The sequence below is a fragment of the Cnephaeus nilssonii genome, assembly GCF_951640355.1.
Source record: "Cnephaeus nilssonii genome assembly, chromosome: 2".
Classification (NCBI taxonomy): domain Eukaryota; kingdom Metazoa; phylum Chordata; class Mammalia; order Chiroptera; family Vespertilionidae; genus Cnephaeus; species Cnephaeus nilssonii.
In genome coordinates this window covers 106470250-106738566 of record NC_137073.1, presented here as the reverse complement: position 1 = coordinate 106738566, position 268317 = coordinate 106470250, and the positions used below count along the sequence as shown (strand labels likewise).

Here is a 268317-nt window from a genome sequence, read left to right as displayed (position 1 = left end):
GGTTTTCTGTTTCATTAATCCTCACCTAAGGATATTTTTCCTATTGTTTTTTAGAGAGAGTGGAAGGGGGAAGAGAGAGAGAGAGAGAGCGCTGAGGAGAGAGAGAGAGAGAGAGAGAGAGAGCACTGAGGGGAGAGAGAGAGAGAGAGAGAGAGAGAGAGAGAGAGAGAGAGAGAGAGAAACGTCAATGTGAGAGATACACATCTATTGGTTTCCTGCTACACTTGCCCCCGACTGGGAAAAGGAGGGAACCTACAACCCAAGTACATGCCCTTGACCGGGAATCAAGCCCATGACCCTTCAGATAATGGGCTGATGCTCTAACCACTGAGCAACCAGCCAGGGCATCTTTTCTGATTTTCAAATCACTTTTTTTATACAGACCTCTTGGCTATAATGATTTCAATTTTACTAGTATGGACCTAAATCTGGTCCCCATGCTCCCCTAACCCTAACTCTATATGACCACAATTTCCAAGGTGTGCCCAGATAGTATGTTAATGTGGTAGATGTTAGAGGGAGTGGGAAGGGGGTCCTAGTGGTCTACAGATCTGGATGGAAAAGGGGCTGAGGAGAGGGGCTCAGCACAGTTCTCAGCTTTTGCTGCTTCTCTGGCTAGCTTCTATTCATTAGTGACGTTTAGTTCAGATTTAAAGGTAAAATGCTTCCAACTAAATCTTTGAATGCATCTTTCTTTTCATAGACAGGTATTCTGCACTGTATTTATTGTAGAAGGCCTCAGCAGGCTGAGTGAAGAACAAGTTCAGTTTCCCAATTCAGCATCACCATTTTCTGATCTGTCCACAAGTGCCACGTAGCAGGACTCAGGTGGTATCCTTATTTAAAACTAGAGGCCTGGTGCACAAAATTCTTGCATGGGGGGAGGGTCCCTCGGCCCAGCCTGCACCCTCTCGCAATCTGGGACATCCCTCTTGCAATCCAGGACCACTGGGTCCTAACCACTCGCTTACCTGCCTGCCTACTTGCCTGATCACCCCTAACCACTCTGCCTGCCTGCCTGATGCCCCTAACTGCTTGCCTGCCTGCCTGATTGCCCCTAATCTCTCTTTTTGTGACTGTCTATACTAAAGAATTCCTTGATTTCAGAGAGATAGAAACGTTAGGAGATGATTGATTTTTTTCTATTTATTTTCCAAGAGTTGGACAATTATATGGTGATCAGCTATATTGTTATGATAAAATATATATTCAAAATACCCTCACCAGAATAATTTATGTATGAAATAAAAGGAAAAAGAAAAAACAACATGGAACCTGGAGTTCAGAAACTTGAATTGCATTTAAGTTCTGCTTCAAACTAGTTGTATTACTCTGGAAAAATCAACTGAGTTTGTTTCTCAATTGTAAAAGTCTGAAGTTCAGATTAGTTGACCTAAGAATTGTTATTTCCTGCATAAAGCAACTTTGTTTTAATTTTCTTGGCAATGCCAAATCATTTGTAATGTTGTTTTTAATGCCTAAACAGCAAACTTTAAATTATCTTTTTTGTACTGGACCTTTTGTGGATAGGAAATTTCTTATACTCTTCCCCAGAAGTAAGGTTGGGGCAGTCATTGGGGCCAACCTCATATTTTCTCCACTCTTAGAGATCAATATCCTGAATTAACTGGTGTTCAGTGTCTGAACACTGTCATTTTTCATATTGTGCCTGTTGTTTTAGTTATTATATGGAAGGATGAATCCAATCCCTGTTGTTTCATATTTGCCAGGAGCAGAAGTCTGCAACATTCTTATATATTGATGTTGTTTCTGTCTTGTGAAGTTCTGCCACTAGTTTGCTGCCAGGAACACTGGTGTATATGTCAGAAATATGTTTCCTTGCAAAATAGAAGCAAAGCAACAACAAAAACAACAAACCCCAAACCCCAAACCCAGAAAACACTTTTAACATGGCTTAAACATAGTGCTTTCTTGTTCTTCTGTAACATTCCATCTGGAGACAGGCAGCCAGAGTTGAAGCAGCTGTTGAGGAATTGCTGTTCTCTTTTCCTGCTTTGCTATCTTTAGAGTGTGGTTTTGACCTCCTAGTTGCAAGAAGATTGCCATACCATCATGTAGACCTCACGCTTGCATTCCAGGAAGGAAAAAGGTAGAAGAGTACAAAGCTTTCTCCATGTGTGATATTGGCATTCTGAATTTTGGAGGAGAAGACATCCACAGTGAATTTCATTCACATTTCATGGGATGGGAACAAGAGCAACATAAGAATTTGATCACATGGCTACTCTTCATTGCCGTGGAGTCTGGGAAAACATGTATTTTAGCCTCTATGCCTCTCAATAGAGGGAGGTATGGAAGAAAGGTGTTCTGAGGATCTTTTGAGTAGATAGTCTAGTGTCTGCCAGAACAATAATGCTGTTATGTTCCAAACATTATGGATTGTCATAAGCCTAAATATGACTAGAGATCTGTGGGGACCAGATATGGCCACTTAGTTCCTTTGCTTGATCACATTTTCCTTCTGTGTTTGTCAGTTGGCCTTACATGAATCATCAATAGCAAAGGCAAGACTATAAAATTAGATTAAGGTATAAAAGATCAATTCAAATGGAGACTGTACCTCATACCACTGTCCTAATTTGTTAGGTTTACTCCATTCTGACTTGTTTATTATTTTATTTAACTCAAGCTCTCAAAATTAATTTTTCAACTCTCACTTAGGCTTTTATGCCTCTTAATCACATATATAAACTGAGCTATACAAGTGTATATGTGCACACACAGGCACACATATGAATTTTGATGCCGCTGAGTTGATAAAATTCATGAGAATACATTTTCTTTGTTTTAAAAATTCCAGTGTAATAATTTACAAGGCGTGCTGTGATTTGGTTAAATGATTAAACAGATGCTTTGGCATGAGAAGCAAGATCTCAAGGGATAGGCTTTAAGCATATTAATCATCTTTACCGTGTCTTTTAAAGGTTGGGCAGGGTTAGCTTCAAGGTTTTTGTTTTTCTATTTGAGGACTAGAGGCCTGGTGCACAAAATTTGTTCACTGGCCAGGGCGGGGGGCGGGGGGGATCCCTCAGTCCGGCCTGCACCCTCTCGCAGTCAGGATCCCTCTCACATTCCAGGACCCCTTGCTCCTTACCGCCCACCTGCTCACTGCTCCTTACCACTAGGCTCACTGCTCCTTAGCACTGCCACAGAGGCGGGAGAGGCTCCCGCCACTGCTGCTGAGCTTGCCAGCCAGCTTCTGGCTGAGCTGCGCTCCCCTGTGGGAGTGCACTGACCACCAGGGGGCAGCTCCTGGATTGAGCGTCTGCCCCCTGGTGGTCAACGCGCATCATAGTGACCGGGCATATTAGGGTTTTATTATATAGGATTGTAAGTGTAAGGAGAGAGTTGACTTGCTTGAGAAAACAGGAGTTAGAGAAAAAATTTAGTGAAATGGGAAATTTTGATGAGTGGTGGTTGAAGAAAGACTTTGGAAGAGAAGAGAATGTCTAAATGAAATTTTATTTTATTTTGTAAAATATGGCAAATATCAAACATTTACAAAAGTAGAGATGGTTGTATAATAAATACTCATATATCAATAATTATCAAGTCATAACCCATCTTCTTTCATGTACGTCTTCTTTTGTTTCCCCTATTTATGGATTGTTTTGAAGTAAATCCCAGACATTATATAATTTTATTCACAAATATATTTGAATATTTCTCTAAAAGTTAAGAATTCGAAAGAGTCATTGAAACCTTCACCAGTTTGGCTCAATGGATTGAGCATCGATCCTCAGACTAAAGGGTTTGATTCTGGTCGATCCACAGCCTTGGTTGAGGTGCGTGTGGGGAGCAACCAATCAATGTGTCTCTCACAGCAATATTTCTCTCTGTCTGTCTCTCCCTCTTCCTTCCATTCTCTCTAAAAACCAATGGAAAAAATCCTCGGGTCAGGATTAACAATAACAGAAAAAGAGTGCTTAAAGAAAATGTAAGCATAATACCATTATTATACTTTAAAAATTTAACAGTAATTTCTTAATACCATCAAATATTTAGTCGGTTCAATTTCCTCATAGTATCATTATATTTTTAAAGAATATATTTGTTTGAATACAACCCAATTGTGATCCATCAATTGCAATTAGTTATAATCTCTCTCTCAAGCTATATATTTTAATTGTGATTTCAAATATTTGATGCCTATGTAAAGAATGATGTAAATTCTCCCTGTTTCCAATCTAAACAGCCAATAAAATATGCATAGTTTACTTGTGCTGTTTGGAATATATTTATTTTTGGTGGAATGAAACAAATGCGAAACCACTTACTGGCAAGAGATCAGCTATAGATTGGAGGTTCCTATGAAATTCTCCTCAGGTCCAATTAACTTGCTAGAGCAGCTCACAGAACTCAGAGAAACATCTGGCCTACAGGATTAGCAGTTTATTACAAAAAGATGTAACCCAGGAACAGCAGGTGGAAGAGATGCATCAGACAAGGGATGGAGAAAGGGCAAGGAGCTGCCAAGACCTCAGACACACCCACCACTCTCTCCAGTCTCCACGCACACCACCGGGAAGCTCTCTGCACCTGCTATTTTGGTTTTTTTATGGAGGCTGCATGACACAGGCATGGATAATTAAATCATTGACCATTGGTGATTGAGCTCAATCTCCAGCCCTCTCCCCTTCTTTCAGGTGAAGGTCAGGGCTAGAACTGAAAGTTCCAATTCCCTAGTCACATAGTTGTGTCCCCTGGCAACCAGCCTCCATTCTTTAGAGTTTTCCAAAAGTCACCTTATTAACATAACGGAAGACATTATTTATCACTCTCAACACTGAAGGACATTATGAGTGTTTTGGAAGCTGTGAGCCAATAACCCTGGATGAAGCCCAACTTTATACACAAATTGCAATATGTCATGTCTTTAAGGCTAACATGAACAAAATGTTCCACTGCTTACTGTGGCTTAACATGTGGGCTCTCTCTCTATATATAAAAGGCTAATGTGCAAATTGTCTCCACGGGAGTTCAACTGTGAGAACTGGAGTTCAATCACTTGCTATGATGTGCACTGACCACCAGGGGGTGGTGTGGAACAAAGGAAGGCCCCAGCTGGTAGCCTGAAGCCAGGGAAGGAAGACCCCAGGCTGGCAGCCTGAAGGCCCCGATCAGCCCTGATCGCAGGCCAGGCCTAGGAACCCTACCCTTGCATGAATTTCGGGCCTCTAGTATCAGAATAATTGTTTTCCCTATTTACAAAACACTGGTGTAGTAGAAAAAAACAATATTAAAGAAATAAAGAGAAAATAAACTTAAAAACAGCAATACTATCCAATTTCAGCTATAAACACCTGCCCTACAAAGACAAACATATACAATATACAAAAGAATACTTCGTATAAAGTGTGTGTGTGTGTGTGTGTGTGCATATATATTTGCATTACAAATTGGCAAAGTATCTCACAAGTTATAGTATTTAGACAGGTTTGTGGTTCTGTAGTTGGCACTCAAATATTTCCCTTGCCTGTCAAGAAGTGTCACCTTTAAGATTTATTCAATGAGTACCATATGCACATCTAAATTTAGACAGTTTTATTTAAGTGACTGAATTAGCAATTCTCACAGGGGCCATTCTGCTGTGGGTGGAAATAGGATTCTTCCACGGAGTCGTGAGAAAAGCATTTCGGGGACTCACGCATAGGAGGATGTGAGCAACACTGGCAAGATTTATTGGAGCGAAAACAAAGGACTGCCCCCAGGTGCCCGATGTCTCACCCACGACCAGGTGGCTCAGCTCCGTGTGGCTGCACAAGTCCAGGCTCTGGGGCCTCAGACCCGCACCTGTCAGGCCCAGGAGGGCCAGGACTCAAGAGATGTAGACTTCTATGTCTCGTTTCCCTATCAGTACGTCACCAAGGCCCGATGGTGCCAGGGGCGGAGAGAGAAAGTGTGCACTCAGGAACCTCAGGCCTTTGTCAAGCTTTGATTATATTACCTTGGGTTTGGGAAGAAGTATGCTTTCTTTCAAATTTGCATATATTTCATCTCATCAAAGCCCCACAGGTAAAGGAGGGCAGCGATTCATAACTGCATAATATTGTTGAGGCGACCAAGGCTCCCCCTGACCTGGCAACTTGCTCATGTCTCCTGACATCAGGAATGAGTCCCTTTCCTGGTTTCCTTGTTGAAGCAGCAGATGCTCGATGTGTGCTGGAAAATGGAATTCTTGAGTATTTTAAAATGTTGTTATTTGGCTAAACAGGATCAGGGCACTTCTGGGCTTTCAGGCGGAGATGAGAGTTGAGTGAATGTCATGAGGAGGCAGCAGTGCAGAGAGGGGGCAACTAGCTCAGGAGGCAGGGCTATTGGTGGGTTTTGTATGAGCAATAGTCATAAGACAGTAATAATAAAATAAAAAAGATTAGAATGCACAACAAAAATCCCTAACAATAAAAACCACGGATCTCTAAAATATCCTGGATAATATATAATCCTGAAGGCACTACTTTATTTTGGACCTTACTCTCCTGTCAGGGAAAATCTGCTCCTTTTAATTGAGACTTAGCATCTTGGCAGAGCAATGGTAATTTCCCAGCATCCTCCTCAATTTCTTCGGGAGCACTGACTGTCGGGATGATTTTAATGAGGTCGATTATCATTTTAGCAGCTCCACAAGACTTCTGTGAGAGAAGAAGAGAATATGGCTTGGGACAACCATATCCCTGAGCTATTATTTATTATTTATACAGACTACTAAGTTTTTTTTTTGAGGAATAGAAAACTAGACTAGAGTAAAAATTAACTGCTACTTCAATAGAGCACTCCTAATTTCTGAGTGGCATATTCTTAAGGAATCCCTTAGGTTTCCCTTCAAAACAAAAGACACACGGAGAACTAGAACTGGTGCCTGAATGTGAGAGGAGAAGCATTCTGTGTTCTCTAAGGGCTTGTTTGTCTTCCTGTCCCCGTTGCCTACATACTGCCCTGCACTCTGTATGGTCTTTAATTGCACTTGCAGTTGGTAATCATGCTAATATTTGTGTGATGATGTGATTGATGTCTATCTTCTCTCCATGAAGACAAAAGACCATGTGTGCATTGCCATCCATTTGTATCCCCCAGGCCCAGCAAAGCGCATTGGCATGCTGTCTTTCAATAAATATATAATCTGAACCACCAACGAACAAATACAGGTCACCGGCCGGTGTATCCTTTGTGAAATCCACCCCTTTCATTTCAGAATGAAGTTTACTCCATGTCAATCCTGTGCTAAACAAGGAAAAGGCTAGATTTAATCTGCTGACCAAAATGTATGGTCCTGTTGTTGTTTTTTTAAAATTTATCTTTATTGTTGAAAGTATTACAGATGCCCACTTTTCTCCCCCATTGACCCTCTCCACCCCCTTCCCAGGTATGATCCTGTTTTAAATTTATTTCTTTAACTATCTTTCTTCAATGTTTAAATAATAAAAGTAAGGGGGAAAGATCGTTTTTATTAAAGAAGCATACATAGACACAGATTTTCTTATAAAGTCACATGCACTTGTTGAGGGCAGCAGGAATGGCTCCAGGTGTCTGACTGGTGGGTGGGGTCAAACCAAACCTGGGTTCAGCAATCGCAGTACCTGGGTTCTGGCTAGGAAAGAATTTAAAGCCAAGACCCGAACTGTAAATTACAGAGGTAGAAGTAATTTGTAGAAGAAATGGGCTGAGGAAACAAGTTATAGAGGTAAAGGAAGGGCCCCTGGAGCTTGGGAGTGAGGAAGCTAACGGTAAAGTGCCTGGGACAGGTTGGGGCAAGGGAAAGGCAGGAGGATCGCACTGGGTCCTGCCTCCTAAGGGTTTTAAGGGTGGAGATTTTAGGGGAGGTCCCAGGGGAAGATCTCAATGGAATATTCAGCAGTTTTCCAGGTGTGTCCTTTCAGGGTTGTGGTCTCCACTGATTGATTGGCCAGCATCAGAGCAGGGGGTCATTATTCAATGCAGCTGGTCCTGATGTCAGCTGTGACTGGTTTTGTTGCTTATCTGGGCCTGGAGCTGAAATACAACTGAGGCCTAGTGTTACCTCTAGAGAGGAAAGGCCAGGGGGTCCAAACTGCAAGACTGGTGATATGCTAAGGGAGGAAAAGTCACTCTGGGGGCGAGGTCCCACCCTACAATTGTTCTGTGCTAGGCACCTGGGCTTTCCATGCATATATGTTTGTAAGCAGATGAAAGGAAATAGTCATGTCCATATAGTCACAGTTGTGAACGTTATTTGTGAAAGGTTGATTTTAGTTGTGAAAGGTTGGATTAACTTAATCACTGGATCACAATTCATTATCCTCATTGTTTATAACCTACTAGCAGAAGAAATCGATCAATTGCCCACCTTTTTTAAGGAGTAGGAAAGAAAATAAAGTCAGAACAGATATTTTAAGAGCCAAAAATAAATAAATGTTATGGAAAAAAAACAACCCAGATACAAAGTGATAATAAAAATGCTAAAATGTTAACTTGATAGCGACAATCCTTGGGTCATATGCTTTCAAGTTATTTCATTGCAATTTAATTATTTTGTTTTGTGAGCTACATAATGGATTAAATTTTTGACCTTTCATTAAGTATATTTTCAAAAATTAAGCCTCCAAAAGACATTCAGGCATCTTGTCAAAGGTACACTACACTGATATTCTGCCAAATTTGGTTCTATAGTAATGCTTTTAGAAATTGCAAAACTGGCAAGAAACATGTAGTCTGAATGGCTTCCCAATTTAAAAATATACAAATTAAACATTTTTCTAAACATTAAGCTATTTCATGAGGCAGGTGGAAAACAGCTCTTTCTATGCCACATTTTTTCCCCATTGGTTTCTTGTTGAATACCCATATGATCATACATCACTTTGTACGATAGCTTCTACTTTGAATTGCTTTTTTCTTCCTCTTTCTGTCATCTATTTCTAAATGATGAGGTGGAGGGTTCTTGGCATCATATTTCAAGGAAACAATAAATGCATCAGGCAAAATAATCCAATTAATTTATTTGAATTTTAGTTGTGAAAGGTTGGATTAACCGTATTCACTGGATCACAATTCATTATCCTCATTGGTTTGGGCATGTCTGTCTTTTAGTTCTTTGTAAATGGAATAAAATTTATATTTCTGTTTTACATATAAATATTCACGCAGTTAGAAACACATTGTTATTTCCAATAAGTGGCCGAACAAGAGTTGTGTCCTTGAACAGAACTTATTTCTTTTTTGCTTGTGTTCAAAGGCAAAATAAGTTGTTACCAAACATATTTGCATTTAATTAGCAGGAGTTGGTACACTGCATATAAATCTGTTTTAATTGGCAGGAGAGTGATTAGAAATATTTTTTAATTTGAATTTGATTTGAATGCCATTATGTGGTATATATGCTACAGGTTCATCAAAAGAACACCCCTTTTCCCATTCTCTGTAACCATCAACCTGATATTCACCTGTCTATGTTTCCTGGCTCTGAAGACATGTGCATTTGACACCCATGTCTAAAGCCTCAAAATTAATATGTGACTACTCCTGGAAACTGGACTTCTAAACACAAAATTTTTCTGTGCTGTAAATGGCATAATGCTACTGAAAAAATCCCCAAGGAAAGTTAATTTAATATGGAAGAGAGCAATTCAATAAGAATCAGGAGACTTGGATTCTAGTCCTTGTTTTGCTACTACCTAGCTGGTGATCTCAGGAAAGCTTCTCAACTCCTCTGGGACTTCCCTCAGCTCCCTAACCTATCCTACTGTCATTCTACCCAATTTTGCTCAAGTCAGAAACCTAAGAGTTATCTTTGGTATCTTTCTATGATCAATTATATTCAAACCATCAGCAAGTCCTATTGATTCCATCTCCAAAACATAGCTTGAATCTAGCTACATCTCTCCATATGCTCTATAACACCCTCATTCCAAACTACTATTATCTCTCACCTGGACTAGAGTTATAGCTGCTTAAATAGTGTCCTTGATTCTGCTTTTTCAAATGAAAATTGGATTATTTTGATCTTTCCATTGATTTGACATGAAGGGTGATTCATTCCAAAGAGAACTTTCAACCTTCCTTGCTGAAATTAATCATCATAGTCATGCCTGTATGAGCACAGTGAACAAACACCTTTCATCAGCTTAGGTAGATATAAAGTCTGAATTCTCCAGCCATTTCTCCAAGTAACATTCTAAGTAAGCCTGTGGGCTCCTTAATAAATCAGGCTTCAAAGGCAAGGTTGGCAGTAAAAGTGTCTTGTGTGATAGGAAATAAAGGATGAAGTCCAAGCATTTTCTCCACTGATGCTAAATAATAATAATAATAATAATAATAATAATAATAATAATACCAAGATAGTTGAATGCACAATTCACTTTAGACTCAGTAGTTGTAATATACATACACTCCAACCAATGCTCAGAACCAATAGAGTGAGTTGGCTGGTACTGTCTCCATTTTCACATGAGGAAACTGAGTCTCAGAGGAGTTTTTCTGAGTTCAAACAGCTACTGAGTATCTCCAACTGTTATCAATCTTTCAGAATTTAGGCTTGATTTTATTAATTGTCCAATTTTTTAATTTCCAAAAGATGTTATCTGTACCTGTTTAATTCTAGAAAATGAAGAAAATTAAAATAACCCTAAATCCCAGAGATTTGTTCTTCCAGTCATTGTTTTTAAAGACATTACACACACAATTTACATAGTTTAAGCATATACAGTATGATAGCCTGTTTTTTCTCACCTTTTATTATGTCCTTTAAATATCTTTTTAAAGAGGTGCTGGTCAATGGTCATGTACTATTTCCATATGGAGGGGCCATAATGTATCACTGGATATTTAGGCTCTGTTATTTTTTGCCATTATAAATAACGTTGTCATGAACATCTTTCTCCATAAATCACTGTGAGCACGACTTTCAAGGCACCATCTGTTCCTTGGAGTCCCTTAGTTGGTGACACACACCTCGACTAACTGACATTTGACAGGTGGAACTGAAGCTGTACAGCTAGAACTTGTCAAGAAGACAAATAGAGCGGCAGTGGCTGCCTCACTCCCATAACATAAAATAGATACAGCTCTAATTTTGCAGGCCACTTGTTTGGTTAGACGCTTGATGCCTCATTGATTCCACAGATGATATATTCCAAAAGAATGAAGGTGACCTCAGAGACAGCCAGCCATTTAGAATCCAATTAATCAAGCTGCAGGGATGTGGTGTCTGACGCCAACCAGACAGACACACCAGGACCCGTCAGACTTGCGACTCAGAGATGGAATTTAGGAAGGTGTGGACGAGGGTTAGTTCTTGGGTGCTCTTCTGCAAATTGCAGAGAGACACACTCTTTAAACTGAAGGAATCTTGGTTGTGCGAGTTGTAGGTTTTTGTGGAAAGAGAAAAAACAGTGAAATATTCTAAAATTCAGTGAGCTTTGTTGAAGACTGCCACAAAGAGGAACTCACTCATAGTCTTAGGATTCTGCTTCCAGGACATCTGAGATGTAGAGCATGATAATTTATAAAGTTCTTTAAACTTGGGTCTCCTTTATTTTGTCAGTATCTTGCAGAATAAACAAAAATTAAAATCCATATTGAAAAAGGGCCTGAATTGGTTTCCTGTTACTTAACAAGCATGAATGCTTCATATTAATTTCTAGTAGCCTAAGAGAATAAAGCCTTTACCTTTGATCTGGAATTTATTTAATCTTCTAGGATAGTGGTGGTGATTTTAGGCCCAAATTCCAGGTATTTAATATGTTCAGTTTTGCTCTTTGCTTCATGATGATGGTTTTATCACTAGCTCTTAACACTTCTTGTATTAAATTGCTATATTAATATTAATAGTAGAGTGTGAAAAACTCAACTGGTAAGTGGTGTATGCAAAGTAACCTAATGCAAACTTTAATGGATTAATGCACTAAAAATATCCTTAAGGAAGATTGCTATAAGTAAAAGAATAAAATACTTTAAAGCAATGTACTTTAATCAAATAATATGAATGTAACAGCTTGTATAAGCCTTTGGTTATATTATGGGGCACAAAGAGAAAACATTTTCTTTTTTTCCAATCACAGTGCTATGGATTGAATGGTGCCTGCAAAAAAGAATATGTTAAATAAAGTCCAACCCCTGGTGCCTGTGAATATGACCCTATTTATAAATAGGGTCTTTGCAGTTGTGATCTAAATAAGATCAGGTCATTAGAGTGGGCCTAACCCAACAGGACTGCCATCCTTCTAAGACAATGCGAACGTGGGTAGACAGCCACGCACAGAAGGAAGACAAGAGGACAGCCACGTGATGATGGAGGCAGAGACCGAGTGATGGATGCACCTACAAGCCAAGGAGTGCGGAGGGTTTCTGCAAACACCAAAAGCCAGGAAAGGCCAGGAAGGGTTCTGTCCTACAGTGTCCGGGGGAACTGCTGAGACATTGATTTTAGATTCCTGGCCTCCAGAACCGTGAGACGATAGATTTTCATTATTTTAAGCCACCCAGTTTGCGGTACTTTGTTATGGCAGCCCTAGCCAGCAAACACAGCTTTTCTATGCTCTGCCCAATTCCATTTTCCTCTTGCCTCAAATAAACCTGGGACACATCATGCACATTTCTGGCCAGTTTCTGTTTTTAGAACGTGGTTCAGTTTAAGGCTCCACTTGCATTTCCAATTTACACCTCATCACCTTCCCCGCCTCCAGCATCAATGAGGCCTGTGGGTCCGAGGACTTGGGGAGGGAGGAGGGTTGCTCTGGCAAGTTTCCAAGCCCTCCAGCCCCATGGAAGTGAGGAGGAGGGGCAGGTCTCATCCCAGGACACTGCCCTCGCCTGCAGCTGCTGGGCCTGGTCCTCTGGTGTTGGAAGCAAGGAAGTGGACTAGGCAAGATGCCCGGAGTTGTCTGATGGACAGTCCATGACGGGTGTCACTTCTGGACTTGTTACTAAATCTAGTTCCATGTTACTGGTGGTCTGTGTGTTTCCTTGGGGTGATGCTTTGCTTTTCTCCTACTCGCTCTGCCCCAGAACTTCCTGGGAGAGGCAGCTGAGTCTCCTTCTGGTGTTTTCTATAGGTTCACGTCCAAGATTCAGGGTGGCCTCAGAGCGTCTGCTTCTCCTCTTCTCTGTGCTCCTGCCTGCGGAGCCAGGAGAACCAGAAAAGTTATTTCTTCCCTACGCCTTGGGACTCAGATGGAGAAAGCGCTGCACCTATCTTTTTCCTTCTCACCCCGCCAAGAGCGCTGGCTGCTCTTGCAAGCATCCTGCGCTCAGGACGCTCTGAGCAGGAAGCAGTCTTGTGTGCTTGTCAAGGGAGAATTCCCCTGTGTGGACCCACGCCTTCCAGGATCTCCTCCGGGAGGCTGCCTCCCAGTACTTGGCACCTTGTAGCCATTCAGAACTATTTGTTGAATGGATGCATGAAGGTTGGTTTTCAAGAATGTGTTTTTCGCCTGGCCGATGCAGCTCAGTGGCTGAGTGTCAACCTATGAACTGGGGGTCATGGTTCAATTCTCGGTCAGGGCACATGCCTGGGTTGTGGACGCAATCTCTGGTAGGGGGGCGAGCAGGAGGCAGCAGACCAATGATTCTCTCTCAGCATTGATGTTTCTATCTCCCTCTCCCTCTCCCTTCCTCTATAAAAACAACTAAAAAATGTATTTCACAAGTTGTAGATTTCTATGTTTATTGATTCATAGAAGAAAATGATGGCTTTTGTTCTTATTTCTACTTGTGAGGGTGCTTAATACCACAGGCTTCAAAGGTCCTCTGAAATTTCATCATTTTAATACAACATGAACAGAAGAGTTAACTAGATTGATATGCAAGGTATTTTCTAGGGATATGCTGCAGGGTGTCATGGGTTGGAGGGGAAGCTAAGACAGGAAAGACAGGGAGAATAATTATAAAAAACTAATACAAAAGAGTTTGTCAATAACTTCTAAGCATTCCATTCTGCTGTTTGTACCAGAATGCCCTTTTGTAGGGGTTATTTTTGGACAGTCAATCTGTTCATCGGTAACTGTGTTAGGCCAAACACTTTCCAGGATGCAGTATTTCCACTTTCCTGTTGGCACATCTTACAGTTCCTACTTCACAGATGTTCACTGTCTTGCTTCTCGTTGATGACCCCATCCTGACGCAGTAGAGTTGGTCCCCACCCTTGATGCACTGGTTGGGCAACATGCAGACACACTTGGAAGCAGAGGCTGCAAATGAGAGAGACAATGTGATCACCACAGTTCTCAGGGTGGGATTTTACCTAACTTGTCCCCAGAGTGGCGAGCTCCTTGGTTAGCAATAACTGAGAATGCTGAAACAAAGGCAATGGCCCAATACGCAACTGTGGCTGCAGGGCGTGCGTGCCCTGCGTGTAAGAGAGCAGAGTGCATAGTAAGCCAGTAAGACAAGACGCAGCATTGGGTCATCTCTGACACCTCCTTCTCGCTCACTGTTCCCACACAGTCAGTTCCATCCTGCCAGCCCATTTCCACAGGGTCATCACTTAGTCCTTTCTGTTCTTTTCTCATCGGCACTGCCTACGTACATTTAGCTTTACAATTTATTGAGCATATACTATAAAACCCATTTAATAGGCCAACCACTTTACATGCTTTATTTCATTTAATCCTCACAACAGACATGAAATATCTGTTAGCATTCTAATTAGACAGATGAGAAAACGCAGCTCAGAGGCGTTAAGTGATTTGTCCATGGTCCCACAATTAGTACGTGGCGAAGGCAGGTTTTAAAACCTAAATGACTGCTGCCACCACATGAGTCAGCCTGACACCCAGCAGCGGTTTCATTAACAGAGCAGCGTTTGTAAGGCAGATGTCAATTCTGTCCCATGTGTCTCAGCTGATGGGAGAAAACAGGGCAAGGAAGTGGGGAGATACTCAGGTTCAGGCTTTCTGCCCTCGGTAGGGACATTTCATAAAAAAGCACACTTTCCCTCCTATGCCTCCTGTCAACCCGCTGGAGAAGATTCCAGTTGTGGAAAGTCTTGTCCATTGTCGGGAAGGATGGCGTCTGGTGAAGGACAGCAAGCTGTTCCATCTCTGAAGAGAAAGCCAGTTCCCTGGGCTTCTGGAAAGGCCACCGTCACCACTCAGTCTAGTTGCGGCTGAAACGCTCTTCGCCAGGTTGTTTTCAGAGCACCAGTACCAGAGCCCTTTCCCATCACCTCCCTTAATCCATCCTTCAACACTCAGTTCTCATGCTTTCAACCTTGTGAAACCCGCCCAGGTCCGAAGATACTTATCTCCCCTACAACTCTCATCGCCTATGGCCTTGCATTAAAATTACTCAGGCAAGCATTGTGTAGTCATTCCTCCAATTACGGCGAACAGTGCAAGTGTACAAAGGCCTTTTATCTTCAGACATCTCATCGTACTTTGTACAGTGACTTCCTTCTATTAGATACCAAAGGGCTGTGTGCTGAATAAGTCTCCCCCTCTTGTTAGTTAAGGTGGGATATTTTTGAAGTTCAGACAAAACACTTAATATGCATAAAAACCTGCTCATTGCAAAATCGTTTGTGTTCTAACTTTTGAAAAGTGAACTTCATGTCACTTTGAAGTTCCATTTTAAACTTTTTCTTGTGTTGTTTTAGAAAGAGAAGGAAATGAGTAGCAAAGTACACAATTTAATCACAGTGACATTCAATTCAACTCAGGATTAATAATCTCCCACCTTGCCGTGAGTGGGGCGGGTATCAAATACAATGTTTGACTTTCTCTTTCTTTATAAACGCTGTGGTGTATACAATGATGCTGGTCTATAGTGCTTTTTGACTCGAATTCTCTGTGACATTGACTTTTGCTTAGCAATTAAAGAGGCTGCCAGAGGCAGACCATATCTACTGGGGAGGACGTGCTTCCGTTTTCTGATTGTGTGCAGGGCCAAATAATACTTTAAACAATGTCCATCTCTTACTAAGAAATATTTATGTTTTAGTGTGATTAACTTGAGCAACATTCATGTATTCAAATATTTTACTGTTTGTTTTTTTCTTGTTTGATAAACGTTGACTCCTGGGGACCGTGGAATTTGGATATATGTACAATAAAGACCTAACAATAAAGACCGATTTTTATGAAACTGTAAGCTGCAGCTTATTTGTTACTCAGACAGATTTAAAAATAATAATTTGTGGAAAAGTAGCACTCCATCCCCCCCTCCCCCCCAGTTCTTTGCAATAGCGGAATCTGATGAAGACCTCTTCTCCATGATAGATAAGGCGGGGTGAAAGTTAGCACTAAACACATCCCTAGCATGCCTGAGCTACCATTTTGATTTGATCTTCTGTCCAAATTCCTTTTATTTTCTGTATGTATTTTTGACAATAATGTTCTTATACTACAAATTTCAAAGAAAATGTTTAGATTTTAAAATGATGTTGTATAACACTGGCAGTTTTTTTTTTTTCCTGCCACAAGTTATTGTTTCTGAGAGAGATGTCAGTTGGATAATGGTGTTGGTCAGACAGTGAAAGAATGAATAACAGTGTTTATCTAGAAGATGACTTAATAGTGTTTAGAATTAGGCAGTGTACATATGGGGCCCTGGTTTGCTGTCTCTCACAGTGAATTGCCTTGTTTCAACATGGCTGAAAGGTTGGAGCCCCAGACATTGACCTCCTGAGTTGCTACCATCGGATGGTCCGTTGACCATGGCTCCTGTGTCTACTCTTTGTCATGAGTACCATCCTGCCACCTGTCAAGGGAGCTGAGCCTCAACAATCAGCTTTAAGTAGAACAGGATGAAACTTTATTTAGGAAATAAGGTCTCTCCCCTTTTCTAGGACTGATTTGAAGAACATTGGACTGGAAAGCAAAAGAGGAGTCAATGGGAACAGTAACGTTTTTCCAAAAGTAAGGTGGTTTTAGTAAAAATTAGATGTAACAATTCAAGTGTCTATTGAATACTTTATGCCTCATTTTAAAATAAGCTTTTGAAGAGTGACACGTGGGATATCTGGCTGCCTTTTTGAGTTCTGTTAAATCCTATTTTTCAAATCCTATATTTATAGGTATACTAGAGGCCCAGTGCACGAATTGGTACACCAGTGGGTTCCCTAGGCCTGGCCTGTGGGGATTGGGCCAAAACAGGCTCTCTGACATCCCCAAGGGGTTCCGGATTGTGAGAGGGCAGTTCTCGGGTGACGAACCCTGGAATTGGGCTCCCTGGGTCCGAGGTGTGGGTGAAGCAGATTCAGGGTGACAACGCCCCAGCAGCAACCTAATCCCTGGCTGATTCCGCAAGGAATCAGGCTCCCTCCTCTACTGGTTGGAGCATCTGCCCCCTAGTGGTCATTGCGCATCATAGCTACCAGATGAACCATCCAACAGTCAGATGGTTGCTTAGGCTTTTATATATATAGATTGTATGAAGCTCAGGTGGGCTATTTCAGGGTCAAACTTCATCTTAGAGCATATGGACTGCTGTGAAATTCTGCTTCCAAGCAATTAACAAATAAAATGCCAATAGTCAATACACTTTAAAGAAAATAGAAATGTAACGCCACTTCTTAAACATCAAATTGGCAAAGATATAAAGGAGCCATAATTCCAGGTTTGGTGAGAGTGTGGGAGGACAGTCTTTATCATACATTGTAGATAGGAATACAATATGGTAAAAACATTTCTGGAAAGCAAGTTGATACAAGAAACTTAATAATTTAAAATAATATTTAACTGGAAATTCCATTTTCTAAGGTATAGCCTAAGAAAATAATTTAACATTATAGATTTATCTGTGATAGATTTGTTTATCACAGCACTGTCTGTAATAGCAAAACACTGGGAAAAATCTAAATGCCTAACAGAAGATTGGTTAAATGAATCACAAAACGTCCATATAGGCTTTTGCAGACATTAAAAATTATGTAGCAGAATAATATATGATGACATGGAAATAGTTTTATGATATAAATGAAAAGCAGCAATATGTAAAATAAGATTTAGAGTATGATCTTATTTTTTTAAATTTGTAATATAATCAGGGAAACCCCTGCAGAAAAATTTTTTATGGAATGCTTCTCTATATAAATTATTAAAATCACTCCAAATCAGAGTGTCAGCACCATACCAGCAGTCCAATTCTAAGCAATCTTAAGAGAGACTACCCTGCTGGCTCATCAGCCTGCTCTGGGAATGGGTCTAGCTTTGAACCAGAGATGATGCTATAGTCTTGGAACATCTGGTTGACCCCATGCATGGTGGAAGAGAGGGTCAGAGAAACAGTGCCTGAGTCTATGAGGGTCCCTGTCTGGGTTCAGGGTATCCTGCCCGAATAATACAGCCAGCCTTGGCTGGTTCCAGGCACTACAATTGGACATAAAAATTTTGAGGAATCTGCTTCAGCAATTGGTGTCCACAAGGAGCCCCAGTCCAGGCACAGAGCCCTCTACCTCTGCTGGCCCCAGCTGGTCCCAAATGCCAAAGGAAATCTTAGACAATTCAGATACACACCCTCTAAAGCTGGGAGAGGGGAAGGGTGCCTGAAGCACAAAACCAGGATGTGTACTCTTTTTACTGAGGTCTGAGGGTGGTGCTGATTGTATATGCACAGCAAAAAGATGAGAAAGATTTATACCAGAACTGTTAAAGCAGTTATTCCTAATTGTGGGTGGGTTATGTTTTTCTTTTCTGTTTAAATCACTTTATAAATATTTTTACAACAAAATGGAATTATTTCTGATTAAGGCAAGGTTCATTTTAGGAGTGTATGAATGTAAATAAGATATACTAGCTGAGATGAATTTTAGGCGAGGGCATTTCTAGTATGTGGTCACCATTGGCACTTACCTGAACATTTTTCCCAGTCGTAGCAGGTGTCATAGCCACAGGTTTCCCTCTTGGTGCTGTTGAATGAAAGCTTTGTTCTTTCAAGACCCCATTCTAACGGTGGACCATCTTGGCAGGAACCAATATGTAGAAAATGGAATTGCTGATTATTTAAACATTTCTTGGCCATAAATTTGCAAGCTGGTGAAGTAAAGTGACTGTTGGAGTCTGAGTCAAACACACAGAGATCTTCTGAATATTGGCTGCCCAAGAGAGGAAAGCAAGCATTTACACATGAAGACCAGAAGACAAGAAATGGCATCCAGCCAATTTAATATATTAACTTACTACCCAGTTATCTTTCTCCTGCTCTCCCCACCCTCCAATTTCTCTTCTTTTCATCCCCTTGCATGCTCTGGGATTCATCTTTCAAAACTTTTATCTTAATCTTGGTATTACTCTCAATTGCCTTTGAATTAAGTGAATTTTAAATTCTTAAAAAGATCTTTCATATTTTTATTCAAAGCAACCTGCCTTTCTGGAATTATTTTCCCACCCCCTTAATCCTTCTATATCACCTGAAAATTGTATTGATCATTTTCTAAATTGGTAAGATTATTCTTCCTTTGCTGTCATCCCATGCCCTGCTCAATCAGCATTGTGTTGTCTCTCCTCTCTGCCCATCTGTGTCCAGCTCAATTCCTGCCTATACTTTGAAACTAACCCTGATTGACCTAGCCCACAATAGTCCATCTATACCTTTTCTGAGCTCAGTAACATTCATTAATTGCAGCACCAGAATTGTATATCATTACATGGCTTTGCAAGTGGGTTTGTATTATGATTAAGAGCATGCACTTTTAAGTTATTCTTTAACTTGTGTAATCTCTCTAAATAGTTGATGAATCCTGCTACTGAGAAGTAACCAGTGGCCATAGCCCTTGTCTCACTGAGAGGTCAAGAACTCCTTGGTCACTCCAAATCAGAGCCTCTATTCTGATGTCAATTTTAGAATTAACAATCAGTTCACCAGCACGTAAGACTGTTTACAGGAACTAGAGCCTATAGCTGAGAGGAAAAGGCCACTCACTAAGTTTGGAACACCTCGGTTGGGGCCAGCCACTCCCCCAGACACCTTTAATGCCATAGAAAAGAGACTGAGACTACAGAAAGAGGCTAGCGAGGTAGGGAAGAACTTCAGACAGTTCCAGAGGACAGTCTGTATTCTCATGGTTTGGTATTACAAAGATAGAGAAAGAAGTTTCCCCGGGATTCAATGGGCAGTATGAATGCTTTAAGTACCACCCAGAGGGGACTCCAGCAGCGAGAAGCTGCATGGTAGGCCACTGTGGTGGACACTGAGGAGGGTAGATAGAACCACCTTTGGGCTGAATTACACAGAAAAAGATGCTGTGGTGTTTGAATGAATGAATGAATGAATGAATGAATAAGCATTTGTGCACCTGCTACACAGAGGAACATGAGAGCTATTCAGTATTTACCGTGCAACAGTTGGGCACAGTCTGCTGGCTTCTTACCCCAGGATTCATTCTTTTTCCTCCCCAGTAATCTAATTTTATTAAAAAATGCCTGCACATCCAGCCAAAGAATGGCATTTTCAGCCTCCCTTGCAGAGACATGTGGCCATGAGAATAAGAGAAGATTAAGGAGATGAAAGCAAATGATGGGTCTTTCAGGAACTCTCCTTCGGAGGAGGGAATGTGTGTGTTTTCAGCTTTCCTTTCGTCCTGTTCCAGCAGAGCAATCTCAGGGCAGAGCAGAGAGCAGAAGGGGCCTCGGTGCTATCTGAAATAGGCAAGTCATCGCACTGGCCCTAGATTGCCTACCTCTGGATTTATTGTGTGAGATAGAGAAACAAAAATTTATCTGAAACCAATGCTACTTTGCATTAATTTCAGCTGAAAGTAGACCTTCAATAACAAGTGACCTCAACACTCCTGATTTGTTTTTTTTTTCATGCAAAGAGAAAGACAGTTATAACAACAAAGAGGAGATAGCTAACTATTCATGGCAGTTACATGAAGATATATAATGTTTATGCCCTGCCCCTACATGAATAAATAGACTGACAAAGGTGTGTGTGTGTGTGTGTGTGTGTTTGTGTGTGTGTGTATGTGAGTGTCCATGCTCACACAATTTTCTCTACTCTAAACTTTTGGAGTCACAACTTTGCCCTATACTTAGGGAAAGAGGAAAGCGTTGAGATAACTGAATATGAAGTTTAAAAATAGACAGGAATAAGTATTTATAATAAAAATGAGACTGTTTTAATAAACAAAAGCCATGAGAACTTGGGAACTGGGCTGAGAGATGATGAGAAAGCTTGCAACCAGTAGGAAAGGAGGAATTCAGTTGAGCACAGGGGGGATCAATTATATAAAAAATTAATATGTTTCATGTTTGTGCTTCAAGAAGCTCAGCCCCGTGAAATAAGCCAGTCAGTGAAAGAAAAATACCACATGATCTCACTCATTTATGGATAATAAAGAATATTATAACCTGGTGAACAAAAAGATAGATACAGAGGCAGAGAAGCTTCTGCCTGTCAAATTACAGCGGGAGGGCTTGGGGGTGGTTAGGGGCGGGAGGAGGTAAGAGATCAACTGAAGGACTTATAAGCATAACCAATGGACGCAAGACATTTGGGGTGGGGTGGGTGAGGGCATGTGCCTGGAGGTAGGGGAGGCCGGGGGAAGGTCAATGGGGGGAAAAAAAGGAGACATATGTACTACTATTTATAATACTTTAAACAATAAAATAAAATTAAAAAGGAGCTCAGTCCCTCCATCAAGCTGGCTATACTAGTCTGGCCTTCCCAATTCCCAAACACGCTTCACAGAGCGCCTCTTACCTGCAGTCTTCTTCTGGAGACATACAGATGCATTCAGATCCTGATTCCTTTTGTCCTAGTTGACAACGGCCCTTTAATTTGCTCATAAAATCTGAAAGAAGAGAAAAAGGAGTGAAGTCCAGTGCATGGAATAGATTCCAAGTGAAAACTTGATTTTAGGAGCAAAGGCAATGGTAAAAGATTCTCATTTATCTCTTACATTTATCTTTTACAATGGTAAAAGATTCTCATTTATCTCATTTTGGCTTTTCCAAATAAGCTGTCGTGAAATATTCCATCGCAAAGATCCTTTCTAGCTCTCATGCGCTGTCATTTTCCAACCTAAAATTGCTGTTAAGTTCAGATAACTAAAGAAAATGGAAGTGGTGAAATTTCTGTTCACTTGTTTCCTAAATATTTATTGAGAAAACTATGGTATTCCCAGCACCACATTAGGTTTTGGGGGTAGTGTATTGAGCAAAATTTGACCCAGATCCTATGCTCACAGAGCTTATAGTCTTAGGGAGGCAGATAAACATGAATCAAACAAACACATTCATACAAATAGAATTGCCGTCCTTATTAGTTCCATTAAAGAGAAAGCATATAAACAAGGAAAGTGATGTAGCTGGGAAGGTTAGAAATGGTGAAATGATAAGAGAAAAGGGGATGGAAACAGCAGGAAAGGAAAGGAAATATCAGGCATGAAAGTGCTAAAAAGCGAGGCAGCATGTGACTTTCCTGGAGCTGAAGACCAGGGTAATTGAAGAGCACAAAAACAAGCGCATGGAACAAGGTATGACCTTGTACAGGGTCCTTCAGGGCTTATGGAAGGACTTCCATCCTTACTTTATAAGCAGTGAAAAGTCTTTGATGGGTTTTAAGCAGCAGTGGTGTGACAAAATCAGGTCTGGATTTTGGAAAAGAAGTTAATTCTGGCTTCTGTGTGGAGAGTGGTCAAGAGAGCTGTGGGTAGACTATCTAGGGGGTTATTGTAGTAGTTCGGGTGAAAGAAGATGGTGATTTTGATCAGTCCCCAAGGTAGAAATGGAGAGAAGTGGATGCACTTGAGGCAGAATTAGCAGATAACATAGATGACTCATTAAAAATAAAAATTGGTTATACAAAAAAAAATTGGTTATACATCAGAAAATTGGTGAATAAGTGTGTATTCCTATGTTTCAAGTTAAAATAAAATGCTTAAATTATTAAAAAGTAGTATGTACTGCTTTTTTAATGACCTTCCACTCTAACCCAATTTTCAGTTAGCTATCAATTCTGATTTTATGGGTGAGCTTGCACTCCCTCAAAATATTGAAGTATATTGAAAAAGAAACATAACCTCAATCTCTAATATTTGAAGCTATCCACTCGACCAATAACTTCTCATTTCTGCCTGACCTCCTCCTCTACACAACCTGCTTTGCCTTCCCAGAACACACTCAAGAAATAGCACCATGGTAGATGCTATGCTACCAACCTTGGGAGACCCCTCCCCTAGGCACACACATATATTTAATGTGTATATATGCATACATGTGTGTAGACGAGAGAAAAGGGAATCCTGAGCTACTACTCACCATTTTCACAGGTGAGTGAGTTTGAAATGGGCGGTGTCCAGGAATCCTCAGTGCATGTGTACCTCGATGGCCCAGAAACCACAAAGCCTTTGGGACAGGTTAGCTCAATGGATTTTCCAATTTCATACGATCTCTGAAATGGTGAGATCCTCAGAACTTCCTGCACAACTGGCTTGAGGCACTGTGTCACTGCAGCAGAAAAATTTTAGAGGCGTCAGTGGAGTGGAATACACACCAGATGTAGGCGGATTTTATACAACGCAAGAGGTGATTTTAATGTGATTCATTCCATTCGCTCTGTTTTAATGCCCCCTTGTCATCAGAGAACCTGGGGGTTGAGGATCCCAGGTTTTCCCTGAGACCCTCCTTTAGCTCCATTGTCTGAGGTTCCCTTCTAAGATAGGTTCCAGGCACTTCCACCTTTCATTATATTACAGGAACCTCTTCTTCTTCCCTCTCCTTTGCCCAAAAGCAAGTCACCACATTGTGAGTGATAGAGGCAGGACATTCTAACCGATGCTGGTCTCAATTCTGCCTCACGGGGTCCCATGGGAGCTCTTTGGAGTCCCCATGTGAGCCTTGTCTGATTCTCATTCTGACTTTACTGGAGCACGGCTATGCATGGAGCCTTCACACTCCTCCTCAGGAAAGGATGTGAAGTGCTCCAGGGAGAAAACTGCCTCTCTCATGCAGCTCCATCGCCGATACACTAAGGGACTCATCAATCACTGATACTTCCTGGGACTCCTCAGTCTGCACCACTTTGGACATCGGACTAGGCAGATGTCTGTGGTTAGAAGCAGTGAGCAGACCTCCCGGGTTTCTCTTTAAGCACGTGTTTCGCCAGCCTGTGTGTATGAGGCCAACACGCAGGGCCAGAACTGACACCTGAAGATGCTTTGAAATCCGGTGTTAGAAGATGAGTCCTATTTTCTGCTTCACTAACCCTTTCCACCAGAGTTATTAAAAAGTAGTAAAATGTCCTGGTCTACGGTGACTTTGCTTTATTTATTTTGGGCGCATTTATTCTTTAGAGCGGTCACGAGAAAGGGCGGGCCTCACGCTGGCATTCCACATCGAGCTGTCTCCAGGTCCTGTCTGGCAAGCAGCTGAAGTACTGGTACCCAACAAGCTTGAATCCGGTATAGCATGCGATTTCAGCATCTTCCCCAACGGAGTACACTTTCTTCTCATTCTAGAATTAACACCGAAACCAGCAAATTATTAGCGCTATGAATAATATTTCTCAACACCTTGGGGTCATCTGGTTTCTTTCGATTCCTTCACTCCTGTATCTACTCAGTTACAGAGTCCTTTCAACTTCACCTTTTAAATCTCTCTCCAAGTCCCCCTTTCCTTTGCCATCACCACTGCCTTTGTTTATGGCATTTATAAATTTATAATCTCTTACAAGGACAACTTTCTAACTGGTCCCTTTCCTGTGTGTGTGTGTGTGTGTGTGTGTGTGTGTGTGTGTGTGTCGGAGGGAGAGTCACTAAAATTTTCAAGTTATAATGGGTCTTACTTGCTTTGGAATATTACCCTCCTCACCTCTTGCCATTTCTTCCTGTAAAACCTGTCCCCTAGCAAAACAAAACATCTGCTGTTCTTTGAATATAACATTTATTCTCTCTCATGCCTCTGTGTCTTTACCTGGCTGCCTGGCTAATTCCGCTCTATGCCCAACACTTTCTTCCCTTCTCTCAAGACCCAACTCAAGTAGAAAGTCCTCTGTGCAAAGGTCCTGCATTTCCCAGCTTCCCGAAGAGCACGCCTTTCAGTTCCGGGGGAAACGTGCGCAAAGCTCTATTTCCATAGTGTCATCACTTCTACCAGCCCCACCCGGACCCCTGGGCGGCACTTCCACTACCAGGTCTCCATCTCATAGATCATAATGAAATAGGGGCAGGTTCTTACAGCCACCCCAACCCTCATGATGCTCAAGTGCCATGGTCTACCCACATAAACGCACGGGTAGCATGTGAATTGGTGGAACCAAGTAACACAAGGAACCTACTCTCCTTTGATCCAACAATCAGGTCTAAAGACATCTCCAGGGAATTCAGGGTGGAAGAGTGGCCAAGTGTTTCTAAATACCACTTTTTCCACTTTTTAGGTCAACAGAAGATTATTAAACTAGGAACACAATAACTCTAACTTTTGAAAAAGCATACTTTTTAACGTCCATCTTTTTTTTTAAAAAAAACACCCCAAAGCTGAAGGGAAGGTCAGGATGCTTACTCGGATAAATCCATTTTCCGGAGGAACTGGACGAGGACACCCTGTGTCTGATTCTGGGTCAGGGAGGTCTATTTCTTTTACATATTCATCGTCATTGATACATGCTTGTCCACTAAAAGGGAACAATAAATATGTGCATATAATATAATAAACATGTACATACACACACATATATTGAATGTATATTTATACATAGAGTGGCATGTATATATTTATATAAAAGGGTAACAGCAGGTGTAATGCCTCATTAACATGCTGAGTTGGAAGAGGGAAGAGTCCAGTATTTCTTTGCTTAGCAGTAAGGTAGTAATGCCTTCACTGTGCTGGCGGGTGCCTGACCCACCCTCCCGCTGCGCTCCTTACTCGTTCTGCATGATCGAGATGGAGCAGTGCTCCTCTTGCCGACTCTCCCCCTCGCAGGCCTTCCCTCCTCGCAGCGGGCCGGGGTTGTTGCACACTCGGGTTCTCGATCTCTTGTAGGTGAGGTCGCACGGGCTCCAGGAAGACCAGCAGCCCCAGTTCCCGTCCACCGCATCTGGAAGGCAGGCAGACCCGCCCCCGGTGATGGTGTACCCCAGGGAATGTGGGCTTTGAAGCCAGGCCAACCTGAGTCCCCACTTTTCTGCTGTGTGGTCCCTTGTGGAATATCACAGGGCTGTTGTGAGGAAAAGGGGAAATTAGGGCCTGACACCCCGCCTGATTTTCTTTCCCGGTCCCCACAGCTGGATAAAATGGCCACAGTTTGCGAATCATTTTCAACGACCTGCAACTTACCTCACACATATGTATATGTGTACACACATGATAAATATGAACTTCTTCTGAGTGGAATATATATCAAACCGTGTGTTTACAGGTAATAGAATATTTTCCTACTCCTATGACACATCCCCTTTCTAAGGTGGATCAGGTAACCAGGAATATTACTTAGCCCTGTATGAAAACTTCAGCGATGGTTTAATTTATCCCTATCACAAAGCCATCTTCATTCTACATTACAATATACAAAAGGCTTATAACACCCATTGTATTTTATAGCATTTTCTATTAATTTCTTTATGTCATATTACAGGCATTGTGCTGTGTATCCTTTATGTATACATTCATCTTCGGATACAAGCTGGCATTATCCCCATTCTCTGGGTGAACAGATGGAGGCACAGAGAGGCCAGGCGACTTTCCCAAGGCCACAGAGCTGGCAGGTCACAACAGGCTCATCCAGGGCTGTTGGACTTTGGGGTCGAACTTTTTCCAGGCTTACCTTTCTTGTGAGTTTGCGTAAGGTGGGAGGTGCTAATGGCAGTGTGTCTTTGTTTTCATTGACCCACCTAGCATCCCTTTTGGAGGGGAGAAGACGCCTCCCTCACCAGGAGTTGCAGACACTTACTCGATTTAAAATCCGGGGCGCGTCTCTCGCAGTTGTCACCGTAGGTGCCGCTCTGGCACACGCACAGACATTCGGTCCCCGAGAGAGTGGGGCGGCCGTTGTTAGGACACGGAGCGCACTGGCAAGGGTCAAACTTGGCTGCGTATTCCTGGAGAGCTCTCCTGAGGTTGTTCCGTCGGGTCACCGCACAGGAGATGTTTCGTACCAAGTCCGTGATGGGAGCGAGCTAGAGAGGAGGTCTGGTCACGGTCACGTCCCTTTGCCTAGGTTCCCATCACCACCCAGTTCCCAAGGTATGGACAACCCCACACGTCAAAGGGGTTCGTGCAGAATATGGGAGCTATGCCAGTTGCACCGTGGAGAAAGGGATGAGTTTTTTCCGTTTCTTTCTCACAGCAGCTCTCAGCAAGATTCGCTTGCTTCTGTTGTCCCTGAAGTATGGCCGGTGCGATGTGCCTGGAGCTTAGGTTCCCTGGACATTCTTCTCTGGAGATGCCCTTTACCTGGCCTTGCATCATGTTACGTGTTAAGCGGCAAATGCATGCATCAAAATACTGAGCGAGGTGAGCAGGGGTTAGGCCGCGCAGGGATGTCCTGCTAAAGCTCACTGAGTGTGACCCCAGGTGAAAGATCCAGAGGATGAGGAGAGCCTCTCTGGGTTCTTTGCGCTCCCAGGGGCAATACTGGCATTTGGGGGAACCAGAGGAGAAAGTGTAGAATGGGAGCAAACGGAGAAATGAACTCACTGGTAGGATGAGTAAAGAATTGCAGCAAGAAATAATGGGGCTTACACAAATCCAGGGCTCATTTTATTAATATATATTTTTAATTAATTTCTTTATTGATTAAGGTATCACATATTTGTCCTCATCCCCCCATATTTTATTAATATTTTAAAACCCCAAAGGAATGACTATCTAGTGCCATAGGTGACTCACTTTCCTACCACAGCCAGGAGAGCGTGCTGCATCATCAGGCTGCATGTGCATTAATCTATGTTCATCGTGACTGCACTCCTGCCTTCATTTGAACCAAATGAGCAGGACAGCCTGCTAGCGGGCATTTAAAAAGGTGCTTATGAGCATTATGCTAAGTGAAATAAGCCAGGCAGAGAACAATAAATATCACATGATCTCACTCATTTGTGGAATATAATGAACATAAACTGATGAATGAAAACAGATCCAGAGACAGAGAAACATCAATCAGAACGTCAAACCTCAGGGAAGGTAGGGGAGGGTGGGGGTAAGGGGGAGAGATCAACCAAAGGACTTGTATGCATGCATATAAGCCTAACCAATGGACACAGACAACAGGGGGGTGAGGGAAATGAGTGGGGGAGCTTGGGGGCTAATGGGAGAATAAGGACACAAATGTAATACCTTAATTAATAAAGAAATTAAAAAGAATAAAAAAATGTGCTTATGTTTGAGGCAAACACTGGTTCCAAATGCACTAGGTCTGATATGTGGGCAAAGTGTTCCTTGAATAATAAAAATCACCTTCTTATGGAATGACAACACATATAAGACTGGTACATGTAATCAAAGTTCATAGAACCAGAGAGCCACATGCACATAAAAATCCCACTTATCCCCCGGAGCTATCCATGAAGGCTTAGGAGAGCTCACCAAATAAAAGTTGCAAGCAATTACAGAGACTAAATGTTTTGCACACCTTGGAGAGATGAAGAATACTACTCAAGGCAAGTTTGAGCAGTTTTATTCACTAAATCCCCTTTCCTGATATTCCACGTATGCTGCAAATTCTAACTATGTATTAGAGAATGCCTGCTTGAATAGCAAAAGCAATAGATGTGTAATTTAACATTGAAAACGAGGCCCATTGTGCACGCACACTAAAGAAAGACATGTCCTTTATCATCTCGGAGCAAAATGGAAAAGGAGTTGCGTGGCAATTCCTTTGGGCTGCCAGAGAACTACTTTAGCTCTCTCACCCAGCACACTTTTTATTCTTACCTTAAAGTCAATCACAACAGGATTATTCTTCAGCGATTCTACCCACCGAGAAAAGACGTTCTCGTCAGTACCCGAGGTCCCCTTCTCCCACACCAAAGCCGCGGAGTACTCACTCCTCCCGCCTTGGACCAAGGAGATGGATTTCTCTGCTCCCTGTATCATCGAGCCTGCAAGGTGTTTTAAAAATAATTGCCCATTTAATTTTATTGCAAATCGAACCTTTAAAGAAGAGCCTGCTTGCACAGAAGTGGGTGGTAGAGGCATTAAGTAAGCTAAGAGAAGAGCGAGAGAGCACCGCTCCTCATCCCCACAGGCAGTTTATGAATAGCAGTGCCAACAGCTGCTGTGTATTAGGAAGCTTGTACATAATCAGCTGCACACATTATCCCGTGCAATTCTCCCAATCCTGAGAAATAGGTGCTGTTGTAAACCTGGACAATAGAGCTAGAAGTGAATTGGCCCCCCAAGTGTGGTTACTAGGGAGGACTGGGGGCCTGGGATGCAAATGCAGCCCAAGTCCTGACTACTCTGCTCCCTGCTCTCTGATGCCAACCCCCCACTTTTGATACGTATTAGTATATGTCTGGCTCCCGGGATGCTATAGACCCCTGGCTTCTGCTATCCAATGTGTTGATGGCCACACTGGAGACTTCCGACTACAGAACAAAGTTGACAGAGTGCTTTAAGACAGGAGTAAAAGTACAACTAACCAAAGGAAAAGAAAAAGAAATTAAACTTCAAGTGAAGAGTTGGCACAGTGTTTCTTTAGAGGCGATGATATTTACTACACATAGCACAGGTTTCTATATAGATTTGCAAAAACAATCTCTATTAACTAACAGTGTCTCTAACTCATAAGAATCAGAACTGAGGAATAGGAAATAGTAGAAAGAAATACAATCAAATGAAAAGGAGGCCTGTGATATGGGTGAGAGTTAATGCCATTAATTTGATGTTGATTCTTCAGGGCCAGGAAGGATTAGCCTTGCCCCCACTATAAATAGTCTAGAATGACTAGAATGATGGGGGAAATACTCTCCCTATGAAGAGTAGTCTGATCTTTTTCAAAGTGAGGCATGTGAAATAATACAGAAGGGTATAAAAAGAAAATTTTAGCATTTTTGTATTTATATTTCATATAAAAAAATGGTTGAAAAATCATATATTTGCCAATATATCTTATACCAATTGACAGTGACAAAATATAATTGTCTGAAAATAAAATTAACAAAGTTAATTATATACAGAAAATATTAAAGTAATTCCTAATAAATGCAGAGAAAAAACATCCAAACCTTAATAATTATTACAGAAAACCTAATGGAAATGGAATGACAAATAGAATTTAAGATGTGGGAATTAGCGTCCTTGAAAATAGGCAGTTATATTTTGTCTTTGCAGTGCGTCATTTATTTCAGACTACAATGGTGATAGTTTTCAGTGTTTATTTGTCTTTGTACTGTAGTTTTGAAATCTTCCTTTTCAGTCAATTCTTATATTTAGTCTTTTTGTCTCTGATGTCTTAATTTATTGAATTGACTTTCTGATTAAGTTATTCTATTGCAGGAAAAACTGGCATAGAAACTGCATCCCTTCTTTCCTGGGTTATGCATGCTGCTCTCCTTTCCCCTCTTTTTTCTTTTCTTCTGATATAATACGAATGCATGTTGTCAAACCAGTTCTCATTTTGCTCATGCTTCACATGGGCATCTGCAAGGAGACCATCTATATGCTGATATTTTAAATTATCTAGTTATTATAGTACATATTGTATTTTCATTTGTTCTCTATCTGTCTCCCCAGGAGAAGATAAGCTTCACATTTTGGAAGTTTCTGTGATTTTGCCTCCCCTTGTCCTGAGCAGAATGAGTAGTAACCTGTCAGGGGAAGTAAGGGAACTGGAGAATTTTACATGGAGAAAGGAGTTCTTTACAAGGCACAGCATGGAAGAGAGCATGCCTGCGTCAGGGGACTGCCCACACTTTAGCTAGTCAAAGACAAAGAGGCAGGGACTTCCCTCTCAGGCTTTGTGGAAGCATGACATGCTTAAGGCATGAGAGCTTCATGATAAGAATTGCCTCAGAGAAGATTCCTCTCAGAAAATGTGTGGACAGATCGAAAGAAGGCAAGACTAGAGGCCGGGGGCCAGTTAGGAGGCTTCTGTGGTGATCCAGGTTGGAAACGAGTGTGTGCCATGAAAATAAAGAGATGAGGATAACTAGGAGAAATATCAAGGAGGTAGAGTGATCACTCAGTGGATGCAGAGGCTAGAAAGAGGGAGAAATGAAAGCTAAGAGGGCAAGAGGGCAGAGGTGAACACTGTACTCACCACTCCCAGGACCACATCAAAATTACAACTAAGTGCAGAACAATCAACCTGGGGAACCACCTGAAGACCAGCTGAGCAGAACTCCTACAAGATACAGCACTCGGGTATCTGGCTTGGCTGTCTGAGCCTTTTTAAAAAATCCTCAACTGAGGATATGTTTTATAGTGAGGGGAAAGAGAGAGAGAGAGAGAGAGAGAGAGAGAGAGAGAGAGAGAGAGAGAGAGAGAGAGAGAGAGAGAAACATCGATATGAGAGAAACACTGATAGGTTGCTTCTTGTATGTGCCCCCATTGGGATTGGAACCTTGCAGCCTAGGTATGTACCCTGATGAGAATTGAACCCGCAACCCTTTTGGTGTATGGGATGATGCCCCGAACAATGGAGCCACCGTGGCATATCCCTCTGTATTTTTTTTTAAATATATATTTTATTGATTTTTTACAGAAAGGAAGGGAGAGGGATAGAAAGTTAGAAACATCAATGAGAGAGAAACATCAATCAGCTGCCTCCTTGCACGCCCCCTACTGGGGATGTGTCTGCAACCAAGGTACATGCCCTTGACCAGAATCGAACCTGGGACCCTTCAGTCCGCAGGCCGATGCTCTATCCACTGAGCCAAACTGGTTAGGGCTCCCTCTGTATTTTTAATGGCTGGTTATACATATCATTACTTGGTAAGCTTCTTGATAGGAAGGCCTGATCCACACCCATCTTTACATCACAATGGCTAATATTGGGTTCAGCCCATGGGAAGGATCAATAAATATTAATTAAATTAAACAACTTAAGTATAAGATAAAGAAAACCTTAGCCATTTCCCCCTGTAAGTGTTGCTAATGACGCTGTATTTGCACTCTCTCCTCACCACACACAGGGCTCTGAGGTAGATAACTGAAATAAGTGCAAACTGAAAAATCCCACACTTCTGGGCAACACAATCCTAGTTACTGTCAGCCGCGGGGTGCCCTGGGCAGCAAAGGGAGAGGGCTGTCACCTTCATATTTCTCTGACATCTTGTTGGTGGTGCACCGGTGTTCCACATATTTTTTTTTAAAGAAAAGAATGCGTTTCGTTGTTTCAATCCGGATACAATTTTGAACTTCTGACTCCGATAAGCCTAGGAAATGGAGCACAAACAAAACCTCCTGAGAATTCAGAGAAGAGCATGAGGCTCTACAATCAGCCGCCATCATCTCTACTAGTAATTCCCATGAGTGCGAATGAACGACAGTTCTTGCCTACAGATTCAGTCCTTCACAGACCCTAAGAGGAACGTGAACAGAAGAGGTATTTATGAGTCCCTGCTACCTCTCCCTTCCACACTGGCCTGAAGAAGCACAGCTGGGGTGATTGTGGCCCAGCCCAGGGGACCATGTTGGACTCTCCCTGTTGCTTACATAGAATGAACCTCTAAGCTCGCCCATCCGACTGGCCGCTGCCACTGTGCATCCCTGCACATCAGAAGATAGACACACACTGTGTCGTGCCCTGCTGTCAGATTTTGTGGGGCCATGGCTGACTCTGTGAAACCTCCGTCCACTTCACTTTTCCTTGTTCATCATCAAAAATGTGAATCCTGTTGGTCATCTCTCCTTCCCTGGATGCCCGTTCTCATACTCACCTGCGCATCCTCTCCCTGACTTGGCTGCTCGCTCTACCTCTACCGCCAAAACCTTTCTGTTTGCTCTCAGAAATTCTGACTTCTGACCTAGGAACTCTTGTCAACGTCCTCCCTGACTATTCTCTTGCTCTCCTTGTCTGAACTCAAGCCTGCATTGGATCTGATTCTCGTTGTCTCTACGGGAGGTAGGTACTGCCCCATTCCCAGCCCCTTCAGCTGTGGGAGCTGGGGTTGACCACATCTTCCTCACTCCCCACTGCTGTTTCCACGGGATGCCTCCCCACAGTTGTCTATGTCTCATAAAAATTCCGGTCTCTGAGGCTGAGGCCACCCAGTTCTAATACCCTTAGTCCTCATGGTCCTTGTCTTTCACTAAACTTCCAAGCATCATTAATTGAAGATTGTGTCACCTGAATCACTCTTGGCCACCACAATGCTTGCCATTATGCTCAATGTCTTCACCATCTATGTGGATGTCAGGGGTTGACTGGGGCACAGTGCAGGGAAACAGATCTTGCCGTTTGTACACTTAAGTGGTACTGCCTACCTGGGGTCATTTGAGGAGAATCCATGTTTCCTTTTGTTAATTGCTTCTCACGCCACCTGACCTGCTACCCGAAACATCAATTTTAGAGTCCAGGTTGTTTGATGTTTAGTTAAAAATTGCCTTGCAAAACACAAGCACATGAGGGATAGAGCTGTTAATATCAGCCCTAAAGCACCTTAAAGCCAAGTAGTTTATCAAACACTGATATTTAAGGTTGCAGGTCACCATAGGCAGGAAGAAGTGTGTTTAGAGCTTGAGGCACAGTTTGGTGAGATGCTAAACCTGAAACCTGAAGGCAGAGATCACTGAGAAAGGAGGCGGAGTGGAGGAGCCTGGGGAGTGCCCACCTCACAGTTTTCTCAGTAGTTTTCTCAATAGTTTGTCACACTGGAAGAGATGCGTTAGAAGTTGTAAGAAGTTCTTAGTTTTAACTCCCCATGTTTATCTTGTATCTTTAACTTTAGAAAGAAAAGACTGCTATTTTGATCGAGCTGAATAAACATAAGTCACTTTTCTCCTGATAGTATTGTTCCTATAAGTGGGTGAGTCAAATGTTTAGGCCACATTAGGAATTTAATGCCCCTCTAGCAACAACTCCCATCTTTTCTTACTCTCTTGTTAGGTTTTGATTATTTGTAAGTTAAAATTAAATGTTATGTGTACAATTCATTAATGATAACAAAATTAATTAACCATAAGCTTAGTTAAATCCATTTTCTGAGGGTTAGAGGAGAATCCTTGAAGATTTGAATGAAGAATCCCTCTTATGAACCATGTTGTTGGTCATACAGTGATTAAAACATCAAGGTTTCATCAGTGAATTTCTGTATAAGCCTTTTCTTCCCTGTAGCAGATCCTAGAGCTTGCTGCCTGACCTCTACCCACAATGACCAAGAGGCAACTTGATGCTGTAACACTTGGCCCCTCAAACCCCAGTGTCCCTCTGCTGGGGTGTGGGGATGAGTATTTTAGAAATGTCCTCAGCTACTTTGACTGGACAAAGGCCAATAGTGCTAGTTGAAAATGTCATACTGATAAGTAATGAGGCAGTTAATTTTTCTGCTCAAATTAAAAGCAGAAAATGAATTCTTAACAAAAGGAGTTTAAAATTACCATCTTGCATATTATGATATTTTAATTGTTTAATGTTTCATGGAATTCCTGAAATTCTTTTCACCTTGCACGCTGAAGCAATGTCAACTTTTATTCAAGGCTTTAAATTGACTATGGGACCCTGAACAATAGGGGACTAAATCAAAGGATGCAACTAAAAAGCAATTGAATTTTGTTTATTTTTCCTGAGGGAGACAAAGTGCTATGAAATATTCAAGTCGTGGTGTTTTGAAATGAATGACAAGGGTTATGATTCTTATTAAATAAAGCAAACAAAAACTAGGCTTGTACTCTAGTATCATGTCATGGCTAACTCAAGGGAGAACAAATAGAAAGAGATGAAAGGGAAGATGCCAGAATAGATATTCATCTAGAGAGTGGGCAAAAACAGGTAAGCACAACCCCTAGAGAATTCCATTTCATTAAGTTTTGTTTCTGTCTTGGTGTACTTCAACGTAACCACAATTAAAATTGAGCACCAATAGTGTTATTGTGACTTAGAGAAATAAATAAGTATCTATACTAATTGAACATAAGAATATATATTATGATTAAGAACACTGAATATAAGAATATGTTTTATTGACTATAGTAAATATACATATACATGCATAGATATAGTGTGTGTAGGTACGTGTTTGTGTATGTGTACACAGGTGTGTATGATTATATATTTCCAGTTTCCTATCACATCTCAAACTCCCTTTCTTTCCCTTATTAGGCGTCACTCTCTATCTCCATTTACAGAGAAAGAGACGGGAGGGGAGAATGTTCCAATAGGGAAGGATAGTTCATCACTCTTCATTTTGGTTATGGGGCTTCAGCTATTAAAACGCTGGAAGGTTGATTAAAGATTCACATCGTTCTTTAACTGCCCTGATCTCTAAGCCTTTGGAGGCTTTGCTCTGAATGGGTGATGAGTACAGCTCATCAAGTGAGAAATTATTCTCTGAGCCATAGCCGCGGTAATCAGAATAATATCATCTCAAGGGTGAATGAAAACAAGTCAAGGGCCAGAGATTTCCCCCCACGATTTTTGCCCAGCATTAATGTTGATGCGAGTCTCTGTGGCAGGAGACATCACATTCATCATGCAAGCATCGCTCCAGTGGGAAGGAGAGCTGACAAAACAGGAGGGCTAGGCGGTATGGAGAGCGCATCACAGCATAAACTTCTTCCATTTCAGTAACTCCATCAGGTGAAATTTTTTAGAGACCCTCTTAGTGAAAGTATTTCTCAAAGACATTTGTCCCATCTCCTCTCTTAGGAAGCTGATCAGGAGGGATCTCTGGTCACCTAAGGGCAGCCCCAGGAAACATTAGTATTTGCGACATGAGATGTAAGAATGGAGGAATTGACACTCCATCGACACCAGTGTTGTATTTATCAACAACTCCCTTGTTCCTTTTGTATAAAGTTACTTGATCAAGAATTGTGACTTATTTGGGGGAATTGGTCAGTTGAATTCTTGTTACCATTCAGTTTCTTAACCGTGTTCTCAAGAGACACATGGTAGAATCATCACAGGACCCTGTGCCATTTCCTATAGGGGTCTGAAAACAAATTATTTCAAAGGTGCTTAAGTTGTACTAATAATTAATATTTGCAATTTAAGATAATACTTAAGAAACCAAGATTTATTTATAGGCTAAGTTGTATATTATTATTTTATAGGTAGGCAGGAAAACACCACTGGCTGCTAGTGAATTTGCACTTATTTATAGAACTTTTCTATATATATATAAAAGCCTAAGCAACTGTTCGATCCGTAGCTATGATGCGCACTGACCACCAGGGGGCAGATGCTCTGACCAGTAGATTAGCTTGCTACTGGGGTCCGGTCAATGGGGATTGGGTGAGACGGGCTGGACATGCCCTGGAGCCCTCCAGCGGACCGTCCCCGGCTGACCAACCTCCCACAGTACCTCTCTGGCCCCGATTGTGCACCAGTGGGCCCTCGGCCTGCCTGCGCCCTCTTGCAATCTGGGACCCTTCGGGGGATGTCTGCAGGCAAGTTCAAGGGACCCCACCAGTGCACAAATCCATGCACTGGGCCTCTAGTTCATCTATAAAATTATCGCCTATTAAAATGCAAGTCAATGATCCTTTAGGATTTAGTTCCAGGACAAATCTTGTTGACCTTAAGGAAATGGCACGCTCTTTAGGTCACTGTTACTGAGTCGCTTATGATCTTCCTAAATGCCAGAAAATTCATAGACAAATCTGATGCCCCATCAAAGATGTTACACATATTTATTTTTCCTTCTTTGTTGGTCCCAATTTACTATTTTTGTTTTATTTCCTTGACTTTGTACTTTTGGTTGTTTTTCATATTATTTTGAAAATAAAGGAGGGTCTAATTAAGGTTAATAGAAAAGAATTAAAATGATACAATAAGAGAAAAAGACATCACCTGTGACCAGATCAGCTAATGAAAAGGGCGGCCGAGCTAAGCATACCTGAGTTCTTCAGTTCCTCGCGGCTGTACTGGTAGAGGAGGTCATACACGCCTCCTAGGGAGCCAGAGGTGAAGTAGTGAGTCCCAAAGTTCTCAAATATCCGGCTGTACAGGGCATAGTTGTAGTCCAGAGGCAGTTGGTTAAGGGCTTCTAAAAACACATTTGAAAGCTGCAGGTCTTTACTTTTCATTGTGAAGTTTAAGACTTTTATAACCATATGGATCCTAATAAAACTGGAATCCTAAATGGAAGAGGAGAAAAGAGTGAAAAGGAAAGATGATTAAACATAATGAAAGCTTGTCTTTAGGTATCAAGCACTTAACTGTCATTTATTTATCATTCGCTTCATTTCAATCTACTATCACAACAATTTTAACTCGCTATTGCCTGTTCTCACACGCACAATTATAATTGTCACTTTATTGTCCAGTTCCTTTTCCTGAGATGTTGAAAGCGCTAAAAGAGATGATCTCAATGATGTACACCATGTGACTGAGGCTTATGTTCCCTACCAAAGAGAGATCAATTCTCAGAAAAGCAAATCTTTTTCTCTTGATCGTCAATCATGGCTGCATCCCTACTGAGTTTTTATTTAGAAAGCCTTGCCAGTGCAAATAATTGTAAAAGGATTATGCAACGAATATTCAATTGCAAGTTATGCAACTGAGACTCAAGTCCCAGCTTTGTCACTAACTGGGAACAAGCTTTTAAAGTCTCCACGCCTCGGTTACCCACGAAATGTCTTCTGGTGCACAGATGAGGGCTGTGCACTGTGACTTTTCACACCCTTCAGCATAACATCAACCCAATGGTTCCAAATCACTAAGAGGCAAGATTAACCCAAATTATCTATATTCTCTCTCCTCCACCCATAAGCAAAAAATTTTGTATGAAGGTTTAAAAAAAAATCATTTCTTGTTATGTCGGGTTGGTTTAGAATTAGGTAGTTAGTTATTATGCCCCAAACCTCATTCCATTACATTGTTCTTCTATACGCCACTGAGTTTTATAAGTGTATCCATGTAACTGCTCTTTTTAAACATTTTTATACACTTTATCTAATTTCCCACTTTTACCAAATTGTAGTGTTTGAGCAAAACAAACAAACAAACAACAACAACAACAACGCAGAAAGAAGAGTATATTTTAGCAAAAGAACTTCATAATAACCGTAAATTATTAAACAGCTATCTTCCTGTGTGCTATAATTATGGCACAGAATGACTGCTAACACAAAAGAAAAACAATAATCCCAAGGATTGAAAAGGAGTCATCATCCCCTTCCCCACTTCCTTTCCTTTTTCCTCCCCCGTCTCTAGCTTCTTGCCTCCGGCGCTAAGACCACGGAAGTGAACAAGGCCAAGGTCCTGCCTTTGTGGAGCTTCCATTTTGTAGGTGCATTAATTCTATTTTTTAAGTTAAAAACCTGATTTTTGTCATAGAACCTGGCTTTTGAAAGTAGGAGGGGCATTGTGCTTTTACTAAGGAGCGTACTCACTCCCCGGAGATCTGAGATGCCTGTTGAGATTTGGGCATTGAAAGGAATGGTTCAAAATTTCCAGGCAGCTTTAAGAACTAAATCGTGGGAAATACAAGTGAAACTGGTAATTCAGCTGAGCACGAGCACCTCCAGGGCGCTCCACCTGTCAGTGCATTCGTCAGTCCCGGTGGCTTGAATTGGCTGTCATAGGCCAAAAGACGACGTGACAGTGAATTATTAACCACATACGATCTAGTTCAACATTCGATGAGATCTTTTTTTGTGAAGCAAATTGGAAAAGCACTAACTCTTACTAAGAAAACGCAGTATGAACAGCATTATGACTTTGAAACAGACAATAAGCGCAATTGTGACAAAGATGGCAGAGGAAACAGGAAACAGCAGCCAACAGAAACGAATAAGAAAAATTAAAAATGGGGGGAAAGCGAGCAAGTATCTCAGTGAGAACACTAAATGTAAGTTGGCTGAATTTCCCTAGCAAAAGCCTGAGACCACCAGATTACATTAAAAAAAGTAAAGTTCTGTGACATGTGGTTTGTAAGAAATACATACACTTAAACCAGTAAGACCAAAAATATAACCATAAACATAGCCAAACACATGCAAAAAGGAAGCATCATTATACATACGGCCTCTATAATTTTTTAAGGGGATAAAACAACCATGAAAAAACACTAAAGTTATTTGGATATGAGTTAGACATCCTACTGATTGGATAGCAAAACTCCCCCCTTCTTGTCGCATGATTGCTGGAATTGGCATTAATTTTCAGGAAAGAACAAAAAGACCAGGAACCATTATTTTACCTTTTTGTGGGAAGCTTGAATGGCTTCCTTGAAAGCAGAATTTTGGGTGGAGGACTGACTTTTCGTTGAGGAATAAAAAATTGGCACATGAACACCACGCTCGTCTTTGGTCGAAGCTGAAGTTTTTTGATCTTTGTTCTTTCCAATAGGTGTTAAATCAGTATAGAACTCTGTTTTCAAATCATCTTCTTTAATTTCCACCTGGAGAAAAGTCCATATGAAATATAATAGAATTTAAGAAATGCTGGAGCTACTTGTAAAGATCTAATGCAATGATCACTCATTTATGCATTCAATGAACCTTTTTGAGGACTCATTTTGTTAGAGAACATGGAATAATATTAGCTCCTGCCCGCAGGGAGTCAGTAGTTTAGTTAGGGAGAAAGACCATCACAAATACTTAATTCAATATATGAAGCATTGTGCTGCCTAGGGAATTGTCACAAATAACTATAAAATCCAGAGAGATAATACCAGGAAAGTCTAGCTTACGGAAATGAGTCTCAAACTGAGATGTAATGGGCTAATAAGCAATGAGGACTATTTTTATTCTGCCTATGAATTTGATGTATTTTGCAATCTAATTTCAGATATCTTTCAGAATATTAAGGCCTAGAAAAGGAGAGGGCAGGTCCTGTGTGATCATGCTCTGGAATCATCCCCATCTCTTTTAGCCTTATTCAGAGTTGGGCATCAGCACTCTTCTGGCCATGTCTGCAAGGCAGAGGACAAATGATCAATTGGTTCTGCCTGGTGGGTGGTTATCAGTCTTCACTAGCTTGGTGGGAGAAGAAGGGAAAAAGCTAGTGGAGCTGATTTTATTTATTTTTTTATTTATTTATTTATTCTTTATTGTTTGAAGTATTACATATGTTTCCTTTTCCCCCCATTGTCCTTTCCCCAGCTGCTCCCATCCCCCAACACATGCCCTCACCCCCAACTGTCTGTGTCCATGGGTTATACTCATATGCATGCATGCAAGTCCTTTTGTTAATCTCTTATGGACGTGATTTTAAAAATAGTTATGTATTTGTTATGGTTATACCAGTAAGAAGAGAATAATAGATAAATTTTTTAAAAAAAGGTTGCAAAGCAAATTGAAGAGTACTTGTTTATGTGAAAGATGCTTGTCTGGTTTGCAATGGAAAAATTTCTTCTTGTTTTAAAATATTCAGTATTCAAATACACTGTGAGGCAAACCATATGTCACAATTAAATAGGTTGCACAATTAGTCAAGCAAAGATAAAATAACTCTGCTGCAAAAAGGTCTTGCTCAACAGTAAAATATAGTCAAAAGTTCAATGTTACTTTCAGCTATTGCATTGCACACCACTTAGCATTTAAAATGTGCAGGAATAGCCCTAACCGATTTGGCTCAGTGGATAGAGCGTCGGCTTGCGGACTGAAGGGTCCCAGGTTCGATTACGGTCAAGGGCATGTACCTTGGTTGTGGGCACATCCCCAGTAGGGGGTGTGCAGGAGGCAGCTGATCAATGTTTCTCTCTCATCCATGTTTCTAATTCTCTATCCCTTTCCCTTCCTCTCTGTAAAAAAAAAATCAATAAAATATATTTAAAAAATAAAATAAAAAATAAAATGACCAGGAATAAAGCTCTTAACGCTGAAGCAATGCAATCATATTTAGCTATAGTTGCTGACATTTCTGCACCATTCCTCTAAAAAACTTAGATCACAAATATTTTATTTCATGAACTAGCTCTCACCCAAGAAAAGATGTGTCAGCTTAAAGAAAAAGATATTGTCAGGTAAGGAAGGGGGTGTGGGTATTCTGGCAGAAGTTCAGAGTAAATCTGACCACATTCATTAGGTTGGTGGGAGGGTAGGCTCACAGACAAGCAGAGCTGAAAAATTAGATGGAACTGGGAAACAGCCAGGTCTTGTAGGCCCTGCTAAAATACTGGGATTGGATTCTAAAGGCAAGCTTTTGCATATAAGATCTTTAAAAATATTAACCAAATGAATGAAAAATTGGGAGTGTTACCATCACATTTGTGTTTTGCCAAGATCATATGAACTATAGTTAACTAAAGTGGAGGCAAGGAGCGTGGCTTAAATCTATTGTAATAAGCCAAGTGGGACAGGATAATGGCCAGGTCTAGGGGAGTGGTGGTTGGGTAGAGGGAAACTGGTGGACTGAAAAGATATTTAGGATGTAAGTCAACAGAAATTGTTGACCAAGCAGCTGGGAGGGTGGGGGAAGAACAGGAATGCTGTTCTGGGAAAGGGAATGTAGAAGGGAATGTAGAAAGCCAAGGCAACTTTGGGAAGGAGGAAGATGAGTTCTTTTAGTGGTGTGTGAGGAACAGCTGGTAGGCTCTGATAAACTTCATTTTTCCACATTTTCCCAGGAAAAGATGTTAACTAAATTCTGGTTTATTTTTAAATATGATTTTGTTGATTTCAGAGAATGGAAGGGAGAGGGAGAGAGGGAAACATCAATGATGAGAGAGAATCATTGATTGGCTGTCTCTTGCATGCCCCCTACTGGGGATGGAGCTTGGACCAGGAATTGAACCGTGACCTCTTGGTTCCTAGGTCGACCACTTAACCACTGAGCAACACTGGCCAGGCTGTTAAAGTAATCATCAAGGTCTCATCTAGTGTAGGTAGGACTGAAGCAGGAGCCAGGATTCTACTTTGCTCTGCCTTTTACTTGCTGCACAACTCCAAGAAAGTGGATGTTACCATTAAAATAACGTCTTTTCTGTTTCACTTATCCTATATAATAAAAGCCTAATATGCTAAGTGTCTGGTTGTTGGGTCAGCCATTCAACCAATCAAAGTGTAATATGCTAATGATATGCTAAGGCCGCTCAACCGCTCGCTATGATGTGCACTGACCACCAGGGGGCAGACAGTCGACCAGTCACAATGACATGCACTGACCACCAGGAGGCAGATGCTCCGACCAGTAGGTTAGCTTGCTGCTGTGGTCTGGCCGATCAGGACTGAGCAAGATGAGCAGGACATGCCCTGGAGCCCTCCCACAGTCCCTCCCCTGCTGGCCAACCTCCCAAGTCCTTTCCTGGCCCCAATCATGCACCAGTGGAGTCCCTCACCCTGGCCTGTGCCCTCTCGCAATCTGGGAACCCTCAGGAGATGTTGGAGAGCCGATTTTGGCCCTATCCCGCAGGCCAGGCCAAGGGACCCCACTGGTGCACAAATTTGTGCCCGGGCCTCTAGTCATAAATTAAAAGAAATAGATTATTTTGTTTAACAAGTATGGAGCACTTATTATGTGTAAGGTACTGGGCCAGATTCTGGGAGTATGTAGTATGATGTTCATTACCACTTAGGGAAACACATAGAAAACCAAATCAACTAATAACATAGAAAGAAAAGGGGCAGACCCACCTCTATTATACTTAGGTTTATTTGATTTTTTAGGAGGCAGTCACTCTTTTATATCTAAATTTTGTGGTTACTTGAGGGAGAGAACTATGGTAGAGAAAATTCTGAATAAATCGCCGTTTTTCTTTGTGGGGATATGTTACAGCTGTATGTTCGCTGGGGACAGCATGAACTCTGGAGTTTGGGAAACCTGGGATCAAATCTCTAATCTGCTACTTACTAGTTGTTTGACTTTGGGCAAATTAATTATCTTAGTTGTTTTTTTTTAACCTGTAAATTGATGATAATAACACTGACCTTACTGGGTTGTGGAAGGATTAAACACTAACACCTAACAGGTCATTAAAAATGTTCATTACCTTTTTATTCTGTCCCTTCATTCATCACTAATCTTTCATTGGGAATTTAGTTTAAATCACCATTGGCACTGGCCTGCCACTGTGGTAGGCTGTCATACCTCAAAGTTGACATCTTCCAGATTGGCTGGTACCCGGTAAGGATTACTTGCTTTAATGCTTTTGACAGTTTTACATATTCCTCCAGTGAAAGAGTTATCAAGGACTTCTCCTCTGGGCTCTCCTGCCAGAAAATTAAACCTAGAAATAAAGTAGTTTTCAAGAATTCAATAGATGCAGAGCAATCTTGAAAATTTACCTTACTGATATGAAAGAAATACCTCTCGTGGACATTTTTGACTCGTGACAAATGACTTGGAGGAAAGCCCATTTTTTTCTAGTCTGTGGTGAAACATCCAGAAAGGGCTAGAAACCAAGACTCAGCCCCTCGGGTTCTGGCAGGGTTTCCTTATTCCACTCACATAGTTGTCTTGGGCTTTCAACATGAAATAAAATTCGGGTTGATAATTATTTCATGTATTAGGAAACCAGTACAAATTTTGGAAGCCGATTATGAGATAAATGATTATATAACTAATGCCAGTCTAGGCCCACTTCTTTCAGAAGGATACAGTAAAGAAATTCTTATAGAGAGTTAATACTAAAATAGTAATAGCAATATTTTAATAGAATTTTAGTTACATTGTTTTATCAAGCAATAATATATAAAATTCATTTAACAAATTCTTGCATATTATATACTATAAGTCAAGCACTATTTGATCTACATTTAATATTATATTAATTTAATACTTATGATAAGCATGTGATATAGATATAATTATTATAACCATTTTACAAATGAGGAAATTGAAACATAGAGATTAGTTAGTTTAGTACAAATCAAGTATTTAAGATATTGTTTCCTGGGAGATGAAAAAGTCATCCAAGGTGCTAATAGTTTTCCAAATTCTTATAGATATTAATATGTGTTTTGTGGGAAAAGAAGAAGTTTTGTGTCAAAAAGTTTGGTATTGATGGATTACAAATGGTGAAATAATAGAAAAAATATATAATGGTCTTTGTCCCTGATTCCTGGCACAGGGCTCCAAAGCCCTTGTAATCTCCTAAGTGATAAGAGCACTACAAGCATCTTTTGTTCTAGTATTTAGTCTTTGACCCCTGATTATAACCCAGGGCTCCTAAATCCCTTGGCATTTCCCGGGTGATAGAGGTGTTTTTTGATTTTTTTCTTGTTTCAATATTTATGTTTCAATTACAGTTGACATACAATATTATATTAGTTTCAGGCATACAACATAGTGATTCAGCATTTATAAAACTTACAAAGTGGTCACCCCAACAATTCTAGTATCTATTAGTGCAGTGTCTTTTTTTTCTAACCGGGTAACTCTTGGTGGTCACCTGGATGGGGACTGGTAACCAAAAAAATCAAACCTTTATTAGAAACTTAGCATTTTCAGCTTCATCTTTCATTCTCCAGAGAGAGGAGAGGGGCTGGGAATGGAGTTAAGGATCAATCATTCCTACATGATGAAGCTTCCCCACAAAAACTCCCCAAAGGATAGGGTTCAGAGTGCTCCCGTTTTGGTGAAAACATGGAGGTGCAGGTAGAGTGGTGCACCCAGACAGGGCATGAGAGCTCAGAGCCCCTTCCCACACACCTTGCTCTACTCATGACACCCAACTGGATATTCATCTGCATCTTTTAAGATGTGCGCTTATAATAAGTTGGTAAACAGTAAGTAGATTGTTTTCCTGGGTTCTGCGAGCCCCTCCAGCAAATTAATCAAACCCAAGGAGTGGGTCAGTGGGAACCTTCAATGTATCAGAAGCATAGGTAAAGTGGCATGGGAAGAAGGGGGCAGTCTTGTGGGACTGAGTCCTTAACCTGTGGCATCGGCACTAAATCCAGGTAGATAGTGTCATAATTGAATTAAATTGTAGGACACCCAACTGGTGTCACAGAGAATTGCTTCAAGGGGGAGAGCGCCCACACATCTGGTGTCAGAAGTGTGAGTGTGGTAGTGGTGTGGGAGTAAAGCAGGTACACAGGAGGAGGGCTGGTACACGAGTTACAGCTCATTGAAGTTGTTAAAAAAAAGGGAGTGGTTCTTATGGCTTCTCATACCCCAATAGCTGTGAGCACCATTTGAGGTGTGCCCTCATTCATATTGGAAGTTCTATCAAAATGGGTACTTGAGGGAGGAAGTATGAGGAGCTGGTCTGGGAAGAAGTTTCCAAACTACTCAGGTTAGCATGACAAACACAGGTGTTTCAGACTCATTCATTTTTGTTTTCTGACTTAAGAGGGATCAGTGAGGAAGAAGGAACTGCTCACCTTAGACTGCCTTATGCTATGTACTTGTAAGTTTGTCACACACAAAGGGCTTAACAAAAGTGGCTCCTAGGTCACGAGGAAGCTCTGAAGAGGGTAGCTGCTTGCTGAGAGCCTGAAGATAGGACTTCCATGGAGGTGACTCCCTCAGGCTCGAGGAACCTTTTATGAGTTAAGTCAACTGTGCAGCCATTTTCAGCCCTATCCTTTCTCCTCCCCTCTGTGGTATTTAAATTACTTTAACTATTCTGGTCTTTCAAATATATCGCGGTTTTTTTATATTGTAGGTTTTGAAAGGAATTTTATCTTATTTGGATTAGTGTGTCATATTTTGTGACTTTTAATATTTATTTTAAAATTATGTATATATGCTTGTACATGCATGTGTGTGTGTGTGTATGCGTGTGTGTGCATTTGTGCCTTGGCTGAACCTGTGAAAAAAATAAACAGCATGATAATATTGCCTGACTCTTGCTTCAGGTTTAAGACCTGATGACTGATGTTAACAATGAAAGAATGTTGTTCCGTCTTGCTAAATTCTTCCTTGGGGAGATGCCATTTAAAAAGAGGTACAGGCATCCAGGAAGCTACTTTTTGTGGGGAGAAATGTGTGAGAGAGGGGGCAGAGATTCTCAGGCCAGCAGAAAGAGATTCCAATAAGCAGCTCTCAAAACTCTCAGTTCTTGGGGAGTGGGAGAGGACTGGCTGTCCTAAGCCAGCAGGTTTTGCTCATTTCTGAGAATCCGTAGGACAGCAGCTGTGCTTGGCAGAGGCCACATAGGCCTTCTGTCAAAGTACACATAGCGTGTGGTCCTCCCCATCTGCACTCTAGATCAAGACCCACTGAGCCAGAGATGAGACTGGAATGTCACCCTTCATCAATCAGAACATTAGAAAACATGATTACTCAGTGGGAGTTTTGGCTGAGGTTTTTCTCCCAGGGAGAGGAAAAATAAAAAGGAAACCATTTCTGCACATTGATAAGAAGATGCTGTTGAAACGCTCTCATTGAAATCAAGTTAGAAATTCTTAGGACAGAACCTCAGAAAAGCCGGTAGTCATTGGACACACCAGTGAGGAAACCGCCGCCGAGAGACGTTCAATAACTTGGCTATGGTGCAGCGAGTTAGTGCAGAACGCGGCCCTGCACCTGGCTCCCTGACTTCCAAGCTAATGGCCGTTCCATTTCACTGCTGTCCTTGAGTCTGGCTCTATAGCTTCTGGTATCCACTCTAATCAAATGAGGTTGTATTTGCAGTGGCTGCTGTTTGTCTTTGATGCCTCAAGGCTTCATATTATGTAAGTCTGGCAGTGTAAGTGAAAACTTAAAAAAAAAAGTCCAGTACAAAGCAATAAAAGTCTATAGCAAACTATTTGCCTTCTGGCCAAAAAAATTGAAGGGAGATTTCTTTATTATGGGAACAGGAGATTATCTGTACTTAGTTTTCTTTTTTTTTTTTAAACTACATATATTTTATTGATATTTTACAGAGAGGAAGGGAGAAGAATAGAGAGTTAGAAACATCAATGAGAGAGAAACACCTATCAGCTGCCTCCTGCACACCTCCCACTGGGGATGTGCCTGCAACCAAGGTACCTGCCCTTGACTGGAATCGAACCTGGGACCTGTCAGTCTGCAGGCCGACACTCTAGCCATTGAGCCAAACCAGTCAGGGCTGTACTGAGTTTTCTTACACTTCCAACTAAGGCTCAGTTCTTCTCTTTCCACTGACTTCACTTACATTTTCTAAAGTTTTCTAAGCCATTGGCTCAGTGTAATGAATTTAGAATCCCTTGCCAAACCTCCAATGACCTCATTACTTGAACACGAACCACCTGTTAATGCAGGTCTGACCTTTGGCTTTTAAACTATACTGGCCTGCCCATGCATCATATAGTTTATGTGAGAAAAGTTTTGGACACCCTAGCCATGCTCATTTAACCTCTAACTCTCTTAACTTTTCCCCACCATTGTTTTTATCACCCCTTTTTCCTATGTTTGGCTAAGCCCTTTCTTCCGGCTTGGTCTCCTATTATTGACTCAGGGCTTGACTATAACCCTTGAAAACTGGTTTTAATTCTCTAGTATTCCAACTTTCAACACAGTCATAGGCATACTCTTCTGATACCCTCATTCTCCATTTGCTCCTGGCATTTCTTAGTGGTTACTCACTCACTCAAGACCTAGCCCCAAAAATCCACCCAGGCACCACCCAGCTTGGTTGGCCTCCCACCAGTTTGCCCTGATCCTCTCCAGAATTGTCAAAAGGATGTATGAGAATGAAAACAAACAAGTATGAAGGGCCCATAACATTGCCTGGTACAAGGTAAATGTGAAAATGCTAAATAATTTCATTCCCTAGGAGTGAGGATCATGGCCACATGCTGCCCGAGTATGGTGGCCAAGTGCCAGAGGCAGGGCTGGTAAAAGTAGAAAGAGGTGAATGAGGAAGCAGACAAGGTGTATCATTACTTCATTGCTGCTTCCAACTCAGTTCTGAGACGCTGTTATTCCCCCAAATGATAAAAAGATGTTACATACCCAGTGCTCATCCTGTTTACATTAGGGATGGGGATGTACTTCCGTGAGCATACAGATTTTTTTCTCCCACAATCCCTTTCATCTGAGTTGTCTCCACAGTCATTTTCTCCATTGCATTCTAATTTGCTGGCAATACAACGACCTATCAAGGAAAGCGAACAACATTGACCACAATTGATTATTTAAGGTATTTATTAATCTGAAACGCTTGTGATTTAAACCTCAAGAAAAAGTTAACAGCAGGTTTTCTAACAAGAACTCATCCAAGATCATGTTTTACTCCTTTAAATTTAAAAAAATTTTCAATTACAGTGATATTTAATATTATATTAGTTTTAGGTATACAGCATAGTGGTTACACATTTATATAATTCACTAAGTACCCACCTAAGTTTTCATTATTTTTTAATAAAGATTTAGGAACATACGGGAATAGAATGATAAACTTGTATTTTCTCCCATTTCTTTTTAGGATTAAAAGATTCACCATAGATTATTTAGTCACCATGGGGCTGATTGGCTTAAATAAGAAAATGAGATCTAGAATCCCATTCCCATTTCAGTAAGCTTTCTACAGAAATCCTGCTCTGTAGCAGAAAATGAATTGTAGGTTTAGAATTTTGTTCTGACTCAGGATAGCAGACTCAAGGTCACTGTTTTATTGTTAAAAACTAATTACACGCGCATGCACACACACACACACACACACACACACACACACACACACACGTAATATGGTAACATGGCTGAATCTCCAAAATTTTATTTGTTGAGCAAACAAAGCCAGACACACAAGAGTGATGCCATGGATTTCTTCATATGATATACAAGAATAAGGAAAGGAAAAAAAAAACTAAAAAAGGAAGAAAAATAAGGATAGGAATTAACTGGAAAGAGGAGAATAGAAACTTCTTCAGGTTTATGGATATTTTCTATATCTTGATTGGGGGTCATGTACATGTATGTATACACTCATCAAAATAAAATTGCACACTTATTAACTGTGTATTTTACACTATGTAATTATTTTACTATACATAATTAGTATATTTTTATTATGTAGTCATATATAACTACATAATATAATTGCTTTACTACATATAATTTATTCAATCTAATTATTTTTGGACAAGTTAAATGCCTAGGTGCTATAGCATTCGGTAGCAGGTTAAATTAGTGAGTTTAGGAAATGGGACAAGCTTCGTGTACTTAAATAATTCCTTTTCCTTTTAAACTTGCTGAATTTCATGAGGATCCTTGTGCATAAGGCATTTCAATTTCTGTAAGCATATATTACAGAAACTGAAATGCCTTATACACAGCCCCTCTCCTGCCCTCACCCTCTTGCCTATAACCAGGGGCACTGGCGTCCTACAGTCTCACTGACAACAATGCATTGTTTTACTCAAGGTTACCTAGTTAACTATTCTAGGTTGTGATCAGCATCTCACCATTGCTATGTGTGACTATTTGGATTCACTGAAATGCTTGGGGAAATTGAGTATTCTGTTGAATACATTTTTTTTTTTATTAATGGAGAGTTTCCCAGAAAGCACTTAGTTTCATCTTGTTTGGTTAATAACTTTCACTAAGGAGGTAGAATGTTAGAAAGTAATTAAGCCCTTCTTTGATTATTCAAAACCCTGTATTATATCTAGACTAACATTATAAAGAATTATGGCTACCCATCCCAGCATCATATAAGAGTGAAAATATAGAGAGAACAGAATTTGTATTAACCCCAGGATATAACCTGACAGATACTCTGGTTTTAAAAGAGCACATTTCTAGTTTTTTATTTGTTTGTTTATTTTTAGGGCAGAACAGAGTAGGTAATTTAGTTTTAAATAGAGATGTTTTTACTAAAGGAAAAACCCCCAAATATTATATTTTTTTAATGTTTTGAACCTGGTACTTACAAATTTGAGCAAAAGCTAATTTTTGATATGGTTACACTAAAAAAAAAATCCTATTTTATTGAACTGAGGTAGGGCTATACATGCAGGATACAGTTCTCATTAGTTGTGAGCAGGGTACCAGATTTATTAGAACACAAGAAATTCTATCCATATGTACTTCTAGGGATATTGGAAAAGACTATTAACAAGGGTAGGGATGAAAGCAATAGGACGTCCCTTGAGTGATGTTTAGGAATGAGTGGCAGGTGCGATATAGCTCTGATGGGACACAGCTAAGTCACATGGTTTCAGGCCACAAAAACTCAATGGAGTAGGAAGCACCAGAGAAGAGATATTGTAAGCCACACACACTGTATATCCTCTACTAAAGAAGGGGTGGGAAAGATGAAGGGCAGTTTGGATAGTGCAGACTTTGCAGAAGTCAGCAATTAGCCAGAACATATACATAATACATATACACTCACACCTGAAGCCATGTAGTCATTTAGAAATTGTACATGTTTTTCCTATGTACTTGAACTGATTTTTGTTATTGCAATGACATATCTATATCTATATCTATATCTATATCTATATCTATATCTATATCTATATCTATATCATCTATATCTATATCTATATCTATTCTATATCTATATCTATATCTATATCTATATCTATATCTATATCTATATCTATATCTATATCTATATCTATATCTATATCTATATCTATATCTATCTATATCTATATCTATCTATAGAGGCCTGATGCACGAAATTCATGCAAGAGTAGGCCTTCCTTCCCCTGGCTGCTGGCACCAGCTTTCCTCTGGCACCCAGGACACAGGCTGGCTTCCCCATGGCCACCTGCAGGCACCCAGGACCCAGGCTGGCTTCCCTCCAGCCCCTGCTTTGTCTGGAAGGATGTTTGGTCTAATTAGCATATTACCCTTTTATTATTATAGATAAAAAGCCTAAGCAACCGTTTGGCCATTTGACCAGTAGCTATGATGTGCACTGACCACCAGGAGGCAGATGCTTAACACACAGGCATGGAAACATGGAACAGACTGATGGATCTCAGAGGAAAGGCAGGAGAGGGAGGGCGGGAAGAGATTAACCAAAGATCTTATATGCATACTAGAGGCCCGGTGCACAGATTTATGCACCAGTGGGTTCCCTTGGCCCGGCCTGAGGGCATCAGGCAGAAACCATGAGTCTAATATCCCCCAAGGGGTCCTGGATTGTGAGAGGGCGCAGGCCAGGCTGAGGGACCCCACCGCTGCCGGGCCTCTACTTATTTTTATAACTAGCTGCAAATTCTTTAGTCTTCTATGCTTAAAATGAGGACTTTGATAGAGGAGTTGGCACAGTACATGAAGGTTAGCCTCATGGGTAATTCTCAAAGACTCATTAAATGAATACACTTAGTCTTGGGGACTCCTGGAGGACTCTGAACAGAAACTATGAGGGAGAAAAGAAAAGAAGGAAGCTCTCTTTAGGATAGACAGTTCTTTGATAACTGAGGGCCAAATATCATCCTAAGTCAGACAAAAGATGATCCATCCAACATTTTATTCTCTTTGAGAGTGACACTAGTGGATGTTTTTAGGAGAGCATAGTAGTATAGCATCTTTGGTAGAATATTTAACCAATAGGCCATGGCATTACCCAATCAAAATGGTTGCCAACCAAATCCATGCCAGGGATTAACCAGTGAATGGCTGAATCTTGGGAAAATCTAGGATTTCCTGTGAAGGAATATGGACAACAGGGCAGGGGGCACTCAGGAAGTAGCTGCTTACTAACCATTGCAGATGCATTTCAATATTTTAGATTTTATCTATGGCTGTGGTCATATTGCTGATGAACTAGTGATCAGCTATGTCTAATACCACTAACTTTCCTGAAATCATTCATTATGAATTGGTGGCCTATAGATGTATTTAAAGACCTCTTAAACTTGTGAATATTTTTGGCCTAAAGACAGTTCTTTGTAATACATTTTATAGAATTTATCATCTATTAAATAAAGGAGTTTTTTCTGGTAATTTGTTATGAAAACTCTCCTTCAAGCTTCATATAATTAAACTTCACTTCAAAATCTTTATCTTAATATTCTGGATATAATGCTTAGATTTTTCTACTATTCCCTCTTTTGTCAATAGCTCACAGGACCTTATTCATATAGGTATGCTGTGTATCTACCTACTCACATACCACCCTCTTATTCCAGGTTTGGGGAGCAGGGCACAGAGGGAAAACCCTGACACCAACATTTCGCCTGACACTTGGAAAAGACTGGCAAAGCTGAAGGCAGGAAGCAAGGATTAAAAGGAGAAAAAGCTTAGGTCCAAGGTCTGGGGTCAATTTTCTATGGAATTTGAAATCGGCTATCTAGTTATAAATACTTTACTTTCCAGTGCATTCCAGAGTACACAGAAATGGTGTAAATTGTATTCATCTGAACTCTAAATTTAACTTCAAATGGACGATTTAGATAAAAGGTCAGTGAACTATGGCCCTTGGACTAAAACTGACCTGCTGCTTGTTTTCATAAATAAAACTTTATTGGAACACAGCCATGCTCATTTGTCTATATAGGTATATCTATGGCAGTTTTGATGCTAAGATTCCAGAGCTGATTAGTTACAACATAGACCTATGACCTGCAAAGCCTAAGATATTTACTATCTGGAATTTTAGTGAAAAAAGTTTGCAGAAATCTGATCTAGACTATTAAAAAATGGTGAGTGTTGAAGAGCTATTAATTATGCAAGACAATACATATATTAAGTAGTATATTCAAGGATTGATTATACCTAGTGAAACTTAACCAAATTTATAAATCTGAATGAGTACTGGGCTTGGAGAGAATGTTACCATTGTTTAAATAATTTTGAGTTGCCTCTTTTGGAATTTCCTTTGGAGGCAATCAATGGACCACCCAGAAAATTTGTCACATCATCTCTAATCATCCCTCTTCCTGACATATCTTAATATTAATAGCCTTGGTGTAATAAACTATATGAAAATCTTTTAAATCTATTGCTCCTTTTCTATTGCTTATTCTGATTATAGATTTGTGCTTATTAATAGTTAACTTTTAAAAGTATTGTCTCCTTCTCTTTCCCTCATCTTCCTTTTTCTTCCTCATGCTTTATAACAGGGCATCAATACTTGATAAGCAAATGAATCAGGTAGGTGGTTAAGATGGTTATAGTTTGAGAGCAATAACTTCACACGTAAATAGCTTGGTAATTGGTAGCATAACCCCTCCGTCTCCCCATACTTAAAATATGGTGGGATTCCTCTATCACAGCATTTACTGGAGTCAATTGGGATGACTCTGTGCTAGTCAAGTCATTTTTAGTGGAGGAGGAACATTTTCCAAAAGTACATTACCACTGTCACAACGGAATTTATTCTTGCAGTCAATCTCTTCGATTTTGCAGAGTTTAGTTGGAATGCATGGTTGAAAATTCACCAGGGGCTCCGTACACTTTTGTCCTCCAAACTGACTGGGGCGCAAAATAGATCTAACCTTAAACTGAAAGAAAAGGAGAGAAGGCTAAGTAACTATGAGGCAGGATTGAAGCCAAAATGTATCTCAGAAATCTAGGTTTCTCAATCACAGTAGTGATTGTTGTTATAGTGGTGCTGCCTGAATTAGCTAATGATTTTTCTTATTCCATAATTGTGTGTCCTTCAGGAAGTCTCTGGGCCCCAGTTTCCTAAAAGGAGGAAGTGGGCAAAAAGGTTTCTAAGACTTGTAACTTTAAAGTCACATGATTCTAAGTTAAATAGAAATTCAATGCACAAATATTTACTGAGTGTCTCCTGAGTGCAGATTCTTCCGGGAAATAATAATAGTCCTTCAATATCTCAAAGATAGGGTGACGTGAGTGATAAATGAGAAAGGATTTGGGGGTTCTTTTGCACAAGGAAGTCACCATGGAAACCAAGGGTGACACATTCTCTACACTTTAAAAGATTTAAAGTATATAGATGTTTTATTGATTTCAGAGAGAGGAAGGGAGAGAGAAAGATAGAAACATCAATCAGCTGCCTCCTGCAAGCCCCCTACTAGGGATTGAGCCTGCAACCTGGGCATATGCCCTGACCCGAAATCAAACTGGCAAACTCCTGAGCATGACATGCATTCAACCAACTGAGACACACTGGCTGGGCTACACTTTAAACAATTTTAAATGGTGAGGAGTAGAACAGAGTCAGGGAAGGACAGAATTATGACAGCATTGAAAAGTACTGACTTTGATATCAGAAAAGTTTGAGTTTAGAATGCAGCTCCTATATCCATTAGTGATGTGTTCTTGAGCAAATTACTTAGCTCCTAATGAGCCACAACTTCCTCATCTGTAACACGGGGAGAAAAGCACAATGTGGTGTGAAGTTTGAATAGGGTGATGCATGGAAAGGACCTAGAACAGTTCAGCTCAGAGAGGGGGAGCTCCACAGATGAGTTTCTTTTTCTTCCCTAACATGTGAATGCTCAGCATCTGTCCTGACGGGTCCACACGGGCAATGTCCTTACAGGAACAAGCTCGTGGAGGGTAAATATTGCAGCGGGAACAGTAAACAAATGGAGGGACTTTCCCATAGGGAGAGGCAATTAAGAGGAAGGGCAAGGAATCAGGCTTCTGGCTAATGTTCCAGATTTCTGTCTGATTTTAAACCTTGGACTGAAATCCTCATTTTCTAGAGCCTGCTTTTGCTCCCTGTGTTCTCAGAGGGCACAGAACTGGGCAGTTGTGACATGAGTACTGGGGCCAGAAGTTCCTTTTGGTGGTCACACAACAGTGAAACTTGTAAAATGAATCCTCTGGCCCTTAAAAATTGCTCAATGAAATGTTTTCCTCAATAGAAAGTGGGAAAGTTTATTTGAAGAAATTCAGCATTTCTGTGATGGTTGAGCCTTTGGGAACCCGAGTCGTTTTATTGTGATTCCGATTTCCCGAATATGTCCACATGTCACCCACCTGCTTTTTGACACAGGGGTCACAGTCTGACCATGGTCCATAATCCCCCAGGAGGCAGTTGATCGGACAAGCTTGCCTGTTACACTCTCTGGTCTCCCAGAAGGTACAAAGCTGCTCACAGGAGTTCTTCCAATAGTATTCATTTTTTATTACTTGCCTGTAATAGTGAGAAAAAAACCTGCTTAGAATGGGTATAATCACAGTGGCTCCAGCCCAATAAGAAAAATATCACTGAGAATTGACTACAGTGAATAGAAGGAAAGAAGGTTTTTATGAAAAATCAGGTACATTGGCATACGTACAGTTCTTACCACTTCATGGAACTCAGGACCAGGTACATCATTTATGGGGCCCAGGGCAGAATAAAAAAGGGCGGAGGAGACTGCTCTTATTAAAAAATTAAGAATTTAAAACAGTGGTGATAGAGCATTAAGTCAAGCATGAAGTCCTTTTAAGTGTTAGGTCACTCACTATGAAGCTGGCCCTGATGGGATTCCTGGAAGAGACTGATTGGGAAAGAAAGGAAAAGAGAAAGTTCCTGAAAATTGCTTAAAAGATCTCAATGTAATAAGTACAGTGATCGAGGTGGAATCAGAGTGGTGTGGCGCCAATCAGTCCAAGAGGAAGTGACAGGAGAGATACATCTTGAAAAGCTCAAGTGAATTCTCCCGGCAACGAAGGGAAGAGCAGGTGGAGGGAAGGGCCGTGCAAAGAGGACAGGTGGAGGAGCCCGTGACACAGGCTTGAGAAGAGCACAGTTGGGAAGAACGGGATTTATTGTTGAACTTTACTAGGTGGACAGTGAGACAGCTACTGAGGGACTCTTCAGTAGAAGAATATTCTAAACAAATCTATTTTTACATACTTGGTGGATGGTTTATTGTGGAAGCCAATTGGTTATTTTTAATGAGACTCACACTATACAAATGTAAAAAAGAGTTTTCCAAAATAAGTTTCTAAAAAGTGTTATCATAGCTGACGCACATTAAACACATGCCTTTCTCCCTCAAGTCATGTGAGCATCTGCAGGGAACAGAAACAACTAGTAGATTTTTTAAAAAACACTGGGACAAGTAGTCTGAATTGGTGAAAAGACTGAATTACTACATGTGAATTACTAAAAACTACCAGTTTTCTGGCTTCTTGTATATGCCAACAATCAGGGTAGCAGCTAGCATCGCTGTGCAGTTGAGCTCCTGTTAGACTGTTTAATGAGCAGAAAATTCTCTGTAATTAACTCACTGGTGGTGAGCAGCTATATGCTGATTGGATAAAAGGCTTGAGTAGCGATTCTAAGTAAATAGTCAACTGAAAATATTGCACAGATTCTTAATTAAATTTCTTTGAAACTCCTCGATATTATGGAGAGAACAAAAGTAGACTTCCATTCAACCTTATGTGGAAAAGACCACAAACTCCTTCCAAGTTCATGCGTTCTTACTTTGAGACATCTTGTTTGGCCCCATTGCTTAGCGTGGCCCTTTTGGATATTGCTAAGGCTGCCCTCGAGGTTTCCCAGGGCACACAGCAGAGCTGCACAGCTCACACCCACCTGGATCTGGTTTGGGTTCCAGTATTGCAGGTTTTGGAGCAGCTGGACCACCCAGTCCATGGGAAATGATCACAGAAGCAGGCGTGGCTCTTGTCAATCAGGGCGCTTAGCAGGATGAACCACAAGACGGGGTGTCTGGCCATGTTCCAAGAGCCTCCAGGCCCTGAAAAGCAGTGATAGCGTGCACCTCAAAGACCTGTCGGGGGCAAACCTTTACAAATCATTCTGTTAGAGACTCAGATATCATCTTAGAAAACCCTGGTGTCTCCCTGTCTCGCTTTAGGCAAGTTAACACATAACTTTACATGTTCACGAGTATAAATCCTATTTCTAAAGATTTTTAAGGTATATATTCCTGTGGTTACAATCCCCAGTAGGAGGAAGTTTCTCTGAATTGTGAGTGGTAGGCTACAAAGCAAAGTATGTAGTATATATTTGTAACCCATTCCCATTCCAAAATGGGAATTCTTGTATAAACTTACCCTTTTCAAAACAACTGCTCATTTTGTGTGGGCAGGACCCTCAAGTACATTTCAGTTTTTCCTACTTTTCTGGATTTGGGGAATGAGTTAGGACCTTTCTGCTGGAAGTTCTATTCAGTTTCCTGACATCCTGGAAACCTGCTAAAGCAAGTCCTCCCCAAGAAAAACCCACAAAAAAATCTCATAGACACAGACAACAGTATGTTAGTTACCAGAGGGAAAGGAGATGGGGGAAGTAGAAGAGAGTAAAGTGGGGATAAATGGTGATGGAAGGAGTCTTGACTTTGGATGGTATAGGATCACCACTCAGTATTAGCTTTTAAAATTAGTAATAATACTTATGAGTGTTACAAATTTCATTGTAGCTATTAGTCATGTATTTTTCAAAACTAGAAGCTCTTTGAATTAAATCAATGATCATGTGAAGATTAAAATATGTTTTGATATTAAATATTCAAAGTGATTTAAACATCAGTTTGTTTTTATTTTTTTTAAAATATATTTTATTGATTTTTTTACAGAAAGGAAGGGAGAGGGATAGAGAGCTAGAAACATCGATGAGAGAGAAACATCGATCAGCCGCCTCCTGCACACCCCCCACAGGGGGATGTGCCTGCAACCAAGGTACATGCCCTTGATCGGAATCGAACCTGGGACCCTTCAGGCCGCAGGCCGATGCTCTATCCACTGAGCCAAACTGGTTTTGGCTGACATCAGTTTGTTTTTAACTCCAATTTTTAAAAATTGTTTTTGTTGATTTCAGAGAGAGGAAGGGAGAAAGATAGATATAAACATCAATGATGAGAGATCAGCTGCCTCCTGTATGCCTCCTACTGGGGATTGAGCCCACAACCTGGTCATGTGCCTGACTAGAAATCAAACCACAACATCCTGGTTCATAGGCTGATGCTCATCCACTGACCCACACCGGCCAGGTTATTTTACATTTCTTAGTTGTGATGAAAGAATACGTCAGTTATAAAAAATGGGGCTCATCATTTTATAAATTTTTGTTCAAGCCAAGAGCTTGAGATCAGATATAAAATGTGTCTCCAATATGTTTAAAATGAGAACATTTCTTCTTAATATATCAGTAAGCTTTTGAACTTTCCTACAAGCTCAGAGAAGAATGCTGGAATAAAAACAATCAAATTCATTGGCATATGACTAAATACGTCCTCCAATTTCAAATGGAATCTGCACACATTTGAGTATCCATTGTGTGCTGCTGGGCTCTGAGTGAGAGACAAAGAAATAGAGTTCACGGTCACTGTCTGGGTACAGTAGACAGAGATTGGAGATGCTTCCCACGATTTTTACCTAAGCTTTTCGTATCTAACTCTTAGGTAAGGGGCTGCAGGCCCAGGATGTCGATGACTAAGCTGGTCCCTGCACTTGCCTGCCGACTTTAGTTCACTGGTAGAGTAGCTCGGCTTTCCTGGTTTTCCTCAGCAGCACAGAACCGGGGACAGTAGGACTAGGGTGGTCAGACAGAAGTTAGGCTGTGATCAGACAGAATGGTGTGAGGCCTACTCATCAGCCCGAGCTCCAGACCTGGTGCCGGGCGGAGGGGCCCATGCGGGGAGGGAAGAGGACGTCTGTAATACTTTCAACAATAAAGATAAATGTTTTAAAATAAATAACTAAAAGGCCCTGGGGAGCTGAGGTTTCTAAACAATATGAAGTTTCCCTGTGTAACCACTTGACAGACCACCACCCCATCCCTATTCCATCCCCAATTTGGGGTCTTCTTACGCAGGACTGCCTCAACAAGGAAAGCTACACACGGGGTGGCTGCTGTTGCTGTTGTTTGTTTATTTTTCTTTTCTTTTTTTTTTAAATAGTTTCAAGCATTTCAAAAAATATTTTATTGATTTTTTTTACTGAGAAGAATAGAGAGTTAGGAACATCGATGAGAGAGAAACATCGATAAGCTGCCTCCTGCACACCCCCCACTGGGGATGTGCCCGCAACCAAGGTACATGCCCTTGACCCTTCAGCCCTCAGGCTGACGCTCTATCCACTGAGCCAAACCAGTTAGGGCATTTGTTTGTTTTTCTTACTGGATTTGGAAGAAATAGATTTCTTCCAGAATAATTCTCTTAACTGTACAGAGGGGGAACTTCTTAGAGCATTTTGTGTGATCAGCGTGTGATTGGGAGAAGCTGAAGTACAAGAGGTTTCCAATTCTCCATCCGCAGCACCCACTATCTCTCTGAACTTCCCAAAGCTGGAAAAGTATAGGTGGATTTCATGTCAGTTCTCATTTACAACTGCACAAAGATAAAAATATTCTTACCTCCTCTTTGGCTGTAACTGTTCTGAAGCAATTTGGAAACTGCTCTAAATTAAGATGGTATGTCAAAGCCTCTTATTTGAGGCCTGGCCGGCAAGCTCAGTGGTTAGAACATTGCCCTATGCACGGCTTGTGGATTCGATTCCCGGTCAAGGTCACCTATCTGGGTTGCAGGTTCGATTCCCACCTCGAGTCAGGGCACATGTGGGAGACCACCAATCGATGAGTCTCTCACATGGGTGAGTCATTCTCTTTCTCCCCCTCCTCCTTCCCTTCCATTCTCTCTAAAAATCAATGAAAAAAAAATCCTCACTCCTTGGATGAGGATTTAAAAAAAAAGAGCTTCTTATTTGAGGAGATGCTCATAAAAGAGCTAATTGGTAGTGTCTCCTTTTATAACATTCTGTTGTTATGCAGAGACATTACTTTATGTTTAAAATATCCTTTTGATTCAAAGAAAGATAATTATTTTACGAATTATTTTTATTCATGGCCCAGCATATAATATCCAATGCTTCCTTATTTGTTAACTTTCAACACCTCTAGGCACTTGGGGGCTATCTAAAATGATGAGGACATTTCACTTACCCATCACCAGACAATGGTCATATAAACACAGAACAAAAGAATGCTCAGGGGCAGGGGAAGACAGTGAGGAAAAACATTCCACTGCAGGACCCTGGGAGAAGGGCAGCGATTCCGCAGGCTTCTCACAACTGGCATCCACGCCTGAACGCTCAAAATCTGCGATCCCATTGCAGCAATGGAAATGGCTTTGTGAGCATTTAAAGAATTTCAGGGTAGTGTGAAGTCCATCTGATTTTGACCTGTTTGCCCTCCCTTGACTGATTTGTCTGTGAGGCAGCTCAGGGCATCTTACCCAACAGGTTCAGAGGATGAGCTAGTTTGCTCTCAAGTGCAGCTTCTTCCTTTCCAGCTTCATGTAAACTTTTAAAATCTCTTATTTCTTGTTTTTCTTTCATCTGTGTGTACCGCAGGGGCTCAAGACATGCTATTACCATCGCCAGTGCAGACCGGGAGCCCAGGCACAAGACTGATCATTCAGCCAAAGGGTATGTTTGCTTTGCTTTTAATCGCAAACCACAAGGTAGTTTCTGGAAGAAAATTTCCTCAAGAAACATGAACCTTTGGTTCTTTTGATATTTTAGCAAAGTAGCTATTGCTTATGTTTTAAAAAGAAAGAGAAATGCCCACAGTCTGAGTTCTGTAATTTTTACACATGAAAGGAGAAGTTTGTTGGAAACATAACCTATAGTGCTGAAATATTAAGATTACAAATAAAACCATTATAGCACTCACCTTTAAACAGAGTTTGTGGTGGCCAGGGATCGAATCTGTAATTGCCCGAGGAGACAATAGGTGCTCACAACAAAAAGGGTTGAAATGGTAACCCAGACAAGCCTTTCCCGCCGAGTGCTAGCCAGCAGGAGGGAATGCCGTCATATCGCGGGGACCGAACTCACCTACAGTGTGTTACACAAACATCCCGTGGAGACTCTGGACTTTGTACATGATTGCTTCAGTCGGCAGTTACCTGGAAACTTAAGAGTGAGATCTCCCACGGGGACTTGAATTTTCAATGGTTTTCCCAGTCAAGGGATATTGCAATAAGTATTGCTACTGCAGAGAAAAGAAATCTCTGACTCTATCTTAAAAACTCTTGAGAATAAATTGCTTAAAATTTCCTTTCCCTTCCCCTTTAGGAATGTTCATTTCACTAAAATATGTATAGATTCTTACTTTTTTATGATTATAGAATATTTGTTGAGGGAGATTTATAAAATATGAAAAAGTGTGAAAAGGAAAATCATTTTTAATAACTAGACAAAGACACTATTAATATTTGAAATAAATACTTCTGGTCATATATAATGTATAAGTGTATTCTCTCTCTATGGAAGTATACACATGAGCATATATATACTATATAATAAAGAGGTAATATGCAAATTAACCATCACTCCAACACAAGATGGCTGCCCCCATGTGGTCAAAGATTGCTGCCCCCATGTGGACACAAGATGGCTGCCACAAGATGGCCGGCAGGGGATGGCAGTTGTGGGCGATCAGGCCAGCAGGGGAGGGCATTTACGGGTGACCGGGCCAGCAGAGGAGGGCAGTTGGGGGCGACCAGGCCTGCAGGGGAGGGCAGTTGGAGGGGACCAGGCCTGCAGGGGAGGGCAGTTAGGGTGACCAGGCTGGCAAGGGAGGGCAGTTAGGGGTGACTGGGCCAGCAGGGGAGGGCAGTTGGGGGCAACCAGGCTGCAGGGGAGGACAGTTAGGGGTGACCAGGCTGGCAGGGGAGAGCAGTTAGGGGTGACCAGGCCAGCAGGGGAAGGCAGTTAGGGGCAAGCGGGCCGGCAGGGAAGCAGTTAGGCATTGATCAGGCTGGCAGGGGAGTGGTTAGGGGGTGATCAGGCTGGCAGGCAGAAGCGATTAGGGGCAATCAGTCAGGTAGGCAGGCAAGCAGTTGGGAGCCAGCAGTCCTGGATTGTGAGAGGGATCCCGGTGGGATCTGGCCTAAACGGGCAGTTGGACATTCCTCGAGGGGTACCAGATTGGAGAGGGTGCAGGTTGGGCTGAGGGACACCCCCCCCCCCCCGCCCCTCTATATACTAGAGGCCCAAATTTTGTGCGCTGGGCCTCTAGTATATATATATATATATATATATATATATATATATATATATATATATATATATATTTCTGGCTTATAAAGTGTAAGTGTATGTGTCTCTGTATAAGTATATACATGAATACACATATATAATTTTTAAATGCAATCGCACACTCATTTAAAGATTTAAATGTACAAAATTGATCCCATTCCACAGTTTATAGAACCATCATGATTGGCCTGTGCAAAATCTTCCATTTTATTTTATTTCACTATTTATCTCCAAGATCTTGTGTCATTTCTTTCCCCAGATTAGTTACATGTATTAATGTATTTGGTGTTTGTCCTCACATGGTTATTTAGATATATGTGTATCCTTCAAAACTACAAAGTCTCATTTCCCATGTGTATTTTTTACAATTTACAGAAATTGCATTTTTCTAAAAGTCTTATTCGATTTCTTATTTTCTTCATTCCACATTATGATTCTGAGCCTTAGTAGATGTAAACCTACAGGAGCATAGACATTCATCATGCCAACCATATTTTCTCACCCACTCCCTTAGTGGGCACTTCTCTTGCCTTCAGCTCCCGCAACCAGAAATCCAGGGGACTCTTTCCTTGTGGACCTGTGAGAAAATGTCTAAAGACTTCCGGGTTGCTCTCTAGAAAACTACATACCTTTACACTCTTTCCAGCACCTATGGGGGCTTCTCACTAGTGAGTTCTTAGTAGCCTTTTCCGTTAGCCATCCTACTGATGTTACATCTGTGCAAAGTGGTATCTCATGGTTGTTTAAGTAGAATGACTGTGATTAGTAGTGAACTTCAGCATCCTTTTATTCTCTCCAGACATTCTAATTTTCTATGTAAATTAAGAACTCATATTTCCTGATTATTTTTCTACTGCATTTCTTGACTTATTTTTGTTATCTGATTTTCAGGTATGCCCCATACATTCTAGATACTAATGTCTTATAAGCTCTGGATTGTGCAGATTTCTTCTCTTACCCATGTGTTAATTTCATCTGTGGTGTCTATGACTGAAGAGAAAAATCTTAATTTTAATGTAATCTAATATGTTTATTTTCTTGGATAGTTTTTGCTTTGGATAGTTTCTCTTTTTCTTATGAAATTATTTTGTTTAAGAAATTATAGTTTTATATTTTATAAGTTTTATATTTTATAAGTTTTATATTTTATATTTAATCCTCTGCTGTTACACTGTGTTTTATAAATGGTCTGAGGTAGAATAAAGTAAATAAAACTCCAAAACCTATCACGTAATAAATGCAGAAAGGCATTTATTAAAACTCAACACGTATTCCTGATAAGACCTTTCATCAAATTAGAAACAGATGACAACTTTTTTAATCTGACAGAGTATCTACCCAAAATTGGAGGCTACCCTCATAGTTAATGGAAAAATATTGAACCCTTTCCTCTTAAGAAGAGAAGAGAGATAAGAATGCCTGCTATCTCCCTTTTTATTCAATCCTGTACTGGAGTTCCTATCCAATGCAATAGGAAAGAAGAGAAATAAAAGGCATACCATTGAAAAGAAAGTAAGTGGTATTTCTTGTCGACAGCTTGATTGTGTATGCAGAAAATCCCAAAGAATTCACAGACACATATTAGAATTATAAATTAATTTAGTAAGATTTAGTAAGATTGCTGGATATAAGTTTATTGTAGGAAAAAAATTGTTTCTACACACCAGCAAAACCAAATAGGATGTTTAATTTGGAAAGGTTTAAATAATGGTAAAGCAGGTGTTTTTTTTTTTTACATCTAATGATGATTATGCTTCTATGAAAGGCTTGCAGTATAGCTTGAGACTGGCTAACATGGATATTACACTAATGTAAAGTGGAACAAAATAGTGCAGTAGAAAAAAGAAAACTATAGTGATTGAGAACATGGAGGTTTATATTTTACTTTTGATTCTGCAATAACCAGTTGTGTGATCTTCAATTAGTCACTTTATTTCATTGAAATAGTTTCCTCATTTGTAAAATAAATGTTTTTCACAGTTTTTTCAAAACAGTAGAAAGCTTCTTTAAAAATATTAGTTATATTCTCAATATGGAATAGAGCTAAAAATATTCCTCAAATAACTTACATTTTCACCATATGAAGGGGGATGCTGATCTCAGCAGATCCTCTGAAGCAACACATTTTAACATGTGGGATAGTAATGTGCCCCAAACCAGAAAACAGGTGTCCTGATTTATAGCATGTTTTCTTTGTCCTACACTACATAGAGACTTTAAAAATTTTAAAATATATTTTATTGATTTTTTACAGAGAGGAAGGGAGAGGGATAGAGAGTTAGAAACATTGATCAGCTGCCTCCTGCACCCCTCAAACTGGGATGTGCCCGCAACCAAGGTACATGCCCTTGACCGGAATCGAACCTGGGACCCTTCAGTCACTGAGCCAAACCGGCCAGGTCTACATAGAGACTTTAAAGATTGAAATTTCAGGCCAAGGAGGAAGCAGAGCGAGTGGTATGTTGAAGACACTTTAGACAGGTGTAGCAGTTTCACCGTGGGTGTATGACATGAAAAATAGAAGGGAAAATAGTTGGTGACTAGAAATAAAAGATATCATTTAAACATATACACTTCTTTTTCCGTTGGTTGTTTGGGGCCCTAAAATTAAACACATTTTTTATAGGTCATGGTGTTTGGAACTAAAGGCAAATTCTTAGAAGTCATAATCTAAAGAGATAAAAGTCAAGAGCCAATAAGTTCACCTAAATAGGATTGTTAAGCAATGTGGGCTACAGGACAGAGGAGTGAGAAGGCCATGTACCATGGCACAGGAAAAACACAGGTGGAGAGAGGTGAAGGTGGTATGGAGGAATTCTTCAGATGGAGTGCAAATGTCTGTGATCCAAATACCAGAACTGATCTGGTATCAACTGAGAATCGAGCATCTTTTCAATCATGTCTGTTTGGGTTCCCCATCTTGGGTCCTTATATATAATCAAACAACATATCCACTCAGGGTCCTTTTCTAGAGCAGGGGTTGGCAAACTACAGCTTTTCTATTACAACTAGAGGCCCGGGAAGCGGGCCTAAGCCGGCAGTCGGGCATCCCCAGAGGGGTCCTTAGCTCTGCCACAGAGTTGGGAAAGGCTCCCACCACCACCGCTGCACTAGCCAGCTGTGAGCCCGGCTCAGGACTTCTGGCTGAGCGGCGCTCCCCCTGTGGGAGCACACTGACCACCAGGGGCCAGCTCCTGCTTTGAGCATCAGTGTGCATCATAGCGACTGATTGTTCCACCGTTTGGTTGATTTGCATATTAGCCCTTTATTATATAGGACAGTAGATGTGAGTAGTTGTAACAGAGACTGTATGGGCTGCAAAGCCAAAAATATTTACTATTTTGCCCTTTAAAGGAAAAATTTTCTTAATCCTGCAACTTAGAGGGGAGATTCTCTAAGCAATATAACCCCAGTGTCCAGTTCTAGGAGGTAAAAGTAGTCTTACTTGGGACGGATGGATGGGTGATTGTGGCAGAGCTAGCAATCGAAGGCTTGTGTGCAGTTATGCTCAGGTATGCCTCTGTGCAAGAAGATGAAGCTCCCTAAGCAATATTGGGATGCATGCCGCTGAGAAACAAAGCATACTACGAAGTTCATCAGCTGAGCTGTTTCAGCAATGGCAGGCCTTCTAAAACCTTGGCTGGTGACAGGCAATGCATTTTTCACACAAAATGCTCTACATTTTCACAATGTAGAAAGCTTCTAGTGAGATTACATGTAGACTGACCAGTAGAAAAAGCTTTAATTGCAAAGGAACAGAAGGGTGTAGGAGGCAATTAGAGCTAGGACATGGAAAGTTAAGATGGAGCAATTATATTTTTTCCAGAAGGAGAATATGTATTTTGTTCAAAATCTTTATTCCTCTCCGAATGATGATAGATTTACAGCTAATTGGTATTTTCTGCCAAGAAAATGACCCCAAACATAAGGTAATGAATAGTGGAAGCTGCTGATTACCTGAAGGCTTTTTCATATGCTTAAGTATTCACATGCCAACTGATCATTACAGCAAAAATACTGTATTTCTCATTAGAGCCAAGGCTAATGACCCCATCTATTTTACGAGTCCTTTAGCGTGTACTTTGTCAACGGGTGAGTAGATCAAATTGCAAATTGAGTTTTTTCACATGGTGATTCATAGATCAAAACTCTCAAATGGAGGAAATAGAAGGTTGCATCGGATCTCAGGATACCATGCTCTTTTTCCCTTTTCTTTTACTACTAAAATTGTTAGGATAGTCTAAATTGGCTGCATTTGATTTCTTACAATCCACTCCTCATTAACCTCTTTGCCATCTGGGTTATAAATACAACCAGCCTACAAGCCTTATTTTCTCAATGACCACCAATAACTTAATTGCCAAATGGAATGGCCTCTTCTCAATCCACTATTGGCTTCTTGCTCTGAGGAAGCATGTTTTCGTTTCTTTTTCCTGAACTCTCAGGAAAATTTTAAAAAATATATATTTTTACTGATTTCAGAGAGGAAAGGAGAGGGAGAGAGAGATAGAAACATTAATGGTGAGAGAGAATCATTGATCAGCTGCCTCCTACACAACCCCCACTGGAGAGCTAGCCTGCAACTTGGGCATGTGCCCTTGACCAGAATCAAACCCAGGACCCTTGAGTCTGCAGGCTGATGCTCTATCCACTGAGTCAAACCAGCTAGGGCTCTCAGGAAATTTCTCTTTCCTCCCACTATGATTCTCTTCCCATCTGAATGTCTATCCTCGGCCTCTTTCCTTTCATCAGATATTTTATCTACTTCCATGGCCTTATCCATCATATTTGTGTTCATTGCTTCCTACTCCACCAACCCCTATCTTCATTGTTTATTAACAGGGTCCAAATAGAACACCATCTCCAGTGGTGGCATACTCTCTCCCACATGTCCTCTATTCTCCTAGCTGCTAAATCCTGGGGCTCTTGTCTTTGAAGTGTCTCTTGCCTCTGTATTTCTCATCTTCTCCACCTCTTCACACCGTCTACGGCTACAGCTCCCTTTCCAGCCCCAATGAACTCACAAGTTAAAGATTGCATCAGTGACTTCACCGGTCCTAGAATTCCTCCTTCAGGAATTACTCTGTCAGGTTACTCCTTCTAGAGCTTACTTCTCAGTGATATAACTTTACTCAGAATCTCAATGTTGCTCTTTTCAGAACACCATCCAATTAGGACCAGAATTCAATTAGCTGATATTTGAAACTCTGAGCAATCTGATCCTATATGACCTCTTTACACTTATTTTCTCTCCGTCCTTTTGCATAATTCATCATCCAGCCAAATTGGACGACTTGCTGTTCATCAAAATGGGCTACTGTTTCTCCTGCCAATGTATTTCTTTCCTAAAACTGCTTCTCCCCTAATTTCAGATTCTGAAATATTAGTGCATTGTATATGCATTGTATATCTGTTCTTCAAGGGCCATTCCAAATGTATTTCCTTCTTAAATCTTCCTGTGTTTTACAAACAAACACTTTCACTCTTAAGATCAGACACTATATGATTCATCCATCCTTGAAGCTTACATAGCTTTTACCTCTTAGATGGAGCTCACATGAAATTTCCACGTATTATGATTATTGGTGTGTTATATTATTACTTACTATCTCTTACTCCATTTAATATATTCAAAGTTTCTAATGACAGAACCTAAATAATATTCATCTTTGTAACTAATTAACATAAAAGTTAAATAAATGGTGATTGAATTGAGTTGTGTACACATGATGAATTTACAAGAAAATTGCTGAATTTTAGATATGCCTTTACACACATGCCCGTAGCTAAAATTTCATGTAGTTTCTCACTAATTTGGCATAAGAGGCAACAATTTTTCCTTTAGCAAAGTGCTACAAGAATTGTTTATATTTAGATATTTGCTGAATTGTTGAGTAATGCATAAAGATGATATTAAATTGAATAAACCCTTTGATGATTGTTTGTAAGGAAAAGAGAATGCTCTGCTAATTAGGCTCCTAATCTAAAACTGAGTTAACAGAAACATCTGTGTCATAAAAATCTACTTTGTGATAAAAACAAGTCCAATCGCTGCAACGTTTTGCCCCTTTTAAGATGATAGAGAAACCTGGATTAGATTTTAACTCAGGGCCTTCTGGGAAAAAGCAACAATAAACAAAACCACATTGATTGAGGTCAAATGGGTCTTACCTAAACTCTTCTTTTAAAAAAAAGTATATGTATTGATTTCAGAGAGGAAGGCAAAGGGAGAGAGAGATAGAAACATCAATGATGAGTGAGAATCATTGATTGGCTGCCTCCTGCATGCCCCCTACTGGGGATCAAGCCCACAACCCTGGCATGTACCTTGACTGGAATAGAACCTGGGACCCATCAGTTCCCAGGCCAACACTCTATCCACTGATCCAAACCAGCTAGGGCTTACCTAAACTCTTGAGTCAAATTCCTAGTTTGCTTTTGAACCTCTAATTGTCCCATGCATCTTGACCACTGTTACCAAGGTAATTTTCTGTCTCATTCAGGCTGTTGAATCAGAAGTTCCATAAACTGGGTGGCCTATCAACAACAGAAATTTATTTCTCACAGTCTTGGAGGCTAGGAAGTCCAAGATCAAGGTGCTGGAAGATTCAGTGTTGGGTGAGAGCCTACCCCCTCATTCATAGACAGCCGTTTTCTCTCTATAACTTCACATGGTGGGAAGGGCCAGAGTGCTCTCTGAGGTCTATTTGATGAAAAGGCACAAATCCCATTCATGAGGGCTCCACTCTCACCAGCTAATCACTTCCAAGTACCATCACACTGGGGACTACTTTCAACATATACATTTTGAGGGGACATAAACATGTAACATATAGCATGTTCCTAAACTCACTATGATGACAATTTAATATTTGGGTAGCATTTTATGGCATGCAATATACTGTTCAAAGGAGCAATAGTATATATTTACCCATTTTGATCAATTTATAATTATTCACTGAGCATCAGACATTACGTTGAAACTTAAAGATAAAAAGATAAGTTTGGTTAGTTCTTTTGAGAACTTTATTTAAAAGGTAATGATAGAAAGAAAAAAGTGAATATGAAAAGTCCTGAAAATTATGTCTCTCACAGAAATCATACGCTCTCTTGTGTATGCAGTCACTTACTCTCTTGTCTTTGGGTCATATTCACTATAACTACCACCAGTATCATTACCCAAGGCCTTGTATTCACTTATTCAGCAAAAGTTTACTGCAAGGCACTGTTCTAGGCACTTGAACAGTGAATAAAACAGAGAAAAATATCCTGCCTTTGTGGAATTTACAATCTATTGGGCATAGGAGAGAGAAAACAAAATAAATATGCAAGTTACATAGCTTTTTAGGGGCATTTATTTAATATTTATTAAAATATTGTATCTTCTAAAAATGCAGGTCATTCTTTTTGTCTCTATTTTTTCATGCTCCTTGGCTTTCTTGGAGGAAAATGTATCCAGTCTTGTCTCAGAAAATCTAATCCTATGGAGCCTGCTGAGTTGGCTGCAGGTCTCATGATTCCGCCTGTTGGACAAGGATTGGATATGAGCCCATTGGATTGCATGTGCCAAGACTGGGGATGGGGACTCAGAGGTTCTAGTTAGATTTGATGTGAAGCTTACTTATATGCCAGGCAAAGGGGAGGATGCCTTTCTGCAGAAAGAAGAGCAAGGTGAAAACTTAAAGAAATTTATAGATGTGAGGTCACGTGGCCCCAGAGAGTGTCGATGTTGTTCCTCATAAGGCCCAGTGCACTTCCCTTGATTTTCATCAAGTACCCCACTTCCTTTGGATAAATTTCCTTCTTTTTTTTTGCTTATGATACTTTGAATGTTACTTACAAATGATCCTTAACTAAGATACATTTTGTGATTTTCAAATAGTTGCAATTTCAAACAATTTCAAACGAGATATTCAAACACCTTCACAGTGGTATGATACAGCACTGCTCAATCAGAATGAGACCTATTCAATTCATCCAAGCCCTATGTGCCAGCTGATGTCAACCCCAAGCCCTGTCCACAATGAAGTGAATGGTGCATAGTGCCTGCTTTCTCTGAGCTACATGCAACCACCAGCAATTGTAGAAATTAATAAATCAGTTAAATATTGACTAAACATGCTTTATTCTGTCTCCTAAGACAGCGTGGAAAGTGGAAGGTAGAAATTGTGCTTCCAAATCAGGACAGCTTCCTGGAGGTAGTTCATCGAAGATCAGTTGATAAGATGGATGGGAAGAGGTGGGAAAGGAAGGTCATCCCAAGTTCAGGTATGGCCGTTGAGAGAGCTTTGAGTGGGCTGCATTAAGCTCTGTTTATTTTCTGGGATATGAATAGGTAATAAATGAGGCAATAAAGCAATGAAGGCAGATGCGAGGTCCTTGAGATAGGTCTTGCAAAGCACCTGGAGGAAAAACATTTATTCTGAATTCTAGGCTGGGGGAAACTACCGCAAAGCTAAGGATAGCAGTGATTTGATCCTCTGGGCAAAGGGCACTACCTGAAGCATGGAACGAAGGGAGAAATAGGTCCAGGCCAGATATCACTGGGGTCATGGGTAGGTTTGTGGCTATGAGGCAAAGAAAGAAATGCTGTGTTGAAGCATGTAAATGAGTCCAAGTTTTAACAACAGTCTGAGAGTAAAAGGCAGTGAGACTTGGCTCACATACATAAACATCAATTTCTTCCAAGTTCTGCAAGGAGAAAGTTGTTTCAGTTAAATTCTTGGAAGCCTAACAAGCCCATTAACAGCACATGGCCAGCGTATTTAACCCGCAGTGGAAGACAGAAGTTCCCAATCATCCTCTATGCATCACTAGGTCTGTGGCCAACACAGAGAAAAACAAAAGGAATGGAACAAATTGAAGTGTTTGGTGAGGTCACATTTTAAAATAACCAAACTCTGATGAATAGCTGTATTTTCTATAAACGATGATGAGACAGTCTTACAGTTAATGAAAAACTCAACTTCTGTTGACATGGACAGAGTTTCTTGATGTATTGACATGTTTTTTAAACATTTGCAAAAAATGGGATTGATTATTTAGCTGTGTTTATTCTTTTTATGATTTGATAAAAAGCTACTTTTTCTTATAAATCTATAAAAATGTTTTCTTAAGAGAGTTCGTAATGAACTCAAACCATTTCCCAACCCACCCTTTAGTTGAAAGTATTTTAAAAGCCTGTTCCAGGTTCATTTTTAAAAACAAAGTATTTTTATTGATTTCAGAGAGGAAGGGAGACAGAGAGATAGAAACAGCAGTGATGACAGAGAATCATTGATTGGCTGCCTCCTTCACACCACCCACTGGGGATTGAACCTGCAACTCAGGCATGTGCCCTGACCAAGAGTTGAACCATGACTTCCTGATTTATAGGTTGACACTCAACCACTGGGACATGCTGGCTGGGCTCCAGGTTCATTTTTGAAATATTCATAGAGGTTCTTCTATACATGAAGGACTCGATTAAACCCTTAATTTAGTGTGAATTCCAATTAACTGCGAATAAAACAGATATGATTCTTGCTCTCATGAACTTATAGTATATTAAGTGAAAGTGATATAAAATAAATGAACACACACAAAAAGTATATAATATCTTGAAGTATATAACATTTTAAGTAATAACTTTAAAAGTATATAATAAAATATGGTAAGAGCCATAAAAATAATGGGATGTTATAAGAAAACATAAAGAATATGGAATTTAGATTTGGAGGTCAGGAAAGGATGAAGGACAAACATTTGGGCTGAGATTTTATTAGATGAAAAGAATTTAGTAAATAGAAAGAGGGAAACAGAGAAAGAGTTGTGGAATTCTTTTCCTTCAGACTTAAAAAGAGGTTGTAATCTTCACTGTGACAGCCCTCTTTTTATCAGCCTTATTGAGGTACAACCAACAAATAAAATCATAAGTTATTTTAAGTATTAATTATGGTGGTTTGATGATATACATATACATAGTGAAAGGATTCCCACCATCTAGTTAATGAACACATTCATCACCTCCTATATTTCTTTATTTTTTTTTTGTGAGGCATTTAAGTTCTACTCTCTTAGGAAATTTTAGTTATATAATTCAGTGTTATCAACTGAATTATCAAATAGTTATCCAATAGTTATATTTTACCTTAGATCCTCAGGCCTTATTCATCTTATAGCTGGAAGTTTGTACCCTTTTACCAATCTCTCCTTATTTCCCTAACCCCCAGCTCCAAGCTACACTTTTCTACTTTCTGTTTCTAAGAATTAGACTCTATTGTCTTTTATTTTTATATTTACTTTAGATAAGTGTCACCATCATACAGTACTTGTCTTTCTCTGTCTGGCTTATTTCACTTGCACAATGCCTTCAAGGTTCATCTATGTTGTTACAAATGGCAGGCTTCCCTTCTTTTTTCACAGCTGATTAATATTCCATTGCATCTATACTACATCTTTGTCCATTCATCCTTTGAGGGACACAAATTGTTTCCATGTCTTGGCTGTGATGAATAATGCTGCAATGAACTTGGGAATGCATCTATCTCTTCAATATCCTGCTTTCATTTCCCTTGGATATATCCAGAAGTGAGACTGTTGGATTCTATGGTAGTTCTATTTTTAATTTCTTGAGGAACCTCCATATTGTTTTTCATAATGGCTGCACCAGTTTACCTTTCCCACCAACAGTGCTTTCTCCACATTCATGTCAACACTTGCTATCTCACTTTCTTTATGACCGCCATTCTAACGGGCGTGAGGTGATATCTCCCTGTGGTTTCAATTCACCGTTTACTTATGATTAATGATACGGAGCACCTTTTCCTGTGCCTGTTGGCCATTTGGACAGCCCCCATTTTTATGCAAGTAAAGTATTATTAATAAAGGAGAACTGGGTACCTTGGTGATTATTCAAGTTAATGCAAAAAAAATAAATAAATAAATAAATGGTGAGAGGGGAATTAGAGGTCTGCTGCTCTCTAGTGGAACTTGTTTTACTTTGTTTTCTGTTGTCCTCAGTATTCCCATGGCCACCCGAATCATTCTGCTATGCCTTTTTACCTTTAATAGACTTACAAATGTTTTGAGTGTAATTAGGGGGAAAAAAGGCATTTTTATAAACTAAATTTTTAAAAAAGGGCAAGGATATAATACACAGTCTTGGTAGTTTAATTTGAACATTTTATAATTTACATCATTAAAAAATAGAAACAAGTCTTAAACTGAGAAACCAAAGCCACGACTTCACCTTTTTCCACTTCCTCAGTGTTCTGTCCAGTACCAGTCAACTTCAATTTTGAGCGGGAGTTTTTGTTTTGTTCTGTTTTTATTTCCATAGTTCTTAGTACTAGTACCTCTATAACTCCATTTAACCTGATCCCAGGTCTTTATGCTATAGTTTTCATGTAAACCCCATAATATACTGTTCTATTGGCTTTAAACTATGCATTTACAATAGGAATAACATTGCCCTCATGAGGAAGAAAACTAGCTTTTGCTGGGTGATGAAAGACTCTTAGGTATTACAGTAGTCTGTGGCCCTACAAAGCTTAACCCTACCCAACAGAACCTTTTTCCTAATAATTTAATTTATTTTTTGGGTTTTCTTGCATGTCACATAAGCAGCACTGACACTGAGTTCGTAGAAGATAGACATAATGTATACAAGATCAGTGCTAATTAACTCTGGTGGGCAGATGGCTTCTTTCTTTTGATTGGTCTATTTTGAGGCAAGAGGTGACCTACACATGTCTATTGGCTGCTGTTGGCTGTCTCATAGATATTGTTTGCTTGGTCCTCATTGTTTTTGTTTGTGACTTAGACTTTGAGAATTAATTAAAAATAGTTCATATTTTATTATTAATTCTATAAAAATGATTCAAGTGCTGAAAAAAAATGTTGACTGTATCCAAATGAACATCTTTAGCTATTTATTTTTTCATATCAATCCAAGGTTAAAAATTAAGTTAATTAAAAATAAATTTTAAGAATCTAATGTTTAAATTATATTACTTTTTCAACAATTAATAGTTACATAAGCTCTTCATACTATTTATTACCTTTGTTGCTAATTTGCTATTAACTTTATAAATTACAATTTAAAGAACTAAATAATTACATGAAAAATTACTTAGCAAAAATCACACAGTTGTAAAGTTACATATTAATAGCCTTTTAATTTTTAAATTTAACTTTTAATTTACAAAAGTTTAGTAACTCTGAACACTGCATTAAGCAAAAAGAATAAACTACATTTTTTCTTTTTATGTATAAAGGAAAGATTACATACAACATATAAACAAGTATTCAATATATCTCAAATATTAAAATTTTATTTGGTTTGGGAGTGAATGATTAGGGAGAAAAGAAGTCTAAAAAAGTTCCTAGGGGGAGATGATGAAAAAAACTTTGGAAACGTACTTTAAACTATCATATGTATTCCAGAGAATTGAAGATAAAGAGTTTATGTTTACGTATGCCCACGTATGTGTTACTTCTGATGTTCTCCATTCCATGTGTAAGAGTCTCTCTCTGGGGAAAAATGGGAGGTGGTTGCTTATCCTGAGAGAGGTAACCTGGTGCCTCGAAGTCCTTTGCCTGCACAGGGGCTACAGATGGAAACCCACTCTCTTCCCTGTTATTCACCTTGGTGTGCCTTTCAACACATCGCTCCCTCTGCTCTAAGTCAGGCACTAGTCTCCCATCTGCTTTCTGTCTTCCAAACCTTGTTCAAATACCCAGTGTGTCTACTGACATCTCCTCTAGTCTCCTTGTCCTTTTAGGGTTTACAACACTTTATTTCTTTCCTATTATAATGAGAGATTGTTGAAATGACCCCATTATGACCAGTTGCTTTGTTCAATTGAAATTCATGTAGCCTTTTAAATGGTAATAAATTTAATCTCTTAACCATTTTCATTTAATTAGTTACTTTCCCTATTATTTCCCCTCACCTTCAGAAACTTGAATATGCATAAGTCCTTTTGATATTCTATTGAAAATTGTGCTTTTTGATCCATTTCTATCACAGATATAAAGAATATCATTCATGAGAACGTGAGGGAGAGATGTATATTCAGCTCAAAGCTGAACTTGCCTCAGGTACTATTGAAATAAACAAAAGCTTTGATTTTTATGGTTTCTCCTATTTCTGACATTTAGGAATTAATAGGTATTGTTACTCCAAAAGGGTACTTGGGAAATACTTATCAGAGGAGGCAAGAAAACAAATAGAGCAGCAGCGAATTAGTCATGAAATTGTGATAAATTCATTATTCCTCAAGGGACTAGATGGTTGAATGAAACTGTGCTTGAATTCAAGTGCTTTTTCCTGCTCTTCTTTCCTGTGATTGTAGAGAAAATCAGTGGGGAACAACAATTACACAACAGGCTGGGTGAATGAGCAACCTCAGATGCCAAGTCACCAAGCAAAACACTCAAGATGCTGTGGACATGGTACCTTCAGAGCCCTACCCTTCAGGAAAAGAAAGCTCAAAATACCCTTTCTTGACACCATAGAGAATACCGCATTGACCTTTGGTGTGACTGTTGGCTCGGTCTTCTCTAATAGGTAGGTTGAAGCGGTCTGTTTGAATAAAACCAGTGTTCTCTCAGGCTTAGCCATATGGAAGACCACAAAGATAATTTCCTTTTTAGGTTGAGGTGCCTGCACTGTAGTACTTTCATGGTTTTATTGAACGTTTTTATTAGCTAAATCATGAGGCAATCTCATTTAATCTCATGGGAAGGTTATATAATATTACAGGAAAAGCTGCAAGCTGGAAGGCTGATCTGCCCTTTTCCAAACCTTAACACCTCAGGACCCGGTCGCTTAGGTGCTCTGAGGCGGTGGTTTGGTGGTAATACCACGGAACCCGGATGGTTGTTGTGAAGATAATTTAGGATAATGGCAGTTTTCTAACATACAACTAAAGCACAGTTCAACTAATTGTAATGTAACAGCCTAAACTCAGTTCCAAGTCACATAATTTTTTTTATTATCCACTTTATTTTTCAGCCATAGTTCAAAAACTGGAGAACAGAGATATACATAGCTACAACTCAGCTTTACTATAAAAGATTACAAAAATGGTTTTGGAAGCTCACAAGGGATCTCTTTTTAGTAAAGAGTTTTAAAGGCAGAGACTTGTTGCATGAAAGTAACTGCATCTCCATGTATACAATGAGATTAATCAAGATGTCCATGTGACCCAGAGCTACTCAGAGTTCAGTTACAAAGAAGTGAACTCTGGGTCACAAGCACAGATGCGAAATCACATCTTAAGAGCTTAAATAAAACTGATGTGATAAGTTGGTGTTGTCTTTAGGGGATATTGCTCTAGTCTAATGGACTTGAAAGAAATATTTCCTCAACTTAAAAATCACTATAGTCAAACATTTGATGAGCATTATAAAAACATAGAAACAGCCCTAACCAGTTTGGCTCAGTGGATAGAGTGTCGGCCTGCGGACTGAAAGGTCCCAGGTTCAATTCCAGTCAAGGGCATGTACCTTGGTTGCGGGCACATCCCCAGTGGGAGGTGTGCAGGAGGCAGCTGATTGATGTTTCTCTCTCATCGATGTTTCTGACTCTCTGTCCTTCTCCCTTCCTCTCTGTAAAAAATCAATAAAATAAAAAAAGAACAAAAACAAAAAAACAACCATAGAAACATGGAACAGACAGATGAATCTCAAAGGGAAGGCGTGGGTGGTTGGGAGAAAAGATATTAGCCAAAGAACTTGTATGCATATATACATAAACCATGGACACAGACAATAGTGTGGTGAAGGCCTGAGGGTGGGAGGGGGGGTAAATGGGGGTGGGGGGGAAAGAGTATGTCTGTGTAACTTCCAACAATAAAGATAATTTTTTTAAAAAATGTTAATTGGCCAAGGATAAACCAAATACATAGCCTATTTTACCCTCAGGCCTGGATATACCCGTGGGTTTCTAGAGTCTCTTGTTTCTTTCATGTCAATGTAAGCAATGATGTCTGGGCTCTTAAAAGGGCTCACTTGAATTTTAAATCCTGTTTTTCAGGTCCAATGCCATCAAACCTCCACAGTTGTCCCAATTTTGAGCACTTGAAATGACAGGAAGTCTTTTGTTTTCTGCGACAATAGCACTATTTTTCTATAGTGAGATTTAAACCCTTTCCAGCACATTACCACCTTACATAAAACCATCAATCCCCTTGGCACAACCACTGAGAATTTCAATTGCCAATTGCTTACAGTGGATGTTAACTGGAAGAGGGAAGTTTTTGTTTCCTGATTAGTTTATATTATTGCCCTGAGGCTGCACTGAAAAAGAAGAAGGAGAAGAAAGAGGACAAGATCCATTCTAGTTTCCTAGTGTCTCCTCACATGTGATACCTGTTAAGACTAGGGCCACCATCAGTCCTCAACAGGGGAGCTGTTGGTGTTTGGCTCTGACAGTTCTTCATGAAGCCAGAATGCCTTGTGTGCATGGAGGGTTTCTTGGTATTTCCGGCCTGCACACTAACTGAAGGGCTGTCCCAAGTCATTGTGACGATCTAAAGCCTCCTCCTCACCTTTCCAAAAGTCCCCTAGGGAGCAAACCACCCCCAGCTGGAATGCCAAACCTCAGAGCAGGAAGAACTCATTTATTTTTTAATGGGTGTGTTTATTATTCATGTGCAGATAATGACTTCTAGATTATTCACCAATTATAACCAAAGTTTCCTACCTGCCATTTTTTCCCCCAAAAGTTATTCAGGCCCACATTTCGTTTTTATTCCACCACCAACTTCATGTAAGCTCCAAAACTCAAATACCTTTTAACTCCTCCGTCTGGGCAAATGAAGTGGTTGCCTAGTGGTGAACTGAGCTGGCAGACGCTCAGAGCAGCTGTGACTCAGCCGCACAACTGAGCAGGGAACGCACACACTGCAAATTGTTGAGAAGCTGAGTTTCAAACATAAAATGTCTGACCTCCACAGTACTTCCAGACTTCCCGAATTCTTCCCTAAAACGAAGCAATAATCCCACAACTTCTCCAGTCTCAATGTTGTAGTAATATATAGAAATGTTTAAAAATACTCTAAAATTGCCTAAAAAGTATTAAGAAGGTTTTAAAATGCTTAAATTAACTTTCCTTGAAACTTAAAGTGTGATATTAAGGACACATTCCCCACTGCCCTGAAGCGTGTGTACCTCATAGATAAGGATTTGAAATTCAGTAAACAACTCAGAGTGACTTGTCAAGATAACCATTTGAGTGAGTGATGGATGTACTCTCCCTAGATAACCACCTGTAGCCCCTCGCCCTGTTTGAGATTAACATGTGTGCATGGACGTAATTCATCGATAGCCACCTGGACGGCTGCAAATGTGGTGCAGGCTTTAAAACTGGGGATCCTGACCAGCCCAGCCCTCACCTGTCAAGACAGCCACCAAGGCACCTCCTTTTGTCAGTCTGGCAAGTGATGCTGCTCCGTGCTCCTCTTCCTGCCAGACGACAGAAGAAGAAGAACGGCTAGTAACTCCCGACTGAGATGAGACTGAGCTCTCGGGTGAGGAACACGGGCCCCCTGCATCCTGACCGGACCAGCCCAGCTGCCGGACCCCAGAGGACAGCACCACCGGGATCCCATCAAGCCTGTACCCGCAGCACCAGGAATTGTGTGAGTAATAAAGTGCTGTGTGATTTGCAACTGCATATGTTTTGTGTGGTGTAATTCCTCCGGCAGTTAATTGAATTATTTTGCGTACGCTTAAAATTTAAATTAAAGCTTCTGGTCTTTTTGGTCCTAAGCCTGCCTGTGGTCCTGCTTGCGTAGAGTAGCCTCTTTGCTAGCAGCTACTTAATGTCCCACACCTGCAAGGTTAAAGTTTATCTCAAGGGACGCCTTAGATAAACACCCCAGATCCTTTCCCGGAATCCACTTGGGACACTCAAACACTAGTCCCGTTGGTTTGTTTTTTGGTTAATCCTCACAGGAGATTTTTTCCCTCATTGATTATTAGAGAAAGTAGAAGGGAAGGAGGGGGAAGAGAGAGGGGGGAAGAGAGAAACATGGATGTGAGAGAGACACATTGATTAGTTGCTTCCTGCACATGCCCTGACCAGGGCCGTGGATTGAGCCTGAAAACGAAGTACACGTGCTCTTGATTGGAGTCAAACCCACAACCCTTCAGTCCTCCGGCCAACGCTCTAACCACTGAGACACACTGGTTAGGGCTCAAACGCTAGTCTTAAAGATGAAGATTGAGTAGGAAGAACAGAATTAATAAATGGAAACATTAACCAGTTAGATTTGACAAGGTTGCACTTCAATTAGTAACACACTACACAGCAGTTTGCTTTTCAAATGAGCAAATGAAATATCCAATCACCTCACACTGACCTTGTCAGCTAGCAATCACATATCATACAGGATACTTTGTATTTATAAAACATGGTCTATACAACTGAGCCAACTTTCATCTAGAAATCTTTTCAAAACCAGAAACACAAACCTCACATGCATGCTCACCAACAAAGGAAAGAAAATAATAAAAAAGTGGAAAACATACCTCTGACTGGAAGAAATCCCAGCAGTCACTGCAGCACACCAGCCAGGCCCAGAGTAGCTGACTGCGTATTTCTTCTTATGGGCTCCCACCAGGAATCTCAGCCTATACTGAAATATTGAGGTCAGGAGCATTGCAAAAGCATTCTAGATTTTAAGTCTTAGTTTCAGAATAAAATTTAGTAAGTGTTAAACTGCAGATAAAATGAAGAGAAACTCAAATACATTTTAGGGAGAAATTTCTATATATTCTAAATTGAATTTAAACTAAATTTTTACGTATTTCCCCCCCCCCCCCTGCCAAAAGAAATTGGCAGAGCAAAACAGAGGCATAACTATGTTGTTAAGTTTCTTCTTCCAATTATTTTTAAATAAAGTATGAATTAAAAATGAAATAACTTTCTATTTTTTATTTTTAAAAATCACGAATCCAGGAAAAATAATATTGGAGTTGCATCTGAACATTTAAAATCTACCATTAAGGGTTGCCAGATGGAAGGGCCGGGGGGGTGGGGTGGGGTGGGTGGTCCTAATATATGGTGATAGGAGATTTTACTTTGAATTGTGGTGCAATATACAGATCTTGTAACAGAAATCCACACCTGCAACTTATATGTTCATTTGAACAATGTCACCCCAATAAATTTAATAAAACATTCAACTGGCGAAAGCAGTCATTTCTACATTGTTTAATGGTCACTCGTCAACCCACAAATTATTATCAGCTTTCATTTCATATTTAATGAGATTTTAAAAATAGCAATATCACTACACCAGAAGGTGGTTTTTCCTGCTTTCAAAATACGTTTCAAATTCTATGTTTCTGACAGGCTTTTAGAATACAGAGGAATGGAATTAAAAACCTTCTATTAAATGAAACATGCTAAATGCTGTACAAAGGTGTACAGCGGCCAATATGGACATTCTTTGGTAGGGAGAAAAACTTGTGATTAAAACATCTTGTCACTTTGTAAGTGAGCAAGTAAATTCTTTCTTTCCCTCCCTTTTCTTTTTCTTTCCCTCCCTCCACCCCTTCTTCCCTCAGTACCTCTTCTCTTCTTTCCTCCCTTCCCTTTTTTCTTCTTTTATCCTTCCTTCCTTGCAAAATCCACTTTTTTTTCTGAAAATTGGAACTGAAGAACTAAGGTGAGCAGGGAGGAGGGAGAAAATACAGAGATAAAATTGTAGCCAACAGACAATTTACAAAGTCCACAGTCAACTCCAGGCGGGAGAGGCTGCAGGAAGCCATTTAAAAGGGAGCAGGAGCTCAGGTGTGCACTGTGGTGGGAGGGTGGGGAGAAATCGCCACCTGAAACCAATTGGCCTTCCCCTCCCGCATTCTGTTTGGGGCTAGTTCCGCACAGGGAGGGGCTCTGTCCATTACTTCCCTCCCCTGGAGGCCTTCTAGGCACGGAGAGCCAGCAGGGAAGTTCTCCTTTTCCTGCGATCTGTAAAACACCATTTAAGACTGTGCATGTGTGTGGATAGGGCCTGCATAAAAAACGCATGTGCCAGTGTGAAGATAAAAATTTATTTTAAAAAATTTTCCATTCTTAGTAATCACCCAAAGGGTTGGAAGGCATTCTTGGATTTAAGAAAACTGAGGTTTATTAGAAATTTCACTTTTCTGTGTACTGTCATGACTGAGCCTCGCATGTGCCTGCTGTTTGGAGTCACTCTGAAAACAGCCATTAGAATATTATGAAAAGACTTAATTAACTGGGTAATGTGTTTGAACCTCCAGTAGCAGGTACAAACACAAAGCCAATTAGTTTAACTCGCTATCTCAAAAGCCTGCCTTCAAACAGAGGGATTTGCTGAGTTTGTAAACCTTTACCCAGGGATCAGGAGGCAAAAGAACCGGTTTTACTCTTTGGATCTCGTTGGCGAAAGTGTTTTCATCCTCTCTTGGCTCCTCAGGAAGAAGTGATCCTATGTAATAAAAGGCTAATATGCAAATTGTTCCCCCAGGCGGGAGTTCCGCTGACTGGGAGCTTGACCTGTCGCTATGACTGCACTGCAGCTGCCAACCGGCAGATCTGGGCCTGATCGGCTCCCCCCAACCCCAGGCCGGCCCCACCCCTGATCAGGCTGCCCAACCCCAATCGGCCTTGATCACCCCAATAGGCCTCTATCACTGACCAGGCCGAGGGACCCCACCCGTGCACGAAGTCATGCACTGGGCCTCTAGTTGCAATATAAAATGCCAGAGTATATGAGTCATTGTTGGCGGGGTTTTTGCTTTTGTTTTTGTAATGGGGATTGGACTGAGGCATGAAATCATGACCAAGGGTGCACAGTGACCAATCTGGACAGTTAGCAGTGCAGCAGGAGGCTATTCAAGGGAGGTGGCTCACCAACATTGACCATGGGAAGTGCTGATGTTTCTCACAGTGAACAATCTAAGCGGCCACGTGCTGGTCATTCATGGCCAACAGACCCACTGTTTTATGTGAAAAGGATGAATCAAAGCTTCAGGAAAGTTAGCTGCAAGGTATTTGCTATTCTAAGTTTATTTGGCATTTAAAAAAAGTCTAACTACAAATTTCAAGTGGTATACCTGAATAATATTTACTCCTCTTTATGTCATTTGATTTCCTCAAAGTTCATATTCAATAAAAGACGAGCTTCCCTCAGGACTTCCCTGTGGAGCTATTTTACCTTCTCTCTCATCACCACCATCCCTTCCAACTTTTCCCATAGTATCCCTCTTCCTGGACCTCTCAGTTATTTGTCTCTAAAAATTGCCTAGGTGTCCAGACCTTGTGTGTTAGCCTCTAAATATATAGTCTCCTTATTTTTACAAACTACGAAGATCTAAACTTCCAAGAAATCTTTTAACTTCCTCCTCTCTCATAAAATCTTGCTTCTTTTTAGAGATTTGGATATTCAAGCTATCAAATCTTTTATTTAAAAAAATTTTTTTTATTACTTTCAGAGAGGAAGGGAGAGGGAGAGAGAGAGAAACATCAATGATGAGAGAATCATTGATTGGCTACCTCCTACATGCCCCCTACTGGGGATTGAGCCCACAGCCTGGGCATGTGCCCTGACCTGGAATAGAACCAGCGACCTCTTGGTGCCTGGGCCGACGTGCAACCACTGAGCAACACAGGCTGGGCTTAAGCTACCTAATCTTAACCAATCCTGCTAAAGTGCTCAGTGGATCTGCATAACTTTCCGGGTGTCATTCCTATGTTTTAACAAGTTACCTGGAGCCATGACACAGAAACTCAAATACAGATGGGACTCCTCTTCCAATATCATGGCACAATACATGTTATTGGTCTCAACAAGGGCCAACAGAAGCAATACAGATGGTTCTATTATCCGCCCTCATTCCTGGAAAAGACCATGAAACACCTGCATTTTCTGATGTGTGATTGTGAAGTTATGGGGGAAGGGCTCAGCAAAAGCATTCATAGCAATCAAAGGCAGACTCTTCATTTTCCTTTCATAACATGAACCAGAACCAAGTCGTTGGAAGCCAATTTTGAATCTGAGCAGATAATGTTTTCTGTATCCTGCTATTATTTTTCTCCCCAGCATGTGCTCAATGAAGATAGGCGGTGAATAATTATCTGACTGCATAAAACCATTAGGCCAGGTTCCAGTGAGGTACCACAGCTGTGCTAGGGACCAGAGACTAGACAAAGAACAGCACTCGGGGCTTTTCCCACCATCCATCTCCACCAGGAATAGTGCAGTGGAGAGAAGATAGGACCCCAAGTGAGGTGGTCCCAACTTCCCAAGGTCAGCCCTGAGACACCCAGGATATGGGAGCCAGCAAGTGAAGTTATCTAAGAAAAGAACCACAATAACTGTGCTGGCTCAGATAGCTCCCAAAACCTGAAAACTGGGATTGGTCTGTCTTTTAGTCTCTCCACATGTGGGAGGGATGCAACCAAAATAGTCCAGTTACTTTTGAGCCTCTAAGGCAGCGGTCGGCAAACTGCGGCTCGCGAGCCACGTGCGGCTCTTTGGCCCCTTGAGTTTTTAGCAAAGGCCAGCTTAGGAGTACCCTAATTAAGTTAATAGCAATGTACCTACCTACATAATTTAAGTTTAAAAATTTGGCTCTCAAAAGAAATTTCAATCGTTGTACTGTTGATATTTGGCTCTGTTGACTAATGAGTTTGCCGACCACTGCTCTAAGGTAAAGGCAAAATGCAGGATGAACTTGACATTCAGGGGCATACACTCTGAAGTGCTTTTTCTGGAAGTGATCACAGTAGATTAAACCAAACCAGCTCCTTGGAACACGTGCAGTTCTCTTCTAGAAAAGGGCCAGGAGTTGGCGCATGTGCTGCTGCCCATATTGCCTCCTCTGGTCAAGCATAAGTGTTTTGTTTATTTCCTTAATGGTTTTCTTCTCATTAGGCTTGCTGCCACAACCAAGTGGAGATTCCTCAGCCTGCCAGCGGATGGGTCTGGCCTCTGTCTGCCTGTGTCCTAGAGGCTAGCCTTTTGCTTTCTGTCTCTAAATTTTTAAGAGCTGTCTTAAAGGTAGGACTTCAGGCTACATCAGAACCAGAGAAAAATATCAGCAAGTAAAATCCTGCTGAGAAGACTAAGTGAACAGCCTCAGGGGTTTGTGCCCGAAGACCGGATCGAATCCAATAGCAATTCTGTCTGGGAGTCAGAAGCAGGGTATTTTTGGAAGGGTTAGGCGTTTTCTTCATGGTTAGGTCTAAAGAAAAAAGCCCACTCGCTGAGAGCCAATTTTTAACTTTTTTTAAAAAAAATTATTATTGCTTATTTAGAGAGAGAGAGAGAGGCAGGGAGAGAGAAACATCGATTTGTTGTTCCACATATTTAGGCATTCATTGGTAGCTTCCTGCATGTGCCCTGACCGAAACCTGGGATCAAACCTGCAACCTTGGCTTAGCAGGATGGTGCTATAACCACTGAACTACATGGTCAGGGCTGCTGGAACCCTCTTTTTTTTTTTTAAGATGGTTTTTTATTGATTTCAGAGAGAGGAAGGGAGGGAGAGTTAGAAACAAATGATGAGAGAGAATCATCATTTGGCTGCCTTCTGCACACCTCCCACTTGGGATTGAGCCTGCAACCCGGGCATGTGTCCTGGCCAGAAATCAAACCCTGACCTACTGGTTCATGGATTGACAATCACTGAGCCACACCAGCCGGGCTGGGGCCCTCTTTTTAAAATAAAGGCTTACCATCCAACTCAAAATACAGGGACACCCAGGTTATGTCTATTTAACATTAAGTTATTGTGACATAAATACTTGGGGGATAGGTTTGTACTGATACCTGTGAAAAAGAGAACATGAGGAAGACCACAGTAGGATGAGGGGAAGACGTTACAGAGAAGAGTGAACAAGAGAGGAAGAAAACTTAGACAGGAAGACATGATGGTCGTTTGGGGCTAAATGAAGAGAAACAGCAAAAAGACCAAATAGGCCAGGTCTGAGCACAAAAGTACTTACACCTACTGGGATGAGGGCTGTCTCCCACGAGGCTGCTCTGGTTCATGGCATGTCCTCACTGGTCTTGGCTGAAGTTAAAGGAAGATCTAATTTGTACAGATATTTATCCTTAAGATATGCTGTCAACAATTCCTTCGTGTGGAAAAATTTGAGGAAACCATCCGTGGGCAGAAAACAATGGCTCCAGGAATTTCCACAACAAACCATTTCGATATCAACAAAAAAAATCTTTCAGGCAAGTGGAAGTTTCGTCCTTTTTCTCCTACTTTCACCAAAACCAATGGAATGTTTACCTGTTCCCCAGGGCAAGTCTATATTGACCAATTGAAGCACTTGAGATGGAAATGGCTGTGACTGAGAGGGCAGGAGAGATTTCCAAAGCTTGTCCCTGATGCATAGCAGATAGTAGCGCTTGTGTTGCTGCTGGAGAAAATAGCTTTAATTGCATGTTTGCATTCACCCAAAATGAGAATACGGTTTTCTGAGAGGGTTCCAGCAGAACTCTTCCATTCAGACACGGGCACTGCCCGGGGATCAGAAAACTGGGCTCTGGCTTAAGCTTTGGTGATTGTCTATGGGAGCTTAGAGAAGGCTGCTGACCCCCTGGCTGTAGCTTTCACATCCGTAAAATGTGCAGATTAACCTACATGTTTTCTAAGATCCCTTCCAGTGCCAATACTCCGGAAATCTACACTTCTCCCTGACAGCTCAGAAAAAGGACTCATGGAAACCATGTCTCTAGTACGCCTTGATTATGAGGAATAAAAAAAATTAGGCTAACACTATGGTTTGAGTAACAAAGACATTTTTGTATTTGGGAACAACCATGTTTTCTAAGCTCACTCCAATGAGGAATTATAGAGCCAGTGGAAATGGAATTTGTAACTGTATGTCTCAGTGTGTATATAGTTATGGACCTTCCTCCATTGCTGAAGAAGTATGTGTCAACATATCACTGTATAATTTTCAAAAGTTGGGAAGTAGAGAGATGAAAGTTCTTTTTTCTTTTAAATATATTTTTATTGATTTCAGAAAGGAAGGAGAAAGAGAGAAACATCAATGATGAGAGAGAATCATTGATTGGCTGCCTCCTGGACACCCTCTACTGGGGATCGAGCCTGAAGCCTGGGAATGTGCCCTGACCAGGAATTGAACTGTGACCTTCTGGTTTATAGGTTTACGCTCAACCGCTGACCCACACCGGCTGGGCTGAAAGTTCTATCCCTCAGAATAGCACAATAATTCTGGAGAAGGCAAACAAGATGCAACAGAACTGACAGGGCTCAGGAATTGAGCACCTCAGTGGGCAAAGAGACACTGGACTAAATGTCTTTATAGGCAAACCTGTGTGTGAGGTGAGGAACACGTCAGCCTGGTCTGACTTGCCAGTAACAAGCTGTGTGATATAAGGCGGGTCCCTTAGCTTCTCTGTGTCTCAGTTTCCTTGTCTGTAGAAGAAGGGATTGGAGTGGATGCATTCCTAATCACCTACAGTTTTGGAGCCTTATGACTCTGTGAGAAGAAATTCTAATACAGTCAATTACAAATTGAAAATGTAAACAAATTGTACAGATGCATATTTTAAATCCTTAAGAGAATAAGTTCTTCAAAGACACTCATTTACATATCAATTATTTATAACTTAATTAAAACTCACAGAGTCGAATACCTTTAGATATGAAAGAGACCTTAGCAATCAGTACTAACTGTTATAAAACTGCATCCTAATTACTTGTGAATGTCCCCTTTTATTTGTGAGTTCTTTCAGGGCATAAACAGTCTTCTGTGCTTTTGAATCATAGTACTTAGACCAGTGCAGATATAGAGTAGGTACTAAGTAAAGATTAACTCAATAAATTTTGCAGCTAAAAAAAAAAAAAAAAAAACCTGAGAAGGCCAGCTAAGCTGCCCAAAGCCACACAAGCAGCTGGAATAGAGCTTCTGCCCCCCAGGAGACCCAACCAGAGAAGGATGGTTCTTCTTTAAGGCCACATTGAGATCATTTTTCAATAAAAAAGTCATCAGCAAGGGCATCTTTCTCATGCAAACAGGCTTCGGAGGACGTTAAGGCAGGCCAAATAAAACTGAGCAGACAGTAAAGCACCCAGGAAATACTCAATAACTGTTCACCAGCTGACTTAAACCTGAATCAAATTTTCTTCTTAAAAGTGATAAAATCATATGTCTCTGGTAGCTGTATGAAAAGATAGGGCCCATAGGGTATAGTAACTACTAAAATGAAAGTGAGTACAAAGGAGAATGGGAACTTAGAGGTGAGCAAACTGTGCTTATAAAAGTAGGGCAAGTTGTTCCAGAGAAGGTGAAGTTATATCTTAAAAGATAAATTTTGCAGACAAAGACATGGTAAAGGACATTTCAGACAGAGAGAAGGACATTGGCAAAAACATGAAAAGGTAAGGGAAAAAAGACAAAACTTCCACTGTGGATGTAGCAAAGGGAAGGACAGGAGACTAACAAGGGATAAATAATGGTTATGGTAGAGATGGGGTTGGGGGCACAGAGTGAAGAACTCTACCATAAGCTTACAGTCAATTGGCCTTCACCCAATGCTCCCTGTGGGGCCTACTGATTGGGTAGCATGCCCACCGCCATCTACAACTGATTAGACCAGAGGTGTATACCTGGCCCAAAGTCACCCCATCTTTTGGCTTGATTGTGACCAGCCAGATTTTCTATCTCAGACCTTTGCCTTAAGAGGTATGGTTGGTGACTGTCTGACCATATAGTATTGACCTCATGGCAAGCCAAAGCCACAAGCAAGTGAATGCTACAGAGCAGCAGAAATGCTATGGGCCTTGCAGAGTCTGTGGACAAGAAAACAGAGCTGTTGTGGTGAGAGAAGTAGCAATGAAGGAACACGAAATCAGAGAGAGAGAGAGAGAGAGAGAGGAAAGGAGAGAGAGAGGAAAGGAGAGAGAGAGAGAGAAGGTAGATGGAGAGCCACAGAAAGAGATGCAAGGGGATCATTTCTAAGAGGAGCGTGTGAGAGTAGACAATTAGGCCAAATGTAGTAGAGCCATCAGCCAGATGAGGACTTGGTTTCATCCATTAGATTTGACAATTATAAGTGACCTCAAAAAGAATGCAGTCTCAGGGCACATGTGGCCAGAATCTTGACATGATTATTTGGAGTCTGAGTGCACTGGAGTGTCTGTGACAAAAGGCAAATGAAATCTGGATGTGACGACTTCGCCTGTCAAGTGGTGAGCCCATAGCAAATGGTTGCAAGGATGAGAGGTTTCAAAATGTGTTCAAATGGGCCACCCCCCTCTGAGTATATTATGGCGGGATGATCTCTCCTTTCCTCCACTCGATTTCCCCTAACTTGAGGAGGAATTGAGCTCTGCATCCTTCTGAGATCTGTTACCTTCCCTTTCATTAATGATGACAGCTAACATTGCTAATGTCCCATCGAGTTCACCCATGTACAACTCAGCAAGTCCCCACTTAATCTAACTACATACTATTCACACAGGGTGGGGCAAAAGTAGGTTTACAGTTATGAGTTCACAAAGCAGAGTTTATTGTTGTATTATTATTTATTAATTATTGTATTATTTTCTGTGCTAACAACTGCAAACCTACTTTTGCCCTAGCCTGCATACTGAAAGATTGGATGCCGGACCTCAGAAAACTATCCCTTTCAAAGAAATGTGTGTAGCCTCCACTGTGGAGAGATGGAGGGAGTGAGGTGAGCTAGGTTTTGCATTGCAATTCTTCTACCAGGGGACCCTCAGAGTGTGGCTAAGCTCCATGTAGGCTGCGGCTGCACAGGTAGCAGAACAAACGCCAAAAACATAAAAGACATATTTCCTCGTTGCTGGCACAGCAGTTGATGGCCTTACTCACAGCAGTCCTTGGTTTCTCTTTCATTTGGTGATATGACTTTCCAATGAAGAGCAGGAAGCGTGGAAATGACAAGTGGTCTATAGGAGCATCCGTTATGTTTAAGAGGGTCCACAACAAAGATATATGAGCAAAAGGTTTCACAGCTGAAAATATAAAAGCATCTTCAAGGTCCAATACTAGAAAGATGGGGAATAGTTGCATAAAATACGGTCTATTCATAGACTATTGCAAAGACACTAACAATTACATTCATGGTGTGGTGTTAGAAGTCAGAATGTCATCACCTTTAGGGTGTGGGGGTGGCTGGTTGGGGGCCGAGGGGGCTCTGAGAGCTGATAATATTCTATGTCTTCATCTGGGCGCTGGTTATGCAGGTGCATTTAGCTTGTGAAAATGTATTGAGTTATACTCTTTGGATATGTGCACTTTTTTATATGTATTTTATGCTTCAATAAAAATTTGACTGAAGCCTGGCTAGGCGGCTCAGTTGGTTGAGTGTCGTCCTGTACACCAAAAAGCTTGCGGGTTCCATCTGGGTCTCCGGTGAAGATTAAAGAAAGTTGACTTAAAAAAAAAAAAGAGAGAGAGAGAGAGAGGGGGACTACAAGCTACTTGAAACTGTTGTTTGCTGTATTATCACATTCCCATTGGTTCCCTCAAAGTATCTTGGACTTAAAATCTTTCAGGAAAACAGCTCTTGCTTTTAAAACAGTAATCTTTATTTAGTTTTTTTTAGTTTTTTACCCAGTTTTATAGGAGAAATGAAACGAGAAAAAAACAAGCAACGAGTGAGGACCAAAGGAAAAGAAAAAACCCACAACAGTGAAAGAATGTCCTTTGAGAAAGCTCAGAGTTGAGTTTCCTTTGTTTATTACTGTATTACTGGCTGAGAAGTCAAGGGAGCTAAAAGAATAGAGCTGCTTTCTCTGGTGAATGTATTTGCCAAATACATCAAGTCTGACGGTCATTTGCTTACCACCAGGGTGCACCCATGCACACACTATTCCAAACGCCTAACAAGATCAGCGTTTTTAGCTCTTAATAATGGAGCTCAACCAAGTCACTTTTAAAAGAATACTGAGGGCATGGGGGAGAGGGGAGGGTTGGACCTCTGATACACTGTTTATCATAGCACAATTCTCACATCCTCTGAATTTTTAACGTTACGCCTACAGTCTGTTCCACTATAGCATGTATTTTAAATGCAAATCAACTCATATGCAATTGGTAATTAGGGGATGACAATAACAACAAAAAAGAACAAACTTCTGAATTCTATTTTTATTCTGGATGTAACTGTCTTGATTAAAGTGACTGATGCTAAAGACCTATATCTCCAAAGGGGGAGTCTGAGTGAGTCTCAGGCTGTGAGACATCCAAGGGTAGAGGAATCAGGTTCTGGGGCCAAGGCCAGCGGAGATTCATTCTGCTAGCATCGCCTTCGGGGTTCTCATGGCTTTGTTAGTGCCCTGGTTAAAAGGTGCCATCAGTGTTGAGGGATCTGCTCCTGACTCTGTTTCCCCCATGAGTGCTGTTGTGTTCAGTGTACGATTTTGCAAACAGTTAAGAATGCGCGTCCGCATAGTGGTAGGCAGAAACCCCCATGCCTAGAATTTATTTCTCTTGAGCAACAATTGTGTAAGACTTACAGATTGCCAGGCATTTTCCTACACATTTGACACACATCGTCGCATTTAATTCTCAGAACTTAGTGAAAGTTGGTTCTATTCCTATCCCGTTTTACACACGAGGGAACCAGGAGCCAGAGAGACTAATGGAGAGCAGGGCAGCAGGGCTTCAAGTGGAGACCCATTTGGATGGAGGGGGAGGGGGAGGTCCTACCCCAAGTCATACCAGAGGGAGGGCTATCTTAAAAGGCGAGTTTGCTGAGAAGTAAGGTTCTGTTAGAATGAGGCTATCATAGATCAACCAAAGAACTTGTATGCATATATGCATAACCCATGGGCACAGACAATAGGGTGGTGAAGGCCTGGGGCAGGAGGGGTGGGGAAAGGGGGGGGGCAGGCTAGAAGGGGTCAATAGGGGAAATAGGGGGACATATGTAATACTTTCAACAACAAAGATTTAAGAAGCATCGATGAGACTGTCAAACCTCAGAGGGAAGGTAGGGGAGGGTGAGGGTAAGGGGGAGAGATCAACCAAAGGATTTGTATGCATGCATATAAGCCTAATCAGTGGTCACAGACAACAGGGGGATGGGGGCATGCATGGGGAGGGGTTTGGGATGGGAATGGGGAGATGATGACAAATATGTAATACCTTAATCAATAAAGAAATTTTAAAAAAAAGAATGAGGCTATCATGTAAAAGGGAGCATATGACCTCACTTGATAAAAACTGGTTTCCAGGTTTTGCCACATACGTTTAAATTCATAGCCAATTCCCCTTTCCAATTTAATCAGGTACTTATACTATTTTCAAGCGTTTGATGAAGTCGTCAATAGATAGTCTATGCAGCAAGGCTGAGTGTGATGCATTGTAGTCATTGCACTGATTCGTGTCACTAAACCTGGTTATTCTGGTCACTTGAAATTGATGAACTGAAACCTCCCTCCCTTCCTTCCTCCCTCTCTTCACTTCCTGCCTTCCTTTCTTTTCCAGATTGGATTAGCTATTGAGCTCAATTCCGCACAAAATCAGGCCAGGCACGGACTATGGACACTTTTTTTGCATAAACCTTTTGTATACAAGTTTCTAAAAGGCTCAGTTGCTTACTTCTCTACCTATGACATTTCTGTGGGTAGAGAAATTCTTTCAGAAATTGATTTAATGGGAATAAAAGAAGCTTTCATGGTAAATAGGCATTGGGTGAGCTGCCTAAGGCACAGGCTTCTGGCACCAGGAGCATGTGACAGGGGATATTGTCCTCAGCTGCCTTTCTGTACATCTGAAGATTAGTAAAACCCGTCCTTGTTTTCACCCTGAGCACATAGTGCATCAAGTAATAAGAAGCTTGTCGCATCACCTGCTAATTGTACTCCGGACTCTGAAAGGAGGAAGTGTCATCATGGAATTAACACTTTACAATTTTACAATGAGGGAATGATGTATAAGAATGGAGAAAATAATGCTGTGAATGCATAAGGGCAGAAGATGTGACATTGCCTTTTACAATTCTCCCTTCCATTTATTATAACAAAAAATGCTTTTCCAATTTTTTTTTCAAATTTTCCATTTTGGTGCCAGGTACCTGAGGTTTAGTGATAGTTTCTCTTTTGAGAACAAATTTGGATTTTAAAGCATTCCAATAGAGGCAGATCAGTGATTAGCAAAGCGGGGGCTAAGGCCTATGCCAATCAGAATGAGATGAAGTGCTTGTTAAAAAATGTGAATTCTCAAACCCAGGTCTATTTATTGAATTAGAATATTGGATGTGGGAGTCTAGTTCTCTACATTTTTAACAGGTCCCTATGTCTGTTAAACACACTAAGGTTTGGTGTGTGTTAAATTTAGGTTTAAATCACTGATTTAGAAAATTCAGAGAATCCACAATAGGTGTGGTTGTAGTCAGGCACAACAGCCATTGATTGATTGATTGATCGATTACTATAGATTTCAGAGTTTTCTCTGCCAGATTGAATAGGCTTCGTTTCTTCCATCCAGTTGACTGAAAAGAGTTAAATAATATACTTGGTCAGTCAAAAACTGAGGACCAAGTCAATGTACAGAAATCCAGTTGGGTAACCAATCTCAGAAGTCTTATTTGACTGAAAGATGACATTTAAATCATCCCATACACAAAGTTTGTCAAAATAGTCAAACTAATTTATGAATGCAGAAACAGCCTTAAAACCACCACCACCATCGAGGTCATAGATATGTTTCAGTTTATCCTAAAATTCTTCAGTTGCAAATATTGATACATGCCGGTCACTCAGGACCTGTGTGTAGCTAAACCTAAGAGACTCTTCTCAGTACTCAATTGCTTGACTTCTCAGCAGTCATTTGATTGTTGAATACTTCCTCCTTTTTGAAATAGTCTCTTTTCTTGTCTTCTATGATTCCACACTGTATAAATGAAGGTTGTTTTTCTTGTAGCAGATAACCCCCCAAATCTTGGTGGCTTAACACAAAAGTTGATTTCTCACTCATGTAAAGTCCAATGTTTTCTCCCAGGGGGTGAGGAAGGTTTCTGGCTTCCTCTAAGAGTTAGCACTGAGCCACTAGATGGAAAAGAGACAGATCATTATGGGACATTTTTATGTGTCAGCTTTGAAAGCGACCTTCATCACTTTTGCTCCCATTGCATTAGTTAGAACTCAATCATTAGGCAATACTGAACTGCCTGAGAGGTTGGAAAAAAACTAGAAAAAAAGAAGCAAGTTGGTGCTCAGCTAATAATGTCTGCCAAATGAACTCTCCTCATATTCTTCCTACCTCTTTGCATGCTCTTTCTCAGTTGCATTTGTGACTCTTGGTTCTCTACCTAATCTTAGAACATTGATTTTCTTCATGGCTCTGTTCTAAGTCTGCTACTCTTTTTGATTTTCAAACTTTCCCTGGTCAGTTTCATTCTTTCACATGGTCTTCCTGTGCATCTTTAGTCCAGGGAGTCCCCAGAGCAATGTCCAATTGCTACTGAAAAGCTATCCCTCGATGTCTCAAGGTATCTTAGCCTCAAATGTCAAAAGTGAACTTGTCAGCTCCATCCTGCATCCTTTCTCTTTGTAGCCTTCCCTGACACAGTAGCGGGCACTAGTCTCCACCAAATTACCTCATCAAAACCTGGAGCGCTCCCTCGCTTCCCTCCCTTTCTCCTCATCATTCTATCCATCATTAAGCACTCATGATTGCAATTGCCAGTTATCTCTTAACTATAATCATTCCTCTCCATCTCCAATATCCTACCCTAGTAAAGTCCATCATCATCTCTTTCCTCCTTCCTGATTTCTACTCATGGTTTTGCTTTCCCTAGTTTACTCTCTATACTGGTACCAAAGTAATTTTTATAAAATTAAAGTATGGTCATGTCTTTTCTCCGCTTTAATTCTTTTGATGGCTTTTCTCTGTTCCTCAGACAATAAAGTCCAGATCCCTTACTATGGTTTAGAGTGTCCTTCATGATTTATCCCTCTCTCCCCATTGACTTTCAACTCCTCCCCCCTCCACTATTGTCCTTGGATAAGCAATGTTCTCTTGGTCCTTTTGCAAACTATACCATTCTCATTGTTTCCTCTGGACCTTTACACACGCTATCCCCTTTACTTAGAACATTTTCCCCTGACCTCTTTGAAGGTCTAAATCCAATCATTTTTCAGGTTTCAGTTTATTAGTAAATGTCATTTCCTTTGGAAGTTAGAAGCTCTGCATATGCTCCTGTGACACTTTGGACTTACTTGTATTTTCTTAGTCAAACTGTTGATGAAGGAATAAAGCTAGTAAGTGAGAAACTCAACCAGCTACTCTCATATTTCTGCCTATTCTATGGTACAAATGGTTGCTTATATGTCACAGTTAAATTCTCTATGAAACAATTTTCTAGAAGTCAGCTTCTGATGGCATCTCAGTATAGCACCTCCGATCGCCTTCCCTGGCGGGAAGGGCAGGACTGCTCTCTGTTTCCATGCGCTTGTTCATTTCCATCACCATCCACCTCCTCCAGGAACTCTGGCAAAGCTGAGGAATGATTTTCATAACATCTCCCAGAGGAGCACAATAAAGGAATCAGAGACATCTGTGCATTGTTTATACCACCATTATCCTTTAGTTGTAAATTACTTAACAACAGCTGGGCAACAGAGAAGGAAGAGCTATTCTATTGGAAAAAAAGAAGGTCTGAGCATAACAATTCAGTGCTTTCAAGTTTTAACATCTACAGAGTTATAGTATTTCTTTATTACTTAGAATTGTTAATTATAATGCTAACTAGAGGCTCAGTGCACAAAATTTGTGCATGCCTAGGGTCCCTAGCAGCTGCTGACTGCCAGCCGGGGCCTCCCTTCTCACCCACACGGGGCCTCCCTTCGCACCCACCTTGACCTGGCGCTGCCTGCTCTCCTGCTCCACCATCCTACCACGGTCCGTCTCTTGTTGGGGACCATGGGGCCAGTAGTGCCTCCACTGCCACCCACTGCCAGAACCGCATCACCAACGCCCACCATGTTCCACGCCGCCCCCTGGTGGTCAGCGCATGTCTAACTCCCAGTCAGTGGAACTCCTTTCTGTGGGGACAATTTGCAGATTAGCCCTTTATTATATAGGATTAGGAGACATCAATATATTGAGTACAGGCATAAAGTGAGTAAAAACAATTCTAAAAGTACCGATCAACTTGGGGAAACTAAAATGGAAAAATGTGTAACCGATTTGAATGTTGGTCTGTGCCACACTGATCCCCCTCCAGGACTGAAAGACTGATTCCCCCTGTAACTGCAGAACCAGCTCAGTTTGATGAGATGCTGAATTGATTTTCAAAGACCACAGACTCAAACCAAAAGTCATGCAGCCAATGCATACCCAGAAGAGAGAACTTTGACCTCCAGCTGCATCAGAACCAAAGTCTCGCCCTAGCCCACACCACCAACCCCAGGGAACCAAGGAATCAGGAAATGACCGGAACTTGAACACCGGAACCCTTCCAGAAGCCAAGGGCCTCTTGTCTTGTCCAGGAAGATCTGGTGTTGATGTCCCTTTACCATATATAGCCTAGTTCCAAGATCCTCCAATTAAACTACGCTGCTATAAAAAAGAAGGAATTCTTACCATTTGCAGCAGCATGGATGGACCTGGAGAGCATTATGTTAAGTGAAATAAGCCAGGGAATGAAAGAAAAATATCACATGATCTCACTCATTTATGGAAAATAAAGGAGATTATAACCTGATGAACAAAGAGATAGACACAGAGACAGTAAAGCACTGAACAGACTGTCAAATTACAGCGGGAAAGCTGGAGAGTATTGGGGAGGGGGGGAAAGAGATCAACCAAAGGACTTGTATGCATGCATATAAGCACAACCAATGGACACAATACACTGGGGCGGGGGGGATGAGGGCATGTGACAGGGGGTAGGGGAGACTGGGGGAAGTTCTATGGGGAAAAAAAAGGAGATATATGTACTACTATATGTAATACCTTAAACAATAAAAAAATAAATAAATAAATAAAACTTGCCCACCAGCACTTCCCCATACCTGTTCCCACAGCCCCTTTAAAACTCTTGGCCTGGTCCAGCAAGCAAGATAGATCTGAGGCACCATTAGGTCTCCCATCTTCTCAATTGGTGCCTTCTCCATTAATAATCCTTTCCTTATTCCAAACCCTGATGTTTTGAGTCCTGGCCTTTTGAAGTGCTGGGCACATGGACTTTGGTTTGGTAATACCCCAGATGTGGAGAGCTGTCTGCCCTTGACTCAAGAGAGCCAACCTCACCCTAGGTCACAACCCTTTCCCAGGGCAGCTTGACCCACTGAGTAGTTGAATTGGGAAAGAATGGCCCAGGCTTTTTGAACCAACTTGAAATAACTCTTAAGGACTCCTAGCTAAATTGAACTGGCTGAGACCTTGAATTGAATGTATCAGGGCACCAATTCTCCCTCTATCCAATACTGATTCCTTCTCCCCACTGTTGATCCCAGGAACACTCCCTAATAAACTTCCAACCTATTAATCTCATCTCAGATTCTGTGGCATAAGCCCTCTATGTCAGGCTGGGAAATAAATTTGCTTGCTCTGTTATCCACTAGGTTCTGGGAAATTAAATGTGGTTGGTCTGGTGAGCACAGTAAGGGAGTAAGATTGGATTTGGGCATGGAGGTGGGAACTGTAACTTGAGTTAGAGGATGGACTGACTCCTTGAAGCTTTGGCTTTAGTGAGAATTATTTAATCTTTCTTGATGTCCTATGAGCTTTGCTCTGAGAAGAAGCCTCTCCTGAATCTGAACTATACTGTTTCTGGTTGTTGCTATAATTTTGCTTGCATGTTTTGTCTTATTTTGATAATTAACTGTTCTTTTATAAGTTACTTATCACTCAAGACTTTTTAGGGTAGAATTCAGATATTATATGCTGTTATTCCTGCAGAGTCTCTACTTGGGTGTCCTAATAGTTTATTATGAATAAATGGTTATTGAATGAAGCCCTTAAACATAGATACCTACCTCATCATGCTTTAGTCATTCATTCCTCAGCCTCTTCCTTCCATATATATATATACTTATATTTACATTTTTTAAGGCTGGATAAATACAATGAGTTCTTTATCTGTATGTCTTCATTTACTGGTTTATCTGAACATAATTCTCATTAAAATGTAAAAGTGATTCCAGTTAAAGTTGAAAACATTATGTTCCAGGGATGGGCAAAATGATCTACATGCAATCAGGAAATACTTCCCGAATTTTGAAGAAAATATTTGCACAATGTATTTTTTATTGGGTTTAAATTCTTTTGAAATTGGCAATCTATTTAAGGACTAATTAGACTAATCTTTCTTAATTAGAATAATAGACTAATAACAAAAACTCATGCCTTCTATGCTCCATGTAACAGGATGGCAAGTGCATTGTAGAATTGATTTTTAGGCCCCGAAGGCTCAGTGATGAGACCATGTCTTGTGGGAGACAGCCATTCACACCAGCCTGTGGAATCTTCAACATTTAATTAGCATGCCCTATTTTTTTAAATAAAATTATCTTTATTGTTGAAAGTATTCCAGATGTCCCCTTTGTTTGTTTCTTTTCCCCATTGACTCCCTCTACCCCCATACGCCCCTCCCAGGCCTTCAACTATTGTCTGTATCCATGGTAGCATGCCCTATTTTTATTGCTGTTGGAACTACTTTTAGTTTGTCAATAAAGGAGTAACTTAGTCTCCCACTCATACAAAGGGAGGGGGGCAATCAAAAGTCCAAGAACCACATCAAACTAGGATAGTATAACATAATTAAATAAACATGAGTGGCTAGGAGGGGAGAATGTACACGGGATTGTAAATCTTCAAGTAAAAGAATAGATTGAGTATAGGTACAAGAGCTCTCTCCGTGAACAACGGGGAACTGGTAAGAGGGACTTAAATTAGAAACTCATGTCACTTCAGCATTTGTTGAGTCCTCTCTAAACATGTGTGCCCCTGGCACTGGGCTGCAGTTCCTACCCTAGAGAGTCCACAGTGGGGGATACTGATACAAATGTGACATCATTACCCAAGGCAAGTGCTGCCAGAGACGTGGGCAGAGGGGCCAACACAGTTCTGGAAACTGGAACTATGTCCAAAAGTTAGGCCATTTCTCACTCTGGGCTTTCAGGATATTTCTTAGGGAAAAAATATTCTTCATTGCTCTATTGAGTTTTGTTTTCCAAATAATGTGCTTAAGGAAATATTTGTGTTTAAGTAGGAAATTGCCTGAAGGAAATATAACTTTATTCTTCTATTGGCAGCAGGTTTATCAAAATCATCTCCTGTGAGCACAACTTTATCCACTCACAGAGATCACAGATATTTGTATAACATGGTAAAAATCACCCCACACTCTTCTCCAATATACTTACACCTATAGCAAGTCCCTGAAGACCTGGGAAGTTTCCAGTCTTGGAGGAATCAAGGAGAACAGGTAGGGGAGGGACTGAGGCAAATCAGTATGAGGTCACGGATTTCAAGATGCCAGCACCTGAGACGAGGAGGGGGAGGTGCCACTGTAGAACTTGCATAAATTTATTTTCTGTTATCTGTTCTTTCTAATTAAAAAATATCTGAAGGGGAGAGGAGATAATGGCTGTTAGCAGATTAGCTTTTTGTTTTATTTTGTTTTGTTTTGTTTTGACTGTGCTTTATAAATAATTATTTTCTGCATCTCAGAGTCAGTATCCTGACTCTGCCACTTGCTAACTGTTATCATAAAAAAGTCATTATCCAACACCAATTAATTTGTCCCTGTGAATAGTCATGTTTTAGGTTCCTGAGTTCTGTGTATATAAAGGAAGCAACAGCACAAGAACTTTATTGATTTGTGATCTGAATTGTTTTTATGAATGTACATAGGCCTCATTTGACTTTGTTTGGAGAGCAGACTCTCCTTCCACGAAGAGGGACTAGCAGTTGTAGGATGTAAATGTCAGTGATTTAAGTCACAGTTCCCTTTTTCTGTACTATTTTTTTCCCCAAAATGCAATAAATCCCCTAATTAGCAGATTATACTAAATCCTGTGGATGGATATGTATGCTTTCTGGAACGGGACTATTCAAATGGAGGCAACCTACCAGAAGATGTGGGAATGGGTCAGGCTGGGGGTGGGGGAAGGGATGGAAATAATTATATCACCAGCCAAGGGCAAGAGTCATTACTTCCCACAAGGACTACATTTAACAGCTTTGTGGACAGCATACTTTCATCCGGCACCTTTGGCCCAAGGCCTTATGTTTAGGATTGTAGCGATGAAAATGAGAGCCCTTCTGAGGATGAAATTAGATGATGAATGCGAAAGGCAAATCACAGATCCTGAAAGTAAGTACACTGTAATCTGGTCATCATTTAATGAGTGGTAGCTATCAGACTAACAATCTTCGACTGATACTGCTATTCTCATTGAGGAAAATGTTGATTCTTTCTGTTCTTCTGGTGCAGAATAGTTTAGAGAGGCCTCCAGAATCTGAATTTGGGGAATGAGTGAGGGGTGATGGCCAGCCAGTTCTCAGGAAAGGTTGGTTCTAGGGCGATTTAGTGGGAACACGGGCTACTATTTCTCTGTTACCCTAATGCAGTGGTGGAATGCAGCAGACAATTATTCCAGAGTCACGTAAGTGAGTGCTGAACAGTGGTTAATTAACTAATTCTTCAATAAGGAGTTGTAATAACTATTATGTAAAATATTAAGTACCCGACTAAGCTGATTAATGATAGTTTTTCTGAGCTTCACAACCCAAATAAACAATAAAAATGTATCTTGGAAATTTCTATCTCTTCGTACCATCATTTCTGCCCTGCACACTCCTGCCTCTTACTTTCATCATTAATTTCCTCCCTTAACCTGCCCTGCTTTTCCCCATCTTCTATTTTTTTTATTCTTCTGCTTCCCTAGACCTCTTGCTTTAATTGATCATGTTTTGAGAACGATATATAGTAGCTTACTTTTCCTTAGAGTGTATTACACATTTAATAAATAACCATTTTCACTTTTAAAGGCTGGTAGATCGAATATTTTCCTTTGTAAACAAAGCAAACCTTGTTATTTTTTTTTACACTCAATTGATTTTCTTTGACAAATACTACTCCTTAAGGAAATGGCTTATTCTTACTGGCCCCACTGTTTCTCCTCCAGGCTATATCTATTGCTAACTCCCTACAGCTTCTGAACTCTAGTCAAGTTATTTAACAACCATTTCTTACAGATTTAGCATCTGTCAAACACTGAGACTAATGCTGCGGATTAAATATTATTTGGTTCCTTTTCTCAAAGATCATGCATTATATTTGAAAAGACAAGACTTAAAGCTACACAATATATAATTTAAATGAGTTCCTACTGTGTGTTCTGTGGAGAGGTTTAAAAGTCAAATACAACAGACCAAATTTAATGATATAATGATATTGTTCTTAATTTCCTAGCAGCAGACTAGTTCCTAATAAAAAACATCTCCCAAATCTCTTTTAAAGGAAATCAATAAGTATGCTTATTTTCATTTAGAATGAGATCTGAAAAGGTAATACAGTCATGGATTCTATTAAGCAGTGTTATTTTATCTTTCCTAAGATTATTACAATAGATTTATTCCATATTCTAGACTCATTATCTCTGGGACTCACTCAAAATAGAGTACCACTTAAAAGAAAGGCACTTCTCTCCTAAAATATATGACTAATATTTCATTTAAAATGTCATATTAGATGTAATAGTTCAGTCCCTGGACTCAATCAGGCAAAGATAGCAGCATTCTCTATGAAAGAAATTTCAGGTAAAAAAAAAAAAAAAGTAGCTACTTTTTTTTAAAAGTCAGAAGGAAAAAAAATACTTTCTTAGGTTACTTACTGATTGTCTGAGATGGGGAAGAAACTGTGTGGTCCAAGAAGTCCTTAACCAGGAAAAGGAGAGATCACTCTTTCTTATTAACATCTCTGGGACAGGTAGGTTAGAGAGGATGACCATATTCAGTGCTAAGACAATATGTGATTTTATTATTATTTTTTAAAATATATTTTTATTGATTTCCGAGAGGAAGGGAGAGGGAGAGAGAGATAGAAACATCTATATATATATAAAAGCCTAAGCAACAGAACAACCAAACGACTGGTTAACTGGTTGCTATGATGCACACCGACCACCAGGGGGCAGATGCTCAATGCAGGAGCTGCCCCCTGGTGGTCAGTGCACTCCCACAGCCAACCTCCTGTGGCTGGCCAACCTCTCCCAGTCCCTCTCCCAGGCCGCTGGACCCAAAGGGGCCCTGATTGAGGCTGGCTGGCCAACCTCCCGCAGTCCTTCCTCCCCAGTGGGCTGGCCTTGATCAGCCAGATCAGCCCCGATCACCAGCCAGGCTGAGTAATCACACCCATGCATGAATTCGTGCACCGGGCCTCTAGTCAATGATGAGAGAGAATCATTGATTGGCTGCCTCCTGCATGCCCTCCACTGGGGATCAAACCTGTAACTTGGGCATGTGCCCCTGACTGGAATCAAACCTGGGACCCTTCAGTCTGCAGGCTGATGCTCTATTCACTGAGCCAAACCAGCTAGGGCAATAATATGTGTTTTTAATGTCATCTTTGCATCTGAGACACTCACGGATCTGGCCTCACCTGAGATCACAGGTCAGTGTGGAGAGAGACAGATAGGAATAGACCATGTTTCATATGGTTTTTGGATATTCACTTGGATGTTAATTAATTTTATAAAAAGATTTATTTCTTCATGGTGAGCAGGGGCAGGAATACAGGGTAGGGGAAATCAATGTTTGTGGCCCTAACCTGCAGGTTCTCAAAAAAATTGTTCTTCTGACTTACTTAACAAAGGTAGTTTTCCAGAGACTTTGAGCTACTTGACCATAAGGAGAGAGGGAAGCAGTAGGATGAGGTGAATGGAGAGCTGGAGGTGGTAGGCATTTAAGATGCTGAGAAAAATGGTGAAAATAAATAAATAAGTAGAATGAGGAATAGAATGCTGGCTTGATGAGGAGGGGAAATAGAATTTCAGGACCTCTGGTTTATAGAAGAGCAGATCACGGAAGGGGCTTGAAGCAAAGTGTGAGTCTACTATTTAGTGGGTCTGAGAAGTTTCAAATCTCAAGCATAGTTGCATAAGTATATATATGTGCATATGTTTGCTTAAACAGGTAATATATGCACATTATAGATGTTCCAAAGGCTCACAAAGACATATAGTGAAAATGTTCCGGCAATCACTTTCTCTAAGCCACCCATGGCTCAATCTGGGAGGCAACCAAGGTGGCCAGCTTCTTGAGCATCCTTCCAGGGATATTTGTTGCATGTGTCCCATGACTATATTTACTGACTTCCTTTGGCAATATGGAGGAAGGGGTTTTGCGTCTGAGTGAACAGCGTTGATTATCAGGTAAGCCACCTGAAAACTATGTGTTCCTTTGTAATAGAAGGCTAGCTCGTGGTCATCAGAATGCTCTAGAAGCCAACTTGCTTTCCTGAGAGATAAAAAAGAAAACGGAGAAATAATTTGCTGAAAATGGAGCAATGCATACAGCTATTTTGATGTTGGTCATTTAGAAATCTGTATTTGTGTGTATTATGGAACATATTAAGGCATTGTGCCCGCCTCATGTTATTGGACATACATTACAATAGAGGAGACAGTGGGTTACAGGATGAAAGCTGAATGGTAAGGTGACTTGAGAAAAGGAGGCATATCCTGGTAGATCTATGTTAGATCATAGTTTAGATAAGTTTTTCAAGAATTACCCTGTAATATTCATTTTCAGAATTTTAGAAACTTAACTTCAAAGACATGTCCAGAAAGAATAAAGGAATAGTCTTTGGCCTATTGAATTATTATCTATGGCTATGGTATAGTCTCTTCCCACCTTAAATTCTAATGATTTGAAGCCAGAAACTGAGCTTTATTTATTCTTGTATTTCCTACCAAGCTTAGTCTTACCAGGTAGGTACTCTATAAATATGTAGTGAATAAGTGAGTGAGTACACGTATAAATAAACCAACCAAGCCATTAAACAATCTATGGTTTAATTTCTGTACTTTCAATAATGAGTATTTCCATTTGAGTGTTGATGAAAATAGAAAAAAGGCATAGCAGTCCATTTTTAATACCGCTGTATAGCAACATTGCATGAGACACAAGGTGCAATTCTTATGTCAGTTGTGCTAGATTAAGATGTTAATGAAGAAAAATTCAATGAGCCTTGAAATGCTTTTTTTAGCTACTGAACCTTCACTTTCAAAAGGGCAACTGTACAGCTGTGTGTCTGGAACAAAAGACAAATTAAAAATAAGAGATTAATTAAGCATTAAATTGATATTTTTTAAAACCACAAATTTCAGTACTAGAAGTAGTGAAATCAATCATGTCAAATGTGCTATACTGGGAGGTTTTGATTTAATTGATTAATTACTTAAAAGCTAATTCGGTCTGAACAATTAGAATATCAAACAAAGAACACAGGCTTTTACCTACCAAACAAGCTTCAGAAGAATTGTCCATTAAGTATTATGATTGTTGCAAAAAAATATAACACCGTTTGCACAGCTTTGTTATCAGGAGCCTTACCTTTGACATTTCAAAAGCAAGGAAAGCAAATGTCTTGAAAAGCTGAAAAGCCAATTCATTATGATATGACATTTGGGAGCTGATATTATCGTCTGCGATTTAAAATTCAGAATTTATAAAGTACAGTCACATAACACAGCCCAGCAAACAAAGGGTCGCGCTGAAACCTCTGTACTTACCTGGGAAGACAACAGGGAGTCACAAAGAGCTGATGGTTTTGAATTTGCAGCAAACAAAATTGTATGTCCAAGAAACTGATTTTATATAGGGGGATTTAAAAATCTACGAAATGGCCTTTGCCATCACAGTTAGGGAATGTTTCTTGAACGTGTATCATGTGCTGTTGGTTGATCATTTGTTTGCTTTATTTTTAATCAAAATGTGAAAACATGTGAAAACGTTTTCAAAGCGCCTCTGGGGATTTTGCTCAGAATATCAATCACAGTCTTGATGCTGTTGTGTGCTTATGCATAAGGTTTTCTGGTCCAGAGATTCCTCTCTGGTAACATCAGGAGGTATTTTCAGTAACATCTGCATCAGAATACATCCAGTTGGGGACATTCTTAGGCAACCATAGCCTCAAATGTCACCGAAGGTGCCCCGACGCCCAGATAATCTCCCTGGCCCTGTACCTAAGTAGCCACTTTCTTTTTCATGAAAGGAATCACCATTAAGATGGAGCAAAGCACACCACCCATTTTATGCTCTCTCCTCTCCTTGTCTCGTCCTGAAAATCCTGCAGCTCTCCTAAGACTGGTTTACTCGGTGTATTGTGCTCAACTTTCTTGCAGATGATCAGCAGAGCAAAACATTCCCTTTCTTCCTTCCTTATAGACACTTCAAGGAAAAGCACCCAGTGATTTGTACAATTGACAAGTGCAGCCATGGCTTCAGGGCAGATTGAGAAAAACTCATATTCTCTCTAACATAACCCAGAAGTGCCTGTTCATCTACCTTGTGGCTGAGGCACATGCTTCGTTGCTGCTCTGTGATTTAATTCTGAGGAGAGATAGCTGCTGCATTTTCAATTGATATATAAAAATAGCTCGTTGCACTAGACACTGTCTGACGTCAATGGAATCATTAAAAAGCAGTGACCGGTCTGCAGAATGTCTCCGGGGAAGCGATTGAAGCTCAATGTGCAGATACTAAAGACATATCATTTTTCTTTTTGACAGACAGCCATCTTCTTCTATTGCAAGGTAATTTTCATCCATCGTCTAGCTAATATGGGACCAAGGCTCAAGGTTTTCTTTCACTAAATCATGGCACATAACCCTGTTCTAAAGGTCAGCCACATCCGAGGAGCGCTCATATCCTGTGAACGTGGTGGGGATGGACAGCGGAGGGCCTTTGGAAATTTCTCAGTAGACTCAAACAAATGCAAGCCCACAGGTTAGCTCTGATTGTTTTTGTTTCCAACTATAGGCATTTGTGCTGAAACTTCTGGAAGGCACTGACATAGGAAACACAGGATAGTAAGTAATATGGTGCTGAGGCTCACTTACAATTCTTTCCAGGAGGTGGAACTAATACCCGGCACCAGGGGTGAGTAGCAAAGTACCAGATGGGTTCAGGCTCGGGAGTTTGCCAAATCTGCTGCCCTTTCACCAATGTAGAGTCCCTTCCCTATTCCTCACCCTGTCATTTTGCTCAACCACACTGGCATCATATCATCTTCCCCTTCTTGATTAAACTACTCCAGCCCATAGACATGGCCCTAGTTCAGACCTTCAGGGAAGTCTTCCTCTCTTTCACAACCGGGACATGTACCCTCATTGGGTACATGTACCTCTTGGTGCATAGTCAATGCTCACCCACTGAGCCATACCAACAAGGCATGGTGGCTTTCTTTAATCTCCAGGATACTGGCTAGCTATAATATTAGCTTTCAGAGTCTCCAGAATCCTGTGAGTTTAGGGAAATTTAAGCCTTCCTTAAGCACATTTGGTAACTAGTGAAAAAATTCTACTTCTCCATTTTTCTGTTTACATCGACTGAAGAGTTTAGGATTTTTTTTTCACTATGTGCTATGTCCACAGTTAATCAATTTATTGTTGGGGAGTGTCAGCTTAGATTAGCTGAGTTCATCTAGAATCTCATTGGGTTGGTATAGTGGGTAAAATTGTGGTAGGGAGGAAGGTAAATGGCAGAAAGGCAGGCAATTAAAACATAGCCTAGTGAAAAACCATGAGATCTGTAGTAAGAGAATATGGGTAAGAATCATCCTCTGCTCAACAGCCATGTAAATCTGAATAGGTCATCTAACATCTCTGAACCCACTTCCTTCATTTATAAAATGAGATAGTTTCTGGTAGGGTTTTGTGCGTATTAAATGAGAGCACGCATGTGTAAAGTTTATTTAACAGGGGAAGCATTGTGTTGTGTGTGTGTGTGTGTGTGTGTGTGTGTGTGTGTGTGTGTGTGTTCTTTTCATAAGAGAAGGCAAAGTGTGGTTCCCAATAGAAGGCCTTCTTTGGCACCTGCGGAAGAGGCACAGACTGTATCTGGGAAAGAATGTAGTGAAGGCCAGCCCATGGAAGCAGAGGGAGGGGAGGGAGATCAATATTTGTTCAAGCCTTAGGATTTCCTGGGGCATAGAAGTTCTAACCATACTTTTCTGGTAGGTGCCCTCGAGGGGAGGAAGAACTCCTTGGACTCCTCCTGCATCATGGAAATATCCAGAATCTCCTGATGCTTACCAGAGCAAATTGGTTCCACTTTTTCTCGGACAGGCATTCTAAGCAAGAAAAGAAGGTTTGTCCGACTCACACACAGAGCTAATCTGGACCAGGGACTGGACATGAAGATGGAGGAACTGTTGCTAAAAAGATTTTAAGTGATAAAGACAGATCCCACTCTTAGCCCCCTCCCAAGAGACCCATGGAAAATAGAGGAACTGACCAGGCAGAGTGGCTCACCTCACCAGGTTCTACCCTCTGTGATGCCCCTCCCTGAATTCTTTCTCATCTCATCAGGGATTCAGAACTGACGTCAAAGCAGTCAAGCCAACCTGATGGGTAAATAAAGGCAATGGCCCTCCAGGGTGCGAATTCAGGGGTGTTGGGAAGCCTTTGTGGAGGACATCTGTACTTGTGCCTGATTGGAGCACCTTCTTACATCTTTCAGTAGCAGAGCTTTGCTTTTCCTTGTAAATCACCCTTCCCCATTCTCAGGCCATTCTCAGGGGTGCAGTGTTTGCTTGGGAAATTGAGCTCAGGCCCAACTCAGATCAGGGTGACTCAAATCTTTTTCCTTGGTTGAAACTATTGGGAAAAGAAGTACTCTTTGGTCATCTTGACTCAGTGTGGGAAAATCCTACTTGCATATACTCCCCACAGAAGAAAGTAAAACTGAGAGATGGCGGAAATCAAGCCCCGATGATATTATGTGAGATCCCAGATCCTGTCATCCCCAAAGTTACTTCTTTTTCAGATTCAATTAGCTTAAAAAAATATGTCCCCAATGTTTGGCTTAAATTAATGTGGGTTGGATTTCTATGACTTCCTAAGAAGGTAAAGTGAACCTGGACTGAGAGAGTGAAATCTGCCTGGCCGTGCACCAGGCTGGAATAACGGCACAAACAAAGGCAGCTCGGCACAGTGAACAGGAAACACTCTTTCTCCCAAGGACGCGCAGCAGCTCTGTGTCATCATGACCCCGTCTTGAGTGGCTACGGCTGTTTGAAAGGAGACCAGTAAGAAGGAGACATTCCACTCTACACGCAGGATCTAAGTCACTTTGACCCAGGAAAGCAGCCTCAATTCACAACCCGGCAGCAGAGCTTCAGATGAGGGGTCTCTGCCTGCAGCCCTCCACAGCTGCCTCAACTTTGTGGGGCCAAAGGAAACTGGCCCTTGGGCCTGCTTTGCATTCCAGACCCTGACAGTCCTAGCTTGCTTCGAGCCCATCAAAATAGCGTTGCGCTTGCGTTTCATCCAGACTTACCCGTTCACAGAACTCCATAGCGACTCTAGGCTTTCCTTTGTTTGGTGAGGTGACCTGTATTTCATCTTCTGGGTGACCTCCCATATACCTGACTTCATCAGGCCACGAGTAGTTGCTGGTGGTTTTAGGTCGACTGGGTTTGGGAAACAAAAATGTTTTAATTATTATAGCTTTCTTTCCTATAATAATCCCACCACGCAAATTGGTTCATAATGAGAGATCTTCACATTTATTCTCTTTCCCCTACCAAATGTCTCGTGGGAAAGTCAGTAGTTTGAAGCAGTTGCATTAAGGCGGGGCTGCGTAGCCTAGCTACTCTGAGTGGGACGCCTGTGCAACAGCATCTTTCGGGAGCTTGTCTGAAAGGCAGAATGTGGGGCCCCTCCCTGACTTGCTGGATAAGAATCTGCATTTCAGTAGATTCTGATAACTGTGTTCACAATAAGTTTAAAAAGTGAGCTCCAGGAAGTCCTAGGCGTTTCCATAGGGCTCCCAGGAAAACGTCACCGTAGGGAAGGGGGACATAAAGCTACTGGCCTTTCCCTTATGAAAGCTGTCCTGTAATACATTGTTCTGTGAGTTTCGGTTTTCTGCAAAAGCTCCTTTAAAGGAAGAAACATTGGAAAACCACTATCATAGCCCTATTGTGACTGAGCTCATCCCACTGTTTGTGAGGGAACAGGTTTTGTTTGGGGTGGGTAGGGGAAGGGAGACTCCTACTAAGGGGAAGTTGGGAACTTGGACACAAAGTCCCCTCCCCAGTTTTGTCATTTGTCCATGCGTGAAGATGGCTGCTGGCAGGAGATGCTCATTCTTTTAGGCCCATGCATCTGGGATTCTAGAATGGGCCTCAGTAACAAAATTGGAGGGTGGGTCCATCAGAGGCCTATTTGATAATTTCATGAAAGAAGAAAAATTCAGGAAGATAAATTTGACCAGGAAGAAAGCCTCGGTCCTCAGAGGGGAGCAGTGACTTTGAGGACAACATGGTGGCTTTCCCTGGAATTAACTTCTGTCCTGAGCTCATAGATAAGAGAGAGACAGAGATAAGAAGGGGACGGGGCTGTATCTAAAAGTTGAATTAGCTTTAGCCCTTGATCTTGGGTAATTATTGGGACACAAGAGCCCTTCTATTAGAATGTATCATGGAGGGAGGAGAAACATTTCCTCCGCACCTTCATGTGCCCACAGAACACTCACCCCTTTCATGAGGATTGCCCTTTGCAGTGATGCTGAGCTGGGATGAGCAGTGCCAACTGGGCCGGCAGCTGAGTCTAATGGAGAAGGGGCAGCCAGGCCGGAGACAGTGTGGACATCGACATGAGAAAATAACAGTAGCCAGTGGGCAGGGCCGTGGAGATGAGGAATGAAAAATTCAACAAGAGATTGTGTTGAATCTCAGAATATAATACCTTCCCACACCCTTTCTCAGCTCCTTTTAAGTAGCATCAGAAGCCAAGTTCCCCTGGGTAAATAGTCTGCAGGGTTTGTGTTGACTTTATAGCTAAGAAACCGGGTCTTTCTGTTCTTGGGGAGAACGTCATGCAGTGCATTTCCCCTCAATTCTCTCAGTGTTGTATTTCTCCAAGGAACACAGGAGGTGGAAGACTGGGACTTTCTGAACCTTTATAACCACCTGGTGCTCAGCATATTCATGGTCCTTATCAAGCCCTTATCCACCATTTGATTGGGTCACAAGCAGTCACACTTTCCTTTCATTGTTTCTGAACATGTTTTAATAATTGCCATGCCCTGGGAATGCAGAAATTGCTAAGATGTGCTTCTTACCTTCAAAGCTTAAGAGATGAGTAATTTTATAGTCCAATTAAAAATAATAATTGGTTCTAAATTATTGTTTCCTGCCTTTTCCCCGTGCCAACATAGAGACCAGTTTGCAGGCACATTTTCCCCTAAATAAAAGAATATAATCTAACAGTAGCTGAGCAGTTGTGTTGAGGCAAAGATTTTCTTCTTAATTATTTCTCAGCAAACCCCAGGCGGTCAAGCTTACGCATTCCTATGGGGAAAAGAGTGTGAGTGGAGAATAGCACTCTTCCAAGAAATGTTTCAGGCACTGCCAGCACTGGCCTCTCACCACTCTGTCTCCCTGGCACTGAGGGCACTCCATCCCACCATCTAGATTCTAGAATGTGATGTGGTTCACCTTGCTAAATGGCTCCTCATGGTTCTAGAAACACTTCTATCCACAGGACTAAAGGCTCAATATGGTAGAAGGTGCCTCGTTACATTTAAGTTCACTTTCTGCTCTTGACTCCAGTGCAGCCAATATTAGGGTACATACCAAGGTCATATATTGGCCCATATGTAGAGAGCCAGTGTCGAGACCTCCCATCACATCACAGTAAGCCACAGTATCACTTTCACTTCAAAAGAACTATTTCCTCCAGTTCCAGATGACGTTTTCCCTCTTGATCTGGGATGCCCAATTGGATCATGTTTACGCTGGGTCGGGGAGACTCTGCTCTATTGCGTGGGGTCTGCTTTACTGTGTGAGGGCAGCCTTTCCTGTCAAGGAAAAGCAGTTTCATCAGAAGCCCTGGAGGTGAGCTCCAATAGCATGTGGTATCTGAGCTTGCACAGTGTCCTTCACTTGTGTCCTGCCTACAGTGGCCCGGATTGTGGCCTGAAGAGGGGAGGGACCTACTCTGCATTATACCATTATGTGGCCACGAACAAACTCTTCCCAATTATTCTTGGAATAACAGAAATTGTTTTTTCCTTCTCAGGCTTTTGGGAATAACTATTCAGTTTTACTATCTGGGAATAAAGGTCATTGAGAATGAATTTATGTTTATTTGGTTGAGGACAAAATGGTGCCACCTATTAGCTCTAGTGAGAAACTAGCAAAGATGGACTTCATCCATTTTCCTAAAAAACATTTTAGGAATATCTGTAGTACTTAGCAGACATTCGGCAAATTTTTGCTGAAAGAATGAAGAAATACATAATGGCTCTGAAGAAATGATAGCAATGTTATCTTAAGAAAAAATATGATTATGTTGGAGCATTATTTATAGATATAGACTTTTTCCATAAATGTAAGATCATTACAACTTTATAAATAGAAATCCTCTAATGTCATAAACCTACTAGTGTATATAATAAACAAAGCCTTTTGGAGGATTTATGTCCAAGTTCAACTTCAAATATAACCTTGGACCACACCTTTTCTTGCTGGATTATTTTTATAATACTATCACAATGCTTTTGTTTGTTTTAAGAATGATTTGAACATAGGACTTATTTGGTGAAATACAGAGGCAACTTTGCTCCTGAAAAGTCTTATGTACTGGGCATGATTGAGGTTCAGCAAAAGTTGATTTCTTCACCTTAAGCTTTTACCTCAAGATGGTGTTTTATAATATCAAGACTATCTATCTACTATCTATCTATCTATCTATCTATCTATCTATCTATCTATCTATCTATCTATGGCTAAGTGACTGTCCGACCATCCAACTGGTAGCTATGATGCACACTGAACACCAGGGGGCAGACGCTCAATGCAGGAGCTGCAAAGCTGAGGTGACTTGGCAGTGGCAGTTCTCGAGTGATGCACCCCAGCACCAGAGAGGAGGGAGCCCAATTCTGGGTGCATCATCTGAGAACCACCCTCTTGCAATCCGGGACCCCTTGGGGGATGTTGGAGAACCGGTTTTGGCCTGATCCCTGCAGGCCAGGCCAAGAGACCACACCTGCCGGAGGGACCCCCCGCTCACTCCACAGATGCCCTTTGAGCCAAGCCCTGGTGCTGCCGGCTGGGGAGGGACTGTGGGAGGTTGGCTCCAGGGCGTGTCCAGCCCATCTCACCCAGTCCCATCTCACCAGCCACCTTCTAATTAATTTCCTTTCAATGTGCACGAATCTGTTCACTGGGCACTAGTATTAATATAATATTGCTATATTGACATTGGCTTTCTTGTGGCAATGTTAGAATCTAAGAGCATCAGGGTTCAGACACACCTGACTTTGATGTAATGAAAATGCTCATGGCCTTGCTTCTGTTGGTGGAGAATGTATTCTTTCACTGAGGAAATCCTAGTACAGTGATTCATACTTTCTAAAATAGAATTATATTTTCTGATGTTCTGAGTCGTCCTATTTAAGAGATCACACTTGTGCTTATAATGAAGCACTGATCAATATGAAATAAAAATATAAGTAGAACTGGTACCAGGACTTTATTCAGCATTTCACTAGATACAAAGAAACTTTTTCTTACATTAAGAACATGATCTTATTTTAAAAAATCACATTTGCTAAACAGAATTGTTGGCATGTAGTTGCTTTACACCACATTTGTCAATGTATCAATGACCAGATCCTAAAAAGAGAAGGCACAGATCTGTCTCCCTCTGGTGAATTTCCGGTATCCAGTGAAGGAAATGTCACCAGCTCTGCAAATCTCCGTCCTTTGGAAATGAAGCAAACGCACACAAAGGTGTGCAAGTGGGGCCATGGGGTGGAAATGTTGTATTATAGGATTGGAATTTTCTTACCACTGATGGGAATTTCAAGAGAGGAGGTAGGTACTAAAACTGTTCCAAAATTCCACCCACTTTCAGAACATGTCAAGGATTTGCTGTTGGATACACTCTTTGTTGAGTGAAAACTCTATTTTAGGAATTCCACCATGGTTTTATTCTCTGTAATGGGCCCAAGATCTCCCTGTTCTTACTCTGGGGTGTCTTGGGTTTTCAATTCTTCAGAAAAAGTGCTGGTTGTTATAATTTGGTTTGGCAAGTCTCTTTGTTGAGTGCTAACTTCATTGTCCTGGTCACCCATCTGCTGCCCAACCCCCACCCAATCTCCTGAGGAGGCACCAACAGGACTGTGTCCATCTCTCAGACCCTCTCTCTTCTTCCAACAGTCAAGAAAATGTTACCTCTCTCTCTCTTTAAAAAAAAAAAAAAAGAGGAGTGAGAGATTGAATTTTCAAAGAAATCCTGGTACTGAGTTAGAAGATGACACCACTTTCCAGAGGCATTTTCCTGTGTGGGTGTTGTTGTCCCAATTACTGGGGAATGTTATTTAAGGGGACACTCTGCACCTCACAACAGGCCAGTGAAGGGAAATTTTGAATGTGGTGGCAATAAACTTATAAAGGTACATACTTGATTATTTTATCTATTTTCGAGTTGGTCCTTCATAAAGTATTTGTGGGACTTGGCATGAATCAAGATTTTCCTTAATGGAGGGCATTAGGACTACTGATTTTCATGAGGTATCTTAACATGGGAGTGTGGAAGGAGGTAGGATTTCACCCCTTTTAGGTAGCCCAGCTGAAAAAGAGAGCCAGGATGGATGGTGTTACTAGATAAGGGGGAAAAAATTACAGGACACCAGTTCAATTTCAGAAAAACAGTGAATAATTTTTAAGTATGTCTCATGAAATATTTGGGACATGCTTATACTAAAAATAGTTATTGTTTATCTGAAAATCACTATCTCCTACGTTCTGGTACCAGAACTTTATTGGGTTTTCCACTGGGTATAAAGAAACTTTGGGTGTTCTGCATTTTATCTGGCAATGCTAAATATGAAAAAAAAACAACGGTAATTGAGGATGAAGAGAGGAAATAAGAAGATTAATATTCCATATCCAGATCCCAGCCAAAGGAAGATTACTGATTTTTTGCTTTGAGCATGAGAACCTGTGCAGATCCTCGGATTAGACATGAGTTTCCTATTGTGAGACCACAGGTAGGTAGATAGCAAAAGGGTGAGAGTGTCGCATGCTTGTTTTTTGAAAAGGAAACCATATTGGGATCACTGAATGCTGATGGGTCATGAGCGACCCTCAGGGAGCCAAGGCAATTCATCTTACTTGAGAAGATCCCATTTTAAAAAGTAAAGCTTTGGAGAAACAATTTTTCATGGGAAACTTATAAGCAAAATGGGTTCCATGCATAGAACAGCTTTAGAGGTGAACCGGTTCTGTTGGTGATAGACACAAATGGGAATTTAGTCTCATTGTATGACTGTGAATTTAATAAGTTAATGGACGTTTGCAACTTTTGAGAAGCATCAGGTGCTCCACAAGTGGTGGGAACTCAGGTAAGTTCTAAAGTACATTTCTCGTATCATTTTGTTAAAAAGCCATTTTTAACAAAGACATAATTTTTCTTTAAATTTTAATCCCAAATTGCAACAACAACAACAAAATGGCAATGGATTAAGGCTGGTCATAATCTGCCCTTTTCTTTAGGATAACTTTGATTTTTTTTTAATAAGATATAATACACTTCCACACACATATCACATACCAGCAAATACTTTTGACTCATACAAATATATATTTAGAACTAATACCTAAAAATAGTCCCACAAATGAAATAAAAATTACACAATTATCAACAGACTCAATCAACACATTTTACAAATTCTACAGAACATTTTATCATTGTCATTAGGGAAACAAACAATTTAGAGCATTATTTAAAACCGCATGTAACACAGGAGCCACCAATGAGTTATGGCAAATATAGCATTTACACCATTGTGTCACTGAAGTCTAGTTGAAAAGACTAAAATGTTGTAAAATAAAATACTTTTTAAAAACCTTGTTTAGCATATCCTGAGGGACACTGTGCATCATTTTCTATGAGCAGTTCAAAGGGCGAGCATTCTACCTACGGAGCTCTTATTGAGTTGAGTGGCCAAAGGTTAGAAGATTGTGTCATTGGATCCGAAAAACTGTAGAGCTGAAAAACTCACGAAAACATGCATTTCCTGAGGCTTCCAACTTTCCAGACTAAAATTCTAACAGGGGATAACCTGAACAGGTCAGAACCTCAAAGAGCTCAAAACAACTTTAAGTGAAGATGAGGACTTGTTTGTAATTTATATTCAAATCCCTGTTCCATTCTCTAGCTTGAAGTATAATTGACAGTGTAGTTAGACTATGATTTCTGGGCATTTCTTATTTATGATCTTCTTACTTTTTCATTGGTTTCTTAGTGATTTTTCTCCTCTTGAATATTTTAATATTTGAATTATGTTTATGCCTACTCACGTAGGAAATATTGATTTTAAGAGTTAAAATGGCCAAAGAATTAGGTTGATTGATTAGAGTACAGTTTCAATTTGAATAACGTGTGTGTGTGTGTGTGTGTGTGTTTGCATGTGTGAAGACACACAGCATATACATGCCAAACGTTTTATGCTCTAATACATTCACTGTTAGGTGGCACTTCATGAAAGTGACTTTTCCCAATATGGCTGAAAGTGAATATTGAGGTCATCATACAGAATATCCTAAGGCCTTGAAACAATGCCTCCTCATTCTCTGCATTCACATGATTGTGTAGTAATAAGGGAGACATAAATGATGATGGCAGGAGCATTCCATTTGAGTCCTTCAAAATTACAGACAGGAAAGCAAACCAACAATGACTCTCTTTGCATAAGTTCCCTCATCCATCCACCTACTCCTTTGACTTCCTGCTGTAGATTAGATGAAAGTTGCATTTTGTTTCTATATTTTTTTGCCTTGCAGAATTTGTGACATAAAGTCTTAAGAAACAAGCAGAACAAAAAGTACACCAAGATGTATCTCTTACCATCTTGGGGCCTCTTTGTAGCCCTTTACTCCTAGCTTGTCTGGAAAGACACTGCCCAGCTAAGACAAAGAAGCACAGGCTGAGGGGAAGTTCTGATTGCATATTACTAGCCCTCACCGCTCCCCCACCCACACCCCCCACCGCCCAGCATGCTCCCTAAGTGCTCTGGGCAGGGCCAACAAATAGAAGACAGCCAAAGGCACCTTCTCTTTTCTCCCCTTTCAAAGGAATTCCTTCTAGTGGACTCTCTACCTAGTTGGAAGACCCACAGTTCACTTCTATCTGCTCTCTCCATTAGAAATTAAGGCAAGTCCCTTTTCTCTCAGTGCCTGCTACGTAGCATTGTGTCCACGTGGAAACAGTAACAGTGGCTTGAAGAGACCTTCTGTCAAGCATATCTTTAGTAGCAATAGAAAACTTTCTCCAGTTAAGAAATTGCACAATTAGTTTAATCCTTCAGCAGGGTTTTTTTTTTTTCCCCCAGCACCGAAATGACAAATACAGCAAAGCAATACTCTAAGCAAACTTTATAGGAAAGCATCTAAGTTCAAGAAAATACAACATAGTTACCTCTATTTCACTAATTTTCATGAATATGTTGAAAGATCTGTTTCCTGTCATATTGATAAGTTAAATCCTGTGTCATTTCAAGTGTGCTTGGCTAAAGATCCTCCTGAGGGATGAACAATGGATAGTCAGTGAGAAAACTTGCCCAAAAAGCAAATTTACAGGACATAAATTTCAATAATCCATAGTCCTTTAAAAAGGATTCATATTCAATTGCACTCAAGGAACAGGTGAAAGACACAGGAAGACAATACAACTGCAAAGCAGAAAGAAAACTATATTTGCAAATAATTAAGTCCCAAGCTGGATTATCGTTACAAAAATATTTGAATATGATCAGCTACTCTACTTTCAAAGGTCTTATCCTTCTTTTTTATACATTGTTAAGTGTTTCACAGTCTTAAAATTAAATTATTTTATATTATCAATATTTTCACTTGAAAAAAAGAATTTGATTGTGTCTGTCCATGTCTGTGTTTGTGTGTATTTTAATCTCTCTGCATAGGAGTGGGTATGTATTGATATATTGTGTAGGGCAAAACATACACAAGTGGAATGTAGATCAGAGCTGCTGCGTGTATTTTCATGGTACTTGGTCTATCACATCTACTTATATACTTTTCATAATCATTCTCTTCAGTACAAACAATTTATCTTTCCTGCAATTGCCAATAAATACTATTTTCTGATAATGAATATTTATAACCATGTAAACAACTCTTGATTATTTATAATCTGGACACACATAATCCTAGAATCAACTCCCTTACCTAGGTCTCAGAGATTTAACCACATGCCTTACATTTAGATTAATTAGAAGCTGAGAGCACGCTTCTATTTCTGTGGGCCGTGTTTTCCCAGGAAATGATTGATGCATGGTTATTTCTAAACATTAAGATACAATAATTCATAAGAATTTCAGAAAATTTTATAATTTTTTATAAATGCCTCACTAGATTCCTGTGAGGCATATAGGTAAAGATTATTGTGCTCTTTTAAGACTATTTTAGCGTTGTCAAATATCATAAAGACAACAAGGAGGAAGCAATACTCATAGTTTCATTATCTTTTTTCTTCACTGTAGACATGGACAGTCAAATGTTGGCTACAGAAACTTTCACCTCTGTCTCATTCTCAACCCTAGGGGAGGATGGGACCCAGAGGGGTGAGTCTGTGTCAGTTTTCAGTAGAGTCTGCTCAGGTCACACCTATTTGAGAATCTGCTAAAGATGGTTCATGATTCTTGAAACTTCATGGACAGAGTTTCAAAAGCATTGCTTTGACTCCTTCTGCCACCCTTCCTCCTTTTTCAACTTTAAGTAAAAAAAACTCCAAGTAAAGCTTCTTGAAATATGTTCCTCAAAATCTGGGATTTAAAATTACATGTTTAAAAATCCTAATTTAATAGGAAAGCTTGCACAATCTTTCATTTCTTTCTTCTTCCTTTTCTTCCCCTACCCCCAACCCCTTTTCAATCAAGAGAATTGTTAGGAGAGCTTTTGTAAGAGTTCTTTGCAGAGTTCTCTGATTTTAACATACTCTTCAGTCATAATTTTTCATTTACTGGGCATGTGTAGGGCAATGTTATTAGGAGATTCTTGAATTAAATTAGCAACCATCTCTTCCCAGTCCCCCCATTTAAAGTTGGCACAAGTAATTCTTCCAAAGAATTGTTTACTCTATATTTATAGCTGCCTTAAATAGAAATACAGTGAAACACTATTATTTTTGTATAACACAAAAAATCACTGATTATGGCCTTCAATATTACTGATGCAGGGAAACTGTTTTAATGCATATTTTCTATGACAAAGAGTTAGCAATGATTGCCCAATTGCAAATGACAACAGAATATTATACCATGTCCCACACAACAAATAAATTTCACTACAACAATGTAATACACATTCTGTTGGGACAGTCAATTGTTTTGAGTCCCATACAGCATCTGATTAAGAAGAGCGAGCGAAGGGGGCAGGGTGAAAAGGTTCAGTTAGAGGATACAGAGAGCATAGCAGATCTAGGTTGAAATCAGAAACACAATCAAGTAAACACTTGTGAGTTATATATTACAAAGACTAATTCTGGAAAACAAATTTCACTGGTCTTTTTTAAAATCTCTAACACTAGAAGTAGATTTTGCTCATCAAATGGGAAATGAAATATTTATACTAATGCAGACTATGATAATAACCACTCAAGAATTGGATTTCCCCTTTTCCCACCCACTGCCAGCCCTAATTCCCTCAGAGACTCAGTGGAATAGGAAGATCAGAGTGTTTCTAGATAATATGCCTAATACAATGAATCTTCTCTATCTTATTCATGAATGCTCAAAATGGTACTATCAAGTGTTGGCTTCTCCTTCATCAAAGACATAGTTGAGCTTTATGACAGTGCTGATGAAATCACCAAGTTCTACAAAATCGGCAGTGACAATATTGATGCCGCTCTCTCCTGGTTTCTGCGTGCTGACCCACTGCATCATGGCGGGAAGAGCCCTGAGAAAGGAAAGAAAAAGAGAAGTTGTGGGTTCTTGAGGTTAAAGCATGGAATGAAATACATGTGTATTTCCCTGGGTCTCAGAAAGTGTATCTAGTCTATAAACTCAACTCACTGAGGCAAAACTGGGTCAACGGCCTTGAACTACATTAATCTTATGAGTAAAATACCATAAAAATTCTGATCCATATTTTTCAGCATACACATTTTTTCTGTTAGACACATAGAGAAGGATCCAGCTCCTTCTAAAGGAGCATATAATGGATCTAAAGTGCCCAATGCCTTCAGAAAATAGACTGGCAAGTGGAGAAATTTGGTCCCTCATGGCAATAGTTTCAGAAGAGAATTCTATTAAAATGAAAAATCTGGATCCTTAGAGCAGAGACAGAAGCATATTCAAGTCATTAGAAAGACAGATGTTGTGGCAATGTGTGTGCAGCCACTCGGGTTTGAAGTCCATTACTTTCTGGATTTGCTAGAGCAGATGACATATTCCTGTTGCAAATATAGCATGATGTTGGCATTTTAGGAAAGGCAGATAGTTTTGGAAAGAACCAGTGCATTTCCTGGGAAGGATGGTTGTTCAACAGATATGCTCAGGTTGAGAGGTGAGAGGAAGGGGTGGATAAGAGTGATGCTGAGGCCAATGCTGATTCTGTATTCACCTTAACTGAGGGTCTGGCTCATCAGTTCCGTAGGCTCTGGGGTACCAGGCCATGGGCGGTTCCTGAGCAACCAACCTCCCACCTTAGAACGATGATCATCACAGAAACACCTCCTCAGATGCCTCTGCTACTCAAAGATTAGGGTTCCTGGGCCTGAATTGAAAACAATTAATTGTTATCCCCATGGAGAGACATTAGAACATAAGAATGCTCGTCTGTGTTTCTGGATAAAATAGATTGCTTTGAGGATTGATAAAACATCCTTTTGGAATAGCTTGTAGTCCTCATATGAAATACAAGTTTTACATTTAAAATACCATTTCTCTTCACTACCCTATTGCCTGTGTCCATGGGCTATGCATATAAGTATATAAGTTATTTGGTTTATCTCTTCTCATTCCCTCAACCTCACATCAAGGTATGTCAGTCTGTTCCATGCCTCCCTGAGGAGGAGGATAAAGGGGTGGTGGTGGTGGTGGGAGACATCTGTAATATCAACAATAAAAAATCTCCTACCCAGAATGTTTCAATCACCTCTCAGTGCTTTTAGGATGAAAATAAAAATCCTTAATTAACCTATAGGGCCCTGAACAATGGCTATTGATTTCAGAGAGGAAGGGAGAGGGAGAGGGACAGGGAGATAGAAATATCAATGATAAGAATCATTGACCAGCTGCCTCCTGCATGCCCCACACAGGGGATCGAGCCTACGACCTGGGCATGTGCCCTGGTTCATAGGTTGATGTTCAACCACTGAGCCACACCGGCCAGGTGTAAATTTTTTATTTGCCCTCACAAGTTTTGCCCTCTTGGGGGCAACATTGACATTGAGAATGCATGATTTATAGCAAACTGACAAGTTGAAATTATACTTAGTTGTGATGTTTTTCTATCCAGCTTTCACAATTCCAATCAAAGTCAGAAAGGGGGCTGGGGAATAAACTTGGTACACAAAGCCTCAAAGCCCTCCTCTGGAATGTGGAACTCTCCTGAGGAAAGGCATCTTCAAATAGATTCCAGGTCTCTTAGAAGAGAAACAAGTAAGTCTACAGGAGTCAGAAAATCTCCCTCCAAGAAAGCAACAGGAGGTGAGAGATGTGGGAGCCAGAGATCTTCTAATGTTCTGGCTTTGAGAACTGGCTTTGAAAAGATTTAGGAGTTGGAAGTGCTGAGATCAGTAGCCCTCAGTGCACTGACCTTGACTGATTAATTCATGTCAGGGTCATGAGATTAATTCAATCTCCTACCCAGAATACTTCAATCACCTCTCAGTGCTTTTAGGATGAAAACAAAAAGTGTTAACTAACCTATAGGGCCCTGAACAATGGCTACCAGGGGCTTCTCTTGTGTCATGTCAACTCCAGTCACTCTCTCCATCACCAAGTTCTAATCACACCCCAGTCTTGCTCATCTCGAGCAGCCTAATTTTCCTCAGGGAACTTTGCAAATGCTGCTGTTATTTGTTTGCTTTGGTTTTTGTTTATTTATAAAGAGTGGTTTTCTTCCCCGCCCCTTCACTGGACCACCCACTCATCTTTCAGGTGATATTTTAAATGTCACTTCTTCAAAACACTAGTCAGAATTGTAATTATATTGGTGTGTTTGACAGATATCTGTTCCTCAACTAGACTGCAATCTCTTTGAGCACCAGGCTGTGTACTTTCTCACTGGTGTATTCCCAGTCCTTAGCATAGTGCCTGGCAGACTATGCACTCAATAAGTACATGTTGAATACATGAACAGGGTTTCCCAGTCCTTAGCATAGTGCCTGGCAGACTAAGCACTCAATAAATACATGTTGAATACATGAACAGGGTTTCCCAGTCTTTAGCATAGTGCCTGGCAGACTAAGCACTCAATAAATACATGTTGAATACATGAACAGGGTTTCCCAGTCTTTAGCATAGTGCCTGGCAGACTAAGCACTCAATAAATACACGTTGAATACATGAATAGGATTTCCCAGTCCTTAGCATAGTGCCTGGCAGAATAAGCACTCAATAAATACATGATGAATACATGAATAGGGTTTACTTTTAGAGACAAAAGCTTTATTTTTAGAATAGAATATATGCAGTAATATAATTCATGAAAAGGCTACTGTTTTCCTTACTTTGGCTACTGCCATAGATTTCCGTTTGTGAATTCACTGCTATTTGTTTGAAAAAAAATGTTTTTTCTTAAACTAACTTGAACTTTAACTTTTCTATATTTGGCAGGTCTCACTTGCAAATTTTTGAATTCACCAAACAATTTGTAAAGCAACTCTCCCCACATTATACATCTAGTGCTATGAGATTATGTGTTAATGATAATGATAGCATTTTCATCACCTTCATAAAAATAAAGTTTATTAGAATTAAACTTAATTAATCAGATTTATTTAATTTAGTTGTTATCAATGTATTATTAATTTTAATTATTAAATATCATTACATAATTTAATATTTACATGTATTAGACATTAATGAGGAATGCATGTGAAATTCATATTTAGGTGTGCCTGTGTGTATACGTAACACTTTTACAATGAATGCATTTTATATGTGCTACTTTTCTAACTTCCTTACACTTGTGTTTTGTAGTAATGAATAACAATTGTAGATAATAAAACATCTTTTAGCAAATTTTATTTGAATGCACTTCTTTGTTTTTTAAATTGATTTTTGAGAGATAGAGAGGGGAAGAGAGAAGGAGAGAGAAATAGAAACATTGATGCAAGAGGGGAACATTGATCTGCTGCCTCCTACATGCCCCCTACTGGGGATCGAGCTCAAAATCCAGGCATATGCCCTGACAGGGAATTGAACCAGTGACCTCTTGGCTTATAGGTTGACACTCAACCACTGAGCCACACCCGCTGGGCTGAAAGCATTCATTTTATTTTTTATTGAAATGGATTTTTTTTTAGTGAATGAAATAGAATCTTCAAAATCAACGCATTAATTTTTACCGACCTCTTTGATGCACTGGGGATAAAGATGACTATGAAAACATCAGAGCCTTGTTGCTGCTTGTCCCTAATCTAGCCTCTCCTGAGAAATGGAGACTTCATTGATCAACAAAGTTTAAAATAATGACCACAGATCTTTCTTACCCTGAACAACTGAGTCAGCCAGGAGCAACTATTTGAAATCAAATCTGACATATTTTAAAATGTGATTTCCTGTCAATATGGCCATTTCTGAAAGTTGGGAACTTTCACCAGAAAATGAAGAAAAAGACAAAATGAAAAGGAGGAACTCTTGCCCCAAAGATTGGCATTTCCTTCACTGACGCACCCACCAATAAAAAGCAGCGCCTTTGCACCTGTAGGTTTAAACCCCGGGAGGGGCTTCACAATAACCTCAGGTAGACAGACAGGCACAGGTATGTCATAAATCACAATTTCTGTAAACATAGCCTATCAAGTTTTGCTAACACTGTTTCTGTTCAGAAAGCAGCATATCTGATTCATGTCTGATGAAAAAAGCTCATTTAAAAAATATATCTTTTCCCCTCAAATTGCACTTAGACAAAGAATTAAGTCATGAAATATCTGCAAAACAATGGCCTAACCAGCAACTGTGGAGATTTTAGAAGACCTGCGCTCTCCTGAAAGGACACTAAAGCCCTCCCAAGACTGCCTATGACCTGCGCCATGTGCTTTCAAAACGAAATCACTACAACTGTTTAGGTGTAAAACAGAAAAGAATTAAAGCGCCGGTGACCCTACAGTCAATCTGAATTTTCACTCTGTAGCTGTGAGAGAAAGAAATCCTTCTCTGCTTGATTTTCCCAGATACTCTGCTCAAATCAAGTTCAAACTCCATGTGTAGCTTGACAGAGACATCTATTTAACACGTATGTATAAGGCACCTCTCTGTGCTGCACAGTAATCTATGTGCTGAGGACACGATGGAGCTCAGAAACAGATGAAGCCCTTGCCCTCCTGGTACCTGCAGTCCAGGAGGGGAGAGAGGAATTTATTAAAACAACCAAAACGATCACTTCAACTTTACTGGCGCTGAGGGAGAATCTGGTCCCGACTGTAGCAATGGGTTTTATTTGTAATCCTGAGTCCCAATGTCCCCTAATGGTAAAATTAGGAATAAACACTCAGAGGTGGACATGGCCGCACAGAAGGCACTGATTCACATGTGAGGTCCGGAGTTCATCATAAAGGCTTGGCCACAGCCATGAGTGCAGACACGCCCCGGGAGTCACATGAGCTGCTGTCCTACCGGGAATACTGGGCACTGGGCATGGACTAACCTTCGCCATCACCCTCACCATGCCAGCTGCTTTAAGTTGTCAAAGGGATACATTTCAAATCCTCAGGAGTCCACAGGAGTTGCTTCACCTCCTTCCCATGCCTGGCAGGCTGTTAGCCTATTTTATTTCTGTGTTTGTTTAACAAAAAGCAATGCAGTCGAATCAAAATGGAAGCAAAAGACACTGTCCCTTTCCTTTGGTGTTGGCAACACGAGCCCTTTTGACTGAGGCATGGAAGAAAACCGTTAAAAATCCACTTTCAATTAAAATAAGACCACCTCCAGGAAAAATGGTGTGTAGGGTTCATAAGATGTCTTGTGCTCCCAGCCAAGGTTGCAGAATAAGCCCTAGACGGTGAGGAGACAGTCTGTGCGCTGAGCCAGCCCTCCCACGGCCTCCAGCAGCGCAGACAGTTTTGTCTGCTCATTTCTAAGGGAGCCCAGGAAGAAAGGAAGCTTTGCAAATTCCAGACAAAGAGACTCTTCAGTACATTGGGATTTAGATTTCCCGGAGGCAGTCAATGGGTTTTCTCCAGAGTCATCTCAATACAATGAACACTTGGGTGTGAGATCAGGGATCCCTACCTCAGTCTCTTCCTCAGTAAAATAGCCCCCACTCAGCACAGATGCTCAGGGAGTTGGGGTATTTAAAATTCAGAAGCAATTTACTTTATTTAAATCCTAAAGTTTCTGTCTGCTGGCACTTGCGCTGCCCTCCTCCTCTTTGGAGCTGCTGCTAAACTGGGCTGAAAGTTTGCACATCTGTTTCTGCTTGGGACAAACATCTGGAGGACAATCGAGCTGTGTCCCTTGACTTGCAGTGGTTCCCAGCTTGGGGGCCCAGGACCTGGCTGTCAGAGGTAGTCGTGTTGGAAGCCATGACAGAAATCAGTCACCCATGAAGTGTGGTCACACCTGTTAACTGAAATGCCACTTTTGTTTACTGCTGGCAGGATCATTTTATCCAGTGGTCGGCAAACTCATTAGTCAACAGAGCCAAATATCAACAGTACAACGATTGATATTTCTTTTGAGAGCCAAAAATTGACTTCTGCGCATGGGCCATGAAGTTCCAATCGCACTGTACGTGCGCGCCCGCACGTGGTATTTTGTGGAAGAGCCACACTCAAGGGGCCAAAGAGCCGCATGTGGCTCGCGAGCCGCAGTTTGTCGACCACTGATTTTACCAATTCAGTTTTAGTGTTGACTACCTATTGCTTATGTGAGGTTCAAGTGGAATTCTGTATGCCTTTAACTGTAACCACAGGGAAATGAGTTATTGCTTATGTACATTTATGAAGAGGAGAGGGGCTCTGTGAGGGGAAATGGTGTAAGAAAAATGGTCCTGGATGGTGAAATCCTGGGAACTATTGTTCTCTATCACATTCATCTGTTCCCTCACAATGTCAACAAATGTTTACTGAGTACCTACCAGGGGGCAGTGGCTGGGGCAGACACAGGGATAAATCAGACATGGTTCTTGCCTTGATGATGGGACTAATTCTAGAATTACCTGAACTGTTACAAATAGAAATTGCTGGACTGCTCAGAATAGCTTTGCCTGAAAACATTGAAAAATGATGTCCATGAAGCCTCCTTTGGGTCATGCACTAGCTGCTGGCCTCTTTCCTGGCACACGCTCCAATTCCTATGGAAAGATTCCATGGACTTTTATAAATTCATGAGGCTAAATAAAGTCTACTATCCAAGGACTCTTAAGTTAAGGAGTACTTATCGGTTTTAATGGACTGTCTACAATCAATACAGGAGCAGTGGGAGGGCCTTGTTTGGGATACTAACAATGCGTGACCCCGGGAAGGGTACTTCACTCCCTTGCTGCTTATTTTCCTCAATGTAAATGGGGATGATAATGGTACACGTTTCATAGTGTTCTTGCAAGAATGAAATAGAACAGCACTGTAGAGGTAGGTAGTACAACATAGAAGTTAGGAATAAGGACTTAGTTAGGGCAGACTGTTGGAGTTCGGATCCCTGCACTCAGTTCTATGGACTTGTGTGACTTTAGGAAGTCACTTAACTTCTTTTAGATTCAGTTTCCTCACTCGTGAAAGAGAATAAAAAGAGTAAATTCATGTGAAGATTAAATGGAATAACATGCATATAAAATGTAACACACTACCTGAGAGATAAGAACTCAATAGATCCTAGCTGCTACTCTCTTTTTAGTGTTAATGCTTAAAGTGATTATCACATAGTAGACAGTGAATGTTAGTTGCCTTCATATTTCCTAGTTTTCCCATTACTTTAAGTGACTACAAAGTTAGTCCTGTAGGCCTGGGTGAAACCTTTGTAGTGACTGTCTTGCAGCCTGTTGCCCTGTTTTCTTCACTCTCCCGTTGGACCCTGATCCCAAAGGAACTCGGAATAAAACTCTGCATACAAATCTCAGCATCCCAGAGTCTGCTTTTGGGGAAACCCAACCTACAAGTGTACCATTTAAAAAATATATTTTTTTATTGATTTCAGAGAGGAAAGGAAAGAAGAGGAAGAGAGATAGAAACATCAATGATGAGAGAGAATCATTGATTGGCTACCTCCTGCACACTCCCTACTGAGGATCGAGCCCACAACGAGGCATGTGGCCTGATTGGGAATCAAACCGTGACTTCTTGGTTATAGGTTGCCCCTCAACCCCTGAGCCATGCTGGCTGGGCCAAGTTTATTATTTGATGGCAGGAAGTTGTGATCCTTAGATTCTCTTTCATCCCCCAGCCCCACCCTCTATGTCCACCCCCCACCCCACCTGCCTCCCTCTCCCTGCCCTGAAAATCAAAAGTGGCCTTTGGCAACCTTAATGAGATAAGAAAACTAAAACCATATTTCCATTTCAAAAATGTAAGGTAGGTTGTAGGCTGGTTTGAGGGTGTTTTCCTTGTTGCTGTTAAGGGTGGAGAGAGGAATTACCTGAGAACAACCGCACTTATGTTTAGTGCTATGCACTGTGCAGACTCCTTGGGGGCCTCCACCTCCTCTGGCAAAGCAGAAAGGCCACCCAAACAGGACTACTTAGAAACAGTGACCACACAGTCTTCCCGCGGTTTTCCGTTAGCATCTTCCTCTGTAAGGAGGCTTTGAATCATGGATCAGAGGCTCACGAAGGCCTACACCTACTTCTAAAGAAATCATGGTCACTCTGATGGGAGACTTTTCCAGTCCCAGCTGCCCGGCAGAAGCTGCGGGTATGTATTTTCTCATCGCAGCCTTTGGCGTATAGTACTTTGCGCACTTCCATGTCTGTGACGTGTGCTTTCAAAGAGAGTGTGGCTATAGCATCCAAAGTAGATGTTCAATTTCCAAAGAGCCAAATTCAGAAATTTCACATTCCTTAGAGAAAATGCTAACAGGCAGAATGAACACAAACAGAATTTAATTTGGTCACATTATTCTAGGTACAAATGTGTTCCTGTGTCTGTGGGCCAAAGTAATCCTGCAGAGTCATCAGAGGTGATTTCTTTGGCCTTTTCCCCTTTAATCAGTGACAACAGCAGGTGCAAAGGGTAGAGGAGTATGACATCTGCTCTGTAAGATAATAATACTCATTAGGCTCTTAATTCTGTAATTTCCTTCTGACAGTGGTCTTATAAAGTCAGCGTCTTTTATTAGTCCCAAAAGAGTTCAAAATTTTAAGTCAATTAGTTCGAGAAGAGTGTTTTCCATTGTGTTATCTGTTGCTTTTATCTTTGTGAAATCATGTTACCTGACACTTATTTAAATTGCCCACTTCAGCATGCTTTGACAACATAGAAAATTTCTAGGAACTTAATAACATGCAATAAATATTGCCAAACCATATAGGTGCCCTGTGTGTATCTTATTTGTTAATACATCCTCCCTCTTCCTTTTATGTGTCCTCCTTGCCACCTGTACAAAAGTGTCAAAGGACATCAGGTTTGAAAATGCCCTTCAGATTTTTATAAACAGTCACCACATTCTGTGTAAAAATGTTTCCTAAATGTTTCCATGGAACAATGCTTCATGAGATATTGGAAGATATTCTCAAAACAAATAAATATTCCTTTGGTCAAATACATTTAGGTAATGTTGAAGCCTCTTTGATGTTCACAATATTCATGAGAGCATCCTATCTAATAAAAGAGTAATATGCAAATTAACCGTACCTACACTGCAACCACAAGCCACGCCCACCAGCCAATCAGGAGTGAGTATGCAAATTAACCCAACCAAGATGGCTGCAGCCACAGAGAGAACAGGAGGGAGGCTTGGGTTTCCCCGGAGATGGAGGAAGCCAAGCTTTCCGCACACCCTGTTCTGGCTTGGCCTCCGCTTAAGGCTACAAAATTTCAATTACCGTATTTTCCAGTGTATAAGATGACTTTTTAACCCAGGAAAATCTTCTCAAAAGTCGGGGGTTGTCTTATACGCCGGGTGTCATCTTATAGGGTGAGTATATCCCAAACTCAATTTTTTAACTGGAAAAGTTGGGGGTTGTCTTATCCACCCAGTTGTCTTATATGCCAGAAAATACGGTATAGAAGATAAATAAATCCCAACAGAAATGGCTGCCACCATGGAGCGAGCAGAAGGCTTGGCTCTTCTCCAGGCTACAAAGTTTCAATTGTAGAAGATAAATAAATCTCAGATACCAGGGCCTCTGCTTGGGTCACCAGGGTGCGTGGCTGGCCTGCAAACCACCACAGGCCCCTCACCCAGGCCACCCCATGCCCCAAGGGAACCCCCACCCTGATCTGGGACACCCTTCAGGGCAAAACAGCTGGCCCCACCCATGTACCAGGCCTCTATCCTATCTAATAAAAGAGTAATATGCAGATTGACTATCACTCCAACACACAAGATGGCTGCCCCCATGTGGTCAAAGATCCTCCCCGCATGTGGACACAAGATGGCCACCACAAGATGGCCAGCAGGGGAGGGCAGTTGGGAGGGACCAGGCCTGCAAGGGAGGGAAGTTGGGGGCGATCAAGCCTGCAGGGGAGGGCAGTTAGGGGTGACCAGGCCGGCAGAGGAGAGAAGTTGGGGGTGACCGGGCCTGCAGGGAAGGGCAGTTGGGAGGGACCCAGGCCTGCAGGGGAGAGCAGTTGGGGGTGACCAGGCTTGCAGGGAAGGACAGTTAGGGATGACCAGGCCTGCAGGGGAGGTCAGTTAGGGGCAAACAGGCTGGCAGGGGAGGTCAGTTAGGGGCAAACAGGCTGGCAGGAGAGCAGTTAGGCATCAATCAGGCTGGCAGGCAGACGTGGTTAGGGGCAATCAGAAAGGCAGGCAGGCGAGCAGTTGGGAGCCATCAGTCCTGGATTGTGAGAGAGATCCCAGATTGGAGAGGGTGCAGGCTGGGCTTAAGGACACCCTCCCTGCCACCCCCAGTGCATGAATTTCATGCACCGGTCCTCTAGTATTAACATATTAAGGACTTTGAGATGTTATTGGAATAAGTTAAGAACTTACTAGTATTTCCCTGAGTTAAAACTTATCTGTCCCCAAGAATAGTCTCACAACCACCAACACATGTAAACACACACACACACACACACACACACACACACACACACACACTTCTTATTTCTTCTTAGAGACCAATAGATATGTAGAGGACCTAATGTTCTACAGAACGCTGTATGGAACTATTGTCATTCAGGGTCCTTTTCAAGGGATCAACTCTGCCATGTTTCAGGGACTTGAAGTTCTCACAAGCCCCCTGAGGCAGACCCTCTCATCTTTGAACTGTTCCCGCTACTGGAAGTTTTCTGACCACCCACTAGTCTATCCCTCTTCAACATGATATTCCCTTAAATATTTGACAATAATTGGGACTCTCCTAACCCACCATCTGCATCACCCCTTCTCCATCTCAAATACCCATTTCCTTTCCTTAGATCAGTGGTCGGCAAACTGCGGCTCGCGAGCCACATGCGGCTCTTTGGCCCCTTGAGTGTGGCTCTTCCACAAAATACCACGGCCTGGGCAAGTCTATTTTGAAGAAGTGGCGTTAGAAGAAGTTTAAAAAATTTGGCTCTCAAAAGAAATTTCAATTTGTTGATATTTGGCTCTATTGACAAATGAGTTTGCCGACCACTGCCTTAAATCATTCTGTTTGGAACCCTCTTATTGTCCTTGTCACTCTCTTCTAAACACTCCATTTTGTCTATGCTTCTTCCAAAAGAGGTACCTGAAAAATAATGCACTTTTCTAACTTGGGTGCAGAGTATAAGAGTATCTCCACCCTCATTCTGGGTACTGTTGTTGTTTTATTATGGCCGAAGAGGATTCTGACTATTTCTCTGTTGTTACCACCAAAGTCATTCCATTGTCACCTTTCCCCTGAAATTCTTTAACAGTTTCTTCTGAAGGAAGCAGGAGCCGTGGAGGAAAGCAACTCTATTTCTAAACTTGTCTTTTCCTTCCAGCTTAGGGAATCTTCTCTCTGCTGCCCAAGAAGACACAGAGCATGCAGGAGCTGAGGTCCCTGAACTGTAGCACAGTCCTCGAGAGTGGTCTGAGGCTGGAGAGTGGCTGAAGATTGGGAAGTGGGAGCAGATGAGAAACATGGAAGTTTTGATCCTTTAGGAAGCAAAGCAACGGTATTGTCAGGGGATGTTAGCCATTCAGGTAAGTCTCTGCTGGGTTGTTTTAGAGTTAAGATCTCAACATCAGAACAATTGTGCAGATACAAAGAAATATTTTAAGTAATATAATTTCCCCCTCAACATCTGTAACCTCATATGCAAGTGAATACTTGGTCATGTGAATTATCTGCCGACTTGATTGAGTTTGCACTTAGCATGTTGCAGAAGCAGGGTTTGGTGAGGTGACATAATGACAATAATGCTGTCCTTCCTCAGGGCTGGTGCTCACTCTAGCTTTAATTAAGTCATTAATTAACTAGCTATTGAGTCTAAGAGTCCCTGAACCTAGAATGTGCTTTATGAAAGAGGAGCATTGTTAGTAACTGTGTCTGGTTGTATTTTAGGGAAGGATTTGAAAATGTGGTCCTTAAAGAACCCTTACTACACTTTTTTTCTATTTATTTATCTATCTACTTATTGTTGAGTTTATTGGGATGACATTGGTTACTAAAATTATACAGGTTTCAAGTGTACAGCTCTATAATACATCATATGTATACTGCATTGTGCATTCACCACCCAAAGTCAAGTCTCCTTCTGTCACCTTTTATCCCCCTTTACCCTTTTCTTCCTCTCCCTCCCCTTTCCCTCTGCCCATCACCATACCTTTGTCTGCGTCTTGTAGTTGTTGTTTGTTTTGTTTTTTGCTTCATCTCTTCATGTTTTTCACCCAACCTCCTTTACATTAATCTGTAATGCTATAAAATTGTCCCTCCGTGGGGGGTGGGTGTACAGATTGAAGAAAAAGGGGGGGGGAAAGATAAAAAAAACCTCACATACATGGACAACAGTGTGGTGATTGCTGGGGTAGGGGGTGGTGGAGGAGGGTATTGAGGGAATAAATGGTGATGGGTGGAGACTAGACTTGGGTTGGTGAACACACAATACAATGTATAGATGATGTTTTGTAGAATTGTGCACCTGCAACCTGTATAATTTTGTTAATCAGTGTCACACCAATAAATTAAGTAAAAAGGAAAATAATTGCTCCATCACAAAACAAAAACGTAAAATAAAATGCTTTCTCGTGAGAGACCAGTTCTGGGTTATCTCAGGGGAGGTCTGCAGGGCTGGGTGTTTGAAAGTTGTTACAGAATTTATTCAGGCTGGAAGAGGAAAAGACACTGGCATAGAGAAGGCAGAGGAGCCTTCTGGTGGTGACATGAAGAGTTGTGGAAAATTCAGAAAAGAGGGTCGTGTGTGTGTGTGTGTGTGTGTGTGTGTGTGTGTGTGTGTGTGTTGGAATCTTAATTAACTTCCAAAGTTCCATAGTCACACCTACAATCGCATTAACCGCCTGGTTTTACAGAGATGCTGCTCTCCGGGCCCTTCCCTCCAAAGCACCGCTGAGACAATGAAGCCGCAGTTTCATCCAGGGGATGGGGGGACCAGTGCACACCACAATCTGCCTTATACCAGCGCACTTGCCTATAACTGAATTTGAACTTGACTGCACACAGTGTCTCTGAAAAACTTGGAATATGACACTAAGAAAGGAAATAACTAAAATACTAACATATCAAAACTATCCTAGAGGCAACAAAATGTATTTTCGATATAATTGACACACTATATTCATTAAACCAAAGTTGTTAAATGACGTGAAGGCCAGGGGTTCGCAGTTCCTCTGCTCTAGACTAGAAGTACAATGACAGAGATCTCATCTGTCCTTCGCCATTGTGGACTGGAAAACCTCAAATAAGCCCAGTTCACAGTTGAAAAGGGATTGACAAAGGGAAGTGGCTGGTGAATCAGACAGTAGCCCTGGTGATGGTCACCATCTCTGGACTGTGCGGGCCACTGCTCCCGGGAGAGGTGAGGCCACGGAGGAACCTTCTCCCCAGGGGCCAGTCGCGGACAGGGACCTGTTTCAGAGGGACAGTGCTATTTTCAACTACTCAGCAGGAGGGAACTTCAACAACGTTACTGCTCATTTTATTAGGAACCCGTGTCCCACTGGAAGTCGTTAACCAGAAATCGTTTGAAAGCGTGGCTCTCTTAGCTACTAATAATAGCATGTGTTTTATAACAGGTCTTATTCCTGGTGCGCAGTTTCATTTTAAGGGGTAAAAAGGGTTTGGCATTAAACAAACAAACAAAAATCTTGGGAACATGCCACTGAAGTAAGGTATTTTAAGTACATGTGAAAGATGTTGCTGTGCAAATACCATGTTTGAATGTGGCTCGTTACTATTTCTGTTGGCAAATAAAGGTTCCTAGTGCTTTTCTTAGCTACAATATACTGTTACATCTGGTGGAACTGAATGGACAACAGAATCAGTAAGGTTGGCCTGAGAAGCGTGAATCCTTGACTCTCCAGCTGGCTCTGCTCCTAACAAGCTGTCCATAGAGGACAAGACCATCGATACCACATTTCTACACGGCTACGTCCAAATGAGCAGCTTCCTTCTCGACTATAAAGTCATTGTTGAAACCGTACCATGACCCCACTTGAACCATGTCTGCAAGGCACTGGCTCTCTGTGCAAAGTGCAGGATGAAAACGCATCACTCCCACTCAGGGTTATTAGGAAGCTCAGATACAATCACGACTGTGAACACCCTTGAGAACTGCAAAGTGCCCTGCCAATTTAAGTTGTTAAATAAATTATTTGGAATTATGTAAACTGGAACTCCTCCTGGCCCTCAGCTGAACTCTTCACTTGTAAAAGGGTTGGACTGCCTTTGGCTTTTTCATGTTCGTGCACTCAACCTGCCTTGGCTGAGCATCAGTTCTCTGACCTTATTCTGAGGCCAGGGAGGGTGGAGGAGAAAGAGTCAAGGTCATGGTAGAAAAGAGTTTCTAGCACACTTTCTGTTTCCATTTCTTTTAGAATCTCCTGCATGTTACTAATCTCCAATAACTTGAATCTAAAATTAATGGAAGCCATCTAGTTACTATGTACCTATAGATTATAAATTGAGGTGCTAGCATACTGCTTTGGGACCAAACAGCTTGACTAAGTTGCAAAGGAGCTGATTTTAGACATGTTTTCTTGACTAAGAGAATTCACAGCCCTCTCTGGTTGGAGTTTCCACCATCCACAAGAGGGCTTTGTTCCAATCACTGTAGTAAATGGGACTTGATTATGGGGCTGAGGTCTGGTGAGCCCTGGTCTTCTATCTACTCAACAATAAATCTGGGAAGCCAGCAAGGGACCTGCCCCTTTTGGAAATGAGCACAGCAGCACGTGGCTGTGATTTTGAGAGCACTGTCCCCGACAGGGTGTCCCATACATTCTCAAATGAATCAAGCCATGGTAACAACAGCTCAAGCAGAACATCCTACTCTGGAATCCTTCCGGTGAGTGATGCTGTAGCTTCCATTTGATCCAGTTAAACCAAACACTACAGTGTGTCAGGCACTGTGCTAGGCAATGGAGGCGCTGTCCCAGGTGTGAACAGAGAGCTCAGAAAAGTATGTAAAAATGAGACCTTAAAGTTTCTAGTTTAAACCAGAAAACCTAAGCATGTACTCAGGAAATGGCCTCAGTTTCACCAGATGTGCAGTAGCTAGATGTTATTTACTCTCTCCACCGAACACTTTATCAATGGTATAGGACAGTGATGGGCAACCTTTTGAGCTTGGTGTGTCAAACTTCACCAAAAAACTGAGCATAACTCAGGTAGTGTGTCACTTTGAGGAAAAAACATTATTTCACGATATTTATAGTTTAAATAACATAAATGTATAATTGTTATATATAATTGTATTTAATAAACCAAAAACTAAATATTTAGTGCTGACACGCGTGTCAGAGGTTCGCCATCACTGGCATAGGATGTTTGGGCCCCAAAGAGCTGATGCCAAAAGGCTGTTTGATGATTAAGATAAAGGTTCACTCACTCTGTCTTATTGAACATACAAAATAAGATGTCCAGAATGCTTTGTGTTTGAATATTTAACGTGGATATTCTATTATCAGCTCTAGCATTTCATTCTCTATATTGACTTAATATATCAATAGCAACGGTTGTAGGAAAAATTTCAAAGCAGAAGCAAAACTCCCAAGTGTGGCATAAAAATAAATGTAAATCAATAGGAAAAAAAGGAGATGATTGATTTTAAAATTCAAATATACAAGATTTTGTAATGTACTTAGCTATTTCAATAGCTAAAATCCTTGCTTCAGATATAGAAAATCATGCGCAATGGTGCTTCCGTTTTTTGTTTTTTGTTTTTGCATTTTACTAAGAAGGATGATTTTTGGACAAAAGTAAAAATAATGGTGGATGGCTGGATGGATCCTAGAAGTCTGCATGTTCTCAAAAGTGAGAAATTAGCAGCTTCAAAAAGCTGTACTTACCTGAATGTAAGTACAGACTGAGGATAGATTTTCTCTTCATCAGAAGCATGTAAAAGTCTAATGATAATGAATTCATTGCCTTCAACACACCTGTACTGTCCAAGCCACTCCCACTTCACACAAACTATAGGGTCCTCAGGCCCAGGTAGCTCTACCTTCCCTATCCTTACCTACTAACTGGCCTCTAAGGGTATGAGTATGTGGAGAACATTTTATACACCACAGTGATATAGGGAAACTGAACTAAAGATATTAAGAGCATGTTTTCCCCTTCAAATAAAGGAATCATCCTTTATTACACAATCTGAACATTTTTGTTTACTAGTTATTTTGGTTCAAAATCTTTTACATAAATAGAAAAAGCAGTTCAAAGCCCAAACAAAATATTTCCAAGTGCCCAATGAATATTTTAAAAAAAATGAATTGCTATTAGGCAAAAGGAAAATTAGCTTTGTTTATATGCAAAGTATATGCCTTCCTTTTGGCTGAAATAAATGGTCAATTCAGTTCTAAAGTCAAAATGTCTAATCCCAGTAGGTGGTTTCATGTTTGTAAAATCTCAAAAATCACTAAACTCGGTATGTATCTGCACCCTGAGCATTGGATTTAAATAATTTAAAAACATAACACAGGTCTAGACTAAGAATATTTTTAGTCACAATGAAAATCCAATATGCTTAAACCTGGAGAAAATAAAGAATGACATCAGCTAATAGTGAATTCTGACATTTTCCTGATCTTAATGAAAATGTTTTTCAATGTCAAGTTACAGTCATGTTAAAACATTTTCCCCTAAAGCCCAAGCATATATTTGCCATATACAAGGCAAACATTTTCATGAATTGTGTTATTTACTTGCTTAAGCTGAACTGGCTGGCTCATTTGTTTGAAAAGAAAATTTCTCCTTTACACCTTAGGCATCTCTTTCAATTTCATATAAGTAACAAAAAACTATTGCTTTTTTACCATCTTATATTTGCTTTAAGACTTAAATGGCTTCTATGATTCTCCGTTTGCCATAAAACATTATCTTGGACTGAAGAAATAATCTTTCTAAACTGATGCTCTGAATTAATGGGCATGTTTAAAAGGAATGATTTCAGATGGACTTCTAAAACATGAATAATAAATTGGTCATAAAGGACAAGCATTAAGCTGGCATTTAGAATCATCTCCATGAACACAGGATAGAAGAAGGCAAATGTGTCCAATAGTTTATGGACATATTTGACTAAAAGAATAAATGCCAAGTCAACCATCCAGAAATGTAACTTATTTTTGAAAAGAATAGGCTCAATAATGAAGACTTCAGATTTCTTCAGCTTTTAATTGAATAATAGGTAAGATATTTTACATTTCTCAGTTTCTTTTTCCACAGCAAAATGAAAATACGAACTCCAAATGATTAATTAAAGAAATACTTGAATCTAAACTGAAAAATCTATTTCCATTTTGCCACTTAAGGAAATAGCTGTTTTTGTTATAAGTTTCATGCTCAGCATAGCTCCTGTTAATTTTCTCTTGTAAGTTTATTTAAATTCATTAGTTTGCCTAGGAATTATTTTAGATGAGAAATATGTAAATGCGACTGATGCCTATGGGTCACATCCATTAATAGCAGGTCATTTATGTAAAAGAAATTAGTATTGATTACTAAAACTTAAACTTCCTAAGTTTCTATTAGAAAAATTTCAGCTCAATTGCAACCTATGTTAGCTATCATTTAGAAAAAACTTTCTGATTCATGCAGAGTAAGCCACACATTCTCTTTTACTTCATATGATTAAAATTATATTTGAGTTGCATTCAATTAATATAATAATTCATTCATTCATTCAATTTAAGACACATGTATTGCCCACCTACTCTGGGCTCTAGCTGCTGGAGAGTTAAAGGTGAATAAAATAAATGCATCCCCTGCTCTCACATAGCTCACAATGTAGTGATGTGTGTGTGTGTGTGTGTGTGTGTGTGTGTGTGTGTGTGTGTACGCACACTCAGCAATTAACAAGGTAATCATAAAAATAAGTGTAATTACAAGTCAGTGATAGATATGAAATGAAGTTAAATGGTCCTATAAAAGTATATAGTGACCCAATCAGGGTAGTCAATGTACCAATGTGGGAAATTTCTTTTTAGAAGTTTAGATAGTAATTGATGAAGTAAATTAATGTTAGATTTGTCTCAAAATAAAGTGATCCTCTAGACATAGGTTTTCTTTGAGATTTTCCAAATTATGTCTTCTTTCAATTTAATTAGATAAGACAAAAGAACTTGCCAGAAAGAATGAAGCTTGGACATTGCATAGTCCAACCCTGCTATTGGAAACTTAGCATGAGGAGGGGTGAGCAGCCTGCCCTTGCATTGTTCCCACTCAGCAGCAGAGATGAAATGGTAGCCCCGTGACGCTAAAATCCTGTCCACAGTGCACCCCTCTCACCGTACCATCTGGGCCTGCTTTATCTGATGTTATCTACTCTGATGCATATTCATGAAGCAACTATTGTTTTCTAAGCACAACTTGACATTCAGCTCAAGTCACTTGTGAAAGAAAAAAATAACAATGCATACACCAAATACTGTGTTTCATTATTTCCCCTCAACTGTATATGAGTACTGAACATATGCTCAGTTTTAAAGACATTAACTTTTATAGATTTAGGCTCTTTTGTTTAAATCAAAATTGCCTTTAACTCATGGCCAACTCCATATTTAATTTTTGCTGTATACTTATTTGAGTTTATCCATGTGAAATATTTTCTAATGACTATTTTTTAGAGAAGTTTTAAGTTTACAGAAAAATTACACAGAAAGGACAGAGTCCCCATATATGCACTCTTTCCTACCTTCCCAATACAGTTTATCTTATTATTAACATCTTTAATGAGCATGGTACATTTGTAATAATCATTGAACCAATAGTGATACATTATTATTAACTCAAGTCCATAGTTTACATTGACCCATTCTTTGTGCTGTACAGTTCTACGGGTTTTGACTAATGTGCAATGTCCTGAATCCACCATTACAATGTCATAGTTACAGTTTCACTGCCCTAAACATGCTCTGTGCTCCACCTATTCAACCCACCTTTCTTTCCCCTAAACCCTGTGCAACCACTGATCTTTTACTGTCCCCATAGTTGTGTGTGTGCGTGAAAATACGCATACCATAACATTTTCAATTTTAATCATTTTAAGTGTACAGCTCAGTGGACATTAATACCTTCACATAGTTATGCAACCATCACTACTATTCAACTGTCTGTAGTTTTGCCTTTCCCAGAATGTCGTGTTGTTAAAATTATAGAATATGTAGCCTTTTCAGAATGGCCTCTTTCACGTATAAACATGCATGTTTGCTTCCTCCATGCCTTTTCAGGGCTCATTCCTTTTTATCTCTGAATAATATTACCTTGTATGGATGTATCAAGGTAATTATAAAGATAAGTGTAATTACAAGTTGCTTATCCATTCCCCTTTGAAGGGCATTCTGCTGGTGGTTGCCAATTTTTGCCAATTATGAATAAAGTTCCTATAAATATATGTGTGCAGGTTTTTGTGTGAACACTAGCTTTCCACTCATTTAAGTAACTAAGAGTGAGACTGATGGATCATACATTCACACAAGGTCTAGCTTTCTAAGAAACTGCCCAACTGTCTTTCCAAATAGCCGTTCCATTTTGCATTCCCACCAGGAAAGAAGGAGGGTTCCTGTTGCTTTATATTTGGTGGGACATTTGGTGGTGTCGTTGTTTCAGATTTTAGTCATTCCAATACGGGAGTAGTGGTATCTCATTGTGTTACTGAATGGGTATTCTAGAACTTTCCAAATTAAAAGGTTGAAGAGGTGCCTCAGCACAGAAAAAGAAAAGCTTCGCTATTCCAATGATCTCTGGTCCACTGTCAGCAAAGCTTGCCCTGTGCTCTGCATAGTTGAACTGTTCACTCCAAGGCAACATTATTGATCATATTTACATTGCTTACATATCACACGGCACTGAAACAGTTTACTGCTCTGCCAGGCTTTCGCACTGGACTTCGAGGTCCTAAAGGCAGGAAGTTCGAAGTCTCTGGCCTTACATCCCTGGGCCTAGCACAGAGTCTATGCAGCGGTGACCAGTGAGCAGCTGAGAGTCGTTCCTGGTTAGGACAGGTGTGAGTAGAGGACATGCGAGACCACCTCACACTCATCCTGGCCTCGGGTTCACCATCTTCTCCCTACTCATCTTACCCTGAGCTGCAATCATCCCAGGCTTTCCCTGTTCTAACATCACATCGACTGAAAGAATCACCAAGTAGGGGCAAAAAAGAAAACCCTGAGAGAGAGAAAAACAAATAGTCCCCAAATGAGTAACTAGTCCATAAAAATGGAAGTAGCTGGCTTGATCACTCTGTGCTTCCACCTCCTGGTGGTGAGGACACAGCCTCTGTCATGGACGTCACCCTGTCAGGGATCGTGGGGACCCTGCCAGTACTACGCAGGGCTCCCTGGAAGCACTAAGTAGAACTGGGGCCGTGGAGATATTTAGAAATGCTCTCTGGCAGCTTGGTTGGGTACTTGGAGAAACAAATACTTTCCCCAAATGGTTGTTTAACACGTCATGGGATTCTCTATTGTAAAGTGCTTCTCATTTTGTGAGGTACGTTAATAGCATCAGCCTCATTTCCTAAATGAGTTAAGGGAGCTGCTGTTGTGGGTACTATTTTCAAAACAAAGGCATGACTGCTTGTGTGGTATTATGGCCTAATGAGGGTGCCAAAGGGACCCCAGTGTCCCATCACCTTAAATACACGCAGGAGGATGAAAAGAGATAATAATCACAGGATGGCTGAGAAATCCTACCGGAAACTCAGCATTTTGTATCTTTTCATCTGCTGTCACAAAAATGAGTTGGTGTGAAAAACTGGGGAAGAGTGGGATCCAGCCATTCCTGGGAGGAACCTTTTGCAATGTCACCATCTATCGCTATAGTTTAACTAGTTAATTAACAAGACAAAGAGGCTTTAAAAAAAGTGAGGATATTTTTCCATTGCTTTTTAGAGAGAGTGGAAAAGAAGGGGAGGGGGAGAGAGAGAGAGAGAGAGAGAGAGAGAGAGAGAGAGAGAGAGAGAGAGAGAGAGAGAGAGAGAGAGAGAGAGATGTGAGAGAGACACATCGATTAGCTGCCTCCCAGTTGTGCCCTGATTTGTGTCCTGACTGGGGCAGGGATTGAACCTGCAACTGAGGTATGTGCCCTTGACCAGAATCAAACCTGAGACCCTTTGGTCTGAGGGCCGACGCTCTAACCACTGAGAAACTGGCTAGGGCAAGACAAAGAGGCTTTTGCAGATATTATGGCAAAAGGTCTTCCAACTTGGTAACAGATAGTTTCTCAGAAATGCCATAACCATCATATAAAATGACAACTTACAAATAGAGCAAATGACTTGGGCCTTGGTTTTGTGTTAGATCCCCAGAGCATTGGGCCAGAGGCAATGCTGAGTACATTCGGTGCTTGGCCAGCTCGCAAATGCAGGCTCACTAAGTAAACGGCTTTGAGAGAGAGCAAGACCTGTGGTGGCCCATGACGCTTGGCAAAGAGGAAGGGTGACTTTTAAACTGCCTGAGAATGAGAACAGGCCACCACTGCCAGAGAGAATATGGACACACTGAGCCAAGGGTAATGAACAAGGTCAAGTACTAATCACACATTCCAGGACTTGCTTGAATTATCCAGTAACTTTATCTAAAACACATAATGCAAAATCCCTAGGCTGATTGTAACATGATTTGCTAATTTTTCAAATGATTTATTAACAATATCCATGCAAAAATATGAGAACGATTTCATTTGCACACCGATATGTTACCAGTTCTACATGTGTGAGATGAAGACCCAAGTTCTACCCAGGAACTGTTCGTGTGCCCAGAACATTGTTCTCATGTTTGTTCTTTTGTCTGCAATTCAAGATCTACTTTTTAAAAGGATGGCTGGGCTCACTGGAGACTGTTAGGATACTAAGCATGACGCCAGCAACAAAGGAGCAATCAGAAGTTCAAAGTGCTATGTCTGGATGAAAAATGTCAACCTGATAATCAAACAGCTTCTATTCTATGAAGGACTGTCATTCTCAGGCAAATAACTCCTCCCAAATTCAGAGGAGTCAAGTACTCATGTTGGGGAAAGTGTATGGAGTCCTTACATTAAATTCTGCCACAGAGGGTGTTAAAAGTACATTATGCCCGAGAAATAAACATTCCCTTAAACTGTGGCAACTAGAGCATGTCCTAAATCCCTGGGGGCGGGGTTGGAGGTGAGGGTTTGTCACGTTCCCTACATAAATGATCCAAAGGCTTAAAGCAACGCTTCTTGTACTTTACAGATTTAAATACTAAAAAATGCTGGAAGTTTTGCTGCACACTTGGGGAGAGTCAAAGACAAAACAGCACGAAGCAAGTGAGTAATTATTCCATCACAATCGCACATATCGGGGTGTCTATAAGCCATCCTATGGGATGGAGCACTCGTCCCTTAGTTGTCCTTTAGCACTGTGCTTCCTGTGTGTACTGCCCTGATTGTGCCCACACACATCTAGGCAGAGGTCTGGAACGTCCCAGCAAACATGCAGGCTGTGGGTTGCCCTTAGTGCTCCGCACCGCACCCTTTGGTTGAAGAAAGCAGGCCCAGCTCCACCCTGTGCTGCCCAGTGCACTCAGTTAAGCAGAGATCTGTCTGCGATGCCACCATGGTTGAGGTTGGTGAAGACCCCACTCATACGTCCAGAGCCAGAGGCTTTCACTGTCCCCGCCGTGTCACAAGCTCCCACTTCCTCAAGGTTTGGAGTAGATTCACATAGAACAGTTTTAACCTCAAGGGACCAAAAAGCTGGGGGAGCCGAATCATTCTCCTCTGAGCTAAATACCTGCCGTCTTTTCTTCATGTGGTAAACATCCCGGGCAGCCTGCTTCTTCGTGTTCCCAACAAAGTCTAAATGCATTCTGCACATTGATCACAATTTGACAGCTCAGTGTGCAGTTTGCAACATGCTGGTTGAGTACCCTTGCTTTAAAAGATTCAAGGTCATTTCCACAGTGAGGATCCTAGAAATGACTGCACTTGAAGCACCCTAAACCTGGCCGAGGCTCTCCCCCACTGCCCCCCACCCAGCAAGAGCCCAATTCTCTTGACTTTTTAGTTTCTTCTCTCTGTTTGCTCACTGAAAATGAAGGGGGTGTGTTTGACTTCAGCCCAATCAACAGCAGACCTCATAACAGAAGCCCTGGGTGAGCTCTCTTTGCTATGGTTCCCACCACCCGACCCCTTGGCCACAGCTCGCCCCATCTCTTTTTGAGACTCCCTCTTCACTGGCTCTTTTCCTCCATTTTTCTCTTTATCTGCACCTGACACTTACGTAAGGGAATGAATCTCAGCATATTAGGTCCTATCTCCATTATGCAGAGGGTACTATGAATTTTCATGGGTTTCCACCTCTCATCTTAGGACTTACATATGCATTCCATTAGAAGCACTGTCAGGGAATGGAGAACTGGGTAACTAAGATAAAAGCTCTTCTCTCTTAAACCATGCTTAAAGGGGCACAATAAGGCTGATCTAAGCAGGTAACATAGATCAGAAAAATCAGGTGCACAATCTTATCCCAAAACAAGGTCAAGAAAATTTTCCCGGATATTCATAAAGTAGATCAATTATAGACAATATTATTTCACCCAGAAAATTGCCTCTTAAAATCTGACAACTATATTGTACAAACAAATCAAAATCTCTTATTTGTTACTAGAAGTTCTTGTTAGATCTTTGCTTTTTGGGTTTTGAAATTTGGGACTGGTGACTAGTTTAGACAATTTTATGCCTTTACCAGCACCTTGGAATAAAAAGCTCTGCGAAGAACTGGTTTCTGTTCTTACAGTGGGCAGAGTTCACCAGACTATACTTCAGAACATTATGGCAAGGACTAGAAAAATTTTAAATTAGGTGATGATCTGTTTCATGCACTATAAAAGAAATTCCAAGTCCTCAGAACAGATACTTTTTTGAGTCAAACTTGCTCTAACCTTTGCTAGAATTTAAAAAATAATTTATTTTTATTGATTTCAGAGAGGAAGGGAGAGGGTGAGAGAGAAACATCAATGATGAAAATCATTGATCAGCTGCCTCCTGCATGCCCCCTTCTGGGGAGAATTGAGCCCGCAACCTAGGCATGTTCCCAAACAGGGACTCGAACCATGACCTCGGACTTCATAGGTCGATGCTCAATGGGCTGAACTGGATTGCTAGGATTTTTAAGACAATAAAAATATCAGCAAATACCCTGATCACTAGGTCCCTCTGATATGTGCTTACATTGGACCATATACCTTCCCACTTAGTATTCCTTCCAGCATGTCATTTCACACCAATGTGACTTGATTAATACCACACTAATATTTATTCTCACTGAAGCATGAGCTATGGACTAGTAGGGGCCCTGTTTCCTCTTAACCATCCTTGTTTCCCCAGCACCTGGCAGGAGGTCTGAGCATAGAATGGACTTCAAAGCATACAAGGGAAGTAGAGCTCTCACCCAGCTTCCTTCATGGGCCCCTTGCAGAACAGAGACAGGTCAAACCTAACCTCAGTGATGAGAGGACACAAATAGTATAAAGGAACCACTGGACTCCCAGCCCAAGAGCCTGGATTTTAGGGCCAACTCTGAGTCAAAGCCTAACTCTGACTTGTAGCCCTCAGTTTTCATATTTAAAGTGAAGCTGAGATAAGGAAAACAGTAAAGATCCTTCTAGTTTTTAAATTCCAGGTTCTCACTGCTGCCCGTGTAATAAATGGTTCTTCATTCATTCAATGAATAAGCAATGTCAATGTTACTACTGCCCATTACACTTGAAGGACTAAACAGATCTTGGTCTCAAGATGTTGAGTCTATATTGTTTTTCATTTAAATTACATCACTCAACTTCCTCGCTTCACTTTGCTGCTTTGAAACATGTGAAAATATGTCATTTATTATTTTTTGAAGGTACTTGAAAAAGGGAACAAAATAAATGCAGCATTCTGGCCTGGTGAATATTAAATTTCATGGTGATTATTACATTTCAGAACTCGGTCATTTTTTCCTAACCTATTTACTGCAGCATTAAGTCATGTAGGCTTAATGAGGCCAGAAATAGCCTGTTCCCAAGAATGGCCAGATCCTGATAATTTTAACCGATGAGCTTGCCTGATGATAAGACAGTCTCCCTACACATATATGCACTTAAAATTATAAAATAAAGGGCCCTGTCTCCTTTATCAATTAAAAGGCTCTGCACATAAGGGACTCACCCCATTGTCTGGCCTCTGGGTTATTTTCTCTGGCTCTCTCCCACATGAACTCAGGTTCAAGACCCAATAAAGACCTTGTCCATCTTGAACATAAACATCCTTGCCTATTTTACACCTCCCATGATTTGTATTAGTATTCCTCCTGCCTCAAAAGTTCTTTCTCTCCAGACTCATCTGGCAAATTCCTACTCATTATAATGCTAAGATCAAAAATCACTTTCTCTGTAGTTTTCCTGGAAACCTCTGGGTTCATGAGGGCAGTGACAGCATCTTATTTAACTTTAAAAGAACAATAGTGCGCAAATGCTGGCAAAAGCAGGTGCTTGAGATATGAATGAATGCTGATTAGCCTACTCTTAAATCTCTACCTGTTTTTCTTCATGTACTTGGTTGGAATGAAGGTAGCAATCTATTATACAAACCCCCTTTCTCTACTCAGCATTCTGCACTAGGAAGTCTGAAAATTTTAAGACCTAGTTTTCTTTCAGTTATTCAAGCAAAAAGCAAACATACATCTGAACAATTCTTAACAGCTAAAAAATGTGTGTGTGTTTTTTTGTTTGTTTGTTTGTTTGTTTTAGAGAGAGAGCTTAAAATGAGACAAATGGTTTTGTAGCAAGTCATTCTTTTGGAGCCACGAGAATTTTTTTAGGTTTCAGGTAATTTTCTAAAAGAGTTCTACTAAGTGAAATTAATTTGAAAAGAAGTCCCCATACTCATCACAGGCCAGAGAATACTTCCCAGAGTTGGACCTATCTCTCAGAAAAAAAACACCCTGTAAAGAGCAAGAAAATAATGAGGATTTTCTCATGTGAATCAAAGACCGTGCACATCATGCTAAGGAATTTTACTAGCAGTGTTTACTAGTTCTTATGACAGTGATTTCTTGGTTAACTGAAGCACAGCCACACTGAAAACTTCAGCCAGAACCAATATTTTGTGTCTTAGCTTTTAAGAGAAAAAGCCAAACACAAGAAAATGAATTCATACTGGGAACTCTATATAAATAGGCTTTCCTGGATATGGTCTAGGTCAGTACACATCTGGTTCATATATATGATTGACATTTTATTTATTCAACAAATATTTATTGAGCATCTACTACATGCCAGTCACTGTTCTAGATGCTGGGGACACACAAGTGAGCAAAAGAAATAAAAATCCATGCCGTTGTGGAGTTTCAATTTTACTGAAAATTATTAGGTAACATATAGAGTTATGCTGTGCTATGAAACCACGCACCAGGTGAGCAATTGTTCATGATTCTTCTGTTTCTGGGTCTGTTTTGGTTATAGACTTAGGAGCAAAGAGACTGGTGAAAGAACTTTCCTCTGGGCTCCTATTTCTCTACTGTGAGGATTAGTGGCTCTGAATGATCTACTTAATTGTCTCTTCCTTCACCAGAATTTGAAGTTGTCCAAAGAAGAATGTTTGTTTTGTTTTCTCTCCTTGTGTCTTGAGTGCTAGAATATGTGCCCTCATACTTGAAATCTCCTTGTTCAGCCTCTGGATGCTATACCCCATGAGGTCTTTTTTTCCAACTTTTGGTCCTTCCTCAGTTTTCCTGCAACCACTTTTTTTTCTGCCCAAGCCTAAAATATTGGTGGTTCTTAAGAGTTTTGCCCAGTTCTTTTGGGTTTTCACCCCCTCACTCAATGATTCATTATTCCCATAGCTTTATTTCCAATATGATGGAAACCTCCCAAATACTTTTGCACTCAGATCACTTTTCAAAGCGCTAGACCCTTCAATCCAGGCTGCCTTTCAGTCAGCTGGACATTGACTTCTCAAAGTCTACACATTTGAAGCAAACTATCATTGTCCCTTCTTCTGCCCAGTCTACATCCAATGTTTCGGACCTCACTGAATGGGATCCTGAGTAACCCAAGCCAGAAACCTGTGTTTTTATTTTTATCCACCTTCCCTCCCTTCTCTCCCTATGACAAGGCAGTTGTCCAAATCCTGTAGATTCTACCTCGCTAACACTTTTAGAATCTCTGTCCACCTCTTCTCTTTTATTCCCTACAGCCATCAGATTAGTCCATCACCATAAGTTTCTAAATTCCTACTACAGCTTCAACAACAAACATTTATTGAGAACCTATTATATACCTAGATCCTGAGGAGCAAAAATAGACAAAGTCCCTGTTCCATTGGAATTTTGGTCTGTAACTCCTCTCTGGCCTCCCTGCCTATAGCATTGTCCCACTCACATCCATTTCCTCTGCTGTAGAGAGAGTGATTTGTCTAAATCCAATTCTGATCATATTGCTTCCCTTAGTTCAATCAGTTCAATCAGTTCTCAAAGATCCCTCAAATTTCTTAGCATGAAATACAAGGAATGTCCTTCATAAGGGGCACTGTTTTTCTTTCCCTAGATTTATCTCTTACTCTATTCCCAAATGCTGTATTATAGCACACAGAACCCCTTGCAAGTTCCCTAATGCAGTGTGTATTTTCTCTTACATCCAGAAGCATGCAGTTCAATGTGTCTAAAGAAAAAGCTCCCAACAAAATATAGACAGGCACATACCAAGCTTCTGATACCCCAACTGTGTCAATATTTACTCCAAGACAAAGCTCATTGTACTATCATTTCTTCCCTCCCCTAACACTGGCACCAGGCATCCATTTACTAACAGTGTACAAAAAGGCAGCCCCTTAGACCTAGAAAGTGCCCTTGGAGTTCTAGGTACCACAGCTCCTAACCCAACATTTGCTTATGTGATGCCAATGATTCTTCTGTCTTTGGAGATCATATTTTAAAAGTTACAGAGCTACAAAGAGCCACATATCACCTGTAGCAACACTTTCCAAACCAGAACAGGGAGGATGCTCTTTCGAACACTTTTCAGTTGCATAATAATCTTCCTAGGCAGCAAGGCACTTGTCTGCAGTAATAATATCACAATCCATGTCTCCTTCAACCTGCATGCTCCTGCTTCAGCCGGAATCCCCACCTTATTCTGAACTCTTACCAGAGCCATGACTGTCAATGTCCATTTACACTTCTTCCAAACTCTTTCCCTGCCTCCCCTGGAGAGGATGTCGATTCCGGCTAGAAGACTGTACCTAGGGATTTTTCTATAATTGCTTTGAGACATATTATGCACATTTAAAGGAAATGGGTTTCTTTGAGTTGTTTTTATTCACCAAATGAGTCTCCCCATCCACGTTGCCCTAGCCACAAGAGTAGGTTGTATGTAAGACATGGAGAGGGGCATGGCAGAGTGTTGGTCAAGCTTAAGTTTGGATTGGGATGAGTGAGGATAATATCAGGAGGAGAAGAAAATAATCCCTGCTCACTATGCTTCAGGACTTATTTCCTTCCCACTGGTGTCTCTTTTTCCTCTGGACACCAAGTGGTTTCCTTTGGCTTCAATTTTTAACTTATATGAAATGACTGTTTGCAAAACCAGGCCATTTATTTTTACTACCCAGCCCCTTCTCCTTCAAAGATTACTGAGCAGCTTGATGCTCCTGAGAAATTTACTACAATGATGAGCATTACCACCCAGAGATGGCCTTACATTAGTGGAGAGAAAACTGGGCATGATAATAGAAGATTTGACCTGGGTAAAAATTAGCTAGTGATTTTGGGCAAGTCATTTCAGGTGTGTGGATATCAGTAGGCACCAGAAATTGTTGAATGCTATTATTATCAACTCACTTTTGGGTGACTCCTTGTCATTGTTCCCTCATTAATACAAACGTTAAGCTTATTATCATTAGGAGTATCAGCAATTCCCAAATTATGTTGATCCCTGTTTTTAAAAATGAAAATGGCCTCTCATTTTAATTCAGCTTATATATAACCCAGTTTACAGAGTACCATGTCTGACCAAACCTTTCTGTTATAAATGTACTAGAGCCCCGTGCATGAAAATCATGCACTGAGGGGGAGGGGGGAGTGTCCCTCAGCCTGGCCTGCTCCCTCTCCCAGTCCAGGACCTCTTAGGGGATGTCCACTTGCCAGCTTAGGCCCGATACCCCTGGGGATCGGGCCTAAGCTGGCAGTCAGACATCCTTCTTGCAGTCCTGGACTCTCAAAGTCTGGGACCCCTCACTCCTTACTGCCTGCCTGCAGCTGAGGCTGGAAAGGCTCCTGCCACTGCCGCTGTGCTTGCCAGCTGTGAGCCCTGCTCCTGGCTAAGCGGTGCCACCCCCCTCCCATGGGAATGCACTGACCACCAGGGTGCAGCTCCTGCATGGGGCCAGGGAGGGATGCTGGAGTTTGGCCAGCCGGGGAGGGACCGTGGGAGGGCTCTAGGGCATGGCCAGCCCGTCTCACTCAATCCGGATCGGCTGGACCCCAGCAGCAAGCTAACCTACCAGTTGGAGTGTCTGCCCCCTGGTGGTCAGTGCTGGTTGAGCAGCCTTAGCATATCATTAGCATATTATGCTTTGATTGGTTGAACAGCTGACTGGATGACCAGACACTTAGCATATTAGACTTTTATTATATAGGATTTTGAAACATATGCTAGGAACCCTTGCTTTCTCCCTTCCTTTCTCTCTGCTGATGGAGCCAAAGTGGGAAAGATTCAGTAGGCCATGCCCATCTGGAGGTTTACATGTTGTTATCACAAGCTATCTGGCAAACCAGGAGGGCTGCATGGGGTGTGGGAAACTTGCGTCCCAGGGGCCACAATTAGCTCTTGCAATTAGCTGCACAATTATCCCAGTCACAACAAGGATGACAGAGATCCTAGAAGCAACTTAATGAACCATTTTTAGTTTTACTACAACAACCATGCGTATACAGACACGTATGACCTCACCCTGAGATGGACATATGTTTATTTGCAACAAAATCTGCTGGGTTGGTTGATGTATTCAAATAATGAAAATGTGACTAATGACAACCACACGTCTATCTCAGAACAGTGCCTTGCCAACCTTATCCAGGTAGCCCATCTTGTCAATAGATCCCTGAGGGACAGGTATTTAAACTATTTGTTAATTGTGGCTAGCCTTTGCTCCTTGGTATAAACCAATATAGATGTCAGAAAAATACTAGAGGTTGAATTTTAGAAAGCAATCTTATTTAAAAATTGTTATTGTCATAATTTAAGGTGGCACTGGCCAATTATGAAATTGTCTGATATGAATTCGTTTCTTAAAACATGCAAGACTTGATTTCTGTTTGAATATGGAATTTATTTTTTCTTTTATTATCTTCCAGGGTCTCTGACTCTCAAAACTGCTCAGTAAATACTTACAAACTATTATAAGGCATTTTAGGGGATACATAACTGAAGAGCTGGTGGTCCTTGTTTGCAAGGAGCTTGTGGTATAAGTCAATCAGTGGTTTTCAATCCTGACCCAACACCAAAATAACCTTGGGATCCAGAGATGGGGCTTTAATACATGTAGATTGTAAAGTGCCCCTCATAATTCTGATGCACAGAATCATTGTAACCAATTTAAGCTTAGTTCTAAAAATGATTACAACAAAATGAAAATAACAATAAACACAATAGAAATCTATAATATTAATGTTAGAGGAAAAACAAAACCCTAAGATATCTGTTGCAAGATGGCCATATAACTTTTGGCAATTAGTGTATGGAATGGTTATGTGTGACTACATCTATTAAAATATCCAAATCATCATAATAAGCTTTATTACAATAAGGTTCTATTTAAAGTAAATATAATTGGTCTCAATAATTTCCTAGGAAATTAGTTTATTGAAGAGGATTATTTACTCTTTTAATTTCACAGAGTACCATTGAGTGTCTACAAAATGGTTGTTGTTAATAATAATAATGAAAGTCAACATTTATTGATCATTCACTATGGACCAAACACCAAGCTCAATACCTTGTGTGACTATCACACTTATGCTTCACAGCAGCCCTATCCGTGCATTTTTATTCCCATTTTATGGAGGAGGAACTGAAGCTCAGAGAGTTTAAGGAACTTGCCTAAGATCACACAATGGCCAGTGGCAGAGTCAGGACAAGCCCAGCTCTGCCTCCAAAGTGAATGCTTGAGCCACTAAAATTCTACTAGAATCATGAACAAGATGCCTAATGGATTCTGAATAAGAGAATATACCTCCATGAAGACAGAAGAGAAACAGTCCAGAGATGGAAGATGCTAACAACGCCTTGCCATACTAGCAGACAGCAGCTGTGTGCTGCTGAAGGATGCCCAGGACCAAACCAGAGATGGTCGGACCTGCATCACTACCATTAGTCTACCACCCAGAACTGAAATATCATTGCTGACATGTACACATAAGGAAATGTTTGACATTGAAATTGGGACTCAAAAGAACTGTTGGCCCAGAAAGAAACTCACTACAGACTGATTCATTTGCCTCCCAGCAAATAACCATTATGGCTTGTCTCATTTTCGGTTCTTATAAAGTGTATTTCTTGTATCACATGATCTCACGCATCTAAGGGAAATGATGAACAGCATAAGCTGAAGAACAAAAACAGACCCGGTGACAGGGAAGCATCGACCAGACTGTCAAACCTCAGAGGGAAGGCAGGGGAGGGTGGGGGAAAGGGGGAGAGAGCAACCGAAGTGCATGCATATAAGCCTAACCAGTGGTCATGGACAACAGGGGGGTGGGGGCATATGTGGGGAGGGGTTCAGGATGGGAATAGGGGGATGAGAACAATTATGTGATACCATAACCAGTAAAGAAATTAAAATATAAAAAAATAAATAAAAAATAAAAGTTCTGTATATATATATATATATATATATATATATATATATATATATATATATATATATAAAGAATATACCTCATTCACGCCCAGGATGGAGACTAAGTAAAAGAGTGAAGAAATGAGTGGAGAGACTGCTTTGCTACTCTGCTGGAGGCCACATCTCAGCTGTTCATTTTAGCTCTATGATTCACTACAATTTTGTTTAAAAGAGCTACAAGATATAAAAGTAATATAGTTAAAATGGATATTTCAGTTAATTGGCTGTTTTAATCTTAAACTAATTATCCTATCTAATACAGAGGGAATATGCTAATTGACATGCCGTCACAAAGATGGCGGCACCCACAGCCAATAAGGAGGGAATATGCTAATTGACTACCCTGCCCTCAAAGATAGCGGCACTCACAGCCAATAAGGAGGGAATATGCTTATTGACTACCACACCCTCAAAGATGGCGGTGCCCACAGCCACAAGATGGCGGCGCCCAGTCCCCTTAGCCCTGCCGGGGCGGCAGACATGTGGCAAGGCCAGGCCCGCCCCCAGGCGGGCCCAGCCGCTCTTCGCGCCTGCCTCTGGAGTCCCCCAGTCCCCTCAGCCCCTCAGCCACCCAGGGCTGGCCTGAGGCACAGGCAAGCCTCAGATGTCGGCTACCCAGCTGCCCAGGTCTGGCCCGAGGTGTAGGCAAGCCTCGGATGGTGGCTGCCCAGCCGCCTAGAGCCGCCTGAGGCTCAGGTAACCACGGCTGGCTGAGGCTTGCACTGCCGGCAGTGGCAGCAGCAGAAGTGTGATGCAGTGTTGCCTTCCCCTGATTGCCGGATCGCCTCCCGCCCCTGAGGGCTCCTGGACTGTGAGAGGGGGCAGGCTGGGCTGAGGCCCCCCCACTTCCAGTGCATGGATTTTCATGCACTGGGCCTCTAGTCACAATTATAATATGCAAACTCTTGAATCACCAAAGCTCTCACAGCTGAAGTTTAAAAGCTGGATGGAGGAGGCTGCTCTTTGGTCCAGCCAGCAAACACCACATTTATTCTTATGTTAGCATGTTAGTGCCTCAACAAGGGCGATCATCTGAAAATGGGATTGCCTTTTCCTCCATTGCTGAAATGCTGGGAATTAAAATATTCTGGGTGAGAATCAGTGACAGGCCTTGGAAGCCATCTTCACACATTGGGAAAAGCTGCTCTTCTGACAGAAGCTGAAGTTGTTTGTCATTTGAAATCCCTCAATTTGGAAGTAGATATAAACATTTTCTTCTCTTTGATTTTGCAGATGTTCGTAAATATGTGATACTTTTATATTACTGCTTTGGGTTAGCTTTGAAAAGAATCATCTAATTTCAGAACTTAACCATATACAACTCTAAAGGAGGGGCGATGTGTAGGGGGTAAGAAAAAGCAACACACTCTGAAACCAGACTCTAGAAACCATAGAAGCTGTGTAAATCTGGGCCAGTGGGTTTCCTTTGTTAATCAGTTTTTCTACATATAAAATAGAAGTGAAAATATCCCATGTGAGTTTTTCCAAGAACCCTATGTAATAAAAGCCTAATATGCAAGTTGTCCCCTTGGTCAGTCATTTGACCAGGAGTTCGACTGGGAGACTGAGAGTTCGTCCGCTCGCTATGACGTAGGTGGCAGTGGAGGCACTGTTGGCCCCAATGGGCCCCGACAGGCCCCAACAAGAGTGGGACCACAGCGGGATGGTGGAGCAGGTGAGCGGATGGCGCCAGGCCAAGGCAGGTGTGAGCGGGGGCCTGATCACCCCGCAGATGGCGCCCAGCAGTGGCGGGGGGGGGGGGCTGCCTCCTGGCTCCCAGGTGCTGAGGGAGCCAGGCGGGCCACCTCCCCTCCCCGGCCCCAATCAATCGCCCCACAGGCTGGATGGTGGAACATGTGAGGGGGCGGCGCCAGGCCAAAGCAGAGTGCCAGGCAGGGCTGTGGGGTTGCAAGGCTGAGGGCACAAGCTGGGGCCTGATTTCCGCAGGCCACCCTGAGGGATCCCATCCATGCATGAATTTGTGCACTGGGCCTCTAGTCAATAATATTTATCATAGATTATCTTATTCTATGACTCTAAAGTAGGGGGGTTTCTTTTTATAACAAACACCCCAAGACTTAGAAGCTGAAAGTGAGCTATCCCTCAGAACTGTTACTGTGGGGATGACTGTCCACTCATCCCATCAATGGTAGGCTGACTCCAAATCTCTGTAGGGCTCCTCTATTGAAACTGCCTTCAGAGCATGCTCATGAGACACATAAGAAAAAGCGATCTCATTATTGTTCCAGTTGGATTTTGACTCCAAACAACATTCATCAGCTTGGCTCCCCCACCTTATTTACTAAACTTGGCTCTGAATGAGTGCAGGTTGTTCAAACTATCCTACAATTGCTTCAGCATCAATTGGCTAGATAAAGAAATCCCCAAAGTGACTAATCTGAAGGCAGCAGACACTGGAATGTATACATTTTGGCATCTTCATTTAAACCAAAAAACAAGCCATATAAATAAACATTTCATGTTTTCCTAATCCCTGGGCAGTTGGTATCATCTGTTTAACAAGAAAACAAATGAAGATCCAGGAAAAGCAACTGTCATGGGATCTTTTGTGCAGTGGCTGCCCTAGGCCAGTAGTTTTCAACCAGGGGCATTTTTCTCTCTCTCTCTCACACACACACCCAGGGGGTGACAATTTGACAATATCTGGAGACACTTTTTAAAAAATATATTTTTATTGATTTTAGAGAGGAAGTGAGAGGGAGAGAGAGACAGAAACATCAATGATGAAAGAGAATCATTGATTGGCTGCCTCTTGCACACAACCCAGACATGTGCCCTGACTGAGAACTGAACCCTGACCTCCTGGTTCATAGGTTGACACTCAACCACTGAGTCACACCAGTTAGGCTGGACACACTTTTGACTGTCATGACTCAAGGAGGGGTACGTGCTGCTGGAATCAAGTGGTAGAGACCAGAGATGCTGCCGAACATCCTACCATGTACAGGGCAACCTCCAACAATGAGGAAATATCCAGTCCAAAATGCCAGTTATTCTGAGGTTGAGAAACTCTGTCCTAGGCTGAGAATTTTGACTCCCAGTCTGTTTAGTTGCCCTCACTCAGGTCAGTGTGACTATCCCTGTGTCCTTGCATTTCCCAAAGTAAACGCTTCCACATGTATTTTTCTTTGGGAATGAAAGAGTAAAGTTTTTCCATGCTATGTTTGCCACTTGAATATCTCCCTTTGCCCTAGGCTCCTTTACCAAAGGATATTAAACGGTCACAGAGGTTGCCTGGAGATGCATTTGGCATCTTAAAAGTCTAATTGGCAGGAAAATTAAAGCAACTTAAAATGTGTGTGCTCTTCGGGGCGATGTGCTATTCCCACTCCATATTATTACATCACAGAGACAGCTGGGGTGAGAGCAGCTGGGACTTCCGGCACTATCGTTTTGGCATGTTGCTATAAATTTGTCCCTTCTCACTACAAAACTGAGAAAGAAGAGAGGAAAAAACAGTACCAAGGCCAACTACGCTTGTCTAAAGGTTGCTCCTCCATGTCCTTCAGAAGCCCCCAACATGGCTCCCTTGTTGTGAAGTTAATTCAATAAAGGAAGGAATGCACTTCATTCGATATGCACTTTTGGTAACAGAGGAATAGATCTTGGCGTATAAACTGTGTAGGAGAGAATGTCAAGCCTAAAAGCATTTCTTTTCCACCTCAAACTTTTAAAATAATATATGTACCATGCAGTTATTAAATTTTCTCAGAGGACTTGCTGAATTTTGTGGTCAAAAGAGAACCCTTTCACATAATGGTTTTGCCTCCCACCTAAATAGCTGTCAACAGCACCAATAAGCACACAGTGTGGAGTGTCTGTGGCTGGTCTTTCAAACCTCCACGGAACTCTCACTTGTTGGCCTCGTCTGAACCTGATTGTCTGGAAAGGTTCCCCAAACCAAGCATAAGTTTCTACCTTAGGAAAGATGCTGTTGATCATTTTCAGTGGCCAATGGTTGGTCAACCACAAAAGTAGATCTTCTTCGAGTAGAGAAAATAAGACGCGCTCTTGATATCTGAGCCAAACACTACAATGTAGTGAGGAAAGAAAGGGCAGCCAAGGTGAGTGCATTGTTGTCCTGACATATTGGAGAAGTCACTTTTGGCATCTTTCTTTCCTTTGAGCCACTATGGATATTAAATCTGCAGGTCATGTTACTGCTCAGTTGAAAATTCTATCTTGTACCATTCCTAACTGACTCTTACATAAACCTCACATTCCAGGGAGACTGCCCTGTAACCCCAGGACAAGGGTCATGAGGCAAGATCTTATAAGACACTACACCATCCCTCTCCTGTCCCCACTCAAAGCCCACAGCATGGTCTTCAGAGTCTCATGATCAAGGGACTGGCTGACTCAATACATGGATGAATTCTCATGACGGGACACTGGGAAAAACTACTTTGGTCCACTTTGTTGAAGAGAAATTAAAATTCTCTGAAGTTATAACATAAGTGACATCCTAGACACCAAGTGGGTTCTATTCCTTTCTTCCCCTCTCCACCCCATCATATCTAAGTTCTGTCTGATATAAAAGCCCCAAAATATCTCAAAGATAAGTCATGCAACATTGGGTCAGAAAACACACACACACACACACACACACACACACACACACACACACACACCACTTTCATAACTACAATGGCCTCAAGAAAAATACCAAAGAAAATATGAGGTCTAGAGAAAACAAAAAGAAAGTAAATGTATGAAACTTGGTGAGAAAGTACCACATTGGGTAGACGAGCAATTTTTCTCTACCCTCAGTTGGAAGATAAAGACACACTACTTGGGAAACCCTTCCTTCATGAGCAGGAGCAAAACAATGTACTCTCCCAGGCGCTGAGTGAAGACTAGGTTCCTACTTAACTTCTTTACTTCTTCCACCCCTTTCAACACACACACACACACACACACACACACACACACACACACACACACACACACACACCAGGCAGGCACGTATACATTTTCAGTTTAAAGCTGGCTCCCTTGGAGCAGAAATGGTGGGCCATTGAAACAGCCTTTATATGCACAGCCCATGCTGTGGAGACATTGAAATGTCCCTGCTCATGATTTGTGGCATCAAGGAGCCTCTCAGAGACAAGATTCTCTAATATGTCCTGTTTGGGGGTTGCTAGAACACAGGGGTGAAGTGTAAGCATATAGCCAGCAGCAACGAGCTATGTGTTATTGCAAAAGTGTTAAATTCTCCTTCTCATAGAAAACCATGTAGAAATGCACATGGCAGCCTGCTCTGCTTGTGAATGACCATGAGTCAAGTTTATTCAATAGCCCTTAACTGCTCACCAGTAAATGTAAAATGGAGACTAGAATAAAATGAAGTTTCCAGGTTTTGCTTTTTAGCCATAGATTCAGCATGTCTCCTCTGAGTCCGCGTATGGTCTCTGTTAACAGACAAACTTAGACTAAACTATATACTCAACCAAGTTTCTCTACATCTATTCATGATAAGCTATTCAAATTACAAGTAGTTTATTGGGAGAAACAGGCAATAAAAATGAAACCCTCCAAAAATATACCCCCAAAATCTCAAGGATGCATTTTCACAAGTAACCCTTTATAGCATTGTTGTGTTAATTATGTCATGACTGGTTCACTTTTGAATCTGAGCTAAATCACATTGGCTTTTCTGTTTAGTATTCACTAAATGAATGAATTCGCTCAGTTTTGTCCTGGCCAAATCTCACATACATTTCCAAAGGGCAGCCTGTGCTTTTAGCCTTCACTAATGAAGTCACACATCCCTGTCTCACTGCCACAGACATCGGGGCAGGATGTCACAGATCCAGAAACAAGTTGCAAGATTCTTCTCTTAATAGCTGAGGTCACAGGAAAATGAGTGATGAGGGGGTGAGAGGCAGGGATATTTTAAAGCAAAAATTCCAGCTATACTTGTGATTTCTGCAGATAAAAATCAACGATGACAGGCAAGTCTCTAGCTATTCCTGTCTAATTATATTTAGTACTTTCCAGTAAGTTCATTAGCAAAAGGCTACAATCCCAGACAATAGAGCAAGAGCCAGGAGACATGTGCTCTACACAGTGAAGCCAGATATCAGGCAGGCCATGTAGTATTTTCTTCTGAAATCCTCCAAGGCCAGATATTCAGAGAAAATGTCATATTCACAGCTTTTGTTACTGTTGTTGTTATACTGAAAATGTTATGGAAGAAAACATTTTTTATCAACTGAATGTGATATATTAAAAGCTGAAATGTCATGATCTAGAGCGGTGGGTGTACATTATTGAAGATTTTTGTTACAATTTTGTTAGGTGGGGCACACTGAAAGCAACTCCTTGCCCTTTTATTCTTTGATAGAGAGGATTCAGCTTACATCACCTCAGTTAAATAAGCATTTATACTGGCAGGGTCAACTTTGTTAATCAATAGGCCAGTCACCCAAAGCCGTGTCTACCAAGTACACCCAACACAAATAGCATTCAAGGTGCCCGTTCAAACAAAGCCAAGAAAAAAATGCCTCCCCTGACACAAAGGGCAAGAGAACAATTCAGGGACCACTGGCCATCTCACCTTCTGCTCCTCTGTGCCCTGAGAAGTGAGACCTTGGGAAAGACGTTGGGATGCTCACAGATATTAAAGAATAAGCAATTAATTCCCTTTACAAAATGCTGTGTTCTCACATTCCTTTCACACCTTCAACCCCTTCAGCCTCCACCACCAGGGATTCTTTGTACTTGTTAGTCACGTCTAATCCTTGCCCCATGACAGAGGAAGAAACTTAGGATCACAGAGGAAAAAAAAAAAAAGTGAAGCTAATGATCAATATGACTCAATTGGAAGTCTACATTTTCAGTAGACAAGCCCTGAACTAGGGTATCACCAACTCTTTGATTTGCCTCATTATCACAATGGTCTGGGCTTCTGCATAGACACAGCCTCAACTGTTTCAATGAGAAAAAGAATCACAAAGAAAAAGCACATAGAAAACTTAATTCACATCAGAGGCTTTCAAACCAAATGGAAATAAGTGCTATTTCTTCCTTCACATTGCACTGAAAGGGGGAAAGAAATTAAAAAGCAACCCCTGACATCTGGAAGCTACCCTGACACTCACAAATAGGCCATGTTATTCTCTGATTGCAGATACACAATCTCCCAGAACACCAACCTCCCTATAAGGTTACTGAAAATCATGGGGAAAGTAAGATAAAAACAAAAACTTGGTAATTTTGTCTAGGCACAACAACAAAATCACCCACAGAATAGCCAAACATTTATCTGTCTAGACTAAATGAATGACTGGGACTTTTTTTTAAACCAATTATAGTTTATTCTCCCTTTAGCCCTATAGGTAAGACCTACTGAAAGACCCAGTTATAGAATTGTCCTTGCTTTCTGACTGCATCCAATCTAGAGAGAATCTCTTCCTCCTTGAGCCTCCCCAAGTGACCTCCCAAGGCCCCAGTTCCACAAGAGGTCCTTTCCATCACCTGCTCACTAGGAGTCTCATGGTTCCCATCGTGTGGGTCCAACCTCACTGCAGCAAGTAATGAACTCGGGGTGTTCAATTATACACTTGTGTCTGATGATTTGGCTGTCACAGAACATTTATGCCCTTCTCCCCGCTGTAAAGTCAGAAGGTCTCTGCAGAGTGGAGCTATTCCTCCTTGGATAAATGGCCTTGCTCTCCACGCCAAGGAGCCCTGTCTACAGAGGGCAGACAGCACAAGGCCTGAGCTGTCCAGATCCGGCCCATTTTACTTCTAGACTCAGATACCTTACTTGTTTATCTACTGACAATTCATGTTTTGGTTCATTTCCAATCTCAAACAAGCCTCTCCTCCCCTCACTTGCTGGCTGGTGTCCCCAGACTATTGTGCCACAACCTGAGTGACTAAACATCCCTGCTGCATGGGCACTCCATCCTTATTCCCTATGCCCCCCACTCCCACCCCCACCCCCATCAACTACCTGCTCTCATCTTTCTGTGAGTGCTGGCTACAGACTAGGCTAGTTCCTTTTCAGACATTAAATTCAATCTGCCCAGTAATTCCATATAAGACAACTGATACCCAGAGTCACTAAAATAGGCATATTCTCTCCCCGCCCCCCCCCCCCCCCCCACACACACACGGAACTGAATGGGTGTCTGACCTCCCAACGGCTTAGAACTCTCTCCAGTCTTCAACTCTCCTGATGCAGATAATAAAAGGTACCTACCAGGATCTGCCTGCACTTTAACCTTACAACTTCAGCATAATAAAGGAGAGAGAACGCTTTTATGTGCACTACTGCCACCGACCCCTGAATCAGAACCTCTGGGGAGCAGCATTTAGGAACTCACATTTTAACAAAGTCTCCATACGCCCTTTCCAGCTGGCCAAGCCTCGGGCTAGGAAAAGGGTTGCTTTCTGGAGTTCCCTTTCCATTTCCAAGCCAGGATCCTCTCTCTAGAGCGGGGGTCCTCAAACTTTTTAAACAGGGGGCCAGTTCACTGTCCCTCAGACCGTTGGAGGGCCGGACTATAGTATAAAAAAACAACAACTATGAACAAATTCCTATGCACACTGCTAAGTCGGCTGCTAAGCAGGACAGGCAGCGGCGGCAAAAACACCCGGCGGGCCGGATAAATCCTCGGCGGGCCGCATGTGGCCCGCGGGCCGTAGTTTGAGGACCCCTGCTCTAGAGGTTCAAAAACCTAGATTCTGAATTGATCCCAGCACTGGCTCATAGTGCCACTAAACACATTATTTACCTTTTCTGATCTTCAGTTTCTTAAACTGCAAATTGGGAATAACATCTATTGAACAAACGAGGCCTCAGATAAACATATGCTGAAGAAACAATCTTATGATGAAAGTGCCTGGTAAACAATGATTATTCTCATGCTGGTTTTCCAGGGTCTCCCTGTTATTCTCTCTCTACAGGCATATGGAACCCAAGGAAACAGCTTCCCATTTTACTGAATAGGCTGGTCCACAATCAGCTGCTATAGTGCCTACATCCGTGGGGGCAGGGCCTGGGAGGACACAGGCAGAAAGCTGCTGTTCATGGAGACTGACACTCTCTCATGTCACCCTGCCTTCCAACCCACCTCTCAGTGAGTTTCTCTTGGCTCTGCACAGCTGTTGACATGACTGATGTTGCAGGCAAACAACTTCCCAGAGGCCAGCCCCGAACCGGCTGGGCCCAGACAATGACAGGTAAATTGGGCAGCAGTAATGTTGTTTGGGGTGTTGGTGTGAGCTGCGGTGTGTCCTGATTAGATGGAAAAAATAGAGTCCATTGTGTTTGTGAGGCAGAAAGAGAGAGAACCCAGAGAAGGTTGGCCCTGCACAAAATCCATGGCCCAACCCCAGGCCCGACCTCTGACCCTCAGTCAGGGCCCCAGGTACCACGGTATGTTGTGCACGGTGCAGACCTTCCATGTTTGTCCCTGAGCCTGTTCTATGGCCCTGCTTGGTCTTCCTGTCCATCCCGTCCTCTGTCCTCATCCCTCCCTGGGGTGTGGAGGACAAAAGTCTGCCTTTAAGCCAGGAGACCTGGATTTTAATCCCACTTTTGCTGCCAGTTAGCTCTGTAACTTGGGTAATCATTTAGCATTCCTTTGGCCCAATTTTCTTACTAAATGGAGAAACAGTTAAATGGGCAGCAAGCACACAGTGGGGGGAATTGAGCCCCATTACCTCTAAGTTCCCTTCCTATCCATATTCTGTGGCAGTGCTGGCCTGGGGGCCCCATGCCAGCATCCTACCTTGGTTTGCTTTCTTGAGACAAAGCCATATACTCCACGACCTGCTCTTCTCACAGCCTTCCCACTCCCCACCCCTCTACCTCCTCCAGCCCAGCGTACTTACCTTCCTAAATCCTTAGAGTGAATCTCCCCTCTAAGATGAGAGATACTGTATAACATGCACCCACTCCTAGAAAATATAAATTTTCCCTAATTTGCAGGAGTAAGCATGAGACATGGAGTCAAACAGACCCAAATGATAATCTTGGCTTTGCTAAATTAACATGGGTTTTTTTGAGCAAGTTACTAGATATGTTCAACTTCTAGTATTAGCAGATCCATTTCCACCTACAATGGATCTGCTGATACCCACTTTGTCAGGCTGTGGGGAGGATTAAGTGAACACAGTTCCTATAAAGCACAGTGCCTGGCACATATGTGAGCTCAACAACTGTGGTTGCCTTCCTTTCCCATCTGGGTCATATTGGTGCTTCTTTACAACCAACCACACCCTGAAAATTCTGCCTTTCCTCCAAGGCAGTGACTAATCCTGAGAGTCAATGGGGAGGGCTGCACATTGTCCACCTCCAAGGATGTCATTCAACAGAATGTACCCCCAGGGCTCCAATGGGGAGCGCGCCAGTGGTGCTGAGATGTCCACATCTACCTTTCTCGCCTCCCAAACACTTCCTGACATCTCACTTTGTTTCCAACCTTGGACTGGTGAGTTATCTTCCATATCTTCTATCCTTATTTGACCCATGCAGTCTGTTCAGTGTCATTCCCTGAGATCCAGTTCTGACTGGTCCCTTTCAATATCTTCCTAGTACATCCAGCACATATGCACTTAAACTCAGAGTCCCCAGACTACATTTAAAGTCTTGCATAATCTTCCCCTGGGCCTTTCCTAAGCTCATCTCTCGTGTTCCTTTACATCTCACTCTGCTCCGGCCAACCCTGACTTCTGATCCTCCAGATTTCCTAATTCCATGTTTTCCTCTTGCTGTTCCCTCAGTGTGGGAAGCCACATTGCCCATTTCTGCCCATCACAAGCCTGTCCTCTCTTCAAAGCTGACCAAAATCTTTACAGGTATCTCTTGCTTTTAAATCACTATAGATCTTGGCCTTTAATTTTTCTCTTTTTTTCCAATTTGTATTTAGGTCATATATGATCTTGTCTTTTCAAACATCCTTGATGCCTGAGGAGAACAATAGCATCCTACTAATTTAAATATGTTCACAGCACTTAATACAGAGCCCCACTCACAGGAGCTACTCGACAGGTGCATACTAAATCGAACCCTCCAGCGGAATATACTGCCAACTTCATCTAGATCAATGGTTCCCAATGCGGGCACACGCCTCACGGGGGGGCAATTTGATTTTTAAGGGGGGCGATTCGAGAATGAGTTATTAACAGTGAAGTTTTTGCATTTCTTATTGTTCTAGGGGCCTCATATACAGTATATAAATATATATTGTGGCATATTTATGCATTTCAGTTCTCTATTATGTTTTGAAACTTTATTTGCTATTTTTTCATATCACTTCATATTATTATTATTATTTTAACAATTTCTTAGTGATTTCTTTCTCAGTACTTCAACTGTCCTTTTGTTCTTTTATTTTTCTCTCTCATGGATGCCATGTTCTTTATAAGCTTGTTTAGACCAAGTTAATGGCCTTTTAGGCTTCCTCTATGTGAATAGCAGTTCACTTTTTAAATAATAAGAATTATATGTCACAGGGGGTGGGGGCAGGGGCGGCGCATCAGGATTTTAGAATGGTTAGGTGGGACATGACCAAAAGAAGGTTGGGAACCATTGATGTAGATGTTGTCATATAATAAGACGAAAACAAATGGGCAGTCACCACTAGGAGTGCTCACAGGTAGCTGGGAGATAGAATGATGCAATGGTTTTAAAACTCCATATCTGAGGTCACACGGTGAATACAGGGTCTTGAAAAGAGTAGGCATCCAGACATGTTTGTTTTATAAGTAAACGCAAAATGGAGAAACCTGGATTTAAATCTTGAATTCACCTTTCCTGAACTGTGTTATCTGGGTAAATTGCTTAACTTACTAAGGGTCCATTCTTTCATTTATGAAGGGATGGCAATGCTATTTGACGGAAGTTTTGGGAATATTAAATCAATCAATGCATATAAAGCAGTTAGCACAGGATTGAACAGATAGAGAACACTTTAAAATAGCTTGTTGTTTCCCTAACTGGTTTGGCTCAGTGGATAGAGTGTCAGCCTGCGGACTCAAGGGTCCCAGGTTCGATTCTGGTCAAGAGCATGTACCTTGGTTGTGGGCACATCCCCATTAGGGGTTGTGCAGGAGGCAGCTGATCAATGTTTCTCTCTCATTGATGTTTTCTAACTCTCTATCTCTCTCCCTTCCTCTCTGTAAAAAATCAATAAAGTATATTTTTTTAAAATAGCTTGTTGTTATCATCATCATCATCATCATCTACATTGTTGACCTATATAAATATTGTCTAGATTAATTTAACATCAATTTATTTGCAAAGATGCATTGCTCCTTAAAAATTCTGACAGGTGATTTGACAATTTTTTTTAACAACAACAAAAAACCCACTGAAACACCTATAATGTAAAAACTTCCACAAACTGGGGAAGAACTTGACTCAAGTTGCACACCTTCTTTTTAAGAACGTGTGAATTCCGTGGGGGTGAGGTGCAAAAACTGGTGTATGAAAAAGAAATTAAAAATAGGTCTTTAGGAAATAAAATCCTGTGACTTTTGGCATTGCTCAAATGTAGAAAACGCATCTGCAGTATTTGGAACCAGTGGCCAGATTGGAAGCTATGGTACCTAAATCAGTTTCCCTGAGAGCCACCCACACCTGCAAACACTGTTTTCTAAAGGCATGTGCTCAGAGTTTTCCTAACCCTGTTAGACATCATCAAACAATTATAGAGAAGCTAGTCAAATGCAGGATTTTAGGATTGTAGGAATTAGGAACAGAAAAGGAGCTTGGAAATGATCTAGTTCAAACTCCCAATTTTGCAGATGAAAATTCCTTTTTTTTTTAATGAGTGTGTAGAATGATATCTTTGTGGTTTAAATTTGCATGGCTAATAATCTTTTCATGTGTAGATGAAAATTCTTAAGGCCCAGAAAGGACTTCACATTGCCCAGCGGCTTCTCCTTTGGTGGCAAAGGAGAATTTCATGACACTTTTTGCTGTTAACATAGGATTTCTGAATGGGCAGCTGTGGTACAACCTCAGGAGGAAAATGGCAGAGTCTCCTTTGTGGGCCTCTTCACTTGTGGAGGGAAGAGAGGTAATGTGTTCTTGGGGAGATAAAGGTTCTTTCACTGACTGACTCAGAGGTAAGTTGATTACCTTTGCAAGACACTAGACAACACTAACAATGATCTTTCCCTCTAGACCTCATCCAGAAAGCTGAAATACATGGACACAAGACGAAACAACACCTTTGAGTTTCACATCAACACCCTTCTCAGATACACGCTTTGCAACAGAGGTCTTAAAAAGAGGTCTTTCTAGTTCTTTTGAGACTAAGCTCCATTCTAGAATGCTTATGGCACAAGCATCACAGGCATGTTTAGATATATCTGCAAGGATTTCACATAAGCCTAGAGAGAAGAAAGTTGATTCTACAGAGAGGGTCTTCGTTTCTGCTTTTAACATTCTCTCATTACCCACTTCTCTTTCTCTTTGCAGTGATACAGCTCTGCTATTCCAGCTATCAAAGCCAGAGGCCAGTAGGAAGTTCTCAATGAGAGCAGATGGCTAAGATGGTGTTTTTTTTTAATACACTTCTATTGATTTCAGAGAGGAAGGGAGAGGGAATGAGAGAGAAACATCAATGATGAGAGAAAATCACTGATTGGCTGCCTCCTACATGCCCCTCCTTGTGATGGAGCCCACAACCTGGGTATGTACCCTTGACAGGAATCAAACCTGGGACCTTTCAGTTCCCAGGCTGACACTCTATCCACTGAGTCAAACTGGCTAGGGCTGAGGACAGTTTTCAAAATTAATTTCATGGGCTGTTAATAAGTGTGGTCTAAAAAAAAATTATGTGCTTAGAAAACATTGAATTAGTTAACTTTAAACAAGACTCACCACTAAAATACTTGTTAGTGCCTTTTATATGCTAATGTGCAATATGAATCTCTTGGCAGAGCTGTGGAAATATAATATATAAAAAAATTTTCCACACTTCCCTAACTAATTTGATTTTTTCCTCCGCAAGTCCTACTTTAGTCCTACTAGAGCATAAGTTTTAAGCCACTCAATTTGTGGTACTTAGTTATGGTTGCCGTAGGACATTAATATACCTAGATGTGAATTTTAGCTCTGTCAGTAGCTCTATGAATTATTTAAACATTCTCCCCCTGATACTTTAAGGACACTTACCTTTCTGTGATTGTTTCTCTGAGGCCACTGGCCACTCCTTTGACCACAGTGCTAGCTTTGGGCGTCAGCACCACCTGAGATATAAAAAACGAGCCCTTCTTTCTTCTCTCGGTGATGGACGCCTGAAGGAACTGAATCAGTTTTTCCGGGTCTGTGGTGTTGGCCCAGGGTGCTGGCATCATCTGTCCAGGCCAGAGGAAGGGCACCTCCAGAGCCACGGGACTGTGGTAGAAGACCAGCACCTGGTAGTCCTTCTCCCACAGGTACTTTAGACTCACTTCCTGTGCAAAAATCGCTGGGCACATTTTATTTCCATAGATGTCTTTCAGCATCTGGACCAATTTTTCATGGTGATATTTCTGCATTCCATAAAAATGATTGAAGTCCAAGAACACGACCTCCTTACGGTGATCTGTGAGGAATGCATTGATCTCCTCAAGGCCCTCGTTGACTTTGGCACTGAACAAACCATGAGCAAAGTAGAGTTCATTGTCGGGGTCTCTGGGCTTGGTGGAAATTCGAAGATCAAAATAACGGATCCCAGCTCCTAGCTGACCAGTAAAGTTCATCGTTTGAGTGGCTAACCATTTCCGCATCAGCTTTTTGGCCACAGTTCCAAAAACAGAGACAAAATTCTGGACAGTTTCTGGCTGTTCAGGCCCAACTGGAGAGGCTTCGTCGATGTAGAAGCTGAAAGAATCGTGAGATCCTAGAAAAACAACAAGGCACAGTGTGGTTACATTTCAGTCCTTCATCCTCCCCAACCTCTTTCCCTCTTGCAATGTCTATATCTCTCTCTCAAATGAGCCAAAGGAAGCACTAAGCAATATTTACCAAGTTCATTCTCATGCCTCAGGGAGTTTTTTTATAGCCTAGTATAATAACAGAGCAAATTGGTTGTGAAGTTGATAAAAAATTCCTTCTGATCAACATTTTAAAATTCAAATCATCATCTTCTACTTCTGTCAACAAAGAATTTAATGTATTCATTAGGATTGGTTTTCCATATACTGACCATTCAAAAATAGGACTTATGGGGACCTACCAGTTCCCAAATACTTTGTCTATAATGTTGCCCCTGTTCTTCATTTGGGGTAATTTGAAGCCTAGAAGACTTATTTCAACGAATAAAGAAACTCTGCTTATTTCAATGAATAAAGAAGCCCTTTCCACCAGCAGATAGTCAGTGTAAGAATGGCAACCTCATACCCTTTGGAAAACACAAGAGGTCAAAGGGTAGAAGAAAGGAGAAATAAGGCAAGAGGACAGTCCAATGCTGACATGTTTAACATTGTTTCTGACCCTGCATTTGGGCAACTGTCATCTTAGATAAGGTTGCAAGTTACCACAACTGAGCATATTAAAAAATTAACTAGGAGGCCATTTTCTTTAGATACTTCCTCTTAATAGCAAAGTCTCTTTTGGGAGTTGGCTTCCCAATTTAAAAGAGTTTCTTCCTAGGAAGAACAAGGACAACCTATTTCTTTATTTCTGGCAGAAATAAATAACTACAGATATGTAGCAACTAATGTATGATTTGCGTGTAAGTACAGAGAGCCACTTAAAATATTATTGGACCCCATAGAGAAAAATTATTTCAAGTCATAATTTTATTCTTAAAGCCTCCTTTACTTCTTGGGTGTGATCTACTATCTAGGTAAAATTAATGTATCCTGGATTTTTTACACATTAGCAGATGTCATCATTCCCCATCTGTCCTTATGCTTCTTCACACCTTGTGGTCCACTCCTGATCTATATTCCTTAAGGGACACATTCTTCTAGGTCATTACTCCTACCACCCAAACACACATACGCACACATACACACACACATGCACACTCACGGCCCTCTAAATTGATCATCTATCACCTTTTGGCTTTTGTCTGATAAGCTATTTGAAGTGATTTTTTCAATGATGCAATAATTACCTTTGATTTTATTCCATATCTATGTTAATTTATATCTATATCTATATATGTATATATCTATGTCTAGCATTAAATGGTCCATAGAAATCATAAGAATATAGATTTCAGGCACCATGGTAGGTTGTTAGAGAAAATATTTTGAAAAATACTTCGATGCCTTGCCAATCATAACCTTTAAGATTTGGAACAGATAACTCTTTAGAATTATAAGATTTTTTTTCAAATAATTAAAGGTAACCCCCAAATACAGAAATGTCATGTTTAATTTAATCTGGAACTGCCTGATATAGTTATCTTTAGTACATGGTATGGGGAGAAAATGTCAGCACTTTCTAAATATGCAAAACTGGCAGTTTGGATCTGGCATTGGCAAGTTTTAATAGGGATTGAAATTGCTATATATTGATTAATATTTGCTATTCAGTTAATTGCTAATATAAATTGAGAAACTAAACACTCTGTACTATTGCTGAATATAAAAGAGAGTCTGTGTAAAGAAAGAAATACAGAGGTGAGTTTAAGAAGTGTTAGAATTAAATAACCTAGGTATAAATAAATAAATGAACACTCAATATAAGTGCTAATTTTAAAAATTTTAAATTTAATTTCAAGTTATGTGAAAAAGGGTGGATGAGAGTAATTGGTTATTTCTGTAATCTAATAGAAGACATCACTGGAAGCAAGTAGAAATGGAATTAAATATAACTAGATTTCTTTTTCCAGAAATGAGTGGGTTTTTGTTTCAATATGACTTTAATTTCAACATTCTATCATATTGCTATATGCCAATTTTTTCAAAGCCTAGGAAATTCATCACTTTTGAAAATCCTATAAAAGGATATTATAGTTTCTAGTTAAATTACTTGTTGACATTTAAGGAAAATGTGTTATTAAGGTCAAAATAAGGTAGTGTCAAAATAAAAATTAAAAATAACTAATGGTCAGGAGAAGACATTGGTACCCCCATCAATATTTGTTCTAAGCTAGATGACTCTGAGGTGCATGTACAGTGTTTGGGGCAGAATTACGTACCCAGATACAAACAGTATTTGGAGAGGAAAATTAAATCATCAATCAATACAAAACACTATGCATTTTAGGACAAAATACATATCTAATGTTGGCCCAAAAAGTAGTATTTTCATGACTTTTAATTTCATTTGGAATAGTACTTCCTCCCTAATTTTATCATTTTTACTAAACCATTAAATTTTCTATTTGAACTTAAACCAAAAATACAGCAGTACTTTATGACCTTTCAATAACAGAGAAAAAGTCTGGACCAGCCCTGTGTCCTTAAAACCACGGAGCCCTGACCACCAGCAAGACAGTGCTAAGCATCATTTTTACTGTTCTTGGCTACATCCACAACCTCTCTGATTATCTGGCCTAATATTTTGCTTCTACACTGGTTGAGTATTACTGGGCTTCTGACCTCTTATCTTTCTCTTGTCCATAGCCCCAAAGGCATACCTTGGACCCGCTACTTAACGTTGTTCCTCGGATTCTGAACTGAGCCTCTCAACTTTGAGCTTGATTTGCACCTCTACTCAGAATAGAGCTGACCACTACCCTTGTGAACCCAGCCCAATCAAGTTCATTTGTTTTGGCTCTGAATGAGCGAATGGAATGGAGAAGGTTCTTTTCTTTCATTTCTTAGAAACAGGCACTTTTATTAGTTTCTTCTCAGTATGCTAGATTTTTCCCTCACTGAGGCAATAGGCACACATCTAAGATGGACCCCAACAATCCTGCCTCCTGGCATTCACATCCCTCCCGGAGTGTGGGCCCAATCTAGTGGCTTGCTTCTAATGAATTAAATAACACCAACACAATGGGACACCATTTCTGAGATTAAATAACAAATGATTGTGACCTCCATTTTGCTACTCTCTACCTTGCTGTTTTTTTGTTTTTGTTTTGTTTTGTTTTGTTTTTGTGGGAGAGGGAAAGACAAAGAGAAATATCGATGTGAAAGAAACACATATCACATTGATTGGTTGCCTTCTGCACGTACCCTGACCAGGGCCCAGGCTGAGGAGGAGCCTGCAACCAAGGTACGTACCCTTGAGCGGAATCCAACCTGGGACCCTTTGGTCCGCAGGCTTATACTCTATCCACTGAGCCAAACCGGCTAAGGCTGCCTTGCTGGCTTTGACAAAGCAAAGTGCCATGTTGGCGAGGCCCATGTAGTAAAGAACTGGAAATGGCCTCCAGCCACCAGCAAGCTAGGAATTGAGGCCTTCAGTGCAATAGGCCCATTCCAGACCACACTGAAAATAAATGAAATCCACTCTTGGTTTCTAACTGTCATGGAGGAGAGAAAATACCCAAATTATGGAAACAGTATTAATTCTCAAATCACTTTTTTAAAAGACTTAGGAAACATTTTATTTACTTTTCCACATTACCAATCACTGATATGAGTAGCTAAATCTTATATCTCCTTGGGAAAGCATAGCGCAATCGAGTGTCTATTACATCCTAGGTCAATCTTAGGTCACAGCATTGAGAGCTACTGGCTTTGGTCCCACAGCTGTCTTTGAAATGACCTATCAAATCACTTTTATTTGGTTTGGAAGTCAATCAGTTCTTTCTAATTGTAAACACATAGTGTTGAATCTGACAGGAAAAGAAAACTTTAAAATTAATTACTTAGTTCTTATGTGACAATATACAATTAATCTCATTAATTTTTGTTTACCCCACTGACTAAACTGATCAGCTATTTGGATTTTTTTGGAGACAAAGACCAAACCTTATTTCTGGTACATAATCTTGCCTCAGTCTCCAGGGGATGACCGTGTCTTTGTGGACAATATAAGAAATTTTGTGGCGCTAGCCAGTTTGGCTCAGTGACTAGAGTGTCGGCCTGCGGACTGAAGAGTCCCAGGTTCGATACTGGCCAAGGGCACATGCCTGGGTTGTGGGCTCGATCCCCAGTAGGGGGCGTGCAGGAGGCAGCCCATCAATGTTTCTCTCTCATCATTGATGTTTCTATCTCTCTATCCCTCTCCCTTCCTCTCTAAAATCAATAAAAATATTTTTTTTAAAAAAAAGAACTTTTAAAAAAAGGAAATTTTGTGTCATCAGAGAAAATGCATGCAATGCACAAACCAAAACACTTCTAGAATTGAACAGATCATTAAAAACCACACACTTGTAATTTAATGTATATACTTCTCTTGACATAAAAATCATGTAGAAAATACATTTTCAAATATTAAATAATCCCAATATATTTCAGTATATTAGAGCACTGAGATGAATCCTTTTGTAAAGAAAAAATCAAAATAGTCATGCTGTGGTTTCTCTTTGGGTAAATTTGTGTCTTTCATATTGTGAATAGCCTTCTCCCTCAGCCCATCTCAGAGGCAGTGAGAGGAAGGAAAGCAGGTTGATTTCCTTGCTTAAGTCTTTTGATCAAGGAACCCAGAGGCTCAATTTGAGAAGCCCTATTACACCGATGCCTCCCAGGCGTAGAGAAGCTCAATATTCACCACAATTTCTTTAAATTTCCTGAGTGGATTCCTTAGACCAATGGATAAGCTGTCAGTGAATAGTTTAAGAGCAGCGGTGGGTGTTCCCATCAAGGAGGGCAGAAAAGAGAGCTCGCTCCAAGGGCCACCCTTGTTGAAACTATTAAGACTTCTTTTCACATGAATTTCTTTTCAAGGACGATCATGCCAGAAAAAATAATAATTACAAGAGACCCCAAGAAGTGGAGCAGTCCTAAATGACTGTCTAAACCAGCTCACTCTGCATTCTCCCTCTCCTCTGGGCATCCGTCCGATTGGACCCTTCTGAGCATAGTCACATGGAATCCGAGGTTGTACACACCATGCTGCTAAGCCAATGACAACACCATCAGAGCCTTCTGATGGCAACACAACATCAGTGAGGGCAGCTTCCAAAAACAAAAGGTTCTGAAACTGGGAAGAATCTATATCCAAAATGTGAAGATTTAAGAAGACCAGTTGTCGGGTAATTAGAAAGAGCAGCAGACCCCGCTGCTTCCCTAGAGCAGGGGTACTGAACCAGTGGTAATTCTGACCCAGGGGACATTTGACAACATATGGACACCGTTTGTGTTGTTATCACTGAATGGCTGCTGGCAGCTAGTGGGTAGAGGCCAGGGATGCTGGTGAATATCCTACAATGCACCAGGCAGCTCCCACAGTGAAGAGTCAACCGGCCCCAAATATCCATGGGAACAAGGTTGAGAAAGTCTGTTCTAGTGGAAACTATGCAGGCAGATAAAGTCATTTCCAAAGGTAGAAACCACACACTCTGAATTGCCGCCCTCTGCTTGTAGTACACACATTTCTCACACCTATAATCACCTCTCACACTTCCCATGCTGCCATTCTCCTCTGAAGCTGTTTTAAACACTTATAGCAGCTGAGAATTATCACACATGAAGCACTGCTTCTGAGTTTGCTTGAAACCCAACGGAATATGTGGCTTTGGTACTGGTTTTTACTAATCGCTTGATTTTCACTTCAAAATGTCTTTCATTGGTTCTGACAAGTTCTCAAGATAAATCTTTCAGGCTAAAATTAAACCATCCAGATAGGTACCTTTTATTCATTGATCTCTCACTCTACTCCAGAGGCCCCTGTGTGGCACAGGTTTTATGGGGACAAGATTATCTAGCTGTCATTTATTAAATAAACTGACTGTGTGCAAAGCACTGTGATGAGAGATGTGTATGTGGTGAGAAGAGATGGGGGTTAGGGAGATTGAGATAACAGCACTTATTAGGTAAGGGAAGAGAAGGTGGGTCCCTTCAATCAATATTTCTTAGGCCTTACCTCCTTCTCTGTAGTATTAAGCATTTGGTAAGTATGGAGTATCTATTATATGGGTCAGGAATATGGAAACAAAATAGTATACAAGACTCATCTAGGCTCTGTCCTTGTGGAGTTCATATCATAGTGGAGAGAAATAGGCAAGAAAAACCACCACTCTCAGAACGCGTGGTAAATGCTATGATAAATTGTATGTGATACCTTTTGATAAAACAGTAGTTCAGTCCTGCGCTATAAGATCTTCTAGCGATCATCAATAACCAAAGCTGAAGAGCAAGAATAAAAGCCCAAACACATGTAATCATTACGTTTGTTTATTCCTTTTTAATGTTAAGGTGCCTATGGATCACTTGAGGACCTTTCAAATCTCTGTGTTTCCACATTCGTAATGACCATTCTACCAAAGGCAGTGAGTCAGAGAGAAGATGAATCAAGGATGGCTGAGTAAGAAAAATGAAAGGTGGTGCCCATGAAAGCAATGAGGCAAAGATTAGGGAGAAAATGGCATATTTTGTCAGTGACGTTGGCCTGGGCTGTTTTAGTAGAGCCTAGAGAGGAACTCGAAAGGGACATTTGTATTGACGAATGATCCAGAAGAGAACCAGAAGAAGACCATGCTCCTCCTGGTACTCGGCTCTGCCTCAACTTCCAATGGGCCAGGACAGCCCAAGACGCAGAGGACAAGTCTGGACCTAAGAGACAATTGTGCTTTGTATAGGAGGAAACAAAAGAATCTGATTTGCACAGCAGACTGTCTGGTTCTTCCCCATTTGCTGCCCCCAAAGATGCTCAATGAGCTTGAAAGAAGAGGACTCGCAAGAGTCTGTAGTAGCGTGTGGCCCAGGGTCCTACAGCTGCTCAAGATGTGTCACTCTCCCTTTGTTTGCTGGACTGCAGCTACACGAGCCTTCTTTCTGCTTATCAAATACACCAAGCTCATCCCAACATAGCCCTTGTGCTTGCTATTCCCATTGCCAGCAACGCTCTGCCCCTAGTGGTTTGCATGGCTGGCACCTTTTCGTTCAAGTGTCAGCTTGAATGTCACCTACTTAAGTAAATCTTCCTGTATCTAAAGTAGCTAATTCATCCCACCCTCCTGGCTATCTATCAGTCCCTATCACATGATCAAGTTTTATTTTTTTCATGGTATGTATCTCTAGCTTCAACTTTCATTTTATTGAATTGCTTATTTGCTTATTGTCTATCTATTCTCACTAGAATTTAAATTCCATGAGAATTAGAATCAAATTATTGCTCACCACCATACTCCCAACAAAAGGCACAATGATTGGCATATAAAAGATGCTCAATAAATATTTCTGTAGGACATAATATCTTTCCATCTCTCTAAACCTCAATATCCTCATCTGTAAATGGGTGTGATAATGCTATCTATATATAAAGATTATAAAATAAAATCTATAATAAGCACTAAACAAGTTTCACAGAAAGTACTTGATAAATACTAGCTTTTATTATCACTATTATTATTTTTGCATTAACTCTGAGAACTAATTGCCTGACACAAAGTAGGTTATCAACAAATATTGGCTGAATGAATTAATGAAAGTTATAAACACTACAGTTTCCATAATTTCTGAGAATTACTCAATAAAAATATAGCCATAGTATCCAACAGTGCTTTAGATAGATAAAGTGTCTTAGAGTCTCTTTCTTTTTTATTCCCTGGCTCTAAGTTGCCTCTTCTGTACCAGATGCAACAACACCAAGACCCACCATCTCTGGAAGGCTTTGCTCTTTATGCACATGTCACTCCAGATTTTTAGCACAAGTATAGGGTGTCCTGATATCCAGAGACAGACAGACTACCACAGCTTTCCCTCAACCCAGGCCACCTGTAGGGGGTGCAAGTGTAGGACAGCTCTTCCCTTGGTAGTTTTATACTTGGGACAGGTTACTTAAAACTGAGCATCAAGGGCAACTAGTGACAAGCCAAGTAGACTCAATCATGTCTAGGCAATGTACCTCAGAGGGAAAGGAAAAAAGTTGACAAGAGAGATGTGGTTGACACACAGCCCAGTCTTTCCTACCCCTCTTTAAAAGCTAGTGGTTTAAGACTCTGATATTTTATTATTAGTATTACACTTTGCATTCAACACTATTTTGTATTACTTTCAGGTGTACCACACAGTGGATAGACAATCATATAGGTTACAAGGTGTTCCCTTCAATATATCCAGTACCCACCTGGCAACACACATAATTATTACAATATTATTGACTATACTAGAGGCCTGGTATACGAAATTTGTGCACCGAAAGGGGGGGCCCTCAGCCGAGCCTGCACCCTCTTGAAATCCGGGATCCCTCAGGGGATGTCCAACTGCCAGTTTAGGCCTGATCCCATTGAAGATCAGGCCTAAACCGGCAGTCGAACATCCCTCTCGCAATCCGGGACTGCTGGCCCCTAACTGCTTGCCTGCTTGCCTGATCGCCCCTAACCACTATGCCTGCCTGCCTGATCACCCTAACCACTCGCCTGCCTGCCTGATCGCCCCTAACCCCTCTGCCTGCCTGATCATCCCTCACCGCCTCTGCCTGCCTGATCACCTCTAACCACTCTGCCTGCTTCCCTGATCACCCCTAACTGCTTGTCTGACTGATTGATTGCCCCTAACCGCTCCCTGGGGGGCAGCTGGCCGGGGTGAGGGGCCGTGGTCATTCTGGTCTCTGGTCGTTCTGGTCATTCCACTGTTTTGGTCACTGGGCTTTTATTATATAGGATTGCCTATGCTGTACTTTACATCCCTGTGACTGTTTTGTAACTGCCAATTTGTATTTCTTAATTCCTTCACCTTTTCCATCCAGCCCCCCAACCTCCTTTCCCTTTGGCATCCATCAATCTGTTCTTTGTATTATGAATCTGTTTCTATTTTGTCTGTTCATTTATTCTTTAGATTTCACATGTAAGTAAAATCATATGGTATTTATGGTGCTGATATATTTTATTATTTTTTAAATGTCATTTCCTTCCCCTGGTTTCTCCACTAGAACCTCTCTGTAGGGGCAGCATGCAAAGCTTGGGGCAGCCTTGAATATCTATAAAAACAGGAGCAGCTCTGATTCTCTAGGCAGACCGAATGAATGGCCTGGGGAAGAGAAGGAGCAGATTAGATAAAACCAAATCCATATCACTAAAACCAACTATTCTGAAAGAAAAAAAAGAAAACCTCTATTGTGTTTTTCCTCTAAGAAGAAAACATATGAAACATGGCAAATAAACAGTCCAATTATTATATTCTCTTAAATTCAAGAGCCAGAAGGCTTTGGAAGCCGATTTAGCTTTGTTCTTGCATGTCTGGCAGTATTGGCTTTCCTTTTATAAATAATGAAAATCTTAAATAACACTACATTACCCTTAATCATGTTTGTGCTACAGAAAGAACATCTACTTGAAATATAAGCCTTTGATTCTATGATGCCCTCACAAAACACCACTTCTTGCCAACAGCTGGATCTTTTTTTTTTATCAAACAAATGTTTGCAGCATGGGGATTATTTCTCCCTTTGGTCTTTCTTCCAATCTCTCTTTCACTTCCTCCAGCCTTGGGACTTGAGATCTGTATATGTTGAGAACAGCTTATCTCCTCTTGCTTTCAATCTCATGGCAAAGCTGGGATAATAAGCAATATCTGTGGATCAGGGGCACATATACAGACTCATTTCTAAAAAATAGAATTATTAGACCTAAAAAGATTCTGAATAGCATCACCTTAACACTACAGGAAATTGTGTCCCATAAATCCAAGAACATGCACTTGCATTACATTCCAAACAAACATTCCCAAACCACTCGCTTCAAAGTACACATTTATATAAAGCATTGCTTCTTGAGTTATGTTGGTGATACAGAGCATCAATCATGGAGATATTCTCTCTCTCTCTCATATTTCTCTTACTTTAAAATGAAAAACACATGCATCTACATTGTATCTAGAAGGGGTAATGGCTGTTGCTGTTTGTGAAAGTAAAAAGTTATGCATTGACATTAAAATATATTAATCGAATACTTAAGAATTAAGTATTTAATAGGTACCTAGTTGACGTCCTGCCCTATGCTAGTCCTGGATGTTAGAGAAGACAGTGATTCTCTGACATTTAAGACATTCTTTAGTCTCTCATGGTACAAACAAGACAGCAAAGGAAATGTTGGGAGCGATGATACCACAGACTCACTCAGGGACTGGTGGTCTTGCTCTCCACCAACTTTACCCTACCCCCTTTTCTACACGACAGAATATATGTTGTTTTTATTGGCTGAAAAACAAATGTGATAATATTAAGGGATAGTTTAAAAATAAAAAATGTGCAATTTTCATACCCTCTATCCATTTACCCACACATCCTTTGAGTTTGGGTCCATATGCATTCATATTTTACATAGTTAGATCAGTATATACCAAACACATGAAATTATATCATCAATGATTTTCTATAGTATTACAGTCTGCAGTTTAAATGACTGCATTATATTGTATAGGCTAATAAATTCTTTAATGATTCCATTGTTGTGTCTTGTGTTTTTTTCCTTGTTTTATTTTTTAATAACTATAGATTTAAGCTTAGGGAAGCTTGCCTTTGTCTTGAAAAACAAAACAAAATAGCAAAGTTTTCATATCATTTGCTAACCTGACCTTGTTTTAAGACAGAGATGTAGTTACAGTTATACCATGAATGGTGCAGGTCTAAGTCTGATGAGAGTAAAAGGAGACAATAGCATTCTGGGAAGAATTATTATCTGCTGGTGCCATTTGCGGAGAAGAAGCCCTTGCAAATGTCTAAACAACACTAAACTCTGTTAAAGTGTCTTATAGGCCAAAAAGGGAATGAGGTTTGAATAAAGTCCTGGATTTGAGAGTTACTGGAGCTTGGATATGTAAAAATAGGGTTGTAGGGTGGATCATACTTACAATGGTCCCAAGTTTAAATCAACTACAATGACAACACACCACTTCTAGGGTCACACGCTCTTCCAGGGGCTGAGGTGCTAACAGAAGTGCATGCCATCATTTTCCAAAGTAGATGCCTATTCCCAGAGCCAGAACATGAGAGGAAGAGAGATAGAGGAAACCTTAAGCAATTCTGCAGAGAAAATCCCCTTTCTCATGGCTCCTCTTTTGCTCATGCTGAAAGAAATAACATTGAGGGGGCCTGCAGTGGAACTCCTTAGGTAGAACATCTCCAGGCTCACTGGACCGGTCGGACACCCTGTCTATACTTTTCTTCAAAGCATCATCTTCTTTCTCTCCTTCTACAACTTCTTCTGATGGAGCTATGGTCCCTGCTACTGTGCATTTCCACATCAAACATAATTTCCATGCTCCTCTGGGGGAGGGCTGTCACCGTGAGAACCGTCTTGTGAATTATTCTTCCTGATTCTTGTTGTGCATCCAAAAGAATCTTCTCCGTGTCTCCAAGTGGATAGAGGATGAGTAACAGAGCTGTTTCAGCCCCTCCCTTTTCCCCCATTGCCAGGATCATTGCCATTGTTGCTGCTCATGGTGAGGTCAGCTGGCGGGGTCAAGGCTGTGCCCTTCCTCACAGGGGTGGCAGCTGCTCTATTAAATGTGATGACACTGTTGGCTGTTGGAAGAGCTATGGCCGCAGCTGGACTGACTCCTGTGCTCGGGCAGCAACGCAGTTTTGCTTCTTTAAAATATTCTTAGTGGATCAGCTGAATTAGCTTCTTGGCTATAAAAGTCTTTCTATTTTTATAATTAGTTCAGGTAACAGTCATCTTGCCTTTGGGGTGGGAGGATATAAGCATCACTATGAGTAGTCTTTGAGTCTAAGTAGAGTGCATTTGCTTCTGCACTTCACAACATGGTAAACAGATTTTTTTTTAAAAGTCTCCTACTACATAAAAAATATATGAACATATATCTTTAAAACATTTTATTTTTAAAATGCACAGATGAGCTAGTAAGAATATAAGGAAAATCTCCAACATGCAAAACCTAACCAAAGAGCAGACAGAATCCAGTACGTTAAGTTAGCCCTGAAGCCTTGGATGTCATGAGGATAGTAAACAATATAAAAACCTAGGGCTTTGGATTTTTTCGGCCTGAACAAACAGTGTTCACATAAAGCTAAGACCTCCCCAAGGGCTATAGTATAACCTCCTACTCTCAATAAAGTGAGGCTTCTCTACACCAAGGGAGTTGGAAAGCAATTTTTCTGTCTTGGCCTGGCTCTAGATTGGGGCTGGTAGGTGGAAAGAGGGAGTAGGAATTACCTTTGGTGGGGGAAAAAGTATCCAACTGGGAAAGGGTACACTGTGACTCAATTGTTTGGGGTATTTAAGAAATCTGTATGGTGGTTATGGGGGTGATTATTATATTTTTATTCTGTCAGTGTTTATGTCCTTCACATTTCTGAGTCAAAGGGAAAAAACAGAAGTAGCCTATAACAAATAAAAGATTTACTTTCAGATTATAAAACATTTAAGGTATGGCTAATTAATGCCAATTAAGATCTCCAACCTCTCATATTGAACTATAATCCTGTTTTTTCTACACTTAAAAAAAAAGAATATTTCAATTCAAGAAATCCTAGAAGTTATATATTTCACCATGGCAGGTGGCTGAGTTCAGTAAATAATTCCCAGGATGCTTTGCCTAAGATTAACCAATATTGTGTGGCTTCTTGGAATAGCTCCAAAACAGGCTTTCCACTTAATAAGCCTTTTTAAAAAAAATCTTCATTTTTTAAAATATATTTTTATTGATTTCAGAGAGGAAGGGAGAGGGAGAGAGAGATAGAAACATTAATGATGAGAGAGTATCATTGATTGGCTGCCTCCTGTACACCCCACACTGGGGACTGAGCCTGCAACCCAGATATATGCCCTGACTGGGAATCAAACCACCGTGAACTCCTGATTCATAGGTCGACGCTCAACCACTGAGCCACACTGACCACTTGATACAATCTTGAAGACAACATCGATCTTGGATCTAAATCAGAAAACCCATCAACAAGTGGTTCTTTGAAGTTGGGGAAGAATTTATTAGAAGATCCATATTTCATTCAACTATTCAGTTCGTACTGACCATGCCCATCTCTGAATTCTTAGAGCATGTATACCTCCTAATCACACACTTAGTTCTCCTCTGCATTTGATAGGTATGTAGAGTAGCACTTCAACGAGACCCAAAGCTCCCAAAGAAGAGATTTGTTTTTGCAGTCCCTACACTGTCAAGCACATTTGCAGCTGGAAGGAATATTATCTGCTTTAAACCTGTCAGTTTACATTTGAGGCAACTAGTCCTATGAAGTAACTATCTGTCAAAGTATCACCAGAAAACCATTGTCACAATCCAATTGGGATAATTCAAGGAGAGTTTATTTCTAATGAGACCATGTGGATGGGGTATAGAAGGACCATAGATTATAATATATTGTCTCAAGCCCAGTAACAACAAAGGATAAGGATACAGAAAGAAGCTTCTGTGAAAGGACTCACCCGTCCCAAAACAAGCTCAGAGAGAGATCCCAGGCAATACACTCCGACATCACTTTCCTATATCCACTCAAGGTACCTCCATTGGTCAAACCTATTTGTAAGTTTGAGAACACAGAACCCCGTTAACGAATTCTATAATAGTCAGCCACCTGGAGCCAAGGGCAAGGTAAAGGACAGTGGGGAGATATTAAGGTAAAAGAAATCATATCTAGGACATATAACTTTAACTGGAGTCGAGTTCTCCTGTTTCTAAGTCCACTATCAACCAAAATATAACTCTTCTCATATTGCTCAAAACGCCTAATGAATTGAGTTCAACTGAATTGAATGAAAACTCCTCAACAAGAAGGAATCTCTGGGCACCTAATGTTGAGTCAGGGCCCAAAGAGGGTGGTTCTCAGACCTTTCAGAATTAGAATCAGATCCAAGAGCTGTACTCAGAAGCAGATGGGAAGCCAGAGTAGTGCCCAGGGCCAAGTGAGTAGAATGTTCCAAACAACAAGATCCATTCAGCATCCTCTTTTGCTAAACAGTGACATGACCAAGCATATGGCAGACCAGATACTCTGTGAAGTGTAGGACCATAGCCAAAGACAGATTTGGTCTTGTTTAAGAGACATGCCAGTTTTCAGAATTTTTTAGTTAACTCTGTGAAGCATATCTCCATGTCAGGAGAGATCTGATAGGTGAAGAAGTTCAAGAACTGTTGGTGTATTTTGGTCCACACCTAAGAACCCTGCCTCAGTAAGAGGTAGAACTGAACTCTAGAAGAAAAGAGTAGATGCACACCTCTTTGTGGGCTTGAAGGCAGCTCTCCTAAACCTTCACTATAGCAAAATCCCCAAAATACCAATTAATCCAATATGAACAACAGCCACTTCCTTGGACCAATCATCAGACAGAGAACACTGACACGCATGTACAGGACAAGAACAAAGGTGGGACATTTCAGGATGACATAGGAGATGTTTTCTAGACTTCTCTCTTTCCTTCTCAAATCTGTAGTTAACACTAATGGTGTCCATTTTCCTTTGTAGACATACCTTGCTGGGCAATTATGATAATCAAATGAAATGGTGAAATAGGACTTTATAAACTCTAGGGCTCTCTACATATGGCAGTTATTATTACCCACCGTGGGCTACCTAAGGGTCCCAGGAAGAAATACCCATTTCTACCACTTAGGGTGGTTACCATCCAGGGAGATGGTTTCATGGCTAATGCCTGTATTACAAAGAGAGTTTCCCATTGCAGTAGGTGGATAAGGTCATAGAGTGTGTCTTCTCAAGACCCCCCACTGAATTCCTGGGTCAGGTTCTTCCTTCCCAAGCCAGGAAACAGTACCTAGAACCAGGTGATGACACTTGGCTCAATACCAAGCAAGGGGCTCAGGGTACTGTTTGATCAGACTGTGAAAAAGTACTCCCTTGTCTTTTGTTCTATCTGGTGAGGCAAGAAGACAGAGCTGGTGGCTGAAGAATCAATAGGAGAGGGGCAATCAGGCCTCTGAGAAATCCTTGGAGACATCCCAAGAGAAGGGGAAAAAATCCTGGAATAGAGTAACACATTAATATTAACTACTCTCTGATTAGCAGCTAATTGTTGCAAAAGAGTTTACTGACCTTTTCCCTGACAATTAGGAGAGCTGTCAGGCTGTGGCACAGACCTGTACTGTATAAGCCTGCAATGACTGGACTTCTCCGAGGAGGCCATGGCTACCTGGGTAAGGTAACCATGGATACTTAGAAAGCACAGCCAAGGAAACTTGCCCACAGTGCAGCCTCATCTTGTGCACATGTCAGACTGGCTGAGAAGGCTGAGAAGGTTTTTGGAGATCAGGATATGTGGGATTGAGGAAAGAGAATATCCTCAGGTGTTGTTTCAGCTCACTACTTACTAATAGTTTGCTTTATCTGTGTATTGGTTTTCAGAATTCAAATGGCATGGTAAGGTGTCCGAATCTAAGCTCTATCAAACAATTAGACAACAAATGTAATTGCCTCTTTATTATGAAAAAAGAAAATTGTCCAGAATGGCTTGGAATAGTCTCTTCAAACTGAAATGTAGGTAGATGACAGTGTGGTGTTCTACAAGCCAATTCTTAAGCACAGTATGTGTTTCTAGGACATCAATTTTATTTGATATATGAAGGAGGAAGAGATTATTTTTGTACCACACACACAAAGGAGAAGAGGACAAATTTTTCTTTTGATTTTAAGATAAAACATGAGGAGTCAAAGATTTTCTCCCTGTGGCAAGTGACTCTGGACAGACCCATGCACCCCTGCTTGGGTGCTGCAAATATAGCCATTACAATTACTTGGGTAGAAAATTCTAAGGAATTCTGGTTATGTACAGCCCTATGTGGAAGCAAAGCAACAGGCAGTGAAAAGAACTTGGAAGGTCTTTTATAAACCTAGAAGTTGACAAAAAATACATGTGTTACATTAATTTTTTTTGGTAAAATTTACTCAATATTTAACATGCGCCAGGCAACATCCTAGACAGAGAGCCAAACACAAAGTTGAATACTACATAACCTCATTCACAAGTCCTCCATGTTATGAATTAAACTAGATTAATGGTTCCTAAAGTAGAAGTAATATCTTCTTATTCCCCTTCTTCTTCCTGCCACCCCCACAAAAAACATCTTCCACCCCAGCTTCCAACTGAAAACCATCCCCTCATAAATTATCCAAACCTTTTGTTACTCCAGCAGTGACAATGAATCAGCCATCGTTTTCTAAAAGAATATGACCCCCAAATATTTTGTCATTCCCTATGATTCACCATGAAATGATAAATCATTACACCCCCAAAGATTACACTGTTTATCATCAAAGACTACTTGTGTGAGGAGAGCAATAGAGTTAGAAGGAGGCCAAGGTTGAGCCACAGGCAACAGAGTTCTAGGTCCTGCCGTCTCGGAGGAATGACTCAGGCTGCAGTCCTTGATGGGTGGACAGTAGGTCTTAATGTCATGATCAGTTCCCTCTTCTCTCCTGTGTAGACTAGAAACAGCAAAGTTGGAAGTTTGGCAGGAGAAGAGTTGGGAAGTAATCATTTTGAGAGAAATGCCCTGATGGGTCCTCAGGGAGAGAAACAATGGGGAAATGCAGCCGGCAGCAAGGGTCCCTCCCTGCCGGAGTCTGCTCAAGATTCTGCAGCCACAAGTCTCCCCCAAATCAGATTAAACTCCCTGTCCTCAGGGACAAAACTCCCTACTGTCAGGTTTAGTGATAACAAAAGAATAACACAAAAAATTAGGGCCTATGTCCTATACAGTACATTCATTATTTAGAATAATTTCCTGGAATATTAGAATCAAAGAGCCAGAGCAAAATCCTCACCTTTTTTTGAATAATATAATCTTATTACCCACAAAATCATTCCACATCGACAGTCATATGGAGAGAATGACATGGATTCCAGAATTCAATTGCCCTGTTCCACTACTTCTCAGCTAAGTGACAACAGGTTAAATGACTTCATCGTGTTGTGCCTCAGTTTCCTTCATTGTGAAATGGGGAAGATACCATTAACCAACCTCACTCAATTAAATGTGGTAATGCTTATAAGGTATGTGGCACAGTGCTAACATGCCAAAAGAATCCACTATTGTGATTATAGTCAGGAAATTATTTCTCTGCTCTTCCTCAGCACACCCCTTTAGAAGCTAAATATTCCAAGTTAGTGGTACCTGGAACTGTTCTTCCTTTTTTATTGCTCCCTTAATTATTTCTTTTAATTATTCTGTGTCAAATGTGTAGTTGCTATAATATGCTCTTTTTTTTTTTTCAAAAAGTGTGGGGGGTATAAATTATAAATAAAAATAAAGACTATGGTTATACCTATACTAGAGGCCCAATGCATGAAGATTCGTGCAAGAATGGGCCTTCCTTCCCCTGGCTGCCGGGCCCCACCTTCGCTCTGGCCGGAGCCACCTTTTTGCTCTGGCCCAGAGCTGCCTTTCCGCCTTCCCATGCTGCCCAGAGGCTGGGAGCGGCTGGGGCGGTGGGGAAAGCCTGTATCATCACCATGGCGATGATGCAAGTGCCCCGCCCCCAGCCGCGCAGCGCCTGCATATGCAAATTAACCCGGCATCTTTGTTGGGTTAATTTGCATACTCACTCCTGATTGGCTGGTGGGCATTGTGAAGGTATGGTCAATTTGCATCTTACTCTTTTATTAGTGTAGATTATTTCATTTATGAGCTTTTAAATGGACTTCTCTTTATATCTAATTCCTATCCACAGAACAAGAAGAAACTTTTGGATGTATATTAATTAGAGGTTATAACAAAAGGGAATAGAAGAAAACATATGCATCACTAAATGTGACATACTTAACCTATTGTCTGTTTGAGTCTTCCTCAGCCCCAATGTACATATCTTTTATTTATGTTTTTAATTGATTTTTAGAGAAAGGAAAGGAGAAAGAGAGAGAAATATCAGTTGGTTGCCTCCTGCACGTGATCCAACTGGGGATGGAACCCAGCACCTTTTGGTGTACAGGACAATGCTCTAACCAACTGAGCCACACTAGCCAAGGCAAATGTACACATCTTTTAGAGTGGTATAGCTACTATGGAAATCCTAGCCCAAGCTATGCAACAATCTATAGATCTATTGGCACACATTCAATGTTCTTCATCCTCTTAAACAGCCAACTTCAAGGTTATGATAATCACATTTTCTTTTAGGAACATAAAGGATATCAAGAAAAGATGCAAAGGAATTAACCTGGTTGTGCCTACCTACCAAACTCCTTCCCTTGCTAGTCAGCCAACAGGTTAGATCTCTCGGGCTGGGCTTCTGCCAAACCTACAGTGCTTAGCAATCCAATCCCTGCTGCTCCTCTGTGGCAAGCAGCCCCTGCAGTTCTCAGGAGAGAATTTATATTTACACAGTAGGATAATTACAGACAACAGGCCAGGCCATGGAACCCAGATACAAAATGACATTATTCGTCTTGTTAGTCTTGCCCCCACCCCCTAATTTTGTCACACCACCTCTACATTGTCAGCAAGTTATTGGTTGTTTCCACTATATTAACTCAGGCAGCTTCTCTGCAATCATGTGACCAGTTAAGTCAATTATGTGAGGCTATAGGTAATCAAGTCATACTAGCCATTAAGTTCACAGATTGAGCATTTCCCCTGAATTCTGTGTGTGTGTGTATACACACACACACACACACACACACACACACACACACACACACACACACACTGAGTGGCCAGATTATTATGATCTCTGAATGCATGATAATCTGGCCACTCAGTGTATATCCTATATAATAAAAGGTAATATGCAAATTGTCCCCTCAACCAGGAGTTCGACCAGCAAGCAGGCCAGCCAACCGCCCATGTCCCCTCCCCCTGGCCAAGTTGGCCGGACCCCACCCATGCACGAATTCATGCACTGGGCCTCTAAAATATATATATTTTACACACACACACACACACACACACACACATATCAGAAAGGGAAGGGAGAGGGGAGGGAGATAGAAACATCAATGATGAGAGAGAATCATTGATCAGCTGCCTCTTGCACGTCCCCCACCCAGGACCTTTCAGTCCACAGGTCAACAATCTATCCACCAAGCCAGTCTGACTAGAGCTGTGTGGGTTTTGTTTGTTTGTTTGTTTGTTTGTTTGTTTTTCAATTGAATCCTATACACCAAGTAGTCCCCTGATCTTCCGCTCTCCTAAAGTGAAGCAAAGATCTTTCCAGCAACCATATCTGGTATCCTAGAGAAGTCATTTTCCAGTAACATGACAATGGGAAAGTATGCCTGACACTGCGCATCTCTTTCATAACATTTGTCAGAGCACATTGCTCAGTTATTAAACCCTTACTAATGGTATCCTGGACCTTATTTCTAAAATATAAGTAATTTGAGGTTGGTAGGCCCATGAACTATATTTCTTTTGATAGTCTAGGGTCGTGGTCGGCAAACTGCGGCTCATGAGCCACATGCGGCTCTTTGGCCCCTTGAGTGTGGCTATTCCACAAAATACCACGGCCTGGGTGAGTCTATTTTGAACAAGTGGTATTATAAAAAGTTTAAGTTTAAAAAATTTGGCTCTCAAAAGAAATTTCAATCGTTGTACTGTTGATATTTGGCTCTGTTGACTAATGAGTTTGCCGACCACTGGTCTAGGGAGTTATAGGGTGAGATGTTTAGCAGATATTTAAAAACAAAAACTAGTTGGCAGAAACCAGATGGAAGGAAAACTTAAATATAGGGTGTTCCTCCAAAAAATGTATATACACACAACAGCTGATAGCTCAGTTGATGTTTCTTTCTTTCCAGATTTAACCCATTGGAATTAATAATTATTCAAAGTATATATACAGTTTTGGGGACACCCTGTGTATGCACATACTAATGTCACCTGACTTTAACAAAAATTCAGACTCAAGTCAACTCAGGTGTCCTGGGCACTGAGTTCTCATGTCCTAGTTCCCCATTAATAAAACAAGTTTGATGTAATGACATACTTTTCTTCACATATTTACTGTCATTCTCAGTATCACTCATGAAGAAATACACAATATATTTTATATGTTATTTTCTAATATATGTTTCAAATATATTTTTCTAATGCACATAAAAGTTACCAACCTTGCTTTAAGAGTTACTTATATATGTATTCTTTTTAACATGCATATCGTATTTTTATTCTTATTCCATAAGAAAGTTCATATTTTTATTTAAAGACTTTTAGAACTCTTCACCTCAGAATTATTATTCATAATGTAGGTTCAATCTGGTCAACAGCCAAATTTATCAGCTTGCTCTTTCTCATAACAATTGCCTGTCCCTGACTGTTCCTTTATGAGCCCACCTTCCATTTTATCAATCCCAGAAATGGCTTTAAATTATGACTTAAATGTCCTTGAGCAGCACTATGTGAAGGTAAGAGTGTGAACATGGCAGCAGTATAAACCAGCACTTAATCCTAGCACTTGCCTTTTACTAAACTCCAGGGCCTTGCAAATTTTATCAACCACTTTCTTTGCATATCTGGGTAGGATGGGTCTCACCTGTCTACTTCCCTTTTTTGGTTAAATTGCGTTGGCTGCCCAGCCAGCATTGCTTAGTGGTTGAACATCAACCTATGAACCAGGAGGTCATGGTTTGATTCCTGGTCGGGGCACATGCCCAGGTTGCGGACTCGATCTCCAGTGTGGGGCCTGCAGGAAGCAGCCGATCAATGATTCTCTCTCATCATTGATGTTTCTATCTCTCTGTCCCTTCTCTCTGAAATCAGCCCAAATGGGATTTTCTTCAATGGGGAAATAAGTCATTCTATCACATTAGGTATACTGTCAATTACCAAAATAAAAATTGCAAGGTTATCTAGTGAAAACTTTCACCACTCAGAGAAGCCACTGGACATAGGCCCTGTTTTCTATGAGGACTTGTTTAAGAAAGACCAAGTGATCCTCCAATGAAGTCAGGAATGGGTGACACTGCAATCTCCATGGAACAGGACTCCTACTGTGTGTGTGTGTGTGTGTTTGGGGGAATGGACTCACTTAATATCTGGAGATAATCTACCAGGAGGCATAAATGGGGGAGGGAGGAAGGGAGAATGAGAGAAAACATTAATGATATTATCTTGTGTGACCTTAGCAACTACTTGGTCAAATTGAATTGCAGATTGATTTAATGGTAGTATATGCCAAATCACTTAAGAAAGAGCTTGTAGATTTGTATCTTACAGGACTGGGACTTCTAGGCACTGAATTTGGGCTCCCAACCATTTTGAACATGAATGTGTTAATATGACTTCAAATAATAAAAGGAAGCACAGTTGGGTTTATTGTGAATGGATGCTGTGACTATGTGGGCGCTTTGAGAAATAAATGTCCTTGAAAAAGAGAAACAGAAAATGTGATAAGGAGGGCGGATGGAAAAAAAGAAATTGAGGAAGGAAGAAGTTCTGAGACCTTTCTGTAATAGATAACATCTATTCATATCCAAATTGATCCAAAAATCTATTAAAGTTAACTTCTGCTTAATGTCCTTATTCAGCACCAATTAATTACAAGTATCATAATGTTAGAAAAATATTTAGCTTCTCAGTAACCTTGATGCCTCTGGAAACACTTTTATTTATAGAAGAAGAAAGCAAATGTCAAGATGGGGCCTAATGCCAAGTTGGCAAGGCACCTCCCAGTGACAGTGACTCAAAGCAAGAGAGCAAACTCTAGAGCAAGCAAGTCTGAGTTTGAATCCTAGCTTTGCCACTTGCTAGCTGTGCAGCCTTGAGCACGTTACTTAACCTGCCTGTGCTTTAGTTGCCTCACTTACATTGTAGGAATAATAATAGTACTCACCTTATAGAGTTGTTATGAATTAAATGAGTTAATATTTATAAAGCACTTTAGCAGTTCCTCGCATACAGCAAATGCTGTATACATGCTTGTCAATAAAGTAAGTACACATATTTAATTAATTTGTTTTCCATAAGAGAACAATAAACCCAAGGAAGTTTTGCTGAATTGAAGTGAACCAAACAGTTGCTTGGAACTCCAGTGGGATTAGATTATAAAACCAAAATAGTGAACTCATAAAGAATTGGACTGTCTGTAGTTTTCCAAGGTTAAATATGGAAACAGCAGTAATTCAATTTATTGAAAATAGCTGCAGCTTGAAGCTGCAAAAATTTCCACATCCTCCTCTGATAATGGAATTTCGTGAGGCAGGAATATTTAGGAAAGACACAAAACGCTTCACAAGCATGGTTGGCTTTTCACCTGCCTCTGCTGGGGCCATCACTTGTCCAAAATTACCTTGGCCAGCCAGCGAGAGAATCCTCTGGCCTGGTGCGTGCTGCATGTGGAGGCAAAGGCTCATGTATCTGTTGAGTGACCTACGCTTGTTTCTTTTTACGATGCCTTCAAGGGGTCTCACAGTATGTGGGGCTCACATAATTTGAAGCTATAAATTACCCAAAAGCTTTGGAAGGGGAAATAAAATGTTTAAATGAAATCAGCCTTAAAATAGTGTTGTCAAGTGTAAAGGAAATAGAAGTTATCATGGAAGATGGAGGAAATGTTGGCACCTCTGAGCCTGTCCCCCAGCCCAACACACAGTTCCCATCTGCAGCTCATCCAAGCTGGCTCTAGGGACAATTCTCTTCCCCTCAGCTTTGGCTCACCAGTTGGTTGTCCTCTAATGGGTATTTTAACCAAATTGCCTTCACTTGGAAATAAGCAAAAAAGGCATTTTCTACTGAGGAGCTCATTAGACCGTGGGCAAGAGTCAGCGAGCAGGTGCACAGAAACAACAGCGAGTGGAGACCCACGCCAGCTCCCCGGCTGGAAATCATCCATCTATTTCCATGTAGAAATTTCATCTCTCCTGGCAAGATGTTGAGTTCCAAGCACTAGAATTGGGGTTATTTATTTATTATTTAATTTTTTTCTTTTTTTATTGTTTAAAGTATTACATATGTCTCCCTTTTCCCCCATCGAGCCCTCCCCAGCCACTCCCACCCCCCAGGACAAGCCCTCAGCGCCCCAGTGTCCCTGTCCATTGGTTATGCTAATGTACATGCATACAAGTCCTTTGGTTGATCTCTTACACCCTCCTCCCTATCCCCTCCCCTGCCTTCCCTCTGAGGTTTGACAGTCTGTTCGGTGTTTCTCTGTCTCTGGATCTGTTTTTGTTCATCAGTTTATGTTGTTCATTATATTCCACAAATGAGTGAGATCATGTGATATTCAACTTTCTTGGACTGGCTTATTTCGCTTAGCATAATGCTCTCCATGTTGTTGCAAATGGTAAAAGTTCCTTCTTTTTTATAGCAGCGTAATATTCCATTGTGTAGATGTACCACAGTTTTCTAATCTACTCATCTGCTGTTGGGCACTTAGGCTGTTTCCAAATCTTAGCTATTGTAAATTGTGCTGCTATGAACATAGGGGTGCATATGTCCTTTCTTATTGGTGTTTCTGATTTCTTGGGATGTATTCCTAGAAGTGGGATTACTGGGTTGAATGGGAGTTCCATTTTTAACTTTTTGAAGAAAGTCCATACTGTTTTCCACAGTGGCTGCACCAGCCTGCATTCTCACCAGCAGTGCAAGAGGGTTCCTTTTTCTCCACATTCTCGCCAGCACTTGTCCTTTGTTGATTTGTTGGTGATTGCCATTCTGACAGGCATGAGATGGTACTTCATTGTTGTTTTGATTTGCATCTCTTGAAGGATTAGTGACTTTGAGCATGTTTTCATATGTCTCTTGGTCTTCTGTATGTCCTCTTTTGAAAAGTGTCTATTTAGGTCCTTTGCCCATTTTTTGATTGGGTAGATTTGGAGTTATTACAAAAATGTTTATTGAATTAAAAAGTAGCCATAGATGGAACTACTGGCTTATTCTCTGGGTAGAATAGGAATGAGAAAAATCATTATTTATGTATATTCCTATGAGTATATGAGACACTCCATTGAGAGTTTGTAAAGGTATATAAAATTCTTAATATATCTTTTTCATACCATTTTATTAAGGTCTGATTGACATACAAAATGCCATCCATATTTAATGTATACGACTAGATGAGTTTGGAGATCAGGATACACCCATGAAACCATCACCACAATCTATGCCATAAGCATATCCATAACATTTTTTGATATTTAGACTTACAAATTCTCATACATTACTTGGTGGTAACTTTATATTAAGTTACAGATTTATTCATATCTCACCATCATTTTCCTAACAAGTGTACCCTAAATTTCGTTGTCAAGATGGATAATTTTAATGGGAGGTCCTAGGAATTATACAACATGAATTAGGAGGGAACTATTCACTAGGCATTGCATTAAATGGTTGCCTGCCTTTATATTTTACCTTCCTATTCTCCACTCAGAAAAATACTAGCAGAGCAAAATCCAATCATCCTTTTTGTTAGATTGTTTTTCAGACAATGTGTGGAGTATTTTATCCACAGAGGGAGGTCTCATTGACCTGGCTGACTTGCTGAGACTTACAAATCTCTAATAGAAACAAGGTTTTTGATGGTGAGAAGCAGACAGTTTCAGAATTCAGAGGACACTGTTTTCAGAAATTTAGGAGGGGAAAAGTAATGTGATTACCTCCAATTTCAAATCACTGTCTTCTAAGTGGCCTGATGGGTGTGAGGCCCATGAGGTTTGTTGTGCATGAGGAGCCCAAGGCAGTCACATGGGACGTTGAGCAGGATGAGTGAGAAGAGGAGCTGGTCAGGGGAGGAGGAGACCGGAGGGGACAGAAAGACAAGCAGAGCTGACTGATTCCTGAGGGAGAGACAATAGGGACTTCTCCCAACAAGCCAGTGTCCACCCAGGAAGGGCCCAAGGTTCCCTGGTTTCCTGTCTTTGGAGGCTGTAAAATGGTTTGTATTGACTTCATACTCCAGAGCAAATTACCACTTTTAGAGCAATGTCCCACAGCCTGAATAATATTACAAGTCCCTCTCCCCCTACTATGTCACTCAAAACAAAAACAATTTTAATGTACAAATTGCAATTTTCATGCTGGTGCTTAAAGTTGAAGAGTTTCTTTCTAAATGTTCCAGTTGTGAAATTTGAATACGTTTATCAAAGCTGAAAACTCTCTTTGCTCCAGCTGCTTTTCTGGTAGCTGGCATGGATTTATTCAAAAGATGAAGGGAAGTAAGAAGGAGAGAAGGAAGGGGAAGGGAGGGGAGGGGAGGGGAGGGGAGGGGAGGGGAGGGGAGGGGAGGGGAGGGGAGGGGAGGGGAGGGGAGGGGAGGGGAGGGGAGGGGAAGATGTCCTGAACTGAGGTTGCTTATTCCTTACTTATTTGAGAAGGTCTTAACACTTTCAGTGATAAACTACATGCCATCTTTTAAATGTCTACTCCAGAAAATACTTTAAAACAGCCCCTTTCCAAGTCCAGCAGCCTGCCTGAGAAAAGCAAGTGAGAGAGCCCAGTTTTACAGGGTCGGGACCGCGACTATGAGGCCTGAGCACTCAGCAGAATGGGCAACGGTCAGTGTATAACCAACCTTTACTGAGTAAATCAACGGGGCAAGAAGATCTTGTTTATTTTCATATAAATGCAACGAACAGAGAAAAAGAAGAAAAAATGCCGTCAACCAGTTGTTTTGCCTCAAACAAATAGCTGCCCAGGCTCCAGTGGCTTTCTTGATATTTTTGCAGAGCCGACCTGCTTACAGGTGGAATTGCTGCAGCTTTTCTTTGCCAGTGGAAGGAGAAAGGGCGCTGCCTACTCTGTCCACAGCACAGTTGTCTTCCTGTAGTTCTCTTTTAGCCCAGAACCTGTTTGTTTATTGTTTATGTCACGGAACTTGACCTTGTTTTCAAAGTCCGGGGCAGTGAGCTGGTGCTGAGGGCGCTCTGGACCAGCCCGGCTGCTCTGCCCAGTGTCCATAGCAGAGCTCTCCCCTTCACTGACCTGGAGTTTGGAAGTGAAGGGCACACGCCAACCTGCCTTCTCTGTGGCTGCTCCTCCGCTAGAATCAGCCCAGGATGAGAATTCGGATGCTGCTACCTCCCAGCCGGGTAATCTTGGGCAGATCTTTGCCTCTCTGAGCCTCAGAATCCACTCCCTAAGTGAAAACAATCCAACCGGCCTCATCGTCCTGTGGAGGATCGCATGATAGTCAGTCCCTCATGCTCATAACCCGGGACACGCCCAGTGGTCCGGAAGAGAGACACCTCTCTTCGTTTGCTCCCTTTAACCCCCTACCCTGTACCTAAGAAGTGCTCAAGAGAAAGTCAAAATATGGACTGATGTTGGCTCTCAAAAACTTCCCAATTGCAAAGCACCCCACTCTACCATAGCCGAACACACCCCTTTCCTCAGTCCACAGGCAGAGGCAGCCAGATTCATTTCTCGGTAACCTCTGAGGACAAGGTTATAGATTTTTCCATGTTTGCTCAGACGCAGGAGAGATGAGACCTGAGCTCCCGGTGCCGAGGTGTTTTTCTTCGATTACTGACGCACAGAGATGACAGTAGGAATTAGGACATAAAATGCTCCTCCTAAGAATGATTGAAGGGGTGTGAACGCAGCCTTGCTGTCTCAGATGATCTAACAGGTGCGCTCACAGTAGGGGAGAACATTGTCGCGATATCAGGTCATGCATTCAAGCCTTGAGAATCAATTCTTTCATGCACAGAAACAAAACATAAAATGACTCCTCTCCCTTGAGGTGAGATTATTTTCCATGTCTTCTAATCTCCTCCCATCACAACCCTGAGGTGAAAAGGGGAAGAGGATGGGTCACTGATGTAGCTGTGATGTGATAGGATCTGACTGGAGCCATTGGATGGAGCGTTTGTATGGGGGGCAGGCGGGTAGGGAGAGGGCACACATTGCAAACAGCAGCAGCACCAGAGCCATTGACTCCTCTCCCACTGCACAGGGACCAGCAAGCGGTGCTCACACAGCCCTTGAGGAAGGTCCTGGGTTGATTTTCTAATTATCTTTCTTTGCTTACCTCCATGAGCCCTGGTGGCTGCTATCCAAGGTACTACATTACAAAGCATTCCACGTTTGATTTCTGTGTGTGATTGTGGACAAGTCACTTGACACAGTGAACCTCTTCTCACCAAGTCATGAAGAGATGGGTATTGATAATTCATAATTGCAGTGGAGACAATGGTTAATGACAGAAGGATCTGACCTGGTTAAGAGGTCAGAGAGCCCAGCTGGATGATAAGACTGCTGCCTGGATTTTGTTCTCCACTCAGTCATGTGCGTTTCTGCAGGGTACAGTGAACCCACAGGCCCTCTACCCAGACCTGTGAGACCAAATCTTCTCAAAGCAGAATAAGAACACAATCGATGCAATGATTTCAAAGGCACTGAGAGTCCAAATTATCCAGGGGTGAATCTTGAAATGGGCTTTGAAAGGTGGATAGAATTTTGGTGGATGGGGATATTACGGTGAAAGGGGAAAAGACGGGCATTGTGTAAAAAAAATAGTGGAAAACGGATTATCAAGGACCTGGTGGAAGTGAGCCCAGTGAGAGTGAAGTCAGAGGAATTCTCTGGGGAGGCCCCTTGGGTGTGCCTGTTGCTGGTATTGGCAGGTCCAGTGGAGGACTAGGAAAAAGCAGGTAGGCTGGAATTGATAAACAGGGGAGGAAAGGGGTCGTAGGTTTTGTTTTTTTTTTTAATGGCAATCTCTTCATAGCTTTTTCCTCTTAATTGTAATGGCAGTACACGCTCACTATAAAACAGGTCCAGGTGTGCAAAAAGTACATGAAGAAAAACAAAAATTACATATAATTCCACTATTCAAAGAATTGCCTATTAGTATTTTGGCATATAGAATTTTAGATAATTTTTTTTGCATAAACATGTGTATCAATACATACAGACAAGGCTCGTATGATTTTAAACGGTCTCATATTGAGAATACTAATTTGTAAACTGCCTTTTTCACTTTTTTTATATGCCCTGTGCATTTCTTTAATTCAGCAGATATATAACTTTGTCATCATTTTTATGAAGATGGTAGATTCCACTATATGATTGTATGGCAATGCACAAACTAGTCCCATGTTGAAGGATATTATTTTCCAAGTTTTGACTATTGTAAATAACCTTCTGATAAGTATCCTTAGAGAAGACAGAATATGCCAAAAAAAAAAAAAAAAAAGTCAACTTGCCTTTGAAAACCCAGATTAGTGTCTTGTTTTATTATCTAACTAGTGGCCCGGTGTATGAAATTTGTGCATGGGGGGGGGGGTTCCTCAGCCCTGCCTGTACCCTCTCCAATCTGGGACCCCTCGAAGGATATCCTACTGCCGGTTTACAGGGATTGGGCCTAAACTGGCAGTCGGACATCCTTCTCACAATCTGGGACTGCTGGCTCCAGTCGCTTACCTGCCTGCCTGCCTGCCTGATTGCCCCTAATCACTCTGCCTGCCGGCCTCCTCACCCTCAACTGCCCCCGCCACCAGCCTGCTCGCCCCCAAATGCCCCCCTGTCAGCCTGATCACCCCCAACTACCCCCCCTGCTGGCCTGCTTGCCCCCAACTGCACCCCCCTACCGGCCTGCTCATCCCCAAATGCCCCCCCCCACACCAGCCTGATCACCCCCAACTGCCTCCCTGCTGGCCTGCTCACTCCAAACTGCCCCCCCCCCCGTTGTCCTAATCACCTCCAACTGATTCCCACTGACGGCCTGCTCACTCCCAACTGGCCCCCCTGCTGGTCTGCTTACCCCCAATGGCCCCTGCCATCCCATCCTGGCCTGATCACTCCCCAGCGACCCAAGGTCCCAGGCCCTCCTTTTTTTGTGTGTGTTTTTTTTTTTTTAATTTTTGTCAGTGCCTCCTTGAGTGGAGGCCAGGGCCGGCTGGAAGCAAGTATCTAGGATTTATTTATCTTCTATAATTGAAACTTTGTAGCCTTGAGCGGAGGCCAGGGCCGGCCAGGGCGGGCGGGAAGCTTGGCTTCCTCCATCACCGGGGGCAACCCAAGCCTCCTGCTTGTTCCAGCTCTGTGGCCACCACCATTTTTGTTGGGATTTATTTATCTTCTATAATTGAAACTTTGTAGCCTTGAGTGGAGGCCAGGGCCGGCCAGGGCGGGCGGGAAGCTTGGCTTCCTCCATTGCTGGGGCAACCCAAACCTCCTGCTTGCTCCAGCTCTGTGGCCAGCTGCCATCTTGGTTGGGTTAATTTGCATGCTTGCTCCTGATTGGCTGGTGGGTGTGGCTTGGCATAGCAGAATGATGGTTGATTTGCATGTTTCTCTTTTATTAGTGTAGACTAGAGGCCCAGCACACAAAATCGCGCAGGACCCAGACCCGCTGCACCGGGGGGGACCCAGAGACCCGCTGTGCTGCGAGACCCATCAATGCACCTCCTGGTGACCAGTCGTTTGGTCATTACGGTGTTATGGTCACTGGCTTTTTATAATATAGGTAGTTGAGCTTCATTGGGTGTTACTCACATGGACACTGGTCAGCTGTGCTGTGCAGGCAGAGAGATAGTGGAAAATGCACTGGACTAGATGGTAAATATTTTGATAACTCAAGTCTCATTCTTGCCTGAGAAATCTTAGAAAAGTGCCCTGGCCTATCTGAATCTGAAATTTTCATATGTAAATGAGACAGAGGGTGGTTGGGGTGGGTGGGCATGTGTAGTAGGGGAAGACACTTATATAGAACTTCCCAAAATACTAATTCTGAGCAAAGTCAATAGGTGTTCTTTGGTAAACATCATGGTTCCATTGTAAAATAAGTTTCAAAATACTGGACAAAGCTTGGAAAATGAGATTTATGAAGACTGGTTAAAGCAGTAGAGGTCCTTATTTAGAATTTAGCAGCGAAAGGATATTCTCCTATGAAGAAACAGGAACCACCATTCAGCATCATGCAGTACAGGAACCTTGTGGTCTCATGGTCCTTGAAGTCACTCTGTGCTACCTGTTGGATGGCATCTCTGCACCTGGCAGCCGGGCTATGGAAACCACTGAGTCCTACCTAACATAACACATTGGCAGGAGGCTCACAGGGATGAGAGGTTGTTGGTGTTTCCCCTGAGGAGGGTGTAGATATTGAAAGAGTGGTTGGAACAGCAATGACGTTCAGGAAGCATTCACCAGGTAAGATGTGCTGGCATCCACTCAGATTAGTTGGATATCCATTCTGAATGGATGCCTGATACATATTTTAAATATTACAACTGATGAGACTCATAAATATCAACCTTGAAAGCTGCCTTAGCAATGATCTAGTTTAGCATGTCCTAAGAAATATATCACTGAACACTATGCCCATAAATACAAGGCAAGTTAGCTTTGTTTAAAAGAATTGAATCGGTTATTAGATGAAGTTGGACTCAAATCCTGACTTCATCTCTTACCATCTGTGTGATCATTTGCAAGTTACTTAATGTCTCTAAACCTCGGCTGACTCATCTCCAAGCAGAGACTTGGTTAAACAGTTAATTACACTCACAAGTTCAGAGTTCGCTACTTTATATATTCAATAAATGTTAGCTATTACTTTTGCTGTGCTATATGAAAAATTCTTATGAGACATCTCTTTGTAATAGCACCAGCAGACACTCTGCTAAGAAATTCCAATTGTCAAAAGTTGTGACTCTCGAATATTATGATAAGCAGCCAGGAAACCTTTGAGTTTCACCACTTCCTAAGCACTTACTTAGAAGGTGCACAGCAAGGGGGTACAGAGGGCCAAATCCAGAACTTGCAGAAAACAACTACTTCACATTTCTGTGGGCTGCACTGGACAAGAGATAAAAACCTACTTCAAAATAGATTTTTCAAAACAAAACTTAAAGTACTGAAAAGTAAAATAATTTATCTGTAGAATTCAACTAAAGTTCAGTTCTTTTATTTCCTGGATTCTGTGCCTTTGTATGTTTAGCATAGTCCAGGAAAAAGTATGAATTTAAAAGAAAGTGGCTCGTTAATTCTTTCTGAAGGCTCTTTTACTTGAGCATTATATGGGCCAGCCTTGGCACAGAATTTCATGAGGTTAGAAAGGGGAGATAGGTTAACTCTTACCTTCTGATTGAAATGTTATGCCCCGGCTTATTTTCTTAAAAACAAACAAACAAACAAACAAACAAACGAACACCTTGTATTTTCACCTTTTTATCTTTCATTTACTAAACTTACTCCAGTGGGAATTTAAAGACACAATTAAGTCAGGAGATATCACTCCTGTCTCTATGGAGCTTATAATCTAACTACAATGACAACACAGCATATATGAAACTAATAGAAATATGAGAAACTGCAACATCAGGCCCACTGGAAAGGGCTATGAGCCAGACAGATAGAGGCTCTGGCCACAGTAAACTTTCTATTCTACTAAGTGGTGGTAAACACTTCACAAATAAACAAATACTACACATAAGTAAATGCATAAAAGAAGGCAATTTCAGAAAATATTTTTTAAAGAAGACCATAATGACAGAGTCTTGTGATGGTAACTGGTGGCAGTGGGACGTGGTTGGGGAAGGCCTTCTTGCAGAGGTGACATTTGAAGAGAAGCTGGAGTGATGAAAGGAAGCAGCAATGTGAGTCTCTCAGAGTGCTCCATCTCAGACCCACAACACAGCACACTCACAAGCTTCAATGTGGGAAGAGATTGATGAGGTCCAAAAGTAGAAAGAAGCTAATGTGGCCAAGTTGTGACCCAACTGATGCAAACATGGAAAGGGTGGGCTCAATAAGAGTCGTTGACCCTGTGACATCATGTCTCCTAGATATTGGCAAAAAGTTTGGACTTTTTGTTAGAGCAGTTATTGGAGGGATTGGATCAGAAGAGTATGGTATAATTTACTTTTTCAAAAGCCCTCTTTGGTATTGGGGAAAACTGGTTTATGAGGTTCAGAGTAGAAGAAGGAAGACTACTGTCCTTTGAGGTCTGATAAATCCTGCTAGCCATGCACCCAGATCCTCTCTTTCCTTCTTCCTGGACATAGACTGTAGGACATTTCCCAGCTTCTCTGAAGCCATGGGTAATGCTTATCATTGAAATGTAAGGAAAATAACTAGTTTGGGAAGAAGCCCCTAGTTCTAGGCTTCTGTTTGTTGTGCCTGAAGTTGACTGGGAAAGGGACTACTAGACAAATCATTGCTGAGTCCCTGAATGACTACATGGAGCAAAGCTGCCGCCGATTTAGAACCCTCACATTCAACTTTCATGTGAGAGGGAAATTAAATTTCTCATTTTTAATTCAGAGTATTGGTGGGCTTATTTCAGCAGCTTAATCATTTTAACTTAATTAATGCACAAGGCAATGAGAGCAGCCACGGACACAAGGGAGAGTCTCTCCATTAGAAATCGCCAAGGCTGTTAACCTGGGCTGCGTGCTTTGGAAATGACTGTTTAGTATTGAACCTGTGATTAGAAAAAGCAACTTTACAAGCTATTTTTATCAACTGGAAACAGAGCATAAAAAATCTAAGTGATCAGCCAAATGTTTTTCTCCTTGGAACAGAGCCAAAGAAAACAAGCATTACATGTGTTTATTCCTAAAACTATAAAAGTACATTTATCAAAGTAAATCTCAAGGCTTTTTGTTTGTTTTAATGAAGGAGAGCCCCTGTTTCTAACAAGCTAAGCAAACAAAAACAGCATCACTGGTGAGCCACAGTGGGGCTCAGGGATACTTCCTGGTATACCATTTCCATAGAAAGGAGACTGTGCTGCTTTCCAGGTATCCTGCACCTCCCGGGAGCCACCCGGAATACACTTTAATTTCTTATATGGGTCATGAGTGGAAAATTTTTCCATAAAAAGCAACTAAGAAGTAACTGATGGATTGTTTTTATTCTTGTGGAAAAACTTACTAGTTACCTAATTAACACCCATTCTCCCCTTCCAACTCATTACTAAAACCTTGATTTGTAGGTGAGTACATTGATGGGCTAAATGAAAGACTACATTTCCCAGCCTCCCTTGCAGCTAGTAGTAGCCACATGAAGAGTTTCATCCAATGAGATGTAAGCTAAAATATTATTTGAGACCTTCAGAAAGTTCCCTTAAAAGAGGTTTTCCCATTAGGGAGTACCCTTCCTCTTCTCCACAAGCTGTAACACATTTGTAATATTTGACCAAGAGGTGGCCTTGAGGATGGGCACCAAGTACTAAGGATGGCAGAGCACAAAGATAGGAGCCTGGGTCCCTGAAGATATCCTAGAGCTACCATTTTAGTCCTAGAACAACTTCCTCCAAACTCCCTTCAGGTGAAACAAAAATAAACTTATTTAAGCTACTATTATTTGGATTTTTCCCGTTATATGAAATGAAACTTACTCCTAAATTGACATTCTCCCATATATTTAAACCTAATTTCTAAAACCTTCAGTATCTCAAGTGTACATTGGTTCTTTATCAAGTACCTCATTCTCCATGGAGACACACACAAAAAGATATAAAACATTATCTCCATAAATTCAGCCTGGCTAGTTGGGCAGGCAGAATTTAGAGGGGGAAAAAGAGTAAAAAAAATAACAGTAACTAGTGTTAAATTGGATAGAAGTGACTATGGCTTTTCAGAAGTGGAAAGGAGGTCAATTGGGACAGGGATAAAAGAAGGATTCATACACAGGTGAGACATGGGCTTGGCTTGCAGGATGACCATTTATAAAGAGTAGTTGAGGATGATGATTAAGGTATGGATTTAGGAGCCAGACCACCTGGGTTCAGGTCCTAGTTCCACTACTTACTAGTTAAATTCTGTCCATTTGTCTATTCATTGGTTCGTCCTCCCTCCCTCCCTCTTGCCTTCCTTCCCTCCCTCCCTCCCTTTGTCTCTTTCTTTTATTTGGTTTTTGCTTAAGATCAAAGCTTGTTCTAGTATGTCAGTGAATCTCAACCCTTTACATATCATGACACACATTAAAATAATGATAAATATACATGAGAACTAAGCTATTGCCAACCTGCCCAAGTCAGCATCTTTCTAAGCCACAGTTTTCTCATCTGTTAAGTGGAAGGAAAGTAAGTTAACATTGTGAAGATTCAATGAGATCATGAATATGAAAACCATATACACTGAGTGGCCATATTATTATGATCTCTGAATGCATAATAATCTGGCCACTCAGTGTATGTCCTATATAATAAAAGGCTAATATGCAAATTGTCCCCTTGACCAGCAGTTCGACCAGCAGGCAGGCCGGCCAACCGTCCATGTCCCCTCCCCCCTGGCCAGGTGACCGGACCCCACCCATGCACGAATTCATGCACCAGGCCTCTAATATATATATATATATATATATATATATATATATATATATATATATGCACTGAGTGGCCAGATTATTGTGTGTTCAGAGATCATAATAATCTGGCCACTCAGTGTATATCATTGCAGTGTTTTATGGTTTGCCTGAGCACAGAGTCACATTGAGAAGTAACACTTTTTCAACATCCAAAAATAATTAAATTAAGCAAATTTTAAAAACTGTCTTGCAGTGGCAAAACAATGCCAAAAGGAAGATCCATTCACTGCACAGGAGAAAATTTCATATTTTTCACAATCTCATCAGCTGCCCCTCCCTCACTCAAACACCTCAAATCCAACCTGACCCTATGACTTTTCTTTCTTGTCCCCCCTTCTTTCACCTTCTCTATATCATCCAATGTGACAATCAACTTGTCATGATTTGTTTTAGTCCTTCCCTTCACCCTTTACTCCAAGCCACACAAGTGACAAAATAAAGACAAGAAAAGACAGAATTCTCCTTATTGTGAGGAGGAGGAGGTGGAGAAGGAGGAGGTCCAGGGAACCCTCACACATAAATATTTGTCGGGATAGATAGATAGATAGATAGATAGATAGATAGATAGATAGAAGCAGTCATCTTTTACTGGGACTTAGTAAGCATTCAGTATATTGTTGTGGAGGGTGGTAAGATTGTACAGACCTTTTCCAAGAATGCTGAAATGGTTAGCAGTCTGAAGGAAGAAATCTGACTTGAGTCTTCCCTTAGGAAACTTGGGATGTGTTGATGAAACAAAATGATTACCTTTTTTGACAAGCATTTCAGGGCACAGATAAATAACCAAATTGTTGTTATGTAAGAAATATGATAACAATAAAATATGTTAACATATGATAACATAACATAAAATATGATAACATTGTAAAACTACATTATTTCAGGGCAGGCCGGGTAAAGCACACACAGACCAAACTTAGGTGTAAGTACTAGGACAGCCTATGATTGTGCTAAAAAATAACAAATTTGTCTGAGAATCCATGTACACTATTCCATACCTTTTAGGTTTTTTTAAACCCTGCTCTGTCTTGATACTTTTCCTGAACTATTTTATTGGTAAAAATTGGAATCTGCTTTTTTCCCCCTAGTTAAATTATTTTAGCCATTCTGTAAAATGGGAAAATTAGTGAGGTGCAATTCAGCCCATGGATATTTTTCTTCTCAGGTTTTGTTACTTGTCTCTAGGCCAGAATCTTTCATCAAGTTTCATCCTGTAATTGATGACCTTAAGAAAAAGTGAACAGTGGTGACAACCATATTTCTCACATAACAACAATTTGGTTATTTATCTGGTATTTTAAATATTATGTCTCCTCGTCTACCCATGAATAAGGTTAAGATTTCTTCATATGTGTCCCCAAGACTCCTTGAACTTCCTAAGGAGTAGCGATGCTGTAGCCATTCTGTCTGAGGATGGCAGAGTTAGAAGCAGGGAATAAATACTAATGACAGCACTTCGGTGTCAGCAGAAACAGAAGGGTCTCGTTTTGGGTGGGGTCAGAAGGCCTCATTCAGCGCTTCTCAGGTAGCATTCGCCAATAGCTTCTACCTGGGCAGTCATATACACTTTGCCAAGAATAGCCAGTTTTTCTATAACTGAACTAAATTCTGCCTGCTGAAATATAAGCCTAATTTTTTTTTGTCCTCATTACTTAATCAAATGACTCAGGTCCTATAATACCAGTTAAGCTGCAATACACACTGGGTGATTAATAACACATGAATTAATAAAGGAGGACATGTTTTAAACAATGGTTTTATAGCTGCAGATAACTATATTAATAAAAATGAATAATCAAATCGTCAATTCAATTTTAAATACGTACAATAGGCTGATGCCCATTAACTGTGCATCTAAACAAACAGACACAAGTAAATGACTCACTGCAAAACTGCACATAATTTTATTAGCACCTGGTAAGCTTTCTGGTTATGGTAGCAAAGAGTAAGCTCTATATAAGAGTCTGCTGTTACTATGGGTATTCATTTTGGCAATAGGATTACTAGAGTAGCTTTGAGTATTATATTTTTGAAAAGGAAAAGGGAGAGAATGAAGTAATAATTGGTTCCTATTCTTGAAGTAAATGAAGAAAAAGAGTTTATCCAATAAGCTGTTGTGACATAGACAGCTAGTAACAATGTACAAATATTTAGCATGCTCTCCCTGGACCCAGCACAGGAAAAAATTCTCCACTGATGAGAATCTAAGTCCATGGCCCTGAGGAGAAACCCATTTCTTTCTAATAATGTGCTGAGCACAGTCAACCCGGGTAAGGTCAATTTTGATTTGTGACTTTGAGGATCCTGCCAACAAAATTAATAACAAGGCTGATTTATGGCATTGTGCGGAGTAATTCCTGGTGACAGACTATTTTCAAGTACCAATTTATTTATATCCAGTGTTCAGGGTCTCTTGTTAAGGAAACTTACATAAATCAGATCATCAGGCTCCCAATACAGGAATTATGATGACCAGGGTGTCCTTATTATGCCACCTTTTACCCAGTGAGTCAAAGGAAAACTAATAGCACATCTCAAATGCATGGCAGAATTTCAACCAGAGCATCACCAAGCAGGTAAAGAATTATGAATTTCTTCAAGACTCCTTCAATGGGGATATGGCAATGACACCACTGACTCTCATTAGGAAGCTAGAATTAAATTTAGGGAGGAAAGACCTCCATGAGACCCTCTCTGAAACTGTAGCAGAGTCTTCTTTGGGGAAAAGACCAATGAAATTTTGTCTCCTAAAACCAAAATGCAATACAAAACATATTTTGGGAGAGAGAGGGGAAAGTGAAACTATTTTTTTAGACCCAGCCGATAGATAACAATGCATGGGGGAATGTTGAGGAGGTGTGTCATTGGTTGGTGGCTTCCTACCAGTGAATTACCACATACAAACTATTTTAAAGCCTCTTTGGCTTTGGAGGATGGATTAGTCAATCACATTCATACCAAAGCAATTAACCAGTAATGGAAAGTGTGGCTTCTATCCAGCGGGCTGTTCATTCTGAAATTGATTGGGCTGTGATCTGACTCAACTAGTCAATTTTGAAAGAAGGTTCGCATGGGTGTTTCATACTGGCAAATAGAGCCTGCTTAAAAATCCCCATGGAATGAATAAGTGCTGGTTTCAATTGAACAAGCTTTTTAATTTGGAAGCCACTCTTTCGGATAAATGCTAAATTAACTATAAAATTGTTTTATTTTAAACCTAACTAAGGCTACTTGTAGGGGCACTCTAGTAATTGTTCAATAGTTGAAAAAGCTATTAATGTTCATAAGTAACTTCCACCTACATGCCACCCACGCCAAAAGCTCTTATGCAATGGCTGTGTGACGGGGGGTGGAGGTCAGAAAAACTCAGGAAGGTTGGTTTGAAAAATAGGCTAGAGAACTATTCCATTAACCTTTAATGCTTATAAAACTCCTGCCCAGTTCCTCCTTCATGTCTGACCATGAATCAATTTGGTTCAGTTAACAGAGCTGTTGCCCTTTTCTTCTCATTGCTAAACATTAATAAGTTACCAAAAAGGCAGGATGGGCAAGATGTGGTCATTAGTAGAGTTAAAGACTCAGTAATTGCAATTAATGGAGAAAAAGAATTTGAGAAGAAAAGGACAAGGACAAAATATGGAAAAAGCTAAGGCCAAGAATCTCAATTTCTCTTCCCTTGGGAGGTGTTAGGTCTTCATATAATACTAGTGTCCCAGTGCATGGATTCGTGCACATTGAAAGGAAATTAATTAGAAGAAATATTTTAATATCGCTATTCACATCTTGCTAATGAACAGAAAATAGGATTCTACCGAGTCTCCTATCTACCTACTCCAGGATTTCTGTGAGGATCAAGTAAGATGAGGCACAGGAAAATGCTTTACAAACATTTGATTAAACTGTGAAATGTTTGCACCTGGCTATAAAGCAAGTCGGGTTCCTGGGCTGAAGAAACTCCAAGAAGGCTAGTCGCTAGGGAGAGGAAACTGGGCGTTGCTACATGACATCATTACCCAGAGCCCACAACGACCATTTCCAGGCTGCGCTGAGCTGTGGGCCACATTTTGTGCCATGGGGTCTTGGCAGTGTTGGCTGCGATTTGGTGGGGTGTTGTTCCAGGGTGGTGGCGGGGCCTGTGTCTCACTTGGGGGAAGCTGAGTGTTGGTTTGTTGGCACCAGGTCTGTGGTGCCATTTTATTTTTAAATGGCCAGTGTGCATCATGGCAGCTCCTGCGTTGAGCATCTGCCCCCTGGTGATCAGTGTGTGTCATAGCTACCAGTCGGACAGACGGACAGACACTTAGCCTTTTGTATATATAGATTATTTCCAGGATCCTAGATCCTGCTGGATTAAAAGAGAGGAAAGGAGGAAGCAAAGAGGAAGAGAAAGACAGTACATTTATATACTCTGTGTGGTAACAGCATATTAGAATTAAGATGCAACTATATGGAATGTGGAACTTGAATAGCCTCTCCATCTGAGTGACATGGTGAGCCCCATTTAATTTCCTAGAATAGTGGGGGACTTGAAATGGCTCAAAGACCAGCAGGAGGAGGTCATCACATCTGTCTCTCTCTGCAAATGGACCTGATAATATGTCAGCATAAAGTTACAACCTCTTCTTGTATCCACTTAGGTAAGACTGACAAATAAAAGTAGCATAAATCTCCAAACCTGGGAGGCTAACATTTATCTCATTAAGTCAAAGCCCATTAACTTGCCATCATCACCTGGCTGCACACTGTGCTGTGGATAAATTAAATGCAGATTCAGACGCATTATGGCTGCTGTTGGTTCACATGCAATACAACAGTACAAATACCACCAGGCAGGCATTCACACACCAACATTATGAGGGATAAAGAAGGAGGAGAGAAGCCTACCCTCAGATGCTGGTGCAGCTGTAACTGATAACCTCATAACAGCTCTTACAATGCCATAAAGAATTGCAACATCAACTCCATAGATCATATTTCTCCAGATCTCCAAGACCAAATGGACATCAAAATCTTTGTGAAATCAATGCATTTGACAAGGTGCTCTTGACTGGTATCTGGAGCCCATTTCTCCCATTACTCCTGAAGCCTGCAGACCTGATCCAAGCCAGGACCCCTGTTGACTTCAACAAGCTGAGAAAGATGAGAAAGCCACCTGCTCTTGAAGAGGAGAGGTCTGGGGTCAAGCTTAGGGCAGATTTACTTTGGATGGAGTCTTCCTACTTCCTACATCCTAAACTGGCCACCAGCCAACACTTCAATCCTTTGAAAAGTGCCTTGAGAATTGGTGCCAATTAGGTCTTCCAAAAGTAACTGAGAAAATGGGTAGAATAAGAAAGTAAGATAAATAGGCAAGACTTTTCACATTGCAAAAACACGCCGGACTGGTACATAGGTTCAGTGTGGCCTGCCTTGAATCTATCTGGAAAAATTAGTGAATAACTAAATAAATACAAAACTTGTCTAAAACAAAACTCAATTCTCCCTTAATTTTCCTAACTCCTCAAGCACCCAAGCTCTGATCCCCTTTTCTACTTCCTCTTCTTCTTTTCACCAGGTAACAAAACCCAGTGTATGCCTTTAATACACTTAGCAGAACTTCAGTATTTGTTTAATGAACATATGAATGAGAAAATGAATGAATGCTTGTACTTTGTTAAACACACACACACACACACACACACACACACACACACACACACGAAAAACAAACATTGTATTCACTTCCCAAACTCCTAGCCTGATATGCATGTTCTTCATAACTTAAGAGACAATGTACCTATGTATCTTTAACTTCATTGCTTCCCTAAAAGAACCTTCCATTTCAGCCAGACCCAGAGTGCCACACGTGCACTTTCCCTCCTTACCTATAAATCCTCTAGCCCCGTGGTCGGCAAACTGCAGCTCGCAAGCCACATGTGGCTCTTTGGCCCCTTGAGTGTGGCTCTTCCACAAAACACCACGGCCTGGGAGAGTCTATTTTGAAGAAGTGGCATTAGAAGAAGTTTAAGTTTAAAAAATTTGGCTCTCAAAAGAAATTTCAATCGCTGTACTGTTGATATTTGGCTCTGTTGACTAATGAGTTTGCCGACCACTGCTCTAGCCCATCAGGGATTCTCCTCCATGATATTTTCCAGAACATCTCCCACCTTATACATGCCTTCCTCTCTGAACCTCCTGCAGGATGTAGGGTGTCAATTTTCATGTTACTTTTAACATTCACATGTTCACATTCTGCATATTATTTTATCTATTATCTTTTAACTTGTTATGTTTTCCCCTATTCTCCTCCAGAGTACTATCTAATATTCTTATAAACAGGAAAATAAATACTTATTGATGTCCTCCTAGCAATTTGCATTAATGCCTTTTATATCAGGGCTCAGAAAAAAACTTTTTTAAATGAGTAACTAATGATTGTGCTGAGATTGTAAAGCAGAAATCTTAGCACATAGACCAGGGTCTAATTTCAAGATACCATTCTAATTTTCTGAATGAACTACATATTTTTCTACTATTGTCTATGACACCACTGATTTTCATGTTCAGAGAATAAAATACAACCTCAGTTTGCAGCTTAGTTTGGATTGTGCAAAAGCAGATGCTAAGCCTAGGATTTTAATACCACTGGGAACGTCTGGGATATAATATACCATGCCTCAGAGCTGTCTCACTAGGGGGTTCAGGATGCTGAGCTATTTATCTACCAACTTCCTTTTGTCATCAGTTAAGGCTCTGCCTGCACCCCACCCACAATCCACCTTGCATTAAGAAGTTTTGCATGTGGAAGCCACAAGAATGGGGGTGCCAAGGTGATAAAGGCAGAACACAAATAATATCTGCTAGATCATATTTCTTAAAGCGTAAGTATAACTCTTACCAGAGAAATGGTATTGACACCAAATACTTAATAAATGTAATTCTAAAGGAGATACCAATGGCATTCTTTAGAGGAATACACAAGAGATCAATAGTACAGTAAATATGTCTACATACAGAAATGGTCCCCTGCAAACAAACTGAAGAAAAGAAAGTGACTCGCTTCTCTATTCCATCTTCAAAGCTTCCCTGGGGTTTAGCTTGATTACCCTCCCAGCCTCAAGATTTTGAGGAGCTCAGTAAAGGCGAGAGCAGAGGATACGTCTAGGAAGACGCTGTCTAGAAGACCGAGGCAAGCAAAGCAGAAAACTGATGATTTTCTTGCAATGGATAGGAAATTAATATTTAAAACATCTTAGGCACCAAAGCTTCAAGCCAGGTGGTAGTTATGTCATCTCTAGACAAGCTTCTTTACTCCATTTTTCAAAGGTCTCTATGATAAAAGAACCATGGAATTTTAATTAGCAAGTTTCAATTGACAGAGAATTAAAATTCAACCTTCTATTCATCAATACTTTAAAGAGGAAGTTCTGGGCACTTCCTGGAAAAAATGGCCCTGTCAGAGCTGCTGATAGTTTACACACAATTTACAAGACTGTCACCATTGACACAAGTAGGTTGACAGTCTTTTGCAAAGACACAGCTGACTTCAGGTCTCTCCAGCAACAAAGAGAGAAGCTAATTGACTATTTTCCCATTTAACTCGCATCTTTGGAAGAACGCGTTTCCTCTTAAGACTTTCTCTAGATGTTCCTTATCAGAGGTACACTTTCTAAATGCAGGTCTCCCGAATCCTTGGGCAGCCTCTAATACCTACACGCTGGTCTTCCTCCTTGAGGGATGTGAGGAGCAGCATCAACTCCTTCTCTCCTCTCCTTTCAAGGGATTTCCCAGACAGTGAATAACAAAAAGAAGAGGGGTAGTAGGAAGGGGAAAAGGAGGAGATGGGTTGCAGCATAGAAAGTGGGAAGGACAGAAGCCGAAAAATGAGGGAAGAGGAGTAGCAGGCCTGGAGCTAGAGTTGGAGCTGGAGCTGGAGCCTACTGCTATCTCTGTGCCAAATTAGTAAGACCCCAGAGTGCAGCACTGGGTCCGCAGCTCTGGACTAAAGGAGCCTCCAAGTCAAGAGCAGGTTCTCCTGGGGCACACTTCAGGTGGAATACATGGCATCTGGGAAACGCTGTTCTTTTGGGACATGTTCATCAAAGAGGAGACTTCATAAGATATTGAAGGCTCAGGGGTTCCAACCACCTTTAGGCACCCTGACACATCGCAAGTAAGTGCAGAAATGTACATCTAAATTTGTTTTGTTATTATTTTTGGTTCCTGTGATACACATATGGAATATTGTACAAGCCAGTAAATTCCTTGATAGAAGTAATGTATAGACTATTTGCCATGTGATAATGTTATAAAGGATCTCTGCTTGAGGAGGGAAATGGCACAATTGTATTTACAATTCAATTTGATCAACATTTGTGATCCCAAGACTGCCAATGATGTCAACAAGGCCACAGTCTAGCATAAAGGATGTGTAAAGACCACAATGACTTAAAAAAAGGTCATGTGCCCCAGATGCTTACACAGGGAGAAAAAGCACTGCTCTGCCAAGAACATTTGAGAGAAACACCTCAGAAGAGGGACTGTGATTGTTTTGTAGAGTCGAGCTGAGCTCTGTTTATTTTCCATTGGGCGTCTACCCCCTAATCCTTGTTATCAGCAAAGGACCAGATGAACTCACCTAATGAAAGACACTGGAGAGAGACTATGCCCTAAGAACCTGCTCTCTGTGGGGCTCTTCCGTTTTTCACATTTGTCACTTTATTCTAGAGCTTTCAGGTAGTAATTTTCTGTAAACAATATAATCAACCGACTCACTGAACAGTAAGATGAAATATCATTTTCTTGTTGGTTTGGAGGCTTCCCAAGGCCTGCCTGATACTTGGAGTATAATATTTACCCAACTCTCACAGAAGGACAATTGTGTGGCTATGTTGAGAAACAGTGATATTTTGGTTGCCACACCGTCAGCCAAGTCTTGCTTTCCTCTCATAAGAATTACATTCCTTATTGAAATGTGAAAATGTGTTGCAAACTATAAAGAGATTGAAAATATAAGATGTTACTAGTGCTACTGTCCAGTCTGTGTCGCTAGGTAACCAGACAGCATGGCAAATGGTACATGGAGTCTGGAGTCAGGGAAATTGAGATTCAAATCCTACTGTCCACTTGCTAAGGTATGTAGAATAGGACAAATGGGATTGGTAAGTGCTGAGTGGGAGTGGCTCAATTTCATAAGGGAAGGTCAGAGAGGCCTTCTAATGAAAGTGACATTTGAGCAGAGATCTGAAGGAAGTGTGGGGTTTTTTCATGTAGACAGATAATAGGCAATTGTTACCCTCGATAATTCTGGAATTCTCCTGGAATCCTAAATTCTGTCCAGTTCTGTGGAAGCTACCCGAATCCTGTATATGATTTTTGTAAAACCACATCACAAATACAGAGATATCAACCATACTTCATTAAAACCTATTGTTCCAAAATATTCTGTGTGTTTCTAAGTATGAAATATGTACATGCAATGACTGATTTTTTTCTAAGGCAGATAAGTTCAAGATGAAAAGATCTTTATAAGAATGAACAAAAAAATAAAATGGCTATTCATGTTGAAAAAAAAGATACACATTCTCAATCTCTGGAGTTACCGTTTTATTAAGGAAGCTCACTTTCCCGTTTAGTGTTAGGTGTATTATGAGAACACATGTTGGCTCCAGAAGCACCCCCTTTCCCAGCACCACCTACTCCTGAGGAACCTAACCATATGACCACTGCCTTAGATATGATGCTGGCAAGACATTCAACCCCAGGCAGCTGTGTTCAGGTGACCTTTGCTCCCAGAAAAGTGTGACTATATTCAAAATGCCGTCCTTTATAGTCTTACAAGGAAACTCCCTTTGCTTACATTGGTTTCAGGATACTCCCATGGGACCAAGTCTCTTAGAAGGTGCATGAACGCTCATACTAGAAGAAGTCACCCACTGGGACAGGGCAGTGGGTGGAGAAGAACACAGCGGAAATGGATGAAGACTGGTCTTCCCCCGTCCTCCATAGACCACTGTGTTCCAGCTCACTCTCCCCCATCCACCACAAATGATGTTCTTTAATGCTGAGAAAGAAAACAGTTCAGAAACCAGAGAGACATAGGGCTGTTTGTAGATGGCTGCAAAGAAAACGTGTGCAGATATGACTGGAAATAGCCAATAGGAGTAGCACGTTTAATCAGGGGAATCAACCATCATTATACAGCATGTTTAAAATGCGACAATTTTAAAAGGGAGAGAACAAATGTGAGCTGTCACTGGGAAGATGTTTAACCATCACCTATACTAGTACATTGTTTCTCCTCTTCCCTCTCCCCATTCTAGATAATGTCCATGGTGCTAAAGATGAGCGGGTCAGAGGTGAGAGGGTAGAGGGTGGTCAGTGTCATGCTTTAGAAAACATGTTCAGGTGTGACCCAAGTGGATGAAGCTTTAGGGCTTTGCTATTTAAAGGAGTGTAGAAGGAACAGAGAACACACTGAACTGCAGCCTGAGCATCTCCAGTGGAAATGAAAGGCTAGACACTGAAATGGAAAGGTTCAAAATGAACTCAGAAGGAAAACAAACAAACCAACAAACAAACCAAAATGAACCCAGAAGTAAAAATATAGATAATTCTGGAGAGGGAAGGAGAATCGTGACCAGGGAGAATAAGAAATATAAACCATCGTTTACCTTGAAGAGCAAACATTTATCAGTGACATGGAAAGTTGAGGCAAATAAAAGGAAGTTCAAGCATTTCATTCAATAAGCATTAATTGAATGCCAATCCTATGCCGGGCACTGTGCCAAGTGCTGGAAACAAAGGATGGACAAAACGGTAGATTTAAAGCAAAGGGTTAGGGCGAAGGGTTGGGCCATTTCACAGTAATGCTAAATTTCCCGGAAATCTGAATGCTTGTCTTTGCACTGTGAGGCCCAAGAAAGCTAAAGCAGGAAGAACAGGGTGAAGTGAAAAACAAGGATTTTGCAAAAAACATTCAAAAGCATCTACAGAAATTGCATTTATTTCAGGAACTACATTTACATTTAATGGGGAAATTTCCTATTAGAACCGGTTAGATAATTTTCAAAGAAACATTGGGTGGTGTTATGCAAACATTTGCAATGTATGCTACATTTTAGCTGTACATTTTCATATTTAAAAAATATGTTTATATTTTTTCAGAGTGTCTGTTCCTACAACTTATTTCTTTATGAAAAACTTTTGTTTAGCCATTTCAATAGAGTACTGCTTTTTTTCCTTTCTAATCTATTTTTTCTAAGGAAAATATGTCCCTTAAACACTAAGTACCTTTTAAAATGACTAAATAAAAGAATAAAGTTATTGATTAAACATTCTGTTCTCTTTTTGAGTCACTTCAGGTTCAAGACTATAGAGACAAAGGTAGCTTAAGAAGACAAATGACAAAAATATGTTTTCAGCCACTTTCATGTTTGAGCATGTTAGGAGGGTTTCGTGTCTTGCTTCTCCCCAATGTAAATGAATTCAGACTAGACAAAAGGAAAGCATTTACTCTCCAGGATTTCGGAAATGCTATAAAAATCACCCACATCACTGTGGCAGAGTAGCTTGCTTCAAAGTCCTACCATTAGATTCCATTGCTATAAGTGGAGGTGACAAATCAATCATCACAACCTAGGACCAAAAAATAGTGCCACAGACCCTGGTCGGTGTGGCTCAGTTGGTGAAGTGTCACCCCGTACTCCAAAAGGTGGTGGGTTCGATTCCCAGTCAGGTTGTGGGTTTGATCCTAGTTGAGGTGGTTATGGTAGGCCCAATCGATAGATGTTTCTCTTCCATATCAATGTTTCTCTCTCTCTCTCTCATTAATTTTTTAAAAAGTAATAGACTTTGAACTGTATAATAAATTATAGTTAGTATTTAAAAAATAATAATACCACAATTAATAAATACACTAAGTCCAGCTTAATCTCTATAATTTTGAAAGAATGGTAAACTCATTTGAATAACTGGGGCATGTCCAACTAAGATCACACTTCTCAAGTCCCTTTAGACACCCTTAGTCAAATTAATATTCCTAAAATACCACATTTGTAAGATCAATAACAACATTTCATAGCCCTGGCTTCAAGACTGCCAACTGGTTAGATGGCCTTATCTCTTCTTACTGCTTCCTAACACAGTCCACTCCATTTCATCAGAAACACCTCCCTACAATTTCTCAGTCTATCATTATGTTCTTTCTCTGCTGACATCTTTAGTCAACACTCTCATTCTACCTGTCAAACTCTGATCTCTTCTTACCAACTTCTTTTGTGCCTCAAAAGGCTTACCTCTATCACGCATATAATCAAACAAGTGACAAGTATTAACTGGCCATCTATTCTGTGTTTATTTTAAAGCTAAGGTATCATGGAGGAGCAGGGAAGGAGGAATAATTAGATACACGCAGTCCTCGGGTTACATTGGACTCGACGTACGTTGTTTTGTGGTTACGTCGCCATCTCCCATTTATTTATTAAAAAAAAGAAGTTCCGTCATTTCGACATATGTACATATGTGCTTTATGTTTTTTATTATTTACTGTATTTACCACAAGGAAAGGTCAGGAATTGTTATCTTTCTTTTAAAAATTTTTTTTTACTGTTTCACTTCATTACTGCTCTATGTGCTCCATGTGAGTGATGTAGGTGCTTAAGTAGGTGGGTTCCTACTTACAGTGAAAATCACTTTACGTCGCGCTGTAGGAACGGATCTCCGACGTAACTCGAGGACCTACTGTACATACACACAAATCTTACAAGGAGCTAATGCTCAAGGTCAAGGTATATCTTCAGGAAACAGTCCCAGGTCAAGGTTGTAAGAGCTTCACTATGCAGTGCAAAGAGAAAAAGGAACTACAATTCAGAAGACTTAACCTAGATTTTCCATAAAGATATATGTGTGTAAAATATAACATAATGGTCCTCAGTCTCCTCTAAAAGGTGCTTTTAATGGGTGCTCTATATTCCCACTTGGGTGGTAAACCTTTAGAGACAGGGAATTTTTAGTTTTAGCACTTCAGTGCCTACTGCAATAATGACCACACTATTAGTTCTCAACAATATGGGCTAAATTTTAATATACCTCGTCTTTGCTCCTGTTCAACTGTAATTAAAACATTCAAAATGTGGATTAATAGAAGTGCTCAGAGGCACAAGGAATACAAATGTGTTCCTCATCTTCTGTTGGTATATGTGCTGCTATAGACCACTGTTTGTGTCCCCCCAAATTTCACATGTTGAAAACTAATCCCCAATGAGAGGCACTTGTAGATAGGACGTTGGGGAGGTGCAGAGCCTCCGTGAATGGGCTTAGTGCCCTTACAAGAGCGGCCCCAGAGAGCTGCCTTCCTTTTCTTCCATGTGAAAACACGGAAAAGACATGCACCTATGAACCAGGAAGCAGGTTCTCACTAGACACCCATCTGCCATCACCTTGATCTTGGATTTCTCAACCTCTAGAACTGTGGGAAATAAATGTCTGTTGTCTATAAACCACCCAGTCTAGAGCAACCCAACAGACTAAGACATGTACATCATCAGATTTACAGGGGTTTTTTAAAGTTCAAGAAATTTGGGGGTAAAAGCTGTCAAATCCCAGAGTAGAAATTCCAGGGTTCATTGCAGCAAATTCCAGGGTTCATTGCATCTCATCAATACTTAGAACAGAGTGCCTGGCAGTCTTTAAAAAACCAAGCTCTTTACTTTACATAATTTGGGGGGACACAAACAGTGGTCTATAGCAGCACATATACCTACAGAAGATGAGGAACACATTTGTATTCCTTGTGCCTCTGAGCACTTCTACTTTAGTGCCACTGTACTCTGGTAACCAAGAAATTCAACATGTTTCCACACAAATAATTTTACCTAGTGGGTCCTCACCACCCTGCAAGAATTGAAGGATCTCGTTGTTCTGTTTATGACAGCTATGTTACCTACTTATATAATGAAATTTCATTTGAAATCTTTGAAAATTACATGTCATGTATTATCATTAACAAGTGGCATACAGTTTTCATTCTGTAAGTAATTTCAAATTCTTGTTTGTGAGTGTGTAAAGTTTTAGAACTATTCTTTGATTGTTTAGGAATTGTCAGTTTTTTTCTTGTGTTGTTGTTGCCCTTGCCTAAATATTTTGTCTTTTATCAAAGGGATTATAATAAGTTCTAGCTTCTGAATTTGGCACAAAGTTAATTATTTCTATTTTATCAGAAAATACATTAAGAATATTCCTGTAGCATCAAATCTTGATCCTCTAACAATCAGTTTGTTATTTTCTGAAAAGGACCAGAAGTTATCTGGACCACATCTAGCAACTGAAATGGATAATCCACTTACACAATTCACTTTGATATTATATTGGCTTATTGGTAAATAAGCTGAAGCGAAATATTCTTTCTGGATATTGAAACAGACTTTCCTGTATAATCCATTACCTTTCTCAACAGACAAAACCAAAAGGGTACATTAGTATGTTATGTATTGAGAATGAAGGGAACGGAATCCTAAATTAGAGAAGCTTACAGGAACAGTGGATAGCACATGACTAAACCAATTTCCTTTACTTCCTGGTAGCCTACGAAAGATCAGGAAATTATCCCTCCCACCTCAAAAACCTGCAAAAGAGAAGAAATCATGTGATTTTTTGTTGTTGTTGAAGTAATAAGTCTCAACCAAGTCACTGCAGTCTGTCTCACATGCACTTGAGAATTTTGTTTTCCCTCTTCCATAAAGTATGCTGCAAAACTGGGGTGCTTTCTTCCTAAGACACGAGTTACAGGAGAATTTTCCATCACTGACTCACTAAAACACCTACACTGATACTTCTACTTTCAGCCTTTTTTACAGTATTTCAGAGGCGTCTGATCATCTTTCAGATGATTAAGAGATAAGACAATTGAGAAAGAGGAAGAGATGGTACCTCCAGTCACACGATTGCTGGGATGTGGGAGAATGAAGCAGCTTATTCCTCCCTGGAATGACAGCAGACCAGTCAGTGCAGTGATCAGAACCCAACTCGGTTCCACACCAACACGTCAGCCTCCCTCTCTGACCACAGGGATAACTCTTTAGAAACTCAGTTGTGATAATATAATCCCATATTTCTGTTTTCCATTAACAAGCTCAATTTTAATTTAAGTATAAAATCCATTGAGAAAGCAAGTTGCTCATAATCAACAACTTTGTTCTATCCGCAGCCCTGAGAAACTAAGTGTACAAACCTGCACCCAGTAGCCTAAGAGGACCTCGGGGTCACACAAGCACTCAGGCTAGCTCCTCAGCAGGACATTCAGCCCAGAAGTAGCTGTCACACCCCCACAATGGACAGGTCCAATTACAAAAGTCACCGTTTTCAGGAGAGCCCAAGCCATGCTGTCCACCCAGGTACACAGGGTTGCTCCCAGTGACGATTCAGCTTAGAAATGCAGGTCATTTCATCATGAGCAATTTTGCCTAAAAATAGGGTTGATATTTTACTCTGATCAGGTTACCAGGGCAACAGAGCTAGCAGGTTAACCAAAGGTCAGATTCTGACACCAAGGGAAATGGGGTATGGGCAGAGGTGCAGTTTTGAACATATTTGCATATGTGAGAGTCCTACGGGGATGGCATGTGGTCAGTTGGGTGGTCCTAGAATTCAGAGGAGAGATCTTGACTGGAAATATAAATTTGGGAGTTATTTGCATATAGGTGGTGTTCAATGATCTAGAGTGAGAATATGGAGTGAGAAGAGGAGCCTAAATCAAATGTTTAGAAATCTGATAGAGAAGGGCTGAGGGGAAGCGACTCAAGTGGTGGGAGGATAATCCATGAGTGCCAGAAGCCTAGGATGAAGTATTTTCTTAAAGAAAGGATGTGCTCAACTCTGTGAAGTGATGCTGAAATGATGGTTAAAAAGTATTCATTGGCTTCGCCACCCTAAGGTTATTGGTGAATTTTTGGTAGAATGGTGAGCAGCCAGATAGATTTGTGTAGGGACATGAACAGAAAGTCAAAAGGTGTTTCTAAATTGAAGACTTATGTTTTATATTCTGGGAAATTCTCAACCATCATCTTTAAACATTGTTTCTATACCATTCTCTTTTCTTCTTTCTGAGTCTGTAACACACGAGTGTTGGACTTTCTAAATCTTCCATGTCTCCTAACTCTTCTTTCATATTTTCCATTTCTTTATCTTTGTCCTGTGTTCTTCTAGTACATTATTCTCTCCTCAGCTCTTTCCTGTCTCCTAGTCAATGTATGAAATTATGTTTTCTTTTTATTTAAGTGACTTCTTGTTTTATGATCACTTGTTCTTGTTGTATTATCCCCTATACTTTTTTATTGGTGTTTTCATTTCATTCTTTATCTTTTAAAGAATATAAAAGTATTTATTTTAAATTATTTTCAGATTGTTTAATGATCCCTATTTTGGGGGATGGAGATTCCCAAGCTTGTTGAATTTATTGCATGTTTTTCATGGTGTTGACTTTCTCATATACTTAGGGAGATCATCTTTTGTGTAAATCCATATAGTGTCATGGAGGACCTCCAGCACTGATTGTGTCTGCCCAGAATTTAAACCCTGTTAAGGAAACTCAACTTAATAACATTCCTAATCTTCAGTTCCTACTTATCCCTGTGGATTCTTGTTTTTTTGTTTGTTTGATTGATATATATATATATATATATATATATATATATATATATATATATATATAAAATTTCAGAAAGGAAGAGAGAGGGAGAAAAAGATAGAAACATCAATGATGAGAATCATTGATTGGCTGCCTCCTGCATGCCCCCTACTAGGGATGGAGGCTGCAATCCTAGCATATGCCCTGACAGGGATTTGAACCGTGACCTCCTGGTTCATAGGTCAATGCTCAACCACTTAGCCATACTGGCCAGGCTAAAGCATTTTCATTTGTGGTCCCCAGAGATTCCCCTTTCCTATCATTTGAAATATTTGTGTTTTCTTGTGTAGGTATTTACCCAGTATTTTTTTTAATGAGTTTGGAGCAGATGGGAGAGGCTTTAGCATGTGCTCTATCTCAATGAATTCTCTGGAATCAGAAGCCTTGTCCTTGGTCCTTGTCTCACCTTTGCTTTCAATCCAAAAATCAACCAGGAGAATTTCTTTTAAAAATTGAGGTCGAGTAGGAAAGTGACTCAGAGTCTCTTTAGAGATAGCCAACCAGTGTATATTCCAAACTAATGCTCTAAGCAAGCCTCAGGACCAGAAAACATGTGCCTGTGGTCTGAAAACTGGACTGACCAGTGCAAACATCTATTCTTAGCTCTGCGCAAGACTTTTGAAATAGCCTGAGGAAAAAGCTGCTGTCTCAGCTCCCGCTTCTTACTAACCTCAAAAGATTTATTCTCAAATTGAATTCCCCTCAATTCAATTTGAAAATAAACTTCTGCTATGACATTAGCTGAGAGTTTTTAGTCCCAAATTTTTTTGACAAAAACAAGATTTTGAATAAGAAAAAAAAAATCTACCCAATTAAGTCTTTTTTATCCCCCTTATCCCTCTGCAGGCACAAAAGGAAACCTTACTTTCTCCTTAGATTTCATTAACCAACACTTAAAAAAATAGTATCTAGCCCTAGCCGGTTTGGCTCAGTGGATAGAGCATCGGCCTGGGGACTGAAGGGTCCCAGGTTCGATTCCGGTCAAGGGCATGTACCTTGGTTGCGGGCACATCCCCAGTAGGGGGCGTGCAGGAGGCAGCTGATCGATGCTTCTCTCTCATCGATGTTTCTAACTCTCTATCCCTCTCCCTTCCTCTCTGTAAAAAAATCAATAAAATATATTTTAAAAAAATAGTATCTAATCTCTGAAAGTGTTGGAGTCCCCAAATATCCTACCTAATAAAAAGGTAATATGCAAATTGACCGTATCATCAACACACCCACAAGCCATGCCCACCAGCCATGCCCACCAGCCAATCAGAGCAAGTATGCAAATTAACACAACCTAGATGGCTACAGCCACAGAGAGCAAGGTTTCCCAGGTAACAGAGCAAGCCAAGCTTTCCGCGAGCTGTTGCAGGCCTAAGCCTCCACTCAAGCTACAAAGTTTCAATTATAGAAGGTAAACAAATTCAAACAAATGGCGGCAGAACGGAGCTTGAGAGAGTAAGCCAGGGTTGCCGGCGGCAACAGGGGAAGCAAAGCTTTCCGCACACCCTGGCCGGGCCCAGCCTCCACTTAAGGCTACAAAGTTTCAATTATAGAAGGTGAATTAACTGTCACAGAAATGGCTGCCAGCCGGGGAGGGAGCAGCAGGCTTGGCTCCACTCCAGGCTACAAAGTTTCAATTGTAGAAGGAAAATAAATTCCAGATACCAGGGCCTCCGCTTGGGTTGCCAGGGGGCGTGGCTGGCCTGCAAACCACCACAGGCCCCTCGCTCAGGCCACCCCACGCCCCAAGGGAACCCCCACCCTGATCTGGGACACCCTTCAGGGCAAACCAGCTGGCCCCCACTCCTGCACCAGGCCTCTATCCTATCTAATAAAAGAGTAATATGCAGATTGACCATCTGCCTGCCTTCCTGATTGCTCCTAACCACAATATGTCTGCCCCCATGTGGTCAAAGATCCTGCCCCCATGTGGACACAAGATGGCCACAACAAGAAGGCCAGCAGGAGAGGGCAGTTGGGAGGCACCCGGCCTGCAAGGGAGGGCAGTTGAGAGGGACCAGGCTTGCAAGGGAGGGCAGTTGAGAGGGACCAGGCTTGCAAGGGAGGGCAGTTGGAGGTGATCAACCCTGCAGGAGAGGGCAGTTAGGGGTGACCAGGCTGGCAGAGGAGGGAAGTTGGGGGCAAACAGGCTGGCAGGGGAGCAGTTAAGCATCAACCAGGCTGGCAGTGGAGTGGTTAGGGGGTGATCAGGCTGGCAGGCAGAAGCGGTTAGGAGCAATCAGGAAGGCAGGCAGGCAAGCAGTTGGGAGCCAGCAGTCCTGGATTGTGAGAGGGATGTCCGACTGCCCGTTTAGGCCCAATCCCAGGTGGGATCGGGCCTAAACGGGCAGTCGGACATCCCTCCAGGGGTCCCAGATTGGAGAGGGTACAGGCTGGGCTGAGGGACAACCCCCCTCCGTGTACGAATTTCGTGCACCGGGCTTCTAGTAATTCTTATAAGAATCTGACCTTAAAATATTATGTAAGTGCTTAATAAAAACAAATGTTAAGGGTCACAAAATTGTTTTAAGATTTCATTGAAAAGTATCTTCAAATGGTGAGAAATTTGAGCACTGGACATAAAAAGTACATCTAAAAATGCTTACAAAGTCAATCATTGAACCTAGTGACATGGGGAGAAAAATCACAGGTACTATAAAAATTATATCATGGTAACATTTATATAAGACAGCAGTAATTTATTTATTATTTATTTAATCCTCACCCAAGAATATGTTTTTATTGATTTTAGTGAAAGCGAAAAGGAAAGAGAGGAAGACAGAAACATTGATTGGTTGCCTCATGAATGTGCTCCTACTAGGGATCAAACCTGCAACCCAGGTATATACTCTCACCTAAAATCGAACCCGCAACCTTTTGGTATACAGGACAATGCTCCAACCAATTGAGCCACCCAGCCAGGGCAAGACAGAAATAGTCTTTTGTTTTGTTCTGTTTTTTTAAACTTACCATCAATGAAATAATAAATGAGAAAAAAGGGTGGCTTTTTATATCATTTTGGTAGAAAAATGTTCTTTCTGTATCAGCACATATGCTGTTTTCACTACTTTTCTTAGTGGTGTGAGTCATAAATTCTTCTGGCTGTATTTTTTACCCTAACAAAAGGTTTTAGGTACCAACAGAGCTTATCCATAGTTTCTATCTTCTTAAACATCTTGCTTCTCTTGGTGAGAATGAAAGAGAGAATGAGAATGGTGGGACCAAAGGTGATAATGGGCCAACAAGAGCCAGTTTAGAAAGAACTCAATAAAGTCCTCATTGGTGTGGTCCAGACCCCCAGTTCTGCCCAATGCTTTTCTAGCCAAGGCATCATTTAGAAATACATGATGTGGAATGACTGTAATTTATTTGCTTATATCCAACAACACTTCCCTTTTCACACTGCTTTACTTCCTGTTGCCCTCTCTGTGTAGCTGGGTTTTAATGATGATCACATTTCCTTCACACAATGAAGACTCTAAGCCTCTGCCCCAGTCCCAGAACAATCTACAGAATTAAAATCTAGATCTATTTTTTTACTTAAAGGTAAGTTTCTAAATGTAATGAGTTCACAATTTAAAGTTTCAAATTGACAAAGTATTACATTGCACGAGACCCCTACTAATAGATATTTAGGTTGTTTTCAATGTGGTTACAAAATATTTTTGTTGAGGCAGTGTGTTTCTTAATTTTTCAAACTGCAATGCTTCTACCATTTCATGCATTTCAGGACAGGCTGTTTATTCTGTAAACATCAGTAGCTGTATCCAATCTGCCCCCTGGTCTCTGGACCATTTGGTAAGTAGACTATAGACTAAGAATTGATAAACCATTCTTTCTCTTCATTGTCTACCTCAATACCATTTTCTCATGGCTTAAGATGTCCTGGACTACAAAACTCAGTAATAGATTCAAGGTGATGAAGAAGCACACAATTTAACTATATTAAATTGTACATGATAGAATTGAAGATGGCTGCACTATTAAGTTTTCAACCAAGTGGATTTCTGTTAAAGTCCTTGAATAATTAAAACAGGCCCTTAAAAAATTAAAGGATAAATGGTAATCGAAAGAGACTTGACTTGGGGTGGTAAATACACAATACAATATACAGATAATGTATTATAGAATTGTACCCCTGAAACCAGTATAATTTCATTAACCAATGTCACCCCAATAAATTCAATAAAAAGAAAATAATTAAACAATCTAGACCATAATTTCTATATAGTAAGATAACATGAAACGCAGAATAAGCAGGCCAGGTTGCCTGAATTCAGAGATGACATTGTAATGGCTTAAGAGTTCAGCAAGTGTTGATGGTTTGAGGTTATAGTTTTGCCAAAAAGGCACAGAATTATTACAGAATGGATTATCTTTAGCTTGGTATTAATTTCTTAGTACTCAGGAGATTCATTAGCTGACCAGAGAAGGAAAAAAGTTCTCCTTGTAGATAGTAATATAAATCTTTAATTACATCTCCATTACAAACGAATAATTTTTTATCATGCATAAATAATAAAATGTGTTTGGCTTCCATTTAAGAACACATTTTTTTTTAGAAAAAGAAAACTCGCGGTTAACTCAAAAGTCAGCATCAAGATGGTGGATAATCCAAAATATTAAATACAATTATAAGCCACTCCTATCTCCTTAATATTTCACATGATACTTTATGCAGAAGATTTATTTGAAATACTTTACTTTATAAGGCATTTTTATTGTCTAAAAAAAATCTGCACATGAAGAAAAATATGCTAGAGGGCAGGGGAAACTCTGCCTGGTATTAAAAATTAGCATCTAAATTAGCCATGAAGTAGAAAATGCATTCATGGGTAATTGAGGATTAACAGTATCTCAACAGAATAAAAGAGGAACTCTGACATATTTGGCCTTTAATGAATCAATTTATGATCGCTGGGATTTCTACAGCACAAAGCCAAGTAATGACTTGTTCCCTCATATAAAATGATAGTACATTTATTCTTCTTTCTTGCTGCCAATTGTGAGCACTACAATAACTGAACTGGTAAACCATTCCATATTTGGGCTTCCTTAGTACAGAGAAACACACATAGGGGAACAGTCCACAGAGGGAACAACTACATTGCACAATGACTTGGATGTCTCCTCAGGTCCTTCATTGGAAACTTACAGCAAAGGGTCCCTTCTTTGCTAATTTCAAAAAAATCTTCAAGAGTCCATAAGCGTGAGAATCCTTCCTTTATCACAGGAATTCTGACCATCATTGTCTCGTGTGTGTGGCTCTGAGTATCTGTTGGGCCAATAAGGCAGAACACTCAGGAAATTACTAGAAAGACCATATTCTTAATTGCCACAGCTTGACATGTGAAATGATAACATTTACCAGGTAGTTATATGAGTGTGTGAAGACTTATAACACAAATATATCTACAAAATAATGCATCATATCTGCAGTTGTCTGAGATTTTTCTCTTTATCCCTCCTTGCCTCTTGGTTAGTCTGCTGAGAGTAACATGTACAGTTTTGTGGGTTCATTCTCTGCCAGGCATTAAGCATAATATGGTATCCCATTAAATCCTCACCACTTTGGGAGAGTGTGCAGAAAAGTGTTATCTGCGATCCTTTGAAAGACCTTCTTACAAGTTTCCCTTGTGGCTGGCATCTAGGAACTTGGATTTCAGGAAGGTTTCCACCATTTCCAGAATTCAGCTGATGACTAAACTGCTTGTACATACATGTGGTTTATGTGGAATATCTAGAATTTGACACATGCCAGGCAGAGGATGCCTGTGTGATCTGCTCCCAATAGAAAGCCTAGGTGTTGAATCTGTAATGTGCTTCTCTAGGTACAACATTTCAAATGTGTTGTCATGCTCATTGCTAAGAGAATTAAGCATGTCCCATGTGAGTCCCTGGGAGAGGACCACTGGAACTTGTCCTGACTTTCCTAGACTTTGCCCATGTGCCTTTTCCCTTTATTGATCTTGGTTTGTATCCTTTCACTGTAGTAAATCATAACTCTGAGTAGGACCATGTGCTGAATGCTGGGATTCCGCCTGGTGAATTGCTGAACTTGGGAAACCAGACACAGAGAATAAGTAGTCTTATTGGTCACATTTCACCGAGGAGGAAACTGAAGGGCAGAAAGTTTAAAAGATCCCAAAGTTTTCATCCAGGCTTTTTAAAGGATAAAACATTATTCTGGGTGACACAGCAGTGTTTAACTCTCCGGTCTTCCACTGTTTTGAGATTATACAATGTAGTTTCCAGAGATTTCCCTGTTGTACAGTATTCAATGACAATGCTCTTCCCATTTCCTGCTACAAAAATGTCCTGCTGGACACTAGACCAGGGGTCAGTAAACTACAGACCACAAGCCAAATTCAGTCTACCACCTGTTTTAGGGCAGCCTACATGCTAAGAATGAATTTATATTCTTAGATAGCTGAAAAAGGGCAAAAGAAGAATACATTGTGACTTTACATTTTTTAGAAATTCAGATTTGAGTGTCCTTATATGATGCTTTATTGGAACACATCCATGTTCATTAGTTACCAATTTCCATGGCTGTTTTCATGTAAAACAGCAGAGTTGAGTAGATGCAAAGACTATATGGACCTCAAAGCCCTCTACAGACAAGCTTGAGACCCCACTCTCTACATCTTTCATGTTCAAGGCCTTCTCTCTTAGCCAACCTCATGTCACTGGTACTGTTCACCCCCCTTCCCCCACCCCCACACACACACACTTCACTTTCCTAGCCCTGTCATCCTGAGCAAACTCTCTCGACCTCCGGAAAGCCAGAGCCCATGTCTTATATATCTGATTCTATGTACTTGGAGAAAAAAATTCACTTCTTTCCTCTGAGCCTCAGTTTTCTCACCTGAAAATAAGAATAATATTATTAACCTTACAGTATAATTATGAAAATTAAATTAAATTATATAGATAAAAATAATTTAGTCCAAAGTAAGAACCCAGGAAATGGCACTTGTACTACTAGTAGCTGTCATTTCTATAATAATATCTGATTATCTTTTTTAATCTCTTTTCTGTAAAAAAATTTTTTTTATTGGTTTCAGAGAGGAAGGGAGAGGGAAAGAGAAATAGATACATCCATGATGAGAGAGAATCATTGATCGACTGCCGCCTGCATGGCCCCCACTGGGGATCGAGCCCGCAATCCTTGTAAGTCCCCTGACCAGGAATCAACCACTGAGCCACACCAGTCAGGCCATTTTGTTTTGTTTTTGTATCTCTTAATACACTGAAGAGCTTATGGCGAATGATCAATTAAAAAAACACTTTATTAGCACAGCATTATAGACATTGACCAGGATGTCACTGGGTGGTTGAGAAAATTTGGGCCAATTTCATGCCTTCTCTGAGTTTCAACATCCTCATTACCTGGTTCTACTTGAAACGCATTTCAAAGGATCGGGTGCATCTTTTCTCAGATGGCTAGTCTAAAATGCTACTCAGGATCAAGATATCCCTTCCATGATCCTTAAGATCCAACCCCCTTGTACCATAATTCACTTCCAAAGTCTGGATTTCTCAGCATTGCGGCTTGATCCAGAAAAACTCATCTAGGTATTAGAAGTTATTTTGAAAAGGCTGTTCTATATCACAGCCCAATTTTCTACTTATCCACTACAGAGTCTCCTGCTCTTATCTGATTATAACTGACCTAATTTGTAAAGAATCCAGTGAAAATAGTCTCATTAAGTCTTCATTTCTTTAGCAACCTCTCTTTTCTACCCCAAATGATCTAGGTCAGAATGGCTCAAAACAACCAGCTGGCAAAATTACAAAGTCACTCAAGAACCTTCTCAAGGGAACTCGCAGGGAGTGGAGTCTCTAAGGATTGGTGGCAGGCATGTCCTGGCTAGGAGTGTGGTTAGGTACAGTTGTAGGAGTGAAAGTACTTTAAGAAATGCCTGAAAAATATAACACAAGGTAACCCCCCTTTCCCTTACAGAAAGTTTTTTAAGCACCCCCAGTCACTGCACTTTCGATTAATAAGACAAGTAATTCAGAGGATTGTTTTATTTTGACCACTGTGCTTCATGCAAAAGCAGTACAATGAAACAATGCTCAATAATAAAATCATTCAAACAATGCTTATCAAGTGTTATGAAGTGCAAAACACTCCAGCTATGGAGACTATACCAGTTAGATATTCCCATAATGATGCTGTAGACAAAGAACTTCAAAATCTCAGTGACAACAACCATACGAATCTGAAGAGGCTGAGAAGGCCCAACTTCGGGCAGCAGTGACTTGCATGGCTCTGCTCCACATGTCTCTCATCCACCTCTTGAGACTGGCAGGCTACCCAGGGAAAGCTGCTCAAATAGTAATGGCAGAAGTGTAAGAGGGAGGCCTCTTTAAGGCATAGGCTCAGAACTGGCATACTCTACCTTCTGTCCTATTCTCAGCAAGTCACATGGCCAATTCCGAAGTCAAGAGGTAGAGAAGTATCCTCTGGTCAGTATGAGGCTATGCCAAGTGGATGTATAAAGAGGTAAAGAATGCAGGCCAATATTTCAATTTACTACAGAGTCATAGGGTTAGATAGGAATCCAGAGATCAATTAGTTCAACCCCTCAATTTTAAAGACAAGGACTCTGAGTACCAGAAAAGTTAAAAGACAACTAGCTAGAAAAAACCATTTTTGCACCATAATGAGTCACATATACCATGATGGGCCCTCTAAAAGAATAGGAGCTTAGACATATTGAGTGAAATTACCCATCATAAACAATACTTGGCTGTGAAGTTTTGTTGACAAGGTATGGGGCTGAGACAAACCCAGAAGGCAATTAGAGATAGTTTAAATAGGAAGCGAAGGAAGGAAGGAAGGAAGGAAGGAAGGAAGGAAGGAAGGAAGGAAGGAAGGAAGGAAGGAAGGGAGGGAGGGAGAGAGAGGGGGGAGGGTGGGAGACAGAGAGAGAAAGGGAGGGAGGGAGAGAGAGAGAGGAAGAAAGAAAGAGAGAGGAAGAAAGAGAGAAAGAAAGAGAGAAGGAAAGGAAGGGGGAAGGGAAGGGAAGGGAAGGGAAGGGAAGGGAAGGGAAGGGAAGGGAAGGGAAGGGAAGGGAAGGGAAGGGAAGGGAAGGGAAGGGAAGGGAAGGGAAGGGAAGGGAAGGGAAGGGAAGGGAAGGAGAGATAGGGGCGGTATCCTTGTGTCCAACTGGATGGCAGAATCGATCATGGGAACTATGACTCAAGGCATAACTTTAGTCCTCCAGAGGATTATGGGGAAAGACAAAGCTGAAGTCCTGTAGAAACTTGAGTAGAGTGTCTGAGGGGAGAAAATCCCTTCCTCACTTCTGAGGTCCCTAGCCTCTCTCTGCCAACTTCCTTGGTTCTTCCCATTAAGGGTGTACGAATGACTTTATAAAATGAACCACTTGCCTCTCTCTTCAGAGGCATCCTGCCCCACCAGAGAATGTGTTGTTTGTTTTCCTCTAGGCCAGGTGGTGACAATTAGAGTCCCTAAAGGTAAGGCAGTGGAACGCTAGGTCTATATTAAGAAGCCCATTTGCTTATGATTTGAACCACTTTTCCCAAAAGTAACTCAAATTATTTAGAAGTAGATTGCTATTTTTAGCCCTCCCCCTCTCTTTAAAATTACAAAACTCAGCAAGTGCTCTCCAACTAGATCGACAGCTTCTGAAAAGTCCAGGCAAAAGAAGAGACACTTGCTTTCGGTATCACCCTGGCTCAGGCCTGAAGTTGAGGATGCAGGTAAACAAAGAGTATGCTATGACTGCATGCAACTGTCATCGGGCCTGGGAGGAGACTGCAAAAGAAACTAGGTCACGTGTGGAACAAGGTCAGCGGAAGGTCGGGAGGCTTCTGGGATGGGCACCTCTGCCACTGCTCCCCTCCCTTCTCCCAATTTCCTTCAGAAGAACAGCAAGTGAGCCCACAGACACTCCCGTGGGAAAGCGGAAGGGTAGGGCCTTCATCTGGATTATTGGGACTAAAGACTGCAATTTTCACTGTTTCATTGGCTCTTCAGGTCCCAAGCCACATGGATAACGACTTAAGAGTGCTATGGGAACACGTGGGAGGCCCCCACCTCTGTGCCCATGTTCTAAATGTGAATGTGAAATGAAAAGCCATGCAAAGGACTTGTTTTACCTGAAGCGCAGGTATTTCAATAAAAATCAACATGACCCTCTGATTTAGGTGAATTCTTCCAAAGGTTTTTGTTGTTGTTCTTCTGTAGTTATTTATGGTTTCCTTCCTGCTAGTGACAGAAATTGTCTAATGTAGCTTGTTTTACCTCCAACCAACCCTTAGGACAGCCTGAAATATATTTAATGTTTAGTATGTAATTTCTGAACGAATGAATTCTGATCTTGTCCAAGGTGCAGTAGGGTGCCACCAACTCCACCCAAGAAAAGAAAGTCTTCTTGGGAGGTAACTGTGGGCAATGTGAATCCTAAATGTATACAAACCCAGAAGATGTTTCCAATATAAGGAATTTGAAAGCTTCCCACATATTCGTGCCTTAACCCTTACCAGCAGGATACTTAAGAGGACAAAGAACATTACTGATATCACATTAAAGAAACAGAAACCTAAGAAGGTAATGTGATTTCACCATCTTCAATAAGTAAGATCTTGAATGAAGTAAGAAGAAGGAAATACAAGATTATTAGCCTGATAGCTGGGAGCAAAGCTAAAGCAGCAGCCCTTTCTTAGTGTTAAAGCCTCAAAGAAATACAAACACTACAGAAAACTGCGAGCAAGCCTCCAGGTGCTTATGTCAAAAACCACAAATCTAAAAAAAAAAAAAAAAAAAGCTCTAGCTGGTTAGCTCAGTTGGTTAGAGCATCCTTCTGTTATCAATCCTGTAGTCAGGGCACATACAAGAATCAACCCATGAATGCATAAATAAGTGGGACAACAAATCAATGTTTCTCTCTTTCCCTCTCTACATAAATATATATTTTTTTAAAAATATAAATCTTGGGCTGACTGCACAAGTTTGTCTTTTCAATTGTGGTTAAAAACAAAAACAAAAAACAGCAAACATAACAAAAATTGTACCACCTTAACCACTTTTAAGTGTACAGTTCAATATGTTAAGTGTTTCACATTGCTGTGCAACAGAACATTTTCATCTTGCAAAACTGAAACTATATTCATAATCACCATTTCCACTCTCTATGAGTTCAATGACTGTAGATACCTCACATAAATGGAATTATGTAGTATTTGTCCTTTTGTGACTGGTTTATTTCATTTAGCCTACTGATCTCAAGGTTCCTCCACTAGACAAGTTCATTTTAAGATTGGTTTCTACATATATCATTCAAAGCATAAAGGAACCTGATATGATTCCATCAAGAAAGCGTGTGCGTGCATAATCAATCAGTAACATAACAAACTGGAGTTCTCTCACAAATCACAGTGAGAGAGCATTCAGTTAGGTACAAGGCATTCTGGGACTGTGCAGGAGGAATCTCACAAAACTCTTCTCATCCTAGGATGTGGGTATAGTCCGGGCAAAAGTTAATCTTAGAGAGAAAAGTCTGGTCATCTAAAGTGATGTCCAAAGCTCAGACTTGGACAAGTAGACTTCATACAAGGAAGTTCAAAATGGCGGAAGGCTCCCTGTGTTTCTGGGAAATCTGCTTGTAGATTTCCTATTATTTCTGTCCACATAATGAACCTTGTTCCCTCTACTGAACCAGAATTATTGCTGGTCACTGTCCTGTATGAATATGGATATTCTCCAAATCACTGTGTCTACCTGGCCAGCATCTTCTCCACCAACAAGAAGATCCATTCCCCTCTTTGGGCCACTCACATCCATCCCTCTCACTGTACCAAGACAGCCCATCTTTCTGTACCCAGATGCTTCAGAGAGCCAAGTGCTGGACACAGGAAGGGAACTGTTAGCATAGCCCTCTTCACATTCTCTTGAATATGGTTGGACTGGTTCTGGAGCCTAAGGCAGTGCTGAGTCTGAAAATGGAAGAGAGAAAAGTTAAGAGGCTTTAACTGAAAGTATGAAGGAAAAAGGAGCTTAGAGAGGCAGAAAACAGGGGCAAAGTAAATGAGGCCAATTAGATAGGATGGAATGATGAAAAGAGCTACCTTTATTGACCACTCACTCTGTGACAGGTATACTACATATATTATCCTATTGAGTACACTTAGCAAAGGATGTGAGGTTGGTACTGTCTATCTCCATTTTAGAGAGGGGGGAATTGAGCCCAGGGAGGCGTTTTCTGTGTATTTGTTTGCTTTTTGGCTCCCCTGAGTCAGCTGGTAGATAGCAGAACCATGGCTTGAACCAAGTTTGTCCACAACATCCAGTGCTAAGCCGTTTTTCAGATGTAACACCAGAGACTTGGTGTATTAAGTAACTTGCCCAAGACTTGGTTGCAAATCCAGGACTACAATTGGGGTCTTGTGTCTTACAAGAATATCTTGTATCCTTTTCACAATAAAAGGTGATCCCTTACGAAGGATGTAGATTACCTTTACTTCCTTTTATAATTACTCACAAACCATTCATGTATCTTTTTAAAAAGTTGCTGGCATTCACTTTTCCTGTTTTGGACCTTGTGGTATTTACATATCTTTACACCTGTTTTTACAATCTCTAGAAATGGCTGTTTGGTTCTGTGATATTTTATCAGTTTTTTCCTTTAGTATTTGAAGATATATATATTGCCTTGGCATGAAAGTTTGACCACATTTGAAAACATTATTCCTTACTATTGGCTCACTTTTCTACTCAAGATTATCCATCCTGATAAAAACCACAGATAAAATATGAATAGGGAGCATCGTGTCTGCCAGGCACTGCTCAGCATTTGGCATGTATCCTCATTTAATCCTCACAACAACCTAAGAAGTACTATTATTATCCCCACATTTCAGCTGAGAAAACTGAAGCGCAGAGAGAGTTCAGTAATTTCCCCTGAGTCACAGAGCTAACAAATGGCAAAAACGGGCTTCAAAATCCAGTATCTGAAACCAGAGCCTGCATTTTTAAACTATGCCTCCTCTGCCCGAATTAGAGAGTACTTATTTCTTTTTCTCATCCATTAATTTCACACCACCTGCCCCAGGTCATGTTCTAGCCCTTCCTTGTACTAGCTCCCAGCAGAGCAAAGAGAGCCCTTGGTACTTATTCTCTTCCTAGTGTAGCCCCAGCCCTTTCTTGACTTCAGCCATCTTGACACATTTCTGAAATTAAATGCCAGTTCTTAGATCTTTTGTAAATGGCACTTTAAATCTATTATATTGGTTTCTTAGACAAATCCTCTTTTTTTGCCTGTGGGTATCATGTACAGTTTTGTTCTATTTTAATAGAATTTCCCATATTCCAATACATAGGCTAACAAAATCATAAAGCATTATTCAGTATAATTGCTGGGTTGAATATTTTGGCTAAATAATTCACCAAGTTGAATTACCAATTTACAAATAATTAGAATACACACTTTAAAAAATAAAGCAGTGTTAAAGATAGCATCATTATTTTTTCAGAGGACACAGTCAAATCTGATAGTTCTTCAAAGTTGTTACTATGATCAATAACCATTAAGCATATAAACAAAGAATTTATAAGAAAATTGGTTGAACATGTAGTGCCATAATGACTGACAATGGCTATATAAAACATACTCCTGTTTTACTTTGTTCAATTGTCATGTGTCTCATTCAAAAAACATTGGGTCCAGTTTACTCTATCAAAATTCCTTGAGATCATTCCTTCACTAAAATTAGTTTGGTTTTGGTCAGGACTTGTTTTAAAAAATCGAACAATGAGCTGAAACCGGTTTGGCTCAGTGGATAGAGCGTTGATCTGCGGACTGAAGGGTCCCAGGTTCGATTCCGGTCAAGGGCATGTACATTGGTTGTGGGCACATCCCCGGTGGGGGGTGTGCAGGAGGCAGCTGGTCGATGTTTCTCTCTCATCGATGTTTCTAGCTCTCTATCTCTCTCCCTTCCTCTCTGTGGAAAATCAATAAAATATATTTAAAAAATAAATAAATAAATAAATAAATAATCGAACAATGGAGCTGATTTGGAACATTTTCTTTGGGTTGCCTTGTTTTCCGTCAACAGAAGAAAGGCCTTTGAGCAAGACCAGAATCCCTATATACTGGCCTTGTCATCTGTTAGTCAAATATATTTTACACATTGACTATAGGACACATATTCTGGGACCAGGTCCTGCACTCAAGGTGCTTATAGTCTACTCAGTTGACAGATAATAAATATATAAACAATGTTGTTGCTACTTCCTCCAGCACCATGAAGAAGATAAATGAAGCAATTGTTAGCAAGAGTGATGAGGATGAATACACTGCACTGGTTAACAGAGTCAGGGAGTGTCTCCCGAGGAGAAGGCATCAGCGTGGAAGCCAGAAGGATGGGGAGACAGACTGCCGATGCTCTGGAGGAAGAATCCAAGCAGATCTGAAATCCAGTATCTGAAATAAGTATGAAGAGGTTGAGAAGGCCCAACTTCGGGCAGCATTTTAGACCAGCCATCTGAGCCTAGAAGTCTGGAGGGTGTGAGAGCCAGAAAGCATGGCTGCGATTAGTAAGTGAGGAAAGGGGGAAGGAGCTGCGGTCAGAGATAGACAGCAATTTCAGTGACTAAATGCAGAGGGTTTAAACAGGTGAGTGATGTCCCTAATCTATGCTTTTGGAGTAATGTATGTGAGAGATGACAGTAACTAGATTAGGGTTGTCATGGAGAAGTAGTGAGAAATAAAAGGATTTAGTATACATTTTGGAAAAAGATCCAATAGGATTTACTGATAGGGTGATTTTAGAAGGCCTGACGGGGGAATAAAGAAATGAAGAATGGCTCCAAGGATTCGAAGGCTTGAAAGACTGAGGGCTATTGATACAAAATAACTTAGATGAGGAAAACTTGATTAGAAACAAACTTGGCAATGAATGGTGAACTCAGTAGTTTTTGGGTCCTGTTAAAGCTGGTATTTCTATAGGGCATCAAATGCAAACAATGGGGAGGCAGTGGGATATATGAGGATAGAGTCCAGCAGAAAGGTCTGGCCAATGGCATACACTTGGGAATCATGGACATAGAGATATCATGTCAAGCCATAGGTTCAGATGTTGTCACTTAAGGGAAAAGTATAGTTATAGGAAAAAGGGATCAAGGCCTGAGCCCTGGGTACCCCAGCATTTCTTTATATGTAAAGATAAGAAGACATACTTAGCACAGATGACCTAAAGGAAACAACCCGTGAAGTTGGAAACACAAGAGAGTTCAGTAAAGAGTGACATTAGCAAGATGGCAGACTAGAAAGCCCCAAACCCTCCTTCCTCCCGCGGAGACACGGCTTCAACAATACATGAACCTTTCCTTTTAGGAGAGATCCAGAAACCCACACAAGTGTGAAGCCAGCCACATTGAAGCCGAGAGGAAAATCTGCAGCACGATCTCACCAGAGTTCCTCCCCCTGGCACAGAGCCACACGATTGGGAGGAAACTCCCAGTGCCAGCTCCCAGCTTCGCTTTGGGGAGGAAGATTGGACCATATTTGTAATGTTGTGATTTGGCGGGGGGAGGGGAGGGTGGCACTGCCTGAGGAACTGGCTTCTGTCTTGCCTGTCTAGAGCACACATGAAACCAAGCATGCTCCAGATGACAGGGGCCACTGGGGACAGAAATGCTGAGTGGCCTGTTGCTTCTCCAGAGGACCTGCCGTACCCCAGACACAGGCCAGTAGAGCTTGGCAGCCTGTCCCTTGGTGGGGAGAGAAAGTAGGGCATGTGTCCAACATTCTGGCTTTTCAGGGGCTGCCCAAGGAGCTGGCTGCAGTCTTGCTGTGTTGGAGCTCTGATGAGACCTGGCATCGATGCCACGAAACTGCTGAGAACAAACGTAAATGCGTGGCATGATGACAGACACCAGAGGGAGTGAGAGGCTATGAGATCCTAAAGAAATAACTGGCCACGCCCTCTAATTAGGAGTCTACCAGCACAAGTCCAGCAGGGGTTTGAGACGACCCCCAGAATCTGTAGCCAGGTCTATCATGTCATTTTGATAATAACCACTTTAATATGTGTGAGGTGATATCTCATTGTGGTTTTGATTTACACTTCCCTGGTGAGTGATTTTGTGCATCTTCTCATGTACTTATTTGTCCTTTGTATATGTTCTTTGGGAAATGTCTATTCAGGTCCTCTTTTCCAAATTTAAAATCCGATTACTATTATTAATTTTTTGCTATTAAGTTGTTGGAGTTCCTCATATATTTTGGAAATTAACCCCTTATCAGATATATGATTTGCAAATATTTTCTACCATTCTTTAAGTTGCTTCTTCATTTTATTTATTTATTTATTTATTTATTTATTTATTTTTGCTATGCAGGAATTTTTTTAGTCTGATATAGTCCCACTTATTTATTTCTGCCTTTGTTGCTTGTGATTTTGGTGTCATATCCAAAAAGTCACTACCAAAACCAATATTGAGAAGCTTTTTTTCCTATGTTTTCTCCTAGGAGTTTTATAGTTTCAGGTCTATATTTAAGAAAATCCATTTTGAGCTGATATTTGTATATGGTATAAACTATGGACCCAATTTCATCCTTTTGCATGTGAATAACCAGTTTTCCCAGCACCATTTATTGAAAAGACTGTCTTATCCCCACTGAGAATTCTTGGCTCCCTTCTCAAATATTACTTGACCATATACACATGGGCTTATTTCTGGGTTCTGGGTTCTGTTCTACTGGTCAATGTGCCTATTTTAATGCGAGTACCACACTATTTTGATTACCGTAGATTGATAATAATCATCCTAATGGTTATTATCAATCTACGGTATTCAAATTATGATACCACAGCTTTGTTTTTCTTTCTCAAAATTGCTTTGGCTATCAGGGTCTTTTGTGGTTTCATATAAAATTTAGGATTGTTTTTTCTATTTCTGTGTAAAATGTCATTAGAATTTTGATAGGGATTACATTGAATCTATCAATGGCTTTGGGTAGTATGAATATTTTAATAATACTAATTCTTCTGATCCATAAACTTAAGATATCTTTACATTTATTCGTGTCTTCTTTAAAGTTTTTCATCAAAGCCTTGTAGTTTTCAGTGTACAGATCTTCCACCTCTGAGGATAAATGTATTCCTACTTTACTGTTTTAAGCTTTTATGGAATATTATACATCCACAAAAAAGAAGGAAATTGTCTTATGCTACAACATGGATGAAACTTGAGGACATGGAACTAGTCACAAAAGGACAAATTCTTCATTATTCCACTTATATGAGGTATCTAAAGTAGTCAAACTTATCAAACTAAAAAGTTGAAGGGTGGTTGCCAGGAGCTGGTGGGAAGGGAAAATGATGAGTGGCTATTTAATGGGTATGAAGTTTAAGTCATCCAAGATGAAAAGCTCTAGAGAACTGCTGACACCATTATGCTTACAGCAAACAATACTATACACTTCAAAAATTGCTAAGAGGATTAATCTCGTGTTATGGTTTTTTTATGTAATAAATTAAAAGTGCATTAAGGAGGTAAAAGAAGAACATGTTTCAAGAAGAGAAGTGTGGTCAGCCACATCAAATGATGCTGAAAGGTGAAATAAAATAATAGAGAATGAGCCATTAGCTTTGGCAAAATATAGATCGTTGGCAGCCTTGATAAAAACAGTTTTAGTGCAGTGGTGAAAAAATAATGTAATTAGCATGGGCTAGGGATAGAAAGGGGAATAACAACCTGAAGAGAGGAGATAGTTCTATAAAATTCAGAGAAATAGTGCAATGTATAGAGAGGCAAGTATGCAGTCAAAGAAGGCTTTTAAAAAATGCAAAATAAAAATGAAATAAAATAAAGCAGAATATCCAGGTGCAGGAGCTTTAATGAGTTAATGATCAGAAACAGGAAGTTCTTATCTATTTGCATCTATATAAAATAAGAAGTGAGGTCATAAGTTTAGAGTGAGGTGGGAAGAAGATGTTGATTTAAGGAGCAAAAAGAGGTATGAAATTATCATCTCAGAAAATAGGAAAATAAATTTACTAGGATGTGCAGTTAAGATTCATGATCAGAAATTTCTAATGAGTCCAAGGTATCCAGGCTATGTAATGTTTCCCAGAAATGTTTGGCCACCAAAGTTGTCTGGGATTGGGATAGGTAGAAAATTGAATTTAACTGAGTTGGAGTTTTTCCAGGTAACTAGAAGAAGAAAGAGTGAGACAAGAGAATTAAGGACATTTTCAAAAGTAGGACTCTTCTACTGGACCCAAGGAATTTGAGCTGATATAAAGAGAAAGGAATATGTGAGGGAGTAATACAAACTGAACAAAATTTCACAGTTGCAGCCTTCCCTCCTAGCAACTTTTAAGGCAGGACCTTTATATCCCCTGACCACCTTTCTTTTCTGGGAGAAACTCAGGGCAGGTCCTGGCAGGAATGTGTTTAGGGCTAACTGTGCTAAGGCAGTCCTGGTCCTGGTCCTGGTCGTAGTCGTCGTCGTCGTCGTCCTCGTCCTCCTCCTCCTCCTCCTCCTCCTCCTCCTCCTCCTCCTCCTCCTCCTCCTCTATATGACTACAGGGAAGTATGACTTGAGATGTGCATTGAGATAAGTTCCCATTCGCCCATCAGGACCCCTTCAAGTGTGTCTACTTCAACCCCCAACAAGCCAGAAAGGGGCTCCAGGAAAGCCTAGCAGGCAGCTAGGATTGCCACTCATCATAGCAATCCTTCATGAAATAAAAATTCTCCAAGTGAATGAAGGAACCAACCATCCTTTATAATGTTGACTAAGGATAAACTTGGCTGCTTCATAAAAACGAATTCTATGGGAAACATGGTTATTAGCTGGAGTTTAGGATAGAGTGGTGTAAGGCTGTCCACTCCCAGGATCCGTAATGGAACATGGGGACATAAGAACACAGCTAGCAAGTCACTGCCCATCTGTTTCAGTACCTGATCCCTGGAGGTGACTAATCCTGGCTGCTGCTCAAGAATGCTTAATCATTGCCTCCTGCCCCTCTTCCTGACCTGGCTTCCTCTCTTAATAGAGCATAATAAAAGCATATGGTGCTGTAGAAAGCTTCTGGTGGCAGAATTCTGATTCTGTCTAAACCATGGCAAATTTCTCACTTTTCTCTGACTTCTGGAATATATAATTTAGATACTTTTCCAGTCTCCAATCTTCTGAGACTGATCCTAATGCTACCTAGGCAAGGAGATCTGAGAGAATATATAGGATTCTTGAGAATGTTAATCCCATGATTTGAGTTTGAGGAGTTTGAGTGCCAACCAAGGAGACATGTTCTCTGTTTCCAAAAGCTAATGCTTGTGGATAAGAGGCCAGCCTCATTGGTGGTAATTGGTAAAATTTCCATTATATCAAAGCTGACACCTTTAACCAACAACAATTAAAATGTGTGCATATGTGTGCACATGTGTGTAAAATTTAAACTTTTCTTGAAGGCTCAGAGCAATTACTCTACTAATGTGCTTTAAAAAAATGGAGCTTTTAGGGATGACTTTAAGTATATCAGATTAGTTGGCTCTATTTACATTTTCCAAGGCTGCTCACTGGGAACAATAGAGATCCCAGCTGTATCCCTACTTCTGGATCTGTCTGGAGAAATAATTAGGTAGCACCCATCAGAGGTCTACTTACAGGAAAACTCAAGAAGCTTCTTGGAAAAAAGAGTTATCTTAAGAGAAAGTCAACATACATACACACAGAGCTAACATTGAGAATGATACAGAGTATAGAATAAAATCTATCCAATATATTGACCTCTGCCCAGCTCTCACAAACTCATACTTGAGTCTTAGGGCAAGGGGCCAACAACAAAATAATCAATGTAAGTTCTAAGAGTTCTTCTGTTGGCATCTATGCTTGGCAATAGATTACAAGTTTGGCATTGTTGGCACTCCTGGCTCAGTGGTGCTGGCACACACACAGGGTCAGCAGGAGTAGCAGCTGCATCAGCAGCTTCCACAGTGAGGGACCCAGCTCTGGGACCTTCTGACCACAGTGGAGTGCAGGGCCCTTGTTACACATTAACATCAACAATGTTTGGCCTCTGCAGACACAGTATAGGCCCTGGTGGGACTGCCAGCAGCAGTAATGTTTGGGGTATAAAACTATGGTAGCACAGTCCCTCTGGAGGTCAAAGGAGCAAAAGTGACAACTGTCCAAAACAGGAAAGAAGGAAAATGGTAGATACCATGTGGTAGCCCCCACAATTGGCTTATAAAAGACTGAAAAATTTATCCAGAGATTTCTAGAACTATTTGGAAGTCCATTAAGAAGGTGCCTCAGAGTAGCTGAAACTTTTTACCTTTGGGCTGTCAGGATTTAGAAGATTTTACATTTTGTGTTTTCATTGGTTAGTCTTTCTTCATGAATAGTCCCTGTTGTTATTGCTGATGTATGGCACTCAACAGTCTTACTCCTCTTTGTAACTTACTCTTTCTATTTTGTTTGGGTGGCGTTGGAATTAAATAAGAGAAAATAAACTCTAAGTAAGAATATGAGAAACTTTCCTATGAGCAAAGCATGTGAGCTTTAACATATAAACATGGCAATATCCATTTTAGCAATTTGAAATGGCTTTTAAAATTTTTAAACTATTTTAGAACACTGATTATGACAAATAATTAAAATTTTAAAAAGTGAGTTATAGCCACATTTAAGCATCTTTCCATTCCATGTACACCATGCTTGAAATAAATGAGGCACGGTTGACAAATACAAATGAGACTGATCATTTTCTTCCCATCAAAATGTAGTAATTACCTTGTTTTTGATGGCTTTTTGATGCTACTTATTACTAACTTTTGTATTCATGATGCCACTATTGCTTAAGAGCAATAGTGAGAAGTTCTAGCTTACAGATAAATTGACTGAATCTGTACCCTATAAATATAATTCAAGTATCACAACAAGGAATGAGACCAAATGGACGAAGAACCATCAGAGATGTTTTCTGAATCGTCATTAGTGACCACTAGCATCACCAGGTGGGTGGATTTAAGTGCTGCTGATGGCTGATGTCAATGAGCAGCAGGACTCTAAGGAAATGAAGGGAAATGTTTTACATTTATCACAGGACCTAGTTTGAACACTTAAGTAGCAACTGAACCACATCTATTGTTCAAGGTGCATGATAAACTGTAATGTCAGTTAACAGAAATGTTCCCAACCTGGGCCATTAGCCTTGAGCAAACAGAGGGCTCTGGCTCTAAGCCTGGTGGTGAATTTGAACACTCACAGAGAGACTGCACGGTCCAATAGGAAGAGCTTCATCAAAGATGCATATTTAAATTTGGCTCTGCCACTTACAACAAGGATTCCCTGAGAGATCCCTCAAAGCAGCAGTTCCCGAATGTTAAACGTGTATGTAAATCACCTGGCGATCTTGTTAGACGGCAGATCATGATTAAATCATCCTGGGGGGAGGGGTCTGAGGGGCTGCATTTCTACCAAGCTCCTGTGCTGCTGGCCTCTGGCCCAACTCTGAGTAGCAAGGCCTTTGATTATTGATGGAACATGAGCAAAGCACATGTGTACATGAGAAAACTCCTCATGAACTGTATGTAAAATGACATAAGCATCACCTTATTATATTGATTAAAAATAATTGGTGATTCAATTCAACTGCTCAGGAAAAAAGTCCTAGTAGAAAAAATTATGTTCCAGATATTCTTCTAATTTTCCTCTTTAACAAAAGCAAAACTGGGAATTGGAAAGGCCAAGAAGAAAGATATTCATCCTAAACATTTTTGTTGCTTAGTGAGTGCTTTGAAAAATTAACTTCCATATAACCATCTTAACCAAAAAGATGGGGGGGGGGGGAAACACACACAAAACCCGACTTTTTAAAAGAAATGTGCACAATCAGATCCAGTTCCAGATTTGTCTGTAGATGGTCTCACTCCAATCAAAATAGAAACAGTGAATTACATGGAAAAGGAAGAAGACAGTTGGCTCCAGGAAAACTGACAATGAGAAGAGATTGCTGCAAGGGAAGAAATTAAAAACTAATAAAAGCAAACATAAGAACATAGAAATCAAAGCTGTAGGGACATCTAATTTCCCTGCCTAAGTATCACTGTTCTTTTTCATCAGTGCTGGCATTTTCTGTAAGAAATGAGTAAAATTGACAGGTGCAATTATTGATTCCCGGAGCATTTCTGTGTTTCTATGTAAAGTATAATCAATAATTCCTGTTCAAATGCTGGTTCGCAAATTGGCCAAGGAACCCAGCGGGCAAGGAGAGAGCGAAGAAAGAGGCAGGCCACTCCAGATTGGTAGGTGGCAGCTTTCATTAGCAAGGAACTTATAGACCAAGCTTGTCTTGGGCAGCCACGTGATGAGGTCTCCACACTAGCCTGCCAGACTCTTAAACACCTGTACAGAGGACTTAACTGGGCTCAGCCACATATACCATCCAGACGGCCCAACAACACATCGCTCTTCAAAGGCTATGACCTTGAAAATGGCTCTGGCTGTGGGGACGGAACATGGGCAGAATGAATATTCCAAGGACAGGGGAGGGGGTGAGGAGACTCCAATTGCCTGAGTCCTACTCATGGGTCAATTGACAGTCACATCCTCTATATGAACTCCTCCAACACCAAGAAAACACAACTTACTCTACTGTGTGAAGACTTTCAGCACTTATCAGAAAATGCATAACAGACCCTTCCCATGGGAAAGAAACCCTTCCTGATCATTTAGGTTTTGGACAGAATGACCCCCTGTCACAGACCCAGACCACCAACACCTTAGATTAAGCAGCAGCTTGCTTGCCCCATGATGGATCTCTTCTCAATGGTTCTGGAGCTACCGTGACTATAGAATTAAAAATTCTGCTTCAAAGATGCCAGAGGTCCACCAGAAATTCATCTGAGTCCCCTTCACCTGCATTTTATACTTTGTCTTCCTGCTGCCATCCTGTTTATCCTCTCTCACCTGCTTGTGGTGGGAGGAAGCATCATTCATCACCCAGACTGCCAGGGGATTGTTAAACAAACATGTATGAATGAATGAAAACCTTGTTTGGTGTCATCAGAGAGAAGAATTAGTGACACATGAGACAGATCTGAGTACCCGTCCCTGTGTCCTGGCAGTGCCATCCCTTTGAAAGATAAATGACGGTAAAACTACTAACACCAATTATTAACTTGATTCCTTAGGTCAGTCTATACCAAACCATGAGGCCATTTAGATGCAAAATAGCCACTGAGGGATTTGGTTATGAAAACATTCCAGATGCAGACACTGAGAAATGTTTAGAGAGGCCAGCAATGACCTCATGCTGGGGAGTATCTCACACTTGCACACTGTTCTTAGCACGGCCCCTCCCCAGTCATCTGGTTTAACTGCCCCAAGTGGATGGCCTCCTAATTAGGCAGCTCTTCACGCTCCAATTCTGTCACCTGCTGAAAACCTGAAGTTTTGAGGATGACAGAGCAGCAGTTCCTTCCACAGGAACACTCGTGTGGGGCATCAGGAGTGGCTTTAAATGGTGGAGGTAATTACTTAATTCAAGCTCTAGCAACCGGCCAAGTAAACATGTAGCAGCCAGGAAGCTATTAGCATGATTTTAAGGCAATTATTCCATTAGTGTTTAATAGTCTCCAATTAGTCTTTTCTGACTGTCAAAGTTTGAATGTCTTTTTTTCCTCCAAAACTTCTCACAGTTGAGTAATGCAGAAAAGTGCCGTAATCCATTTTTGGACCTGGGGTTATGTGTATGGTTCTGCCAAATCTACATTACAGACTCATGGGAAACTGGGGTGGGGGGGTGTAGATTTGAAGAAATAGTTCTCAGATGTATTGGGGGTGAGAATGGGAAGCTCTGCAGGGGGTCCACTTGGAATATAATACTAACAGGGATTGGGAAAGTGGTGGAAATTCCCATGGCATCCAATGCCATCTTAAGTCTCTAAGTATGCCAGAACATCAAAGTCTGAGACTTTGTTCCATGGGGAGAAAAGGAAAATTGCCCTGTTCTTGTTAATGCATGTTTCCTTGTCCCTTCAACCTGGTCAGTACTTGTTGCTGCTGAATTATCCAGATACAAACGCCAAGCATTTTGCTCCAAAATTCCTAGAAGCTCTTCCCTAAGGACCACTTTAGGGTCAGATCTCTGAACTGATATTAGGCCATTTGCCTTCACCGAGCTGCAATTTTTACATGTGTGAAATGGAGTTCCCAGTCCCAGCAGTGCCTGCTTCGTGGGGTCTGGGGAAGGATCATGTGATCTGGTATACATACCAGGCTCTGAAAAGTCAAGTATTACAGAAATGTTAGAGATTCAGGCAGGGTGCCGTAGCTGCCCTCAGAACCAGCAATGTGAATTTAGGCTGCTAACCCCTTTGTCTCTGGGGAGTCACACATTGGAAGCCAAGCATGGCTCACCCCTCTCACCTTCCATGTGTGCAGAAATGCTCAGGGAGAGGCCATGTGAAAGGAACTTTAAAACCGAAGAAAAAGGGAAGAAAGAAGGAGGATGGGAACTCCTGTGGAAGTGAGGGTGGAATTTCGCCAACAAAGTTGTGTGCTTTCTACCATTTCCTCCAAAAGAGCACACTCCCCAGGCTCGCCCAGGCAGCCGGCACTGTAGGGTGGAGAGGCTGGGTGGTTCTTTAAGCTGGAGACACCTAGGCTCTTGGGAAGCTACCTCTCACAGGACACAAGGACGCGGACTCTCCCCTTCCCAGTGGCGTTCAGAGTGTGGCCTGTGCCTATCAGAGCAGCCAGACAGCCGCTTGACGGAGGGCCACTGATTTGGGCTGCGGATCAATTCCAGCACTGCTGGTTAGAACCTCTTGGGATTTTCAAGAGAACCCTTCTTTTGCTTTTTGTTTTTTGTTTGTTGGTTTGTTGGAAATTAATGTTTCCCCTCGGCGGCTGAGAGGGGGCGCTGGGTGGAGCAAATCAAGAAGAGGTCGAAGGGAGGTTGAACCTCATCGGGCTCAACTAGGGGCAGGTGTGGACCACCTGTGCGTAATTTGTCATTTGTCCTCTGGCCCGACCCTAGAAGGATTAGGCATCCACTCCTGCAGCCCAAGTGGCAAGTCAAATTGGTAAGGAAGCCTGGCCGAGTCCGGGCTGTCGCCGTGGCCCGCTGCCCTGGAGTGTCCTCCCCACTGCTCACCTGAGCCAGGGGTGGCTGCGCGCACCGACCGGAGACCTGCCCAGACCCCTGGTCCCAGGCGCGCGCCATGCTGAAGCCTCGGGCTGCCTCCCTTTCTCCTGGCTGCGGGGACCCCCGGGCACCAGGACCCTCGCCTCTCCTGGGAATCCCACCCCTCCGCCGCCGCCGCTCAGGGCTCCCTCCGGAGCAGCAACGCAGGGGCCGCCAAGGCTCGTCTTCAGGACCCGGGAGCTGACTGTCGCTAACAGCGCTGGGATCACGGTTCACACGGCGGCCAGCCGGCCAGGCCCTCGGGTCCTCCCAGACTACACCCCGGCGCCCTCCGCCCCTCGTCCCTGCCAGCTTTCGGGTCAAGGGCAGCGATCACGCTGCTCCCGCAACTTTCATCCCTCTCGGGGAAGCGCTTTGTCTCTAAAGGAGACGGGGGACCACGAACAGAAATGGCTCAGGTAGTTCTAACGGAGAAATCGACCAAATCCTCTGGAGTCTGTGCCAGGGATGGAGTCGGAGGTCCAGGCGCTGGACGGAGCCCTCAGGACACCAGCTCCGCTCACAGCGCACGGTCCCCCGCAGACCCAGATGCGCCCCCCGCCTCCAAGTCTGCGGAGAAAAACGAGGGAGGGGGCACCAGGGGCCAGCCCGCAGCCGAGCCCTTCCCCGCCCCAGCCCTCTGCCACAGCCTGCTTCAAAAGCCCAGCGGGAAAGCAGTCACCTTGACCCCCGCGCCAGGGTCCCCAGAGGTTAGGGAAAGGCCAGGAGGCCGGAGGCTCCCCGGCAGCGCTAGCCTGGCCCCAGACCCACCCCTGGGACCAGTGTCCCTCCCGCGGGCACCGGGGCAACTTAGCGCCTAGTGGCGGCTCAGCAGGGCGGGGCAGGTGGCGGCGCCGCGCGCCGTGCGCCCTACCTGGGATGGCTAAATTGGTGAGGGGGATGCTGTGGATGCTCTCCGGGAGAGTTGCCATCCAGTCGGCGAATTTGAGCTCGTTTGTCCCCTGAGACGAGGCCATCGTGCAGGTGGCGTGCGCGCTGCGGGTCCCGCACTGCTCGGCAGGCTGGCAGGCTGCTGCCGCTAACCCGGCGTTTGCTCCAGCCCCGCTAGAGTTTACACTCCGCTCTGCGCCACACCCACAGGATGGCGCAGACACACGCGGGTTTCAATAATTATTCCAAACACCCCATGCTCCCCAGTGCCTCCGCCAGACTCTGCCCAAGCTGTGGCTCCTGACGTCCGCGCTCGGCTTTCTCCTCTCTCCCCTCCCTCGCAGACTTCCCTCCTCCCGCCCTGTCCCTCCTCTGTGTCTCTGCCTTTTCTCGCCATCCTGCAGCTCTTCTTGGCTTTTGTTTTTCTAAATCGTGGTTCATGGTCTCGCTCGGCCCTTTGATGTGACTACCTGATCCTATTAATATAAAAAGCAGTCTTGTGGTTGAGCCTAAAATCTTGGTAGACTTTGGGATGCTATCTTCTCCCCAAGAGGTGACTTCACACACGGCTTTCAGGACTTTGCATTCGTACCAAAGAGCTTTCTGGTCTGAAAGCTACAACAGGTGATGTTTTCCCCAGCCTGATGGAGCCCGCAGGTCTGCTTATAACAAAATGGTGGTCTGCAATCACCACTGTGCCTAATTTTTGGAATAGTTGACGAGAGTGTGCTGTTGGCAAAGGGCAGTAAGTTCTAGGTGGTTCCTACTTAATGCCTGGCATCCTGTTTCCAACATTTCAAGATAAAGAAGCCCTTCGACCCCTTCATTGCTCTGATCATGAGACCTCTTTGTGATTTCTATGGAGAAAGCTACCTGAGTCCTCTCTCTGTCATTGTCAAGCCACTCAGGATAAGCCCAAAGCCTGATGCTAGAAGAAAATGACCACATTTCCCAGGGACATGCTGTAATTATTGACAGGAGCATTTGGTGAAATTTATTTGGCACCATTCAAAATGATCTGTGTGACTGTCTAGATTTTCATTCCCTGGCAGACTAGAGAGATTATGCCTCTCTCAAGAGAAATCACTCCTTGTGCCTCCAAAGAACTGTCTTGGTCCACCTGCTCTCAGACAAGACAAGGAGAGAAATCAAGTCTTACAAATGTCATGGGGACATAAAAACCAAGGTAAGAAAGACAGCTGCTGTAAAGCATGGGGATGACTATTTCTCTTCAGTAGACCATTAACATTAACAACAACAACCAAAGCTTTTTGCTTATAATACACAGATGTAGAACCCAAAGAATATTTCCCAACAGGAGCACTTTGAAAACATGGAGAAAGGAGAGCTAATGCCTTATGCGTGTGACCAAATTTTCCATTGTCCCATAGAATCATTCAAGAGGTCATGGTAGCCCTGGCTGGTTTTGCTCAGTGGATAGAGCGTCAGCCTGTGGACTGAAGGGTCCCAGGTTCAGTTCCAGTCAAGGGCACATGCCCAGGTTGTGGGCTTGATCCCCAGTAGGAGACGTGCAGGAGGCAGCCGATCAATGATTCTTCTTCATTGTTGATGTTTCTATCTCTCTTTCCCTCTCCCTTCCTCTCTGAAATCAATAAAGAATATTAAAAAAACAAAACAAAACAAAACAAAAAAAAACAGGTCATGGTAGGGTTATCTTTAAGAATGAAAAGGAGATGTAATGGGATTTTTTTAAAGGTCAATCTTAATATTCTTGCTAGCAGCCACCTACCCTTTTGATGAGAGTGAGAATTTAGCTCACTGTGGGATTCTTGGTCAAGAAACCTACAAACACCACCCTTCGGCTAATGCTGGTGCTCCGTGGGCATCACAGAGGGCAATGAGGAGAGCTCAGACCTGGGAACCCAATGCTTTGGCTCTGAGGAGTTTGGGCAGGTCCTTGAGTTTCTGTCAGCCCTAGTTGTCTCCATTAGAAAATGATGATAGTAACTCAGATTCACAGTGATGCTTCCCGGAAAGAATGTAAGAGCTTGTTATGAGCAAATCATCACACACAATATGAGACTTATGTTTACTGAGACAATGACATATGCATATTCTTCCTCTTGTTGCCTTTTCTATCCTTATAAGATATTTGTTTTTCAAGAGGATGAAATAATTATTGAATCTTGGAAATATTTTTAACAAGAGACATTTTAATGTCATACCTTGTTTGAGTGAACTTAGGAATTTCTAAAAGGTTACAAAGCATTTTCTTAAAAAAATGAAACCACCCTAACTGATGGGGAAAGTTGCCTCTATGAAGAATTGTACACTTTTGGTAAAGCAAACAAGTAATCCCTCCCCTGTTTTATCTTCTTTGAGTGTTAGAATTTTTAATATATTGGATTTTGCATAAAACCTTACATTTCTCTGCATGCAACTCACTAGAAAAGAGAGGGCTGGAAATTGATAGTTCTGAATTTCTTTCTTGGCTTATAATCAATTTTTAAGTATATTTTTATTGATTTCAAAGAGGAAGGGAGAGGGAGAGGGAGATAGAAACATCAATGATGAGAGAGAATCATTGATTGGCTGCCTCCTGCACACCCCCACACTGGGTATTGAGCCTGCAACCCAGGCATGTGCCTTGACCAGGAATCGAACCATGACCTCCTCCACTCAACCACTAAGTGACACTGGCCAGGTTTATAATCAACTTTTAAGATAATTTTATGACCTAATTACACAGTCTTTCTATTATCAACTCTGCCACTACTTATTAAGTAATATTAGGAAAAGCATGTAATTTCTCTTGGCTTTAGTTTACCCACTGTATTAATCAGGATTTTTCAGAGAAACAGAATCAGTTTTATGAGAGAGCAATCCTATATAATAAAAGCCTAATATGCAAATCGACCGAAAGGCAGACAGATGGAATAACCAGTCCCTATAATGCACACTGACCACCAGGAGGCAGATGCTCAATGCAGGAGCTGCCCCCAGCCCGCAGGCTCCAGGTCAGCCAGGGTGGGTGCCAGCATGGGCTCACCCCATCCCCTGATCACCCTCTAGTCACCGAGGGGCAATGGGGGGGGGGAGGGGGTAGGGCTGGCCAGTGAGTAGACTGGTGCCGCCCCCTGATCACCCCAGTCGCCCTCTGATAGCCCTGCTGGTCGCTCCTCAGATCAGCCCTGATCGCCAGCCAGGCCTAGGGACCCTACCCATGCATGAATTTCATGCACTGGGCCTCTAGTGTGTGTATGTGTGTGTGTGTGTGTATATATATATATATATATATATATATGAGCAGAGATTTTATGGAATTGATTTGTGAGACTGTGAGAACTGGTAACTCTGAATGGCAGGCCAGCAGACTGGTAACTTAGGTAGGATTTTTATGTTTCAGTCTTAAATGAGAATTCTTCTTCTTCAGAAAACATCTGTCTTTTCTCTAAGGCATTCAACTGCTTGGATGAGGCCCACCCACATTAAAGAGTGTAATCTGCTTTACTCAAAGTCAAATGACTGTGTCGCTAATCATATCCACAAATACCTTCACAACAATATCTAGACTAGTGTTTGACCAAACTACTGGGGATCACAGCCTAGCCAAGTTGACACACATAATTAACCATCATACCCATTGACAAACTAAACTAGAATTTGTTATTGATCTCTAGAGCTCCTTTTCACTCTATTATTCTATAATCCTGTTTTCTTTGTGATGACTTTTCACACATATAACTGCTGGAAATAGCAAAAACAAAACAAAACAAACCCTTAGTTTTTTTATTCTATCCAGCCAACTCAAGGTATAGATCAACAGTTTTATCACTACAAAATACTAATGAGTTTTCATTGTGGTACTATAGGAGCCAACCATTTTTAAAAAGACTCTGATAAGCATAAATGGAAAGAGAAAAATGACATATCACAGTGGTTTCATGCTGTTATTAAAGCTTATGTAATCCTCAGCTGTCCATCAATATCACACTATGCAGTTTATAAACATTGCTACTCACTTGGAATATGTTATTACTTTATATCTTCTCCCACTCAAAAAAAAATACATGGTTCCTTGGTATGTATTATCTTTCATTAGTTCATAATATTTCTTAATTGTTGGAGCTAGTATACACATTTTTTCCAAATTAAATTGATGCTGAGTTATATTCTGAAAAACAAGGTTCCTTACAGGTCAGCTGAATAATATTTTACAAACGGAACTTTGTTTAAAACAATTCAGCCAAATCATTAAAAATATATAATGTTCATAAATATACTTTCACAAACTTAAAATATATAAAGAGGGATAATAAAGAACCTTTGTAAAATTAAAAATTAATAATCAATGCATTTTACTATTCTCTACAACCTCTACCTGGATATCTCATTCAAAGAAATGTACTATATTTAACTATGAAAAATGGGTTTTGTACTTAAATTCAAGATTTAAGCCCTAACTGTTTTGGCTCAGTGGATAGAGCATCATCCTGCAGACTGAAGGGTCCTGGGTAGGATTCAAGTCAAGGGCACATGCCAGGGTTGCGGGTTTGATCCCCAGTGGGGGGCGTGCAGGAGGCAGCCCATCAATGATTCTCTCTCATTATTTATGTTGCTATCTTTCTCTCCCTCTCCCTTCTTCTCTGAAATCAATAAAAATACATTAAAGATTTTTAAAAGCGATAATCCCCACTTCCCACCACCATATTAACCCTTTAGCGTTTTCAGTCCTTCTCCTCTTCTCTTTCCCTACATATACTCCTTATATGCCAGCCCCAAATAAGCTAACTAACACTCACTGAATACAATCTAGCAGTTGCAATCACAAGTTATGGGATATGAAGACTTGGATTCAAATCCAGGTTTTCCCAATTAATTTCTGTGTGTGTTTTTGTTCCCTTCACTGGAGTGTGAAGAATAATTATTTCTTCATGGGCATAGGAAAATGGAAGGCACTATGAAGCTTAAATGAATTGAAGAATTTAAAGTTTATTGAACAGAATGGAAGCACAATAAGCTACAATTCATCATTATGTTTCTTGCTCCCACCAAGCCTTTTCTTATGCTGTGAACTCCACATAGAGTGCAGTTTGATACTTTCATATATCAAAATTCTTTCTATTCTAACTCATCTTTGCAATTTTCCTTACTATCCAAAAGTACACCAATTGCAGTTTTTTTTATAGCTATCTTGTAGTATGTTTCTAATTTCCTAGCTGATCTTAAAGCATTATGTGGATAGAAATAGTGTTAGATACCCTCTAATGCCTCTTGCAGTATCTAAGACATACAAGGACTCATTATAATAATTTATTTACTTAGTTCATAAATATCTATTGAGTGTCTATTATGTGCTCTATTCCAGTGAAAGAAGATGGAGCAGCAAGTCCCTGAACTCATTGGGCTTGTGTTTCAGGCAGAGAGCAACACATGATAGCTTAATGGTTGAATAAACCAATGATCTGGCTGTATCTCTCACTTCTGTGTCAAAACCCTCCTTTACCATGCCTATTTTTTTAGCTTTTCAAAAAGTAGCAAGAGACTTATAATTCAGTTTTGAAAAATGTATTTTAAAAGAAAAATTGGTTGGGAATTGTTTTGCCTCTCTTAATATTTCCATGATTCTCCCCCTCCCTAGGCCTATGTCGGTAAGTCAGTGGTGACACTTGGACATAACATGTCGTGCTCTTCTAGATTCCTAGAAAAAGTTTGATTTTTCCAAGCATGGGGGTTGGGGAGGACAGAAGGGAAGGAAGGAAGGTGACTGTTTTAGGGTCATATGCAGATTCAGAAAAATCCTGAAACTATTACACTCATCATTGCTTAAAAAAATTATGAGCATAATTATGCCAATGTTTTTAGCAGCATTATTCACAATTCAAAAAGTGAAAACAACCCAAATATCCATTAACAGATGAGTGAATACACAAAATGAGGTATAACCATACAATCGAATATTATTCAGCATTAAAAAGGAAGGTAATTCTGATACTTGTACATCATGGATGAACTTGGAAGACAATGTGCTAAGTAAAATCAAACACAAAGGAAAATATCATATGATTCCACTTATATGAGGTACCTTAAATAGTCAAATTCATAGGGATAGTAGAATAGTGGTGGTCGGGCTAGGGGAGTGGAGAAAGAGGACTTTACTTAATGGGTACAGAGGTTCAGTTTAAGGTCATGAAAAAGTTCTGGAGGAGGACTGATAGTGAAGATTGCACAAAAAGGTAAATGTACTTAATGCCACTGAACTATTCTTAAAAAATTAAGATGGTAATTTTTATGTTGTGTATATTTTATTACAGTATAAACAACTAAATAACCAATGACTCTGTTAGACAGAAGTACCCTACTCATTTTATCAACTATAAAGTCCCCATCATAACCATTTAGCAATTCTATATCCTCCTGCCAGTGACTACCAGGAACACACCTGAAATTATATAAATTGGTTTATTTCTTTTTGCAGTGCGAGAGAATGTACATCATGAAAAGCCTGAGACATCTCAGTTGGGGGTGTAAGAACATATGGTATTTGCTCTTACTGGTATGTTAGGTAAGCCGGGAAGAGGTTAGGAAGTGGATCTTTGCTCTGATTTGAATACTGTGAGGAAGTGGTGAGGAGGATAATTCAGTGAGCATCTTTATAAATCTTATCTGGAAGCAGGAGAGACTAGACCAAGGCTAGAGCTGTGATAAGTAAAGAAGCAGCAGTTACTCATGGGAGTGGGGGATGTCAGATCACCTGGGGGCATGGGCAATGTTAATGTTTTGTCTATTTTCAGGCCTGATTACAGAGGGCTTATGTTCTTTTTTTATGATTCATAAAGGTCATGGAATGGTCTTGTCTAATGTTCCATGAACACACTGGTGTTCAGCAGGTGAACACCCAGGCCTGGCTGATAGTTCCACAGGAACTCCTCGATGTCAGGGACTAGTTTCCTCTTCTCACCAGTAAATGAAAGGATAAGCCCAATGTAATTACCTGGTGCTCCAAAAGTCCTTGTCTAGTAGACCTCTGTCAATGACAGATGTCATTGTTAACTTTGATATGGATTCCCCACAAGTAAGATTTTACGCTTTATGGCACAGGCAGATTGATGCAATAAAGCCAGATTTGTATATAACAAGCTCATGCGTGTTCCTGCACAGGTATACCCTGGGACACCTGCTGTATCCTCCTACCCTTCCAGATGATCCCACCAGGACACGGTACACAGAAGCAAAGATGATCGCTGCTGCAGGGACCACTCAATTTGCATTTCTTTCCCGTCTCTTCTTGCAAACCACAAAGGCAATTGTCTCTATCTAGGGCTGTCTGACAGACACTGGTAATGAATGCTGTGGGACACCACTAACACCTTAAAGAAAAGAGATTCTGAGAAGAAAAGTCAGTTAATGAGTTCTCAGTCTAACCCTAGCCCTGGAACTGCAGATCAGCTGTGGAAGAGTCAGAAATCTGGGCACTGTGAAAGGAGGCCTGTGTCTAGCTGTTGAGGGACCACTAAGCAATGTTTAACACTGAATTAGCAAAAATGGCACTTACTTGTTTTCCTAGCTACCAGTCCAGCAGCATTGAAGACTATACCTTTCTAATAAAGGTTTACTCTAAAGATTGGACAGCCATCTTCATTCAGTGCTAAAGTTTTCTTTACAACTTTATGTAACCCCAAATCCTTAAGCCTGAATTTTTCCTTTTGTTTTTATCATATAGGCAAAAAATGAAAAGATTGAAAATACTCTTAGATGCTTCAGCTCAATGGCTCAAATGTAACCATTCATTATAAGAAATATCACCAAATCCCCTTTATTTGAAAAGGTTTATTTCACACCATATATAGTGCCTTGACTTTTTAAAATCAATATTGTAATATTTGCCTACACCACTACTGTCAAAAAGATTATAAAGATGAGGGCAGCTGAATGAGACCCTCCTCATCCTTGGGACTTAATCCATTAAAAAAGCAAAATGCATAGTATTCCAAAGGTTATTATGGACAAGATACCTTTTTAAAATTATTAACAGTGCCTGACAAATAGGGGTTGATAAGTAAATGTTAACTTCCTCTCCTATTCCTCATCCCTTACCTCCTGCTATTAGGATTTCCATGGACCTCAGGCAGCAGGGGAACAGGCTTGGGTCTGAGCAGAGGCACAACTCCATTCTGCTAAGTCCCACAAAGGCTCAGAGCCACCTGACTTTGTCCTCTTCCCCAATTAGCCTATGGCACCAGCAATACCACCACCTTCATTTCTCTCTGAATAGTGATCCTCAGAACCCATGGGATTGAGAGTAATTCATCAACCACTCAGCCTGGCTCACCACTGTTCTGTCACAACCATGCACTAGACAAGAAGAAAAATAAAATAAAATAAAGATGAGGGTAGGGTTGGGGGGAAACAAAGTAGAATGCATTTACTTATTTTCATTCCATGAATAAAGTTATCTGTGAATCATTTATGTTTTCAAAAACATAAGAATAAAGAAAGATATAATAAAATGTCCAGACTCTGTATTTATCATAGTAAATGCATAAACTTAGGGCAGGGGTCGGGGACGCCCAGCCCAGCAGCCGTGTAAGGCCCTAGAAATCATTGGGTCTGACCCTGCCATGGCATTAAGGGTGAGTTCATTAAATATTTGGCCAAATAGAGCAGGCTGATTTTTAAGTTGGTAATTTTGTATGGCCTCAAATGATGTTATTAATACTCAAATGGCCCTTGGCAGAAAAAAAAAAAGGTTCCCAAGCTTTGACTTAGGGGATGTTGCATCTAAGCCATGAACTGTAGATGCTCAGAGTAGCTACCCACAACTCTAACTGACCATGAACAGATTCATTGTGGGATGAGGAAAACATGAAACTTCTTTTCTAAAACGGAAAAATTAGTAAGCATGCAACTTCTACATTTTAATGACATTGGCAGAAAACCCAATATGGCCAGGGCATGAAAAAGGACACACTTCTCAAAGTGAATAATGATGCTGCTTTGCAGACACGCGGGTCAGAAGACAGATCTTGATTTCACATGGAAATTCAAAAATGCAGTACTTAAAGTTATGGTTAAGTGACATGGTCATCTATGGACCTTTGAGCAACAGAAGAATGTCCCAGTATTCACTGGCTAATAAGAGGGAAGTAATTTTCTATTTAAAATAATTTATAGCAAGATAATTATAATCCATCATTATCATATGCCTTGTGTAATTAGAAAACTTGAATTCTTCATCCATGACAATTGTTGGTATAATTTTCCACAAAGATATTAGCCATTATACCTCATTATTAACTTTGATTAGTGAGATTAAGAGAGAATACATCTATTATGATTATTCATGCAGCTCTTTCACAAACCTTGCAAGAACTGAGATGTGGCTACCGGCTTACACCTAAGAGACGGAGGGCTTGGAACATTCAGTGTTTGAAAAGAATGGGTTTGAACTGACTGCAGCTCACCACAGTGGTGCTAAGGGAATTGGGAGGCAATCACCTAATTAAAAATAATTTTAAAATGAACTATACAAAACAGCTGTTGGAAACAATTATAAGGGTATGTAAAATAAGCATATTTCCACATATAATGTGTTTAAAAGATGTGATTTGATGTCAGGGAATCTGCTGAAGTTAATAGTTATAGGAGTAATTAAAATATATTACAAACGACTTGGAAATTATGTGAACAGATTTTGTGTGAAACAAATATTGGCAGGTCAGCTCATTAGTAATATGACACAATGGCTTCAGACCAATGAAAGAGAATTTTAAGTATCTGTCATTGATAAGTATCAACCACTTTAAGATTAGCCTATACACAAGTCTGTGTAATCTACACTGCAGAAAATACACACAGAAGGAGAAGAAATGCCAAAACCACCATGGAATGAAAGTAGGAGAAGCCAAGAAGAGAAACAAAAACAAGTAAGATGAAAAACATAGTAAAGGGTGAAATAGAGTAACTATGAAATACGTCATGAGCTTTTGTGACCATATTTACAACAAAAAGAGAAATTGAAATATGGAAAATTTTCACTTATTATAATTACTCTAGAAAATTTGACTAATTTGGATCAAGATACCAAGTTTGGCACCTCTAGACTCCTGTTTATTTGACATCACTAATTAGCTTGTTCTTCTTCACTTCACTTTCTATGTAGCTGGGCCTAAAGCTACCTTTTAATGGAACACCCAGGTGAAAATGGGGTGATTAATTGTTCAGGTGTTTTGCCCGTCTCAGTAAGCTTGATTTATTTTTATTTTTTTTATTTTTTGCATTTAGATATTTTGGCAGTCAATATAATTTCAAATGAAATTAGACCCAAGCCATACATTTTTCTTTGATCTTCAGGGGTATATGTTATGCCGAAGGAAGGTGAAAAATAACAAATTTTTAAAACTTTAAATATTTTTTAAAATACTGTCAGAAAATATACCTTCTTCTGACATACTAATTAAAAGAGACATTAATCAGCCATATTTCACTCTGTGATTCAGACTTCCTACCATACATTATCTGAAAAGCACTGCCAAGGACGAAGGAAGGCCCACTAATAATATTAGGTGCCATTACTGAGTCCTTAGAACATACTGTAAGCGTTGGGATAAGCAACCCTTTAAGTCTATGATGCTATCACCTCACACTGGAATTAAGATGCATTAATGCATTGGTGGCCAAGGTCCTCTCTCCAGGATTAGCATATTCCCTCCTTGAACTTTCAGTTTAGTCATTGGAAAAGAAAAAGGTCCTGATGATAGATATGATGATATAGATATATATCTGCTGGAGGCTAAGACCAGCAGGTCATAATAAATGCGAGAAGTTCAACAGAAGGCTGATGGGCTTCAATATTCAGCAGGGCTGAAAATCTTCATATTATTACCTGATGCTGGCTGAATGGCCGAAAGCAATTCCCTAACCTGATAATCCTTTTATTGTTTACCAAACCTTACCTTTGATATGTATGTTTGCTTTGCTAAAGGGAAAAATGTGTAAATAAAAAGCATGGATCCGGAGATTGGGTGGGTGAGCCCACTTCACTAGAGGGTGAGGCCTCTGCCTGGCTTTCCCCCATGCCTTCCAAATTTATATTTCTTGTCTAGTGTATCCATTTATGCATCAGCCCCTTCTCCATATTCCCGAACCCTTGCTGCAAAAAGACTGTGGCATATATCCACCTGAACTTATTTGCTATTTGATTCACTGTAGCCATATTCCACATTTCTTTTGCTGATTTACTAAGTATACTCAAACTTTCTATATCCCTTTCTTACGTTTTTTTCAATAATTTAACTTTTCCCATTCCCGCTATCCTATGATATTAAAGGGAAGGGTATATAGGAGTCTGAACATAACACCAACATTGTTATCCCTTTGCTCATAGCTTTGCTCATGAATCTGATTTATAAACAAAATTAGCTTGTATGTGGCTTTCCTTCACTTGATTCCTCCTATGATCTTCCTTTCAATCTAAATATCTTTAAGTTTGATGTTATTCCTCTAGAATTTAAATTCCAAGGACAGTACTTGTCCTTACCTCTATATTTTCAAATCAAAATTAATATTTTCCCATAGAAGTTCTCCTTTCCTTTCTAACTAGCATACATTATGAATCTCTTCTATTGTACAATAATTCAGACTGTTCAGGTCATTTCTATAATGGGTCAACATATTAAACAATGGCATAACTAATCTCATTATGAGAGCTCACTAAGTTCTCAGTAAACATGCCTTTCTAAGGAAAAGGGAGAGCTCTGTGGTAATCCTGAGGCTCTGTGCTTTGAGGAGCAGGGTGCCCAGAAAGATGGGCAATAATTCAGAGAAGCAGCCATCAGAAAAGGATCTACACACTTGAACCTTTGTTACATTCCCTGAGTTCCCTACTGTGAGCACTAGACCTTGTATAGGAATGCAAGAATATCCACTTTCTACTCTAAACACACACACACACACACACACACACACACACACACACACACCACTTCAGTTTTGTCTTTTGTGGATTATTTTCCCCTATAAACTCCATTATTTACATAATTCAATTTCAGACATACATATAAATTACTAGAGGCCTGGTGCATGAAAATTCATGCACTGGAGAGGGGTTCCCTCAGCCCAGCCTGCCCCCTCCCACAGTCCGGGAGCTCTCAGGGGCAGGAGGCGACCTGGCGATCAGGGGAAGACAACGCCCCCACCACACCTCTGCTGCTGCCACTGCCGGCAACGCAAACCCTGGCCGGCCCTGGTTACCTGAGCCTCGGGCAGCCCTGGGCGGCTGGACAGCTGCCATCCGAGGCAGCCTGCACCTCGGGCCTGCCCTGGGCGGCTGGGGGGCTGAGGGGACTGGGGGACTCTGGAGGCAGGTGCGCGGAGCAGCCGGGCCCACCTGGGGGCGGGCCCGACCATGCCATGCGCCTGACGCCCCAGCAGGGCTGAGGGGACTGGGCACCACCATCTTGTGGCTGGGGGTGCCACTATCTTTGAGGGTGTGATAGTCAATTAGCATATTCCCTCCTTATTGGCTGTGGGCACTGCCATCTTTGTGAGGGCGTGATGGTCAATTAGCATATTCCCTCTTTATTAGATAGGATAAGCTTTAGTGTGATTTGCTCTGTGTCCAAAACTTCTTCCACTCAAACCTCAAGGTGTTATCTTTTTAATGAGAATATACTTTATTGCTTTGACTTCTGGTAGATTTGTATCACATTAGTTCCTCTGAGTGTCTCAATGACTTTAAAGAGCCATATAGGCCATTAAGTTGAGAAGGTGGGAGATGGGGGTTGGGGGGGGAGAAGAGGATCTGGACATTTAACAATAATTACATTAAGTCCATTAAGAAGAGTGCACAGCTTGACAAACATCATTCTTATCTGATGAAAAACCTCTTCAAAGACTGGCTATGCAGCTTTAGAAGGGGCTCTGGGTTGATAATTAATGTCAGAGTATAAAGAGCAGATTTAAATGTGATCAAGATCACATTTCCATGATTGAAACATTATTATATTATGCCAAGTGCATTTATCTCTGTCAAGAGTGTAATCTAAAGAATGTTCAACCATGTATTAATGAGGTCATAAATAGAGTGTGGTTTCACTACAGCACACATCTAGAAATTCAAATGGATAGTTTCTTTTGGTAGCTTATTTGAAGACTGTAAATTTATAAATCTCTGAATATTTATCTCTCTTGCACACATGTGCACACTTATGTATGTGTAAAATTTTATTAAGATCTTCACTGTGTTGGACTATTAAATGACTGGCATTAAAAAATACATATGTATTGAATTAAACTTGGCCAAACTAATAGTTTTAACTTTAAGATGGATTAAGACTTTCTAATAATCCTGTATTATATTCCCTTGAATAAATTTTCTGCTTCGAGAAAATCAAAGCCAGTGTGAATGTCTTTTGGATTATGGTTGCTTCACATTAAGAAAAAATTTTGAAATGACTCTGTTGGGAAGGTAGACTTGTCTTTCTGTACCATCATGTTTACTGCAAAACAACCAGAATCAGACAGGCTTGAGATAATTTCTCTAACCTCACCACTAATTCCTATTTATTTCTTCTAAGAGTATTATCAATCACTTTTTAATCTTATACTTATTTGTTGAGGAAATTAAAAACTGATCATAACTGACAAATCTAAAAATGATCACTATAGCAATTATTTAAGAAGCTGCTGTCATCCCTAGGGTTGGAGAAACAAGGAAAATAATTTGAGGTTATCAGATCCCAGGTGCTTGGAGCAGGGGTTCTGATCAGTCGAGACTCGGACCTCTGAAGAAATCCATTGCCCAACCTGTTGAGGGTACCTCTGAGGGCAAAGAGACTGATGCCAGAAGTGTGGCCATTCTGGAACGTTGAAAAAGCCTGGGACCTGCTGCCAGTGAAGACCCTTGCTAGGGCAATGCCAGTAAGTGCATCAAGCTGCACTGAAAGGATTAACTCCCTTCTACGTCATCCGGCCTTCCAGTATCCTTTACTGCCCCCTATTGGCATCATCTAGCAGAAAACCAGCTACTAAAGCAGAAACTTCTTTATCTCAAATCAGAGATAAAGAAAAGTGGATTTATCACCAATGAAAAACAGCTTAGCAATGGGCTTGTGTGTTATCCACATCCTAATCCTTGAAAGTTGTGTATATATTACCTTACGTGGAAAAAAGAGGCTTTTCAGATGTAAATATGTTAGGGAATCTCAAGAGAGGGAGATCATCCTGAATTATCTGGGTGGATCGGAGGGAATTACTAGAGTCTTTACAAGAGGGAGGCTGAAGGAGGGCAGGAGGGTCAGAGTCAGGAGAGGAGTGGAGGGCAGGGGGACAGAAGAGAAGAGAGAGAGGGGTTTAAAGTTACTGCTCCAGAGTGGACATGATGTTGGATTTTTGTTACACACTTTAATCTAATATTTTTTTGTTATCAATCAGCACTTTAACTCAAGACAATTGAGAAAATAACACTTCCCACTCTCCTCCCCAAAGACAGAAGCTCAGAGAAAATTGTAAGGCAGTCTCCATAAAGTGCTCAGTAAATATTGGCAACTAACTAATACCTCTTTTTACGTTTCCATTACTTCCTCTAAGAAGCTGCAGTTTAATGGATTTTTTTCCAGAGGAGTTCTGCCCACCAAACCCAATTCAACATGCTGTCCCCTGCTGTGGAGAGAGCAGGGCATGCCCACAGTGCCCTGAGTTCTATAGCTTGTGTGGGCTGATCCTTGAGCAAAAGCTGGAATAGTCGGTTCTTAAAGGGGAAGGAAAAGGCATGTGATGGCCTGTAACTTTGAAAAGAAAATTGCCTGCGTAGAGAGTGGGAGAAATGCATGAGAAATTTAAAAAAAAGAAATTTCATTGAATAAATATTGACTGGCTTGTCAGTGGTCTGTCTTTTAGAGACGGCATTTCCGTGGCATTGCCACATCTTCTCTCCTTCTTCATCCTTGTTCCCCTGCCACTGAGGTCTCAAGTACAGCTCTGGCTGGACCTTGGGTCAGTTTCCCCCATCTGTATGGGCCATGTGGAGTGTCAGAGGGAATGGGCTGTACTGTATTCACCTAGGTCTCCTTTAATGTATTTTAAATTAGTTTTTATAATTATCAGTATAAATATTATATTCACACAGCAACAACAGGGGGCTCTCCCCTGTGGAGTTAATTAAATGCCTATAAATTAGCTCAGCTCAGTCTGCCAAGGCTGCATAATTTCATGATTTAAACGTGGGCTTTAATTGCAAATGGAATGAGTTTGAATTCCTTTGAGCTTTACTTTTATTATAAACCTCCCTAGCTCCTTTTCCTTCTGATAGCCGATAGATAATAATTTTTCACTTCATCATTTTTTTTTCATGTCACTCTGTCTTGGAGCTAAAGGAAATATGTGAGTAATCTGTGGTTCCAAGAAGGAAAAAGCACACATCACATGAAATCTAATTTTCAGAAAATTTACCGCATTTTTGATGGACAAGGAACTGTGCCTCCTTGGCACTGTAGAGTGCTTTATGAAATACTGTGCAGCATGCTTTACTTTCCATTCTCGGTGTGTCTCTGCCGCTTCAGGAATCAAGAACAGACCCCACAGCAGCAATCCTTTCCTTTAAAAGGGAATTTTGATTGACTAACTTTCCATCAAGACGAGTGTTCCCAGCATGTTAGAATATAATGATGCTTGCTACATGCACAGTTGGAGGCTGCCATAAGCAGCACATTTTTAAAGTCAGAACAATCATCCCTCCTTCCTCTGGGTGGGGGGGGGGGGCAGTCCAGAAACATTGCCCATTGATAAACTAGCCCTCCCTTACCTGATGGCCAAGACACAACCAGAATCAGAGAATCATGGAAGGAAGCATTTCTGCAAGTACAGCACAGTCCTGTGAAGTCTGTTCTCTAACAGATTTCTACTGTAAAAGCCAAGCAGTGTTCAAACAGGGGAGAAAACCCTCACACTGGGCTCAGTCAGAAATTATTGACAAAGGAGAGGTTGTGTTGTTTTCCAAGAAAAAACACTTTTTTCCCCCCAAAGTAGCCAAGAAGTTGGAGTTCACTCCAGAAGGCCCCCTTCCCAGATGGGGGGTCTTTCTTAGGTCCGTCTACATATGCTGGGGTACTCCTTAGCCTTCTCTATGCAGTTCTCAAATGTGTACCTGGAAGAGGGATGATTTGGGGAGTACGGTTTCAACCCCAGCTTCACCACTTTGGAAAATTATTGACCTCTCTGAGCCTTGATTTCCCAGTCTGTAAATTAAGGACAAATAATGCTAAAATATAGACATATTTGGGCATATACGTACATATCTTAACCTCTATGTTCTGGGATGTGATGGCCTGTCAACATTTTAGGTCAGTGGTCAGCAAACTCATTAGTCAACAGAGCCAAATATCAACAGTACAACGATTGAAATTTCTTTTGAGAGCCAAATTTTTTAAACTTAAACTTCTTCTAACGCCACTTCTTCAAAATAGACTCACCCAGGCGGTGGTATTTTGTAGAAGAGCCACACTCAAGGGGCCAAAGAGCCGCATGTGGCTCGCGAGCCGCAGTTTGCCGACCATGGTTTTAGGTAATTATAGAAAGTCATATAAAATAGATGATATAGGATTTTGAGATGATATAGGAGTTGGAGAAGAAGTAAGAGGGCTCTGAATGCAAAGCCAGCGTGGTGGCCGCATTCTCTCCCGGGACGTGCAGGAGCCTTCCCAGGAGGAGTGGGGCAAATCTATATCTTGATTTGGATGGTGGTTACACAACTGTATGTGTTAGCCAAAATTTGTAGAACTGGACACTAAAAAAAGGATAAATTTTGCTGACTGTAAATCATGCCTTAATAGAACAATGGAGAAGGATAATGTGGGTAGTGTAGGAAATAGTGATAATTAATTATATCTGTTATTCATCATTTCAGATGCTCAATGAACTTACAGAGAACTTAGTGTTTTAAAATATTTTCCTTCTTAGAATTAATCCCATATTTTGTACTTTATAAAGTTATAGCCACTTCCCAAGTGTTGGAAATGAGTTACCATCTCATTCTCTAAACATAAAGCAAAATGTGGAGCTTTGTTTATCTTTCTTAACTAACTCCCCACTTTTATGTATTAATTTGAGGAACTATAACAAGGTCTCCCTGTTCCTTGCATGACCTACCTCAGAGTGTGGTGTGACGAAGACCTCCTGTGTAAGAGTCAAAAATTGCAAAGTTTTGTGCCAGTGTGAAATTGGAGAAAAGGACGCTTGCTGGTTCAAGCTCTCAGATTTGAGAGCTCAAAAGCAACGGGTTTTGGCATCCGGGATTTGTCTCCTGCTTCAACAGTGTTTGGGGGGAACAGACCCAGAGACACCCCTCCTTCCAGCCTCGGGCCACTCTCCTGCGTCTCATCCTGTCACCACCTTCAGAACCACCTCCGGGACCAGCCAACACACCATTTTTGTTTGTTTGTTTTTATACCTTAACTTCCTTATTGCCGAACAACCATAAGCTACCAAATGCATCAGAATTATTCCACCCACCGAGGTGGAGGCTGCGGTTATCTGCCTGGCAGCCTGCCTCTGCGGCCCCCCACACCCACCTCTCTCGGGGCCTCCATTTTGACCTGAGGATGTGGCTCTGAGGGCGAGGCGGCTTCTTCCTGGAGTTGGAGAAGCGCCAGGGCTCCAAGGAAAAACCAGCGCGGTGGCCGCCTTCTCTCCAGGCCGTGCTGGAGCCGCCCCGGGTGAGGGGGCAAAACTCAAGACGCCAGGGAGCCGCCCGGCCTTGGAGAGGAGCTGACCAGGCCCTCTCCAAGCTGCAGGCCCTGGTTCTCCCACGCAGGCGCTCAGCGCCGTGACTTCCGGCAGAACCACTTCCGGGGCGAGCAGGTGACCCTCCTCAAGGAGAGGGGCCCACCTGCCTCAACCCTCAGGCTGCGGCCCCAGGCTGGGCTGGGCGAGCATCTCTCCGAAAGGCGCCCCTCAAGTGGACCAGGAGCCCTCGGAGCCCAGAGGCCTTTGAGGGGCCCCCTGCATCCCCTGGGGTCTGGCTTTTACCTGAGCCTCTCCCCAAAACTACTGCCCTTCTTCTGACCACCTGAAGCCCTCTCCCAGGCATCGGACCAAATGCAACAGTAAAGCTTTTTGCAGAAAAAAAAAAAAAAAAAAGCAACAGGTTTCGCTTGTGCAAGTCCTGCCTCTCCAACCACAGAAAGGAGCGTGTAGTGACTAAAACATATGAGTTCTAGTCCCAGCTCCGCCCCTTACTTGGTGACATTGAATGATCCTTCAATGGACACAGTACCTATTTTATAAAAATTGAGATCAGCTGAGACAATGTGTATAGACACATGTTTAAATTGTTAAGTCTCACATAAATATCTATAATAATAAGAGCATAATATGCTAATTAGACCAGACAGTTGGACGTCCTTCTGGATGAAGCTGGGACTGTGAGGGCCGAGCCCCTTGCACGAATTTAATGAATCGGGCCTCCAGTAAAATAATATTACTAAGGAGGGATATGTGTTGGCAATTTTGACCATACAGCTGTGTGTCCTTTTACATATGCATATACCGGTGTAACCAGCACTGAATCAAGGCATAGAATATTACCAGGACATGAGGAATTTCTCTCATGCCTTCTCCTAATAATTACACTTACCCTGAGATAAACACTATTTCGACTTCTGTTAAAAACACATCGGTTTTACCTGTCTTGAACCTCATTTAAATAAAATCATAACTATATACTCTTTCTTTGTCTGGCTCCTTAGAGAATAATTATTTTGATATCCATGCATGCCATTAATCAGTAGTTGATTCTTTTTTATTGCCTGTAGCATTCCATTGTGTAAATGCACCATGCTTGTTTACCCATTCTACTATAGACATTTTGTTCTTCCTTATTTTTAGCTATTATGAATAATAATTCTGTTAGCATTCTGGTAGAGGTTTTGGTGAACATATATATACATTTCTATTCCTTGAGTAACTAAGAATAAAAATCCTAGATTATATGAATGCACATTGTATTTTGTAGGGGTTTTTAATTGTCTTTCTCCTCACTGGAACATGAATTCTGTAAGAGGAGGAACTGGAGGTGGTCACCAGTACATTCCAGTCAATAATTGTTGAGTAAAAGTCAAAAGACTTTGATAGAATGTAATGAGAAGGTTGTGGTATGTGCCACACACACACACACACAAAAAATTATATGTGTGTGTGTGTGTGTATATATATATATATATAAAACCCTAATATGCAAATAGACCGAATAGCAGAACAACCGAAAAACTGGTCACTATGATGTGCACTGACCACAAGGGGGTGCACATGGGCGTCGGCTGCGGCGGGATGGTGGAGCAGGTGAGCAGGTTTGCCAGACCAAGGCGGGGCACCGGTTGCTATCATGGGGCGAGCCTCTGGGGGTTACTGAAAATTCTTTGCTCCTGTGCGACAGCCCCGCTTGCACAAGCTGCTGGCCCCAATCGCCTCTCAGGGCTTCTCGCCCTGCTCTTGAGGGGCAATCGGGGCTGGCAGCTGCCTCTCGCACCCACTGCCAGTGCTGGCCCTGCTCGAACCCGCAGCTGGCGCCAGAGCTGCTGCTCACACCCACTGCTGGTGCTGGTCCCAATCTCTCAGCGTCATCAGCAGGTGCGAGCGGTGGCTGCCAGCCCCGATCACCTCTGAGGGCTTCTCCACCTCCTCCTGCTCCTGAGGAGTGATCGGGGCAGCAGCCTCCACTTGCACCCACTGCCGTCGCTGGCCCCAATTGCTCCACACCTTCAGCAAGTGCGAGGGGGGCCGGCGCCTCCGACAGAGAGGGGACCAGGCGCCACGGCAGGAGGAGCCAGGCGGGGGCCCGGAGGATGGACTGAGACCCGTCCCTGTGCCCACCGCAGCCTCGCAGCCCACAGTACCTTTCAAGGTGCATGAATTCGTGCACTGGGCCCCTAGTATATATAAAAGAGGGGATAGTTGAGTAGAGAGACCTAAGCAATATGAGGAGCACGCCACGTAATCCTCGGGTAAGGATTCTCTGCAGCGGGCAAGTAATAATCTCACAGTCCTTTTCTAAAATAAGTATTTCTGAAGAGAGACACTTTTTCTGCAATTTCAAAGAATCTAGTTATTTTCTTAACCACTTTGCAAGCCTCAGAAAATTGCACATTTTCTTTTCCATCATCTTCTAGAATAGCAAAGGTCAGATTCTGATCAGAGCCTCACAGCAAGAGAGCCCCCTTAAGTATCCGTGGTGCAATCTCAGAACCACACTGGTATCACTGTCTGTAATGACGTAGGAAGAATTCTTAATTAAAACATGCCTCATTTGTTGACAACCAAGCTCCCTGCTCAGATGGCCAACCAAAGCGCAGATCCAATCAGGTTCCCGGGTCACTTACAATTTGATGTATTACTTTAGCCAGGCAGTTGTAAATCCAGTTATCTAACAGCCAGTTTCACCCAGTTCCAGGGGAAATGGAACAAACCGCTGTATAATTTTTATCTGCCATGGTATGAAATAAGAGAGATGAAGCTAATGCTGGGGTATCAGAATTCCTGATATCAGACTTTCAAGAGGAATGCGATTAGGGAGGCAAAGTTTGCAGGCGGGCCTACTGACCTGTTATGTCACGGAGGTCTGGTCAATTCAGACCTAAGGTGAAAGCTTTTCAAGGAAACTTGCAAAGTGACAAAATTAGTAAGGCAACAGTAATAAGGTTAGCTATTGGAATATAACCTTTCTCTTCCTACATGATGCTGTGAAATCTGTGAGTTCATCTTCTCTAGAAAGTCAGGGGAGATTTCCTATTCCCCAAAGTTCTTCAAGTGTCTCAGTGATAGGCTTTAGAAAAAATGGGTGGATTTGCCTAATTAATGAATAGCTGGAACGCACTTTGAAGAAGCCTATCATCAAAGGAGCTATTTGAGTGAAAGGATCATTGGATTATACATTTATAGTCAAGTGAGATGAAAAGGGTAATCAGGGGAGGTGATATAGCAGTTAATCAGGAGGCTGTGAATGATTCCCTTCCCACAACAATAGTCATTGTCAGCAAGTACATTCAGATCGTTGACTGGAAGAAGATTCTCTCCCTATATCAGTGAGCTGAGGCTCTCTCTCACCTGATATTCTTTCACAAGATATTAAAATACATCCCATCTGCAGGTAGTAATTGCATTGGGAGGCATAACAAAAATGGGCACAATTTTGAGGACTGAGCTAAGTAATTTCCATGTGTATTTTATTTACAACCCTAATCAATACTTGGAGACAGGGGCTGTTGCTGGGAAATTTAGGATTAATAGTTAGTGACCAGCTATTGAGTCTTGAAATTAGAATTCAAATCCAGCTCTAACTCCATAGGCTATTCCCCCAACTGTTGCACTATATTGCCCTGAGAGTCTTCATTTTCTTTTTTAGTTCCTTATTTTTATCCTCCTAACATTTTCTATTTATATATACAGACCAGGGACAAAATATAGGGCATCTTCTTGGTGATGGACAACTGTTTGGTGTCAGTTTGAATGCTCTAATGCTTTGTACATTGTGCATTGTTTTCTATGTTTAGTTTCAGAATTCAATAATGCATATAATATTGTATTACAAAAGTAACACATTTTCCTTTGGGGCAAAGTGTTACTGAGTCATTTTGAGGACTGTGAAAAAAATTAAAAGCTGTTAAAACTAACAGTATGAGGAAAAAATAAAGACAAATATTTGACAAAATAGTTTCATAATTTCCAGGAATTATCTGAGGTACCTGTCCTTCTATGTCCAACCAATCCACCAGCATTTTTTTCATCTAATATTCAGACACTTGCATAACTCATTTCATCACACAGTCTGGACACAAGGTCAACATTAGATGGGAGATCAACTAGATGACTTCCTACATAGTAGCATCATAGCCCGTATAGTCTCCAAATTCTATCTTATCCCAAATTACTCTTCTACTATCTTTAGATGGAAGCTAGGATTTCCACTTCCTATTTAAGTTCAGTTCTTATCTTCATGAGATTCCTTTGCAGGTTCACCCATGATGCTTTAGGGCCAATTAATCTTTAGGCAGAAGTCAGATTGGGTAGAACAGTGTGGAACAGTGTCAGGATTGGTCCATCTTTCTTGGAGCTTACATTACAGTGTTGGGGAGACAGACAACAAACACAATAAATATGTAGAATCACATCAGTGTGATACATGCTACATTAGTTTGATAGAGTTGCCATAATGATGTACCATAAGCTGGGTGGCTTAAAACAACAGGAATTTATTTATTTTTTCCTAGTCTGGAGGCTAGAAGTCCAAAGTCAAGATGTTGGTTGGTCTATGCTCCCTCTAGAACTCTGGCGAGAACCCTTCCTTGCATCTGGTGGTGGACATCAACACTTGGCTTATAGCTACATCACTCCCATCTCTGCCTCTGTCATAACATAGCATTCTCTCTGTGTGTCTCTGTCTCTTCTCATAAAACACAAGTCATGTGAATTAGAGCCCACTCCAATGACCTCATCCCCTCCCGGCCTGCCCAACACTCCTATCCCATCCCACCTGTGGGAAAGCTGAAGCGAAGAATGACTCCCACCACTAAGGTCAGAGCCAGGAGTAGCCGGAGAGCACATCTAGCACTTTGTAGTCAGTGCCCAAAATGCCACACTTTCGAAAGTCAACTTGCAAAAACTCACCAACTTCATGTCCAAATACACAGAGATACTTATGGGAAAGGGGCCACTTGGGTGGTGGTTTTCCCTCCAGCTACTTGTTGAAGCTTCCTTCCCACCCCGTTCATTCCCCTTCCAGCCAAAGGGTTCACCCCAAAGGCTGCGATCTCCTTTAAGTGTGGGCCCTGTTTTCCTCTATTGCGGCACAGTTGGCCTTGTTAATGAGGCCCTGGGGGGCAAGATCATGGCTGCCAATGCAGCGCTCGCCCTGGTTGCTGATTGCAACCCGGCATCAAAGCTTCAGAACGCTTATTACCATATGTTCCATTTCCCTTTTTAGCACTCCTTGGGCTCGGTGTTCAGAGACAAGGTACTTCCTACTGTCGGGCTGCAGCAGTTTTTAGAAGATGACAGAGCTATAACAACAACACTGAGTCGAAGACACCATCTGGAAGAGAACATTCTCACTTTCATGAGTAGCTATGTTTCAACACATGACTGCACATACGTATTAAAAGGTGCTATCAGTAAGCCTGGGCAGATAGCGTGTTTCTCTATACCAGTGATGGCGAACCTATGACACGCGTGTCAGCACTGACACGCGTAGCCATTTCTGATGACACGTGGCCGCATGCCGAGGATGAAACATTTGCTGCTCCTGAGGATGAAACATTTGCGACTAGAGTCTTGGAGTTAGTTTTTTCCTCAAAGTGACACACTACCCGAGTTATGCTCAGTTTTTTGGCAAACTTTGACACACCAAGCTCAAAAGGTTGCCCATCACTGCTCTATACTAAGATTACCTCTCCCCCATCAGCCCCAATAATATTAAGGACACCTGTCAGGGTTTGGATGGAAAGAAATCTCAGACAGGCATGTTTCCTTGTAGCTGGAAAAACAAAATAGATTCTGCAAATTAACTTCTTGTTTGCTTTTCCTCAGACGATTTTCCAGAGGAATGACATAAAAAGAAAAAGAAAAAAAAAAAGAACTTCTCCTTTAAGTTCCATGCTCTGACTGTGAAAGAAAAGTTTGTAGAACTAAAATACTGTAAATGTTGTCTCTTAAAGCACCAATGGTTTTATTTGTAGCTTGTTAAAGAAAATGTTTTACAAGTGTGGTTTGTATTTATATTTAAGTACCCTGGCCACCCCCACATACCATATAATGTGATCAAATTTACTGGGGAAAAAAGATTTATGTAGCAATATTTATACCACAGGCAGGAAAAGGTTATAGAAGCTTATAAATATTTACTTGTTATGTAGGAGTTCAATTAAACCATGTCTTATATATTTTTCTTATTCTAAATCTCTTAATAGATTTTCTTTCCAGTTTGTGGTCATGATTCCCCAAGGAAAATTCCAAAGCTGCCCTGGTTTTCTTAGTAACAGAATCAGGTATAGGTTGCAGTCCTGTATATCCAATCATTTGTGCCCAAGAAACATATTACAGTGTGCCGCCAATTGATGTATTATAGTCTGTAGGTAAGCTGGACTTTACAGAAAGAGGTTAAGAGGGAGGGAAAAGAAAGGCATAAGAAGCAAAGTAAAAGTCACAAGGAAAAGTAATACTGCCGGAAACAAATCAGTTTCACTAAAAGAGAGATATTGACAGGAAGCCAGGAAGGCTGGTCAACAACCTTAATTGCTCTAACCACTCACCCTTTAGTTGTTTACATTTTTAGCTGAAGCAGCCTCCACCTTTGTTTGTCCCATGTAAGTTTCTGTTATTTCCTGCCTAAGGGCTACATGTAAATTTCTGTTTATCTTGCCTAAGATGTTTTCCCCAAAACCTGCAAAGGGATGGCAGGGCCAGAGCAGTGAGTAGTTCTCCCACTAGAGGTGGACTACCGCCTTGCCCCCCATATCGCCAAATTGAATTTCTTCAAGTCTCTTTTCATTTGTGTGCGGCCCTTCTCCAGAACTCGAACTGGAACCCTGAACCATGAGGAACGTGAAAGGGATTCCTACATTATACAGTTTCATTTTTCTTATCTACACTACAAAATCTTCAAACAAACAAAAAAGATGGCCAGGCTATTACTTTTTAATAAATTGCTAATTTCTGGCAGATTTGTAGTTTTGGATTAAATGATGATATGTTACTAGATTCTTCTGTAGCTCCCCACACTAGCCTGAAAGGTAATTCAAGAAAGTTTCCTGGTGGCCACCTACTTCCTTGGTGAGTAGAAGAGAATCATAGAGGCCCAAAGCATTGGCCATGAGTAAGACTGTGGAGTAGGAAACCCCTCAGCCAGAACTCTAAGAGTAATATGTGAACTGTTCTACAGAGTGTCTGGTCTTCCAGAACTCAGACTTACCCATCCTTAGCACACCCTTCTTTCTTCAGTGACCTCGGAACTTAAGGCATGGACTGGCAATTCTGTCTGGAGATCTATATTCACTTAAAATCAAACTCTTCTAGACACATAAATTCCAGAATCTAAAATTAAGGACACATACCAGCTCTATGCCCTTAGGGAATAATTTTTACTTTCTTTAAGTCTGGCATCATCTTCTAAACAGAAGGGGTGGGGGGATTGGGCCTTGTTCAATGGGTACAGAGTTTCAGTTTAGGAGATGAAAAAGTTCTGAGGATGGATGGTGGGATGGTTGTACAGCAATGTTAATGTACTTAGTGCTACTTATGCTTAAAATGTTAAGTTTTCTGTTATTGTTATGAGTCATATTAATGTTAATGAAAATTGACTCAGACCCCTACAGGAATCACAACCAGTATCACTGCTCATCATTCCCAATCTCATCACCTCTCTCTGCTCCACTTCATGGCCACCTTCATGTCTTGGTCCCTAGTTCCTCTCTTTACTCTATTACTACCCCAAGTCTGTGTTCTCTCCAGGGCTTTACATCAGACACAGTCATCCCAGAAGTCTAAGCTCTTTTAGTAAAGTTCCATGTAAAAAAACAATCTTTAAAAAAACTATTTTAAATTCAACTACCAGTTGGAAAAAATACCTTCAAAGTGACTAAAGCTTTGACAGTTGCAAAACTAGCCATAGATAAAACTCTGAAATAAAGTTTGATTTCTGGTTCCTCCTGCTTTTGCTTAGATGGAAATATTTCCAACAGCTAGTACTTCAGGGTTTAGAATTATCTTCAGAAATGTCCATTCATTCACTTCATCTCCCTAAAGGTGACACCCCAGGATTATCATTCCCAACCCTGCAGTTTGATGGTGTCCTGTTGCCTGTATCCACTAACAGAATCTACCCTCCAAATCTGTCCCCTTCCTCCAGACACCCCAAAACATAACTGGTTAGAGCTGGAAAGAACCTTGGAAATCTTGCCATCAATGCCCTTCATTTCACCAGTAATACATGTCTCTGCTCTGGGGCCCGCCATCTCCAGGCTTCTCAGAGACCCTGCATCATCCATAACCCCTCGCTCCTCCATAACTGCAATATTGCTTCACAACTTGGCTTTCCAATTTGCATTTTATATGCTCAAATGTCTCCTACCCTAAAAAAAAAAAAATCCCTTTCTCTATCTATAACTCCCTCCAACTCCTAGTCCATGTTTCTCCTCTCGCACGCCAGTTTCTCAGAGGAGTTAGCTGCTCTCTCTTCTCAGGTCCTCAACTTCAGAGCCCAAGGTGGTCTAATGTCTCTCATCATCACTCTTCCAAACTTGTTCTCTCAGGCCAACAACCCAAGTCTTCTAGTCTATGTGTTCGTGTTCCAATCCCATCTCCCCTGACCTTTTCATCGCATCTGACACTGTTCCAGTACTTCCCTCTTCAAGTACTCTCCTGGACTTCCCTGTTGCCACTCTCTCTTAGCTTTTCTGCGACTTCTCAGGTCACTCAATGTCAGTGGTTTTGGCTAGCTGCCCATCTCTGCCCACACAAATGTTAGAGTGCCTCCGGCTGTATCCTTGACCTTTATTCCTTTAGCTTTCACTCTATAAAACTCTTTCTGGGAGACTGTTTCACTTCAATTAGTTCATTGGTCAATAATTCTGAAATCAGTTGCTTCCGAGCTCTCTATGTATCTGTCAACCTGATGCCTCCACTTTGATGATCTGTAGGAAACTTCAAGTTCAACCTGCTCATATCATTTTCCTTTCTTCCAAA

The 268317-nt window shown here is 41.1% G+C and overlaps 2 protein-coding genes across 3 annotated transcripts; both read right to left on the bottom strand.

Annotated features, from left to right (window-relative positions):
• Positions 1-13719: 13719 nt before the first annotated feature.
• Positions 13720-60463, bottom strand: C6 (complement C6). 2 transcript variants are annotated; one of them, XM_079798469.1, is made up of 18 exons: positions 60338-60463; positions 56240-56435; positions 54688-54844; positions 53093-53237; positions 47788-47929; positions 43009-43147; positions 39179-39379; positions 36872-37112; positions 32126-32248; positions 28803-28969; positions 26824-27049; positions 25800-25971; positions 25437-25548; positions 24258-24390; positions 23196-23384; positions 21637-21727; positions 18786-19027; positions 13720-14183 (listed from the first exon to the last, which is right to left on the bottom strand). In XM_079798469.1, exons 2-18 carry the CDS (start codon positions 56380-56382, stop codon positions 14002-14004), a joined length of 2805 nt encoding a protein of 934 aa, XP_079654595.1. In that variant the 5' UTR covers positions 56383-56435; positions 60338-60463; the 3' UTR covers positions 13720-14001. The 2 variants fall into 2 exon arrangements, with proteins under 2 accessions (XP_079654595.1, XP_079654596.1); XM_079798470.1 differs by having other exon boundaries at positions 56240-56402; positions 60338-60423.
• A 57234-nt stretch (positions 60464-117697) lies between these two features.
• PLCXD3 (phosphatidylinositol specific phospholipase C X domain containing 3) lies at positions 117698-241715 on the bottom strand (the record flags this gene model as incomplete). The annotated part of the gene is made up of 3 exons (XM_079780665.1): positions 117698-117851; positions 163906-164614; positions 241613-241715. 3 exons carry the CDS (start codon positions 241713-241715, stop codon positions 117698-117700), a joined length of 966 nt encoding a protein of 321 aa, XP_079636791.1.
• Positions 241716-268317: the final 26602 nt, after the last annotated feature.

Coding starts and splice junctions, on each gene's coding strand:
- C6 (XM_079798469.1), bottom strand. CDS start 56,382: ATGGCCAGACACCCCGTCTTGTGGTTCATCCTGCTAAGCGCCCTGATT. Junction 43,148..47,787: donor GTAAACAGGATGAGCACTGG/GTATGTAACATC, acceptor CTTTATTTCTAG/GTTTAATTTTCTGGCAGGAG. Junction 14,184..18,785: donor CGACTGGGAAAAATGTTCAG/GTAAGTGCCAAT, acceptor TCTCATTTGCAG/CCTCTGCTTCCAAGTGTGTC.